The following is a 281,422-nucleotide window of genomic DNA, read 5'->3' on the forward strand; positions in this document are numbered from 1 at the left end:
AACCTAGCTAAATCTCTTACTTGAAAATTAGGGCATTAATTAGGAAAATTTATCACCCTTAAATTTCAACTAAATGGAAGGATTTAGGTGGATCAGAGCATTGAGCTACATGCTGGGTAGTTTGGTCTCCCTGGCTCTGAAAACAACAGGCGGCAGTGTGCGTTATTATGCTGGTTGGAGCGCTAGATCCTGCTACGTAATGGCTGTAAAGAGATGTGTCTGGAAACCAGAGGATGCCCAGGGGTCCTTCATTGTACTTCTGAGTCTAGTTAGTAAAGACCAACACAGTGAATCTAACACAGTCCAGACTACCAAGAAACTTCCGCCAAGTAAATAATCATAAAAGAACTAAAATGATGGCTGAGGGCAAGAACAAGATGGGCCAGGTAGTGGAAAATGGAAACTGAAAGCACCAGTATCTCAAGACTAGTTTTAGACATTCGGTAATGATGAGCTATGTCCTTCCTTTACATTTTAATTGGCATATGTTAGCCACTCTTTTCCCCTTCCTAAGTATTGCATATGAGATGTTTTGGTGCTCATTTACCTTATAATTTTTATTTCTATTTATATCACAGAACAATCAATCTTAACTAGAAAAAAACAAACATAACCATCACTTCGAGATGGATATAATGATTGACCCAACTTTGGATCTCTACCTTGAGGATAGACCTTCAGGAAATCTTCACTAAATGAGGAGGGGGCTGTTATGTTAGATCAAAGCATGCTGTTGTTGATTTTGCCCTTGTTCAAAAGTTCAGATATAAGCCATTGGCTTGAACTGTGGAAAAGAATGGGATTTTGGCAATGACATCGATTCCAGAATCCTTCTGTGCCCTCCCTTCCGGTAGAAGGACTGTAAGCCTGGGGGTTTCATATCTTGATTCCTTTGCCTCCAGGTTTCTGGATGAGATTTTAAATTCCATCAGTGAGACAAGCTTGCATGAGATTCAGAAGATGGAAGGGGAGTGAATGCCTTATTAATCTTCCTCCAGGAGTGGGGAGTAGAAGCGTGTGCTCTTGTAAAATTAAGGGTCTTTTTTTCCCCCCTCAGCAACTTTAGGTCATTTCCCTGCAGTGCACTTGCCTTGGTGCTACAAGGCAGGAATGATAATTGGTGACACTAGTGACAGTGTTTTGACAAGGTGGGGAGGGCAAAAACAGCAGCTTACTGATTCTTCGGATAAAATCTCAAGAGTAAAATTTGAAAACTACATCTCCCCTTGGCTTCCACTTCTTTAGTTCCTAAACACTTTTATAAGTGTCTGATTCCCTGTGTTTGATACCTCTTGCTGGGAAAAAAAAACTCAAAATGTCTCTTCCATAGTAAATCCTGTTTGATTCAGATAGTGAATTTATCATTAACTCAGCCAAAGCCTCTTTCCCTAGAGAATGACACAGTTTTGAAATTCTGAATATGGGACAGTAATATTTCTAAAATCTATACCAGGTTCTTGCATGTATTACTGAATATACATATGAAAATACAACATTTCTATATCCATATACATTAAATATTACCAATTTCATTTTATGAGAAAAATTTAGTTTTTGGAAAATATATAGGAACACATTAATATAATCTTTCACACGTCAAATAATGATTTATTCGGTAGGTTACAATCTATCTGTAAGCACTGACCTTAATGAAACCGTCAAACATGCATCTGGCAAGTTGAGGTTTTCAACTGGCAAATCCCTGAGTGATTTGCATCAGACAAACAAAAACATTCTGAAAACCATCCTTAGGGAAATTGTAATCTGTCAAAGAGCGAGGGACTGAGAGCCACAGATGAGGTTCGAAGCTGCCTTTTTTGTCTGTGACAGCAGCTCTCTTAGAAACCAGTCTTCAGCCATGTTTCCTAACAGTTGTTTACAAAAGTCACGTAATGGATAGAAAAGCAGGAAACATAAAACTGTCAAAATAAAAATAAATAAATAAATAAAATAAAAGTAGACATTTAGTCACACATAGCAATATAAAAAGAATAATCAGGTCAAACGACTGAATGAAAAAATTAAAGTATGTTTACAGCTGAGTATACACGTACATAGATCCATGGACATACACAGATGTATATAATACATATGTACATAGATTGATAGATGTGTGTGTGTATGTACAGAATAAACAGCCAACTAACCGTGCAGGCGTCTGGGTGTCTGGGTGAGACCTCAAGCCAATAGAGCAAGTCTGTCACGCCTGCAAGTTATTTCCAGCCCCTCACACTGTTACCACTACAGGAGTAGTCATTATAACAAATACTGTAATTACCATATAGGAAAACATCCAGAACCTGTGATTTGTGGTCATTAATGTGCTTATTCCTCATAGAAATATGGAATTGTAAATTATGTATTCATAAGAAGGTATTATGGAAAATGTTTAGGGGTTATTTTTGCTTCTCCATTAATTCAGCTGTTACTCATGAATAATCTACAGGGTAAAATGATCAGCAGCGCATTTCTCATCAACTCAGCAGATTTTCTTTTGTGTAGTTTTGCCTTTCTCTCAACTGTTTATAGGCAAAAAGCGAGGAGCCTTACCAGAAGGGCTTTACCAGCCCCCACGGCTTGACTAAACTTTGGGCAGGTGTTTTCTTGATCTCCTTATTCCTGGAGCATTGGCTTTAGAAAGCTTTCCATTGTGAATTCCTTCTCTGCCCCTTTGATGTGTGAATTCTTTAGAACCCAGGTGTCTCAAGAACCCCCCTAAAAGTGATAATCGAGAAAGACGAGGCCCCGTTACCTCAGTCTCCGTGCAAGGGTAGGAGCCTGGCTTCCACAGTGCCAGTTAGGAAGCACAGAGGCCCGACCTTCAGGCTAAGGGCCCGTAGTGCCTCTTCAGTATTTACAACCTCCCCTCCCACCTTTTGTTTCAGTGGAGTTCAGTCTCTCTCCTTGCAGTAGTCTCGACCTTTATCACAATGTCTTGAATGAAGTCTCTTTCTTGCCTATTTAACTGTCTAGTGCAATGTTTTTTGAAAGATCTGTGACTCTTTTCTATTAAATAACTAAAGAAAAAACTCTTAACTCTCAAAGTCCATGACGGTAGCAGCCTTAGTCCGTTTGGGCTGCTGGAACTGAGTATCGTAGACGAGAAGGCTTCAGCAACAGATACATGTTTCTCACAGTTCTGAGTGTCGGAAGTTCGAGATCAGGTGCAGGAAGGTCAGGTTGCGGTGAACGTCCTCTTCCTGGTTTACAAGGGGATTTTCTCATTTATCCTCCAGTGGCAGAGAAAGAGAGTGAGAAAGAGAACTCTCTTCCTCTTTTATAAAGACACTAACCTCGCTTTGGGGATTCCACCCTCGTGAACTAATTACCTCCCAAAGGCCTCACCACCTGGTTCCAACCCACTGGAGGTTAGGGTTTCAACATAAACTTGCGGAGCACATGAAGATGCTGTTCATAGCAATAATAGCTCATGCTGGTTAATCGGCAGGATTTAATTAGAATATTCAGGGTACTGTGCATTGAACAGAATAATAAATCTCCAAGTTGGCTTTATTTCATTACTTTTATATAATCTACCCTGATTAATTATTATAAATATTCACCAGCTTTTAAAAACAGTTATTGAATCAACTGTAGGTAGAATTTTGAAAAACCAATATGTTGCTTGGTCAAAGAAATACAAATTTACTTGGCACACTGAATCTATATTAAAATTCAGTTAATTCTCCACTATTGAAATCAATAAGAGGACATTTACAAATTTATTTTAATCACAGATTCATCTGATGTGCTTTAGCTAACATTTATTGACTAGGCTCCTCTTTTCTTAGCAAACACCTACCAGTTCATTATTAGACAAATAGACACATCATAAATCTAATCTGTTCAAATGAATGACTTGTTGATGCCCTGTCATTATCGCTTCCAAAATGCTCTGAGCTTTTAATATGAGCTATAAATTACCACATGTGCTTTACAAAACGTTCAGCTCACATTATGAATCTACCAGAATATTTCTGACTATATATGTTGTTTCTGGGGAAAAAAAATTGTTTCATTTCACTAAAAAACTCATGAACTGATTTTGACATACATCTTCAGAAAAAGTCAAAATTCTTTAATTGAAAAGTTTGTCCTGAAACAGCTACATTTCTTTTCCCAATTGGTAAAGTCTGTTTTTAAAGAAGTATTTAGCCCTTAATATAAATATTAGTTGTAATATCCTTCCTCCGTTCCTTTCTCACAGCCAAAAATAACAAATAAAAAATATTTGCATGACTGATTATTTGGAAATAAAATATCTTCATGATATAAGTAAAATACACTGTAATAAAATAAAAACAATGACAAATTGGAAAAATAATTGCAATACACAAGAAAACCATTAATTTTTGTGAGGAGAAAAATGAATTTATAAGACATGAAGTAAATGAGTATAAATGGAAGTTAAACATGAAAAAAATCCCCATATATAAGAAAATTAATATAAATTAAATTTCCGTGAGACATTATTTTTAATCTATCGTATAGGCAAACAGTGCCCAAGGGTATGACTTACAGAGGAAGGATTACAAATTACTTACAGTCCTCTTATTTATTCCACAGGTTGGTTTAAATATAATAAATATGCTGGAGTATATTATATTTTAAAAAGCAGTGTCTTCTGTAACTTTTTCATGTTGGATTACACTAAAACCATTATTTATGTGTTTATTACTACAGCAAAATGATTGGTTTTTAAAGGCACAGGTGAAATTTGGTAGCAGTATTATTTTTTAAAAAAGATCATTGAAGAAAAATTGAAAGCTCCAAGAAGCTGCCCATTTTTAATATGAAAATCTCATGAGTGGGCTCTCTTGAGATTAGATAGACATTGACAATAAAAATACGTAACAATTATTCCAATTTCTTTCTCAAATTAGTCACCAAGCTCTGTTAATTTTGCATGTAAATGCAGTTGTACTGTTCCCTTTTCCATTCGTATATATGACTTAGCTCACTCTAACTTTCCATCCTCACTTTTACCACATTTTTGTACACAATGTACACATAAGCTACTTGTACCAACATAGAAAACAACTAAATTTCAGACACATCACATTACCCAAAACCAGCTTGTGCTTCACTCTTATTCTCACATTTGCCCTCCGCCCATCCTCCCTGGCACAGAAAGTAATTTCAACGCAAAACCGCATCCTTTTTCATGGAATCTTGGATTCTGTTGTCAGATTATGGGATTGGACTCAATCCTTATCTTCTACTGTTGCTAATAGTAAAATAATTTCTCAATTTTCAGCTGCATAATGGGGATGATAACTAGAACCTACCTCACAAGTGCGTTGTGATGACTAAATGATGGCCTGATTATCACAGACTTAGGAACAGAAGAGGGTCCCATGACTACTGTTACTAGTGTTATCCATCCACCTACAGTTGATCGAAATATGATAGTTGATTTTTCTGGTCTTGCATTTCTGAGATGCCGTAAGCTCATTAAGGAAGATTCTGACTTGATCTTGACTTCTTAGGGACAGGTCAGTTTTCATGTAATCTAAACCTAAAGTGCCTAGTGCTAAAATTGTGTTCACTAATCTTTCTAATAAATAAACTTTACCTAACCACATGGTTGTATTGCAGACTAAGATAATATATGTTAATATTTTTGAAAAATACAAAATGCTATATAAACATGTATGTATACTTACCAAAATTTACTTTGTAGTTTTCCATACTTAAAAGAAGAAAAAAAATGGGATATTTTTCTTTCTTCGTGAAAAGTGGATGAGTAATTCTGTCAAATGTAATACAAATTCTGAAAAACTTTAGAATGAGCTCTCTGGAGAAAATATGCAAAAACCACCATATGTTCTCTTGTTTTTACCTTTCGTGATTCATGAGTCCAGGGATAGTTGTTGCAGACAGAAACTCCATACGAAACCAGACAGCTTATTTATTTTCAATAAGAAAAATGGCTAATGCCTCACATTATCAGCTATTAAGACTTTGAGGAAATGTTTCCTGAACTCTAACTTTACCAAATGCCTACACTTACCTGTAATATTATAAGAAAAACATTTTACTAATACCATAATAGAAACTTATAAATATTTGGTAATTATAAAAGTCACATCTATATTTGGGTGTCTGAATAATACTGTCATAATGTTCAAACAGATTTAAGGTATTTACATGTTACCACTAAGCAGCATTAACTAGACTTTTATGTACGAAGAAAACGATGTAAGTAAAAAATTTGATGACTATATTGACTAGCAGACTTGAAGATACGCAGGGCCACACAGCTGCCTAGCGTACACAACGTAGATTGTGGTGCCAAGTTCTTTAACGTTCTGTGGAACTGCTGCTCGAAAAGATGAAGAAATCATAAGCAGGTGGTATTTTTACTGTTTATTATATTATTCTCTGGTTTCTTCCCTTTGGCTGCGATTTCCTACCAGATGTGCTTTTTATCTTTCCTTTTAATTAAAAAAAAAACTTTAATGTGATCTATATCTTTACTTGGTTTCATAGCCCAGAAAAAAATAAGCTTATATACTATTTAATCACCACAATAAGAAAATACTGTAGCATTAAAAGAACTAATGTTAAGTTAATGAAACATGTAGAAAATAATTCTTCAATAAATATTGGGTACATTGGGTATTATTTTAAAAAGAACAAATTTTGGAATCAAATAACCACTTAAATTCCAGGTTACAACATATTTAATAGTTATATATTTCTGATAGTCGATAGAAGATAGTTTTATCTCTGTATATCAGCATTCCAATGGTAGATGGAATACATTTTCAGCATTACAATGTCCTCTATCTGTACATAATGTGACTCTAAAATATGTAGACTTAGTAATTATATTCTCTTTTGGAATTGGTTTCATGGCAGAATCATAAATTAATTCTCTTTGCTCTTAAATAATGGAAGATTGAGGAAAAATCCTCTTAAAGAAGTCATAGCACTTAAAAGGATTTATTTTCTACTTAGATTAAATGTAGATAACTTAGTTGTTACTTTAATCATACTTTTGTATTCACATATTTATAAAACAGAAAGCCAAGTATAAAAGCAGATAATGAATGTAACAGTTGCCAACTGTGTTAGATCCCAGAACCATCCAGAGCAAAGCAGCCATTCCTTGCTCACAGGGGACAGTGGAGCAGAGGTACACTGAGTACCTTTTTCACATTTCAAGCCTTTGAAATGTTATTATTTAAAGATTCATTTTATCAGAAATAAATTTTAACTTTCTTGGAATTTTTAGCATTGCTTTTTTCTTTTTTTTTTTTTTGCAGTTTTGTTTTGTCTTTTTCATTGGGAGTTAATTTTCAACAAGAGGTTTTGGATTTTTCTCTCTTCTTCTCTGTTTAGCATTTTGAAATTATGTACCTCATGTGAAACCAGGTCCTTAAGATGCGTTTAGTAGTATTTCAGAAGAATTTCTCCTTCTTTTACTCACTGATAGAAGTAGAAATACTGACTTCAAGTACTGAGATAAGCTAAGGTCTTCAAAATCATATATGAGAAAATTAGGGCACCCACTGCGGAGGAGCAAAACTCACGTGACAGACAAATTTCCTGTTCTCAGAGATTTATCTCATAGATGAGCCCAACTGTCTTTTTTCATTTTTTTCATATTTATATTTGTTCTGGATTTAAAGCAAAGGTCAACATCAAAGCTTGAAATAATTTTCCATATTGGCCCAGTTGTTTGGTCTGAGTTTCAACGTGGCTTCAGAGTAAGAAAGAACATGCACTTTTCATGTGTATCCTAACGGTCATTCTACTGATTCATCTTTATGTTTTTGAGGAACCACTGAGAATTTTTATGTAGATTAATAACATTTTAATCTATGCTAATTTGATAATTTAGATTAGAAAGTTTTATATTTTCTAAACTTGTGAATGACTTCCTCAATCATATTATCAGTGTAATCATGTATACTAATAAGTGAATTGTATCATCAACTCCATTTTTTACTATGAACTATTTGTGTTAAATATATATTTTTTTCTTTCTTCTTTTTAGTGAAAGTTACAGTAAGTGCAGTAAGTGACATAAAAATGAATTTGTATGTAATCCCTAACAGGATCCACAAAAGTGGTGGCTCTCACTCTGGCTGATAGAGACACTGTTGGAGAGTCAAATGCTACGAGAAACAGACGTTCTTGGGAAAGACCCTACCCTACTTAAGCTTAGCTATCATTAGTGTTCATATGATAATTGTATTTAATTATTCGTGAATTCTGATCTATTTGTTTAATAGTAAGTACTACTTGGTCAAATAAACAAGGAGCAGACTTGTGACATTTGTTTATAAAGACTCAGCAATTTGGAATGCATTATTGACACAATAAAAATGTGTAAGTTAATTGATATACAATTCTTTGACATTAAGCACTGTAGCTAAACTGTAAAACTCCTACATTAACAGTTAAAGCTGATACTCAACTAATTGTGCTATAATTTTTAATTAGATTATTTCTTACAAAATACTGTATCCTGTAATTAGATTACTTATGTCAGATAAGTCATTTTAAGAAAATATAATTAGATAACAAACTGGAGTATCTAATGGCTGCTTCTATGTACTATTTTACTAAGGCATCTAAATGTCTCTGGGAGGAAAATCCACTTTATAAAAATGATAGCTTGATGGTACACAAATTTCTTTACAGTTTGACTGCAGAGTCTGTTATGCTGATTTTGCTATTAACACAGTTCTTCGTTAGTTACAACAATGCTTGGTCCACGGAGGTCCACGGAGAACAAATTACATATTCTGCTACCTCACCACCCTAAACTAATTCAGTGATGGAGTCTCCTGAACAATGAATTTTAACTTTGCTAGGCAAATTAGGTAAGAGAGCAACATATAGCCAACTTAACAAGCAATAAATAATTGCCTGCTTTATTTTGGTCGGGCTGTGTGATTTAAAAAAAAGGTTTAAAACATCCCGTAAAGTGGTGATTTTCTGCCTTATACAGACGTCTCAAAATAAGGGTTTAATCAGAGCCCTTTACACATTTCAGAATAGGGAATGCAAGCAGAACCTCTACTTGAAGGTAGCTTAAACACATTAATTTAGTTCCACCTACCCCCAAACTCGAATGTAATGAACACAATGCCATGTTTCATGCATAAATGGGTAAGAACAAAAAGTGTGGAAGGGATAAAAGTAGTGAAAGAAGTGACAGCAAAAATGATCCCAGTTGGAAAGTAGGGCTGGTGACAGTTCCTAGCACACTGTGTGCTTTCTCAGTGGGAATGAGCATTCTCCAAACCCTGTGTTCCTTTCTATGAAAATGAGATATCTTGGCTTCAAATCTTCTGCTTGTTGACACATGCCTTACTCATTTTCAGAGAATTAAAGTGGTTTGCATAATTTCTCAAGTAATTGGAGCTCCCCCAGCATTCTTAATGAAATCAGGGCACTTCATGTCTGTCTGGCTCTGTCTGGACCAATGTGAGAGGAGGCCTCTGGTAAGGTCTGCACAGACGCAAGACTCACAGAGAAAACGCGCTCTAACTAGCTTTGTCGGGAGTGATGCTCTGTTCTTGGTGACACCTTTGTCTTATTTCAGAACTTGGTTCAGTACTCGAGTGATCAACAGAAGTGCTGTTTATCGTGCCTCAACCAGTTACTTCACTGTTGATCATAAAAATGCGTTTAATTATACTTGTGGAGTTAAAACGTTCTCACGTGTTTTGTGTGTCAAAACTTTAATCCTGTATTGTTTCCTCTTTATATTTTCTCTTGTGTACAGGAATAATAATAATTACTTCTAGAGCTGTTAGATGTACCAACTGTTTTAAACACATACATAATTTCATCTTCACAACAACTCTATGAAATAGATGTTATTATATCTCCCATTATGCAGATAAGGTACAGAACATTTAACGAACCTTGCCTAGGTCACGGGCCAGGCAAATGATAAAGCAGAGATTTACACTCAAGCAGCCTAATTTCAGAGTTCATGTTTTAAAATTTATTTTATATCTCAGAGTTTTTACTAGTTTCTTCACTCAAATTATATGCAATACACAATAAAACAATAAATTTTTTTCAAACTAATGTGGTACTTACCTTTTGTTAAAAGTCAAGAGTCAAAGTTAAGTAATTTTCATAAGATAAAAGCAAGTTCAGAAAAGGACATTAACTATGAAATAACTCACAGAAAGTGTTTTGTGTTTTATTAACTGCATTTCATGTACACATGTTAACTACTTTTATACAAATACATTTTAAAAAGTAAAACACATGGATTTAGAAACCTTTCGATAAATCACATGATTAACAATAATAAAAATGTAAAGTTCAGTGAACTACTTATTATAAGTGTGAGAGAGAAATAGTGGGGGATTGATTTCTGAATTAATAAACTTCTGCTTTTGACAATAATCAAGTAACATGTCCAGACTTAACCTACACCATGAACAATTAGAGAATAGGGGGAAAAACACAAAAATACACAAACAAAAATAGACATTGGACAACGGACAGCACAGGACTATGATCCCCCAAAGTGTGAAAATCAATAATGTGAGAAATAAGATTGCCTAGAGTCACATTATGGACCACAATGCAGAGGCAAAGAGCCCAGGCAGCGCACGGGAACATCGCTGAGCTAAGGGTATAGAGGTTAAAGTTGAGGAACACAGAGGCAGCTGAAAGTTGCAAGGCATCACTCAGCGTGGGCGGGGCCTGAATAGAAAGAGCGCCGAGACCGCGGAGCCATCGCGAGGACTCTGCAGCGCTCTGAAGTGCACACGTGCGTGAAGTTGATGAGACTAGGAGAAATGACAGGGTGATGGCATAAGCTAGACGACTCTCAGAGACTGCACGGAGTGCAGAGATATCCAAGGCCCGACCACCATTCGTGGGAAGTCAACCTTCAATAACCTGGGACATCAGTCAAGATCCTAGGAGGTTAATATTTTAATGGTAAAGTAACTGCTTGTAGGAAGCCTAGTTTTTCTAGCCTAGGTGTAAATCTAATAGTAGTAATAAGCCTAAATTTTCTCCAGCTTAACTAAACATAGTTGCAGAAAATATTAGGGAAAAGAAGTTGTAAAAGAAAAAAATTACTGTTTCAGTAATGCTAACAGATCTGGTTGCTTAGAGTATTAGTAGGAAATGAATTCTAATTCTCTGTTAATGAAAAGCTTGAGTAGTATGGTATTTCTCTATCTATCTGGGAAATGAATTACGTGGGAGAGGCAAAATTAAGGCCACAGGTAATAATCATGTCTATGAGAAGGGTGAGTTACTGAAAGACTAATGAGAATTCTACCAAATGTGCCATTGAACTACTGACAACTACTTCTGTGTGGAAGAGACACTCTTATAGCTTCAAATTAAAGTATTTTTCTGATAAAAAACAGTGTATGATTATGACTGATCAATACTTTCCACAGTTAAGTGCATAATTCACACCTCTTATATAAATTGTTATGAGAATGTATCTTAAGAATAGGTATAAATTCAGTAAGATTTAAGGTACCATGGGGGGACTAAAAATCTGTATTACTCACCACGTGGTGAATGGACTCTGATCATACACTAGCTTTTGCATTATAATTAGCTTATGCTTTAATAATTTTCATTTACAACCTAAGCTGAATGTATGCATCAGTGGATTTATCAAAGTAAATGACCTTAGTGTCAAGGAGACTTCCATATATAATATAGCTACATTAAAAAAAAATGCAATTAAACAAATGTACAAACAGCATAGATAGGTTTACTCTGTGCAATGGAAACAGTACTGGGAGTTATATACATACTATGATTATATCATTATTTTTATTTCATTACAAAGACAAGCAAATAATTTTAAAACCAACCTTTATTATGCTACCTATGCATAGAATTAGGCAAAAATGAAGATTTGGGGGAAGTCAACATTATTTGTCAAACGCAAAAGAAATTTTTTAGTGAATTTGACAGGAAATCGCAAGATGACGGAGAACAAAAATTATTAATTTCATGCATTTTATGGAGTATTTCTAGATTTCCTAGAATTACTCACTTATATCGCAGAGACAGCCTCACAGAAGCCTTCTCATAGCAATGATCTATGCACAAATAAATGGAAACTTTTGATCATTGTTATAAGCATCAAAAAATAAATATATATTAAAACAAAAAGCATCAAGTACTCAGGAGAGGTAAATACCTGTAAGAACAATGTGATTATTGAAAATTGATACGCAAACTTTTAGCCTTTTGGCCAGTTACTTTGCCAAAAGCTTGGGTATTATTCAAACCAAGTATAAAAGGTGTGTGGAGATCAGCCAGATAATTTATCAGTTCTTCAATTGAGCCATCAGTCTGTTCAAAGGCTAATTAGAACAATCTGTGAATATATCAATCCCATAATTACTCAAACTAATTATATTAATCATCTAAAATATGTTCATGAGAAACTGCTAATGGATAACCTCGTGGTTTTGTGATGACCTTGGTTCAGTGAGGAAATAGAATCCATGTATGGTTCACTAAGAGTGGTTTGGGGTAAGTAGACAGAATAGGGTTTTTTAAAGCAGATGTATAGATAAGTAGACACGAAATTGGTTAGATAAAATGATCTAAAAATATTTAATTACAAGAGATTCAGCCAAAAGAAAGTATTGGATACAGCTTCATTTGGAAATTCTGAATGAAGAGGTTATCACTCGGTGATTTCTTTCTTCAGGACTCTGAACATGAATGAGCTCACGCATGTGGGTGTGTGTGTGTCCATGTGGGCAATCTGCATTTGCACGTGGATATTACTACCAGAAATATGTATTAAATTCAGGTGAATTTCATACATTTATTTAAAATGCCTCTTGTTCACCAGACACTATTAGACGGTGGTAAACTCAGTAAAAAAGTAACATCCTTTTCACTGTAGGAGCAACTGCTTGCTTGAGGACAGGAACAGGAAAATACGTAATAATAATAATAAAATGCAAAAGTACTTAAATATCCTATTTCTACTCACATATAAAGGCAGTATTCATTAAGATCAAAAGAATATTCGTCACTAGGATGAAGCTTAATGTCTACAGGCAGGTCAGAACAGAAAGACCACAAACAGACTGGCGCCCACGGGCACCAGCTGAAACTGCTCTACCACTTACATTGTATGAGCCAGCATATCTAATGGTGCTTGAAGCATCAGTGGCAGAGAAAGACGTTGTATAGTGCCAGCGGCAGGTCCCTATAGGTGAATCACACCTCCCACCCTTAGGGTTTTGAAACAAAGCCCAGACATCATGTGTGGATAACTAGTCTGCTTTTGAACAACAGCTTTTGGCTTGCTCCTGAGCCTCAGTAAAGCCACCAAGTCACCATGCATCCTGAGCTGTCCATTATGAAGCAGGATTTTCTGACCTACCAGGGCGTAAAGTTAGGCATGTACGACACTGCTCTGAAACCAAGTGAAAGTACTGTGTATGCAATGGGGCTTGAGCAGGTACTGAAGGAGAAAGTAGGTTGTACGAGGAAGTAGCTCAAATGCCCATGGCCCTTACTACTGACGTACTGCAGTCCTGAGCCCAGTGAAGACAGCACTGCACAGTATGAAGAGACCACACAAAAGCTGACAGGGCTAGACCATGGTTTCTTTGTGAGGGTGTCTCTGAAGGACAGTGGGAAATAGAGATCCTCTCAGTGGGCAGAACTAATTTAATCAGTCGAACTGTTTATTTTTGCCTAGAAGGAGAGAAGTCAGATGGTCAGATCTGTATCAATTCATGAAATGTGGCCAATGATTTGGTTGAATCGTCAGGGACACAATTATAAAATTCATGAAAAAAGAGTCTTGATGAAGCTATGTGGATAGACCTTTTTGGAAACAGGATATGAAGATATTTGTGTTCCATGTGAAATCTTTTTTAAAAAGTGGAGGACTTAAGTCATCAAATGACTAAGATAGTCCATTTTGTGAATATCTGTCAGCATCCTATCAAATCATTTCTGCGGCAGTGGTGACAAGAATGAGAGTTCAGTGTGAGATTAACATCATTTCCATTCACCAAGACTGCCTGCCTACAGCCACTGTTGAATTTCCAGTATTCCAACACTAGAGACTGACCCTGAGCTCTGGTACCGTACCCTTCTGTGAGGTGATCAACCTGCTAGCAGGTTGACGACATTAAATCACTTTCTTTGTGGAATTGAATAACACTTTGTTTTTCTGGAATATGCACTTTGGAATTGGTTTTGCCTTCCTTGCCCACAGTGCTTCCACCCCACTTGCCATGGCTACCGTACCCCCTGTCCTGATATCCCCACAGCATCGCTTCTGACCGAGAAATTTGCTTCATAGCAAATGAAGTGTAGACAGTGGCCTCAGGCTCGTGCATCTCATTAGTCATGTTCCCCTTCATCATGAAACATCTGCCTTGCTAGAATGATGAAACAGCCTTCTCTAGTCTTCATTTTGACTCACTAGGGGCAAATCCTTGCATGGCTGGTGTGACATCCTCCAGAATGCATTACTTTCTCTAAGTAAGCATCTAATATATAAGGCTGATTCTCCATTGCCAGGACTCCCAGGTCCAGAAATTAAGAGCTGGAATGGGAATGAGTCCTCCTGCTATTACTCCTTGTGCTCTACCAGCAAAATGTTGCTTCTCGTTTATATGACTCAAGGCTCTGCTGGTGAGAACACTGAGTTCAAAGAATGATCCTTCTGAACTGAAATCTGTGACCTTCCCCTGGTGATTTTGGTCTCCTCATGCCTCTGGGTAGATGGGAGAAGAAAGGGTTTACCGTCCCGGCTGGGGCGCTTGATAATTATTACCAAAGTGAAACTGAGTTTTTACTACACTTTAGAGATAAGAAGGATATATCTGAAACACAGGAGATCTCTTAAGGTGTCTCTTAATACGACCTTCTCTTGTGATTAAAGTCAATGCAAACTACAAAACTTAATTCAGGCACGTTTGCCAACGGTTCAGCTTCTTGAGGAATGGAGGTTTAGGTCACTTCACCAGGCAGAGATCCGCAACCAGTTGAAGTGTTCCCTGAAGACAAAGGGTATATGCAGTGGATAACTGGAGAAGACAGTCACAGATAACAACCACGGCCACGTGACCAGCTGCAGAATGACAATTGTAATATTTATGATTTTTTTTCTTTTTTCTGTTGATATGGACATGTTTATATCTAGATCTAGTTATAGATCTAGGTATCTGTGTCTGTCTGTCTATCAGTCTATCTACCTCTATGTTTCTATTTTTTTCTTTTGTTCCCTCTGGCCTCCCCTTATCTAAGAAGCATTATTAAAAATTAACTTACGTCTCAGTATTTAAGTGATAGTACATCAAAGGAGAAGACATCCAAGAACTTTGTGTTTTTATGGAAAAAATGTTACGGTGTTTTAGGTTGTATGTGGGAGAGCTGTATCATGCTTTCCAGAATTACGACTTGATTATTATCTTTATTTGGAGATTAAATATGGTGTAAGGATACATGTATAAATGCCAAATTACCAAGGTGGAATGTAATGGCATTTGATTGAACCAACTTGGCTTAGCTAAACTACGCCCTCCAGAATTCCCTTTCAGTACATTTCCACATAGGACAGGCTGCAGAGCTATACCGTGAAAATTCAACCAGTCTATGAAACAACTGTTCTGTGGCACATACACACCTCTCAGCGGTTCACTTACGCATGCATCTACGTACTGCTATGTAGGAATTTTGCAGCTATAAATAAGGTTCCTAATCAGTTGGCTTTAAGCTTATTAAAAGATATATCATCTTGGGTGGGCCTGGCTTAGTTAATCAAAGGGCCATGAAAAGGAATCCATGTCCAGAGATTCCAAACGTCAACTCAAGCCAGTGAGTTTCCAGCCTCATCATGACTGTTCCTTCCTGACTATATGGCTTGCCAGCTTCCTCTGCTTAACCAGCTACCCAATTGTGTAAACCAAAGACTTGTAATAAATATATATGTAAATATGTACAAATATAATTTATTTTAAGAGCTACATAGCAATTTTATTTTATTTTATTATTTTCTCTTAACATTTTTATTACGCTTTATATTCGCATGTGGAATAATATATATATTTTAAAATGTTACACTAGTTTTGATAAGTGCTACTCTAATATCTAAATTATATAATACATGTTCTGGAAAATTAACTCTCAACAATTATTTTCTTCTATAGTTCAGAGACAGTGACAAAAGGATGACAAAAATTTATTGTCTTTGGTGATTAAGAGCACAAAATTTAAGACAACAAAAAATAAATGAGAATCCTGGCTCTGCCACTAATTAGGTATAATTAGTGTGAGTTACTTAATCTCTGTAAACTTCAATTTCCTCACCAATAGGAAAGGGATAATAATTGCAGTACATTTCAAAGTAGCTCTAATATGTTGCATCTCCTCACATCAGGAAGTGGATTTTTTTCTCCACCAGTTAAAACTGAACTGGCCTTGTGACTTGCTCTTGCCAGTGGGAAAATTTGCAAGTGTGTTCTATGAAGAAGTGCGAAAAGGACTAGCACTTTGTTGTAAAGCTGCTCCATTTGGGATCCCTGCCACTTCTAGTACATGGACAAACCCCTGTGAGCTTTATTGGAAAATGAGACGTATGTTCCCTTCACTCCTGCACCCCAGCTAGGGACTGACCACATTCAGAAATAGATCCACTGAGCAGCAGATGACTGCAGACATCACTGAGCCCAGCACACAACAGCAGAACCACCGAGCTGACGTCAGCCTGTATTGCCATCCCCCAGAAAAATGGCCTAAGTCAACAGTTGTCATATTTATTCATTAAGCTCTGAAATTATTTATTATGCAGCGAGAGATAATTGATACAATAATATCTTCCAAAGGTTGTTATGAGGGTTAATTAATCAGTTATTATAATGCCCAGGATACAGTAAATAATGTTGGCTATTATTTAAAATGGGATTTTAAAAATACACAAAATAATATGTTAGCTATTGTTATAATCTTAACAATAATAAAAATTTAGACATATAGGAATTCAAATTTTAACCTTACTCATGTATCATGTTGCTTAATCTTTATCCTGATACTAAGTCGTTAGTGCTATCTCCTTTCAGTGATAAATAAACTGAAACTTAGAGTAAGTGTCTTACAAAAAGCTAGTTACGGTCACAGCCAATCCTTAAGCTAAGATTTCCTAACTCTGAGCAGGGAGTGCTTTCAATTACACTCTAACTGAATAATGAGTCGAAACAGTCAGCTCTTGTAAGAGACAATTCATATAAATATAAATAACTTTTCAATCATTGTTTTTGGAATCTTGTTCGAAAACAGTTCTATAGAACCTCATTAGAAAATTACAATGACAGATCAATATATGACTTTGCATTTTTTCTTTCCATCTTTATGTCCACCTTAGATTATTGTACATTATGACTCTTGGGCTTAAAACACACACATGTGCAAATATATGTAAAGATATATATTCAATGATATCCAACTAGACGTATCTGATATAGTCTTTACACTTGCCACTAAGATTTTGAGAATGGCTTCTTTCACAGAGGAGTATCTGTTTAGTTTCCCCATGTTTTCTCATCAATTGATAACTAATTTCTTTTTATTGCTGAATAATAGCCCATTGTACAGATGTATCACAGTTTATTCACCTATTGAAGGACATCTTGATTACTTCACATTTTTGGCAATTATGAATCAAGCTGCTCCAAAGATCTCTTACCATATGATGACTGTGGCATCATATGGTAAGACTATGTAAGAAAGTTCGTAAGAAACTTACAGAATGGTTGTACCATTTTGCATTCCAGCAGTAATTAATGAGAATTTCTGTTGGTTCATATCCTCACCAGTATTTGGTGTTTTCAGTGTTTTGGAGTTTAGCTATTCAGATAACTGCACAGTAGTATCTCATTGTTTTAACAAAAATAAAGTTTCATTAGCTCTTCTTTACTTTGGATGAAGAATTTCTTTTTCTTTCTTCCTCCCTTCCTCCTTCCCTTTCTTCCTTTCCCTTTCTTTCTTCCTTCCTTCCTTCCTTCCTTCCTTTCTTCCTTTCCTTCCTTCCTTCCTTCCTTCCTTCCTTCCTTCCTTCCTTCCTTCCTTCCTTCCTTCCTTCCTTCCTTCCTTCCTTCTTCCTTTTGTAATGAAGCTGTAATGTAGTACCTGGAAGCCTTTATTCTAGAGACAGACTGTCTACATTCAAATCCCAATTCTACCTCTTACTCCCTGTGAGACATAGGCTAACTACTTAACATGTGCCTCAGCAATCTTATAAATAAAACGGAGATAATAATACCATCTACCTTATAAAACTGTTATGATAAGATGACCATGGGACATATAACTAACCATAAAATTACTAACATATAGTAAACTCTTTAATCCCTTAATTGTAAAAAAATAATTTCTTTTTTTTATCAAGAGCAAGCAATTTAAAATGTAATTCCAAGTACAGAATTATTGTAATTACTTTAATTTTAAATTAATTTTTAGGAAAACTCTTTCACGTAATGGTAGAATTCCTCTATTCCTGCATCATTAACACATTTAGTTTTCAGTATAGTATTGAAATTGTAATTCAGTAACTTCACATCTGTAAGTCTTTTTATGCACTTTCAGTACTGAGAAAGGCAGCCTGAAGAATTTTTAAGGTTTTTTGGGGGATAGGGGAGAAGATAAATTTTAATGACTACTATTTTGTAATTTAGTTTGGTCATGACTCTGATTTTATGAAACTGAGTTCAGTATAATAAGTGAAATTACAGAGTTCAAGTGTTTGATCCAATATTCATTGTTAACTATTCAAATGAACTGAATTCTTAACATTTAAATTTTCCCCAGAATATACCACATCGAAGCATCTTAATCTCAATGTATAGAGCAAACTCTTATTGTTCATCTAATTCATCAACCAGAACTGAACTGCCTGTGGTCTGGCCAGAGGAAGGCACAAAGTTCATAGACTTAATTATTACAAGGAGTTTATCTTCTATTTTAATTTTCTAGCAGAGAGTAACTCTGGATTGTTCATGCAAGAAACTGGCTTAAGTTTCATGTTCTTGAAAAATGTTGCCACTTCAGTTTAAATTAAAGGTCTAATGTTAGCTTTGACCATTTCTTGGAGCACTCTTTGTAGTCATATGTCCTAATTTGGACCAGTTTCATATTAGAATTCTTAAGGCATGATTCGATGCAGAACTAAGTTGTGCTTGTCACAGACATCACGTTTAAGAGCTTTTCTGTCACATCAAAATTTTCACTGACATCACCAAATGATAGAGCTAATTGGATGGTATTATATATGTGTGTGTGTGTGTGTGTGTGTGTGTGTGTGTGTGTGTGTGTATGTATAAGCTCTGTTCAGCCGCAATAGAAATGCCATATACGATTTAAATTTTTATATAACTTGGCCCATGAATAGTCAGCCTTATCTTCATTACACTGAATAATGGTATTTGCCTTTGATAATGCTGTTTTTTGGCTGTGGAGTATGGAGCACATTTTTTTTCCCTGACATTCAAGAGATAATCCCTTATAAGCTTTCCATTCCTGAAAAGATGTTTTAATGAAGAAAGGGTATTTTTCACTTTATATGTAATTACATTTTACAACATAATTATGTATTATATTTGCAATATTGATGCTTTATAAATCTGGGGAATTTCCAAATACGCTGTGAAATACCACTGTAAAAAAAAAAAAAAAAAAGAAAAGAAAATGTCCCTGTACTCCTCAGCCTTCATGTCTTGGCAGTAGGAAAAAAAAAACTTAGTAAGAAAATGGTAATTTTAACAACTCAAATATCTTCAAGGTAAATATTGCCCTAAAACTTGGCTTATCATAGAACCCTACAAAAATTAGATAGATAACAAAAACAAAAAGTTGTAATTTTTTATGTAACTGATTTGAGCCAAAAGGCCAATGATTCTTTTTGAATGTTGAACTAATATAAAAAATAGTGAAATATACCTTTGTGGTGTGTAAGTCACAGACATTCTTAAGTGATCATATATTTATCATATTAAATTAAAATCCTTAGTTTCTAAATAATAATGAAAGCAGAGAGATTAAGAAAAATTACCAACATTTGAAACTCTTTGGACATTTTCTTTTAATTGTAAATATTCAGGTCACTTCACTGTATTTCACAATGGTATTTTTGAAGATTTATTTTCCATAAAGGAACAACTGTGAAAAGGATCAAACAGCATCAACTTTCTGTTTTTTTGTCCTCCATTACCCTCCAAGGCTATCTGTGGAATTAATTAATTGCAATTTTGACCTCTACTGCCAGTGGTCAACCAGCTGAGGCATATGCTAAAAGCCCCCGGTATACAGAAGACAAGAGGAGGTACAATTGGCAGAGGAAGTGGCCAGAGACGTATTGGACTTAGAACTCCAGAAAACACTAAAAAGTAGAGATGAGAACATGAAGAGATTAAGTAAATATTTCACTGTTAGGTAGAAGAATTCTAAGGAAATATATATATTACTTATCTATAACCCAACAATGTAAAAGAATAACTGATTTATTATAACATTTTAATTTTCACAATAGTGAGAAAAGACTAAGAAAAGAACGTGACATAAATATGGCTATAAAGTTGTGGATGTTAAAGGAAATTATACCTTACACTAAAAGTAATAAAATTTGAATTAAAATTTTACATTATGAAATATATATACACATATATATGCATTTATATATATACACAAATATATGTACATATATATTTAAGCAGAGGATTAGTAACATCTTACTGATATTTTAATAAGTTTAGAACAGGTCATATTTTAAAAAGCCTTTAAAATAAAAATTTGCCTAAAGTTTCAAGTCATTGGAAGAACCATTGAAAACATAAATTGTAAATAGTTCCAAAGTTCATGTTATGTAATAACATCCAATGTTTGTAACTAAATCTTAGGGAAAACAGGATAAATTAAGTTGTGCTTTAATCTTACTTTTTTAAAGTCTTTATTTGCACATTAACAAATACAAACGTCTGATTATTTCTTTAAATTTATCCAATGAATACTTATTTAGCACCTAACAGGCACTGGGCACTAGTCATTTGGGATCTAGACGTGGACAAAGCATAAAGAGACCCTTGTAGGGTCAGGCCACCCGAGATGGCTGTGCTCTTGCCCTCTGCACATCCCCTGCTGGACCAGTGCCTGCTTCACCTACAGCGCTCACCTGCCTGGCCTTCCTACAGGCTTGCCCCAGGCCCCAGCTGGTGCTTGTTGTCATCAAAGGGGCAGGAAGGGGCGTGCCCTTCTGCTGGTTTCCCTGGTAACCAGTGAGCCAACCAGAAGTCACTTCCGCCTGTAACTGCTAACCACCTCCTACTTCAGGGAGAGAAGCCGGAAGCCAGAGCCTGCCTGCTGTCTGCCGCGCAACTGGGGAGTCGCTGTAGGATGTTGCTTCCGACGTGTAAGCTTCCCGCTCTGTGAAGCCACTGCTGTCTCTGTCTCTGTCTCTGTCTCTGTCTCTGTCTCTGTCTCTGTGCTCGCGCTTTGGTTTTGAAGGTGGGTGAGGACAGGTCTTGTAGGTCTGTGGGGTGCAGACCTACAGACCCCTTCACCTCATGGTACAAGAATTCTTTTGAGAAGACAAATATAGGGAGAAAAATTACTCATGTTGTATGTTAGATTGTGATAAATGGTAGGGAAACAAACCTGAATTAGGGGAAGAGCCTCTGGCGGGATGTGGCGAGGCGTTTGAATGGAATTGCGTGGGGTGGCTTCTCTGTTCCAGCTGCCTTTGAACGGGCCCCTGAGTCGGTTTCGCGAACAAGCCAAGCCCGGGCAGGAGCTTGGCGGGTAGAGCGGACGCCGCAGCGAAGGCCCCGCGGGGCAGTGCGCGCTCCGGGAACAGGCGGAGTTCGTAGGCCGTGAAGCTGGCGCTCAGCGAGAGGACAGACGCTCCTAACTTAGTATGTGTGTGTTTTTTTCTTAGTTTTGGTTTTTGTTTGTTTTTTAGTAAGAGGCTAAGAAGCTGCAGGTGTGTATCGATTTGAGTCTGTATGTGTGCCTTTTCTTTCCTAATCACAGTGTTAAATTCTTTCTATGAATTACTTGATTTAATTATTTACAGACATCTCTATGTTAGGAATTTTTATTTCTATTTTACAGATGAAGAAACGGTCCTCAAATTGTTGGTTGGTTGGTTGGTTGGTTGGTTTGGGTCTTTTTTTTTTTTCCCTTCTACCTAAGCACATACTCTTCCTGCCTGCCCGGTCATTCTGAGATCCCAGGGAGGCCAACCCTAAGTGCTAATGAACGTCTTCACCAGTGGAGGGTAGAAAGGCAGGGCGTGGACTCTGGCCCCAGATTTATCTGGGTTTGAATTCCAGCACTGCCACCCAACGGCTGTGTTAATGCTTGGAAGTTCTGCGGATATTGCCTGTAGAGTCAGTGCACTAATACCGTATTGTTCAGGCGGATCGGGGAGCAAGCCTAGGATCACCAGCTGTAGGTAATGAACGTTAGCTCCTTTCCTCTCCCTTCAGTGAGAAATGATGGAGACGATGTGGAGACTCAGCCTTGCTTTGGGGAAGCAGAGAAAGTGTGTGTGCGTGGGTCACACTGAGGCAAAGCTCCTTCGGGATGGGGAGTTGAAGTGTGTGGCCTGACCCGACGCTGAATTCCTGGTTCAAGGCCTGGTAAGACAGGGTAAGGGGTAAGAAAGAGGGCCACAGAAGTAACACGTGTGTATTGTTAAAATCATTAACAGCAAATACTATTACAATAATTCGGGAGAGAGTTGAATTAGAATTGGGAGGGGCAGAGGTGGGGAGGGCGGTCACATTCAGAAGGCTGAGCTAGCAGATGTGAAATGAAAAGTGAACATTACCTGAGGGGTTGATCATGATTACCAGCTTTTTGTCAAGAAAAGATGTAAGGAGACTATGGGGTGAAGCAAATTAAGGCAGGGAAGTATCCCTTCTGTTGAGTAGACTCAGCACCTTGAATAGGACCCAGAAGTTTGAAGGAGAAGGTACGCATCCAGGAACCTCAGTAAATTGGTGTTTAACTCTGTGACCTCATTAATTGCTTATCCAAAAAGATGAAATCATTTCTATATTTACTTAAACTCTAAATGTGTAAGAATTTAAAAAATGCTAAGGGTGTTATTAATTTTGAAATTTTTCATGTAAGAGAAGAAAATAACATTCTAACAGATCTGTTCATTGAGAATATGATGGCCAGAGTTTTATGCAACTGCTCTTTGGATGCTGTTGACTATTAGCTTCTCCTATTTTCTCTATCCGTAGACCCATAACATGCACCCCTGGTGGGGTGAGTAGTTAATTGGAGTTGGAAGTCACAACAAAAACAAACAAGGAGAAAATAAGGTTTATGAATATGTACATCCTTGTACCCTTTAGAGGCTATTTTTTACTTATCGGTCAGTACACTCTATTATAATTATAAGCTATATAAGTAGCTAAAAAATTTACTCAAAAAAGTTATGTAATTTTTTTTAAAGGTCTTAGTTTGCTAGGACTGCCATCACAAAGTACCGCAGACTGGGTGATTTAAAAGACAGAACTTTATATTCTCACATTCTGAAGGCTGGAAGTTCAAGATCAAGTGGTTTTCTCTTGAGCCCTCTGTCCTTGGCTAGGAGATGGCCGCCTTCTCGCTGGGTTCTCTTTCGGCTCTTTGTGCGTATGCATCCCTAGTGTCTCCTCCTCTTCTGAAAAGGACACCAGTCATGTTGGTTTAGGGCCCCACACATATGACCTCATTTAATCTTAGTTATCTCGTTAAAGGTTCTATCAAGAAATCGTCACATTCTAAGTTATTAGGAACTAAGACTTCAACAAAAACTTTTAAGAGGATGATGTTAAGTCCATAACACCCACGTGGCTATTAAAAAATGAAGGTGGTTTTTCATACTTTCAGGCAAATACGTGCTTCTGCTACTGTAGTGTGTACTGTCTGACATCAAACTTAGGCCTGAGGCTAAAGATGGAGATACCAGTACAGGGTGAGTAGGGAGCAGAAGTCATTAGAAGAGGCTTGTGTAGTGGAGATACATCTTTTCTGATTCTTAAATTTTTGTTCACTCTGTCTTGAGTTAAATTATCTGTATGTCACTTTTTGATTAAAGTATAAATGCTTCTTGCAAAAATCCCTTGTCATTCTCCTGGGGAAAAAACAAAATGTAATAGCAACAGTGTTAAAGATTGCAGAATTGACCATCATAATTAAGCTGTAGTGATGCTGAACTTCATTCATGAATATAATTCTTAAATATTTAGAGCCAAATTAAAATTTGTAAGTGAATAAACCCTCATCATGAACTCATCTACAAGACAGAAACAGACTCACAGACATAGTAAACAATCTTATGGTTACTGGGGAAAGGGGGTGGGAAGGGATAAATTTGGGAGTTTGAGATTTATAAATGTTAGCCATGATACATAAAAATAGATTTAAAAACCAAGTTTCTTCTGTATAGCACAGAGAACTATATTCAATATCTTGTAATAACCTTTAATGAAAAAGAATATGAAAATGACTATGTGTATGTATATGCATGACTGGGACGTTGTGCTGTGCGCCAGAAACTGACACATTGTATCTGACTGAACTTCAGTTAAAAAATGCAAACTGTGCCCTGGGGCCTCCAATATCTTCATCTTTTTTTCTTTTCATGAATTCATGATGTTGCTTCTTATATTTCTCTGAACATTGGACTCATCTTTCTGCTTTAATTTTTAAAATAAGATGTGAAACTTAACACACTAAAGAGTATGAGATAAGGACTGGCCTAAAAAAGGTGTGGGTGTGTGTGTGTGTGTGTGAGAATTTCTGTGTTTAGTTAAAGATGCTTTAATTAAATGAATGTAGACCAAAAGGAAAATGTTTGGTTTTGTTGAGTAAATAAGATGAGGTATTTTGAGAGACATGAGGCCTTTAGTAACTTCCTGATATTATGAATAGTTAACAATAATTTTTAATGTCTGCATTCAGTGGTCTTTTCCTCTTCTGGAGATGTAGGGAAATACACCCAGATTTAGATGTCGATATAGAAATAGTGAGATATACGTGTATATTCCAGTCTATCATAAGATGTATAGATGTGTCTGTGTATCTTTATTTCTTAAAGTAGCTTCTTTTGCTTAAGATGAGGACTGTATGGGTTAATTTAATTAGAATTTGCTATATTTGATAGTAGAATTTTTCCATGCATAGAAATAGTGTGGCTTTAGTAAGAGGGCTTTTGCACAACCCGATTACTCAGAAAACTAAGTGACACCAGGGACCTGTTCAGTAATATAGCACTCAATAACACACAACTGGTAAGGTAAACACCCTTAACATAATCAGTTTTCTTTTTCACCAAACATGACAATAATAACAAGAGAAAAATGTCAGAAGCCGTTCTCTAAAGGAAATAAAAATCTACATAAAAGCATCCATCCCATCTTCCTGGGAATTTTAATGCTCTTAGTGGTAAGACAAGCATTTTCTTTTGGCCAGAAGCCTAGAAAAATGAACTTCACAAAAAAAGATTCAGGTCATTATTTTTAAGTTTTCTGGTAGTACAGCCTTAAAATCAGTGTTTTGGTTGAATTTTTAAGCCCTTCTCATATTGTTTTTGCTTTTCAAGATTAGAGAATTTTTGAAACTTGAAACAGAAGTGGTTCATCAGAACTGAATTTGGTTTAACTGTGTTGCTTACACTTGTATCTGAGAGAAGACATTCGAAACACCCTGGAGGAATCCTTTGGGTTTTGTTTCAGAGAGCAAACCTGAAGTAGTGGTCATCCCTGGGCATTCAAGTAAATGTGATATATCTTCAGGGTTTCTGATGTTTACGTCTAATTTTAGAATTAAAATTTTTAAATCACCCTTATTTTTAGGGTGCTCAATTTTGCATACCATTTGCTTTATATACTATTAATTTAAAACTATGTTGATGAAAAATTAATCAGTTGACCTAAGAAAGAAATGGAAAATTTTATTCGAGCCACATTTGAGGATTATAATTTCAGAAAACTCTGAGAACTGTTCCACCAGTTAGAAATCAAGGTGCAGTTTTGAGGTTTTTAGACAGAGGACTGTACATCCAATGACCTGTTATTGGCAGTTTATATAATCCAGATCTAAGCACATCCTGGGGGGTTATGTGTTTTATTTAGTTTAGAAAACAAATATTTAAGACAGAAAGTTGAAATTGCATTTCTCCCGTTAGATTTCACTTCCCTTCCAAAGATACACCCTGGATGGTCTGTGTTCTTTCAGCCATTTTCCTAAGGAACTAGTTACCATCTCTTTTTCGTGGGTATAAATGCCATCATGCTATACCTAAATGCCATCATGTTCCGTTTTTAATGACGATAGTGTTAATTACATATGTAGTGTTTTCACTTTATAGGAAAAGGTAAAACTGCATGATAATGAAGTTAGGACTTTGTGAGGTGTAGGGTGCCTGAGTTCCAGAGCTGGGGCCTGCCCTGGAGGCTGGGTGTGGATGACGACCCCAGGCTTTAAGGCTGACACCGAGGCTGCAGGACAAGAAGTCCCTGTGATGGAGATCAGGAGTTGGGGAAGAAGATGAACCCCACACCTTCTCAAACATAGGCAAGGACACATGTCTGGACACATGGTGCTTTGACTGGAAAGTCTTTTACAAGGTTCCAGGTATTGAGTTCTTATCTTTGTTTTTGCTGATTATGCTTGCTTTCCTGTTGCACCAAAATATGTCAAGAAAATAATGTCTACAAATAAGCACAGGATGATGAAGTTTCTTCTTCTTCCCAGCCCTGTTTCCTTCCATTAAGAACATCATTGCATCATTTCTACAAGGTTCACTTGAGTTGAAGTCTCATCGTGGGTAAGAATGCAAGTGTTCACTCCTAATTTTTCAAGCTACTTTTTTTTTTTTGGCTGGGGTAGGGGGCTAATTAGATTTATTTATTTTATTTAAATGGAGGTATTGGGCCTTAGGCATGCTAAGCAGGCACTCCATCACTGAGCTATACCCTCCCCACCTCCCCCGCCGAGCTATTTCTGATTAAAGTAATTCACTCTATTTTCGATGTATTTTTTTTCTTTTGTTAAGTTATCACCAATTAGGTGACAAGGACTTAAAGAAGTAGGAGGAAGGTTTGAAGATGCTGCAGGAAACACTGGCTACCTCTGTTGGCCTGAGGTTTAAGCAGGAATCCCAAAAGTTAACCGATTATTCCTAGGAAGGCAATGCTGAATTTCCGACACACTTTGCCATCCTCAGGCTGGGGGAAATGTCCAATACTGACCCAATGTGAAAATTCTGTTAGGGCATTTTCTATCAAATGTGTTATAAAGCATATAAACATTCTGAGAATATTTAGCAGAATAAAATCCCAAATTACTACCACATACAAACAGAAGTCTTCATGTCTTTAAAACATTCTTCTCAAATGCGTATGATTAGCCTTTCTACAATAAAAATTCGATTTTGTTATTTAATTCCCACCACAGTCTTGCTGCGTGCAGTAAATTATAAGTCCTCCTCTTGAATGTGTAAGTTTGGAGTCATACCAAAAACAAACTACACCTTACTAAGCTTTTTGAAGACATAGAAAGCTTTGGAAATTAATAAATAGCTCTAGTGAAATGTTCTGACAAAGCAATAAAGAAAAGGTTATGCCATTTTTCATGCAGCGTTTGTCTTGTTTAATAAGAGCTTTGTACCCAAATCAGTTTCAATTACTGATAATTAGAAACATTACATTTAAAGAGGAAATCAGAACTACCTTAATACTAGATTAAGCACCCTGGTGTATTTTTTTTTTAATCAAAATGACATCCCTTTGATACTGGCATTCAGATTTATTCTCAGAGCTTTTTAACTTTTCCTAAAGATCAAGGACATAGCATTGTGCCGTTTCTGTTTTATTGTAACTCGAGGCCAGTTTTTAACTCTTACTTCTTTAAGAACCATGGCTTATGTCTGAAAGCTGAAATATGAACCACTCAGCACAGCAGAGCAGGGATGTAAGTGGACACGTGGAGAGTATAAGCTTAGAGCTTACCATAAAGACAGTATTTACTAAAACACTTCATCACGTTTATTTCAAGGCTAAAATATTCAAGTCTTAAGTTGTACAAAAGAGAAAAATAGAAAGGAAAAGCGTTCACGTGCTTTTCATTGAACTTTGTTGCCAGAGGTAATTTAAATACCGTAACATGCAGCTGAAGGACTGCTGATGTGGCGGTGACTTTCCTATTCCTGCAAAGGACTTATTTTGAGTAATACTCCAATCAGTTTAAAATAACTTCAAACAGTCAATCAACGGCAAACAATGGCAACCTTCGAAATACACAGGGATAAACATCTCAGCTATGCGAATTTGTTGATTGCTTACCAAACGTAGGCTTCTTACCATCTTTTGATTCAGTTCATCATCTGTAAAACAGGGACAGTCCTGTCTGCTTCTCAGGGCTACTGTGATGCATAAATGAGGCGCTAGGCTGTGGCCTGGTAGCTTCTCAGTAAATGTTATCTCATTTTTATCCAGCCTGTCACAAGAAATTCTGGAAACTTCTAACCCTTGGGTCAAGGGCCTCCGTGTCTTTTAATGACAGTTGGAGTGGCCCTAATGCAAACTTTTCAACAATAAGATATCTTAAACATTTGACAAGTTTGTTTAAAATAGCAGTTGACTCTGAGACTGAAACAAAAGAATGGTTTCAGTATAGAACCATCCGTAGAAGTAAAAGAAAGTTTGTGTCAAAAATATTAAACATTTTCTGGCTAAATGATGACTACTTTGATCTAGAAGGTGACTTAAATATAAAACTGCCTAATTTGCATGCTGAGAGAGAGGGGCTGTGGGGCATACTGTTCAAGAAGAAATGGAATTTCCTGAGTTTGGTGTTCTTATCAGTTTATGCAATTGTTTATAGTCTATGTGTGTGTATATATTTGTATATATGCACATACATATATAAGATATATATATTATATAAGAATATATAAAATTATATATAAGAAAATAAACAATTTCTTTTGAAAAGGGGATATTAGTAAAGAACAATAATTTTATAGTTGAACTTACATATAAAAGTATAGACTGGAAAGATGATAAATGCATATTTGTCTAATATATACTTTTGTATAAGAAAATTACTGTATCTTCTATAGAAGGAAAACTTACTACATTTGTGACAATGTTGAACATGTTTGGAACTGCTCAAAAAATGATTTGAAATGAATACTACATGAAATTTGCCCTTTGAACATACTCTGCACTATGTGTAATTCTTACTACTGTGACTCATCGCTGTAGTAATGTAAGCATATGAGTATCCTTATTGTAGATCAATGTTTTAAACCTGATAATCCATTACTGTGCATACTGGAGTCAGTCTGATGTTGAGTTCAGATCTGGACTGAGGAATGAGTTGAGGAGAAGGAGCTGAGAGTTCAGAGAAACCAAGACTAGAATTCATAGGTCAGACTAACAGACGGGGGGTTTGCGTAAGAGAGGGTTCCAGGCCTCTGCGGAAGGCTGAGTACTGAGGTCAGGGCAAACCACCTGCAGGACTGGATGTCGGGGCGTGGCCTCCGCACCAGGAGGGTAATCGTGCACGTGCTCACCTCCTAGACTGGAAAATCTCAAAGTTTATGGGGTATTGTACTCAGAAGGGTTTTGCCTCAGTAGTGGGGAACAATTAGCATAAAACAAAACACTGCAAATTTCCGAATAATAAATCTTAAAACCCAGAACCAGAGGACCAAACATTTGTAAGGAATTAATGTCAAGATTAAGCATAGGAACATTTATTGAAATAAGTATATCTAACGCCAACTATGTGAAATTCAGAATGTCAGAGAGCCAATGAAAAATGACCAAGCAAGTGTTAGAAGTAGTAGGCACGGGCATTAAAGGAAGTATGATCCCTGAGTTGCCTGTGTCCAACAGGAAGTAGAAAGAAGATAAAAAAGAGTGCAAATCAAACATTCAGATATCTAGAGATGAAAAGTAAAATGTCCAAGGTGAAAGTATATTGGATGTAATTAAATACAAACTAAATATTTTAAGAAAAGATTAGTGAACAAAAAGTAAAGGATTAAACTGTACTATATGCATACAATGTTAACAGAACAATACAAAGGAATGACTGATTGATACACAAATGAATACATCTCAAACATGCTGACAGAGGGAAGACGGACAAGAAGGGTACATATGATGTGCTTGAACATACACAAAATTACAGGAAACTGTAACCAATGCATGGTGATGACAGACTGACTGTTGCCTGAATTAGGGGGTAGGTAGAGATAGACAGAATATATTTAAAAAGGCAACAAGGAAACTTTTTGTAAACTTTTGATCTGTTTATTGTTTTGATTGTGGTGATAGTTCATGGTTTATACATAAATCAAAACTTACCAAACTGTGTACTTCAACATGTGCATTTTATTGTATTAAATAACTTAATTAAGCTGTTTTAATATTACTTTATATGAAAGTATGAAAGAGCGTATAATGGGTTTTCCTATCCCTTCAAACTTGTTTTTTAAAGACTTGAAATTACCACTGCAATATTCACAAGGAACATTTTTTATAGAGTTCACCACTGATAGATTTATATAACCTCATTTTTCCTCAAATTAAAACTATAACAACATTGATTTAATGGCAAGAATGCCATTTCATTGTTATTATCTATAAAACTGCAACCATGCGTGGTGAGAAAAATATGTGTCTCTTGCATACTTTCTGACCTTGAGAGCAGAGGCGGTGACTTGTATTTTTCCAGATTATCTTTTCACAGGCTCACCACTCAGTCTAAGAGCTGAACACGACCCTAACCTTAAAGCAGCCACTAAAATGGCAAAACCCAAAACTGAGAATAAGCAAAACAAGAAGATAGAGTTGCACAAAAAAATAAATAAATAATTAAAAAGGCAACCCCCCCCCCAAATTCTTAGGAAGAAAGGAAAGGAGAAATAAAGCAAAGAGCAAAGCAAAAATGAGAGTTTCCCATATGATTGCATTCATACAAATTTCTAGAAAATACAAACCGACTTAGAGTGACAGAAGGCAGACCACTGATTTCCGGGAATGAGAAGGGAAATTACCAGGAAGCACAGGCTTTTGAGGATGATGGTGTGTTCATGGCTTGGTTGTGATGTTGGTGTTCGGTTTTATATGAACAACATTGCCCACACCAGTCAGAATGGCCATCATTCAAAAATCCACAAATGACAAATGCTGGAGAGGCTGTGGAGATAGGGGAACCCTCCTACACTGCTGATGGGAATGCAGTTTGGTGCAGCCACTATGGAAAACAGTATGGAGATTCCTCAAAAGTCTAGGAATAGACTTACTGTATGACCCAGGAATCCCATTCCTGGGCTTATATCCAGAAGGAACCCTACTTCAGGATGACACCTACACCCCAATGTTCATAGCAGCACTATTTACAATAGCCAAGACATGGAAACAGCCTGAATGTCCATCAACGGATGATGGGATAAAGAAGATGTGGTATATTTATATAATGGAAAACTACTCAGCCATAAAAACCGACAACATAACGCCATTTGCAGCAACATGGATGCTCCTGGAGAATGTCATTCTAAGTGAAGTAAGCCAGAAAGAGAAAGAAAAATACCATATGAGATCGCTCTTATGTGGAATTAAAAACGAAGACAAAAAACAAAAAAACAAAGCATAAATACAAAACAGAATCATACTCATAGACATAAAATACAAACTTGTGGTTACCAAGGGGGCGGAGGGTGGGAAGGGATAGACAGAATTTCAAAACTGTAGAATAGATAAACAAGATTATACTGTATAGCACAGGGAAATATACACAAGATCTTATGGTAGCTCACAGAGAAAAAAATGTGACAATGAATATATGTATGTTCATGTATAACTGAAAAATTGTGCTCTACACTGGAATTTGACACAACATTGTAAAATGATTATAAGTCAATAAAAACTGTTAAAAAAAAAAAGCCCATCATCATAATCACTTTCAGACTTCACAGTTTGTATAAAATGCTGAAAAGGAAAATGCATTGTTGTCAATCCTGAATGGTAATTGACTAGAATTTTCCTTTATATAATTGTGAATTACGCAGTGTATTTAAATTGCACTTTTTATTATTATACGGTGTATATCCTAGCTGTTGAACAAATGCCATGTTTGAATCATTTTGCTGTATGCTTTATATGCCTTTCTTGTCCTCATAGCACACTGGCAAAGAATGTATTATTTTTCTCATGTTAAAGTAGGGGATTTGTAGTTTATGTAGAGAGTTCACACTATCTTCATTTATTTATTACTTGTATTTCATAATTTTACAGATTTAGTATTAGAGATACCATTTTTAGTAATTAATCCTTTGATATAAGGGGAATAAACTTAGGTTTATGTGGAATTACATACTACATTTATAGAATTTTTAGCTAATTAAAAAAAAGAATGATGGAAGCTCCAGCCATCAGTTTCACATCCTAGGCAGTGGAAACAGGGAATAGGAAAGAAAGATACTGGCTTTTGAGGAGCAGTAGCACATAACCTATCTGTATGTCAGCTCATTGGTCAGAACATACCCACGGGGTACAGTGACAGCTGGGAAGATGCAGTGCTTTAGCTGAGCTTTTTACTGCCTCCTATAATATTGGAATCTATTATGAAGAGCAGGAAAATTAATATATACAACTACTGATTATGTATATTAATCTCTTTCATTGAACAGTTAAAATTAATTTTTTTCTAGATAACATCAAAAGCAAATTGTAATTTTTAGGTGTGAGGTGAAGGTTATTAATTTGAGTTTTTGAAATGTTATTTTATTGGGGTAATAGACCTTACTGTGAGATCAACCCTCTTCACAAATGCTGAAGTCCGTGACACCTTACTGTTGACTATACACACCACGTTGTGCAGGAGGCCCCTAGAGCTCCACGTTTTCAGTAGCCATGGTGGAGTAGTCCTGAGGCTGAGAGGTTACCAGATTTTAAATTAGGAGACAAAACTCACGGGCTCCAACTAAAGGAAAATGGAAATAATTTTAACTTTATCATTTTGATGTTATTACTGTTAGCATTAAGTGTGTCCTTAGGTTGCGTTATGTTAATTGGTTTACTGCACTATGAGTATTTTCTTTCTAAAGCCATTTTAAAAGCAGTCAGTGAAAATTTAATTCTTCTATGGACCCAAGAATTTTCAAAGCCTTGGCGTAGGAAAGGAGGCTTGTGTGTTTGTACAGGGCGGAAGTCATTTCTCTTTCATCCTGGCACATCCAGGATCTATGAGTGCCTAAGAGCACCTAGTACATAAACTATCTGCCCATTAAATTCAACTTGAAGAGATTGTTGGAAAAAGCCATCCTATCAAACTGAAACACACACTTTCATTTTTTTCTGAGAAATGTGGAGACCATGAAAGTGATGAGTGCGGGAAGGACAGAAAGGACAGTCACAGTGGTGCCAGTACCTGGTTTTTTATGTATAAAAAATTGCATATATTTAAAATGTGCAACTTGATGTTTTGATATATGGACATGTTGTGAAAAGATCATCACAGTCAAGCCAAATAATGTCTCTCACCTCTGCATAGTTACTTTTTTAATGTATGTATGTAAGTGCGCGTGTTGAGAAGATTTAAGATCCTCTTAGCAAATTTCACATTTGCAGTTCAGTATTAACTATGGTCAGCGTGCTGTACCTTAGATCTCCAGAGCTCATTCATCTTGTGCAACTGAAACTTTGTCCTCACCGCCAGCATCTCCACATTACCCGTGGCAACAACCACTCCACTCTGCCTCAGTGAGTCCTTCAGATTCCACATGTAAGGGTGTCATGCAGCATTTATCTTCCTGGGTCTGGCTTACTTCACTGAGCACACTGCCCTTCCTGGTCATCCACATTGTCTCCAATGACAGGATTTCCTTCTTTTTAAACCAGAGTAATGGTGGTACAGATACTTCTTTGAGATCTACTTTTAATTTCTTTGGACACAGAGTTGACCTTCAAATAACACAGGCCCTGAGGGCACCCACCCTCCCTCCAGTCTAAAATCCACATGAAATTTATAGTCGGCCCTCCTTATAGGAGATTCAGCTCCTCCTTATCCAGGTTCCACATCTGAGATTTCAACCAGCTGCAGATCTGGTGGTACAATAGTATTTATTATTGAAAAAAATCTATTTAAGTGGGCCTGCATGGTTCAAACTCTTGTTCAGGGGTCAACTGTATGCCCAGAAGTGGGACTGCTGAATTGTAGGGTAGTTCTGTGTTGAATTTAGTGATGTTAAAATCTGAAACCTGACAGGACTTCTGGGATCTTCTCTCACTGAGTCTCCACAGGCTGACTCGCCATACCCTCCCCCACACCACACCCCACCCCTCCCACACTGTTTTTGTGCCAAAGTTTACAGCCGGTCACAATTAGAAGAGTGTTCCTCATCACACTGTCTGTTCTCATTCTCAGTATCAAGCATTCAGTGGTCTTGGGACATATAGATGTGATTTTTTTTTAAATTTTTTACTTCATTTTTAAAATTTTGGGGGAGAGGGTAATTAGGTGTGTGTGTGTGTATGTATTTACTGGGGATTGAATCCAGGACCCTGTGCATGCTAAGCACACACTCTACCATTGAGCTATACCCACCCCCTCGCAATTTTTTTTTTTTGTTTTATTTTCCAACCACTATGCACCTTGTACTTACACTGTAAAATGAAATGACTATCTTAAAGTCTTTGTGCATTATCAAAAAGGGGCAAACTTAAAGCCAAATCTGTAATGACACTAAAATGTACTTTCAATAGCACAGTGTTGAGGAGCACTTGAATTTAGGGGAGTATTTCCCTCTATTTTTTTCACTCCTAGAATGAAGGAAATGAAATCCTCCACGTGGATGAGTTAAATCATAAAATGTGATTTTTTTTTCCTTCCAACTTCAACCACCCATGTTTCAGAAGCAAAGCATCCACAAATCAAAGTAATTTAATACTATTCTTAATCCTCTTTTAATCAGTTATTTCTCATGGAATGAGAAATACTGAAACAATACATAAAAACGAAGTGGAGTGGAGTATAAATCAGGCACCGTTCAGAGTGGGGTTGCTGATGGATTTCATTTGAGCAAAATGGCACGCGTGGACCGCTGCGGCTGGAATAACACCACAGGAATGCCCTACAGCAAGCATCTGCTCAGACTTGGGAAACCATAGGTAATGTGTCCTGGTGGGAAAGGTAAGGCCCATTCCAGCTGGCTCATCTGAGGGGAGAATATTGAGAATATTGAAGGGTTGTTTACAAAGGTTTGGGAAGAGGATGAGAGGGGTTGGGTGCCCCGGAGACATTCGCAGCAGGGTGAGGCTTCTGCTCAGGCTGTAAGTTGAGGCATCGGAGACACGTGCGTGAATAGAGGCAACTTCAAGAGCTGCGGCCTTGGCTTGAAGGGCCTGTCTGCTCCCGGCCACCACGTGGGGGAAGCAGGGATTCACAGCAGGAGCCTCACCTTCTGGCCTCTTCATCGCCTCCTGGCGATCCTAACCTTCCAAACGCAAGCAGAAAGCCAGAGAGTTTAAAACTGAGAGAAGATTTGCATATGATGAGGAAAGTGTACATATGTAAGATCAACTTCATGTATTTATAAATCAGGGTGGATGTGATTCAAGTTAAAAGAACTTTCCCAGCATGGTATCAGGTGTCAGGCTTCCTGGTGACCCCTGCCACCAACTAATGTATCACCACAGGAGAGCAGGTCTCAGCTCTGTCGCCATGAATGAGGTCCGCCCCTGTTTGGACTTCATGTAAGTGGAATCATGCAGTATGCATGCTTTTGTGACTGGCTTTCTTTGCTTACCGTTATTTTCCTGGGGTTGCACTTAACAGCAGTGTTTTGCTTGAAATTACTGTGTAGAATTTTACTGCGCGTGTGTGTCTATACATCTAGGTACACGTATATGTGTATGTACCTGGGTATGTATGTATAAAGATGTAAAATATATGATACATATCAACCATACGGTTATGTTGCTAAACCTTTAGTTTGTATCATGTCTGTGGCTGTAATGAACATACTTCTGAGTATATTTTTACATGCATTTTGGTGAATATATGCATTCATTCTATGGCACCTGACACTAAAAATATGCTTGACCATTCGTGGGATATACATATGTTCAGATACTGCCAAACCATTTTCCAAAAAAAGCATGTGGCAATTTTTATTTCCGTCAGTGATGTGTGAATGTCCCAGATGTTCGAAAACCTTAGTGATACTTGCTGTTGTCTGTTTAAATTTGGGCATTCTGGTTGATGTGCAGTGACATTTCACTGCATTTATTTTGCATTTATCTGATAATTGAGATCAAGCACATTTTCATGTGTTTATGGGCCATTTGTGTTTCCTCTAAAGTGCCTGTTTCTGTTTCTGTGTTTAGTGTTTCCCCCTCTTACCCTCCTGCCTGAACCTGACCCTGGTGTTGCTGCTTCCACTTGCTGATAGGGTGCTGCTGTGATGCCGAACTTTGTCTTCGTGGATCAGATAACAGCGTACATTGGGCAGCTCAGGTTGTGCGGTAACTTGGTGGCCCCTGCTTAAGCATTCTGACTCTTTCACAAAATTGGCCTTTGACAGGATTCTCCAGGGAAATAAGGTTTTCTAGAGAAACTGGCCCACATGACTGCACAGGCCAACAAGTCTGAGATTTGTAGTGTTATCAGCAGACAAACTCAGGCAGGAGTTGATGCTGCTGTGTTGAAGGAGAGTTTCTTCTTTTCAGGGAAACCTCGGTTATTGCTCTAAACTTCAACTGATTGGATGAGGCCCATCTGCATTATCAAGGGTTGTCTTTACTTAAACTGATTATAGATGTTACCCATATCTACAAAATACCTTTAAAGCAATATCTAGATTTATGTTTGAGTATGTAACTGAGAACTATAGCCTGGCCAAGATAATACATAAAACTATCACATTCAGGCATCATATTTTTAATTAACAGATATTCTTTATAAATTTACATATTGGCCTTTGTTTTTGATTGATGCATTAAAACTGTTCTACCAATGTCAAACTTATTTTAATTTCCATGTGGTACTATTTTCAGATCTATTTAAAAGATATTTTTCTATACAAAGCTCATTATATTTTCCCATTTCTTCATATACAAACTTTACTTTTAGCCTTTTACATTGGGGTCTGTGATACATGTCAACCATTTATTGTAAACACCATTCTTTCCTCAGTGAATTTCAGTGGTTTCTTGTCATAAAGCAAGTGACTATATATATACATATATATATGTGTGTGTGTGTATATATACACACACACACTGATCAGTTTCTTAATTCTCTTTTTCCTGGACCTGTTTTCTATACTTGGGCCAGTGCCACACTGTTTTATCATAGCTTTAAAATAATTTTTAACATAGCCTAAACTCCGCTCGTGTTACACCTATACTCCACGCTCAAGAGATGCTGTAATTCTCTGCAGAGCCACTGAAAGATTTCAAGTTGGGGAGTGAAAGGGGAAGTCTAACAGAACGTTCTGATCACCTGATCACTCGAAGTTGTGTAATGAAGAGAGCAAAAATCTAACGCTGAGGTGTTCTGGGCCAGTGCTCTTCAAAGTGTGCTTGGTGGGTTATTGCTGGTTCACAAACCATTTGCTATTTCAACAACATAAGCATGGAAATGGAGAGTAACCAGTTGGAAATGTGTATAGAAATTTGACAGTTGCAGGTGACAAGATATTCTTACTACCTACTAGAAGTAGGACCATATTTTAGTTTGTAATAGTCAAAGGGAAGTTTAGTAACTGTCACTCAAAAGTGTATGAAATCTGGTATTCATTTCTTCCAGGGAAAGATACTTCAATTATGATCCTATGAGAAACATTACTGAAACTAGATGGAACTTTAAAGCTGAATTTTGAAAATACAACAACACTGGCTTCATTTTGCATAAAAGTTAAAAATGAACGTCACAAGCTCATTGCAGCTGCTCTAAAACCACTTTCATGACCCATCAGTATGCTTCTGTGAGACTGATGGCTCCAGGATGTGTCAGTAAAACCAAACACAGCTACAGGATGGGTACACTTCTTTTTCCAGGAGTGATGAAGTCTTCCACCCAACAGGTAACTCAGCAAGGAAGATTTTATACGTTTTTGGTTTACAGTTGTGAAACTACGTGCACACATTGGACAAACACTGTGTGTATCAATATTTTAAGTTTTAATATGACAAATGGGCTTGTTTAATGTGTGCATGTAAGTGTTTAATATGAGGAATCACTGTTTTCTTTAAGACCACAGGAGGCAACATATATCAAATGTAAAAGCAGTTACCAATGTAGGATCTTAAATGAGTGGCTTAAACAATATTTGACTAACAAAAGGAAGGGAAAGTGAAATATGAAGTCCAAGTTTTGAGTAGCTGGAGTTGAGTGAAGAGTGGGACAAGTCAGTTTGCTGGGAAATTCAGAAGATGCAAGTTTGCAAAAGGGGGAGGAGCTAGGAAGACAGTTTATAAGCAATTTAAATTAAAGTTGTGATAGGTCTGCCCTATATTTACATTAGAGTAAAATTTTTCAGAGAGAACTGGAAAATCATGGCACTCTTTCCTCCTCTGGGTTCGTATGACACAGGATCATAAAACGTCAGTTAGCCTCAGGTGTTTCACAGTTATTAATAGAATATTTCCTTCTGTTTGTCATCCTCCACTGCCTCCCAGCAGTCCTGTGTATACTTTTAAAAATTTAGCCTGAGGATAACACTTGGATGGCATTGCTCTTAGAACCATCATTATCCTGAGATACCAAATGCTTTGGGGATCAACATTCTTTTTTTTAGGAAGATAGATTTCTACCAACACGGTAGTCAGTTTGCAGTGTGTATCCACGCTCACGTGTCTGAACTCCAGCAGTGGAGAAGTTTATCTACATCGTGATCCTTGATGCATTGTGTGTATTTCAAATTATCTTTATTTCTCGGATATACTTGGAGTGCTGAAATACTCAACAAATTAACAGGCAAATAAACACAGCTATTGCCATATTTAAGGTATGAAATATACTATGCTATCAGGTTTTACAGGGATATTTCTGACACCTTTGGCTAAGTAAGTCACATAATATCTTTTTGTTTATTTGTCCCCATATTTATTTTGCATTTATTGGTGTGATTACTTCATATGTATCTGTCTTCCCACCATACTGTGTATTTCTCTGTTTACTCCTGTTTGGTAACTAGCATACTGCCTGACAGATATTAGGGACTACAAGTGGATATTTATTACCTGAGTCAATGAATGGTGGGCTTTATTAAACATAGTCTGATGATCAGAACAGTACGCTTATTAATTACCAGGTTCCAGTTGCTTGCTTGTTGGTGTCCGTATGCTTAGGAAGACTTAAGTGGAAGATGTGAAGAGCTGCTTATGACCTGCAGGCACTGCTGTTCAATGATTGTGTTATTAATGGGAAATTAAGTTTCTTATGCAAAGATGAGGTAACAGCCCAGTCTTAGAAGAAAATCCACTTTGAAATGTTTTTTTTCCTTTCCAAAGTTATTTGGAATATGGTAGAGAAGCTTTCTCTCACTGAGAAACAGTCTCCAACTAACCGTCCCACTCCATTAATTCCAGTAACCCGTGTCTCTAAAATAATCTTCTCTGAAAAGTGCATTCAACACCACTTGTATTTACTAATCTAGGAACTTCTAGCTTCCCAGAAAATGTTTTGTATTTGTTAGAGGACAGTGAGGTTCATCACCATGACTTTTTCCCCCTATGAAATTGATCAAAAGCATTATTTTTATTCAAAATGTTGTAAGTACTGTTGTATAACACTCATATTGTTTTAACACATTCATCCAAAATTGTATTTGAGAGCATTTTACAATTCTGGAAGACAGGAGCTCTGTTCACATTTTTTAATTAATGAAGTTTGAGAAATATTTATTCATCCATAGACATCATTGACCACCCACCAGGAGCTACACATTCAGTTTGCAGATTTGAATACGTACTCTTTGCTCCCAAATAGGTAAAAGGCAATAGTATCAAAAAGGGAAATGTGCATTTTTTCGTAAACATTTATATATGGATGAAATGTGTATGAAAAATGTATGCATAAATTATGTTGCAAAACTGTTCCTTAATGTTTAGAATTTTAAAAATCAGCTGGGGAGCTTATATGACAAAAGACAAGTATAAAGGAAAATAAATATTATAGGGTATAATTTAAAATTATATAATGCAATATTGATCTTAGCATGAGTCATAAAACTATTCCATTCATATTAAATTTTTCCATAAAGTATCTTTGAATTTAACATTTACAGTGAAAACCCAAGGTAATATTATAAATTCAATTTATTATTCAGCATTTTATATTAGGAAAAATATAAAAATTTGATATATTAATTAAGAATATATAATCTTGATAAGGATTATGAAGAAAAAATAATTTTCTAATAAAAATGAAAAGAAACACATAGCACATCAAGGGTCAAAATTTTAGGGTCAGTATTAGAAATGATGTTTTAAAATGCAGATACAGTTGAAAAAAACATCTTTCCCATTTCTTCATTTAAACTTGTAGGAAGTAGACATTGTCACTAAGTCCATTAAAACAGCTTAGCTTCTCAATTGGGGTTTATATTCTGCTGTATATTAGTCATGATCATGGAAAATACATTTTCTAGTATCACATTTTTTAAGATACAGGGCTCTTCACACCAAATGCGATGGCAAGTCAGGAAATTTGCTGAATGCTCTAATATAATGCTCTTAAATTTGCATTTCAGCTAATCCTGGAAATAGTTTGTCCTTGATGTTTATCTTCAGAGTTGCTACCTCCTTCCCTTCCCATTCCCATCACAAAGCCATCACACACCTCTAGAGGAAGATTAGTGTTATTGTAAGTAAGGAAATGATTTTGACAGAATAAGTAAGTTAATGTATTCTGTTTATTTGCCCTCCCACACCAAATTATGTTTCATTCAGCCCCAGCTTTGAATACACTTAGTGTGCATGGCCAAAGAGATTGCAGAAATAAAATGTGATGGCTTTAGAGGACTGAACTTGGGAAACACAAATCATAATTTTTCTTCTGTTTAAAGGTGTTGTTGGAGAGCAGCCTCCTGCCTCATCACAGAAAGAATTCAGAAATGAGACATGGAGGTCAAGAAAGCAAAGCAAGGATTTATTAGAGGATAGATAGTATGTTCTCAAGGGGAGAGCGGCAGACCCAGGTGGGTAGCTGCCCCGTGTTTGTCTGGCAGGCTGGTTATATGGGGTGTAAACATGAATGGGCAGAATATTCATTGACAGGGAGGGGTTTGGGGTTGTCTTTTCCCATCTTCATCCCAGCTCCACCTTCCTGAAGCGAGGAGGGATTTTTTTTGTCCTTATGTCATCTTGATTGGGAAGTCGGATGAGGACATAGTGAGTGAAAGGTTACATTCAGATGGTGGAAGTTCCTGTCTTGTCCCACCTTTCTTTGTTTGCCTCCAGGACACTTGTCAACCCAAAATGTATAGTTTCTTATCCATCCGGAGGTTCCTGCTTTTCTTGGTCTGTCCAAGGACACTTGTTGTTCACAAGATGCGTGGTTTCCTGCCATTTGGCCTGTGTCCCCCCTTTCTCTGCTTATATCTAGCTACCTGCCTGCTCTACAAAGGCAATTCCTCTGTTAACTGCTAAGGCCTAGGTAAGAGGTTGGGCTAAAATGAAGATAATCATAGAAGAACTTTTGTCACACTGTAACCAGAAGATGAGAACAGGAGGGTGAAAAATTACAGACATTCAACTTTTTAATGTTAGATGTTAATAAATGTAGAACATCTAAAGTGGCTGGGACAAGATCTATACGGTTAGCATATTAAATTAAATTGTAAGATTAACCCATAGAAAAATATAATAAAACATATAGTATGTATGTCTAGGGAAGGAGATAGCAATATTTATGTGTATATAACAGTATGTATGTGTGTGTATAAATATCTATGCATATGCATAAATATTTACATATATTTATCTTTATTTACATATACAAACATATATATGCATGTCATTCCTATAATGAATTATCTGAATCTGCCATTCAGAATTTTTATGAATTTGGGATTGAAATTGGGGATTTTATACCATATCCAGAGAATAAGCTCTTTTTTCCTGTGTTTAAGTCAGAAGAGACTTTTGAAAAATAATTTAATTAGCAATTGTTGCTGAAAGATTAGCCCCGTCCCTGATGAGCTAAATAACCCAGAGACAGTCTTGGAGCTTAGAAGAAAAGAGACGGCTTTATTGCTTTGCCGGGCAAAGGGGACTCATAGCAGGTGGGTTCCTTCAAAACTGTGCACCCACCTTGGGGATTTAGTGGGGTGGTTACATAGCCATAGCTCAAACAATAAAACACAGATAACAATCAGCAGAGTCATTTTCTTGCCACAAGGTTTCGAACAGTGTCGTGGTGTCTTCAGGCAGCCAGTTCTGTAGAGGCTGGTTAACTGTCACGTTTCCAGTTCTTTCATCTTGCAAATGCCTGCAGCGCGGTTCTTTTTGATAATTTAGCCTATTTTGTAGGGTTACAGTTATGTGACCTTCTTCCTGGAGAACAACTCAGAAGCCAAGCATGATTATAACTTTTGATTACCCGAATAAAGCAGAAACAGGAAGATCAATAGCTTTAGTTTTAACAATGAGCCTGGAGCTGTGAGTAGTAACCGGTTGGTTGGTCGGGTTTGTTGACCGTCCTAAGGGCAAGCATAAAGATAAGAATTTGTTTAACCTAAGTGCGACCATTTTATTATTCCTCCTTCACAATGGCATACAAATTAGAGGGGAAAATGACACTTGGGCTATGGTGGTTACTGCGGTACCTCTGAAAAGTCCAGAGACGTGCAAGCTGTATATCTGGGGCTGGAACTGTCATTTTTGTTTTGTTTTTGTTAGGCTGTTTTCATGTCCCAAATCCCTTACACATCTAGTACTGTAAGCATTTGTAGTCATTTTTTGAAGGTGAGAGATGGTCAGTGTTTCATTCTCAGATAAGTTCATGATTTCTATTTGGTCTGTTGACCACACCAGATAACAGGGGTGGGGGTACCAATTCCTTAGTTTCAGATTCAAAGAAATTCTCAGAAAGGGCTATACTCAGGCACATAGAAAATTACTTTGCTTTTTCTAGAAAGGCCAGTACCATTTATAGCAGAGAAACATCATCATTAATGCAGGACCACCATATTGCAGCTACTTAGAATTTAATGTCTTTAATTCTGAAGTTTCCTTAAAAGACTCATAGAAGGAGTTCATGGAAGTTGATGCACAAAATTCATAAAACATCATCAGTGATCTGGGGAAATGTGTTTTAATAGAGGGATTATTGCCACAACTAACAAAGGCCAACAGGTAAAATGAACATTTCAGGCAAAGTGGTGTTCCCATATTGGACAACTTGCTACTGGGTTGCAACTGTGAAAAAATCATTTGAAATCTGACTGTTGAGTAAACTAATGTATATAAAAGAAAAGGAGGTAGACTTAGAAACCATCAGGGTATAGCTGTTTTCAGATTTAAGATGAAGGTACGTCCTTGAGAAGTTTTTCTGAGTGGAGGCAGGTATGGCCCCACCTGTAAAAGAGCAGTCTTCCCCACCCTTCCTCACGCATCAGGCAAGGCAGGTCACACAGCAGAAAATCGAATCTACTTCTGAGACCTAATTAATGTTTTGGATCAGATTCCAAGTCCTCTAATTATTTTCCCTTATGGCAAGCAGGCGTGGTACTATCATGTTGCCAAACTATGTAATCGTTCCTCAACTGTTTTCAAGCATCAGGGATCCAAGAAATCCCTGCGTTATACAAGGACAATTAGTGGCCACAAACAACTCTGGCCACAATTGCCAATAACTGAAGCCCCAAATGAGGAAGGAGGAGGGAGTGATAAAACTGCTAACAGTTCTGCGCACTGCCCCCCACACCATCCACGAACACGACTTTCCCTCAGTCTGCCTGACAACAGCTTAGGAAGAATTAAAAAAAAAAATCATATGCATAGTAGAAGAAAAATGCTAATGTACGTGTTTACATATATGTTTCCTATATGCATTTCTTTTAGTGAAGAAGAGTGCAAGGAAAGGGCTATGAATCAAATTTGCTTTTAAAAGGCAGGGTTAAATACAGGTGTAAATTCCCTGACCCTCCCCCCTCCCCCCCAGGGCACACACACAAAGACAGACAACAATGGATGAAGTTGATGAGATCAAAAGTATTAACCTTAAATATTACTCTGTTTCGTTAGCATGTAGGTTCTGGTATTTAATATCCCAGGACAATACATAAAAGACCTAAGACAAAGATGATATATATTGGTTTAGTTTTTTTTTAATGAAATACAAAATATGTTTTTATGACTTAAAGAATCCCTAATTAAATATAAAATGAGTAATTTATTAACTAAAACATTAGTTTGGGAAATAGACATTAAACTCAAATTGCTAATTTGTGACTAATTAAATAATAATCTTAAATCTAAGATGTGGTTCATTTTAATGGTTTAAATTACTGTCCTTCTTTCCTCTTCTTTCTTCTTTGTCTTCCCACAGAAACCAGTATTCACAATAAATCTTACCCAGACTCTCAATGAAATAAAAATATCAAGAGCATCTTGGTTTGAAACGGACAAGGCAGGAGGGCAGTAAATTACTACCCTTCTGGCTCCTGTTTCTGAAAGCAGCTTTTGCCCCCTTCCTGTTTGCCCATTTCTGTCCCCCTAACCTCAAAAGAACCTAATTACTGGAATGAGATTACTAAGCAATTAAAACTAACGCCTGACTTAGGCTCTCCTGAATGCATTCCATACCTTGCCTAATTTGATTCTTTTTCTAGATAAAAAGGAGAATGAAGAACTAAGTAGTTAAAGAATGACTAGCTCTCTACCCCGATAGCCCCCCTTAGCAATCCTTGGCCGTCAGATCACGTGGGCAGGATGACATCTGAAGAGTCAGTGGAGACGGTACAGAACCCAGCCTCCTGCCTCCATGATTCACTGAGATACTCCCTCCTTTTTCCTTTTAAAAACTGTCATGGCTGAGCAGAATCTTGGGAGATGGTCTCTGTACAGAAGTCCACCTTGTCCCCAGATTGCTGGATTTTCTGATTAAAGCATCTTTCCTTTCTACTGACACTTGCCTCTAGAATTACTGGGTTTTGAACAGCAAGCAGTCAAACGTGAGTTCAATAACATTTCTTCTCTACCAGTGTTGGTTTCGAGGGTCAGAGTATATAACTCCTGAAAAAATTTGAAGAGTTTGAACTTGTGATTTAGTTAAAATTGTTATCTCTTTACATAAGAAAACTGAGGCAAAGAATGACTAACACCATTTCCTTCAGTTGTAGGTATTAGACCTTAGAAGAACTACACTCAGGTTATTAAAAGACTGATTGCAGTCATTTTTCTAAGACTTTCTACAGTGAAAGTCTGAAGGGAAAATGATGTACTAGTAGTAATAACAGTGTGTTGAACAATAGAGTACAGATTTGTGCTTTTTAATACATTGAATATGCTTTTAGCCCTCACCCTAAAGTCAAATCACTCCAAATTTTGTAATGGGTGGAGTACAATTATCAAAATTTTCCTTCTTATCCACTGCTTTTTAATATGACTACACATAATGGTTTAAAATTATATTCACTTAATCTACATTTGTGTGACCTCTAGAGTTTTATTGGAAGCAAGGCAGGAATAAAACAACTGATTTGAATTACCAACATGTATCAATATAAGAAAAATTAATCTGAGAAAAACTGGAGAAATGGTATTGAATGTGTGCTCTATCTAATGCAAGTTAGCTAATATCATGATTTTTTTTGTTTTTTAATTGAAGTATAGTTGATTTACTACACTATCATTTGAACCTGTTTTCAGACAGTTATTTTGATAATTTTAAAAAATATAATGAAAACATTTCTCAAAATAGCACTAACAAGTCTTATTAAATCATTAATTGAACAAATGTTATTTTTGCTTTTTTAGATATATTTGATATCAAGAGTGTATATTATAATTCACTTTTTAAAAAAGGATTAAATATAAAAGTGTTATTAGGTAGTGAATATAAGTGGTTTTGTAACGGAGGAGGACCCTACGGGGCCTCCCTGGGCCAGACACCTCCCACACATCCTCAATTGTAGCTCCTCTCGGAAGTACCCACATAACAGTATCTGATGCGTACTTCCTGAGTTGTTTTATAGATACTAAAACCACCACCAAACGGAAGAAGTTAACTACTTGATGATCATGAGTACCTGCTGGTGCCTAAGGACTGATAATGTTAACTTCTGTGACACCACCCTGTTCCCTCAACATCAGCCAATCAGAGAATTGTGCACGAGGTGATTGCACACCCTGCAAACCGCCGCCCCCGCCACCCACCTGACCTTTTAAAATGCTCTGCTGAATCCCTTGGGAGACTTCGGGTGTTCGGGCACCAGCTGTCCCTGTCCCCGTGCACGTTGCACCTTCCTTCATCACAACCCGGTGTCAGTAGGCGGGCTTTACTGTGGGTGGCTGAGTGGCCAATTTTGGTTTGGTAACGGACTGCAGTTACTCTTCTACAAACACTTAGGACTGTTTTGTTCAGTAAGGTGTAAAGATGAGTCAGGCCCTTAGTAATGTACTCAAGGGAAGTGTCCAGTCTCCCCTAGGGAAAAAGACCTGTATGAGAATTACTATAAAACCAGGAAGAATGTGAGAGATGCCTTAAAGGAAGTGTGGGTGAAACCCATACACACTCTAGGATGGCATCCTCACAGCTGTCTCTGGGATCACGAAGAAGAAAGCATTTTCTCAGAACTTGAGAGGCAGACGCAGAGCTGCCTACTGAGAGTCAGAGGAGAAGACTTCGTTATTGTGGTTTCAGGTTCTCTAAGGCCAACATAGAGGCTAAACTTAAATTTCATGAGTCCGAATATCTGTTTTTCTCTTCTTATAGAAAAGTGAACAACAGAAGAACTAGGAGGAAGAGGTGGTCTGGTCTACTCACTTTTTTATGTGGTTGAATAAGTTCAGTTTCAAAATGTTCAAGTGACTTTCCCAAGCTCGTGTGACTGATTAACGCCTGAGCCGGGTCTGGTAGGGAAGGTTGAATGAGCACGAGGTATTCAGGATTTGTAGAAGTTCACGTGTACTGAACTGCAGTTTTTGGCATGTTCTCTGTCTGAAATCCTCTTTGTCCTAAATCTCTCCATATTGGCTGAGATGATGCTCTCCCAGGGAAACCCCTAACCTTGCCCAGCTCCCACTCCTCCAGTGGCAGGGCCTCTTCTCATACGTGGTTTTTGCATCCAGAACTTAAATCCGTCCATTTGCTCTGGCAAACCATTCTGAACCTGCTTGTTTGCTCTCTTCCTTTCTTTAGACTCTAAGCTTCTGCTTCTTTATTATTATTATTATTATTTCTAATGTATATGACCTTTTGTATTACTCAGTTAACATAACAGCTTTGTCATTAGCACACATAGCGTTTGCAATATTTTCACCTTTTCACACTCTTCCCATGCTCTTTCATGGAGCCCCCCAAAATTTTTTTCTTAGTTTTGATGAGGTTCAATTTATAAATTTTTCCTTTAATGAATCATGTTTTTGGGGCCAAGTCTAAGAACTCTTTGGCTAGTCCTAGAGCTCATGATTTTTTTTTCTATTTTTTTTTTAGAAGTTTTATAGTTTCTCCTTTCACACTTAAGTTCATGATTAATTGTGAGTCTTTTTTTTTTTTATAACATATGAGGCTTAGGACAAGATTCATTGTTTTGCTCATGCGTATCCAATTGCTCTAGCACCACTTGTTGACAAAGATATCCTTCCTAGAATTGCCTCTTTATCTTTATCAAAAATCAGTTTAGAAAATACGTGTGGGTCTCTCCTTGGATTTTTTAAATGTTTTAAAACAAATTTTTTATTGAAGTATAGTCAATTTATAATGTCACTTTCTGGTGTTCAGCATAATGTTTCAGTCATACATGAACATACATGTATTTGTTTCCATATTCTTTTTCTTTGTAAGTTACTACAAGATAGTGAATATAGTTCCTTGTGCTATGCAGAAAAAGCTTGTTGTTTATCTGTTTTACATATAGTGGTCAATATTTGCAAGTCTCAAACTCCCAGTTTATCCCTTCCCACCCATGCCCCTGCCCAGTAACCATATGTTTGCTATGTCTTTGAATCTGTTTCTGTTTTGTAGTGAGTTTATTAGTCTTTTTTTCTTTTTTTCTATTCCTTGATCTATGTTAGACTCTAAGCTTCCTGGTGGCTGAATCTGACCTTTATTTGTATCACCTCAAATATTTACTACATATTAAGGGATCAGCCAATATTTTTAATGCATGTAAAATTGCAACATTATATCCTGACTTATATTACTCTTCCATTATCTCTGGTGCACATAATGTTATTTTATAAACCATATTATTTGCAATCTAAGGTGAGCTGTATCTCATAGAGCCAACCAGTGCTGTATACATTGAAAACAGACCTATTGATTAACTAGTCTAATTTTTTTTTTAATTTTTAAAGTCAAAATATGAAAATAAGCTTTAGGAAATATATGCTTTAATATTCACTTTTTTCCTCCTTAAATTTATAAATGTTTTAAGATTTATCAGATGAAGGTGTAATGTCTTATAGCAGATCTAAGAAAGGCAAGCATAGCTCCATGTCCTAAAAATTAGGTGAGTCTCGGAGTGTGGGGGAGCGGGGTATTTAGGGTCAAGACAGGATGTTGGAAACTAGGACACCAGGCAGTGGGAAGCCATTCACGTTAGCTGCTAGTGGCTATTTCGTCCATCTAGAGGTGATGCAGCAGAGAGGAAGGCCGGTAGGCCGTTAAACAACCCAAGCAACCAGTAGGAGTACTTGCTCACACTTTCCTGGTGGGAATGGAGCCATACATCTAAAATGGAAGCTGAAAAAACATGCAAAGTGCCCAAAGAACTTCAGTAAAAAAGTAGGTTTTTCAAACACAGACTTGTGACACTCACTAAGTGACAGTGCATGTTCAGAGCAGAGTTAGGGGCAAGGAGGGTTGGCTGCTGGGTCCTCTGGGTCCTCAAGTCAGACCAGGGAATCCTTGTTTCCTTGGCAGCCTTATCCTTTGGACAGTTATTCTCAGAAAAATGGGAAGAAGAAAGTCAAAATTTTAGATGCAGCTTAAGTGATCAGAAATTAGAGAGACATGTAGATATGTGGTGGTGGGAGGAACAATTGTCCTCTTCCTTTATTGTAACAGAGTTTGAGGAGCTTAATTTCTAATACGTTTTTCTTTCTCTATCAATGTCCCTAATGCCTGTCCACAAATGGAGATGTATCAGAAGATTGGTTGACATGGATGAAAATGTGTATGGTGTTCTGAGAGACTAACTATTTGTACTCCACTTGACTTTAACCATCATGAACTAAATCTATATTTCAGTTTGAGACTAATTTTATTACAATAGCTACATCCATCTAAAGGAATAATCTATTGGCAAAACCACAGGCAGCAGGAGTTGGTCATGGGCACAGAGAGGTTTGTATTTGTTCCAAATAACTACATAGTAATGATGAATAAATAATTCTCCCTCATAGGGTTAGTTTTTTGATCTCTGTGACGTAATTTTGCTTTTTTATGACTTATTTTTAACTTTCATCTCTAAAGGCAGTTATTGTAGTATCACTGCTGAAAACTCTAAAAGCAGATTTTGCCAACAGTGCCTTTGACCTTGCTGATCATTCTTATTAGCAGGTTCTAAACCAGGTGTATGATTTGCTCCCTTACGTCCTTCCAGGCTTTACCTGAATGTCACCTTCATTGTGGGACCTTCACGGGCCACTCAACATAAAAGTGAAGCTCTTCCTAATGTGTTTGTCCCTGCTTTATGTTCCTGTGAAAGTTCTCACCACTATTTATGATACAGAATGTTTTCCTTATACATCTAACTCATAGATTGATTTCCACTGCAAGATTGGAAGCTCCATTCAGTTAGGGAGTTCCTTTTTTTTTTTTTTTTTTTTTTCCTTCCTCAGTTAAATCCCCAGAATCTAGAATAGTGCCTGGCATGGAAAGTGCCCATTAAACATTCACTGAGGGAATAAGTGAAGGATGAAGATACATAATCGTGATTTTATCTGAGAGTTAAGAACAGTAAGCGTCTGTTTCATGTACTAGCACAATCTCCCGATGAAAAACAAAACTAAACTCAAAACATGTTTCTTGATTTCAAGCAATTCTTTTCATCTTGGAAGATAAGAATTAAGTTACATGTGCTTAGAGAAAATGAAGCTATTTTGATACTATGAAAGTTATTTTTTCACATGTAACAGAAGAAAGACAATTTAAAATAAGTGAATGAAGAGAAGATCAACCTTATTATGAAATAGAAATGAAACAAAAATAATACAATATTTTATCCATAAGGCTATTGAAATACAGTAAGCATAAGAATGTCATGTTTGGTCAAGGAGGTGAGAAATGAGAATAAGTTCTCTGATACTGCTTTAACTGTAGTCATGTTGAAACCCAGTGGAACACACTCCAGAATTCAGTAATTTCACTTCTCAGACAAGTTTCTAGGGAGTAGGTACATGGTGACACCATGTGTAATACCAAGTGACGGAGGGAGCGAGGAAAGACGGGAAACAAGAAATCATGAAGTTTATTTAACTTGCCATATTTATAAAAGTAAAATAGTAAAATGAAAATGAGATGATTAGAAATAGAGTCATCTAATAATGTATCTGATTTTAAAAATCCTGGTTTGTAGTGCTCACCAATTTGCATGTCATGAATATGCAAAGGCTGATTTCAAGCTACCTATGTGAAAATGAAACAACGAGCTTTTACAAGCCAATATAAGCCAGTTCCAGAATCCATCAAATAAAGATACAGTTCAAAAAGAAATTGTGAGTAAAAAGGACACATTTCCTTAACTGTATTTTGAAACAGTCCTACAAATTAAGTTAGATAATATTACATATTTTATAAAGATGTATGTGTATGTATTAAAATATGAGTATATATCTTGTGGTGGCTCACAGTGAAAGAGAATGTGACAATGAATGCATGTATGTTCATGTATAACTGAAAAATTGTGCTCTACACTGGAACTTGACACAACATTGTAAAATAACTATAACTCAATAAAAAAAAAGTTAAAAAATACAAGTATATACCCCAAGTGTATTTTAGTTAAGTTTAGTTTTTTTTTTGAAGATGAAAGATTTTTTGAGGATTTTTTGAGGAGAGGATAAAGTAAAAATAATTAGAAATATTGGTCAAAGATTATTTCAAATGTGTCTATAATATTTTACCTTATTAATAGTCATTTGAAGGAAGCAAATACTATTAAGATTGTCAATTTTTGATGAGAGGAATATAGTCATTTTTGTTTAGTATCTTATATTTTGTATTTTTGAATTATTTCTAAATAAAATTTAAGATAAAATAAATACCTACTCTAAAAAAAATCAGAAACGCAGATGCAGGTGTCACAGCAGTATGGGCTTGTATGAAGTCCCTGTGGTGGCGGAACGTGGTGATAATTTTGTTACCAGATTCAGGTTTGGCTGCTTGCTGCTCAAAAGACAATAGTTGAGAGGCAAGTCTCAGTAGAAAGGAAGGATGCTTTAATAAGAAAAGTCAGCAATCTGGGGACGAGGTGGACTCATGTCCAGAGACCAACTCCAAAGATCCTGCTCAGCCATGATGTTTTTAAAGGGAAAAAGGAGGGATGAATCTGAGTCATTGAGGCTGGAGGCTGGGTTCTGCATCATCTCCGTTGCGTGCAGACTGGCTGACTCTCTTCAGATGTTATCTTGCCCCCGTGATCTGCCTGCGGGATTCTTTTTTTTTTTTTTACATTTTTTATTGATTCATAATCATTTTACAGTGTTGTGTCAAATTCCAGTGTTCAGCACAATTTTTCAGTCATTCATGGACATATACACACTCATTGTCACATTTTTTTCTCTGTGATTTATCATAACATTTTGTGTATATTTCCCTGTTCTATACAGTGTAATCTTGTTTATCTCTTCTACAATTTTGAAATCCCAGTCTATCCCTTCCCACCCTCTACCCCCCCCCCCCCGGTAACCACAAGTCTGTATTCTCTGTCCATGAGTCTATTTCTGTCCTGTATTTATGCTTTGTTTTTGTTTGTTTTTGTTTTTTAGATTCCACATATGAGCGATCTCATATGGTATTTTTCTTTCTCTTTCTGGCTTACTTCACTTAGAATGACATTCTCTAGGAGCATCCATGTTGCTGCAAATGGCATTATGTTGTCGGTTTTTATGGCTGAGTAGTATTCCATTGTATAAATATACCACTTCTTCTTTATCCAGTCACCTGTTGATGGACATTTAGGTTGTTTCTATGTTTTGGCTATTGTAAATAGTGCTGCTATGAACATTGGGGTGCAGGTGTCATCCTGAAGTAGATTTCCTTCTGGGTACAAGCCCAGGAGTGGGATTCCTGGGTCATATGGTAAGTCTATTCCTAGTCTTTTGAGGAATCTCCACACTGTTTTCCATAGTGGCTGCACCAAACTGCATTCCCACCAGCAGTGTAGGAGGGTTCCCCTTTCTCCACAGCCTCTCCAGCATTTGTCATTTGTGGATTTTTGAATGATGGCCATTCTGACTGGTGTGAGGTGATACCTCATTGTACTTTTGATTTGCATTTCTCTGATAATTAGTGATATTGAGCATTTTTTCATGTGCTTTTTGATCATTTGTATGTCTTCCTTGGAGAATTGCTTGTTTAGGTCTTCTGCCCATTTTTGGATTGGGTTGTTTATTTTTTTCTTATTGAGTCGTATGAGCTGCTTATATATTTTGGAGATCAAGCCTTTGTCGGTTTCACTTGCAAAAATTTTCTCCCTTTCCATAGGTTTTCTTCTTGTTTTATTTCTGGTTTCCTTTGCTCTGCAGAAGCTTGTAAGTTTCATTAGGTCCCATTTGTTTATTCTTGCTTTTATTTCTTCTAGGAGAAGTTTTTGAAATGTATGTCAGATAATGTTTTGCCTATGTTTTCCTCTAGGAGGTTTATTGTATCTTGTCTTATGTTTAAGTCTTTAATCCATTTTGAGTTGATTTTTGTATATGGTGTAAGGGAGTGTTCTAACTTCATTGTTTTACATGCTGCTGTCCAGTTTTCCCAACACCATTTGCTGAAGTCTTCATTCTTTTTTATCTAGGAAAAGGATCAATAGGTTAGGCCAGGCATGGTGTGCATTCAGGAGAGCCTAAGTCAGGAGTTAGGTTAAATTGCTTAGTGATCTCATTCCTATAATTAGGTTCTTTCAAGGTTAGAGGGAGACAGAAATGGGCGAACAGGAAAGGGGCAAAAGAGGTGCTTTCAATTTCAGATGAATTCTTGTCTATCACACATGTATATCTGCGTTAGAGAAGTAGAGCTACAAATGAGGAAAATTTGATGATTGTTTGTGAATAAATGGTCCTTTGGCGGTGTAGAATCTTGCTCTAGTGTTGTCGAGTAACCTACAACAAATAGTGGAGAGTGATCCAAGTACGTTTCTTAGATGTAATGGAAGGTACGAAAAAAAAAAACAAAAAAAACCCCAAAACACCACACTCAAGCTGTTGAATATACTTGTAAAATACACTTGGAAAAAGTGTGATGGAATTTTAGAAGTCTAGTCTGGGAGTGATATACTTGCTTATGAATTAGGGTGACCATGTAATTTATCAATAAAACGAATACTTTCAGAATGAAACATATTACTGTTAGTAATATACTTGGGCAAGAGTTACGAACCTATAAATGAGGATTTATATCCAAATTATTTATAACTGATAATTTTATTGAAGTATAATGTAGACCTGGAATGAGAAAGTATATACTTGGAATTCACAATGAAATTCTCAGCAGTTTAGACATAATGAGTGATTGGATCAAGAGAATCTAAAAGAAAACCGAGAAGAAAGGACAGATGAGAAAGCATGTACCTAATAGTCATATCCAGTTACTTAGTGAAATGTATCAAGAAGAAAAAAACTCAGAAAGGACAAAAATTTCATTAACTTACATCTTAAGCATACCTAGAAATATGAATATATATTATTTGACAAAGTTAACAGTTTCATTATCTCCTACATCATTTATGTATTTGACTTATTTCCCAAAAACTTTACAAAATTTATCTGTATGAATATTACAAACTGCTTTTTTGGAATATTTTTGTTCTGTGGTTTCATTCGGCAAGAAGATCATAGAAGTGGTTTCTAAAAGTAGACAAATATTGCTTTCTTTGGTATTTCAACTTTTCTGAAGGGAAGAAAATCACTGACGATGATTGAGTTAAAAAATCTGACACTATTCTTTTTGTCAAGGTGTTTATTGATGAACTGGGCCTATTAAATTGTAAAACCATGCCATTTTCTTGTTCCTGTGGGTGGTTTGCTCCAGAGCTAGTATGAGACAATCAGCAGTGTTGGCAGTAGATTTTTTCCCTTTGTAATTCCACGAGACAAGGAATATTTCCTCTTTTCTTCAAAGTTTTATTCTTTCTTCAACCACTCCCAAGAATTTTAAAATCATGGAAAGCTATTCAAACTACTTCATACTCTTTTGGAAAATTACTTTTACATGAAGAATAATTCTAATTCATTCTTAATGATACAAATATCCCAGTAAATTCCCATGTGTTCAGGTGAATTGTCTTTATGAAGTCATTCTTAAATTATACAAAATAAAATCAAATAAAACTTTCTGTTATAGTCATGGCATATATATATGAAATTATTATATATTTGAACTTATATATAAGACATGGGTAATGTGCACTAATTTTGTCATTAATTGTTTTTTCAAAAAATAGAGAAAATAACGCATTTTTGTTCATCAGCTTAAGAGACGTGCAAAGTACTAGTAACAGGGAAAATCCTCATAAATGTGAAGAGTTAGATTTTGCCTGTGAGAAAATACAATTGAAAAAACAATACGTTTAATTTTGAGTACAGATGATAGAGCATAATCTTAAAAGTGATGGACATCATAAATTCCACTTCCAAAACTCAATTTTAAGACAATTATAATCAAGATAACATGATAGTCTGATACCATATGAAATTTAGAATTGCCCTTTATAATTTATTTCAGCAAATATTTGCAGGTTTTATAACAACTAAAAGATTTCTGTCTTAGTGCAACTCCTCCCCTTTGAAGATGAGCTGTCACTTGCTAATATCCAGTGATAGTGGAGGGTCATAGAAATAGTACTTCCACAATTAAAAACTACTGAAATATTTTCAGTCTTCATGATTACTAACTTTGGGGCATTAAATTACCTTTATACTTCTTATTCCTTAATCTATCAAGTAATTTAAATGTTTGAACCCACAATAGGGTTACCATGTCTCTGTGTCAAACAGAAAATTAGAATTTAATATAGGACACAGAAAAAGAAGTATCTACTATTCTTACTGTAATGCTTTAGCAAGGAAATTTGACTCAGCATCTCACTACTTTTATCCACGACAAAGGCAGACATACAAAATAAGATTAGAATATTAAGCCCTCCCCACTAATTATCAGTATTTCTTTTAAGAGAAATAAAAAAATGTTGAAATTATTCCTTTGTTTTATCATATTGAGTTTTATCTCATCCTATAGGTAAATATCAAAATAAAATTACAGTAATTGACTAACAGGATACAGTTCTAAGAAACATCTTTGTTAAATCTGGAGTCTCAAACATTCATCAAGGAATCACGTTCAGATAATAAGCTATGCCAACAAATTTTCCTGTTACTGAGATTTAAAGAATATTAATCTATTTTAAATGATTCAGAAGTGATAATGCTCTTTTTTTCTATTATAAGTAAACAAATGACTAGGAAGCAAAGGTATTTTATTTTAAATTTTAATTTAATAGTTCATTTCAAAAATAAAGTAATATTTTAAATACCTTAAGATTGTATACCCAGCTTCAAGGTAATTAATTATTTCTTAATTATTTCTTTGTCATCCTAGAAGGTTACTGATTAGTTCATTTTTCTAATATTTTTTTGAAATCCATGAATTTAAATTTATTGCAATTCTTATGTTTAGTAAATCTTAAAGTATCCCAATTTTAGCCATTGGGAGCCTCTTCAGTTTGACACCTGGGACATTTTGCCTAAATACCCAAAGTATTGCTTTTCTTTTTTATGAATCCAGGAATTTTACTAGAACGTGTCTTAGTACTGACTGTTGTCATGTACATACTGCTCTTTAAATACACAGTTGTAAATCATGTTTTATTTTAGAAAGTTCCATTGAATCAGTTTTAGAATCTGTTCTGTTCCTTTGACATTTTTCTCTTTTCAAGTGCCCTCCTCTGTTTGTGACAGATCTTCTCTTACCTTTTCTGTTGTCACTTCCTCTATACTTTATTTACATATTTTTAATTTTTAAATATTTAAACATTTCTCCTTTTCACCTTTAAAAACATTAATGCATTTTCTGTGGTATTTACATGTTTCTAACTTAGTCTTCATACCTACATAATTATTTTTCTTTTACCTCTGAATTTTTGCCACATCTTTTCTTACATTGCTTAATTATGTATTTTTTCATATTGTATCATTTTCTTAACACCTGTTAACTCACTTTCATATTCTGTTACAGATTTGATCTCTTTTTTGAGCTAATTTTTCTGACACATGTTCAGAGTCTGTATTGATGTTATTTCCCTTCTTATTCTTGTTTTACTTTGCTAATTTTTAAAATTGATTTGACCTTGATGCCTTTGTGTTTCTCATTCTTTTTTTTTTTCCTTTAATTTTTGTTGTTTCTCGTTCTTATGTGAATTTCTTTTAGTCATTCTCAGGTGATCTGCTGTCTGAGATGTGATGGCTATTTTCCTCCACCACTTTTATCTGGACTTTCTCTTTGACTCTGTTGCCCCTGTAGTAATCAGTTTTAGTTCCACTCTCAGCAGTTTTCATTTCTTCTCTGTTTGAGGTCAGTCTGGAATGGGAGCCCTGAGTCCTGCAAGTTCATGAGAGCTACACTGTTCTAGCCGACAGAGTTCTCACTGCAAGTCCACTCAATGCATCTACTCTCAGACTGGGCGAAACGCCTTCTGGTTTCAGCTGCTGTTTCCCTTCGGACTATTGTGTCTTCCTGTGATTGTCTTTTAGCGCTTTTATAGTTTTCCTCTTCTCGTCACGTGTCCCATCACTTCTGTCTACTTTCTCTTAACACCAACATTAGCAGCACGCTGGTCTCATGGCTGGTCCCTATGGCTTAGTGGTTATTGTAAATGTTTCCCGGGGAGGGAGGCTTTGCTACCTAATCGTTCACCTATTTTAATGTGGTAATCAAAAATACCCAACACTGTTACCAGCACTGCTGCATTTTTCCAGAAACACCCTCCCTTAGCACTTTAAACATACATGTAGCCTGCCAGCTCGGATACCGATGCCCAGACAAAGAACAACAGCATAAAGAACTTTCCAAAGCTGGCTCCCTACAAGTTCGTGCTCTCTGGTTTGATAGAGGACCAAATGTTGCTCAACAACCCTCTTGTTCACACCTGAGGCATTCCCCGTTGACCTCCGGGCTCAGCCTGTGTTATACTGCTCAAACGGTCCCGTCTTTAGACAGTGAGACTTTGAGGTTGGGGGAAGAGGTTATAGACAGGAAGAATTTGGGATAGAAGGAGCAAAACTTCACCTTTCAGTTTTGTTCTGACAACTTTGTTCTAAGAAATGGGCTTATTTATTTATTTATTGTCTGCACCCTATAGCCGGCATTGTAGAACTAGATGTCTACTCACAGGTCTAAGTATTATTTTGTGTGCAATTCTAGTTTTTCAGGACTCGGTGTTTGCTAAATGCCTAGCCCTTAGATCAAAACCCCGATATCTGGCCCAGTTTCTTAAGCCCTGTTGTTATATAGATTTCCTAATGCTAGTATTTTGTTCTGAAAATTACCTGCCACCACACTTCCCATTGACGTTTCAATTATCAGCTAGAACAATCTGGTTCCTCCTACGTAAACTTCCTTAATGCTGCATCTTTTTCCATTACTCTGGGACGAGGACCACATATTCAAACCTCTCTCCTTACCTTAAACTACATTCCCCATATTACCTCTATGTTCTCTGCATTAAATGTCACCAGGTTACCTGTGTTTAAGACAAGACTGGAGCGTTGTTTCTATAGACTCTGTCTTCTGTACCTCAAGTTATGTATCACTGTTGTCTCTTCACTTCAGCCACAAAACTATGCACAATACTGAGCTGTAATCACAACCATCACCACTTTACAGGAAAAAAAAATCCCCAAATCTCCCCCAACTTATGTGCCACTTCCTAAATACAATATCCATTTTTAAAAATTTTTCTAGAAACGTCCATACTATTGAGCACCTAACCTAGTGCTCCTTGAAACTCTCTCTTTTGGGCTTGCTTACCCATAGACCTATACTATATTCTTCATCTGTGATGATAATTCTCAATTTTTTTCTTTAGTTCTGACAATGAATTTCCAGACTTGACCTCTTTTTAGCACATCAGCTCTGCATTTTGAACATACACATCGTGTGATACGCCTAAGCCGCTATGTGACGTCTCATCATGTCATAACCAGCATTAACTCATCCTCATCCCGGTAACTGTTTTCTTAAAAAATCCTTAAATACCTTCTCCATTAAAAAAACCCAAAAAACCCTCTAAATGATGTCGCAGATGCTCCGAGCCTCACAATCGTAACTGAGTCCACTGTCGCCTGTTCTGCTATCAGTACGTGTGGCTGGTCTGTCTTTGCTGGGATTTAATTGTTTAATTTTGAAAATAATTTATAGATATTTAATAATGACGATACAGTAATTGTAAGCAGCATCATATCCTGACCCTTCCCTGCCCCCACTGGACAGCAACAACACTGATTTCACAGCCATCTCTGAGAGTGGGCCTTCTAGAAATGAAACCAATCAGGCTGTTGTTTTCTTCTTGCTCATTAGGAAGCTTGTAATACAAGACGTTCTCACTTAAAAGTAAAAGTTCCATTATATACACTATCTATAAAATAGGTGAACAACAAGTTTCTACTGTATAGCACATATTCAGTATATAGTCAACATCTTGTAGTAACTTCTAATGTGAAAGAATATGAAAAAGGAGGGGAGGGTATGGCTCAGTGGTAGAGTGTGTGCTTAGCATGCACAAGGTCATGAGTTCAATCCCCAGGACCTCCATTAAAAACAAAACTAATAATAAATAAATCTAATTACCTCCCCCCCCAAAAAAAACCAGCAACAAAAAAGAATATGTAAAGGAGTATGTATGTATGTATATGACTGAAACATTATGCTGTACACTAGAAATTGACACAACATCGCAAACTAACTATACTTCAATAAAAATAGAAGTAAAAGTTACAAATGCAGTTTAAGTTACATAATTATTTGTTAAACTACTACAAACATATATCAATATAAACATGTATATAAATACATGAGATGAATGCATTTGTGCTGATTTATAGTAGTTTAATGAATATGAATACTACCTACACAAGCATAGTTAAGTCCTATTTAATTATGGAAGATTTATAGCCATTCTGTTATCCATTGCTAAAGCACGTAAAATCAAAATTTTCAAAATTGTAAATATTAAAGATTTATTTTCCTGGTACATTTTGTTTAATGAACATACTACCTTTTATTTCATGGATAGACTTTTGTTTCTGAGTGGAATTCTGTAATAGACTGTTTAACATCTTTTCATGTCTTGGGGAAGGATTTCATGAGGTCCAGATGAATGGTTTAGGTTAGATCTATATGTAGTTCTTGATGCACATAGGAAAATCTGGTATAAACAAAATATTTAATTGTTTTAGTCCAGTGCACTACCATATATGTACTATTTCTGAAAAATGCACCAACAGAATCTTTCAGGCACGTCCAGTGTGGTTTCACTCAGCTGGTTTTGCTAACAAGATAAACCATTTTCTGCGTTCAGAAGTGGTGGACGTTGTGCTTTCCCTCTGCTGTGTCTGCATTCCTGCTCTGAAGGCCGTGGAAGCTGATAGAACATTTATTCGCATAATTTAAGAAAAGAAAAAAGTACGCCTCTTTGTGAAACTCATTTCTGTAGACTGCTGCTTTCTCTGTAAATACATTTTGATTATTCAATATCAATTTAAAGTGATATAATCTTTAATTTTAGCTAAAAGTAGTGGTTAACAAAATGCACCAAGTCAAAGACTAAAGACTGTTCTTCAAGGATCAGAGGCAAAGCCTCATTAATTGTCACTTCTCTTTCTGGAGATTTATTAGAAGGAATATAATACATTTCTGAGTTCTCTACAAGAAATGATGTTGAACAATTATAATTAGGAATATTGATTAAGTCACCCCTAATAATTATTAGTCACTGTCCACATATAAATGGCAGATATCCATATTGAAATAGCTTAGATTGACAGGGGATTTAATTAGAAGGAGTACTAATCCCACAATGGCATGGCCACAGTGGTTACTAAAACAGGCACTTGGGGAAAAAAAAAGGTTGGGGAGGGGGGGAGGGGAAGGGAGAGCGGAAGGAGGAGGAGGAAAAGGAGGAGAAGCATATTCTCTCCATCTGTTGTGTCTTCCCTATCTGTATTGTGGCTTCATTCTCTTTATCAACTGAGCATCTCAACGTGGTAGAATTCATGCTGCCAACAGCACACAGGCTCAGATTTCCATGTTCTTAACACCAGCTCAGGATTCCCCATTTTGCACGTGTTTAAATTTCTAAAAACCAATCAGATGTCTACTACTATTCACCCCTGGGCCATGCATACATATACTCATGCCTGCACGGAGATATCAATTCACATAAATGTATTTCCCTCTCGAGTTTAATTTTTAGAATGTCCCAGATAACCGAATTCAGTTATCCTATGTGCAATTTAAAATCATATCCAGGATGGGATGTCTGGCCGTGCTATTAGTGTTTTGGCGTGATGTTCGTACCTACCAAACAGATCTGAAAATAATTCTCAGTACAGGACACGAAACAAATGATATATTTTTACCTCTTCTACCATAACCAAAGCATAATTGTGAATAAAATATAAAAGGATAACTGAGGAATTGTTTAATGAAGAGGGAAAAGGTAGTTATCAAGGGAATTCTTACGTCTGGGCTGAGAACTACTGTTTGCATTTCTGTATTCCATTTTTCAGTGGTATGTGGCCAGAGAAACAAATCTGTATTCTGTGTCAAGCTGCCTTCCATGCCTCCTGGTTGGTCTGGTCAGCGGGAGCACGGATGGTCTGGAGGAGGAAGGGGAGTGAGGTTGGTTACTGTCCTATTAAGACACAGGGATGGGGGGATACTAGACGCTTGTGTATGATTTATCACAGGCTCTGTAGGAAAGGAATAACTGCTATAATGAAGTGCTGTGTAACGTATGTAAATAGGAAAAATACCACGTCTGTTGGGAGGAAGCTGATTCTGTTGACAATACAGGCATTTCACGTTTTCTTATCTCATTGCCAAACTGAAGCCGTTTTATGCCTGCATCCCCTTAGTTGAGGGAGTGGAGCTCTCTGAAGAAAGACTCTGCAGTGTAGCCACAATGAATCTTTCCTCAGGTTTCTCACAACAGGACCTGAAGTCATTCACCAAAGTGAGTATTTATTAAGAAGGAAAATACCTCAAGTTTCCTTGGAGTTACAAAGTATCAGCTCAAAACTGACGCCAGTTGCTGAGAACTGCAGCCCCAGCCACAAGCGGAGTTTCATGGTGTATGGCGTTCTGTTCTGAGCCTGCTTCCTCGTTGGTCCAGCGGGGCCGTGACTCGTACCACTACTAAGAGTGTTTCTTTAGTTCCAGGCTGTGTCGTCAGAAAAGGTATGATTTAAAAACTGGAAAACTTCCCACAGTGACTTCTGGTCAATGAAGTACTATTACGGAAGGAAGGACTGAATAATAAGGCCTTGGAACTGCCTCTCACCCATATCCCCTTTTTTGATAATCCTTGAAAGACTTATCCACATCCCACAGTTTCAAATTACTTTGATTGTATTTTTTTTATTGAACGTAATCTAATCAGTCTTTCGCCCTCCAACATGAAACTGCCGCAGCTCTTGTGAAAATCATTAATGACTCCCTCAACGCCTCATGTTACTGGCATGACGAATTTGGCAAGTTTTATCCCCATCTGCCTTCTTGGCGTATTTTCATATCACTGTATTTAGTTATACCGTGCACTCCTTGTGGTTCTTCCATTAATTAAAATGTCTGCTGCTGCTTTTTCCATCTCATTTGTACATTTTCTGTCCTCTAAATATTTGAACGACTTCTCTTTTCTGTATACTTTTTTTAACCTAGATAGACCCATCAAAGTACTACGTTTTGAAAATTCCCAAATGCATCTATGTCCCCACTATGAAATCTTGTCTTATATAGTTAATGGATACTCAAAATTTCCCCTTGGATTTCTAATGAGTCCCCAAATAAAAATTTTAAATTATACAGCTGACCCTTTTCTAAACCAGAATCTTGGTTTCACTGCACTCTTCCATATCCTGTCAAACAAGTCTGTTCTCTTATTTTCTCAGGCCAAACATTGTATAGTAATTGTTGATATTTTTCAGTAAATATTGGTATAATCTTTCTTTCTTCACACCCTGTCTTATTCATCACTAAATCTTGTTAGGTGTAACATCTATCCAGGACTTGATTACATCTCACCTACTTTACTGCTAGGATTTTGGCCCAGTGCACTTGGAATGATCACTATTGCAATAATCCAGTAGTCTTTAAGTTGGTCACCTTCTGTTTTTGACCCCTTACAGTAAATTTTCACCCAAACCATGATCCTCTGAGAATGTATCTTAGATCACATCATTCCTCTGCTCAAAATCCTGCACTGGTTTTTCGATGCAGAAAGAGTCAATGCCTACGTACTTGTGATGGTCTGCAACTTGCTGTGTGAGGGAACAGTCCGATGCCATGTCAACCTCCTGTCTGTCTCACTGACCTCCAGCTACACTGTCTTACCTGCTCTTTTCTGACATGTCAAGCACGCTCCTGCTTCCAGGTCTTCCCTACAGTTTCCCTACATGAAGCACTTTTTCTCCATGTACACAAGTGCCTCATTGCCCTCCTTCTTCATATCATTTAGGTCTCTGCTCCAGTGTGACCTTACCAGTGTCTCTACATATCTGACTCCAAAATATGGTATGAAAGAAAGAGAAAATTATAAAGATATTGAGAAAATGGAGCAAATTTATTATTTGACCTCAATGTACATGTTACCTTGAAGCTGGCAAAAAGTGGGATGGATCCATCTCGTGGTCTGTTTCCAAAGTGAGAACGTGGAGGGATAAAATTATGTCACATGTTTCGAACACCCCAGCACCAAAAGGCTGAGGGACATGGTCTGAGTCATCTTAGACTCTTTTTGAGGCTAGAACCCTCTGTAAGACCGACCCACTCACACAGGCTTCAACAGGGGCTGTTGGAATTTAGCTAGTTATCTGATGAGGGGGTTGGGCTACACAGACATCCTAAGATCAGTTTACTAACTTACTTCTAATTTTTCAGTAGTAATCTGTATGTTAAGATCTGAGAAATAAAAAAAAATTCAAACAATATGTAGCCTTATCCAACTACAAATGATTTTATGTATTAAGCTCTTCTGGCTTGTGGTAGCGTTTTGATATAATGAAATATAAAGTGGAAACATATTTGTGAAAATCTCTAACAGTACCCAGAAAGCCATGCATGCTACCAATGTAAAGTAATATGTATGTTACGTAGAATATATGTGGAGTATTGTACATTGATATCATGTATGTTTAATAGTTTGTAGGAACTGAGATTTTTGGCATCTGACCCTCTTTTTCTCATACCTTCCAATAATGTTGTCTAAAGAGTTTGTTGCTTTTTCAAACGAGGTCTGCTATTTTTTAGATGAGTGATACAATGATTAAAGGATTCATCTAATTGTTATGTCTCATTAAAGTTAATTTATCTTACATAGGGTAAAAATATCTCAGTTTCAGTGTTTATCTGATCCCTCAGAACACAAAAAGTTATTCATAGAATAGGAAAAAAAGTTATATTGATTTGTACAATGTGTACATATCATTAGAGTGAGAAAATATGGATTGATATAATTTTAAAAATTTAAACTATTTTAGAAACAATATTTTTAATTAGGCTTTTGGTTTGTTTTCTTTTGGTGGGAGTAAACATTCCTTGTCCCTATAGGATTTCACCAAGATCTCAGCAGTGCCTAATTAGAATCTGAGCATAGAAATGGTTGATGGCTCTTTAATTTTGTTTACATAGTGTTTTATAAAAAGTCTAAATTCTTAATCCAGGACCTTTAGGATCCTGTTGAGTGAGAAATGTAGGCTGAAAGAGATGTCTCTTAGACAATCTGATATGTTATTAGTTTTTTTTAATTAGGTGTTGTATAAATACAGGGAAATGTGCTAAATTATTCCCTGTCTATGGCAGTTATTTTGTGGACACAACATTTGCCAGATCAGTTTGACACCTGTGACAAGATAGTGGACTTCTATGCTAATCAAACATCTGATTTGATTTACATAAAGCTTATCCATTGGCTACTAGCCTCTGTCTAGTTAAGGCCACATATGTAGTTAATCAGAGTTTATTATTGTGATAGTCAGTCTGTAACTTTCCACCCATCATCAGTTCCTTGGGGAGAAAATTTTGGCTTAACTAGAAGAATGAACTCTGCACATTCGGAAAATTATTATCCATCTAGGCATTTTCTTTTGTTTTGTTTTTGTAACTTTTATGTGATAAGAATAGAATCCCCACCACCACCACCATCAAGGTAATGTTCTCCTGGAGCATACAGTGGGGTTTCTCTGTATACAAGACAGAGGCAGTGACGCTGTGTTGTACTTGTGAGAAAGATCGTGTTTCTTGGAAACAGAGGGCTGTCCGTTAGCACTGATGTGCTCATGGCCTGAATCGACTCTTCCACTAGCAACTGAGGTAAAGATATTATTCCATCATTGCTTTTTTATTCACTTTTGCGATTTTAGAATTGATACTGGGGATTTTATACAATGCCCTTATTTTAGAACCCGTTATTTGAAATGACACTGGTAACCACTGCTGTGCTAGTAGTTCCATTTTTACTGAAATGTTAGCATAATTATAACTTTAAAAAATGTCTGTGCAGCCATCAAGAATACCTCCACGATATTGCATTTCACGTCATGCCTTCTCTGTCAATCATGAGCACTCTTGGAGGGGTTGTCAGAAGAGTTTTGGGCTCCATTGATCATCCCAGCCGATCCTTGACTGTCTCAGTCAGCTTATGCTTCCTATTCATTGATCTATTTATAACCATAATATCATCAATTTTTCAAATTAAGATACAGTTCCAAACGGGCAGGTTCGGGCTTTTCAATAATCACTGAAGTCCTTTCTGCTGACCTTTGTCTTTCACGCTGTGTACATCTCGCCGAGGTTGGTCCTTTCTCAGCTGAGCTACAGCAAATCAACTTGAGCTCCTCTTTGGAATTGAGTCTATCTTTTGACAGTTTTTGATTCAGTCTAACTGCACTTTTATTTCTTTCTTTGTACCTTAGTGGCCACCCAAGCTATTTGATGTGTGCATGTGTGCATGTGTGGGGTGCAACATAGTTTTCTTCTGAGGTTACCTAAGAACTTAATAAAATTTTAACTTTAAAGAATTTTCTTTCCTTGGTCATCGAGTTTACTTACCATATTCATTTATATTATCCATTTTTTTCCCAGTCAACACTATTCAGAGACTGAGTTTCCAACTTCAAAAAAAAATTTTTTTTTTGCCAAAGTTGAAATTAAAGTATAAACAATACTGTGACTCAATTAACAGACAAAACTCTCTTTAGGATGCAGATTATTTTATTAAGAAAAGGTGGTCCTCTCTTTATTAAACCTATAATTTTAGTGGAAGTAATTTTAAATGTGAACTTCTGCTGGACAAATTTTTTTTTAAAACCGATAATATTGCTACTTTGGTTGATGATTTATCACAAATATTCCCTATTTTTAAATAAATGAAAACAAAAATGGCATGAAATTCGTTTCCACAGTATGAAATTATTTACAGCAGCAGCAGACCAAGTTCTCAGATAAAGGCATCAAATTATGTGTGTCTGGAAGGATGGGAATTTATGCAGCTGAACTCTACCGCATCTGGAGGTCGACAGCTGGTTATTATGTACACCTAATTTACCGGAGTGGTAAATACTGCAAGTGAAGAAATCAATTCACCAAAGGCCTATGGTTCAATAGGTTTAGCACTTCATGCTGAAAGTAAAATGTGGAGTAAATTAGGAAAAAACCTTTCCCACACTGCCTCAATACTAAAAGAACTCCCACGCTGGAAAATGGCACTAACCGAAGGGTCTTTGATATAATTCTGTGGATGGTAATAAAGCCAGTGCTGATCTGCTTTATGAAGCTCTTGTAATAATATTAATGATGTTTAACCATATAACAATCCCTGGACAAATGGCAAGTCTATTTTCAATATCAAATTACTCATCTTTAAAAGAAAATAAATTAACAGGACTTCCTACTTACAGGACATTACAGGAAATTAATGAAATTTTTAGGCTTATGCAGAAAAAAATAGTTTGTAAAGGAAACAGAATGCCGGATTAAGCTTTAGGTTGTCATTTGTGTTAACCCGGGAAATAGAGGCAACAGTTGAGAATCCAGGTCCAGTGGTTTAAGGATTAACTCCTTTCACTGTATTAGCCACTGAGAAAAATGATAATAAAACACAGTCTACCATCTAATCTTAAAAGGATCATTCAGATCTTAAGTACAAAACAGTATATATTTATCTCCATTTTATATAATGAGAACAGTATCACTGGTGAGGACAAACTGCTGATAAGTATCACTCACAACTAAACACTCACCATCCTGGCTGACGCCTGATTAGCACCTGTTGTTTATTTTTTATTAAAAAAATCAGCTTTACTGAACTACATTTTACATTCAATAAACTTCGCTGCTTTTTAAGGGGAGGTATCAGTGGGTTCTAACACACGTATTCAGTCTCGTGGCCACTTCCAAAATCAAGACATAGAATACGGTCATCACCACAAAGATGTCCATTGTGCTCTTGTGTTCTCCATTCCCCTCTCCCCCAAACTCATCACTTGGCAGTGCCCATTCTGTTCATTGTACCCATAGAGTTTTCTTCTCTAGAATGTCCTTTAAATGCAGCCCTGCAGTATGTAGCCTCTCTGTCCGGCTTCTGTCACTCACCATAAGGTGTTTGAGATTAATATATGAGAAATTTGATTCTTTACAATTATTGCAATAATTATAGGATCATTTCTTAAGATGCAATCAAATTTGCAAATTCTGACGTGACTTTAGCCTTTCTGTCGTTCTCTTGTAAAATCTTACCTGTGCTCTTATGAGTGTGCTTGGTTCAAAGTAGATTTGACAGAGGAGCAAGGGTGGCTTTTCATTAGGTATGAATGACAGCTTTGTAAGCGGCCTTTGCTAGAATCCATAAAAGCTTTTTCTTATTCTTACTTGCTTATTTTGTTCAAACTAGAACTAATATTTTTACACATCCTATATAATTTTCAAAAATTAAATATACATTTTCTCAACCTGAGGACAACATAGTATTTTATTTAAAGTATTGAGGGCTTAATGGCTTCTCTTTTTCAAAATATTTCAGAAATTGTATAGTTTTAACCTAGTATCAAACTGGTTAGCTGCTCTCCAGGTAAAAATCTTTTATCATTTAATATATTTCATATTCTTATGTGCTTGTTTTAAAATTCCAGTGCAATATCTTTAATTTTAAAATGTCTAAGGCACAATCTTGTTATTTTTTTTTTTTAAGAAAAAGAAAGCACAGAGAGAAAAAGATGATCTTAACATAAATGTAGCATTGTTTGGTCTTTACTCACCATCCTTGTTACTTAGTCCAAACTTGTTCGCCACACAACAGACCAATAAGTTGGGAGATGAGTCACTAGGTCCTATTGATTTTTCTCTCCAAATTATTACACATCTGCATGATTATACATACACTTTCTTAACATGGTTACTTTCTTTACTCCAGCTTGGGCCAGCGTTACCCCATTTTTGCACTGTTGTAATAGTCTCCTTTGTTCATTTTCCAACCCATTCTTCATGTTTTAGATAAATTAATCTTATAAAATACCACTTTCTTTGTTCCATGCTCTTGCCTACAACATTTTAATGCCTGTATTAAATGTCAAGGTTCAAACTAGGACAGTTTAATGATAGAAGCAGAAAGTTGGCTGGTTGTAAAGAAGAAAGGACTGCATATTATTAAATCAGGTTTAGTGGCCGAATATTGACTGACGGCTAGAAATTTAGCTGTGCTTGAGCGTGTAGGCAGGTGAAGAAAGCAAGTAATAAATGTGTCAAATGCAATTTTTAGACTTGTCCTATGGGACTGGGTTTGGAAATTTAATAGTTATACATAAAGCATTTGTACCAGAAGTTCCATTCAGGATGATGGGAACCAAAACAAGCCAATAAAAAAGAGCCAGATAAGTGCAGAAGGGCAATCAGGTCAAGGATGAGACTGAAGAAAGTTAGAATGTGAGGTGTTAGTTAAATTACAAGGGGAAGCAACAGTTTCTTATATATTCTTGTAATCTATGTTCCAAAATTGAGTTTTGCTGATAGAGACCTGCTCATAAATGTCACAGTTTATTGAAGCAACGTGGAATTCCTTTGCAAATCTCATTTTAAGGATCTCTGTTTGGTCTTAATGAGTAACAATCCATCAGATTAAATACCAGAGGTTCAGATTATATATCTGCTTAACTCACCAGGCTCTATGAGAGTAATTTCCTGTGGCAATGCCACTGCCTAATTAAGAGCTCAGTTTCCTGCACAGGTGAATGGTCAGGCCACTCAAGGTGGCTGTCCTCTTGCTCTCTGCACATCCCCTGCTGGGCCAGTGCCTGCTTCACCTCTACCAATTCACCTGACTGACCTTCCTATACACTTGCCCAGGCCCCAGCTGGTGATTGTTTTCATCAAAGGGGGGGCGTGCCCCCTTCTGGTTTCCCTGGTAACCAATGAGCCAACCTGACCCTGACGTCAGTTCCCCTATAAATGCTAACATCCCCCCCACCGCCGGAGTGAAGTCGGCTTCCATGTCCTGCCCCGAGGTCCACTGCAGGCAGTGAGGAGTTGCTCCAGGACCTTTCTCCTGACATGTAAGATCCCCCCATCCATTAAATCATTGATGTCCCTGTTGCTGACCCAGGCCTTTTCTTTGGTCTTGAAGCTGGGCGTGTGCGGGCCTTGTAGGCCTGTGGGGTGCAGCCCAACATAGATAATTTCAAAGTCATAGCTCTTGAAATTGTTTATGATGCTAAAGGTCCATGGATGTTTGACCGGGGTATAAGATTTACTCCAAAATTCTTTCTACAAAGAAATTCTCAATTTCCTTTCAATCCTTAGAACAGTGCCCTATAAATACCAAAAACTTAGTTATCTTCATGCTTAATAAATGATTCCATAATTAGAAGTGTCTTCTGAATTGGCCTCATGCTATATCTAAAGCAATGTCTAATTCAGTAAAATTGTCCACCCTGAACAAATCATTCTTTGCATATTCCAGCATTTCCTAATTAAGAATCTCTCCATATATCATGCTTTTCTCTTATTTTTCTATTGATTTATAGGTTTTTGTGCTCTGAAGCTCATTCATCTAATGCAGCCTTAACCAATGATTGTATTTCAGTGAATTCTTTCTTTTCTGAAATGCAGTAGAATATTTTGTCTTTAATACTCCAACAGTGTTTCCAACAGCGTTTCTGTGTTAATCATTAGTGTGCTTTTTTCTGAGTATTTCTTTTAATCTGTAAAGCTCAGTTTTAAATTTGTCAAAACAAATACCATCTTATATGTCTTCATTTCGTGGATAATGCTCATTGTAATCTGAAGGGAGTTGCTGGGCAAACATTTGATATTTTTATGGCTGATAGATTGTTACAGGGTGTTAAAAAAGCAATGCATGTTTTAGTGAAAGCTTATGAATATATAAGCTTTTGTAAGTCTCGATATAAGTAAAATACCAGCCAGCTGTAAGAAATGCAGGAGGCTGGCCACAGGATACAGTGATGATAGCCCCAAATGCACATCAGCACACTTCAGTTCTAGCTTTGGTCCTACCCACAGTCAGTGGTAATTCACCTCTTTCTTTGCCACAAACCTCTTGGCCAAAAGCTCAAAGATACTGGTGTAAGATTCTATTTTATGATTAGATTATCCCTACAGCTCTCAGAATTTCCTGGTGTGAAGAATCACCTACTTAATTTGTGCAACGCCATGACTTTCTCATCATCTCATTGTATGGACTTTCTATTCATATTTAAGTAAAGAATGATTCTTAATCATGTCAGTGTGTATATACTTGCCATTTGTGTGCTGTGCTCATTCATTTTCTCATTATGTGTAAGTTCTTAACATACCAGTAATTACTATGTTCTGATATTATTATTTGTTTCATCATCCCAGTAAACATAGAAAATGACCCTGCTCATTTAGATGTCTATTAATGTTTTTAATGGAAAAATTGTGATGGAGAAAATTAGTCAATAAAATGAGTTCCCTTAGTATTTCCTTAAATCAGCTTCCATAGGGAAGTTCAGGTGAAAATAAATGTTCCCAGTGTTAACACAAATCAAGTTAATTTAAAAAGCTGTGAGCTGTGGAGCCTGTCTTGAAGATCTAATTCATTGTCCCAAATAGAAGAAAAGAGTTATGCGTGGAGATAAATTATACCTTAAATGCAACCTAGGAGGAAACGAGCCATCAGTGTGGTAAAGGATAGCTATAATTTACTCCACATGGTCTTATGCAGATAAGACGCTATGTACCGCCAGCCAAGTGCTCCCTTTTCGCAAAGCTTCAAGGAAACAGTCATTACCTGTTCGGTACTTCCTAGGGTTCTAATCAGGACTTACTCAAGCACACACATGTTCAGCAAAGGCAAAGATTGGTAACTTTCTCTACCTAAGAAATTACATTTCCTCAAGTTGAACATTTTTTAAACTGTTTTTCTTTCTCACATTTCTATATCATGATAACACTTTTATGTGACTGCTCTTTCTTCAGTTAACAACTGCTCCCAACTTAGTGATATTCGTGGATTTAGTTAGTATGCGATTTAGCTTTACATATTAATTGGGATGATAAATAAGGAAGCAGCTGTGGCAGAACAACTATTAGCAAATGCTTCAACTGATTCATTAAGAACCTTAGAAAGGGACGGTAGGGAACTAAAATGTGAAAAGACACTGTTCTGTGTCAGCTTTTAAATGTGGTCTAAATGCATATGAAGTGTCAGTATAAATATGACTCAGAAGAGCAATAATTCAAGAAGGTGAAAATATTGCTCTTAAAATAAGAAAAACAACAAAAAATAATCAAAAAGAAAAATTAGAATGTACTCATCACTAGGAAATTAAAAGAAAAAAAAATAGAACAAGAAGGGCCTGATGTCTAATAATATAGCTTGTCTCATTCTAGAAAGAATCTTTGACATTCTGGGGGGAAAAGGGAAGGGAATAGGTTGAGGGCAGAGAGAACCCAAATTACATACCCTGGACTTCTTAAAATTGGGAACATGGGTCAGGCAGGTGTTTTTATTTTCAGTCAAATTTGACTGTTTTTTAATGAAAGAGAATTAGATACAATGAGAAGTTTTCACGGAAAATCTGTGAAACGGCAAAACTCAAACCTGGGTATTTTATGTGAGCCCCCTCTTCTTGTCTATAACGCAGTCCCTCTGCTCCCACCCGTAGCCCAACACTTCTCCTCGTCCATGTAAGAACACGTCTAAAGAAAATTAAACAAAAAAACAAAAAAGAGAAAAAGCATGCAAGAAAACTCCAGGATTTATTACTGGGACTTATTTTCCAAATGTAAAATGAAGTCTTGAGAACTGAGGCACCACCAAGAGTTTAAAATACTCGGAGACAGCAGCTGTCACTGATGACTTCTGCAGCGACGCTAGGAAGCAACTATTTCAGTGTCAGAACCCAGACTCCTCCGTTAATCTGCCAGTCCCCTAAGCAGGCAGAACCAGCCACGAGTGCCTTCCATCTGCTCTAGGAGGCCCCTGTGTTTGCTATTTCTTAGATCGGTGCACACCATCCAACTGTGACACAAACTCACAAATCAGTTGTCAGGTAGTTTTGAAGACAAAGACATAGGAAAGTAATCTCAACTTTGAAAACACTCTTGCAAAACGATCATAATGAAGCCTCTTCTTCCTAAATGCTAGAGCTCATCACTTACCTTATGAAAACTTTAAACGACAAGTTGTCTGTCATGATTATTGCGATCTACTACTAGGGAAAGACCTCTGATTATTTTGGGCTCCACAAAATAGCTAAAAAAGGAGAGAATAGATTTCTTTTTCTTATATCTAAATCAAAACATCTCAATTTGGCAAGTTTATAAATGGTTTCTTATTTTTCAAAGACAGATAAATAATTTTGGTAAGAAAATAAGGAGATACATAATTAAAACAGAATGTGGAACCACAGAGATGAAATTGGGCCTCAGCTGAGATTAGTTTTAAGAAGTTTGTCAAGGACAGTTTATCAGTAATGCTCTCTTCTGTTTTTGCAGATGCTTATGCAATCTACCCATTGTTATAGGTCCAGATAAATACATCTCTGCTCTTTAACACTGCATTGATTATTCCTAGCAAAATTAATTATCAATGATCACTTTTTAATTATTACCAATGTTATTCCTATAATTATTTGATTGCTATGCAAAACCATACAGCCTTGCATAAGTTTTCTGAGTGGCATGTTTATTTTTTCCGACTACATTGTATAATCTGTTCACATGAGCATTGTTCTCTGTGACTAAACATATATATGAATATTCATCTTTTAAAAATATTTTATAAAATTTTATACAATATTTAAAGGTTGCTTTCCATCTACAGCTATTACAAAATATTAGCTATATTCCTTGTGTTGTATAATACGTCCCTGAGCCACCTTATACCGAGTAGTTTGTACCTCTTAAATCCCCCACCTCTGGGCTGCCCCTCCTCTGCTCCGACCCAACTCGTAACCACTAGTTTGCTCTCTATATCTGTGAGTCTATTTCTTATTATATTCACTAGTTTGCTGTATTTTTTTAGGTTCCACATATAAGTGATATCATACAGTATTTGTCTTTCTCCGTCTGATTATTTTACTTAGCATAATGCCCTCCAAGTCCATCGATGTTGCTGCAAATGCCATAATTTCATTCTTTCTTATGGCTGAGTAGTATTCCATTATGTGTGTGTGTTTGAACCACATCTTTCTCCATTCATCTGTTGATGGAAACTTAGGCTGCTTCTGCATCTTGGCAATTGTAAGCAATGGTTCTATGAACACTGGGGGCATGTATCTTTTCAATTTAGTGTTTTTGTTATTTTCAGATATATATCCAGGGGCAAAATTGCTGGGTTTTATAGTAGTTTTATTTTTAGTTTTTTGAAAAACCTTCGTACTATTTCCCATAGTGAGTGCACCAATTTACATTCTCAGGAACAGTGCCAGAGGGTTCCCTTTTCTCTGCATCTTCACCAGCATTTGTTATTTGTGTTCTTTTTGATTAGCCATCCTGACGGGTGTGAGGTGATATCTCGCTGAGGTTCTGCTTTGTATTTCCTTGGTGTTTAGTGATGTTGAGCATCTTTCCATGTGCCTGTTGACCATCTGCATTTTAAACATATACATTCTTAAGCAGACAATTGTGGGTTTCAACCCTGGCTCGTATACTTACTTTTGATATGGCTTTTGATTATTTATCTTCTCTTCACTTTAGTCTTTTCACATGAAATTACTAGAGTTAATATTATATACCTCTAAATATGTTGAATATTGAATCAAAGAGTATAAAGCCTCCTTTACAGTGCCTTAAACATGGTAGCTACTCAATGAAAAATAGCTATTAATGTGTAGTTCCTGTCAAGCAAAGCTTAGCCTAGGACCCTATTTGGCAATTGTTCCCATCCACTGTTTGGCACATTTCAGTATTTTCTGCTTGAAAACTCTCAAAACGATACTATATAAAGAAGATAGATAATCTAAAATGGTGTCAGCAAACCTGATTTCTTTTTCAGCATTCAAGGACTTGAATACCCAGTTACCTGGGCCAGTCCCACCACACATGATACCACACACTGCCCAGAGGCAGAGGGGAGCTGTCACGGTCTCCTGCCCTTCCCAGTTGGCAAAGGCTTTGATATAGGAGTTCTGTTCCCAGAACTCCTCTGATACACTGTCTTCCCTCGGAGCTTTGGTAAAGGTCTGTGCTCCTGTATTTTCCCAGCTGGTAAGTTTTCTTGCTGACTCTTCCCAAGTACATCATGGTGGCGAGAAAAAGTTAAGCATGGGAGAGAGAAAACACTTCTGTTTCTCCATAGCATCCTTTCAGTGTCCATTTCTGCTAGAAATGAGAGGGTAAACATACATAGATGTTTTTTCTCTCCCAGCTTTTGCATGGTTGTGACAGATTAAAACTAGCCTTCCTTTCTAGTGATTTTTCTTCCAATTCTCATCCATGCTACATGAATACTGTTCCCTCTTCTCCCCTCCTGGCCAAATATGGTCGTGTTTCTCCTTTGTAGGAGACTTTAAGTACTTCAGCAACCCCTATGGGTTTTCATAACCTTACCTAACTCTACTTAAGAGAGTCTTAAGGGAGATTGTGTCTCCCAGTAGAAGTTAGGATTCAGGCAAGGAGACAATGAGGCAGTGTTTCTAGATAATGTTGAGGAGGTAGGAATTTTACAAAGAGGAGTCCAAACGAACACAATAAAATATTTGACAGAGAGAAGTGAGATTTCACCTCAGGTGAGAAGTACAGAATATTAAGAAAGACGAGACAGAGGATATATAAAGAAGGGATCTGGAGCTCAAAACTAGATCAGGAACATAAATACAAGTTTGACACTGGTTTACACCAGCGAGTGCTGATCCTTCTGACAGTGAAATTTACACAGTTCATTGGGAGAAGGAAGGTGAACAGACACTTCTGAGGACGGTATTGGACATTGTAAACTCCCGGGCAGGTCTCTGTTCTTTTTAGCAATTGGTTTCTGAAGATAGAACCAAAATACAGGGTACCCGCTATCACTGGACTCTCTTAGAAATTTGTAGTGTTTTTCTGGTATGGAAGAATGCAGTGTAGACCATCGGTATTTTGAAGCAATATTTTTTTTTCTCTTTTAAAGTCCACAATAGCAAATGTAATTACTCTGTGGATTTTACTACAATTATGAACATTTCTGTTACTGCATTTAAACAAATAACAATTATTAAAGAATTATCACACTTCCTAGTTTCAACAGTGGCAGAGCACATTGTTGAAGAATCTCTGAAAAATGATAATCCCATGGTCTCCTGTCACTCAGTCCCCAGCTTCTACAATGCTAAGAGAGATTAAAATAGGTTCAATAACCATAAAGCTAAAATTATTTTCCTGTAACATATGTACTGTAGTGTATCAGGGTCCTCTTGTGGCTATGGTAAACTTTCAAATTAAAGGAAGAAAACAGCAAATAATATCTGCCAAGAGCTTCTTCTCTAAATCTTAAATAAATATGAGTAAAAACCACATGCAAAACACAAAGAATAATCTACTTAATCAATCCATTTTCCACACCCTTGATTTAATAGCTTCTGACAATAGTACTGAATTACCTGGTGAGTTTTCAATCTACGTGTTCAGTTATCTTTATCTGTATTTATCATTAGCCTGTTGATATCTCTTACTTCAGAGAGTCTCGGCCTATAGAATATTGCCAGTATATCATGGATTTCCATACTTAGTTTTTATACCTTTTTTTTTACTGGATACAATAAATTAGTTGTATTATTTTATTCACACATGACTGCACTGCAATTCAAAGACCTTGGCAGCATTTTAGAAGTAATGATGAAATCACGGGGACCAGATATTCACTGCCTTTTTTCTCCTGTCTCGAAGCCATGGCAAGTGGAGAGGAGCACACACATAAGTGTGTTTATTGAATATAAACTCACTCCATGTTAACTATGGGAGGATGTGGGGGAAATGGTGGACTAGCCTTGGAGACTAAGAGCTTAAAGAAGAAATAAAAATAAATAAACATGTTAGTCAAACTTTTACAGTTCAAACTTTATAACTCAATATAGACAGTGGGGATTGAGAAAATTTATTCTGTGGTCCCTGAAAAAAACCAGGAAGAAGTGAGATTATCATTTTTCAGAAATACTACAACAAAGTGCTCTGGCAATGCTGAAACTAGGAAGTGTGATGATTCTTTTAATTGCTATGATTTTTAATGCAAGAGCAGGAATACCCATAATGTTAGTAAAATCCACAGAGTAATTTGATTTTATGGACTTTAAAAGAGAAAAAAAAAAGTTGCTTCAAAATACTGATGGTCTACACTATTCTTCCACACCAGAAAAAATGTTAAGTTTCTTAGAGAGTCCAGTGATCGCAGGTACCCTGTATTTTGGTTCTATCTGCAGAAAACCAGTTGCTAAAAAGAACTGAGACCTGCCTGGGAGCTTACAATGTCTGTATGCCATCCTTGGAGATGTTCATTCACCTTCCTTCTCCCAATGAACTGTGTAAATTTCACTGTCAGAAGGATCAGCACTCGCTGGTGTATACCGATGTCAAACTTGTTCTTATGTTCCTGCTCTAGTTTTGAGCTCCAGATCCCTGTTATTTTCAAGTTTTAGAAAAACATGACTTTGCTTTATGCATGAGAATCTAGATACCATAGTAAACCATTTATAAGACAGTAATGAAATAATGGATCAAGTTATTGTGTTTGTCAGCTGAATTAGCACAGTGGATGTAATGGCCAACACTCAAATCACAGCCACGGCTTTGAAAAGCTATGCAGAGCTTATCATTAGGAACCACTTAGTGGCTGAATGAAAAATGTTTTGACTTACAACTAACATACGTTCCAGCAGTAGTGTTGAGGAAGTTCATGAAAGTCTCAAGAAGGTGGAAGTGTGGGCTCCCCACACAGCATGTGCCGGCGTGGGTGGAGGGGAGGGTCTTGCTGATTCCTGCATTGTTTTACTGCAGGAGAGCCATTATTGTCTCATATTACTGTCTTGCAAGGCTGCTCCTTTCCTGTTCCTTTAGCTAGACTGAACAGACTTTGTTGGAGATGTTTTGTCCTGTGGCATTTTCAGATTGCTGGGTTCTTTAACTCCAAGTTTGGAATAAGTGAAGTAAAAAGAAAAGTCAAAGAACTTATCACCATGTTATTCCCTCAAGTTCCTGTACCTTTCAGAGTCTTCTTAGGTTTCTTTTGTATATAATTGTCCAGGACTTACCCTTGTACTAGTGAAGAGAGGTAGGGAAAAGTATAGCATTTCATCTTTCCAGAAGCAAAATTTATCCCTTTACTTTTAGTCTATCTTAGACTTTGTATTTAAAGTAAGCTTCTTATAGACCGCATACAGTTGTTGTTGTTTAAGTTCACTCTGACCATTGCTGTCTTTTAATTAGGATCTTTAGACCATTCACATCTAAAGTTGGATTAACATAAGCCATGTTTATAATTGTTTGCTATTTATTGACAGAGGCTTCTTTTTCTGTCTTATATGGTTTTAAATGAGCATTTTACATGATTCCATTTTATCTCCTTTCTAGCATATAAGATGCCTTAGAGTTTACAAGGTTCATATTTTTATTAATCTAACAGATCATTTCATATGTAGTGTTGATACCTTATAACAGAATGTTCTCAATCCTTTCCCCCCACTTTTTGAGTCATTGCTATCATTTGTTTTCCTTTCCATATGCTATAATCACCAATCATTGCTATTTATGATTTAACCTAATATTGTATTCAGTGGAATACATACTTACTGTCAACAGGATTGTTGTGATACTTAAGTTTTGGAAATGTTCTTTCAAAGTGATTTTGAATTTTATTTTGATAGATGTTTGGGGATATTATTGACCTGTGATCAATACTGTAATTTTTTTTTTTATCTTACAAACTCTTAATCATCTGAGTGGTTTACATTGGTACGTCTCCCACCATTTCTCCAGGAAATATGTTCCTTTTAACTATTAAATGGATTGATGGATGATCACTGCTGTAAGAGACACGGGCATGGCAGTTTATTACCAACATTCACTGTAGTCCAACAAATTGTAATCCATAACGAAACATCTTTCTAAGGATTTGAGGCCTAAGGATTATCTATTTTCCCTTCAGAACCTAATGATCTGTCAATCATGGTCATTCTGCAGGAGAAAGTGAAGGTGAGAAGGCACTCTGGCTGCCACCTCCTCTATACCACTTTTAAAATATGTTTATTAGTACAATTTTTATAAATCAAGATTATATTTGATAGATGAGAGTTGTTTATAAGGTGTGCCATGTCAGATACACATTTATGCAATGTGTAAGTGACATTGAAAATGACCTCTTAGTTTTTGCTTGAAAGTATTTATTTTCATGTTTAAAAAGAGCTAATTATTTGAGAAATTATTTAGAAAGCTAATTTCATGATTGGAGAAACCATCCTAGATGCAGCATTTCCTCTAATTTTGCACAAAAGCAGACTGCCGACTTTTCATTCCCTTTAGGCAATGAGGATCTCATTATGGAGACCACCTACAGATGGTATGATTGAAATTTTGGATCTGTGCATAATCACCTCATCATTTTGATCTTTTGATGCAAATCTCTAGACAATCATGGACATTACACTAAAAAAAGCTTAGGAAGTTCAATTTTAGCCCTAAATTGCTCACATTTCATTTAAGTCCCACATAAATCTGACGCATTCCTAGTATGCCTGTCTTCCCTTGAGAATTAAAAACTTGTACTCTAAACTTTCTGTGATTGACAAATTATTTTATTTTACACATTCTGTGAAGTTAGAGTAATAGGTAATATTATGCTTGGAAAATTTTAGTTTTAAATAATGTGTTGTTTTGATTGATTTAAAGTCTCAACATTTTGCACTTCACATTACCCTATCTTATTTTGTCAGTGTGTCATAAGGTTGTAAATTTGTGGGGGGTTTTTTCTTTTTTACCACCTGGGATGAGAATATTATTCAACATAGGAGTTTAGTCTTATATTAAACAATTATTTTTATATCAAAATCATTGGACTGCATCTCTTAACATGCCAAAATATTGTTTTAAATGAGGAAAGTTTCTTAAAAAATTTAAGGGCACCAGACTTTCTCCTACCATTTCTTGTAATTTCATTTAATTATTGCAGATAGACTTGTGAAATTTTATATTTAATTGTTTAAGTTAATTTAAAACACAATCATCAAATATTGGTATCTTATGAAACATTTTTAAAAATGGCAATTACATATACTAAGGATTATTATGTGTACAGAGGTTACAAGTTTAATAATATCTCAGTTAAGACCCAGAATTGTTTACTATAACAAAGTCCGTATTATGAATCCAACGTAAGCAATAGAACCTTTTATAATAATTATTACTAAATTTAATAAATACCAAAATAAAATATAAATGTTAAATATGTGATTTTTTAAAATTTAAACTATACTGGAATATCAAATGGAACTTGTTATTTTCTAAGACGATTTTTTAAAAAAGGCAGTTTTAGAGGAGGGTACAGAGATTTCCCATATTTTCCCCATCCCTCACACATGTGGAGCCTCCTTCATTATCAACATTATTCACCAGAATGGTACTTTTTTTTTTAACCAACAATGAACCTACATTGACACATTATAATCACCTGAAATCCGCGGTTTACCTTAGGGTTCACTTTTAGTGTTGTACATTCTATGGGTTTGGACTAATGTGTAATGACATATATCCTCTACTATAATATCACACAGGGCATTTTCACTGCCCTAAAATTCTTCTGTGCTGTGCCTGTTCATCTCCCTCCCAACCCATCTCTACCTTGGACAGCCACTTATCTTGTATTATCTCCATAGTTTTGCCCTTTCCATAATGTCATATCGTTGGAATAGTACAGTATGAAGCCGTCTCCGACTGGCTTCTTTCACTGTGTGTAAGCACTTGAGTTTCCTTCGTGTCCTTCCATGATTTGATCATTTCTGTTTAGCGCTGAATAAGATTCCTTGTCTGGATGTACTATAGTTTGTCCATTTACCTAAGGAAGGACATCATGGTCGCTTACAAATATGGGCCACTGTGAATAAAACTGCTGTAAGCATCCAGGTACAGGTTTTTGTGTGGACATTAAGTTTTTAACTCCTTTGGGAAAATACCAATGAGCACGATTGCTGTATCGTGTGGTAAGAGATCTTTTTGAGTGTGTGCTTTTAATGGTATAAATGTCCCTCTAAGCACTTCTTTCACTGCATCCTACAAATTTTGATAAATTGACTTTTCATTTTCATTTAGTTAAGATATTTTAAAAATTTCTCTTGAGATTTTGTTTGACCCATGTGTTATTTAGAAGTGCGTTGTTTATCCTCCATGTATTTGGAGATATTCCAGTTTGGGGATTTTCCAGTTATCTTCCTGCTGTCTATTACTGGTTTAATTCCGTTGCAGTCTGAAAGCAACATTGCATTATTTACATTCTTTCAAACTTGTTAAGGTGTGTTCTGTGGCTCACGGTGTGGTCTGTCTTTGTGAATGTTTCATGTGTGCTTGGAAGAGTGTATATTCTGCTGTAGTTGGATGAAGTAGGCTATAGATGTTAATTATATCCAGTTAATTGGTGGTATTGGTGGTGGTGGTGGTGTCAGCTGTGTTCTCATTGATTTTCTGCCTGTTGCCTCTGTCCTTCACTGGCAGAGGGTGTTAACTTCTCCAACTATGATAGTAGGTTCATCTACTTCTGAAGTTCTGTCAGTTATTGACTCACATTGTTTGATGCGCTGCTGTTAGGCATATAGATGTTAAGAATTGCTGTGCCTTCTGAAAAAATTAACCCCTTAATCATTATGTAGTGTCCTGTCTCCCTGATGACTTCCCTTACGTTGATGTCTGCTCTGTCTGTAATTAAGAGTTGCTCCTACTTCCTTTAGTGTTAGCATGGTTTATTTTTCTCCATCCATTTACTTTCAATCTATATATGTTGTCCTATTTAAAGTGCGTTTCTTATAGATGACATATAGTTGTGTTGTAGTTTTTGATCCTCTTTGACGACCTTTGTCTTTTAATTGGTGCATTTAGACCATCGACATTCAAAGTGAGTCAGTGGAGTTGGAGTAATACCTACCACCTTGGTTACTGAGTTTTTTCTTTGTTGCCCTTATTCTTTGTTCTTATTTTTGTCCTTCGCTCCTTTGGGGCCTTTTGTGGTTTTGTATGATTCCATTTTCTCTCCTTGTTCATCTGCTTTTTTGAGCATATAATGTGATAAAATTCTATTTTCTCTCTTTTAACATTTCAGTTATATTCCCTTTTTCACCTTTTTTTAGTGGATGACTTAGAGTTTTTAATATACACCCACTTTCAAATAATACTATACTGCTTCTCGGTGTGTGCGTTTTCAGAACAAAATAGCCCTAACTTTCTCTCATCCCTTACACCACTGCTGTTATTTCCCCTATATATAAGCATAAATAAGTATATATATATATGGTATATGAGGACATGATTGAATACATTATTGCTGTGTTTATTTTAAATACACCATTATCTGTTAGATCAATCAAAAATAAGAAAAATAAAAGCTTTTAGCTTCTCTTCACATTTCTTCTTCCATGCTCTTCCTCTGTGGAGACCCAGGGTTATCATGTGCATTATTTTCCTTCTCTACATAGAACTTCTTTTAATTTTTTTCTCAAGGCAAGTCCACCAGTAACAAACTCCATCAATTGTTGTTTGTCGGAGTCTTTGTATCTCCTTCACATACGAAAGATAATTTCGTAGGACACAGACTTGTAATTTGATGGTGGTTTTCTCTCAGCACTTTCAATGTTTCTGTCTGTCTTCTTCCTGCTTTCATGTTTACTGAAGAGAAGTTGGATGTGGTTTTTATCTTTGTTCCTCTCTAGGTCAGGTGTATTTTTCCTCTGGCTTCTTTTAGAATTGCTCGTCCCTATTTTTGATTTTGTACAATCTGAAAAGGATGTGCCGAGGTGCGATTTTTGGCATCTCTCCTTCCTGATACCCTCTTGTTACTGAATGAGCCGTACGGACCCTGCTCGGGCTCTGTCTTGGACGAGGCCCTCTGCCTCAGCCGGGGAGGGTTCATTCTGCCAAAGAACAAAACCAAAGTTAAGATCAACACAGCACAAGCTTTGTTTAGTGGCCAAAGAACGGAGAAGCAGGAACTGAGTTCACGGATCAACTTTTCACCCATCTGGCAAGAGTGGTTTAATTTTAAAGAGTCAAGATAAAGGGGGAGAAAGTGAGGCTAATGAGGAATCATGTGCGTTGGTCTGCTGTGGAAGGGGCGGGGCTTTTTGAGGGAGTAGGTGCCACCCCCTTTTCATCCTTCTGTGGTCCTTAATGTCTGGTCATGGCCACCAGTAGATGTGTCATTTAATATGCTAATGCAGTAAAATCAGTGTGTAATGAGACTCAGGGTCCACTGAAGGTCAGATTTTTTTTTGCCATCTTGGTCCCAGCTGGTTCCATCTTTTTTTGGTTTGTTTGTCTCTAGCTTCCTTTCTTGTCTCTGGGCCCTTTAACTTAAAGATTTATGCTAACTCCTGCTAAAGCTGAGGGTTGGAGGGTTTTGAGCAAACACCTGAAGCGGCTCTGGCAATACCCTGAGTTTCCTGGATCTTTGGTTTGGTGCCAGATATTAATTGGGGGAAATTATCAATTATTGTTTTAGATTTTTCTTGTTTTTTTTGTGTTCTCTTTTTCTTCTCCTGGTATTTACATGTATGTTACACCTTTTTTAGTCTTTGGAATTTCTCTTCAGGTTTGTTTTTTTCCCCATTCCTTATTCTCTTTGCTTTTCCGCTTTTGAGGATCCTGATGATATATTCTCTAACTCAGAGAGAGTTCCTCACCTGTGCCCAGCCTGGTAATAAGCCCATTAGAGGCAGTCTTTATTTCTGTTCTAGTTTTTTTTTTTTTAATCTCTAGCATTTATTTTGGGTTCCTTCTTAGGATTTCCATGTCTCTGCTTATATTGCACATCCGTTCTCGTATGCTGTCTACTGTATCTATTGAAGCCTTTAGCATATTAATCATAGTTCTTTGCAATCCCAGTCTAATAGTACCAGCATCCTTGCCATGTCTGGTTCTGGTGCTTGCTCTGTCTCTTTAAATTGTGTTTCTTGCCATTTGGTATGCGTTGTCATTTTTTCACAAGCCGGACGTGATGTATTGGATAAAAAGGATGTGCCATGAATAGGGTATTAGTGATGCTTTGGTGAGATGTGAGAGGAGGGGAGAAAGTCTGTAGTCCTGTGATGAGGTCTCAGTTTTAAGTGAACCTGTGCCACAGGCTGTAAACTTTACAGGTGTTTCTCATTTTTACCCGCCCCTAAGCTGGGTCAGGATACATAGAACCGGCTGGAGTTGGTTATCGCCCTTCCCAGTGAGGAAGGCTGGAACCACTTGCAGCTGGTTGGTTGTCCTCCTTCCCCGGGTCAGTTAGGCTCTGATCATACCCACACAGGTTAAACTCTGAGTAGCTAGTTTCCCCTGGGGGCAGGCCTTGTTAGGAAGAACAGGACGCTCTGGTGTTTTTCAAAATGGCTCTTTGCCCTTGGTCTCCTCCGGATAGAAGCTGGAAGGGTTTTTTCTCTGATATTTACGGTGGGAACCTGGTTCCACTCCTGGAGGTAAATTTCACAGTATTGTGGAGTTTTTAATTCTCTGACTTGTCTGCGCTGAGCCTCCAGCAATTCGTCAATTACCATGTAAGTTTTCCTACCTTGGCGCTGGTTCCTGCAGTGGTTCTGCTCCTGAGTCTCCTCTCTGGTAGATGTGTCTGCCTGCCTGTCTCTCCAGTCCTGAGGGCAGTCGTTTTTCCTGTGTTCTACCTTCTCTGCTGGATCCAGGAAGAGTTGTTGATTTTGCAGCCTGTTCAGTTTTTTACCTGTTATCAGGGTAGAGTGACAATTTCCAAGCTCTTTATTTGCAGAACTGGAAACTGGAAGCCCATTTGTTGTTCTCTAAAAGAAAAAAATAATCTGTGCAACAACTGAAAAAAAATATTTCATTAAGGCTGTACTTCAAATGGGCTTTGGAAAAAATATACTTTGCTTAATTTATCTCAGAAAAGTATCTTTGTAAAAAAGCTTTTATTCCCAAAGTTGGAAACTCAAGAGATACATATGCAGTTACACAAAATTAGATATGGTGTTCCAAACAAGTTTGCAAGGATAATGATGAATGAGAATTTAATTTCGGTAGAACGTATTATGAATTTTGTTTGCAAACCAAACATAGCCTAAATGGAAGAGGAAAAATGGGGATGAGATAATATTTCATGAGATCAATTATCCTGTTGGATTATAAACGGGACCCTTTTCAGGCACTAGCTAATTCAATACTCAAAATCACCTTGAAAGCAAAATGTTGTTAATGAAATACAGGCTATTTAACAAAAGCATGATAGATTCGCAGTTTATTAAGTGCCATGTGACATAAGATTTCAACCTAGATGGTCTGACTTGAGGAGGGAAAATTTACAATACATAAATATGTATTGTAAATTATGAGAAGTGCTCCTAATAATTACTTTGCAAAATATGTATTTTGAAGTACAGCTCCGGATGTCAGACTTGAATAGAGCAGTACTGCTCTCACTGTGTGTAAAACTAAATGTATCTCTATTGATGTCCAAGCATTTCTTAATATATGTCCACAATTTTGTCCTCTAGCAAGGCTTTAACTTTCTGTTCTTATTATTCTCTTTTCTCAATGTTATGTATGTGTTTACTCCCAGTTCCATATCCTTAAGCAAATATAAGAGTAGACCAAAATTTCCTTCTGTGTTAATATTTAATCCAGTAGATCATTGCTTGGAATTTTAAAACAGTATGTCATAGAGCATACATACCTCTCAGTTCAGAGCTTTTGGGTAATGTTTACATGAAAACATTTTATCTCAAAATGTAAATAAAATATTAAATATATATGTAGGGAAAGTCTAGAATTGTATTCTAAATTCATTTGGTAGCAAGTAGGAATCGTATGCAGTTATCTGAAAAACTCACTGTATAACCGCAAAGGTTTGTCTTGGACGTCACGGGCTTTATGAGACGCATCACTGTGCTCAGCGTAGTGGTTTTCACAACTGCGTGCTCACTCAGAATGTATTTCCACTTTGCCTTCCATACTTAATCCATACTTTTGTTAACGTGTTCAATGAGTATCAAAAGGCTCATATGCTGAATAAATTTGTGGGGAAGAGAGCAAAGGGAAAGAGGAATGTCGTTAAAAACATACAAAACAATTGTTAATAGAGTATTAATGCTTTGGAGGTCAGAGAACTATGGTTTAAGCATTTTACATTAAAACATCTAAAACAATAAATTGTTTTGTATGTGTGTGTGTGCTGCTATTTTAATCGTATTTTGGGGAGATAGATTGGAGTTCTGGTGTCAGTGTATAAGTGGCCTACTTGGAAATAGCATTCCAATTAGTATTTTTATATATAAATCTAAATTTTCAGGAACAGTTCGCTGGTGGTCAGCAGGAAATACCTGCTATGTTATTTGTAGAGTCCCAGTGGGCCAGTATTTTTCTGTCCATTTCTTACATATTTCCTCTCTTTTTTCTTTTTCAGACTAATTCATGAAAAAATACTGTTGCCCCCAACATCCCTTGAGACTAAATTGGTAAGTTGGCAATTCTCTTCTTTTAAAAATGATAAAGATTTTGATATTTCTGGACCAATAACCTATCAAAATTATATGTCACTCTTTAGTAGAATGATTTCTAAATCTCTTCACACTTTCATCTGCACATGGATATTAAATGAGTATTTTACTTCATCATAAAAATACTAAGAATTAAAAACACCTCCTAAGAACTCAAACATAAAGATATTCAATTAATATTTTGTAGGAAAATGACCTCGAGAGTATTGGAGGATTTTATTGTTGTGTGTGTATATTTGTGTGTTGCAATTAGTATGGTATGGATATTATACTCGAGTCAATATTCTGGAAAATGACTTTGATGAATTATTTTATTTTTGTCTTAAATTTTTTTAGATGTTCTTTCAAAGCCAAAAATATTAATAGAATGTATAATCTTGAAATTATTAAATTTTAAGTCAGTTCATGGGACTGAAATAGGACGGTAAAATAAACTCAATTAGATTTTTAAAAACTTCTTGCAAAAAAATTGTATATGGTGACTTTGGGAAATACATTTTGTATAATATTCAGAAAATGTCTTATTACTAATGGAAAAAAACCTGCAAAGCTATGTTAAGAAAAAATATATATATTATTGCAAATGCATACATATGTACTTGTTGTTTGCTGTGCTAAATGTAGTGATTTCTGGTTTGAAAGATTGTGTTGTCTTATGTTGTGCTTTTATGAATTCTCATCATATTTGAGACTGAGTTCTGACATCACATTTGTATGATACATGTTGACTATGAATTGTTACTAGTTTTTTTCTCATAACTCTTATGATTAAGAGACTTGAGAATAGAAAGTAACACAGGCATCTTATTTTCCTCATGTTAGTCCTGTAATTGATGGAGCTTCACTGTAAATGTATCATTCTGAGATATACAGGGTCTTCCAGTATTTTTATTAGAGCATTTTCAAAGATTTTTATATTATCTATTAAAATTCTTAATTTGATTTCTGATGACATTGTTTTATTTTGCATCCTGTATGTTTTTTCTTTTGAGCAAATTTTGTCAAGGTAACAAAAATGAAAAAAAGAAATGACATGAAAATAATTATTTAAATCAAAATTTTAAAGAAGATACCAAAGTCCAAAACTGTAATTAAGAATAAAGATGATTTAGACTTGCCACGTGCCAAATAGAACAAGGCAAAATCACATTAAAATTTTACATAAAGAAAAAGAAATACATTTGGATGTTTTATATAATTGTACGTGCGTTTGACTTTCTGTCAATGAAAAAATGAGATGATACATAGAATGATGAAATCATGTGAAATAGTAAATGGTTAATGTTTTGACATTACATGTAAAAATCTTTGGCCACTGTTTTATTCCCTCACTGTGTAATTACTGAGTGTTATGCCATCTCAATTGCTGACTTTTTATAATAGCTCCTTTTTTTGTAAAACACATTGACTTCCTATTTTAACACTATTAAAAATATTGATGTTCTGTAAGTTCTCAACCAACTGGTGTTGTGTAAGCAGGTCCATGGTCGGCTTTGGAAGAAATCTTATGCACCCACTCTCTAATTCCTGTTGCCAAGTTTAGGTATTCATTTAAGCCCTCCTTGACTACATATTACATTTTAAATTATTGTAATAAAGTAATGAAAAAATGAGTCAACCAGAGTTATCTTGGATGTAGATTGGGTAAAAGAAAAGATAAATGTTGAAATTTTATGATCAATATTCAAATGGTGAGAAAACCTTTCTAGCAGTGGAAAGAGGCAGTCATTCCTCAGCACAGCAAACCTCTGCTCATTCAGTGATACAGAGGCGAGATTCTGGCTTACAGCTTGAGGTCTGTGCAGCTCTTCTCAAAACCTGCTCTAGACGTACTGGGAGTGGACTGCGCTTGGGGAACAGAAAACTGACGCAGTCAGGTCTTTCCCTGGGTGTTGACCTACGTAAACACTGTGAGTTTAAAGACTGGGACTCTGTTCCAGGTGGTTTTAAGTTTAGTTTTCTACCCATCATAGAACATGCCTGGGACGTCTTTAACCCTTTTCATTCTTTAACGTAAAGATGGTTTTTTAAGTGTGGAATTGCAGTTAATGTCTTAAATGCTTGTCGGTACAGCCTTGAGTTACCATGTGGTCTCTTTCCATCTGTAGTACACAACACTGAGCTTGTGTGCCTGAACTCTTCTGACTTGATAAGTGACTCATTCTGCATAGGTCAGACTGATCAACCAACATTAGTCCAAACTGTAAGAAAGTCTGACAATATTGGCAGGTGATGACAGTCTCGTGTAACCTTAATTCTTGTAACTTACAGAATTTATGAGCTGATTTGGGGTGAGTTGGCTGTTAAGGGAAAATGCCTGTTTGTGTGCCAGGTTATTTCCAGGGGAATATTTTTTAAAATTTTGTTATATTTTATTAATATTTGTTGTATTCTAGAGATTGTGTAAATGTAGTTGAAGGAAGTCCAGGAAGCAGAAAATACAGGCATTCTATCCAACCTTCTATTTTTTTGGCTGTAATTGGTGCCAAGAATCATAGCATTAATGTAGAAAAGGGTCTTTCCTTTAACTCACACTAACCTGAAGGAATAACATCTCCAAGCGGGGAGCTCTAGACTCCAGTGACACCAACCACCCAAAGACTGCGTCCACCTTTGTGACCGTGCTGCCTTGTAAACATGGTCTCCAGAAAATAAATGGATCCCCGGCACCTATTTCCAACATTTAGTTACTAAAATAACTAACAATAGTAGAGATAAAATATGTGTGGGTTTTGTGGGTATCCATGAGTATATTTGTATAATGTTACATTTTAGGTTAGTAAGATAACCTGAAAAAACTTCCTATAAAATACATCGTTCAGCTAATATCATTGTCTGTTATATCGATACATACCAAATACACAAACATACACACAAAATAAAAATGACAGCTTAATAACAAAAGTGTAAAATACTGGAATTTGACACAACACTGTAAAATGATTATGAATCAATAAAAATGTTAAAGAAAAAAAAAAGTGTAAAATATAAGCCCCAATAATAAGGTAATTTAAAACGCCTACAAAATAATTTATATACCAAATAATAATTAAAATTGAAACCTAAGTGATAGAGCTAAAATTATCCTTATTCAGAGATGAAGAGACCAAGTATGTTAAACAGTAACCAAAATAATTTTTAAAAAGTTAGAGAATTACTTACATCAAATAATAAGAAATTTAGTTACATCAGAGATGAAAAATAAAGTCATAAAGATTAATCCACAAAAAAGGCAAAACAAATCAAATCTGTAAAATTGATTAAACAGTTCAGGAACTGCTTGATTTTTAGAAAATAGTTTCTGATAAATCTAATCAAAGATGAAAAGAGAAAGAAAATGGATAGCTGAAGTGGGGTAGCTAAAGTGGGTGTGTGTCTGTGTTTGTGCATGTATTTGTGTGTGTATGACTTAGATGTGCAATGGTAAGTCAGTGTATTTGAAATTCTTGTAACAAGTTGTACTCAGGCAGAGCCAAAGTTTTACAAAATTAATCCAACATAGTACAGATAACTTATTGACTCCATGTTCAGAGTAAATGTTCACCAAATAATTGCTTCTAAAAGTTAAAGTTAAAATTAAGTTTATGTGACACTTCCTCATTTCTGTAATGAATAACAATTCTCATTTTATAAAACACTTACAGAACATGGGAAAAGGCAGGTTTCATTAAATGTAAGCAATCTTGATTCCAAGCTAGATCACTCCAAAATAAGTCGCATTTACAAATAAAGATAGATATCTTCGTACAAAATAATTAGTAAGTATGTTTCGGATGTCCATAAGAGAATTATGGTATGCATCCAAGTTTTTTCTCTAGATATGAAGAAACTTTATGTCAACAGTGTACATTATTCTAGTAAGTCAAAGCTATATATTCAGATTGAAAATCACACACACACACAACTTCATTTAAGTAAGTCCAGTAACAAACCTCTTAAAATCTCTTAATTCTGTTAATAAAAAAGTTATGTATGAGATGCACATTACCCACCATGAGATACATTTATCTACTTTGGGAATAAGGACAGAATGCATGTATTCATCTGCTAAAGCTTCCATAACAAAGTACCACAGACTGCATGACTTCCACAGAGAAGTGTGTTTTCTCATACATAATTTAGGAGGCTGTGAGTCCAAGATCAAGGTACTGACAAGGTTGGTTTCTGGTAAGACCTCTTTCCTTGACTTACAGACACTTCTCACTCTGTTGACACATGGCTGATTCTCTGAATGTGTGTGCTCCTGGTGTCTCTTCCTTTTCTTTTGTGGACATCGGTACTTTTAGATTAGAGCCCCACCCTTATGACCTCATTTCACTTTAATTACTTTCTTAAAGACCATTTCTCCAAATACAGTCACAATAGGAGACAGGGCTTCAACATACAAATTTGTGTCAGGGGCACATTGTCCCTAAAAATGCTCAGTCATAACACTTTTACTTGATACGGTTTGATCATATTTAAAGTACTAAGAAATGTAACAAAAAGTTGATATTTTTATAACTCAGAAAAAGATTTCTATTTTCAGATAATTGGATTAAAGATAAAAAGTAAAGTGCTGACTGAAAGGAATTTCAAAATTCTTAAAAGTTGCTATTCTTGGCTATCAGTTTGTTGTTAGGTGCATGTATATTTATAATCGTTATACATTCTTGATGAATTGACACTTGTATCAATATGTAATATCCTTCTTTGTCTCTTGTAAAGGTTTTTGACTTAAAATTCTATTTCTTATAAAATTGATATATTGTGTTCAACTCTCATTTAGTTACTGTTTGTATGGAATATTATTTCCCATCCTTTCAAAATATTTGTGTCATTAGATAAAATGTAAGTTAGATAAAATGTAGGTGGCAAATAGTTAGCTCATGTATTTTTTAATCCATTTTAACAATTTCTGCCTTATATTGGAGATGTTAATCCTGTACATTTAATCACTGATAAGGAAATGCTTCTGCCATTTTGCTATTTTTTCCTATATATCATATTTTTTGTTTTCAGCTCCTTAATTACTGTTTCCTTTTGTGTTTAATTGATTCTTGTAGTGTACATTTTTATTTGTTTCTCATTTCCCTTTATATATGTTTTTAAATTATTTTCTATTATTTCTACCTTAGAGATTACAATTAGCTTCTTAAATTTATAACAGATTACTTGGATTAATACCACTTTAGCGTCAGTGGTATACAAAAACCCAGCTCTTAAATAGCTCCACAGTTCTTTGTTGATACTTCTGTTGTCATCACAGATTACAAATGTATACGTTATGTATGTATCCATTAACATAAGCTGATGTCTATTTTTATGCATCTGTTCTTTAAATTATATAGGAACAAGCAGAGAGATTTTAAAACAAGAAATATAACAATGACAATTGATTTTGCATATACCTGTGTACCTATCTCTGCCGGCGTTCTTTATTTCTTTGTAATGGCTTCAATTACTCTCTGTCTTTGTATTTCCACCTGAAAGATTCCTTTTTATATTCTTGTAGGGTAGCTCTACAAGCAACAAATTCCCTCAGCTTTTGTTTATCTGGAATTGTTTACATTTCTTGTTGATTTCAAAATTTAGTTTGTCAGATATGGAATTCACAAGGTTATTACTATTATTATTATAATTCAGCAGTTTAAGAATGCCATCCCACAGCTTTCCGGCCTCCATAGTTTTGCTGAGAAATTTGCACTTAATGTTGTCAGTAACTTCTCTCTTGCTGCTTTCAGGTTGTTCTCTTTGTCTTTGGCTTTTGACAGTTTGATTATAATGTCTTAGTGTGGATACTGTTGTGTTCATTCTTCTTGGAGTTCACTAAACCTTCCCCCTTTTCCTCTTCATGAGTCTGACTAAACATTTATCAATTTTATCATTCAGAGAAGCAGCTTTTAGTTGAGACACTATTTCTATTGTGTCCTTCAGTTTGTCCATAAGTTCCTTTACCTCTTTTTTTGAATATAGGAGAGTGGACTCGAAGTCCGTTTCTAGTTAAGTCCAATGTCTAGACTTCTTTAGAGACAGTTGTAGTTAATTTTTCTATGAATGAAGCAGACTTTTTTTTTTACATGCTTTATATTTTTGGTGAAACTTGGATGTTTTGAATATTATGGCTTAATTATGGAAATTAGATTCTTCCACTTAAGAATGTTTTGTTGTTGCTTTCTCTGCTTTATAATTGGTTGATTTTTTAGTGACTTTTCTAACCTGTGTTTGTGAAGATTGATATGTGTGGTGTCAGAAGTCTCTTTTCTTGTAACTTTTTTTTTAGGTAATGATGGCAGATTTCTTTGAATGCTTGGAGCTAAAAACAGACCCCAAAAATTCTCCTAGTCTTTGCACGTTGGCTCTGTTATATCACTCCTTTAACACTTAGCTGGCTATTTACAAACCTTCCTTAGTCTTCACTTCCTTTTTTCTGCAGAGCCTAAAGTTCAGTCTAATTTAAAAGCTTATGGTTTTCTCAGTTTTTTTTTTTTCCCTGAACTTGCTCCTGCTCTGGGCATGCACATAACTTTCTATATTCCCCAATCTACATGTGAGATTTTTCAGTGCCATAATTCTTCAAAGACCCTTTCTTCACAAATTTTCCTCTCAGGCTTTTGCTGGTCTTTTATATTCTTTCAAAGAGCATTCATTTGCTCCATGCAGCCGTGGGTTCTTCATTTGCTCTCAGAGCTACTTTTCTGCCCTGAGAAGGTTCTGGATTAGGTGAAGCAGAGGCAAGTGTTTTTTTAGTCCTATAGGGAGCCATTAGACAGATTAAAACAGACAAAAACAATTATTTGAGAACAAGGTCAGCTTTGCTCCCTCTGGAACCAGGGACCAAAGTGCCATATTGGGAACATAGGCTGTCATCTTTAAGACCACCATTGAGCCAGGAGGGAGGTGGGACAAAGGCAAGTAAAAACTACGTCAAAGCTCTCCGCTGTTTTTAAGTTGCTTTCTTGATTCAGTGTTCACTTGGCTGCTAGAAGCCTTTGATTTTTTTTCAAGAGTTAAAAAAAAATAATAAATCTGACAGCTTTGTTCACCTTTACTGTGTTTATAGAGGGACAGCCCTTTGGAACCACCTACTTCACCATTTTCACTGACACTAAACACAAACTACTAGCATATTTTTAGTATTAAAATATATCTAATACTATTTGAAAGAAACTCCAATAAATGATTAATGTCTGTGTAGGATGTATATGCCTGTGTATGTGTGTTATCACATTTTTGCCTCAGTCTTCAGCATTTTCTAATGTGGTCCTAGAGAAGTATTTTACTTACACATGTTTAATTAAGGCAACTGTATCATTTGAAGAAAAATTAAATAGAAAGCTAGATTATATCATTTAAATTATTTTTAGAACAATATAAGATATTCATTACCTCTCATTTTCAATTGAGCTTAGATCTGTTCAACATAAAACAAATTTTCATAAATGTTATATTACTTTCACATTCTCTGCCAAAGACTAGATAATTAAAATAAAGAGACAGTATAAGAGGATGTTTTCTTAACATCTGAGGAATTTCACTGTTGGAAATTTCAAGTCCCAGTTTTGTTTTCTTGTTCATCTTTGCAGTCTTATTTTCAGGCACCCCAACATATTGCTTGCAGTTTTTCTAAGGTAGTCAGATTGTTGAAGACAAAGTTTGAAAAATATAGAATTTATTAATATGTAGTCTCTATAATTAAGGGAATTCAGATGTAGTAGGGAAAAAGATACATAAAGGGATTAATTTCCGATCTAATACAGTGAGAAATGCGCTAGGTGTATGTACAGGATTCTGTAGGAGCTCAGATCAGAACTAGACAGTTTAAAGCATTGCTGATTAGTAGGTTACTTGAAAGGTGATTCTTGAATTATTGGAAGTGCCTTATAGGCAGAGAGTGGCATGAGAAAAGGCACAGAGATACAAATAGGATTAAGTTTGTAAGACAAGATGTCACAGAGAGAATCAAAGTGGACCATTGCTAGTGATTATGATGAGCAATTACAGGGATGCTAGTTCACCAGAGCTGTAAAGATAATATTTCTTATTATCAAGGGAAAAAACACTTCGGGATGATTCTTTGTCTTCTTAAATTAACTTTGTTTATCTGTTACTTGAAGTGAAAACTCAGAATGGTAATTGTTAGAGAAGTGAGAACTGAGATATAAATGTTGTCGTCTGCTTCAGTTCTGATACGATGTGCTCACTGGAGCTATGGATAAAGAGAACTTCCTCATCAAGATTTGCCAGAAAATTAGTGCAATTATGTGTCTGAGGAGCCGTGACTGAGTGGCAGCTTTGGACAGTGATGCAGAGTAGGAGCTCATTAGTGTGTCTTAACCACAGGCATGATTCTGTCTTCCTTTCTATTCATTTAAGGAAAAATTTCCTTTTTTACTTTTTGATTTTTCTTCTGAGATCCCCGGTGTAATTTTACTTAATTGTTTCCTTTAAATTGTTGCAGATTATAGAGAGTAAAATGTAATATTAAATGGTTGACTCTAAGAGGATAAATAGATACATAATGAAAAACAAAAATATTTTATCAGTGACATTGCTTACAGTAACTTGTAATTAAAAATAATACCTTTATCTTAGAACTATTTCTGGTGATTTTCATTCTGTGTCTTGTGGATATTTTATGTTTTGAGCTATACATGTGGATATAGAAAAGTACACAACTCTTCTTTTCACCAGAAGTAATTAAATTTTGACTCCCGAAATATTTTGTGTTCAAATCAGAAAGCACTCAATGGATAATTTCTATATCTCAATGTAAGGACTGAAGACAATTCTACATTAAGTATAAATATAGATTAAAAGCAGGATCTAATTGTAATATTTGGTGTATATTTGCAATATTTATGTAAATTCTGTTTTGGGGGAAGTAGACAATGTATTCTAAACTATATAGGACATTCCATCAATAGCCATGATCTTAGTGCTCAGGACAATGTCTCATGATTATTTTTTGTCTCTCTGTTTTGTTCTACTCTCTTTTCTGCACTTAATACATGCTCTACATGCTCCTGGGTTCTTATCAGCTCTTCATTCCTCATCCCAGTCCTGCCCTCTCCTGCATTTCACCTCAATCCCATCCTCTTCAGATTTTCACAGCTACTCCCAGGCATCTGTATCCTCCTCTTTTTATATCCCACAGATAGCATCTCACAAATATCAATTCCATAAATTTGAAAGTTTGATATTTTCAGTCTGTCACATTTTTATATACTAGCATGTGTTCTCAAGTTGTTTGCTGCTATATCTCTTCTAAAGTTAAGTTCTATATCTGTTAGGACTATTTTAACCAAATGGAATAGAAACCACAAAAAATTATCTTAAAATCTAAGTATATTTTGTCTCACAAAAGAGAAAATCCAGAGTGATGACTGGCTGTACGACCGTCCGCCGTGTTACGTGTTTGGGGGTCTGGTTCTTCCCTTCATTCCACGCCGCCGCCTGCATCGCTGGCCTCGTGCTAAGTCTCATTTTTGTCATAATTATGGGAGGTTTACCAGAATGAGACAAGCCCAACTTTTTCATTCACAGTTTTCAAGACTATTTGTCTTACTCCATTTAGACTGCTGTAACAGAGCATCATAGGCTAGGTGGATTGCAAACAGCCGAAATTTATTTCTCATAGGTCTGGAAGATGGGAAGTCCAAGATGAAGGGCAGATTTGGTGCCTGGTGAGCCCACCTCCTGGTTCATGTATGTATGGCACCTTCTTGCTGTGCCCTCACTTGGTAGAAAGGGCAAGGAAACTCTTGGGTCTCTTTTATAAAGACATTACCCTCATCACCTTCCAAAGGCTTTACCTCCTAGTATTATGACCTTAGGGGTTAAGATTTCAATCTATGAGTTTTGGGGAGGACATAAACACTTAGACAATAGCACTGTTAATTCTTTTGTTATGGAGGAAGGCTGCTTATATCTTACTTACTGGATTGGGTTATGTATGTGTGTACTCCTGGACCAGTCTCCTCTGATGCAAGAGTAGCATTGAAGGATACTATTACCCACCCCCATTCTCCACAAAATACAAAAGAAAGCAAAACAAAAACAAAAATCTACCAAGGGACATAAGAATCAGATAAAAAACTTACAAAAAGAGTACCCTAAATTATTTTTTTTATGCTGGATGAAATGCTTTGAATTTAGAGAATTGACTGCAAAGTTCACTCCTGCTCCTCAAAGCCTAATATGCTGAGCTGTCTTCTGGTTGAACATTTCCTAATCTTGAAGATGCAATATATATTGCCAAGATCGAACCACTTAGTTTTGCCAATTTAGCATAATATCAATGACCAGAAATTTTTGTGAAGATTAAAATTATGCAGTTATTTAAATTAAGATGATTAATCACATTAGAAATACAGAATTACAGTAGACCGTCTATGACTGTAGATTGGAAAAGACATAATGTCTGCCCTTTACCTATAACCCTATACAAACTGAATTTGAAAGGGACGCTGCCTTTCTGGAAAAATGATAGAATTAACTTCAGTACTTTTTCTAGACACTTGGTGTGTACTACATAGTCATTTTGTCCTGAGAAATTTTTCCTACAAAGGTTGACATTTGCTTCGACAATCTTTTTGCAGCCAAGTTTAGATAATCACAAATGTGAATTCTAAGACATACCTTCTACACCAAATTACAAGTTAGGTCACTTTAACTGCTATGTGTCTCCTCTTTGGTCGCTAAACATTATTCAGTACCCTGTGGTAATAACTACTATTCAGAAAACTTCTGTAATCAGAAAGTTATTAACAAAGATTTTAGAAATGGAATAATTGGCCTACTTAAATCTTCCTTTCTGTGTTTCCTATTTTATCCCTTAATTTAAATGATCATGAGAAGAAATGCCCCCCAAGTGCACAGAAGTGCAGAAGGAAGAAAAACAGGATGTTTGACTGTTTCACAGAATTGGGTATAGCCCCAAAGTTTTTAGTCTTTCCCACGTCTCTAAGATGTTTGTAAACCTAGATGGAACCTCTACTTTTACAACTTGGTGAATTCAGTGGTGCTCACATAATCCTTGTAAATTCTCCAAAGTGTTTCTTCCTGTTATGTGCCAGCTTGCTCTCTGGTCCTGTGAGGCCCATTGGCACTGCCCTTTGGAAGAGTCAGACTTAGATGGAAGTACCAGTCCTTCACCTGCTTCCAGAAAATAGTTCAGTAATGCTTGTCTCTTTTGGTGAAACAGTTTATAATTACATAAAAAGAATGAGTGAAAGAAAAAGAAGTTTCACAACTTGGATCTTGGAATCAGCCACCATTTTACTGGCACATTGATATTTTTCATTGAGCCACTGTAAAGACCAGCCAGTCCAAGAAAACTAATCCAGTACCTCGTGCTCTACTGCAAGGAGCAGGGAATTAAAAGAAAATCTCTAAGGTACATGTATTTGTATAATCTAAGTCCTTCAGTCTTAGAGGTCCATTCATCCTTCTCGTCTTTCCACCCCCTAAGAATTAGAGTTTTTCCCCGTAAGAATTAGGAAGAACCTTCTCTTCCCTTACTTCGTTCTTGGAGACTGTGTCTTGCCTCGACCTCACGCCTTTCATGAACTGAAATGTGCTAGTTCTTCTGCAGCGCTAGATCCGGTCCTCCGAGCTCTTACATCAGCGCCGCCAGGAAGCGCTTGCTCCACATCACAGGAGGCATTTCAGAATATCTGAGTAGTGATGAAATGTGCAGGGTCAAGTACGAAAAGCAGAATCACCATTGGGCGTTGCTGGGCAGTCGGGTCTGTCATCTCTTTCGTCCTTGCGGACAGGCTCCGTCAAGTGCCCGAGGCTCCTGGGGGCCGCGCGGTCGCCCGTGCAGGTGGGGGGGCCCCTCCCGAGCCTGTGCCGTCTGAAGGGCGGATCCGTATTGGGCACTTCGATCCTCAAGAGGTCGGATTTACTCTGTGCTTCAGCCTGCCTCATCTAGACAGCCTTTCTGAGGGGCCAGGGTAATATTTTCTTCCTTAGAACTCAGTCTAAGAGGGCAAACGCCCTTACGTGAGCTTGAATTCTGACTCCTCCACTTGCTCTGCGGCCCCGTAGATGCATTTACTTTCTTGGTCTCAATACCATCATCTGTAAAAGCATTAATATTGTCCCTGCTGCAACAGAAGCACATCCTCACCTCAGCAAATTGCGGTCATTCCCTTGATTTTGGTTTTCTGAAATCTACCCTACATAGACATGATCTTTTTGACATGGAGGGGTAATAACACTTGAGTTCTTTTTGTGGTGACTCCTGTTCTCATAGGGAAAAAAGGTATCGGAAAGCTCATTCAATCTGAATTCCAAATTTAGTCTGAATGACATTTCTTAAAAGGAGAGTCAGGACTGTCTATTTCTGTCCTCAGGTGAGTTCTTGGCACTCACATCACCTTTAGTCACCATAGTAAGCCTGTTCTTCCAGTGTCCATGTGCCCTTAGCAACGTGCCATGACCCACTGAGCGTAGAGGCAATTAGTTCTCCTTTAAATTTCTTCTTCACCAAAGGCAGTCGTTGTGGGAAGGGAGATGAGGGCTAGATGGGAGAATTATGTCTCTCGTGTTGCTTTTCCAGAAATATTTCTAATTAGCCACTCTTGAAATGATTAGGTATAGATAATCCAGTTTCACCCTTTTTTGCAAATTGCTTGGATGACTGAAATATCTCCCCTGTGATCCATGTAAATAAATACGCTCTTATTCCTGTTAACAAAGGATCTGAAGATAAATAATATATTGACTTCTATTCAAATTGCCTTATACCCATTCAGATGCTGTCACAAATTCTACCCTATCTTACTGATTTGAGATCATATATAATTCCTCACATAGCATTAAGTTCACTCAGTTCTCTTCCTCCAGGGTCAGGTTTGTTGGCAATATTTCAGCATCTTAGAGGAACCACTATTCAGCATCCTTTCTCCAATTTTAACAAAAAACTGTGAAGTAAGATTCATTGCCCTTACAGGAATGAAAGGATTTGCATATGTTGAGCTCATCAAATACATACATTAAATATGTGCAGTTCTTTGTATAACAATTATATTTCGAAAGTAAATGATTAGGCTTGGAAAAAGCAAATAACTTGTCAGACTGTAAATACCTAAAAAGAGGCCTGGCCAGGTATACCTGATTCTAAAGCACACATGGTTGTCTAAGAATCTTTAATGAAAATATGTAATATTGTCTACTCTTGAATACATTAAATAAATTTATTTCTGCCTCATTTTTTCTTGTATAGATTCAGAATTCTTAATCTTGACACAGAAACACCAAAGTGTTTCATTAGGTACCACAGACCAGAATTACCTCTGTTGAAAGTTTTAGGAATTCTCAAAAAAAAAAAAAAAAAAAACCTTCACCAAGACAATGTTTAAAAGAGGGAAATTGGGATTCATTTAGTGCCTTTGAAGAATATTTTTAATTGTTTAAAACTTGCTGCACATTTTTTGGAATTTGAAATCAAGCAGATTTCCATTTATTTTTGTTCAGTGTTTCTACTTTTGCTCACAAACACACATCAGGTTGTTGCTTTGGCTGGAACTAAACAAACACAGGTGCTAAAATGATCAGTTTCCTCATATTTTTTCTACCTACTTGTGCAATGGAAAGTCATTACGTTTCTATAAAAGACACATTTTCCCAATTCATTACACCCAAAGAAACTGCCAGGCAAAGTGTGCCAATAGATGAGCCGTTGCAGACTTCCCATATGTATTTTGCAAGCAGGTGTTTCATGTGCAGTTTGCCAGAAACAAACTGTTTTTCAGGTGCATAGAGAATATCATCTTTGTACAAAAAAAAGGAACAGTAACAGCTACTCCTGGTAGAGTTTCTCTCAGTAGAAGAGCAATATAGGATTGTTACAGAAAGGACTGAATTGAACACACAATGTTTGCCCAAGTGCACCCATCCAGTCGGGTTCCATGTTAATTACTCAACCCAGAATGGATGGCGATAAAATGCCAGCCCAGACCCAGAAGGTGAGGAGTAACATAGTTAAAGCACCTTTTATGTGAAACAGTGTTTTTCTCCGTGTCCCCGTGACTGGAGTGCTATAATATCTACTTGGTAAATGGCAAAAGTGTGGCTCAAGTTTTATGCAACTTTCTCAAGTCACACAGTTAGTAAGGATTGTACCGGAATTCATGCCCATATCGCTGTGGCTGGGAAGCCTAATTTCAGTGACTTGAATTCTGCTTTCGTTTCTATGTCTTATTCTTGCAGACTGTGCTCCCTGAGATTGGAATACTTCCTGTGAATTCCTCATCGTGAACATGGTTGTTCCATTCTATGGAGAGACTTGCAAAAGATGACCGATAACCTTTCTACTTTTCTAACATTTGGGCTTAGAGTCCAGATCAGCATTAAGGTTCTGTGTCTCTGTTCACTGTATCTTTCCTTTTGTGGTACCATGGCTAGGCCTGAGTCAGCCTTCCTAGGTTAGCATAGAGTCTAATGGCAACTTCTGTTTGTCTTTTGCTGTAAACATATACATATTTCCATTATTAATCATTATGTCTTATAAAGAGTCTCAAAACACAAGGGGTATCATCTCATCCAAAACTAAAGCACCCCTGTGCTGGCCTATAGGAGGGAGGCAGCATCAAGGAGCACATGAGTCCATTGGATGGATTTAATTCCCATCTCAACTCTACCACTCACCAACTGTGACCATAACTAAGTTACTTAACACTTTGCTGTAATTTTAGCTTCATTTTCTACTTAGCAAAATGTAAATTTCTACCTCAGTCAGTTCTTTTCAACATTAATGTGATAATAAATCTAAATTACTAATGAGACTGTGTTTCTAATTGTCTGGTACAATATGATGCTAATGAAAGCTTGTGGTTTTCATTGCAATGAAAATGCATATGTCTAGATTTCACCTGTATTCTGAAACAATATTAGAATAAATGTGGAAAACTGATAAAACTTAAACTTAAGACTTTCTCAATTCAACTCTGTATAACACTTAACAAATCTTCCTGTGTCATTTCATATGAGTATCCATTAAAAAAATACGAAAGGAAGTTTCTATATTCCTCATTGACACTGTTGAGCTTCGTGTGCACACAGAGCTGGCAGCCTGTGTCTCGTTCTTAGGTTTGTTTTTTCAAAGGATCGCAGAGCTGAACCTAGCGACCAGAACCAGGCCCACTGTAGGTCCTGAGGCCATTCTATTTTGGATTAAATATTTTGCAGATTCCCATGGAACAGGAAAAACTTGACATCACACAGTCCCACTTAATGCTTTTATATCCTTTGTACCCTCCATACATTCTACTTCTAAATATTTATGTAGTCTATAATACATGGTTATTACAGTCATATTAAAAACCAATGCTTATTTAAATAGGTTAAAACTATAATGCTTATATTAACCTGCACATTTGCTTTTTCTTTTATTCCACATCTCTTTCTACTGGTCTGGGCTTCCATCTGGAATAAATTTCTTTCTGCCTCAACAAATTCCTTTAGTCAATTTTTCATTTTATCTTTTGCATTATTTAGTTCAAGAATTGCCTTTGGTTCTTTTTTGAAAAGAGCTCCCTTCTTTCTGCTGAAATTTTCCTTATGTTCATCCGTCTCTTGTTCATCTTGACCTCCTCGAAATCTTCAGTCAATTTTTAATAATTTATAATAGCTAACATTCTTGTTTGTTAGCCCAGCCTGTGGGTTATTTGTGGCCAGCTACTTTTGACCCTTGTTTATGTTGATTGTAGGTCATATTTTCCTGCTTCTTTGTACATGTTGTTTTATTTTATGTTTTTTTTAATTTATTCACGCTAGGTATTGTATATAAAAGAAAAATAAAGATTGAAAAAGAAAGTTTTCTCCCGTCTTCCAGAAGGAATAGCTCAGTTTGCATTACTGCCAGTATATCATTTAAAAGATGCTATAATTGGGATTGCTGGTTCAAAAGTTAAATGCGTAGATATTTTTTCCACATACTGCCAAACAGATTTTTACATCAGTAGGAACCTTTTGTATTCTCTCAAATAATGACACCGTACCTGTTCTGATAGTCATGGTATCAGAATATAATGTCCAATTAAAGCTTTTTTTTTTTCCATAGAGGGGAAAATGGAATCTGAGTGTTGACCCATTTGTTCTCTATTTGAGTTTTCGTCAATTATCAGTGACAGTTCTTTCTTCATATACTTCAAATGTTTGGGTTTTTCTCACAACCTAAGTAGAGTCAGTCAGAGAGATGCAGCTAAAGAAAAAAGCAGGGGAGGCGAGAGAGAATAGCAGGGCAGAGAGGTTTGAAAGTATGAGGACTTGATCTGTCATTGCTGGCCTCGAAAATGACTCAGAAAATGCAGCCAGCCTCCAGATGCTGAGTGCAGCCTCTGTCAACAGTCAGCAAGAAAACAGGGACCTGAATCCTACAGTCACATGAAACTCAATTCTGCCAACAACCTGCATGAGCCTTAGGAAGTGTCTCCTTTTAAGATTGGAGCTGAGCGGGGCCCACAGCAGAGAAACCACTAGACCCTGCTGGCCTTCTCATCTTCAGGACCATTAGGTGCTTGAGGGTGAATTGCTGTGTCTAAACGAATTTCTAAGTCACTTCCAATGTTTAAAGAAAATTTTGTTTGATCAAAATAATAAAATCAAAATCTTAACCTCATCTTTTGTTCACAATAAACAGACAGTGACACATGTTTTCGAAAGAATTGAAATGTTTCTGAAGTAAAATGCTTCTCATTCTCAGGAGTTCTCTGTGGTGTTTAATATACATTGAGAGCCATATGTCTCTCCCGACTTAAAAGTCAGATGGAACGAGTTGAATTTAAAAAGGTTTTGACATTTAGATGGTTATCTGCATAATAAAATAATGTGTTAATTACACTTTCCTGAATCACACATAAAGGAATTTGTGCAGGGGAGTCAGTATTAATTTTGGAGAGTGGACCCATTATCATCAGAGTCTCACCTGACTGTATCTGTGAGAATTACTTGTGGATGTGCAGATGCAAATCATGAAAATAACTCAGAATGTCATATCAAAGAATAAACAGACTGATAGAGGAGAATAAAAAGACAGAGACAAATGCAAACCAGAGACAAATCCAAGAAACTTGGAAAATCTGTCATACAAATGTATTATATTCATAAAGCAAAATTATTTCACTGTTATAAATACTATATTTCAATCAGGAAGGTTCTCGAGCTTAAATATGAGCTTCAGGTCAGTTCCCCTACCTTGCCCCTGGCACAGAAGGAAGTTCCTCTGTTATGTAAAGAATATCGCCGTTGATATTCAAGATGTTTGTGACTCAGTTCTGTTCATCTCCTTGTCCCCAAGAGGTTCATCTTTGTAAATTCCCAGGAACAGGACATTTTATTTTATGCAAATTTTAACTGTACTTGAATGGGAAGAACTTCAGCACTAACTCCCCATCTGGGCAGGAACAGAAACCCTAATTTAGGCTCTTTATGTGTCTCATTCTCTTACTAGAGGAGGAACATAAGAAATCGAGGCATGAGACTTACTAACTTAAGTCCAAGGATTGGCTTTCCAAAGAGAGATTGTTGGTTTTATAATATTAAATTACAAATCAGAATAGTGAGTGTAAACAGTGAGCATCGTGAGATTACAAACAGCATGCCTGTCATGATCATATATTATACTATATACATAATTTAAATATTATTAAATTACTTTATTTTTACCATAATTGAAACAGTTATAACTTCTTGAAACCAGTAAGTATTTGAGCTTAAAAACTGCTGTTCTTTTCAAAAGCCCATGACAGGAGGTAATGCACCTCAAAGATTTTGCTCAGATCCTTTTGTTTTTTAAGCGATAGATTAGAACTACTTATGATTTATCACAGTGCTGCCCTCACTCTTTATTCATAATGTACATTACTGTATACCTTTAAATCACACATAGTAATTTGTCAGGGGTTTGCTGTTATTGTTGTTGATAAAAAGGAACAACCTACTTACATGTTACATTTAAATTATTGTCCTCTATTTCTGATCCTGACACACTTTTTGCTAGTTTTCTTATCATTCAATAATGGGTTGAATTTGCCAGTATGTTATCTCTGTTACATAGAGTTAATGACTGCTTTCCCAGAGGAATATTTTATTGGTTACTTATTCAATTTATTCGTATATTTCTGTTTTTAAATTTATTTTAAACCACTTGTTTATAAAACATAAGAGTACTTTTTGAATTTAGAGAAACATTGGTATCTTCAAGCATTATGCCCAAATGTTCTTTTTAGTATCTGAATGTAGGCACACTCTTAACATAAAATCACATAGATTTCTCTTAATGTATATGTCTACAAAGCCTGTCTTAAAAGTATTGAATTTTCAATAGCTCTTTTTTTTTCAACTCATTTACTTCTTAAAACGACTTCCCCCCCTCCTATCTTATAAATCAAAGATAATCTAGCATATCTCCCCAGTAACTTCAGTAACACTACGCAGTGTTTAAAACATATTACCATGTATGTACCATCTGTTCCCAATTTAAATGTCACACATGGAACTTTCTAAATTTGTGCATCTTAAGATACTCTTATTTTCTTTTTAATTTTTCTAGAATTCTCTTTATGTTCCTTCAATCACCTAAACACAACAGTTTTATTTTTCAGATCTGAGCTGCTGTCTCAGTGACATGATATTACAAACATGGGACGATGTGAATGCAGTGTTGCAGTGACAAGAGCAGAGCTAGGGACAGGCGGCGTTCAGAGGTGGACCCTGCCTCTCACTGAGTTATGTGGGAGGTGGATGTGTTCAGTGTGTGTGCTCAGTGCTCTCTGAACACCAGGCGGTTATTTCCTCCACTGCACAGTATTTATTAAGGAGAAAGTAAAGACCTACCTGGCAAAGTTGTTGTGAAAATTAATACTCATACAATAATAATAAACATTTAGATTGCTAGTAATTGTTATTACTAGCAATCTAAATTTTGTTTGTGTTTTAATTTTCCTTCATAACAAGTCAATGAGAAGGAAGACAATTGTTATTTCCATTTTTATAGACGACAAAACTAAAGCAAAGAGAGGTAACTGCCTGCTGTGATACAGTAAATGATAAGGGGGTTCCAATTCAGATAGCCTGGCCCCAGTTCCCAGTTTTCTCACTGTTACTCAGATTAAAGAAGATAACATGTATCAGTGCCTGTGTGATCGGGCTTTGCACATTTTTCATTGTTTGCTGGATAATATCATTTATATTATTTTTCATGCAGGATAAACAAACATTATATTCAATTCAACATGATGAAAATGTGGGTTCTATAAGAAGAATTTGGTACTTATATTCCAAACATATAATTCTTCTCATGTTTCCACGTTAATAGCAAAAAAATGTATTTTGGATTTAAGAGTCTGAGTTTAAATGAAAAATTTTAACTGGAAAGCTATTATGTAAGAACAAAAATACAAAAATTAAAAGGAAAAATTTAGGAAATGCAAACCCAAGGTTCATTTTAGGCAAAAATTCTGGCACAAAATCTTCTCTTTCCTTTGTTTCTACTTTCATGAAATATTTTGATGGCATTTAACCTTCTGGAGAAACTGTAGCAAATGAAAAATTACAACAAAAAATCAAGTCTATGTAAAAACAACAAAATCAAATAACTTTGTTGTTCCCACATGTGTGTTTAGCTGTATATGTAAACTTATGATATTAAATAGATTTGTCTTGAAACCACATCCATCCCCAAATTTGTTGATTGATTTAGAAGAATTCAGTAATTGTCATAGAAGTATGTGCACTAGAAGCCCACTGGTTTGCATATTAACCATTTAAGATACATATTACTAAGGTAAATTCCCACCCTTCACCTCCAGAGAAAGCTATGCTTTGTAACAGTCCTTATACCACACTTTTGAGATATAATTATATGCAAAGCATATAATCAACAACCTATTACTTGAAAATCTTATACTCCAGATCTCAAAATTCTTTTCATAATTTTTGATGGTTTCAGTAACATGGATAAGTCCATCAACATATGAACTTCTGAGTTCTTTATGTACTGTTATCCCATAATTATGTCTTCTGTCTGCCTTAGCCAACACTCTGTGGTCCTATTTGAAGTCTTGCTGTTATCCATAAATGCACCCTCTCCACAGTATGGGTTTCTGGTATCTCTCTTTCTGACCAATATAGTCTGTCTTTCCAAGTCATCCCTCTCTTCCTCTTACTTCAAAACTTACTCAAGGACACTGGGACCACCAGTCCACTGACTCAACCATATTTAACTTTTTTTTTTCTCCACCTCTGCTTAAATCCTTTCTCTCTCATTTACCTGCTTTACTTCCCAGGGCCCATCATTATAACTGAGCTACTCTCCCTGTTCACAGTTAGACAGTTGCTGAAGTACTGTGTCCGATGTGTTCTTCCCCTTGAAGTTTACCTTAAATTTACCTCCTCATGTTCACCAAAATCATCTTTTAAAGGTCACCTATGATCATAATATTGCTAAATCCAGTGGTCAGTTATCAGGATATATCTTACTGGACTTACTAGAATCACTCCTCACAGTTGATCACTCCTGTCATCTTAAAATATCTTTTCCATTACTTTCCACCTTGTTTTGATATTTTTTCCCTCTTCAATGCCACTTTTATGTTCTTTTTATTGGTTTCTCCTCACCTCACTGAGGTTGAAATTCAGTTTTGACTTCTGTAGTCTGTTCCTACCATATAGGTAACTATACATTTGGACAGCTTTAAACACATCTCATGCCCATGGGTCTCAAATATTTACCTTTAGTCCACACTTTTCCTGTGAACTCTGTATCAGCACATGGAAATTCCCATGGAATGTCTCCATTCATATCTAAAAAAGGCATCTCAAACATGAAGTATCCAAAAGGGAACCCCTGATTTTCACACAAAGCATGGTCTTCCTGCAGTCTTTCCCAGGTAGAAATGACAACTTTATTCTAATTACTAAGGCCAACATTCAAAGTCCACTTTAATACTTTTATACTGTAAGCCTGTCTCTTTAAACTTATGTGTCTATGTGTGTGTGTGTGTGTGTGTGTCTGTGTGTGTCTGTGTGATACTGACCATTGCCCACCGCCTCTACCATTACCATTCTAGAAAAAGTAGCTAGTAACCATCATTGGATTACTATAATAGGTTTATAACCACTGTCCTTTTTTCCTACTCTTAGCTTTTATTCTTTATGTTCAGCAGGTTGATCAGAGTTATCCTTCCGAATAGCTATCGGATTGTGCTAATTCCCTGTTTGAAACTATTTCATTGCTTTGCATTCAGTGAGAGTGAAAGTCCTTATTTGGCCATATTTCTGCCCTTGCTAATTCCCCGTCACGTTCTCCTGTATGTCCCCTCCCTTTGCCTGTTCCAGACAAGCTGGCATGCTTGTTACTTTGCAATATGTGGGGCACATGGTCGAGTAAGGATTTTCGCACTTACTCGATACTTCTAGAGCCTATTTCCTTAGGTATTTCAATGACTTACTCCTTTATTTCCTTCAAGTTCTCCCCTTTATGGGAGAATCCTTCCCTCACTCTCTAATATGTCAGTTATCATATATTACCTCTCGGCTCCACACCATCATTTATTGCTTGGTCTATGACAGTGGATCTGAGCCCCTTAAATGTTTGTCCTTGGGTCATCCGTAGTTAGGCTGTGTTAATGAAGAGCTCTGGAGAAACACGGAGGAAGGAAGTCTTGCTTCCTGGTTCTGTTGTTCTCCCTGGCTGCTCCTGTGCTTCCTGGGTCTCTCGTGCTGCTTGACGGAAGCACGTGGCTCCCCCCGTGTGTGCTTGGTGGCCAGCAACACTCAGCAGCCAGCACCTTCCCTCAGAGCTCCCCTAGGGTGATTTGGTAGTAAAATGCCTCTAAAGATTTCCCCAGCACTCTAGAGGATGGATTTCCAGGAAATTCCATTGGTGTGACACCAAGGTGACTTGTATGCTATCCAATGAGCCAGAGCCATGCCTGTGCCAACAGGGACTGGATGGCGGTCCTGGCTGAGGTAAGAGAGGCCTCTCTTGTGCCCCATCTCAGCCCCAGGGGAGTGGCCACTACATGCTACATCCACAAGCTGTGTGTTTGTTAGAGTTTTCTGTACTTCCTAGTAGCCAATTCCTTGTCACTGTAATCCCCTTTCATAGTCAATAATTCTTAGAGTTGAACTTCTGTTGTTCAAATTACTGTGTGGTTTCTGTCTCCAAATCAGAAAGACTTTTCTTGACCACATTATATAAAATATTAATCTTGCCCCATATGATTATTATTATTAATTATTAATAATTATTATTAACTTTGTCTCCAAGAGGATTACCATCATTTTTCTGTATATCTATACATTGTCTGCCTCCTCTCCCACGTAACAGAAAGCCCATTAAATAGAAGTACTTTTTTGTTTTTATTGCTGTATCCATTGAACCTAGAATAGTACCTGATATTTAATAGGTATTCAAGATATATTTGAGAGAATGAATGAATATTGTCCAAGGATAATAACTTAGAAACATCTGTAAACCAGTCACATACTGTAATCCCATTCAGATGGATTTTAATGAGAGTGACACATGCAAAAATATTGTGTGATTTTTTAAAAATCTATTGGTAATAAATACATTTTATGAAATAATATGGATTTTCTAAGTGTGTAACAAGATGATTATGGTAAAGTGGGAATTATTTGTTCTGTTTTTTGATAGTTGTACCATATATTAACAGAAATTGAAGGAGCATGGAAAAATAACTTCTTGATACAAACAAATTTAACCTACAGCATTATTTAAGATGTCAACTTTGATTCCTCAATTTATAAATTTCTCAAAGGATTACTTTTTCAAGGATTTGTGCTGATTTTTTTTTTATTACTGGAAAGGGTTGACTGAGAAAGATATCTTACTGGTCACTGTAATTTAACATCCCATTATTAATATAGAAAGCATTTCTTAGAAAAATTGGTTTATGATTAGATACACTAGTGTGATGACAAACAAATTTGGGAGTTCCCAAACTGTTAGTGATTGGCACCGGTCAAAAAGTTCCTGATTTTCAATGTGAATTTAGCCACAAATGTCATGGGCATGGGAAAATGCCCTTTCCTTATCCTCTACATTTACTAGACTTCCTTTCACACAATTACATAGACAAGATCACATAAATAAACAGTTTAATATAGACAAAAAGCAGTCTTTTCTATATATATAGAGAGAGAGAGAAAATTATATAAAATTTATGTGTATGTAAATTTTAAAATAACCTGTCTTATCTTCAATAGCATATTTTTTAAAAAGACATTTCTTACTCATTTTGTTTATAATGTCAAATCAGCTGAGTTTTGGCAATCCCTATATTACTAAAAAATTCAAGTTCTTTTCTTTTTTCTCTTTGACACTGTGTAAAGCAAATTGCGACGTCAGTCATTTTTGAGGACTCAGCCTACATGTTTATGCATAGCACTGATGTGCTGAATCATCTCACAAGCATATACAAATGCTTGTTTATTTCTGACAATGCTGGTTCGTGGAGCTGAAGTCTCCAGTTTAAAAACAAATTAAGTTTCCAAGCTTCAGAGGCAGGATGACATTCATTCTCACTCTACTGAAGCTACATCAGTAGTAAGTGAAGAAGAAAACGGCCATGCAGATGTCAGGGCCCCGAGCAGTGCAGATTCAGAAGGTCCCCTCGTGGGAGAGGCTGCTGGGCCGTAACTTCAATAACTGGCACGTATCTGCTTTAGCTGGTCCTTGGCCGACGGGGCCACCTCTGTAAAGCAGCTGAGGAGTATTTCCAGGCCGTCAGGCCATCCAACAGTGCCCGCAAGTGGTGCACCCCTACGTCCTTTCCTGGAAGAACGAGTTATCCCAGAACATACAAGGAAGAGTCCAGTTACTCTCCGGCGTTGGCGTTTGCAAGCTTTCACCAACTTGCTGAAGTTCAGTTTATTCTAAGAAAATTGTCTGTATATTGTATTCATTACCTCAATTTTATAGTTCAATTTCTAAATAGCCTTTCCAGTACATGTCAATTTGGTAATCTTCTCTTTAGATTTTCTGTCACTATAGAAATAAAAACAATTCTTATTTCAACCATTCATTATATCATATCGCCATCTTTATCATATAAACTTTGAAGGTTAATATTATTGAATTTATATAAAATCTAGCTGGGTTTTAAGTATGCATAGAACGAATTTTCTATGATCTTTTCTGTCATAACTTTGCAACAGTGATACCATTTTTATTCATTTTTTTCTTAATGCTTTTGTTTTGTTTTGCTGGGGGGAGGGAGGTAATTTGGTTTATTTATTTATTTTTACAGGAGGTGCTGAGGATTGAACCCAGGACCTCATGCAAGCGAAGCACACACACTACCACTTGAGCTATACCCTCCCCCCACAACCATTTTCATGCATTTTTAAACTGGTAAATTTAATTGTTGGCCTCACCAAGTCCACATTTATTTAATATTTACCTCCTTCCCATTCCTCAAAGCAAAACTGAATGCATAATAAAAGTATACAAAATACAAACAACCAAAACAACGAAGAAGAACCATAGAAAAATATCTTAAAATATCTTGCTTGCAAATATCTTTTACTAAGACTTTCCTTCATGTACTTTTCAATATTCTCTCTAGTCCCTGTACTCTGAGGAAGACTTCTGAAGCTACTCTAAATTGTACGGGAAAAAATTAAAAAGGAAACCTCCCCAAAGTTCTTTAAAATAAGTGTGTGCTTCTAAAACAGCTCTACATTTTCTGAATAGATATTTTAATTAGATGGCTCTAAGTCTCTTCAGTTTATCTCCACCGGCAGCTTGGGTCTTCTGCAGGACTGCCTGCTGGTTTTTTTTTTTTTTTTCTTTTCAGTCCACCCTGCTGACTTTGTTTCCACAGACATGAAGTGCAAAGAGGAGAACATTTTATAAAGAAAGAAGTATTTCTGTGACTCTCTGAGAAAGAGCAAAGGAAGAGAGAACACAAGTGTTCAGCAAAAAATTCAGATTGAGCACTTCATTGCTAATATTGAACATTCACATAACATTATCTAGTGTCTGAGGTTTCTTAACGCTATTTGCTCTGTAATGACATTAATATCACACATCCCTGCCTGTCTCTTATAATAATGCCTTTGTCTCTGAGTTGAAAAATTAACACTGTCACTTTAATATAGAAAACTCCACACATCAAATGTCATTGAACATGTATGATTTATAGGCAGTCTTCCACTGACAATATATGCCAGTGACCACTGGGTACAATTAAACATATATAATTTAACTTTCCTTGAAAAAAATTACATCACAGTATGTTTGAGAGAGATTTTGTCTTGATTTGTTTTCAGTATTATACAGGTAAATCTATAAATAATAAATAAACGAATTCATGGGAGAATGGTGAAGTAAAGTCGAGTAACAGTTTCAAAACTCCTTGCTTTCTAGAAAATATATTTCTAACGCTTACAGTTGATATGCAGAAAATCTATGAGAGTCTATGAATTACAAAATTGACTTGGTTAGAAATATTGAATCTATAATTAAAGATTGCACAAAGGATGTTTTATATGCATATATATCATTTTCTTTATGAGCTCATATCATTAAGATTTAAATTATGTAATAAATAATAATTGAGCACCACTTACAAAGCCCAGAAGAGGATTTGATATTTTGGAAATATATAACCCCTACTTTTTAAGGCTAGTTGGGGATGTGGTTCCAAATTTTATGGAATTATAGAACAAATCAGCAAAAATAGAAAGTAGTTCATAAACAAAAGAATAATTGCATGACTTTTGTTTAAAGTGATACGAGTTTGGTGACAATGAGGATTTTAATTCAGCTAAATGGTCAGAGTTGATTCTTTGGAGAAACAAAACTGAGTATTGGAACTGGACCTGGAGAAAGATGGAAAGAAGGAAAGACATCTTGAGAGAGATGAGCAATTAAGACTGTGGCCATCATTCCCTTGGGGAAGATAGCTCTGGTGGATCCACTTGTGAAAGCTTCCCCTCCACAGCCAAAGGCCTAAATTCCTACTTAGGAAATTCTAGTATTAATTTCAGATAAAGGGATTTTATCTATGTCTCTAAACAGAGAAGTAATGAATGCATATGTTTTTAGGCCTTTCCTTAAACACTGATAATTTTATGTCCTGTGTCCTTTCTTCTTTTGAAATTCAGGACCAAGTTCACACTCTGATTGTGATGGTTACTAATACATCCTGCTGAATAAATGAGATCCCCATCATACCAATGATGATATTGGTAATATAATAGTAATGAGGAGGAGGTGATGGGAAAGAAAGGAGGGAGGAGGAAGAGGGGAGGTGAAGGAAAAAGAGAGGGGAAGGAGGAGGAAGAAGACAGTGAGAAGGACCACAATGTCCATATGTAGCATATCCTACTACAGATGGACACGAATCAGGATTTAATTCCCCCCAAATCCTAAGAAGAAAGTGCTGCAATTATCCGTTTTACCAATGAGTTAATCAAGACGGCATTTTAAGGTAATTTGGGTGCATTAAAAATCCTAAAACAGAACGTCTAATTCTACAGGCCTTACCCTGGACAGACATTTCTTTCCTTCAAAATGGTCAGTTTCTCCAGTGCCCTTTGTTTTGTTGACTACTGTTTGTCTGAGCTACAGGAGCTTGTATATGGAGGACAGATACTGAATAATAATTTCTTAGAAAAATTTAATAAAATAATGCCCGTGTTGTGAGGAGAAAGTCAGCTTTCTCCGAGGAATGGAATTACCTGCTTCATAGCCATCATCTGTAGGAAGCAAACATTAGTCCTCTTTGTTTTTGAAAAACCTCCACCCGAACTATTCTTGCCCAAGAGGAAGGGAAAACTCAGATTTTCTGTAACTGTTGTTAGTGATTTCATATATGGTCTCTATACACTTGGAGTTCAGTTGAGCTTCTTCCTTATTGTCCACAAAGGATTTGTATAAAATCGACAAAGGAATCATCAGGGTGGTGTAGACGGGAATCTGTCAGAGAGAAGCAGCAGCAGCAGATGAGATGATAGTTTAAGCAAAGGACATGAGACCAGGGAAGCGACCTTGGAGGGAAAGACTGCCGTGAGGGTCATGGCGTGAGTGCTTAGGGGCGGTGCTCAGTCCCATTCCTCTACGCTGAAACCAGTCTTTGTTTGTGGGGGCCTCCACGATGTCAGTGCTCACGGCCTATATACCCCCAACAACAACACTGTCTACGTAAAGATGGGGGTTGTACTCCACTCAGCAGCGACCACCCCCAACAGCACAAGGACCAGGGCAGGGCAAACCCACCCAGGACCTCCCTGTGGCACTTTTTTCTGCCTCTGACTCTCACGTCTGTACTGAGATCCATACTGTGTACCACCCGGAGTTGGAGGAGAATGAATTCTAACTTCACAAAATAATTTCCCTCATCTGTTTGGCTACCATAAGAAGGTGCTTTGGGGTTCTGTAAAATGCTCAAGGCTATTCATTCACTTGACAGTTTTCAAAGTATTGATAAGGCAGATAGTCTCTAATTGTATGATTATGTTCATAAAAATAATCCGTGTGGTGAATTTGAGAGTGTAGAAGAACAGTGCTACAAATTTTAAGAGGGGAAAAAAAACAGGCTTAGTAAAAATATTGTATCTGCAAAAGAGATGTTACCTAGGAAATCAAAGATTGATGTTTAAAATACCTATCATCCTCTGTGTACCTAAATATAAAAGAAGTGTCTCATTGCTATCCCTGTTTTGTGCACCTTGTAGACACCCTATGCTTCTTGACTCCATCAAGTGAATCAAGACTAAAGTTCCAGTTTCATCTGGACTTTTTGTGTACGGAGTTTTCAAATTAAGATTGGTTCACTTTATACACTTAACAAATTCTATGATCTAGAGCTTTAGTTTCTGTTTCTGGCTTGTAGATTTAAGTTAAATTTATTCAACATTTCACAGTCTATTTACAAAAACAACCCTAGTGAAAAACAGGCAGAGGACCTGAACAGACCTTCTTCCAAAGAAGATACACAGATGGCCAACAGACACATGGAAAGATGCTCAGTATCACTACTTATGAGGGAAATGCAAATCAAAACCACAACGTGGTATCACCTCACATTTGTCAGGATGGCTATTATCAAAAAGACAACAGATAGCAAGTGTTGGTGAGAATGTGGAGAAAAGGGAGCCCTCCTGTACTGCTGGTGGGAATGAAATTGAGGCAGCTACCTGTGAAAAACAGTATGGAGGTTCCTCAAAAAACTAAAAATAGTACTTCCACATGATCCAGCAATTCCACTTCTGGGTATTTTTTCAAAGAGACTGAAAATACTCATTTGAAAAGGTATATATCCACCCCTATGTTCATGGCAGCAGTATTCACAATAACCAGGATATAGAAGTAACCTAAGTGCTCACTGATAGATGAAAGAACAAAGATGTGTATATTATATATATGTGTATCTGTGTGTGTGTGTATAATATTACTCAACCATAAAAAAGAGTGAAATCTTGTGTTTGCAACACTATGGATGGACCTAGAGGGTATTATGCTAAGTGAAATAAGTCAAAGACAAATAAGCTCTGATTTCCCTTATATGTAGAATCTAAAAAACACAACAAAAGGACAAACATAATAAAACAGAAACCATCAAAGATACAGAGAACAAGCTGGTAGATGCCAAAGGAGAGACAAGCGTGGGGATGAATGAAATAGATGAGGGAGATTAAGAGGCACACACCTCCACTTACAAATTAAATGTCCCTGGGATGAAATGCACACCGTGGGGAATTAGTCAATGACAATGTAGTATCTTTTTATGGTGACAAAGGCATTTAAAAGGTACAAACTTCCAGTTATAAGATAAATAAGCACTAAGAACGTAATGTACAACAATAGTAATGTAATTGACACTGCTCTGTGGGACAAATTAAAGTTGTTAAGAGAGTGAATCCTAAGAGTTCTCATCACAGGGAAAATTTTTTTTTTTAATTTTTAAAATTTTATCTCTCTATAAGTGATGGATGGACTAAACTTCTGGTAATCATTTCATGATACATTTAAGTCAAATCATTATCCTGTGTGCCTTAAACTTACATAATGCTACATGTCAATTAAGCCCCAGTAAAAGTGAAAGAAAAAACAGTTTTCTTTTTCAATAATTTTACTGACTGTTGTGTTTTAAAAATATCTCCTTCCTATATTTTTTTTCCATAGCCCCACTCTTCCCTGGATTATTTCCAACTTTAAGACTCACTATTTTCAGAATGTCTTGTGGTTTTCTTTCTTCTCTCATCCCCTAATTGTTGGCTTTCCTCGGTGGACCATACTCCATTTTCTATACACTTTCCCTAGATTTCATCCATGTAAATGAGTCTAATTCTCATCTGCTTTCTATATCTTTATTTATCTTTATCAAAAATCTACATTTCTATTCCAGACTGCCCTTCAACCCAGGACACGTATATGAATAGAGACGCTCCTGGATATTTTTAGTGGTGTGTCCTACTAAGATCACAAAGTCAGTTGTTTTACAAATAAATTACTTTTTTTATAATTCTTATTTTTTTTGAAGTGTAGTTGACTTATATGTTAGTTTCAGCAGTACAGCAAAGTGATTTTATACACACACACACACATATATATACATTTTTTCAGTCTTCAACTACAGCTCATTACAAGAAATTGAATATAGTAAATTATAGAAAATAAATTATATTTTGAATAGATCCACCCTCTACTCTTCACCTTAGTCAGGGACTGGCGATATACTCAGATGTTCTCTCCTCTTATTCCCCAGGCCAATCACGAATTTTTATTACTTGTGCCTTATTTGGGGTTGGTGCTCTTAGTCAAGACCACTTAGTCAAGACCACTGTTGATGTTTAAACACATTTCTCTCTGTCTACTTCAGTGGTCTCTGTATCATTTCACCCTCCATGTTCAGAGTTTGTTATCCTAGAACCCAGCCTTCAGGTTGCTGCTGAAGATATCTACTTGGAGCACAAATCTGACCATGCAGATCTCGTGGTCACAAATGTCCAGTCGCTCCCTGGATTTTTATAGGATGGTTTCTAAATTCATTATCATATCCATAAAACCCTGTGTTATCCTTATTTGTCTACCAATTAACCCTGAGCCTTTATTTTCTCTTCCTTCCACATTTTACACATTTGCCCACGCACGCACACGCGCGCACACACATGCATGCATTTAGCGTAAGTAGCGCTGAACTACTTCAGTGACTCCACACCTTCACAAATGCTTTTCCTGCTACTCTGTTAACCTGGCTGTCCAACGTGAAGAAGTCTGTCTATCCGTGAACAGCTCCCCTGACTCTTGTTCACAGATTTAGGCACACCTTACCTACGCAATCACTGGACTTCCTGTGCGTATATCAATTGTAATTTCCTGCACATATATCAACTACAGCTTTTTACAGTATAGTGCTGCTTTTTTTTCTTACATGTCTGTCTTGTAATGACACTATTGCATCTTAAATGTAAGAGCCATGTTTTTTTCTTTCTTTTATACATCTTAGTAAAATATTTGGAAGACATAGGATCCTCAGTAATAAATTTTTAGAATAAAGAACTGAATTGCTCTTAGGTAAAATAAAGTGTTTATATTTTACATTTAATTCCATAAATATACTTTTGTACACTTATAAAGTATTTCATAGTATTTTTATAAGAAATGGTAACTTTTTGTGTGTATACAGATTTTTGTTGTTGTTGTGTGTTTGGTTAAATTCAATTATGCAACATTTCCTGGGATACATATATTATATACTAAGTTTTTTCATTCTTATAGAGTTCTCTGGCAAGGACCCTTTTTTTTTTCGGTTCAGATACATGTTCTCAGCACACTGGAATAGTAGTTTATTTTAATAATTCACTCAGCATACATCCTGATACATTGTAAATTCATGAGATAGCCACATGAATGTCACAAGTTTTTTTTTTTTTCAAGATTTTCATTGTAATCTAGTGTATTTATGATGCCATTGAACTAATAACCTGAACTATGTGTTACTGAAAGGTTAGAACTCCCTTGAAGTATGTCCTTGGTTGAGATGATTTTGAGACTAATGGAGAAGAACAGCTTAATATTTGAGGATTGGGAGCAACATGTTCACTGGAAAAAGTAAATACATTTCAAGGTTGAATTTTATACTGAAGAGTTTTATTTTTTTAAGATGACTAAGAACTTTATTTTTTTCTTTTGTAAATTAATGACTAGATAGCTAGCAAAACAGAGAGATAAAGAAATTTAGATACAGATGTATGTGTCTAGCAAATCTGTAAAATAATTGAAAGTCAACTGATGACTGTGGGTGAAAAAAACCTCAAATGGTCTCAACATCATCTGGTTGAGAATCTAGTTTTGCAAACAAAACTAATTATTATGTAGTAAAAGGCAGTAAAAATGCTTTTGTTGGTATGGATTCTGAAAAATATTCAGAATTTACGTGACAAGAATCATCAAGTTATATATTTTTAAATATATGAGATTTATATTAAGCCATTCATTTGTTAAAGATGACAGTCAAACACACTGATAGTAGTTAGGCAAAGAATTTATATCTGTTTTCAAGTAGTTCATCCATCTTACTATATTTTTTCTAAAAAAAAATTATTCACACTGAATTAGAATGATTCACATAATTATAAAAAAGCAATTTTAGATCGCACAATTTTACAGCTGGAGATGATCTAGTCTGGCCTCCCCTCCAAATCACTGTGGAGTGCTCTCTGGGGATTCTCCTTGGGGACAAAGAATGCTGAGCAGACTGGCCCTCATTTTCTCTTCAGGTATTCACAGAAAAGGGTGCCTTCATTTAAAAAAAATCTGTTTTAGATATTTTCTTCCTATCCTTATGTATGATTTCTTGCAATTACAAAGTTTAGGAAAAGAACTTTAATCATTCAACAAACTTGATAGTATTATGAGGATGTCAAAGTCAGAGGTGTTAGCTTTTCCTCAAATCAACTAGCTTACCAAAGCTTGGATTAGCAAAAAATATGTAACTCCTCATGCAGTACTTTGTTGGAATATTTTTATGAAAAATATATTTTAATTTTTAAAATTACTCTTCTCTCAGCAAATTTATCCATAATGTGTCTGACTTTTCTTGCAAGCTTACTGATGTCAAGAAGAGTTCACACTTCTCAGAAAGCCATGAAGAGTCATCACACCCTGGTGAGTTTGGGGTATGTTTGAGAACTTGACTTTTTAAGAGTCTAAAATTATGTAATGTAAGCAGTTTGACTTTATTTAGAATCTCTCTTTTTTTGTATTCTGTAACTTTTTTTCCCAATTCCTCTTTTCCTGTATCCTTTCTCATAAAATCCTATAGAGAGATTTGCCATTACTTCCCTAATCTTTTAAAGCAATCACTCTCATTTATCTTCCTGTTTTGCAATTTCTATTTCTTTCCAGACCTAAAGTTTCCTATTCAATTAATGTGAAAATCTTCCATGAAGAATGATAGAGCAAAACAATATTTATCTATTGATAAAACATCTACATGGTTAGTACTGACCAGAAGGGAAGCTTCTGTGACAGTCAGATCAGGTTTTAATTTCTAGGTCTTCCATTTGCTAGATAAAGCATCAACCCATGTTTTATTGTGAAGATTAGATTAAATTAGATAATAAATCATAGTATCTAGCACAAAGCAAGCCCTCAAGAAAGTATGTTTTAGTAGGACTATTACTATGAATTGGTTCCATAAAACGTGGTGAAATTTATTAGTGTGCAAAGCAGAATTTGTCCTAATACTGTTGATTTGGGTTGCTTGGATTTATTGGAGAAGTTGAAGAAAAGTATGTGGATCAAGAGAACTTATTTTTTTTTAATTTGTATAGTCATCAAGAGTCCTGTTCTCACACTACTCTCTGTAGTTTAAATATGAGAATGTTAGAAAAAAATCTGTGTCACTTATTATCAACCAGTTATAAATAACTACTATCCATTCTATGAGTACAGGTTGATACAAGCTTTTAAGACATACTTGTCTCAACTGAGGGATGAACTATTTGTGACTTTTCAAATCATGGTCATCCACATCAGTAAGGGAAATAGGAACACCATTTATTGGACAGAAAAATGAGAGAAATGTTTTAAAATTCCATTAATAATAATATTTGATCAAGCTGTCCTCTCTGCATGAAGAATTTTAATATGGTAGATTTCTTCTTTGTTGTTGTCCCAGGTGAACTGTTCTAGTTACGAACAAACAGAAATGTGTTTGTGTGAACCATAATGACGACCTATTTCACAGAACAGAAATAATGATGGGTCCAGGCAGTCCAGTGCAGCTGGTCTAAATTGCTACCTCAAAAGCTATCATTATTAAGTGATTATCGAATTGTTCACAGTTTGCCCACCACCACCAATCAAGAGATACTTGTTCAAGCCACATTCCCTTAGATAAAAACTAAGAAGTAATTATTTTCTTTAAGGAATCTACATCAATTTCATCATAATAAAAATTTTAAATATGGAGGAAGTTTTTTTTTCAAATGTTTGTGCAGTTGTTATTCATTCTGCAAATGTGTATGACTATGATGACAAAAAGTAAAAACAAAATCTCCAATACTGACAATCGCTAACATGTACTCATGTACATACACACATGTGCACACACACATTCACACACAGAGAAGGAAACTAAAAACACCAATTTACCAAGTAATTTCATTCTGAACTTACTTTTTTAACATTTGATTAAAGTAAATTGAATTAATAATTATCACATTTTATGATGTTTAAAATAGGGTTGAAGACAAGTAAATTAAATCATCTAAAATACCTAATTTATGAAATAATTGCAATATTCATTTTTTTTAAATCAGTGATTTTTAATAGGAGGCACTGCTGCCCCCAACAGACATTTTAAAATTTTTGAGGGAAATTTGGTTGCAAAATGATTGTTATAACATTTAGTAGGGAGAAGCCCCAGGTGCTGGATACCCTCCAATGCATAAAACCATAACACACAAGGAGACATTGATCCACATAATATAGCAACACCTCATCCACCAAGAAAGATCACGTTCTGGGTCACAAAACAAATCTTACTGAAATTAAAAGAATCAGAATTACTCAAACAATATTCTCTGACAAAAATAGACATAAAATAAGTAGCAGAAGGCTATCTGATACACCTAAAAATATTTTAAAAGCAAACAACATTCTACAAAATGTGTGATACATGGATCAAAGCAGAAGTTTCAAGGAAAAATGGAAAACATTTTGAATTAAATGAAAATGAAAAGACAACACATCATACCTGAAGAATACACTTAAATCAAGATTAGAGGGAAATGTATAGTATCCTTATTGACAACTTAGATGAAATGGATCAATTCTTTGAAAGACTCAACTTGCCAAAACTTACCTTAGAAGAAATAGATAACGAAAGTATTACTAAATTTGTAGCTAAAATATTTCTCAAAAGAAAATGTCAGGCCCAGGTGGCTTAAGGGAGAATTAATGCTAGTTTTTAAAAATATCTTCCAGAAAATTTAAGATAAAGTAGCACTTTGCATCTCACTTTAGGAGGCCAGCATTTCTTGACACTAGAAAGAAATAACAATAACAAAAAGACCAGTATGACTCGTAAAAAAAGATGTAAAATTTCTTAATGAAATACCAGCAAATTGAAATAATATATGAAGACAAAAAAAATCACAATCAGGAGTTATATTAGCAATGTAAAAATCAATGATGTTAGAACACTCCCTCACACCATATACAAAAACAAACTCAAAATGGCTTAAAGACTTTAAATATAACACCATAAAACTCCTACAGAGAACACAGATCAAACATTCTCTGACATAAACTGTATTAATGTTTTCTTAGATCAGTCTCCCAAGGCAATAGAAATAAAAGCAAAAATAAACAAATGGGACCTAACCAAACTTACAAGCTTTTGCATAGCAAAGGAAACCACAAGCAAAACAAAAAATTACCTATGGAATGGGAGAAAATATTTGCAAATGATGAAACGGACAGGGGATAAATTTCCAAAATACACAAAAAGCTCATACAACTCAACAACAACAACAACAACAGAACACAATAAAAAATGGGCTGAAGACCTGAATAGACATTTCTCCAAAGAATACATAACAGATGGCCAACAGGCACATGAAAAGATGCTCAATTTTGCTAATTTTTAGAGGAGTACAAATCAAAACTACAATGAGGTATCACCTTACACCTCAGAATGGCCATCATTAAAAATTCTACAAATAATAAATGCTGGAGAGTGTTGAGAAAAGGGAACCCTCCTACACTGCTGGTGGGAATATAAATTGATGCAGCTGCTATGGAGAACAGCATGAAGTTTCCTTAAAAAACTAAAAATAGAGCTGCCATATGATCCAGCAATCCACTCCTGGGCATACATACAGAGAGAACTCCAATTTCATAGCAGAACTATTTACAGTAGCCAAGACTTCATGAAAGCAACCCAAATGTCCAACAGATGACTGGATAAAGAAGATGTGAATACTACTCAACCATAAAAAAGAATGAAACAATGCCATTTGCAGTAACATGGATGGACCTGGAGATTGTCATACTACGTGAAGTAAGACATAAAGAGAAAAATATCATATGATATCAATCAAATGTGAAATCTTAAACAAATGACAGAAATGAACTTCTGTAGAAAACCGAAAGAGACCCATAAACTTATTGTTACCAAAGGGGGAAAGGGTGAGGGGATGGGTAAATTAGGAGTTGGGATTAGCAGATACAAACTACTATATATAAAACAGAGACACAACGAGTTCCTACGATAAAACACAGAGACCCATACTCAGTATCTGTAATAAATTATAATGGAAAACTATAAAAAAGAATACATGTGTATATATATGTAAAACTGAATCACTTGCTGTACATCAGAAACTAACACAACATTGTAAATACTATACTTCAATTAAGAAAGAAATATACAAATTTGAAAACCAGCCAACATAACTCGTTACATTAAGAGAGTAAACAAGTAAAAACATAAGATCATAGCAATAGGTGAAGAAAAAGTATTTGCCAAAATTCAACATCCATGTATGGTTTCAAATAAAATTCTCAGCAGACATGGAATAAAAGGGACCTTTTTCAATCTGACAAAGAAAAACTACAAATATCTATAGCTAGCATCATACTTAATTGTAAAAGACAGCGTCTTTCCCCTACAAGCCATATCTGGGCTAAGACTTCCTCTTTAACCACTCCTGTTCAGACCCGTTTAAAGTTCCTACCCCTAATTTTTTATTTTTTAGTATTACTACTACTTAGTACTATTACTACTACTTAGTACTACTACTACTTAGTACTGCTACTTAGTACTACTACTTAGTATTACTACTACTTAGTACTACTATTACTACTTGGTACTACTAGTACTTAGTACTACTACTACTTAGTAGTACTACTACTTAGTACTACTACTAAGTACTACTACTACTACTACTACTAAAGAAACCCCAGAAGTAACTGAGTCCACCTCTGTCTACATCATATGAACTCAGTTATGATCTCTGTCCGTATCTTGCGTCTCACTGTAGGACGTGAAAATGCCACCTGCTCCCTCCTCAGCCCTCGCTGCTCGGGGGTTCACGTTATGTGTCTAGGCTTTGCCCATCAGACGTAAGCCGGGTTTTGGAGTTCGTCAGGACCTCAATTCTGACGACTCCAGGAGATGTAACTCACGTGGATTTCCCTCGTCCCGGAGCTCCTGATGAAGGGAATCTGCGCAGTGGGGTTCTCGCTGCTTCTATGCCTGCAGGAAGGCCTGCTGGATGTGTTTCCAGCAGGGGGCAAACTGCAGCGCTCAGCACGCAGTGGGAAGGGCAGTGGCCTCCCCGTCAGACCAGCCATCTGGTTTGGCGCTTGTTGTTCTTCTTCTTGGGCTTTGCTCCCAGCTGGAGGGCACTGAGCTAGGTTCCCAATCCTCCTAACCTTTTTAGAAGTTACCTCGTGTTCTTCAGTAAATGTCTATTCTGCTCCAGTGTGATTGGATCTGAGTGATTTTCCATAACTTTTTAGTGGCCCCCTGAAGTACTTGAAGACTGCTTCAAGACTGCAAAGGTAGCAATTGCACAGAAGTACTTGTGTGATCTACAGACAAGTATCTAAAACTTGAATTATAGCCCTAGGATTTATTCTGTGTGAATCTCATTTTCTGAATCTGTTAAAAAAAAAAATAACAGGGTAATTAGCCCAGAGGATTGTTAAAAGAGAGAGTGCTTTGTACAGTGTAATAATGTGTTATAAAAAAGAAAAATGAAGTTCTTTTCACACAAAATTCTATTATAGGAACTCCCAAATTCAATGCAAAATTACTTTTTGTCCATTGGAAAAGTTATAATGGGAAAGAAAATTAATTATAAGTTTTTCAGCAAATATTGATTGTCCTGACTCTATTGTAAATTAAAATGAAGGAGAATTAAATTCTGCATTGTGTTGAGTAGGCAATATATCAATTAAGATGAAGCAAAATATCTGTATTTTATCTCAAAGTTAAAGATCGAGGGAAAATTACCTTGTGGTATGTCAGGAGTTTAAAACGTTAGCTCCCTGTTTTATATATAAGAAAGATGTAGAAACATAAAATACCCTGAATGTATAAACTTAACTCTACAACATATAGGAAAGTATATATGAATGTTTTTGTACTATTGATCTTTCTTTTTTCTAATACTGAACAAATGAGTTGCCAACTGAGAAAAGAAAGTCACTCAAACTTTTAAACATAACAAAAATAATTTCAATTAACAAATGTTTTTTAGTGCCTGGCATTTGCTCTTGGGAAATAAAACTTTATCACTTGAATAAAATAACCAGAAATTCTGTCATGCATTTTAAGGTAATCTAATTAAAACCTTAGGAGAAAATTGATTAGACAAGATGTTACATAATCCATCATATTCATATTGATAAATTTTTAACAAAAAGTGTCAGAATTTTATTTTATAGGCTGTATGTGCTGTTAAATCAGAAGTTTCAAATATAATCTACCTTGCATTGTTTTACACTAAACATATTTTCAAAACATGATCTTTAAAAGAAGTATCAAATGAGGACGGGAGGGTATAGCTTAGTGGTAGAGTGTGTGCTTAGCATGCATGCATGAGGTCCTGGGTTCAGTCCCAGTACCTCCATTAGAAAAATTAATAAATAAACATAATTACCCCTTGCCCCCAAAAATGTATCAAATGAACTTATCTCAGCAGACAAGAAGTATGAGAACATTCCAGAGAGGCCCACCAAACCAAGGGATAGATTGTTTTCTTCCATAGACCCTACTGAAAAGAGTTATAAAGTGACTGTATGTCTAAGCTTAGTGCAGTCACTTCAGAATTATTTACTACATGTGATCTTCTTCCTTGTAATTTTTATGTTTCATGTTACAAATTGACTGTGATTTTTTTATTCCCTATTGTTTAGGAAAACGCTAACACAAATTTTGGGAGAACAGTGATGATTCAAATTTAAGAACATCTAGATGAAAATGATCATTCCTAATTTGATTATTCCTCTTCAATGCTAATCAATTCAACTAAAAATTCCAATTATATACAGAGAACTGAGAAGCTATATACTAATTTTAAATGATCACCAAAGTATTGAAGTAAAGCTTTTTTTAAGCTCTGAAATTCACTAAAAATCTTCAATCTAAAATAATAGTTGCTGTTAAACTCTATTATATTTTCTTGTTTTAAATTCATTTTTGAATAGAGACACTTATTTAGAAATTAATAACACCATAGGTGGTATATTGTTCTATGCACAGATTACATTATCAGCTTGTTAGACAAAAGAAAATGCAAAAAATAACCAGTGAATAATGTCCTTTTATGACCTTCCCAAACTCAAATTTATTAAAGAAAAGTCCAGTGTTTTATTTAGAAATCATAGCTCAAGAGGCAATAAGGTGTCAGAGCGTGAAGCTGCATTCCTTCCCTGCCTCAGCATGAGGTACTGCAGATGTCGATAACACAGCCACTCCTGGGACAAACCTGGAAGGAAGTAGCCCCAAATTCTCATTAGTCTTAGGAGGTGAAAATTGTGACACTTTGAATAAATAAATAGTGTTAATTGCATTTTTTTTAAAACGTTGGCATGCTACATTTTACTACCAAGAGAAAGGAATGAGTTGAAGGGAAAAAGTTTAAAATACATCTCATGCATAACTGATCCAGTTTTTATTACAAATTATTTCTCACCCAAAAAAGGCATGAGCAATTAAAGGATTTGAAGGAAGAGAAAGTTGGAAAAATATTCAAATAATCTATAAATAGCAAAACACATAATCCATTTTTTGCATTATAAACCCATATATGTTGCATCAAGCCAACATTTTCTTTAATGTGAAGATGTGAGGGTGATCTGGCTGCGACATCTGTCACCCCATTGATCGCCAGGGTTGATTCAGCTGATCTGGCTGGCTAGGCGGGTGTCCCATTCCTCCCAAAGCTGCATCATCAGTTTGAGAGGACGACCAAGCCCTATAGAGGAGGACCATCCTTCTCTGTCAAGGGTATAGGAGAAGCTGCGCTCCCCTGCTGGAAACTCCAAACAAGCTCTCAAGAAAATGTATGAGCATGTTGGGTATTTTCCATTTATTGAATCTGAGACAGGAGAGAAAGGAGCAGAGCCCAACCACTGAAGGAATGACACAGCAGTTGAGGATAGGACAGCTGGTGACCACCAAGATGACAGAAGATTCGACTTCTAGTAGACCTTGAGTCTCGTGGTGCCATGACAGCTTCTAGGCTGACCTTAAAAGGTCAAAAGGTAGGTGGGCACCCAATTCCTGGGACATCCCCACCCCTCCCCCAAAATAGTTGGAATAATCCTCCTACTCATTAGCATATGAGATTACTGAGCCCCATAAAAACTAACAACTCTGCACCTCATGGTTGCTCTCTCTCTTGCCTTCTGAAGTGGCTCCCACTCTGTCTATGGGGTATGTATCTACTTTTATTTTAAGCTGAGCACCCCTACACCTCTCAGTCCTCCCTCTCACCTTTTGAGAAGGAAAATAAAGAAAATACATAAGTAGTAACAAAGCATCATTGCACAGTTTAATTAGTAATGTGTTTCCTTTTGTAATCTACATGAAATAATGATATTCCTTATAATCGGCTGTGCTTTAGAGATAACGAACATGATGACTGGAACCACAGCAGCCATCTTGCTAAATAGAGAAAAACGCCACGAGAATCTCAGAGACATTGTCCCTATTGTCATTTGACCAAGCCAGTGCCAGCAGCCATCCTCCTCCAGAATTCTTGCCAATAAAAATAAAACCCTCTTTGTTTAAGTCTGTGTATGTGTATGTGTTATATATATATATATATATATATATATATATATATATATATATATATATATGTATATACGTGTGCATGTATACATATATATATTTGATTCACAAGTACTATTTGAATACCTTGCTCTTTGTAGAGTATGATTATTAGCAATGAGTTGTTGATTATAAGCTCTTCTAGAAAGACAGATAAAAATATAACCTGCTTATACAAATATGCCATGAATTTCAGCACTGCACTCTTTGGGTGTCTATGTAATTTTTCTGATCCCCTTCCATTTTGATACATTTTAGATCCACTGTCTGGGACAACTTGAATCAGTCTGGTTCTTAGAAAATCTGACCAGCCTTGTACCAGAGGATAATACTGCAGTTGTAGATGGAGTTCAGTTGCCATGTCAGAAAGATACAGATCAGTTATAAGATGAGTATGGATGACTTGAAGTGAGCATTTAAATTTTTTAAATTGATAATACAACTGTTAATAAATATATGAAATTATATTTCATACTGTTAAGACCATGTTACTTTGAGGTTATAAATTATCTTATTTTTCACGAGGAAAAATATGTAAGATTTTTAATGGAAGGCTGTCTACACTAAATGGAAATAAAAGAGGAACACACTACCATTTCAGGGCATTTCTGCTACTTGATTAACTTAAATTTCTAAACCCATTTAAAAGGTTTTAAAATCAAGTATGTGTCTATTTATCCATATATTGTCTCTATTGATCTAAAAGAGAATATTTCTAGCTATTATGTTGTTTTTTCTATGATACACTAATATTTCTTTGGTATTTTCATGACCTTTGAATTTTAAGAGTGTGAAAATTCACTACTGTGCTACATCGATTTGCAAATGCATTCTCTCAGACTAAAAGGAGTATGTTACAATTCTCAATAGAGTTTAATTATCTGCTTAGGGTAAGAACATAAGATATTTAGAACTAGAACATATACAAAAACTCCAGAATGATTAATGCACATAAATCATCTTTTCAATTCTTACACATTTCTTGCTAGACGTGGTTGTGATATGTGTATCTATTTCATATTGATTTACTTGGATTATTTAGGATCAACCAACAATCAGCTGGAAAAGTAACTAATTTTTGTGGTCAATGTGGAAAATCACAGAAAACTATTTTAGCTTGACTCATTGCTGCATGCCAATTGCCATGAGGATGTGAATTTTGGGCCAATAGGAATACTATAATAGGAACTGAAGCTTTGACCACAGCTGCTCATTAGTTTTTTTCAGTATTTTACAAAATTTTCCTAGATTTTGCCATATGCCAAACTGGGGATTTAAATATAGAAGTGTTAGGAATAATCATACCCACATCTTAAATATACCAATGTGATCTGAAGTTTCACTAATTCATATAAAAACATTTTTTAAAAGTATTAAAATATATTTTAATTGTATTAAATATATTTTAATTTTTGTTTGTTGTGTAGTGGAATCCTCAATCCTCAACGCTTCCATTTGCTTCTACCCACCATAATAGTCCCCTTCTCTGAATTATGAATTCGTCAAGTGGTTTCTATTTGTTTAAAATTATGGCCCCCAAATTCCTTGACTCGCTTCCCTCTAAGTTTATCATTGCTTCGAGCAACAGAGAACAGTGGAAGAGAGGCTAGGGGACCTCCCAAGCCATCTGCATCGCACAGTTTATAATTCCTATTAATATTCTGGGGCTTATTTCTTTTTATAGTTAAGTTACTGGGAATCTGTTCCTTTTGTGTCTTTATTTCATGTTTTTTAAGAGAGTTCCAGAGAAGTGCTCAGTCTAGGGCTAAGTATGACCTACAACTGAAGCAAGATCTTCTGGAATACCTTCTCCAACATTCTGTGAATCGAGTTTTTCTAGTGTGGGTGATGGGAACAGGGACTACTCCTGGGCCAGTGTAAGCCCTGGGTACCGTTCCCTTTCATCCCCTCAGACCCTTCTTTCCCCACCTCTTCAGCCCATGCACTTGCTGATACGCTGCGTACAGGCTGCCTCTTTGAGGGGGAGCCTCCGCAGATCTCCGGGGGTTCCTGCTGTGCGCAGCCCTCTCCTCTCTGGCACTCTGCTGTGGGAACTCTGGCCACCTTCATCTCCCTGGAGTCTCTGCTCTGTCTGCTCTGCTCATAGAAACCAACTTGGGCTTCACTTGGACCCCCCTCCTGAAGGTAAGTCCTGGAAACTCTTTCAAAACAATAATCCAGGTGTTGGTCTAACTTCATCAGTTTCCATTCCCTCAGGACTTGATTTCCCATGGTGCCTGATGCCCAGCATCTAAAATACCTTTGTTTCAAATACTTGACTGATTTTTTTGTTTGTTTCGGGCAGGAAGGCAGTTCTCACCCCGGCTAGGTCACTGTAGCCAGAAGTGGCACTCTCAGGAGTATCTTTTGGTTCTTGATTTCACCTCTTTGATGATACATATCAACGAGAGGAAATAGAATTATGAAAACTGTATTAATAATGTTTTAGATGAATTGGAGTATCCTACACTAAACTCATAAGTATATGCTATGAAAAAGCACGTAAATGCACTAGGACTTCCTTGCAAAGGCAAAACCTACACATGTAAAAACATTTAGAATAGGAAAAAATTTTAAATGGATATATCAATCTATAAAATGTTATTAATTAAACTTCATGGAAATGTTGCTAACATTTTGCTGAATCTGTGCGTATTTCATTCAATTAGTTGTGCGTGTTTCCTGATGAGGACAGTGATTGGAGAAGAGGGAAAAGATGGTGAGACTGTTTTCAACGTCTGTATGACATTAATGATTTTACATGGAGTCTTCTCGGAGAGGGTGACTGGTGGGGTGGAGGGCACCATCGCTGGAGGTTAGGAACCTAAGACACTGATAGGCCAGAGGCATGGAGAGCTCCTCTGTGTAGATTTTTAAGTCACTGAAAGTGACGACAGAGTAAGTACTGGAGAGAATGATAGTAAGCCAGCTGCTACGAATTAGAGGCACCCAGTGTCCAAAATTGCACCAAGGTAGACTTGTGTGGAACCTAATTCCAAAACCGCCCCCAACCTCTGCAATATCGTGCATCACAAAAGTATCTGGAAGTGATCATTCAGAGCAGGAAAGCATCCACCTTCCTCCAGGACTGGTGGACTAAAGGCAATGGGAAAATAAGATAAAGTGTATTTACTGAGTCAGCCACCGGGATTCTTGACTGCCTAAGCCCGTGGGAGTGGAGGAGAGAGCCGAGTTACAGAAAGAGCAAATAAAGTCAGAGGGACGATGCTGCCAAGTGACTGATGTCAGAGAATTTCGCGTCTGACAGACCTTCCACTTCGGAGGGGACAGTGGATGAATTCTCCTGGGTGCCAGAGTGGTGGGGATGATTTGGCCAGAACAGTTTGCACTTTGACACCCAGAGTCTAGGAGATGAGCGGGATTGTGGTTTCTTAGTGGTAGGGGGAAAATCAGCTCTAAATAATCCATTTTGGGGACCAGGTTCTAAGGCAATTTTTATTTGCTGCCTGGGACGAGCTTATGAATAGAATGACGATTGGGCTGTAAAAAGACTTAGTCTCTAGGGAGTGCCTGTCAGTCCAGCTTCCTGCTGAGCTTGGAGTCTACGTACCACGCCCACTGGGGGCGTTGCTGTTGTTGGATGTTTAAAACTTATTTAAAATTTAACATGAATATGACAGACCTTATTATTTTTGTGTTCTTATTTCTTTTTCTTCTTTTTTCTTTTTTTGTTTAACTTTTAAAATTATTTACCAACCATATCCCATACTTTCATAATATTAGGAGAATTTTATAGTTGCAAAATGGCATCAACTTGAAAATTATTGGTAAGAGCTTGGTCAGGAGCAAAGAGCAGGCTAACAAAGAGGAATTGATTAAACTTGTGCCAAGGCACTGGTAGATTGTGGTTCTCAAACTGCGCAACAGTCTTCAAGGTGCTTGTTAAAAAGATACGTTCTGGAGCTCAAACCCAGAGGCTGTCATTTAATTGCTGTGAGATAAGATCTCAAAGATGCATTTATACCAAACTCTCTGGTAAATTCTACTGCAGATGTTCAGTGAACCAGATTCTGAGACCCCCCTCACCCTGTCCCAGGTCACTGTGAGGCACACCCCACACGGAGACTGAGATATTAGATGCCACGCTTCAAAGACGCCTTCACCTTTCTTGAAAGGTGGAAGTCTTCTCGGAGACGTAGAGACCAACATGTGATGGAGTAAAATCAGCCCCTATTACATCTCCCAACACACTGGAAATTGACCTCTGAAGCGACCATCTGCTCGCTCTGTTCTCTGTCTTTCAGTCTCACTCTCCTACATAGCCTTCCAAAGATTCCCGTCTCTGATGGGCCATTATTTTCTATCCAGTCAACTAAGAAAAGGAGGGAAAATTGGAAAGGATTTTGGAAACTTGGAGCAAATAAAGAAATAGAAAAAAGTGTAACATAAATCTTACGATAACTGTGTCCTGAGGACTGACTTAAACACCGTGGCCATCACACTGTAAATATGGAATTGAGAAATGCCTCTCTTTTTCCATGCTGTTCCCTATAGTCCAGGAGGAAGCAGCTTAGGTGCGTAAACACACTTACACAGAGCACTTCCAGAAAGCCTGGAGGTCAGAGCAAAGTCAGTACAAGCTATTGAACCCGTATGTTTTATGCGCCCCTCCAGGCATTCAGCCACCAATAAAGATCTGTTCACTCTGGAAATTCTCTACATAGTTATTTGTGAAATGTTGCCAAAAGAAATCACACTGATTTAGTTTCATTGTCCTTGTGAATGCCCCAGCTTCATATTCCAAAAGTCCTATGAGCTATTTTCTCAATTGCATAAAAAAGTAGGCTACAGTACTGAGAATTATAAGAAAATTATATAGTATAAGATTTTAATAAAATGAGGAATTACACCATAAAGAATATTGCATTTTTATTTTTGACAGGTTATTCACTAGCATAGCATATATATATATATTTTTGATGTGTAAATAATTGCATTGTTAAGAAGTTCTCAAAGAAAAAAGTAACTAGTTGTTTAACCAAGTTACTCTTTCTATCATTCAACATGCTTTAAGTTTCTACTATGCCAGTTGATGGTTGCATAAGGAGTAAGATATGGCTTTGACTTAGAGCTTTCACTTTCAATTCAGGGAGATAGATTAGGAGACAGATGATAAAAATATGTTAAAAATTAGAGGATCCTCTCAAAATGAAGTTGAGTCAATAACTTGGCACTCAGGAAAAGTTAAAATTAGAGGGAAAATTAGAAATTATTCTGGGGAAGAGATGGGGAAAGGGACTGGGAGGGGAGAAGGAATTTCAGAGGAGGGAGCTTCTTGGTCAAAGCCATAGATGCATAAAAGAATAAGGCACATTCTCATGAAGACAGGTTCCAATGTCTAGTGGTTAAATAGTAAAGAAACTAAAAGGAAATAGAAGGTTGACCTTCTGGCCAATACTATCAAGTTGACAATTTCCTGTTAAGTCTACTGTGAATTATTTCCAAGCAGTCTGCTCTCTGGGGATGGTTTTTCCTTCTATCCATACATATTCTCTCTATTTTGTGTCAATTTAACCCACATTAATGACACTGTCTCTCACTTCTTTGTTATAAAAAACCCTTATATGTAAAGCATATTTCTCACCTATTACAGATTTTACTAAAACATTTGGGAGAAATAGGAAGGGCTGATTTCACGTACTTAACAGCATCCTGCCATTTTTCATCTCTTTTCCTTTTTCTCTCCCTCTCCAGATTTTGTCCCCCATTGTACAAGTTAGTTTCCCTAGAAACTCGGTGCAAATCCAACCAGAAACTCAAATCTTGGTAACCAGAAGATTATCAAGATACTTGCTCTCAAATGTGGGTCTCTAATTAAATGAAATAATTCAGAGAATACTTCCTAATCCAAATTATTGCATCCTGTTCGGATGAGAACACATACTACACAAACTAACTGCAGGAAATCTACCCTTGTCCCGACTGTAACTTTTACAATTTATACATTAGGTTTTGGTGAGATTAAAAGTTGCATAATAGATTTTACTAAGTTCTTCTTTAAAATGAAATCACAGTAAACATTTCAAATGGCAGTTTATTTTGGAGAAATGTAACCTTGCATCTTTCAAACTACTCTTGTTTAAACTCACAAACAGTCTGTACCAAGGAAACATTTAAATATGAGTATTTTATAAAAAAAAAAAGAAAAGAATTCAAAGAAAACAGACATGGATACTCAACTCTAGTATACTAGGTACTATTACCTAATTTCAGAAGTTGAGTTCTATATTTGCAATAAATATAATATCTACATTGTATTATAAGAATTATTCATAAGGTATATATAATGTCTAGAAGAGGGAGTACTTAATAGAATCAAAATAATGCTGCTTCCCTCCAAGTTCAAACACATACACACACAGACATAATTTTAATGCATATGTTTTGGAGTAAATAAAATAAACCAAACAAGAAGGACATAGGCCCAAAGAAGAAACACCAATTCCAAAATGTACTTCCTCAAATTAAATGTATTGGTTTTCTAATCTATTGTTCCGAATATGGGCCCATCAATATAATCAATACAGTGGCAAATGAAGGCTTAGTTATTCTCCATAAATAGAGTAACTATATATTCCCATATATTTCAGTGCTTCAGTGGTATTTAGCTGTCAATAAATTAAAGGTTAGAGCAGTAGCTTTATGGAGGGCTTTTTTTGGCATCAGAAACAAAGCAAAATGAAACACTGATACACGTAGCAACTCTGACCATCTCCAGAGCGCGGTGGAGAGTGGGAAAAAAGAAATTATCCCAAGAGATTCCATTTTAATAGCATTCTTGAAATGACAAAACTGTAGGAATGAGGAACAGTAGAGAATATGAGTGTGGCTATAAAAGGGAAATTTGAGGGATCTTTGTCATGATGGAAACGTTCTGTATCTTCCATGTCTCATTGCTAATTCAAGGTTGCGATATTGTAATATAGTTTTGCAAGATGCTTGCATTGGAGAAAACTAGTAAAGAGCACACTGGAATCTATGTGATTTCTTACAACTGCATATAAATCTACAATGACCTCAAATAGAAACGTCAATCAAAAATGATTAGGGCCAAAAATTCAACCTCTAACTTGGGGGAAAATAATGGTAAAATGTAACCTTTGCAGAAAATAATTATAAAAAAAATCATTATCAAAAACTTGCATGAAAATCTATATATAGAGAGAGATCTTAAGGCACAACTAAATCTCAGGTTCAGATTCTTAGGGTTCAGGATGCAGGATGTCTGATTTGTACTTTTTATTTATTCTGTGATTACACTTTATTCATGTCATGTCTTTTCTACTCTTTTGCTTTGCTTTAGAAATATCCTGTTTGATCATTCTTATTTTTAATGAAAATATTTAGTTCTATGTTTAGTTTTCTGACATATTTGAAAATCAGTTTACCCTAATAGTATTTATTCTATTCATTCCACTTTTTTTTTGTTCTTTCCACTGCACTTTCATGCTTTCTTTAGGCCAAATTGAATATTTTAAGGTCATTTCCCCCCCTCTACTTTATAATCATCCTTTCACAGTTATACTAAAGATTGCAACATGCGTAAGTGGCTTTTAAAATATACTGTATAAAGGTGCTTTACCACTTCCCAGTGTAGCAGGGAATTTACAGTAGCTTAAAACCATCTATGTTTTCTCTTGTACTGTTTTGCTACTGTTACCTGACTTTCAATGCCAGATATAGGATTAAACTCCAAAGCACACTGTTATTTGTAACAGATTGTTATTTTATATTTCAGTTTTGCCCATATTGTTACCTTAGGCAGGGTTGCTCACTCCTTCCTGCACTTTCAGGCTGAATTCTGAAAATCTGAATGAGCCGCTACATTCAAGGAAAGAGCTGAGATTTACAGCTTATCTGAAATGATGCAAAGAAAGTAGACATGTGAAGAGGCCAAATGGAAGGCAAGAAAAAGTAGGAGAATTAGTGGAACTAATAGTAAAAATCTAATGAAAGTAACATTAGAAAAGATGGGGTGAAATCAGAAAGTAGAAAGAGAAAGTAATGACAGATACCCCTTGAGCAGGAAGCACTTAGTTAGCTGGACTGATAACGTTATGCAAATGGTCTAAACATTTTATATATGATTATAAATAGTATTTTCTTCACAGATGTATTTGTATATGTGTATTCTTCTTAAGTGATAATTTATTAGAAACCCAAACAGAGGAACCAAGAATCATGGTTGAGAACAGACAACTAAAAATTGGGCTTTATTGATTTAAATTATACAACCAAAGCCGTCAGCTATAATTTTATTTATACTTGAATAACAAAAGTCAAGGAAACCTGGATTATAAGAATTGTAAATCATCTCAAAGTACTGATTAAAGTTTTTAGCAAACATCTATCTCTTGAAATATATTTTGTAAAGCATTTGCAATTTTTTTTTAAAAAAAGTACAAACGCCCTTTGAGAATGTTTTAGAAACTCTTGTTAGAGAGTTGAAGACAAAATTGTTTTTAAACATCCATTTTTTCATAAGCTTTATAAAATACTACGCCCCACCACAGTTCTAATGTACTACAAACCCCCTGTGGAGTACAATAAAAAGATTTCTATGTAGTTCATATGTCTTTTTTTCCAACTAATGGAAAACAAATGAAATGATGAAAAAGTCGCATTAGAGTCAGTCACACATCATAAATTGCCTTTCTTAGTGTGTCATGGTATAAAATGACTTGATGTGCCCCAGGGGAGAATTCCATTAGAACACACAGTCTTTTCATTCAGAACCTTAGCTTCATAAAGCAGGAGAGATAGAGAAGTGTAGTAACCCCCATCTGAGCAGCTGGATGTTATAACGGATGTAGGCAACTATAGTTGGAAATCAGTGAAAAGTTACAAAGAATGGAAAATGTTCCTTCTATAATACTCCCTGAATAACAGGATTAACAGATTTCTAAGGCCCTATTTTCTTTTATTAAACTGCCTCAAATAGCCACCGATTACCCTAAAACCCATACAAACTCTGCTATAAGTGAATGGTAGTGATATTTGTGCACACTGGTCATTTAATAGAAATATTAAATTTTCTCTTTCCATAAATTCATCATGGGAATGGTTTTCAGTAATGGGCTCAATACTGATAAACCCTGCATATTAACTCTCTGTTTGGCTGATTCGAAATGATCCTCGGCGTTATGCACACACACATACACACACAAAAACCACAATCTTAAAATCCTCTCAGAATGAACACAAAATGAACAAGAATGAAAAGCACTTTTGCATTTTACATTATACTTACAACCCGTTTAATGTAACTCCCATCCCAGCTTCATAAAATGATACATACTAATTTGGACACCATTCAAGTCCAGTAGGCACCATTCTTACAGACTCTAACTTGTAAGGCCACATTCCACAGCCTTCATATTTTCCCAATTATTTATTTTTCATTATAACAACTAAAACCGGCCATATTGATATGATGGGCACATACATGAGATGGAATTGTTTAAATGATGTCCATACTGGTGGCAGGAAATTCTCATCCAAGATGCTAGTTGTCATTGCTTGATTCTCTTATCATGTAAAATATGTGTGGAGGCTTCTTTATTTAAAGCTCTTTTTAAACCATCCTTTTATTGATAGTTACTGACTAGAAAAGCATCCTTTAGCTGTGAAAGACATAATAATAAGAACCTTACATTAGTAATATGAGTATGCATTAAGTTACCATCCCTCTTTCCACTTCCACACCATTTCTATTCTATTTTTATAGGACCTCAAATCCTTTGAAGAATATTTTCTCATTTTTCCCACTTGCTCACCTTGTTAGCTGTTGCCTGGTGACAGCTGTCGTAACTTGAGTATCTGATTTACTGTCTTTTTGTCCACCACAGATATTGTGATTTTATTGGAAAAAACACATTTGCAACAAAGTAATTTTCTGAGCATTTCTAAACACCACATATGGAATAATCTTTTCCTCCATTTTTTTTTTTTTAGCTTCCCATGCTCATGGTCAGACCCCAGCCAAGCATTACCCAATAGACACAGAATACATCCACACTGAAAAACAGCATAATAGGCACACATGCACACATACAGAATGAAGAAACAGGTAAAATTAATTTCAATTGTATGTTGTTTTTTAACCAATGAATCCAAAATATTTTGGACACTGGTGAAAATTCCTCTGTTGAACTTAGAATATGCTCCACCTATGTCAAGACTAATAGAGATATTTATGGTGGATAAATACCTTGAAACTTTGGAAAACCTAAGGAAATGGAGAGGATTATAAATAGAACAAAATCTATTTTCAGCCACTCTGATAAAAAAGTTTTTTGAAACAGAAATCAGCTGAGATACAGAATGTAGAATGATACTTTTCTTTCACAAGAGCATCGAGATTAATGCCTAGTACAATATTAGCAAGAGAAAATATGCGTTTTCTCTTCTTATTGTAATAGTTATTTTTGATATGCCTGTGAAATGCTCATTTATTGTCTTTGAAATAATTTCAATAAAAATAATTACAGAATATGGCTCTCAAAATAGCTCATTATCTTAATGACATGACTTGAAACATGCAAATTATAACAAATTACACCTTTTTCTATTATCACTTCGCGTTTTTCACATATATTGTCACTGTTTTAATGACATTTTTGGAAAGTTGCAGGTGTGCCTATTACTAGTTTCTTCTGCTCTTAAAGTAACTGACAGCCACTTCTTCTCTCTGTTTTGAGAAAAAAAATCACAAAACTCCAAATTACAGCCATAATTTCCACATGTCCATTAGCAGTTCCCCTCAGTAACAAAAATTTTATGCTTTACCTTTTCAACTAAATTTGTGTTTCCTTGTCTATCAAACATACTTAAATATAGCAAAATATAATACTCGATTTAAAAGAAACAGAACTAAAAAGAGACTTTCAAAACCTGATAGTTCTGGTTTCTTAAAACCAGTTGAACTGGTAAGAAAATTATAGGATTAAAATAAAATAAAAGGTAACAGAATACAATATAACAGGACAAACAAAATAATATTTACAGAAATACAGACATCCCAATTTTAAAGTGAAAACTCTTATAAGCATGTCTTTATTGAAGATTAAAAATATATATGTAAATTTTGTATAAAATGTGTAGCTGTACATTTCTCTGTCTCCAAGATGAAAAGGAAAAGGCAAATTTACAAGTGGGAAGAAGACGGCTGTTAACTAGAGTGTATCCCATCCTCCTTACCTTGATAATGTCTGAGGAGAAAGGAAAATGAAAAACTAGTTTTGTCAAAATTACTTGCAAACATGCTAAAGCAATCTTTCTGATAGTTTCTAACTGAGAAAGATAAAGGCGGTCTTAATCTTCAGAATGCTTTTGGCATGAGGCTCCTGGTCTGCCCGGGCTGCACGTGAAAATCCAGCCTGGCATTTCCGTGTTTATGGGCATGGCCAGTGGTATTCTGGAGCTGGCTCAAACCGGTTCCGTGAGCACCAATTGTGTACCTCCCTTCCCTACTCCAAATCCAGGGACATCACATTGGTAGCTTGAAATCACCTCCAATGTATTTACATCACAAAGGCCTTTTTTTCTTACCATCCTCCCAACTAGAGAATGAATTGTTAAACATATCACAGCATGTCATTTCCATACCCCCCATATTTGGTTCAAGTGTAAAGAAACACCCGCCAAAGAGCTCCCCTCCTTTCTGTCTGAACTAAAAGATGCATCTTCCCTTAGGCCGTTGCCTCTCATTGTCATTTAGAGAATTTGCTGATCTTTCTGTAGCAAGTGCATTGAATCCCCACTGGAGGTGGCCCTCTAGAAAATGTCAGGTTCATCTATGCAGTTACCCGAGTGGAAAATGGAGATGTTTCAAGACCAAAATAGCTCCCTGTCTGTGAAATGATTTTCACATGCATCACTTAGAGACCTGCTGTTTCAAACATGGAGCGAGAAACAGCAAGGGAGGAGCAGAGAAGTGGCACTGATGTTTTTCAGATTCTGTTATAGTTTACCTGTAACACATGTATGCATGTATCTTTTGGATGATAAGGAAAACATTTGAAAATGGGTAAAATCATTGATTCTTGGAGCCAGATTCGAACTCTGATTCTACAGTTTTAACAAATACAGGGTGAATGCATTTGGTAGCGTGGTATATCGGCTTCTTCTACTTTGCAATTCACCAATTCAAACCTCGAAAACCGTCAAAGCCACAGAGAAGCAAGAATCTTTTTTCTTTTCAACCATAATTTTACCTGGACTTTCAACTACTTTATTCCTTTAAACTTTCGCTATATTCTAGAGTAATATATGGTACTTAAACTTTTGTTAGTGTGATCATTCTTTCTTGTTGTCTAGTCCTTTTGGAGACTGCTGGTTATTTCTGAAAAATGCTACGTAAGCCCAATAGATACAGGGCAAAATTTATATTCTTCCGTCTTGGGCATGTTCTCTGTCTTCGTAAGCCTTTAAAATGTCCTTGGTTCATTTCATATCATATTTTCTGTGGTGTTTCATTGAAAAAAATTGCTGGCACCAACTTTAACCATGAGCACAGTAATCTTTCTCTCTGTCTGTCTCTCAATCTCTCTTTTTTACCCTCTTTCTGTAAATTTCCAGGTTTATTTACTGCACAGAGAAAAGTAAACTTATAAAAAACAAGTGCCTTAATTTGTTTTCCCAAGCGAAAAAGAAATCCTTTGCAACCATGATCCTTTTCTTGATTCTTATTTTAGTGTCCGAGGTTTCCTTCCTGTTGAAGCAAAATCCCATCTCCTGTCGTCTGGATCCCAATTGATCCCATATTCCTGGGAATCTGTTTAATCAAATATCTCCTTTCTCTGAGTTCTGTATTTTTATATTTTCTCTCTTCACTAAATCGTTTTTCTCAGCACACAGCTTAGCTCAACCTCCTCCCAACTTACAAATAAATACAATTGGAGAGGACCTCCTCCTCGTCTGGTTTGCGTTTCTCTTTAGCTGTCACTTTCCTTCTCTTCGTTGGAGTCTTTTTCGACCTAATGATGCATAAACTATCTTTTTAAATATTTAATATGTCTTACAATAAGAAGTGTATACAATGTGAAGTTTACAATAAAAATAGAGGAATTTGAAAAGTAACAATAGATAAAATATTTACAAAAAAGAAGCTGTAATTTTCCTGGGACTCAATCCATTTGTGTTTTTTCTTTGTTTGCATTTCTTTGAAAAGCTGTGGAGAAAGTATTCTTCTTAGGCTTATATTTCCATAAACCGACCTATCAGGGTTTTCCCTCTCGCTCTCTGATTTAGGTCACCGTCCACTAATCACCAGTTCTCTCTTCCCTGAGTCTCTGTGAAAGGCCGTGACTGGCCTCCGGTACAACACGAGTATAAGAGCCGGGTGACATTGTGGAGCTGGGGCAGTGAAGAAAACGCCACAGTTCTCCAGTCTTGGTTCCCTTTTGTAAATATCATGGGGGGAGCCTTGTACTGAGAATACAGACCCGCAATAGTAAGGAGTTCACTGAGTCACTGCATGCAAGGTGGATACATTGGGGAATTACCTGGCCTTGCAGAGGGTTTTACGTGAGTTAGAACAAGTTTTACTGCATTAATCCAGGTTGATGGACAGATTCATGTCTCTCCTGTGGGGGATACCTTCTTGAACTGACATATTCTCATCTTAGTGAGCTTTCTCTTTGGCCTCTAACACAACTGAATGCGTCTTTGTTTCTGATGCTTTCTTTCCTTGGCTTCTACCATCTACTGGGAAGCCTCACGTGGATGTTACAGGGTAATCAATAAAGCAAAACGCAAATTCAGCACCTTCCTCCAAAACACGCTTTTCCTCAATTTTATCCCTGCATGATAAAATGCATCTGTGCTCAACTAAGTCCAGCATCCAGAAGTCAAATCTTCTCTTCCCCTTCTGCCTGAATCTTAAATTACATAGTCCTTTAATACCTCTCTGAGCCCTTTCCTGCTTTCTTTTTCCATTGTTATTATTTCAGTTGAGTCCATTACAACTTCTTCCAAAAGAATTGCAATAAACTCCATACCTGTCTCCCCACTTAGAAGTACGTGAATTTTCCATTTGGAAAAGGAAGAGTTGGAAAATAATAAAAAATGGTCACCTCACCGACAGTGCCTGTCATATCCTACGGGACAGACAAATCAAGAAGCCGCGAGGCAGGCAGAAGGAAGCTTTTGGTTCTAATTTCTAGATCTCTCTTGGCTGCTACGCACCCCCCCCCCATTGCTGTACCTCGCAGTGGGCACTTTGAGGAAATGCAAACATTTCCAGGTTGTGCAAACTTTCACGAGGTGCTCATGGTTTTCACTCCTGGCAGGAGCCTGTGGGCAACTGGGGGCTATTGTTCAAGCCTGAATTTTCCACGGAGTCTCATATGTCCCTTGGACTCTTGGGAGGCTTCAGGGCTCATTTGCTTCCAGTTAACTCCATTAGTTAGACTTTTCGAGCTCTAGAACTCCTGACTAGTCATCTCACTTGCGCTGCAGCACTCTGTGTCCTCCTGTAGATGGTCCTTCTCTCTGCCCGTCTCTTAACCCTGTCTCCCTGCTCTCCACCTTCACTTCTGTACAGATGATGCCAAAACCACCAGCTGAGTGTAGTCACCCCAAACTTGTGTTTTATGTGTAGCTCTAAATCAGCTGCAATTTCAAAATGATGTTTCTCTAACCAGTACTCGCCCACTGCTTCCCATTAAGTGCTTAATGAGTTGTATCTGAGAAAGATGGCAGTGGTGGGTATAGCTCAGGGGTAGAGCACATGCTTAGCATGCATGAGGTCCTGGGTTCAATCCCCAGTACCAACATTAAAAAATAAATTAATTAACCTAATTACCTCCTCCTCAAAAAAAAAAAAAGACACATCCTGAGAAAGATCTGGGGATATTGGCTCATCCTGTTAGAGATAGCTGTTGTCCTGTTCAATCCTGTCTCCATATCTCTGGAATGCAAACCTTGGTGTGAGACAGATAATTTGATCATTCCACATTTCTCAGGCTCCAGATTATGACTGGCCCATGTTGGACTTCAGCAAACAGAAAAGACCTTTCTTGAAAACGTCCGATTTCCTTCCTTTCTGCTTTCATACCACTTAGTTTATACCTCAGTTTCTCTCTTCCTTAGATTATTACCACATACATTAGACTCCTTCTGTTGTTTGTTCTAAACTCCTCAATGCTGTAGTTATTGCAGGTAAATAATTTGGGTCTCAGCATAAAACAGGCCACAGCGTCAGCCTCCATCTCCCTGTTGCAGGAAGAGTGCAGCACGTCCACACCTGCATCAGAAGGGGGTGTCACCACTCCCTCTGTCCCGCCTCCTGGGCTCGGTTAATCTTCTACTTCAGAGTCTATCTTTTGTCCTCCTGACTTTATTTCCAGTTAACAATTTTATATAAACCAGTATGTTTTGGTTTGAGAGTAACAGTTTCAGTCACAATGAGAGAAATGTTAAATGAAAGATACAATGTTTAACATATTGTGTTGACCAATTTTGATAAATTGCTCTAATGCTGAGGTTTTTTTCATATGTTAGTGAGAATGATACTGCAAATTAATTGGGTGATCATTAAGAATTCTTATCGAAGCTAAAAGCAAAAAGAAACAAATAAGACCTAATTAAACCTAAAAGCTTTTGCCCAGTAAAGGAAACCATTGATAGAATGAAAAGACAGCCTACTGAATGGGAGAAAATATTTGCAAATGATATGACCTATACGGGGTTAATATATAAAATATATAAACAGCTTATACAACTCAACATCCAAAAAAACAAACAACCTATTTAAACCTATTCGAAAAATAGGCAGAAGAACTGAACAGACATTTTTCCAAAGAGGAAATACAGATGGCCCATAGGCACATGAAAAGATGCTCAGCATTGCTACTTATCAGGCAAATGCAAATCAAAACCACCATGAGATACCACTTCACAACTGTCAGGATGGCTGCGATCAAAAAGCACAGAAATAACAAATGTTGGCGAGGATGTGAAGGAAAGGGAATCCTTGTATGCGGTTGGTGGAAATACAAATTGGTGCAGTCACTATGGAAAACATACGGCGGTTTCTCAAAAAAACTAAAAATAGAACTACCATATGACCCAGCAATTCTACTCCTGGGGTTATATCCAAAAAAACCCCAAAACACTAATTCAGAAAGATACATGCTCCCCAATGTTCACAGCAGCATTATTTACAACTGCTAAGATACGGAAGGAACCTAAGTGTCCAACAACAGCAAACAGCAAGTGTAGAACAATATACATAGTTCGATATAACTTGCCCCAAACAGAACAAATAACAACAAAAACATACGTATGAATAGACATTATGTAATGTATGGACTAGAGATGGAAGGATAAAAAGGGATATTAGCAGCTGTCTCTGGGGAGGAAACAGGATTTACAGACAAAATCCAAGAGAAATGCATTTTTAGAACTTGTGAATTTTGTAACATGAGCATTATCTGTTAAAAACTGCATAAATATTTTAAACTTAAAATATAGACTATGTAGTGTTTGCATATAAAGTACCCAAAATATATAATGCTCAATTACTAAATAAGCATGGGGTTTCATATTTTTAAAACCAGCTTTCTTCAGATTTTTAACATAAAAATATATATATTTATTTGTCCATTAAAGTACAGATCATGTCATAATTAATTCTCTTCAGTGCAAAAGAGATTAAGGATGTGGCTCATAAAGAACCATTTTTTAACATGAAAAAATGAATTGTCAAAATTAGTATAATTTTTTTCATTTTTAAAAGAAAAAGGAGTATTTAGATTACTTATTAATGAAAGGAAAAAGTCTTTGCTCCTAATTAAACTTTGAGAAGTTATACATTATTATCACCTAATACTTCAGTGAGAAAATGTCAAAAAGAAATGAAATGAGGGAAACAAGGAGTGGAAATGAGAATTTACTCCTTAAACATGGCTGGCAGCCTGGATCATTTAATGCCATCACAGCGTATTATAATCTGCAGGGCTGTTAATTAAATTGAGCATTTTACGCTAGCCTTTTAAGCTGAGCCTTTTAAAAACACATTCTAACGACTTTGATGTCAGACACATCCCTTCCATTTTGCTTTCTAATCAGCATGACAGCACGTAGTATTCCAAGGTATTTGGAAAATTCATTCTATACACATTTCCTAGAAGCCAAAAAAATGGAAGAAAGCATTTTTTAAAATGTAGGGCTGATAGCTATTGAAAGAAATTCAGAGATATTCCTTCAAAAGAGCATCTTGAAGAATGTTTCTGTTTGCAAGACCCTTCAATATGCCACTGATGTTATTAGGTGGGAACTTCAGCTGAATGTCACACGAGGGAGCCCACAGCTGCACTAGATTTCCATAAAGTTACTAAATACAGCTGTTGTGAAGTGTGAATTCAGCTCTAAATCTTTATCAGTGAAATTGAAAAAGCAAACAATAAAAGTGAATAACAAGTACCATTTACAGAGAAAAAATTATAAGATTAGGATGTCAGATGGTCAAAGGATGGCATACAACAGGGACAAGCTGCATCGAGAAATATTTGTAGGTGGGGCTGATTTCCCCACCTCTGTCATGATCACTCTAGTCCCTCACATTCTTTGTGTTCCCCTTTCTTATTGACATCCTTAGTGTAGTCTCTCCAATCATGCATCTTTGAACTACAAAGGAAAAAAACTGAGTTCATAACGCCGCTATTCACCTGCCTCTTTTCACCAGCGCTCCATAGAGCTAATTGAGTGTGACAGCCCTTTTCTGCTTGGAAGAAACTGCCTGCTGTCAGCATGACTTCACTCCTTATAAAACTGTCATTGTGGCTCTGCCTGTCTCTTTCAGGGAAGATGCTCTATCAGAGAGAGGGCCAAGCCAGAAAGCCATTTTGATAACACACTCAAAGATTTGTGGCCTCTCTTTGAATGTGAGGCCTGGCGCGATTATATTAAGCCACAGTTCCTTTAGAAAGAATATACATTAGTACCCTGAGAGTTCACAGTATTACACGTAAACATTCCATACGGTAGAGTGATGCTTCTGGAAATACGTTTTGCAATTGAGGCGTCAGCATCAGCAGCTCCAGGGAGCTTGTTAGAAATACAAATTATGGGGCCACACCCAGACACACTGAATCAGAGCTTCCGGGGAAAGGAGCCAAGCGTCTGTAAGTAACAAACTCTGCGGGTGATTCTGATTCACGCTTAGGTTTTAATGGCTGGGATCATGGGAGATACCTGAGGTCCAGAGTGGGAAGCACCAAACTATACATGCCAGAGAAAGCACTTGACTACAATTATTTAATGTCCTGGTCTCTGTGAATCCATCAGTATTGAAATTGCGTCTCCCCCAGTAACTGACTATGAGAGCTCCAGCCAGATACTTAGCATATTGGTTCTAATTTTTATCCTCAGAAATGAAATGACAGTGGTAGCTTTTAATGGTTATTTAGCAAGGACTTAATATATTCTAGTTATTTGTTATATTTTGGTTTTCATTTATTAGTTTTATATGCTCTCTTCATCCAAATGCTTCATCTTCTGGGTACCAGTCTCTCACATCAAGAAGAAAAAAAAATTGGAAACTAATGCTCCCTTTGGAAAAACTGTATGAGTCAAATCTGAAAATGCATGTTACAGCATTGAAGACTGGTCTGGGGTGCAGAACATAAACAATCCAGGGTGACTTTTATTTGTTTGGAAATCTAGTCTTTTAACTTGTTTTCATCTTTTGAATGCTTTCATGGCTGAAGACTAATTTTAGCACTTTCTCTTTCTTAAAGGCTGCTCCTATAATGACAGTCTTGTCTTGGTGGTGTGATGGGTCTCAGAGTAAATGTGGCCCAAGCTGATCCCCCGGCTTTCATTCTATTTCTCCTCCACCAGCCAAGACTGCCCCCCTCCCAAACTGCATTATCTGAGTCAACAGCAATTTTTTCTACTTGCTCAGACTGGAACTTTGAGTCACCCTTGACTCTTCTCTTAATCTGTCATTTCATATGTAATATTCTAATTATTTTTTTCTTTTCTTTGTCTTCAAAAATATATCCAGGAAATAAGCACATCTTACTACACCCATTGCATCCAGTCTGGTCTGGGCCACCACTGTCCCTTACCTGTTCATCAAGAGGCACCTAACCCACGTCCCACCTGAGCACCCTGCCCTTTCTTTGATCATTTCCCAACACAGAAGCCCGAGTGATCTTCCAATAGGTAAGCCACATCCTGTCTCTCCTCTCCTTAAACACCAGTTACTTCCCGTCTTATTCAGAGAGACGCAGTCTCCAAATTTCGTTTTTCTTAAACTATTTGTAGAGTGAAGAACACCCTCCCCATGTCTGCGTAAAGCAATTCCATTGTAAAAATAAATCAAAATGAATAAACACTTAAAAAAGACATGTAGATTCAGTGATCACATACGTGGATGTCATAGTAATGTCAGCTAGCTGTAAGTGTCCAAACATGTAATAGCCGTTGATGAAAACGAATATGAAACAAATCTATGTATGTACATGCACGACGGAGACGCTGTGCTGAACACCAGAAACTGACACTTTGTAACTGACTATACTTCAATTTAAAAATAAATAAAGAAAATCTTAAAATATGTATAATGCTAAATGAAAGAAGCCAGACACCAAAGGAGGGAGAAAAAAAAAAAAGTGTCTAAACACTTCCAGTGTATTTATCTTGGCACTGATTCATGGACCAGCCCTGCAGCAAGTAGTCTGTCCATACACTCGTGATGGTTTGGCCTCGTCTCCTACATCTGCCGCCTGCTCAGTCTGCTCCCGGTGTGCTGGTATCTCCTCCATTCCTGCTCAGACCTTGCCTTGCTGACGTGTCTGCTTACAGAGCTCTGTACAGAGAGACTCTCCCTTGCTTTATTCAGATGTCAGCTTCTCACTGAAGCCTTTTCTGGCCACCTACCTAAAGCTGTACCACCCCACACGTTCATTTTCCCCCCGTGTCTCCTCTGTTCCACTTCCCGTTATTACCATATCGTGTATTGTCCATAATCATGTTGCCTATTGTCAGTCTTTTCAGCCAGAATGTAAGCTTCACCCGGGTAGGAACTTGTGTCTGTTCACTGCTGTGCCCACACTGGCTGAAATAGTGCCTGATACAAGTGCTCAATAAATTTTCATTGAATGGATGAATGGATGAGCGAGTGACTCTTTGAATAGTATGCAGATCCTTCAAGTGCCAGTGATACTGTGGTAGTCATTATGAGAATCCTCAGTAGAAAACACATTTAACAAAATAAGTATAATGAAAAGAGCACTTACTAAAGCCAAGGCTCATTGCTAATCCTACATAATTTTCCTAATTGCAAAAGAATACTATGTTCCTAAATTATTTGAATTAATACATATTACCCTTAAAGAGACAGTTAAAATTCAACAGAAACCCTTCAGGAAATGGTAACTCTGACTAATTTTCAGGTATGATACAATTTCTAGTTTTAAATGAAGTTACTGTGTCATTTAAATTTTGTTAGCTCACAAGTTGAATCTCTTTAATAGTTGATCAGGGAATCACAGTAGCTATATAATGCTGGTTTCTTCTCTAGTATCTGCAAGGAGAAAAATTAAATAAAAATCAATCAAACAAACAAAACTCTGGACCTTGGGTATGACAATCTTTTTGCTTTTCAAAAGCTCCTACTGTTTCAAAAGACTCAGGTAGGTTCCAAAGATATTTCTTAGTCTCCTAAAGCTTTATCAGCCTGCAAAACATTCTTTGTACAGATGCAAATGAACCAAGAAATGAACATTTTCCAGTTACCATGATACCATTTGTATAAATATTCCTGGGGATCATTTAATCCAATGTAACTATTTTAAAGAGAAGGAACATGAATTTCAGAAAGGAAATATGATTAATAAAAAGTAAGTCAATGAACAGATTTCTCTTCACTCCCAATATTTTTATTGTATTACAAATCTAATAAAGCTTTACTGAAGTAATTAAAAAACCCAAAATCCTTCTAATTCTGATTTAAAAGGTGGTTAAACAGTAAATCACTAAACATTTCATGTATATATTTTAAATATGTGATTTTATCTTAAAACAAGTAAGTAGCAATTTCTTCACTGAACATCTGACATAGAACTAAATCTTTTGAACACGGATCTGCCCAAAGACAGTGAATTCTTCCTCCTGTAAATGACAGATTTCTAATTTGGATTTCTTTAAATTCATGTGAGAACTTTGAAATTCTCAGGCAGTGATCTGAAGGATGATTATTTAGAAGTGCATCACCCCATCACTAGTTCACAGTAGCCTTAAACTGATCTAGTAAGAATTAGCAATTCATTTTTTGATATTTCTACAGCTTTCCAGTATCATTAAAATACAGTTCTTTCTTTTCATACTCATATCTGATTTGTAAAAAAAAAATTATGTCACAACAATAAAATACAACTCACATTAGTAAACTTGAGAACAGATCTAAGTGGCCACAGCCTCAGTTTCAAGGCAAAGTGTATCGGCATGTTAGGGCGGAGCCTACTGGTCACAAATAACTAGGACCAATGAACACCAAAAAGTATATTATGCAATGCAGACAGATGTTGTTTACCTATCCAGCTGTTTTACAGGGAGTTCAGTAAGGGCGCCTCCACAGTGCCTAGAAACATACTGCCCTTGTGGTGACTGAAGCCACTGAGGCCAGACATTAGCGCTGAGGTCTTAGGAACGCCCAGATGTGTTAAGAGCAGGCATCGTATTGGAGGCAGGGCCACTGTGGTGGTGACAGGAAAGAATGTTACCTTTCACACGTGATCATATAGAGACAACTCACCTTTATTAAACGCTGACTTTTAGTTGATATATTGTATTATTATTCATCTGTACGCTATCAAAAGAGCTTGTTTTCAATCAGTTGAGTCACTCACTTTGATTAACATGTACACACACGCATACACATGTACTGAAAAAACAGTCCATTTTTTCCCCCATTTAATCATTCCTATTTTTCCATGTAATCAGTACACTTTGGGTATGCGGAAAGGACAAACTGAAGTTTACGTGTACTTGTTTCTTACAAACAAAGGTAGACACTAAAGGACGCTGAAGAAGTAGCAGTAAGAGAGCAGAAGTAAGCAGGGGGGACGGTGAGGGACTTGGAAGCGATGGAAGTTAGTGGTCGGTCACATTCTCTCCTCAATATTTTCTTAATTAAAATTCTCTATTATACACACATGGGTGCACATATATATGTGCATGTGTGTGATATACGTATCTGAAGAATTACGACATTTAAATACATAGCCCTTTACCATATGTTATGTTACTTAAAGTCAACACTCCCTCAAAATGATTAAATGGCTCTGCTGTTTTACTGTTTACTCTTATTACGGAGGGAAACACACTATTTTTAAAAGCTCATGGAGTTCTGATTTTGTATTTTAATTCTATTAAGACTTATTACCAAATACATGATGGTTTTGAAATTGCTTTTCATCTCAAGTTCAGGAAACAGGTTATTTTTCTGGAAAGCTTTATTTGGCACATTCATTATGAATGACGCAACTTTCCAGTAATGCTATCAATATCATATGGCTATATTTTTCCAAGAAAATAAAGATATTATTAGTGATGGAAACATGAACTCACCTCGAAAAAATCCATTTCTGTGGTTAACTTAAATGCATAGGGTGTGACTTTAATAACTAATGATATTAGGGGGCCCTAGTGAAGGTGAAGGAACACGGACTATGGTAAAGATTTCGAACTAGACCATGTGATGAACTGGCACAAACTATTGCTTCCACAAATAGAATTGCTTTTAGAAAAATTTCATTAAAGATAAATTATCTCTTTTTTTTCTCATAAATGCCACCATCATGCTCAGAATAGTGTTTTCCTCCTTTTGCAAAATTATACCCAATAATTAAACATTAATAGCACAGAAATGTCAGTTTTGTGAACTCTCGTTTTGCATTCCAGAAGCATTCCACCCAGAGCTGATGGGGAGAATAACAATTCTCAGTGAATGACAAATTCTCTGCAACGTTAGACCAAAATTATTTTTTGAGAACAAAATAATTTCATTTATATAAGCATGGACACAGCCAAGAATGTTAAAATAATCCACGGGCAACGTGATTATCACCCACTTTGTCAAGTCTCCTCACAGACTGGCGCTTATTCTGTGTTCTTTCTTGATAAACCTCTTTTTATGCCTCTTTGATTTCTCTCACTGAACGTGGAAAAGCTCAGTAGTGTTCCCATAAAATGTGCTTGGAGAAAACTGTTGTACCAAAGAAAAAAGTATAATTTGAACATTAACCCTAAAAATGGGTAAGGAAACATAAGTTCCGTAAAATAATAATGTTAGCTAATGAACCCAAAAAGAATTATTCATAAAATAATTATTTTATAAACCTCTTTCAAGATTCATGGAAAGAGAAGAAAAGTTACTGATTGATTACATTTTAAGAAAGTATAAAATTTTTTCCACTTTTTAAATTGAAGTAGTCAGTTTACAAAGTTGTGTCCATTTCTGAAGTACAGTATAATGTTTCAGCCACACATACATATATTCATTTTCATATTATTTTCATTATAGGGAACTGCAAGATATTGAATATGGTTCCCCGTGTTACACAGAAGAAATTTGTTTATCATAGAAAATATAAAATATAATTTTTGAAACCTAATTTAACAGGTGATTCCAAAAAACTTCTTTGAAAATATGTCATGAAATGGGGCCAGGATAAGCCCTATAAAAAAGGTCACTCGGGTTATATGTTTTAGGTCTGATTTAAGATTCTTATGTGTTATTACTACTTGATGCCTTAGTCAGTTTGGGCTGTTCTAACAGAACACCACACACTGGGTGGCTTAAACCACAGACATTTATTTCTCACCGTCTGGAGGCTGGGAAGTCTGAGAGCAAGGTGCCAGCGTGGTCAGAATCTGGGGAGGTCTCTCTTCCTGGTTTGCAGACAGCTACCCTTTTGCTGTGTCCTCACATGGTGGAGAACACAGAGAGAGAGATCACTTTTCTCCTTCTGGTTTAGTAAATGTATTAATCCCACCCCGAGGATCGAATGATTTAATCTAACCCTAATTGAGGATTGGAGTTTCAACATAGAAATTTTGAGGGGACACACATTTGGTCTATAGCACTGAAGGTCTACATTTAGGTTCAAACTGCAAATATATGAACTCTGATTCAGTACTTTTATCACAATATAGTTCTTCTTAGAGGCTTGTATATATTTTTCTATACTAATTCATAAACACACACATACACACCATGGATTGAATATCAGTGTCCCCTCAAAATTTCTATGTTGAAACTCTAACCCTAGGGTGAGGATATTTGGAGGTCTGGCCTTTGGGAGGGAACTATGGTAGAATAAGAATATATCTCAAGTTCATCCGTACAGTTCACTGCTTTATCCTTTGCCAAACAGTTTAGTTTAAACACCATATATGAAGCCAAATAAGATTACTGTAAAGTCATTTTCCTTTTTCTTATTTTAAGACTTTCATTTCCTATATTAACGTTTTTTTAAATGATGACATTTAAAAATCAAACATGCACCAGCCACCAGCGGGCTAGACTGTGATGCATTTAATATTGCCCATGCACGTTTAAATTTAGCCAAGCCTAGAAGGAATGTGGAAGTCACCTCAGTTACATTTTTGCATTTGTGTTTTCTCTCCTGCTTGAGCTAGCCTACATCAGGCACTGCAAGTGAAAAAAAAGAAAAAGAGAGAGAGAGGAAAATAGCGAAACCCTAGAACAGATATAACATACTCAGAATGTCAGAGGTTCATGTGACTGAGATGCAGCCTGTGGATTTTTAGGGGGGCCCTATCTATTTGCAAATATTTTCCAGCCAATTTTCTGAGAGTGTATTACATTTCTGATGGCATGTGAGTCCTTCAAAATCATTACACCGAAATTTCTGAGATCATAAATATCTTCACAAGTTTATTCTCTGTTGGTCTTTCAACATCCTTCCTATTTAAGCTCTTTCTTATGAAAGTTACTACCTTGGCTCATTAACTTGTTTACACTTATATTCACCATCCATTTTCTTTTTCTGAAGTTTTTCTGATAGATGTATGTCCTTCCTAATTAAAGACTACTCCAGCCTACTATATACCTGCTTTCACACAGCATTCTGATCACTCCTAGAAAATCAACTCTGAAATCATTTCACCAAAAATGTGTAGTCTCCAAATCCAAGCTCTTCCTGATGGCTCAGTTGTTCGCTTACGTGTCTCGGGAATTTCTGTCTTTTATCGCCCTCTGTGTCAAGTACATTTTTCCTTCTCTTTCCTCAAGTCCCCTACTATGGAAGACAGGATATCCGTAATGACCATTTGATGAATTTGGTGAGTGAACTCTGTCTGCCAAAGAAATGTCAATTCACCTGGTTACAGTGATCTGGGATGATCATTTAAAGCTCTGAAAATCGGCCAAAGGGCATATAACAAGCGCAAAGCATTTACTTACAATCTACAGAAACTTGCTGAGAACAGTGGGAGGCTGTGGCACCCGTGCCAGGGGCAGCACCTGTCTCCCCCGGTGTCTGTAATAGTTACAGAAATCTATTCTGGTTGGCATGGGAAAAACCAAGGATTGGTGGCGCCCATCCCTCTCAGGTCTGTATTGCAAAAAACCTATTCAGGATGGACTCCGTTCAGGTGATCAACACCGGCTTCCATCTCCCTTAACTCCCTGTTGTAAAGAATCCATTTTGGGTGGACAGTAGAAGCAAATTAGTGTTGTTCAGTCTCCCTAGTCTCACCATTTCCCATTTGGGTGCCTAACATTCAGAGTCAGGTAGCAGCTCAGTTACCACTAAAAACAGACAGCCAGAAGTTTAAAAGGGAGTCTGAGAAAAGAGAGTCAAGGGAGGCCCTGTTACAATCATACTCATCTTAGTACCTGGAAGACTGTTTACATGTCTAGGGCTGCACCCTTTCAAGAGTGACTGGAAAGGGTACCTCTGAGTTACTGATCCATGCATGGTGCTGAAGGTGTGACAACTAGTAAATTTCCCGAACGTTCAAATCAGTTCACCAGCCATACACAGATCCAATGGTAAATGTTGAAGATCTTATGGGTACAGGGGGCTTAAACCCACCTATTGGCCAATAAGTCACCTACTTATCACTAAGCTATGGTAATTCAGCAATAACTCCAAGGCAGCCAGATTTTAAAATAAAAACAAGGAGGGACAAAAAAAAAAAAAAAGAAAGAAAGAAAAGAAACACCTCTGAGCAGAGACCCAAAGGAAGCACAAAGCAGGTGATACAGACTCCAAAGAATTAATCCAGGGAAGTCTCTAAACAAAGAAAAAAAGCAAATAGAAGCATCAAGTCTCAGAAGTATGATAGGTCAGATTCCAGAGTTGCTACAATATATTAAGTAAAATGTTGAGTGTTCAACCAAAAAAAATTGAGACATGCAAAGGAACAGCAAAGTATGTTCCATATATGTGAGAGAAAGAGGGAGAGAACATTTGAAAGAACTAGATGCTGGAATTAGCAAAGATTTCAAAGCAACAATTATAAATATATTCAAAGAACTAAAGCAAATCAAGTTTCAGTATCTTAAGGGAAGTTTGATGAAGATGACTCATCAAATAGAGAATTTCAACAAAGAAATTAAAATTATTTCTTTAAAGGAGAACCAAATGGAAATTGTGGAGTTGAAAAGTCCAATAAATTTGAAAATAAAATGAAAAATTCATGAGAAGGGATCACAAGTAGGTCTGAGCTGGCAGAAGAAAAAAATAAATTAAATGAATTTGAAATACATTAGTAGAGATTATACAGCTTGAGGAAGAGAGAGATATAGCATGAAGGAGAATAAACAGAACCCCAGGGAAATGTGGGAATTCATTAAGCACATAGCTGATAGATAATGGGAGTACCAGCAGGAGGGAAAAAAGAGAAAAGAACAGAAAAAAATATTTGAAGAAATAATAGCAGAAAACTTGCAAATTTGGTGAAAAACATTAACCTACACATTCAAAAATCTTAATAAACTGGAAGTTGAATAAACACAGCGTCACACTAGACACATGATCACACTGTTGAAAGCCAAAGATGAAGAGAAAATCTTGAAAGCAGCAGGAGAAAAATGACTCATCACATAGAAGGAAGTGCAGTAAGATGAACAGCCAACTTCTCATCAGAAACAATGGAGCCCAACAGGCAGTGGGATGACACAGTCACAGGCCAGAAAGAATCTTGTATCAACAAATTTGTTTTTCAAAAATTAAGTAAAAATAAACATGTTTGCATCTTCAAACAAAAAAAATGAGATTATTGATTGTAGACATTCCTTAAAAGAAATCCTAAAAGAAAATTCTTTGGCCTGATAACCCCTTTCACTTCTCCCCATGTACGTCTGTGTAAGTAGCTGAATTCAGGTTTTATAGCAATGAGCCCATCAGGCAGAAAGCACCACAATTTTTACCTTCACATTCAAATTTTTTACCAGACTTACAATTTTTGCCTCATTTTTTGCTGTTGAGGTGAAAGAAATGGAATGTTATATATCCTATCCAATATTAATTCCTCTCCAAGTACTTTTGGTATTATATTCTTATTTTTTTCATGGATTTTCCTCGATCGTTATTTCATCCCTTATTTTGTCTCTGTCACTATTATTATTATTTTCACTATTTTGACTCTTCCTTTTAGATAAAAAGCATGCTCAAAAATTTCTTATTTCTGTGAGAAATGTTCTGGGTAATTTGATAGGGATCAAATTAAATCTGTAGATGGCGTTGGATACTATGAAAAACCTAATATAACCATTTCACTGGGTTTTTTAATTTTTGGTGCATCTGGAAAGAGAGCTATTTTGAAAGCAATGTTTTTATTGTTTATATCTATAAATTTTATGTAAACAAATATGTAAAAGATAAAAAGATAAATAAATAAATAAATAAATAAATAAATAAATAAATAAATAAATAAATAGGATTTATTTTTAAAAGCAATTGTATTCATAAGACCTATATTTGTTCTGACAGTAGTCTTAGCAGAATTTGTAACTAAACCAAGAACATGGATTTGGAGCAAAAATATCTTGAGTTTTTCTTTACCTATAAATATTTTTGAGGGGAGGGGAGTGAAGCCATTATGACTAATCATAAAATATTTATTGAATACTTTAGAGAAACGTGAAGTAAATTTAAGGCCAGTTGAAAGATTTCAAATACTTCTTCCAAGTAAAAAAAAAATTTACTTAGAAAAAAATGGGAATCAGTCCAAATTTCCTTGATTGGCATTTATTTTTACACAGGCAAACGATTTCATAAAGGGCTTCTGTAGGAGAACAAAAGCATTCCTAACTGCGTTTTAATGTCGTATCATAACACATATAACCTGAAAGATCAAATTTATGGGAGAAACAGCGTTTTTCCTTTATGCCCATTGGAAACCCTGTATAAGTGAAGTTTATAATATATGTATGTCCATTTCATGGAACTTACAACAAATTTCACTCTTCTAGAACCCTGAAAAGGCTGGAGTTGTTATATCTTTGCTCTAAGAGCAGTTATTGATCCTATGATTTTATACAGAGAAATCTATAAGGAATGCAAGCTCCTGCAATTTTGTAATTGTCTTTATGGGAAAGCATCACTAACTTTACAAGAACTAAATCATGATGCAACTTCTAGGAATGCATTGGGGTTATAAATTTAGATTACATATAGATTGAAATTTATGTGTACTTCTGATTCTATGTGGTTAATTCACGTCTTGTTGTTATGATATGTAGGAGGAAAACAGGTTCAAATGCAAGTCTCAATGTATAAATAAGTGCTTTAAAATTAACCTCTGTTGAAGGTCATTTTAAAAAAACGTGTTGGAGCTATTTGAGCAGATACAAACTCTCACAGACAATCTGCTGTATAATAACCCAGTCTCATTGCAGTATAGCAATTATGCAGCTTTACATGCAAATTAAGCTATAATCATAGATATATGGTTGAGCTGCGTTTAAGTCTATTGCTCAGAAAGTCAAATTCATTCGAAGCTGATGGACTCATATACGTTGAGGCTCTGATCTTGATTACAAAAACCAAACCAAAACAGAAAACTCTGTACATGTCTACAGGCCAGCTTATATAGAATTTGACCAGAATCATGCATTTTGCTGTATCCAAAACATCAAATTGTATTTTATGCTTTAGGAATAATGCATGTTGAGGTTCATTTATCTTAAATCTATGCAAGGAATAAAACCTGAAAACCACATACATATCTCCCTTCATTAAGGGCATACTGACCACAGTTGAAAGGAAGAGATGTGACACTGTATTTAACAACCTAGGCAGTTCTTTAATGCAGAGGAGGCTGAGTTTGGCTGCATTAAGCACAGAGCTGCTGACACAGTGAAGGATTACACTGGAATATGGAACAGGATGATTAAATGATGTACAAACTTCCTACCAGAGTAGCATGCAGGAGACTGGAACATATGGTTCAGGACTTTTTTTCTCTCAATAACTACAGATTCTGGCCAGAGTTTTTTGTTGATTTGTACAAAATCTCTTGATTAGAATCCTCAGCCATCTGCTATACGATGGCGATGTATGAAAATGTCAGCAGAAAGAACATAGCTTAAAACTTACCTGTGGGAAGGATTTGAAGCTAGGATAACCATGGTCAAGACAAGGTGACCAGCCCCAAAGTCAGAAGCTACTTCGTGCTGACAGCAAAAAGAGGGTGACAGTTCTGCAAAAGTCCTTCCTCTGTAACAGCAGAGACACACATATATGTTCCCTACTGTTTACAGACCACAAAGATGCCGATTCATGGTCCACCATGAGCACTCAAATGTTTTCCATTGTAATATCTGAAAACCACCTCAAATTTTCTAATAAAGCTAATAATAATAATAATAATAAATAAATAAATAATAATAATAATAAAGCTAATAAGTTTTATTAGAGAGGAAACCTGAGTAAAATAGTATTATTCATTATTTATAGCATAGTTTTCATTCCTTTCAGAGCATTCCACAATCCTTAATAATCTACACTCAGCAATCACCATGTCATGAAATTTCACTTTCATTGATCATCTGTGACGATACAAGTTTTGCATCCAGCTTTTAAAAATTTGTGTTGTCTTTTTCCACTTGATGACACCTCTCTCTCTCTCGCTAATTCTCCTCACTTATATTTCAACACAGTGTATATATTTAGTTTTCCTCCCACTTTTATAATCCACCCTTTTATATTTCTTTTAATGATGGTACTTCCTATTTGCACGTCCCAAAATATATGTTTCCACAAATATTTTATTCTTACATTCTTGTCATTTGGCAGTTTCATTCACCCTTTCATGATTTCAACCACTGTAGTTATGTACTGAAACTCAGAGTTCTCTCTCAAATTTCAGACCCCAATGCCAGTAGTAGGTTGTATTTATCAGTATAATCTTAAAATACAGACACTACAAAAACGTACCTAATGGCCCTCACCCAAAAAATTTTCCGCTTGATTAACTAAAGAATTGACTAGAAAAACAACCACCACCACGAAATATCTTAGCTTTTCTTTCTGACTTTCCCCTTTGATAAAATGTAAACTAATAATATTAGGCCCTGAAGAATCAAAAATAAACTGGTTCAAGAGTTGCAGGCACTTGTAAAATATATCCATGCTGCAAATGCTCACATCAGTACACACTGCAGGGCAGTCCTGTCCTATGCGTGGCATAATTGGCTCAGGCCTCCCCTGGCTTAGGCAGTAAACAAACTGAAGAGAGGCCATCATATGCAAAAATAAACTCAGAATGGATTGAAGACCTAAATGTAAGACAGAAAACCATAAATCTCCTAGAAGGAAACATAGAAAGAAAACTCTTTGACATAAATCATAGCACTATTTTTTTGGATCTACCTCCTAGGATAAAGGAAAAAAGTAAAAATAAACAAATGGGGCCTAATTAAACTTCAGCGCTTTTACTCAGCAAAAGAAACCACTGACAAAATGGAAAGACAACCTACTAAATATAAGCAAATATTTGTAAATGGAAAGACCAGTAAGCAGTTAATGTCCAACATATATGAACACCTCATACAACTCAGTATCAAAAAGACAAACTGATTAAAAATAGGCAGAACACCAGAATGGACATTTCTCCAAAGATTTATAGATGGCCAACAGATACCTGAAAACATGCTCAATGTCACTAATCATCAGAGAAATGCAAATCAAAACCACAGTGAGCTATCATCTCACACCTGTCAGAATGGCCGTCATCAAAAGACCACAAATGACAACTGCTGGCAAGGACGTGGAGAAAAAAAAGCCTCAAACATTGTTTGGTGGGACTGTAGATTGGTGTACTGCTATGGAAAACAGTATGAGGTTCCTCAAAAAGCTGAAAACAGAACTCACATATGATTCAGCAATTCCACTCCTGGGTATGTATTCAAAAAATATGAGAACACTAATTCAAAAAGATACATGTACCCCAGTGCTCAGGGCAGCATGATTTACAACAGCCAAGACATGGAAACAACCTAAGTGTCCATCAACAGATGACTAGATAAAGAATATGTGGTACGCACATACACACATACACAAAGAGAGAAATATTACTCAGCCATGAAAAAGAATGGAATTTTGTCATGGATGGACCTGGAGGGTATAATGCTAAGTGAAGTAAGTCAGACAGAGAAAGACCAGTACTATAAGTTATCACTTATATGTGGAACCTAAAAAATAAAACAAATGAATCTAAAAAAACAGAAACATAATAGTGGTTAGCAGTGGGGAGAAGAGGGGAGGGACATGGGGATAGAGGATTAAGAAGCACAAACTACTATATATGAAATAAATACACTACAGGATATAAAGTACAACATAGGGAATATAGTCATTATTTTATAATAAACTTCAATAGAGTATAATCTATAAAAATATTGAATCACTATGTTGCACACTAATATAATATCACAAGTCAACTATACTTTAATAAAAACAAGTAAACAATAACTCCATGAAAACAGATGCAGAATATACATTTGGGTAACAATTCTGGACCAAAAAAAAAAAAAAGGAAGTTGGTGAAAGTTGCTTACAGACATACACCAGGGAGACTTACTTTCTTATGCATGAACCAACGGCCGTGACATCTACAGTCTTTGAAAGGGGAAAAAAAAAACTCCTTAAAATTGCAAACCCAGACAAACTAACTTTGATGAATGGCTATAACAAAACAAAAATTGCTAGATAAACAAAGAGCTGGGCATAACATCGACGAAGCTACCTCTGGAATATATTGAAATTACTTAAAACATGGATTTTAGAAAACAAATGATAAACAAAAAAGTGCTAGAGAACTAAAATTAACTAAAATAAAGATTAATTCTTAATTTGCGGTTTTCCACCGGGATAGGACTACCCTGGAGCACATTTGGGAACGTCTGCAGAGATGCTTGACTGTTACTACCAGGCAGTTTGCTTGCTCTCCGACAGTGCCCAGGACAGCTCCCCTCAGCAAAGCATCACCTGGCCCCACGTGCCCATAGTACTGCAGTTGGAGACCCTTTCTAAATAAATGTTGTAAAACCAGTTTTGAAGCACCAAGGCACATGGAAAAATTAGAAGAGATACTACATGAAGAGACTATTTAATGTAATAAGGATAATGTCAGTCTGGCACTCCTGGTTATATTTTCAATGATTCATAAGTACTTGGCAAAAGAAGATCTGGAAGACTTGATGCAAAACTATTTAATTACACATCTTAAATTATCCGAGATCTTAGAGTTGCTAATTCAACCTTAAAAATGCCAGAATCACAAAATACGGGCTTAATAATACATTTGAAATTTTAAAAGTAAATTGCTACTTGCAGTTAAATACCTGGCATTATTATTCTCTCTTAATGACGGGAAAAAACAAATATAAAAAATTGGACATACAGAAAAAAGTATCTAAAGAGAAGACAATTTTTTAAAAGAAATACAACCTAAAAGGAAAGCACAGAGACAAAATGTATGTGCTATAAATAGAAGTACAGTTAGAAACAAATTCAAGTGTATCTTATTTATAGTGAAATTAAAATTTTTTAAAAATCACAGAAAATTGTTAAACTCAAAGTGGTGTCCAAAAATCAAGTAAATGAAAACCCAAAGAAATCAGAGATCACATGTATATCAGCCACGTGTAATTCAAGGAAGAATGCACCACGAACAACAAGGAATGATGATTTGTGCCAAGTTTTTGAAGTCTGCCATACAGATGAAACTATGATAACCATGTACGTGTGAAAAAAGAGAAACGGATTATACAAAGAAAGCAACAGAAAATAAGTAATAATTATGAAACAGAGATTACCACGTTAGTATCTAAAAAAGTTTGAAATCAATCATCAATAAATGTAAAAATCATTAACACTGCCAAACTGAGGAAAGACTAGCTAAGCAAAAAGAGAACATGTGTAAGTAATTATACGACATAAAAATGAGTCAGGCAGGCCACAAATATAGAGACATTTTAAAACCCTAAGATCTATTCACACCTAACTTGTGTGCCAGTAAGTAACAAACAGATGCGGTTTACATATTAGGAAATCATACATTTCCAAAACCAAGCAGGAAAAAAGGAGAAAAATATGAATCCACATATAAATAAAGATATAATTTACATAATTTTAAAATAAGTACTACCAAAAGGCAATTTTCCAAGGAATTTTTCAGGTAAAAGCTATTATATTTTCCAAAAACAGATTATTTTTATGTTAGCCAAATGGATTTATCTTATTTTGCATCTGTAATTTTCACTTTACCATATATACTGGAAATATGACACCACAATTTTCTAAAGATTTCTTTTTCCTCTGATTATGAATATAAATATTTTAATTGTAATTACATACTTATTGATAAGCCTTGAGAGAGAAATCAATCTTCTATAAGAATTTCATTAAGCAATTAAATTCCTTAATTAGTTTTAAAAAATATTTCCATTTTTTCCATTTTAAATTGCCAAGTATAATTATGTTATCTGGCATTGCTATTTTTCATTTATTTTATTTCATGTTCAGGTCATTTACCTATTTGATATTTTCAGAACAAATTGACCATTTTTCTCTTTTACCGTTTGCCGTTTGCAGGGTTAGTGGTTATTGTTTTAATTTTGCATTTACTGTTAATCCCTGAATTGAAGAAAATAATATTTTTCTGTATTTCTTACGAAATTTATAATAAAATTGGCAAAGATCTGTCCATGGCAATGCTGTTTTTCCTGTGTTCCTCAGATCGTATGATTTTAACAAAATAAAAAACAAATTTCAGTGCACAAATATAATCATGGCATGAAAGACATTATTAGACAGTGATGGATTGCCAGTGCTGGGTTTCTCATCTTGGGGTACAGAACCGTAACACTAGACAGAGTGCACGGAGCAATGTTTTCAGGTATTGGACAAGAGATGGCCTAAAATTGCAATTCTAGAGCAGATAAAAATGCACAAAGCAAGCCTCACCCTCCCCGGCTCCCTGCCGTGGACAATTTTCAGACACGTGCTCGGGGAGCACGAGCTCCCGGAGCTGACGAGGCAGACGCGGGACCTCGCCGCAGCTGGAGCAGCTCGAGCCCGCGGGGCGGGGCACGCACTTCTGGAGCAGGAAATGGAGAGGTCGGTCTAATAAACGCGGGTGCTTATTTCCCACCGTTCCTGCTGAGAGCTGGACCGCAAATACCAGGGCAAGGCCGGACCCCCCGGGAAGCAGACCCTGCAGGGCTGGGAGCCGAACAAAGAGAGCGGAGCGTACGGTGCCTGGCGGCCTCCAAGCTGTGGACGAGGAGAGTCAAGGGGCTTTGTCTTAGGAACTACAGAAGCCATCAAGGACGTGCCCCCTGGTGTCAAACCTGTGTGTGGTCTGGCAGGCCCAGTAACAGCCCTTCCAAAGGCGTAGCCTTCGGCGGGTCGCAGGAGAGAAGCCGCCTCGCCCGCACCTCCCAGCGCGGCCCGCGCCCTGGGGGCCCGAAGCTGCGGCGCGGGACCCGGCCCCCCGCGGGCCAGGCACGCGCTGTCCTCCCCGCAGCCCCGGCCCGCGGCTCCCTGGCTGCGGCCTTGGGCGCGCGTCCGCGGCTGAGGCTTCCACGCAGGGAGGAGGCGGAGGGGGCAACCTGAAGTTGCTTTTCTCTGCTCCAGCTCGGTTCCCAGTGTGCTTCCACGCCTAGCCCCCTTCCCTTGCCCTCCTCCCTTGACCCCAGAGTCCGCAAAACTTCCAGAGCATGCCGTTTGGTGTCACCCAACGGTGAGGTGACTCCTACCTCTGTGTTGATCACTTGACCTTCAACTTACGTGCCTTTCGTGGCCGAAAGCGGGAGAGAGGGGGCTGGGCCCCCCTCCGGTTTTAGGCTCACGTCATTGCCGTCACGGTAAGTGCGGAACGGCCCGATGCTTTCCTTTTTCTCTTGTTACCCTAACAGTCGGCAGCTCAGAAGCGCTCTTGACAGACACAGCTTAAGAACTACTTTATTCCTACCCTCAAAAAGCTTAAAACTACCACCAGTGAACAAGTGTGATTTGAAATTAAAAACAGTACCATTAACACCCAAAAATGAAATGCTTATGTAGAAATCTAACAACCTATTTATATGATCTATATGGAGAAAAGTACAAAACTGATGAAAGATTGTCAAAGAGGAACTAAATAAATGGAGAGTTAGTTCATGTTCGTGGACGAGGAGCCGCAATACTGTGAAGATGTCAGTTATTCCCAACTTGATCTGCAGATTCAATGCAGTTCCAATTAAAGTCCCAGCAAGTTTTTGTTTGTGTGTTGGGGGTGGGGACAGTTATTGACAAACTAAAGTCTAAGTTTAAGTGTATGAAGTTTAAGTGGAGAAGCAAAGATCTATGTACCTACACAATACTGGGGGGAACAAGGTGGGCGGGCTTACACTACCCGACCTAAGACATAAAGCTCCGGTAAACAAAATATTGTGGTGCTGGTGAAAGAATAGATAAGAGGTCAGTGGAACAGAACAAAAAGCCCAGATATAAACCCATTTAAGGATGGCCACCTGATCTTTGACAAAGGAGCAAATGCAGTGAGGTGAAGCAAAGCTCTTTTCAGCACATGATGCTAGAAGCACTGGGCATCTACACGCAAAGTAATGGATCCAGACAACAACCTTACACCCTTTACAAACATTAACTCAAAATGCATAATAGGCCTAAATGTAAATCCGAAAACGCAACAAGCCTAGAAGATAACATAGGAGAAAACCTAGATGACCTTGGGCATGGCAATGACATTTTAGACAGAAGACAAAAGGCATGATCCCTGAAAGAAATAGTTGGTAAGTTGGACTTCAAATAAAAAACTGCGAAAGATGATGTCAAGAGAATGAGAAGACAAGCCACAGACTGGGGGAAAACATTTGCAAAAAACACATCTGATAAAGGACTGTTACCCAAAATAGGCAAAGAATGCTTAAAACTCAACAGTAAGAACACAAACAACCTGTTTAAAAAATAGGCCAAAGACCTGAAGAGACATCTCAGCAAAGAAGATAAGCAGATGACAGGCAGGCATGTGAAAAGATGATCCACGCCGTATGTCATCAGGAAAATGAAAATCTAAGCAACCATGAGCTACTGCACATCTATCAGAATGGCCCCCAAACCAGAACACTGGCAATGCGCTTGTGAGGGTGCGAGGACGCAAAGCAATAGGAGCTCTCAGTCACTGCTTGTGGGGATACAAAATGGCACAGCCAATTTGGGAACTCGCTTGACAATTTCTTACAAAATAAACGTTCTCTTGCCATACAGTCCAACGGTTGTGCTCCTTGGTATGTCCCCAAGGAATTGAGACCTTATGTCCATACAAAAAATACATACGGATGTTTACAGAAACTGCTCATAATTGACAAAACTTAGAAGCAACTGAGATGTCCTTCAGTAGGTGAATGGATATATAAACCCTGGTACATCCAGACCAGGGAATAGTATCCAGCACTGAAAAGAAATGAGGTATCAAGTCATGAAAAGACATGGAGGAACCTTAAATGCATGTGACTAAGTGAAAGAAGCTAATCTGAAAAGGCTGTATAATTGTATTACTATATTGTATGATTCCACATAAAGGACATTCTAGGAAAGACAGAACTATGAAGACAGTAAAAAGATCAAGAAGTTGGGTAAGGGGGAAAGAGGAATGAATAGGCAGAGGACAGAGGGTTTTCAGGGCAGTGAAACAATTCTGTATGATACTATGATGGTGGAGGTATGTCACTATACATTCATCTGAATCCATAGCATGTACAACGCTAAGAGTGAACCCTAATGTACACTATGGCTTTGGTAATAATGACGTGTCAGTGTAGGTTCATGAACTGTAACAAATGCACCACTGGCTGCAGGATGTCGGTAGTGGGGGGATTGTTAGTGTGTGTATGTGTGTGTGTGTGTGTGTGTGTGTATGTGTGTGTGTGAGAGAGAGAGAGAGAGAATAGAGGGTATATGGGAGTTCTTCCCTCAGTTTTGCTGGAAACCTCAAACTGCTATAAAATAAAGTTTATTAATGAAAAACAAAGTTTTAAATAAATATATATAATTAGGGTCCTAAAATGAATGGGAGAGAGAAAGAGAGAGATTTTGAAAAGGAACAGGCAACCAGGGAAATGTATTGAAAAAACAGGCAAAATTTTCCCATATATTTTAAAGTAAATTCAAATTCCAAGAAGATAAACAAACCTCAAAGAGAATTAAAAAAACAAACACACACCTTGTGTCCCGATAGTCAAGATGCTGAAAATTAAAAATAGGTTTTTTAAAATGGGTAACATCCAGAGAGAAAGATCCTTTACTTGCAAAAGTACAAGACAGACCATTTCTTCCTTAGTATCAGAAGTAGATGTAAGACAAAGAAATGTCATATTTAAAGCACACAAAAAAGAAAAACGTTAACCCAGAATTCTATATCCAGTAAAAATATTCTTCAAAAAAGAGAGGGAAATTAAATAATTTTCATATAAATTAAAACTAAGAGAGTGTATTGTCAGCAGACCTGTCCTACAAGAAGCAATGCAGAAAAACTGATGCAAAAAGGAAAGTACGCCAGAGCAGAAACCCAGATGTGCAAGACAGAATGAGAAGAACCAAAAAGATAAATTTGCCTGCAAATATGATGGACTAGGTTTTTTCCTTCTTGTAGAATTGTTAAGAGGCACATTGTTGTTTAGAGCAATCACAACACGACTGCATATATTGTCTTTAACACAGAAAGAATATGACAAGAAGAGGTAATGAAAGTCGTAAAGATTGGAAAGGGAGAAGTAAAACCATTCTTACAGACAATACTACTGTCTATTTGTAAAATCCCACTGAATCTACAAAAAATATGTTTGAATAACTGAACTCAGTGAGTTTCCAGGGTAGATGGTCAATATAAAATAATGTGTGAATATATATGTGCATGACTGGGACACTATGCTGTACACTAGAAACTGATACATTGCAACTGACTATACTTCAATAAAATTTAAAAATAAAATAAAACACTATGAATCCAAAAAAATCAATTCTATTTGAATCTAATGAAAATTAACAATGAGAAAATAAATATTAAAATTAACATTTCCATTACAGTAGCATAAACATGAAATATTTAGGAACAAACTGAACAAAGTATGTGAAAGATCTTTACACTGGTAACTAATAAACATGGCTAGAAGGAATCAAAGATTTAAACAAACGTTAGTTGAATTTTAAAATGGGATAGCAAGTCAGAAATCTTGTTAACAGCTAATTTTAAGATTTATTATTACAGTACGTAAAAAATGACAATGTGGCATCACAATAAATATAGACATATAAATCAGTGGAACAGAATGAAGAGCAGAGAAAGAGATATAGATGTGTAAGGTCAATTGATTTTTCAATAAAAATGCCAAAATAACTCCATGGAGAAAGGACAGTCATTTCAACAAATGACAGAGGAGCCCCTGGACAGCCACATGAGAAACAAAACAGAGCTCAGCCCCACCATCAAAACTTATGTAAAGTTTAATTTAAATTAGGTCTGAATTAAAATATAAAAGATACAAATATGAAACCTTAAAAGAAAACACATGAGAACATCTTCACAAATGTGAAGCAGGGAAAAGTTTCTTAGATGGACTCTTAGATGTACTTGTTAAAACATTTTGCTTTTAAATGTTAAAAATTTAAAAGAGCACACAGGTTGAAAAAATACTTACGTGTATATATACATAGCTATACATATGTATATACAAAAATATCATCTGTAGCTGACGTAACTAACAACAGTATGCAAGGCTAAACCCCAACAAAGGCGTGTGATAGATCACAGGTTCTTCACAAGATACATGAATGGCTTTTGTGTATGTATATACATGGCACGTTAAAAGATGTTCGACGTAACTAAGCATGAGCGAAATGGAAATTAAAGTGACTGTGAGCTATAACCACACACCGACTGGAATGCCAGCATTTAAAAAGGACAATGAAAGTGTTGGCAACTGTGTAGAGCAATTGAAACTCTCATACAAAGCTTGTCAGAATATAAAATGCCACAACACTAGTGAAAATGAGTTTGATAGGATCTTAAAACAACTTAAGTATGACCCAGCAACTTCACTCTTAGATATTTTCCCAAGAAAAATGAAAACTTACATCTCCACAAAAGTTACACATAAACAGTTGTAGGTTTTATTCATAGTAGCTCAAATTATAAACAACTCAAGTATCTGTCAACGGGAGACTAAATACACACATTTCTGAAAATTTATAAAATGGGATATATTCTGAAATAAAAATGAAAAAACCATGATACACACAGCATCATGGAAAAATCTTATATATGTTTATCAAGTTAATGTGGCCAAATAAAAAAAATTATTTCACTATATGAAATTCAAGAACAGGTCTCAGGGTTGGGAGGGGTGTTGACAGAAACAACATTAGGAAACTTCCTGGGGATGTGGAAATATTGCTTTTTAAGGATGCCAATTGCATTGTTGTATGTATTTTTCACATCTTATTTCATTGTACAATTTGTAGTGTACACATCTGTGCATTTTGTAATTTAAAATATACTGAAGTAAAGACTACACACGCATGAATTTCTAAAATATAAAATCAATTTGATAAAGTCAAAATAATGAGTTTAAGAACAAGCAGATGGAAATCTTTGCAACTCATTTTGTAAGGCCAGGTATGATCCTGGAAACAAATATTTTAGATCTGTTTCATATTGCTGGAGATGAAAGTTTATTCTATTTTGGTTCTTGCTTTTGGGTAGAGTGAATTTGGGTAGGGTGAAGCCAATGCTCTTCAAGTTATAGAACAATTTATTTATTCACAGGAATAGTCTCAGTGAAACATTAATGAGCCCTTCAAATATCCTTAAATATCACTAAGAATCAACATTTAAAAATAGGCCAGGAAAATTATCAACATAAAAAGTGAGATGAACTTATCTAAACAAAAACTGAAAGTATATTATAAAATGAACAAGAATAGCATGAATCGAAGGCAAACAGACACAGATGAGCCATTTTCAAAAAGTGTTCTGAAACAAACCTAATTTAGTTTTCATGGCAATTTATAGTAAATGTACCATTTTACAACATGTATGAGCAACTGGCTATTTGGAGACAACAATGAAATTCAAATTTTCGTTCATAACATGCTCTTAATAATCTCAGATGAAATAAATTTTTACACACAAAATGGTCTATATATATATTCTAAACGAAAATTGATGTTACTTCTCATTTACCTTTGATGTGGCAAGGATTCCACATACAATATCTAGAGTAGAAATCAAAAATTGAAAGACAGATCTATGCAACTTCATAAATTATATTTTAAAATAACCTTTTAATTAAGAAGTATGGAAATGTACATAATATATAATATTTAAATAGACACTATGTTAACATATGAAGAGTAATTTCGTATAAATATACTGGTAAAAGATGAAGAAAACAAATGAGAGAAGAGTCACAAAAGGTCAATACAAAAGGTCAGTAGGGATATAAACAAGGAATGTAAAAATTCTAAAATCATTTTTGTTCAAGTAAGTGAAAAATTACGATCTTAGATATGTTTATATAATTAATGATGCATCAAAAATGCAATTAAGATTATGTAAAAAAGTGGTGAACCTACATGTTTCCATTCAAATGAATATTGTTTCTAGAGAAAAATATTATATAAAAAAATTAATCCCACAATAATACAAAATTTTTATATCTGGGCTTATTGCTTAAGGAAAAATTTTTGTACATTAAAGGATATGTTCATAGCCAACTTTTACAGCACCACCTGTGGTGATCCAAATCTCAAAAAAATTGAGTGACATAATTTGATTACACAAAATTCACTACTACCAAGTCTTTAATAAGATGTTATAAAGCTTCAGTGAACAAAAGCATGCAAGATTAAGCCTTAATAAAAAGAATTTATTTATAGGTGTTTAATATTTTCTAATGAGGTAAAAACTAGCTGGTTAAATAATGCATATAAATAAACATACATTGTAAAGAGCAAGCAAATAATGATAGCATTTGATTTCTTAACAACCTGATGAAAAAGTGAAGCTATTCATCTTTTGGAGGGTGTATACATTTCCACTAAAAAACTTGTTCAAAAAGTCTCATTCCTGAATGTCATGATTTGATAACACCGTAATTTTTATGAAGATTTTTTTGTTGTATCACTTTGCTTAGTTCATAAAATAAACCTTTCACATATATACAAATTAAGATTAAACCAAAAATATACACACATTTAATCAACAAAAGCACCAAAATATGGGCTTATAATCTACAAATAAACATTGATAATATTTTCAATGTCTTATTATGAATAACTTTAAGCTGATTTTATGCTGATTCAGACAAGCACCGGACTAGAGTTTTTCCTTGCACTAATTATTTTTTAAAAGGATTCAGCAAGGAAATTAATAATGTAAACAAGATACGAAGGAGAAATACTCTACTTAAGGAAACAATCTCTTTTCAATTAAAATAGAGGCAACCATTTGCATACCAATTATAATTAAAAATGATCCTTATTTGTGCCTAAATAGGGTTTGGCAGGATTTCTACTTGGCAGGATTTGTACATTAGCTTTAATTGCTGGATGCTGGGGGAATGACTGAAACTCTTCCTTTAAAAGTAATGTACATTGCAGGGGAGGGAATAGCTCCATGGTTGGGCTCATGCTTAGCATGCACGAGGTCAAAGGTTCCATCCCCAGTACCTCCATTAAATAATAATAATAAATTTTTAAAAAGTAACCTACATTTCAGACTATTAGGGTGAGGAGGCTGCCTCTAGTTCAGCTGAGTTAACGAGATTTCATGGTGTTTATATTAGTAATGCCTACATCTTCCTCTTTTCTCCTATGTAGCAAACCCCTGTCTACACTTATTCTAACATGAAAATTTTCCATTGTGACGCAGTGAACTCACTGTCACTGGAAAAGTGAAGGCAGATGCTAAACGACATGACAGGTAGGGAGGGAAAAGAAGTTAAGAAATGATCCTCAGACATTAAGGTTCTATTATTATAGGATTTTAATATTAAATAAAGTCCAGATGCAAAATTGCTGAATCCGACACTGTTGTTTGCAAGTTATTCTGTTTTTAACCAATTATATTGCACCAATGAGACACCACACTCCTGAATATAAATAATACAGCCATGTCACAGTTGTCCCGGAAGTCTCGTAGCAAATTCAGGAAAGACTTTGTACCGCTCACTGCTCTCCTTGAGTAAATGCAGTAACTTAAAATCCCCACAGAGTCACCTCCAGTAACAGAGAAGTTTGTAGCTTGCTGAGATGTTACAATGGGAGTTTTTATATTCAGAAAGATGTACTCGTCCCTTTTCAAGGATCCCACTTTGCATAACATTTTTTTGCCTCTGGGTCAAGAATGAGAACTTGTGATTGAAAGAAAAAACAACTTGGGAACTGGCCCTGTCAGTCACACCATTTCTGAATAATAATGATGGTAATAATGATAAAAATATCTCAGAGCACATTTCTTTCTAAAAGTTCACAGCACGTATAAAGGTCAAGAATCGAGAATTACACTCTTACTCATTTTACCTAACACAAGCCTAGGGTGGTATGTGGAAAATACATTATGTGAAAGGCCATTTTTCTCACTTAGGGACAATGGCTCTATATGAACTGTGTGTTGTCACTAGAATGGTTACTTCTTTGAAGAGCGCAGATACCAAAGGCCATCGGGATTCTCTGTGCACGCTTTCACGTGTCTGCGTGCGTGCGTGTGCGTGCGGGTGGTATAAACCAGTAAAGCAGAGTTTCTAAATAAATTAGACCAGAGTGACACAATTTGTTCAACCAGGGCAACTTCTTATAGAGGTACACTCTCCCAGTGGTAAGTCGTAATATGTTTTATTCAGCGTGGATGGGATTCAAGGTACAACCAGAGGTTGCATGCTTATTTTTAGAGAGCTCTCATTGAACATTTAGCTTAGTTACATTCAATTTAAGCTAAATCTATGTGTATTCTATATGAGTTTATCATAAAGATGACTTCTCTATTCATAATTTAAGTAAAAGATAATTAACAATTCCAACACTTATTTTCAGTTTAAGGCAAAGAAATACATCAACGTACTTTAAAAGTCAAATAATACTAGGTGGTTCATAGAAAAAAAAAAGTCTTTTTCCCTACTTCTCCCCACTCCATGGCCCCACTACCAAGTCTTTTAGAACTTTCTCCTGGTATTTACTTCCCTATTCATAAACGCTATATTTATACTGACTCACTATGATCTTTTTATTTTTAGACATTATTTCTTGAACTCTACTATAAAAGACTAGGATTTACCTCTTTTATACTACCTCTTTTCTTGTCCTCTCAATAAAGCAAATTCATTAAAGGTGGTAGTTTTAGCCCCAATTTTTAAAGTAGTTATTTAAAATTATTTTTACTGGGGTAAAACTGACAAATTTGTAAGATCTTTGAAGTGTGGAATGAGATGATTTGATATGCGTATACACTGTGAAAGGATTTCCTCCCATCTAGAATATTTTCTTATGTCTTAGCCCATGTTGTCTAGGAAACAGAATCTGAGAACAAGGTGGAGTGGTAACAGGTGGTACATAATTGCATTATCACTGCTCCTTCCCATGTTGTGTCAGGGCTGCTTGATCTCCCAATATCTTAAAGTCCACGCATTCCTGTAACAACCGATCACAAGGCAAAGCCGAAAGCTTGAAGAAGTGCAGTGCCCCATCTTGCCAGAGATAGATACTCCCTCACTTACCAAGAGCAGTGAGACCCCTATTGTTTTCAAGTAGTTTTGTGATTAAAATCCAAACTAATATCTTGAGTATTTGTTCTCTAGAATTACTCCTGAGACTGACAGTCTTAGACCAAGTAAGCTTACAAACAAACAAAAAGCTAAAGAGAAATTTAGTATCAGTGTACTGATGCTAAGGAAGACCAGGCAATGAGGGTGATGCTAAAATGAAATTTTGCTAAGAACAATAGAAATAAAATATAAGTTAATTTAGTATCAAGTTCTGTTGCTTCCTAAAAAGACACAGCTAGCAGCCTTGGAAGAGTTCATCGGAAAAAGACATGAAGCAGTAATTGATTTCCTAGTTCACGCTCCTCTGCTGTTCTTCATTACTCAGAATTTGTCCCAGTGATGAGAAACTCCACTATATTTCTGTGTAGGTTAATTTGGTCTCTATATGGGTTTCTGAGGAAACAAATGGGCATATACAGGTGTCAGTCACCACCAGGGTGGCTCAGGTAGGACAAGGGAAGAGAGATGAGCCTAAAAGCATCTGCAGCATCATATAAGGCACTGAATGGTTAGCAACACTCAAAATGGAGTGGTCTTAAAAGTACAACAGGGTTTTTATAACCTATGTCCAAGTAGAAGAGAAATGATGAAACGTGCTAGCCCCAATGACAGTCACTATAACAATGATCAATTTACTGCCTCTAAGCTCCAACCCATTCTTCTGTGCCCTTCCTTGTGATCTCAGTGCTGTTCCTTGTGAACCTTCCTCCTTTGCCGGATAGCGCAACAGAGGTCACTTGCGTGGCGCTGCAAGACTATAGCGAAAGGAAGGATGTGTGGGTCAGTGTGCCAGAGGCCAGTAACCATCACCTCCGCGCTCCCCGCAGCCACTTCCGTCCCGCGCATGCACCCCTAGTGCGCTTCTTGGCCTACGGGGGACGCACCAGCTCTAGTCCGCTTGCAGTACTGAGAATGCGAATTATTCCTGTGGCTCAACCCAGCCTGCCCTCCGACGAGCTTCTCAGCCACCCACGCTTCGCAGCGGCCCTCCCCGCGCCGGCGGCCTGCTCCTCGGCCCCGCCGTGGCCCCGCCCCCCGCCACGCCCGGCAGCAGCAGTGCGCACGCGTGCCGGGCCGCTCCAAGGTCGCAATCACAGCGCTGGGGGGGGGGGCACCTTCTACGCACTTAATTTCCCTTTTATTCACTCTCCCTCAGTCCCAGAGACAGCGGTCACTTTCTTCACGCATCTTTACTGTATTCCGTAGAGCGCTCCTTGGCCCCACTCAGCTTCCTTTCACTAGTTAATAATTTTTTATATTAAATTTTCCGCGTTCAAACTTCTGATTGTGCCTTGACTGACACCGGTACCATCTTCTTGGCAATCTTTTGTTATGTGAGCGTCTTTTGCCTACAGTGGATTTTTCAAGAACCCAGATACCGTCCATCTTGGAGCCACCTTGTAAATCTGAATCCGGCCCAGGTTAACTGCTGTCCTTGGGGCCAATTCACTGTAAAATGAAAAGCTGCAATTTGGTTTAATGGAAATGCTTTAAACACTCAAGCCGTCCCCATACTGGGATTCATTGAACTTTGCAAATTCAGGCTCTGATCCTTGCAAACTCATCGATTCCAAATCAAAAGACTTTATAACGTGCACATAATTTTAGTGCCCTGGTGACACCTTCTTAGGTAATTCTGCCTCTGCCTTCTCCTCAGGACTCGTGCTTAGAGAAAGCTACTCTAGCTAGTGGTCCCCTCACTCCTGGCATTACACGGAGTCATTTCCATTCCAATATGGCTGTTTTCTTTTTTTTTTTTAAGAGGGAATAGCATTCCTAAACACCCAACACCCAAGTAGGATGGAATTGTTCTAAAACTGGAAAACTGTTACAACGAACATCTGCATTTCTAGAGAGCTGGTTTTAGACGAAGCATTCGAAGTGGGTATCTTAAATTCTGCTACCATCACTCCAATGTTGTACTTACTGGTTGAAATATAAGACTCAATTAATATGAGAATGAAATTTAGCAGTGTAGAGGGGAGACAGCGAAGCTTTTCAAATATTCTCTTACTTTATTCTAAGTATCTTAATGTTTTTATGAGAACTTGCTTATCTCCATCCCAGCAAAATCAACTGTTTGTGAGTTACAGTATTGCTAATTGCTAATATTACATTTTGCTTGGTGTGTAGAAATGAAATTCCCTAGATATCATTTTATAAGTACTTGTTCTGCAAAATGCAGTGATTTAGGTTTCATTTCTTTTACAGGGCACACAATGCTGAATTAGCATCATATAGAAATAGGGTTCATTTAAATATAAAATGTCCTAGAAAAGCAAAATGATCTACATTATCCACTAAATTTCTCCCTCACTAAAGTCATGTTATAATTAATCTTCAAATAATTTTAAAACAGCTACTATGACTATCAAATATTTTGTAATAATAAACCTAATTTTATTTATGATAGAATTTTCCACCAATTTGCCAATATAGGAGACAATTCTACGTTCTAGAATAAAATTGTATGGAGATGAAATGGACGCTCTGTCCATAGAGCTGCATTTTGGGGATACAAATGATAGTGCCTTATGTACAAAATTGACAAAGACGTCAGTCTCTCTCAGCCTGTAACTACAGCATCTGATGGCTGTGTGCACTCATTCTCAGAGTAGGTAAAACTGTATCCCATGAAGACTGGCACCAATACAATCATTTCAGAATGTCTTCATTCAAAAAGTCACAGTGTTTTTAAACTCATGGTTTTTTTAAGCTCCATTTGTATATACACTAATGTGAGGCAGCTCCAAATAGTTACTGAACTTCAAAAGACACTGGCAAAACCAACCCTGAGAAAGAGCAGAGTTCAGGATTTAGGAACAGTGAATTATAACAAAGTATCCCTCAGCACATGAAAGCCCCAATCACTTAAAATTTTTTTTTCTTCATATACCATGTAGCTTTTAAAACCTCCCAATTACATAACTTCAAAGGAAGCGGAAGTCTTAAAAATTACTGTGACATGATGGAAAAAATAGGGGGAAATATAGAATTAAATTGGTAAAAATATAAATAGGGGAAGAATTTAATATAGTATATTTGTAACCCCTCTTGTATAGCTTGTTAACAGTGTACTTTTCACCAGATAGACAAAGAGGAAGGCGGACCCAGAAAGGGGCCTGCAGTGCTGGCTGTGTACGGGCTCAGCGCGTAACTAATGCCTACGTACGGTGAACAGACTGGCTTTCCTTGCATCCATTTCTCACTCCTCCCTCAGTAAACAGAATCTAGTTTTGTTCAGACATTTTCATATGACCCTGGGGCATGTGACCCCTCATTCTCATCCACCCTCCCGTCTATTGAGATAAATTCCACGAGTTAGATTATGAATCTTCTAAGCCAGTCATGATAATCCTACACTCTGTAATAATTACAGGTTGAAGAATGGGCAGGTGACCCACTAAATGCCAGTGAGAAATAACAGGAAATCAGCTAAGGGTGCTATCAAAGATCCTTCTTCCTCACTCCTAAGAAAGAGTCTTAGACACTCATGGTTCCTATCTTTGCTCTGCAAAAGGTCACAACTGGGATGTGACATCTGAAATTATGACAGCTACATATTCCTGGACTGTGGATTAAGCTAACGTAAGTAGACAAGTTAGACCCACTCTCACCTCCACCTGAATGTCTTACAGTGATTAATGATGTGGTTTACCAAAGTAGGTTAATTCACCTTAAAAATGATATTAAAGATTATTCTCCTGCATTGGGCTTTAAAGATTTAGAGAAACAAAAATGTAATTACTCAGTTTATTTAAGAAGAGTTTTGTGAAATGACACTGAGTAGTCCAAATCCAAACAAAGTCAAACAGGCGGTAGCTTACAACACAGGATCGAACGTAAGTGCATAAAATTGAAGTAGCCAATTGTGACAAGTAATACCAGGAAGAAGAATGTCAACACTATTTTTAAATAATGCATGAGCAGTAGTATTTAATCTAAATGAAAATTTAATATTATCATCCTCATTAAAGATGAGAAGATTGAGACCAAAAGAAGTTTACACACTTTACCAATTTTAAACAGTAATTTGTGGACCATGGATTTAAACCCAGGCATTCAGACTCCAGAGTCCATATCCCTCATCCAGATTAGATTTCTGACAGATTCTAGGTTATAGAAAAGAAATGTGTTGAAAGTGCTATTTTACTAATAATTTAAAGGCAGAAATTCTAAGTACGTGAAGTAAGACAATAAATCCAGCTTCTAAGGGCATTGGAGTATCTGCATCAACTCCACTCACAAAGAACAGTCAAGGTGAACCCATGACCAGCCTGAAAGCGTGTTTTCCTTTTTTTGTGAATGCAGTCTATCCCATGTTTTGTTTTAGGCCTCTGTCAAAATAAGTTCCTGCTAGATGATGAAAGTCGGTAAAGCTAACAGTAGAGAATAGATAACATGCAATTGCAAAAAGTCACCACGGTTAGATGGCATTTTTATGAACTGAGCTATAAAAAATGTTCGACCTAAGAACAGATTACCAAGGAAGAATCTTATCACTCTCATTCTGAGGAAAAGAGTCTTAATTTCCTGTTTCACATTTTAATGAGCATCTACACATGAAGTTAGAATACTGCCACCGAATGAAAGGAGGAAGCATTTCCTGACTATATCTTCCCCTGGACTTTTAATTCAAACACTTTTTTTCTTCTATATCTTGAAAATAAACACATTATCACAGTAAAGGGAATGTTAATTACAACACACACACGCACAGACAGCGTTTGTCTACTATTTCAGTAACACTCCAAGCTATTTTGCTGAAACGGTCATTTTCCAGATCCTTTTACATAATTTCATTATATACATAGTGTAGCCACTGCAGTTCTGGCTCATTGGCCCTGAGTGCTGCTTAAATGGTTCGTGTTTCCAGACCAGTGATTAGAACTGCTAACTCTGCTCTCCCTGAGCTGGGCTGTCCGTCAGAGGAAGCAGCATCTTCCTCCTCACACACCTTTCACTTCATCAAAAGAACAAGGTAGGTTCGTATCTCACTGATACGGCAGACCGTTGCTATCAAGATATGAGACTCGTGTGAGACTGGGAGGTTAAATTTTAAAGGGATCCTCATGTTAAGCCTATTTTCTGTATTACCATAATATGGAAAGATCTAATTAATTTGAGGAATAAATTAAGATGATAATGATAATCAAAAATTCATACCAAGTTGAATGACTCCTGATTTTATAAATGAAGGATTAATTTTCAACATTAAAATTTTATAATTCAGTTATAGAGTTAAGTCAGTTTTAATCATTAAAATTCAGGAATAGGAAGGGTAATTCAGTAGAAAATGTACAGATAAATGGATGAGCTTAAACTTGGTCTTAAAAGAGCTGAGTTAAATGAACATGTGTTAGATTATGTTTAATTTAAGACTAGAGGAAGACACGTTCTTTGGGGAGATTAGTTTATCGTAGCATTTCAAGTCAAGGTGAGCAGCATAAATATCGCTGCTACGTTAAAAATGAGATTAAGCACCACTGCTTGTGAAGTGACTCACAGCACTTTCAAACATGTGAGCTGTACTGAAACTTTATACAGCCCAACATGGAAAAATTAAAATTTATATTAAATATGATGAAAGAAGTGATTATTTACATTTTAAACAGTTTCACCATATCCTTTTGAAAGAAGTCAAGTTCTCCTAAACACATTCGTACTGATTTACATTGCCACATAGAAAAGAGTCATACTATTGATTACTTAGGATGGGCTATTGTAGAAGTGAAAAATATGCAATATGGTTAAGATTTTATACATTTGCACAAGGATGTTAATAATTATTATTTATAGAAACTTGATATATTATTGTCATTTTAAAACATCAAGTGTAATTATAGTATCACTGAACGGTGGTGATATCCGTATTTTGCCAATATTGAAATGGAAGCTCTGAATTTAAATATTCAGGTGATTTTGAAAAAGTACATCTGACTTCAAAGTTTGTGCTCTGTAACATGTGATCATCCTTAGAGTAATCTGTCAAACATTTCTAAACATCTGTCCTCCAGGGACACAGGATTGCACTTTCTGACTCTGTGGTAACTGGATGTGGCCATAGGAATAGTCTTAACCAATATTAGTGAACTGAGGTGTATCTTTCCCAGGAGTATTTTATTTCCTTATGTGATCCTCTGAACCATCTTTCTCTTTGCCACAATGACCTTCAAGGTCCAAAATGGCAGCTACCTTGTCAGTCTGTGTCCCAGACAATGGACATGTACGGTGAGAAAGAATAAACCTTTGTTGCCATAAGCTCAGATCTGAGGAGTGTGTATCATTAATCTTGAGTTTGATATAACACTGATGAAACAACAGGCAATAAGAGGGACACAGTCTCAAAAAAATAAGACATACTGAATCTGGATTAGCGGCTGGACCAAGAGTATCAACCCCTTATCCTCACTTTTCTATTCTGTGCATTGGAGCCACAACACACATTGAACATCCTCACTGGCGCCTGCAGAGCTGTGGGAGCTGAAACATGTGAGGGCTGGCAGACGTCTGGTCAGAGGGTATACTACACTTTATTTCACACACTAGGAAAAACCATGGCAAAACTGGAACTGCTGAATACTGCCTATCAAAGAGCAGGCATTCTAGCTGGGAAACTGAGATTGGTCTAACGTCACACCAAAAACAAAATGTCAGCCTAATCTTAATCCTGCCACATTGTCTACCTCCCTCCTCCCTATTCCTTCTGGCTGCATGTACTTAATAATACACCTACAAGTGCAGGCATGAAGCGTCACCAAATGCATCCTGCTTTTCTGCTATAATTCGTATTCCACTCCGTCGTTCACAAGTCTCCTTCCATCCCGTTCTGTGCCTTTCTTTGCTTTCTGGTGACTGATGTATTAAATTTTTTTCAACGATTTATTTTTAAATACTCACCAAAATAAAAATTTAACTTTCCCAAAGGAACATTGCTTCAATAGTTCTTTCCAAAGAACAGTGGGGTTGGCCTCTTCCTTGCTACTCAGGGCCTCCTGTAGCGTTTATAACACTACACTCTCCTGTATGGTCTTGTCTGATGATTGTTCTTTTCCCAACCTCATTATTCACTTTTATGTTTTTCATATCAGAGTATCTCTATATTATGAAATCTAAAAATTCTCCTTCTCTTCTCATACCTGGACTTAGCCGGTCGTAATTGGTTTCCCAGTCAAAAAGTTTTCTCTTTTTCCATGTAATTACTAGTTTAAAAAATTTTCCCCCCAAGCCTTCAAAATTGTCCCAGCCTATTTTTCAGTTTTATATAGCAAGAGTCAATGATACGTAAATGCATAAATCTCACTTTCCTTTCAACTGAAATAACTTTTCAATCACTGTGCCTTTGCTCCTCCAATAACTCTTCGTTGTAGTCTGTATAAATCTCCCCTATATTCCAAAGTCAACTTGAGTCAGCACCTCTTCTGTGATGCCCTACAGGTTGACCTTAACTACAGTATACTCTACCCCTTTGTTATAACAATCAGTTGAATAATTATTCACAATAATCAGTAAGATTATTGGATAATAGTGATATGTGTGTCTCACAACATGTAAATCATTATAAACTTTTTCAGGTTTATTAGGATCTTGATATGCACAACTTTACATCTCTCTTGCCACAGGTCTGTTTACGTGGTAAGCATTCAGCAAATGTATTGTGGAATCAGTGAATGGGCTCCTGGACCCCAAGTAGATTAACTTGAAGGGTGGTTTGGATTAAATGTATTTTAACAGCGTGGAACAGTGGGTGCTCAGATGTTCACTAAACTGAGTTGTTCATCTAATTGAAATTTGTTGAATTTACTTGTGCAATGAATTTGGTGAAACTGACTCATAATTTGTTAGGTCTCTTATTAGGTCAGATGGACAGAACTGACTTGCTAATATTTGTATTTCTAGTGGAATCTCTCAATCCATTGAAATTCAGTTGAGTTATGATTGATGAAGGAATGAATCAAGGGGGTTATAATTAGATTGCTTTGCATTCTGAAATTATATTTTCAAAATCCAGACATAAATATTGATGTAAATCTCAGGATCTGACTACACGATGCCACAAAATAGCAACAAAAAGTGAAATATGTACTCAATTATTCATGTTGTTTGTTTCTACTGAATCAACTGTCTTTGATCTCACCCCTATTAAATTGGCTAAATTCACTGTGACATTAGTCTTAAATTAGAATTGTTAAAATCAAGTCTTGTATTTACTCTGGAGAGTCCTGTCCTTTAAAAGGAGGACCAAACAAAAACTCCAAATCCTAAATGACAAATAGATTAATTGAATGTGAACATCTGGATCAATTATATTATGTTGAATACATTAAACTATTTGCTATCTTGTGAGCAAAATATTAATTAAATCTTTCTCTTTTCAAGCAAATAAAAATCTCTGGTCATGATGGTGTAAGTGCACTATAATTTTATATATGGCATAAAAATTAAAAGTTTTGATACATGATATAAATCTTTACTTAAAATTAAAAATATATTATTTTCTCAAAGTTGAAAGAAGCCAACAGTGAACGTATAGGTACTTAAAATTGTTTTTGCTTCAACCTCTCTTTTAATTTTTTTTTTTTATTTGTGACTACTTACTCCAGTGCTGAGAATACCATCAAAACCCACTGCTACCAAGGAGCAGAACTCACTGTAAAAATTATCAGAGTGTTTTCTGTGTCCTACTTAGAAGAGCTATCTTTAATCCCATACCTTTAAAATGATAACTTTCAAACTTGGGATCTTAATTTGATTTTAATTCAACAGTAAGAACTCAGGGAATTTAAAATGTTTGATATATCTCTTTAAATGTGTCAGTATGATTGGCCGACCAAATAAAACTTTAATCTGGACATGGAAATTAGCCTAAATTATTATTTGAGAAAATCAAATATATAACTGAAGTTATTGATCTACCAGCTTTGTGTAGACACAGCCAAATGCTAATTTTCTCCATCAAACTATTTAGAGCAGTTTCTATCGAAACATCTTGATTTCCTGAGTTTTGTCCTTGAGAACAGCTGAAACTTATTGGACTGTAAAAGCAAAATTACCTGGAGCAGAAGGTATTTTTAAACACATGTTTTCCCAAAGTAGGCAGCTGCTCCCTGCATGAATTCTTTGAGCACTGCTGTGCTCAGCAGTTCACTTCCTTTACTTGAAGGTACCAGGGCAAGAAGACAACCTCCATATATTGTTTTTCTATTATTTTTACTATGTTCTCAGTAATATCAAAGGGATGATATTTGACAGCAAAGAAGTTATTTAAAAAAACACTTAGAAGAAATGGAAGTTTCTTTTTTGGGGGGAATATTAATAAACCTTCACAGTCACTTTAGTGAGTATTTTCCTTTTTGTTTCTTTTTTTTTTTTCTTTTTCTTTTTGGTTCTTTTTTTTTTAAGTTGAAGTATAGTCAGTTTACAATGTTGTGTCAATTTCTGGTGTACAGCATCATGCTTCAGTCATGCATATGTATACATATATTTGTTTTCATGTTCGTTTTCATTATAGGTTACTACAAGATATTAATAGAGTTCCCTGTGCTGTACAGAAGAAACTTGTGTATCTATTTTATATATAGTAATTAGGATCTGCAATCTTAATCTCCCAATTTAGCCCTTCCCACCCCCTTCCACTCCTGGCAACCACAAATTTGTTTCCTATGTCTGTGAGCTTGTTTCTGTTTCATAGATAAGTTCGTTTGTGTCTTTTTTTTTTAATTCCACATATAAGTGGTATCTTATGATATTTTTCTTTCTCCTGGCTGACTTCACTTAGAATGACAATCTCCAGGTCCATCTATGTTGCAGCAAATGGCATTATTTTATTGAATATTTTTCTAAAGAGTAGCAGAGTGAGTTTATATTGTCTCTACAGAGAAAGGAAACTTCCGCCTAGAACATTACCTTTTCTTTTGTTGTTTTATGACTTGTGTTTTAAATATTAACTTGTGATTTCTTTTGATTCAATAATACATTTATATTAAAGCACTGAATATGATTAAGTTAAAATGAAGATAATATTTATATTCTTATCACATACTCTGTGGACATATGGATGTTGTAAATACATCTATTAGCTGATTGCTCATGGAAAATGTTAATAAATGCTAACACTTTTTTAAGACATGCTAACCTATTGCCAACTATGATAATTATGCCAGGCTAGAATTATTTATTGTCATCAAAATGTATCTATGCATCATCCAGACATGCTTCATGATTTGTAGCACTTGAAACGTACACTGATAGGTGTCTGCAATTAGAATAATACTCTTTTGAACCTCAAGTCAAGAGGGACCTGCATTAAACTGAGTGTGAGGGCAGAATTTTTGGATGAACAGAGGAAAAAAATTCCAGATTGGAGTGCCAGCGAATCTAACAGTTGACCAAATTACAGGAAAATAAGAAAATGACTAAGTGTTTATTTTCTTCATCTCTAATATTGAGTCATCAAGAATATAATGTTTTCAATCCCCAGTACCTCCTCTAAAAATAAATAAGTAAACCTCATTACCCCCCTCCCCCAACAATAACAAAAAAAAAACCAAAACAGAACAAAACAAACAGAAAGAATATAATGTTTTCTTGCCAAACACTAGGGATGTGTGAACACTGAATAACACAAGCTACCCTTAAAACCTAAGTCTGCTCCTTGGTGCCTTCCCAGGAAATTAATGATGTCTTGTGAGTGGCAGGTAGCTACAACTGATTCGATTCGAGAAAAACTCACTCCTCAATTATATCCCTGGTATGACCTCAAACTCTAATCTCAGTGTTCTTTTCTAGTCTTTGAAATGTATTTAGCTGACATACACACAGCTTTCTTTTCTGTTGGCTGTGACTCTCACACTGTGTAGAAATAAACTTTAACCAAACTCTGCATCACAGCTATAAACAAGTAAACACAAAATTTCACTGGCTAACTTTTACAGACAATGATTTAGTTGAGATTTACAAAACTGAAACAGAGGGTTACTTTATGAGGTCGGGGGAACAATGGTCCCCAGTGCTCGTATCCTAATCCCAGACCTGCGAACGTTGACTCAGATGGTAAAAAGGGACTTTGCAGATGTGATTAAGAACCTAGAGAGAGGAAGATTATTCTGGATTATCCCAGTGGGCCCTATGTAATGACAAGAGTCTCTAGAAGAAAAAGTCAGAGGCCAGAGTCAAAGAGATATGAAATGGAATCGGAGACTGAATGCTGCGCATGGAAGACAGAGGACAAAGCCACAGCGGAGGGAAGGGGGTGACCTCTAGACTCAGGAAAAGGCAAGGAAACAGATCCTCCCCTTGGGCCACCAGAAAGGAATAAGTCCTATAGGCACCTTCATTTCAGCCCAGACTCATTGCAGACTTCAGAACTGTGAGGTAACAAATGTGTGTTGCTAAACCGCTAAGTTTTTAGTAACATGTTAACACAGCAAGAGGAAAGTAACGGACCCGAAGCAGAAAAGTTTATGTGAAAAACAGAGACCGTAAGAAAATTTACTGAGAGAATTCCCAGTGCCACTGTGTGAGATGATAAATTCAGAAATGAATTACATTGCTAAACTATATTCTTTTCCATGTGAATATTCATTTATTCCAGCATTTCTGTATGTATTCCAGTGGGACTTTTTTTCCCCTCCAAATCTTTGTGAATTTTCATGATTTTTCTTCTCACTTGTCTCAACAATTGTGTCCATTATAGGATTTGGGATTGGGAACATGTGACCCATCCTTAAGTGACCTTAACGAAGAGTTCACAAAAAGCAGTGATTTACTTTTATGCTTAAGTTTATGAATGATACAGCAAGCTAATCTTGTTATACAGGCATTTTGAGATATTTTCCATAAATATTCTTAAAACTTATTATAACCTGTCTGCGATATATAAATATAGCAGGTCTTTAGTTTGTCTACTTTCCCCAAAACTAAAGAAGTGAGCAAGATATTCTCATACAACATAATGAAAGAATTGTCAATCTAGACAATAGTCACTGTTTCTAAGAGATTATTTTCCCTTAGAAATATATACAAATGGAAATGGCATAAAGTTCCCAGAACACTAATGACCATGTAATCATGCTAACAAAGACCTAATTTATACTCTTTTTACTTTTGGTTCTTTGTAATCAGAACTAAAAATAATGTTTAAATGGAAGAGACACTTTTGGAAAATGGGCTTCTATTTCATAATGTTGTGTGATTTATATCCTACCTGATATTTATATTTAAATCTTTAAATCTTTCTTAGCTATTTTATTCTCTTACTAATTGTTCATGACACTTTGATTTTAAGCACAATGTCTTTTCCAATATCCAAGAGCCCTTGGGAAGATACCAAATCATTTATTACCTTTAATAACCATTAACTTTTATTTTAATGAAGTAAATAAAGTAAAACTTCACTCTTCAAAGCTAGTTATTCTCCTTTAGAGCTGATGTAAAGCAGATAAATGAATATACAATTGGGCAATTATTATTAACAGATCTGAATGACTGGTTATTATAAATCAATCAGGAAATGGAACAGTATTAGTGTCCTATAGTTGTGAAATTAGTTTCCAAACTGCCCCAGTTATTGACTTTAATACAGATTTTTACCTTACAGTCATGGAGGTCAGCAGTCTGACATGGGCTAAAATCAAGGCATCTTTTCCGGAGTCTCTAGAGGATGATCTGTTTCCTTGTATTTTCCAGCTTCTAGAGGTTGTCCACATTCCTCGTCTTGTGGCCTCCTTTCTTCATCTACAAAGTGAGCAGTAGTGCGTCTCCACAGCCAGTCTTCCATACTTACACCTTTTCACTCTCGCCAGGAAATCTTCAGCTTTGAGGACCCATGTAACCAGGTTGTCCTGTACTTGAACATCCCGGATAATCTTCCTGCCTCAAGATCTTTAACTAAATCAAGGCTACAAAGTCCCTTTTCCCATAAAAGTAACAAATTCACAAGTTCTAGAGATTAGGATGCAGATATTTGGGGAGTACCTACTCTATTCAGCCTACCACAGTCGTCTTCTACAGTAGTGTATGTCTGTCTTTATTAGTGACTAGAGAAAATTAAGATAAGAGGTAAAGGAAAAATTTGCTTACAATATGACTTTGATTCACAGAATATAAGCTATTCTTATAGAGACAACTGTGAATTTCTGCCTTAAACACACACACACACACACAAATCAACCACCAAAGTGAGAAGAAAACAAAGACTTTAAAGAAATATGCAGAGAGAGGAGTTAGAGCTTTTAGGTAAATTTAAAAACCATATGAAACTGTTCAGTGATATGTATCTGTTCAAAAAGCTGAGGCACTTTCTTAAGCAGACTTTATACAAGTGCAATTTTAAGAACATGGAATATGGTATTTTAACAAATTTCTGAGCTGGCCAGATGAGAGCAGAAGGCATTGATAAATTAGAACATGTCAAGAAGAGAGTGGTGAGAATGAGAATTAAAATTCTGCTGGCTAAGGAGCAGTGCAGACAACCAGAGGAGGCAAAACCATGATTAATAAAAACATGGTGGTTCTCATTACGCATCAGAAGTGCTACGAAAGGAACTGGCATTCAGTGAGAGGATTTCCTGTTGCCACTTCAGTTTTCTCACTTGATTGTTGTATTCTTACTCTATTTTTATATTTGTGTAAAAACCTTTAAATATTTTTAGATAAATTAGGATCATGTGATATTTAAACCCCCAGGCATAAACTATGAAGAATGAGTTTCTAGGAAATAGTTACCAGGACAGTAATGTTTTATAAGAAACTAATATTCTCAACAAAGAATTGAATTACATATCTCTAAAGTTCATTACAATTCCAATTTATGATAAATTGAGAAATAAAACTGATGAATTTGTTAAAGAACATTTATCCTATAAACATTGTTTATCTCAATAACTTTCAGTTTATCATAATTACTAGAGTTGACAGATTAATAAAAATATAGGACTCCCAGTAAAATCTGAACTGGAGATAAACAAAGAAAAAGACTTTTAGTATGTGCATTTTCCATGCAATATTTACTTTCATCTGAAATCCAAATTAAACCATATCTCCTGTATTTATCTGGCAATCCTAATTGACGAACAAAATATAACCATTAAAAAACCCCACCATTACACGTTGTAAGCAAGACCACTCTAAAACTTCAAGATTTACTTTAATTAGGAATAAAAACTTGTGAATCAAATAAGTTTGATGTTCATTTCTCATTAGTCTTGCTTTTTGTTTTTAAGGATGTTTCAAGTTTCAAATTTATTTTTCACTTTTTATCTTCATTCTATACTTGTGGGTAGCTTTTGATGTATTGTTTATTGTTTAATGAAAGGAAATGGAAGAACTCTGAAAGATACAAAAAGAATTTGATCTCCAGGCAAAAGCTGATCTGATAAAAACAAATTAATCTGAAAGAAGAAACATCAAGGAAGCTAAGGCTATAATAGTGGGTAAATGCATATTGATGATCCATCCAAGTTCTCCTCACTTGAAATCCAACACAATTCTCATCTTATTCAAGAGTTTGGGATTTGCCTGCCATTTTGGAATATTATTAAAGTTGTTTCATTATTCACTGTATCCAAGGGGGGAAGAATCCTGGCTTAACACGGAATATAATATGGGGACCCAAACTGGTTATTGGCGCTAAATGTATCTGTGATTTAATCCCAAATCTGTGACCTGTGGCTAACTTCTGGGCTCATTTATAATAATAGCATCTGACAGTAATGAGATCTACATACCTGCCAAACATTGTTCTGTATGTTGTGTGCGTGTTAATGCTTGACAGGACTAGAAATAAGTGTTATAATCATCTCCATCTTAGAGGTGAGGACACTGAAGGTCAAGTCTCTTTTACAATGTGATACACTGAGCATAATGGTCAAGCCCCACTTCAGACCCAGGCTCTCTGGTTCCTTGCAGCAAATAATTTCTGATATCCATTAATACATCTCAGATTCCCTTTTGTATGTATTTATCATATTTTTATAAAACTGAATTGGAGGAAGATGCATTTAATAGTACAATGGGTGCAGCAATCTTGTATATAGCATCATATCAGGGAAGTCAAACAGGCACCTTCCTGGCCATTCAGTAGTTGTAGGTCAATATTTTCAGCGACCACATCATTACTACTCTGTTAGAAATAAATCTAATTGTTGGCAGTGATGCATATTGAATAAAGTGATTCCCAGAAATGTGGTTTCCCGACGTCTTTCCAGTTCAAAGACAATAGAATTAAATGGACAGTAAATGTGTTGAAATTAAAGGCAATGGAGATTTATAATTTGCATCTAAACATAAGTGAATTAAACAATGGTGGCTTAGCAAAGAGACAGAGAGAGGGATAGAAAGAAGAAAGGAAGGGAGGCAGGGGGAAAAAGAACCCAGAGAGAGGATTAAAAGTCATAAGGTTGCCATTCTAACTACTGATCAACCCACTGGATTTGTGCCTTAAAGGAAGACTGTCACATCTGCCACCAGCCTCAGCTCTGGAACTCCTCACATAGAGAATCTAGCCTCGTGGAGTGTGCATTTCATTTTCAAAGTGTGTGTGTGTGTGTTCTACAAGATGGTTTCAAGTATTTTATCTGGAGCTTAATCAACAACAAAAAGAAGAGTTTGTTTCAAAAATGGAAGAACAAAAATTGATCAAAAATTTTTGAGAAACCATAAGTTGGATTACAATGTGATATCCAAATATGGCCACATATATGTTGAGGAAAAGGATAAAATTAAATTTAAAAGGATTTATAATTTTATCCAGAAGGTTTCACCCAGTAGCATTTCTCACGAATTTCTCTTTTCCAAACTGCTTTTGGAATAATGTAAAAATTCCCCTTTTTTATTATACTCTATAGTATTCAGATAGTAAATATACCTTTTTTTCTCCTTGGGCAAAAGCTAGTTGCCCAAGGTCAAGTTACAAACTACAAACTACACCAAGGTAAATAGTCCAAAGGTTCGGTTTTGGTTTTTTTCTAGCTAGAGACAGTTGTCTGAGATTAGATAAAGTTCAAATTCTGGCAATCATATGATGAGTGATAAAATCTAAAATTTACTGTCTCCGCACAGAATTTAAGTTTCATTCATGTTAACAGTTGTGTCAGATTTGAGGCCATTCCCTATTCAAACCCAACAAGCTGTTCTGCCAGCGTCCCATGGGAGACATGAGACTCTTGAGTCAAAGACAAAGGACTTTATCACTTTACAGGCAGCAGGCAGCCTGAGCTCCATGTCCACGTTAGTTCCTTTTGTCTCTCCTGTCCTAGCTCCCCTCTCTGAGCCCCGCAGAGATGCTGTGAAGGTGCGCCTGCTGCACACTCAGTAGGGGCATCATGACCGAGGAAGGCTAGTGTTTGGAACTCCCAGTTGTATATGGAGTTGCTAGTAAACCCGTCCAACTATGCCCCAAAATGCAATCTTATAGTAAATATTATTCTGCTGAGGAAACAAGTTTGAACTCTGCCCTCACCCTCAAGAGGGAGATACTATCTCTAACTTCTAGGCTGTTTTTTTTCCCCCTAATATCCTTGAAAAGATAGTCCAAAAGATAATCTTACAAAAGATATGTGACTCATGAAGAACTTTCTCTCCAACAACATGCTCACATCAAAATACTTTGGGGAGAATAAAGTTTTCTTAATAAGAATGCCATTGTTTCTAAACTAAACGTTAGTGAACTTGTCATGTTCTGTGTGTCCCTGTGCGCCAGAGCGTATAAAACCAGTGATGATGTAAGGAATTTTAAGCTAATTTTGATCGTACATTATTTTCACTTTACTCACTGAGTTTTAACGTGAGATGTTTTCCTTTCTTCTCATTTAATTGTCAAATCTGCTGAGAGCTATGAATTGTTGTTATCATTATTGCCACCATGTTACCCGTAAGACAAAGGAGGTTCATGGTGGTTAAGTAAATTTGCCCAAGGTAACACAGTTAAAAGGTTTATGTTAAAATATGCAGCGTTGCTTTATGAAAACAATTACCCAAAGATGGCAGATCCTCACTTGACCGTAGATGTGAAGACTTAAGGGTAAATGATATTAGCTTTTCCCCCACATACTTGTTTTTTTTCCTGAATTTTTCAATTAAGATCAAACTTAATTGGAGGATACAGTCTCCTTCTTTGAAGAGAACTCACGAAGTACATGGGAGAGTAACTTCCTAAAGATGATGTCATCCAGAAGAGTACCACCTCCATTACTTACTGTCACTGTAACCGTGGTAAGGACTTAACTTTTCTGAGTCACCTCTTCCGTATCAGTAAAATGGGGATAATGCTATTTACCGCAGAGCTTTTGTCTTCAGACTAAATCTGACAGCCTACAAAAATTTAACCGTACATAATAGGTATTCATTCACTTGGAGGGATGATGTTCATATTCTGAGTAAATAATTCCAGCTTTTTTCCTTGTTTTAAAGCTACTTGACATAAGGAGTCTGAATTGTTTTAGTAAATTAGAAGGCAGAATTAGGAAACATTTTTTCCAGATAAAATAAAGAACCGCTCCATTAATTTTTTTTACAGCCATCATAAATCACTTCTTCAAAATAAATAATTCAAGACCTTTTATTATTAACATGTTGGCTCATGTTCTACTTCAAACACACAATTTTAGTTCAGCAAAAGATGACAATATGTCAGTTGTTTGGGTGTTTTGTGTGACATGCTAACTCATCTATATCAAATTATAATTTTACAGTCATCCAGCAACTGCTTGCAGAATTGAAGAATGGTGTAAAATTCTCTAGAAACACATTTCTAAGTAAGTCTTAAAATTATTCTCATTCTATTCTCTTTATGAAACTAGTTTTCCGATAGGCATGTATTTTCCTTTGAATTCTTAAGTTTCACATTTTATGCTTTTGTATTTATTTTGTACATCTTGAGTGGTGTTTCATTTGTTTAAATTTGTAGCATGTGAATTTTAATGAAAGTGCCATTATCTTTTGAGTTGGCAAAGGTGAATATATTTTTATCACTGAAATAGAGTAAGTACATTCTTAAATTTAACATGAGGTGTTGCTGTAAATTTCACATAAAAACGGATTTACTATATCGTTATGATATAGTAGATAATCAAATATTCACAGTTTTTTCCACAACACAAGTATTAGAAGCACTCTTACTATATATCAGGGGTAGACCGCCTGCAACCCGAAAACCAAATCTGGCCCACCACCTGCTTTTGTGAATAAAGTTTTATTGGAACATAGCCAAACACACGTACATATTGCCAATATATGCTGTCTCATTTCAATGGCAGAGTGAAGTATTTATGGCAGAGAGCGTATGTCTCTCAAAGCCTAAAATATTTACTGTCTGGTGGTTACCAAAAATGTTTGTTGGCCCCTGCATAACACAATTGCATTTGGATTATTTGCAAAGCACAGAAGTAATTTATCTTCATGTTATTTTTGTTAAATATGCCAGTGATGTTGAAGCATATTGGCTGAAGCATTTATGATTCTCGTCTACTCTCACCCAGCATTGCTCTCCCTTTCTCAGTATAACCCCTTAATTTTAGTGTTTATCCACCTAGGCCATTTAAATTTTAATTATTCAAAGTGTGCTTTTATATTAAAAGTCCGAGATTCCATAGAAAAAAGGCAAAATACACACATAAATTTAACATCCTTGCCTTGAACACCATCTAATCTACACCCACACCCATCCTGTCCTTAGGGTCTCTTCAGTTTCAGTGAGCTGTGGGAAAACACTGACTGGCTTAGAATATATATCATTGGGTTCCAGGAAGTGACAGAAAGAGTAGTAAAATATTTGATAAAGTAATTGCTGAATATCTTCCAAATTTGCTTAAAAGCATAAATGCTTCAGTGAAGGAAGATGAGGGAGGCAGAAAAAGAAAACATATTCTGTGTACAGCTAAGAGAATACTTTAGGGTGAAAATAAAATGCATTTCTCCCAAGACTGGAATAAGAAAAGACTATCCATTCCAATGTATTTATTCAACATTTTATTAATCATCATTAAGCTGGTGGATTAAAGCAATAAAAATAAACTGCATATAGATTAGAAAGAAAGAAGCAATGCACTCTATCTTGCAACAGGTTATGCACACAGAAAACTTGAAAACAGAGGTCTGCAGACTTTGCCTAAAGGGCCAGTTATTAAATATTTCAGGCTTGCAGGCTCTAAGTATCTCTTGCTACTACTCAGCTCAAATTGTAGTTTGTAAACTGCCATAAACAAATATAAACAGATGGCTGTGACTGTATTCCAGTAATATTTAGCTTGTAAAAACAGACCAGTAGTATCAGCAAAACTGGAAATGTAGGCAACTTTGTCTATTCCTCCCAAGATACACCAAAACGCATGGCAAGAACTGCCGCAGTCAAGCTTCCTGGGACTTTGCAAGCTGTTCTAAGGTGCATGGCAACAACACAAGTGAGATTTTTGTGGCATATTAACCAGCCCTCACCCGAAACCCCTCTCCACACTGTGGTTGTCTTGAGACACCCGCCCGTGTTCCTGGTGTGGACAGATAATTCTTGAGGGAGCAGAACAGACCTTGTACCCAGGGGATGATGTTTACCGATTCCGAACTGAAAATGGTTGTCCAGCCACATTCTTACAGCACTCTCTCCAAGTATGATTTTTCATTTTTGTGTTGTAGATTACAGGCTGAGAAATGTTCAGATCAAGGGTTATTCGCTCTTGCTTAGAACTTTCATCTTCAGCCTATCTCTTTGCTCTGTCATGTGACTGTAAGCAGCAAGGAGAAACCAGCTTCCTCCTTCTGCGTTGTACTCAATCTCCTCAGCTGAACATCCAGTTTATAAATCAAAAGCTCGACTTTTCACCCAACAAAACACATTCAGTCAAGTTTATGCCACTTCATAAAAAGGATCACCTTTCCACCAGCTTCCAGTAACACGTTCCCTACCCCCATCTGAGATCTTGGCAGAAGTACTGTGTGTTCACTCATTGTGGCTATAATTAAAATATTTGCTTTAAGGTCTCCTTTTTCTAAAGAAACAATATTTGGGTTATCTTGGTTTACTTCATTTTGGGCGCTTTTGTTTTGTTTTCTTTTTGTATACATGGTGTCTTTGAAGATGGAGGAAGAGGGCCATGAACTAAGGGAATCAGGGTACCTGTAGGAGCCGGAAAAGGCAAAAAACCGAATTCTCCCCGAGAGCCACTAGAGAGGAACTCAGACCTTTAATATCTTGGGCTTAGCTTAGTGAGACCCATTTCGTGCTTTTGACATCCAGTAGTATAATGTTATAAGCATTATTTTTATTTACGCTAATAAGATCATGGTAATTTCTACAGCAGCGGTAGAGAATCAATACGCTTCCTAACCAGGTGATATCTGACAGCTAATTTAACCTATGACTTAATCTGTATGTCAGAAGAAGGAAGATAACAAGCTTATTAAACTGAATAATTTATTAGCAAGATTAATGAAGTAATGCATACAAAAAACTTATCTCTATAACTGGCAACTGGAAGTAGTTAATAAATGTTCATTCGCTCGACCAGATTCATCAAGCCTCTACCACGTGTTAGTTTCTATTCTAAGAGCTAAAAGTAATGAAAGGGGATAAGAAGGAAAAAACTGCTGCTCTCATGTTATTTAGGTTCTAGTAACAGCAATAGCTAGTACTTAAAAAATTTCTCTGTCACTTATCTAAATGTTTTACGTGTGCTAATTCATGCAATTTTCACAATCATTGTGTAAATTCTACTATTATCATTTCTGCTGTACAGATTAGAAAATTAACTTGCCCAGAATGACTACAAGAGCTAGAATATGAATGCAGACCATGCGTCCTAGAATGCATGCTTTTAAATTTTATTTTGTCCCACCTCTGACTGTACTCTGATTATTCCTGCAATTATGTAATTTAATGTTCAAGGTGAAGGGCTTGATTTTGACGTGAGAAAATGTGTTTAGATATACTACAGAATGAGGCTATTGCTCTCTTGAGAGCAGGCTGATGACAATGATAAGGAATGAAATTAACGTTTGATAAGAGCACAGTCACATAAGGTATACACCTTAGTCCATCGTCCCAGACATCATACAGTATATTCAAGATAGAAAGATAAAATGTTGAGCGATAAGCTGGTACTGGTAGTGCACAGTATTCTGATACTTGAAAAATAATTTTTGAGACCTAGAACATCATGTGGAAACTACACAGAGAAGGTATTTGAGTATTTCTTGAATTAATGATAGTTACTTTTTAATAAAGCATTCTTTATTTCTATTTTCAAACTTTAATGGTAATTATAGAAAGGCAAATATACTCCTAAATATTAAATATGGTTTTCCTTTAAGTTATGCTTTTGCACACTGGTTTTGTTTCAATCTTAACTTAGAGTGAAGATTTGTTTAATTCTTCCCTTTTAGTTTTCTAACATTGATATTTTTGTTTCTTTTCAAATTCATTATCTTTGAACAATGGAAAGAAAGTGGATTTAAAATATTTTTAAATGCTTTCTTTTGGTGAGTTCTACCTTTTTCTATTTCTAGCAAATTATCAATTTCTGTTTTACTCAGTTGTTTTGTCATCCTTCCAGATTTTCAGGGGCTTCTGGTTCTAATTCACAATCATGTGGCTTTTTCTTTCCGGCTTCTTTAAAACCATCATGTAGCTCTTGAAGAATACTGATGTGGGATCACATTAAGATATTTCTATAGATGTTCATACTTATAATATTAACTTGCTACATATATTTGTGCACATATATAAATACACAATATTTTATAGTGTATATATATAACCTTACATATATAAATATCTAAGTATATATATGTATGTTGCTTAAAAATGGCTGTTTTTCCATTGTGAAATTAAATGTCTCTTTTTCTTATTTCTTCTACTTTTAAATCTTTCTATGATGAACATCTATTCTTTGCATATAATTTTTAAAGAAAACTATGGTTGAAATATTAACTTGTTGATCAGCAATGAACAGCGTTACATGAGAACAAGGTTTGTTTCAGAATAAAAGCTGTGCATTGGCTTTAGCAGTGAATGCATTTACTGACACATCTATAAGAGTAGTTTCGAAAGACTGTTGATGACAGAGACCAAACTGCCTTTAAGTAATAATTAAAGGGCATTTACACATCAATTATTCCACAATAAATTCTTTAAAAAAAAAAAGAGGAATTATAAGGAAAAGAAAAATTTGAAACAATTAGTGAAGAAAATGCTCCAAAAAGTGTGACCAAGAATCCAGGTCCTGGAACGAAGGGAGGGCCCAGGGGCCACCCTTGCCTTCCCAGAGCGGGGCGGTGTGATGCCAGCTGGCGCGGATTCGGGAGAATGGTTGAAGGTACACATGAGGGGGAACATACCTGCTACAATAAGATTTTTGAGGGGAAAAAAGGTAGATGGAATTTAGATCATGTGTTGGGGGGTGGTCTTTGAAAAGAGAATATGTTTTTTCCAATTAGCAAGAATGAACACAATTGACATTATAGAAATCAAGAGTCGGGTATAGATTTTGAATTGTGAAAGAAATATAGAAGTAATGTTATTTTGAAATGTTTGCGGAGTCAAATACACTTTTCCTTTTGTTCTATAATCTATATATAAGCAGCAGCGTATTTTTATTGATATTACAACTAATGGCCCATGGCCATTCTTGGCTCACAGAAATGCTTTGTTTATGCCTCAGAGAAATTAGAGGATTCCAAATTTAAAAATCTGGACTCCTGTCTTGTTTTGAAAAATTGAAAGTATTCTTCTGGTGATTCTAAAAGGCCCCACAATAACAGTATTTTTGAAAATCGCAATTGTGGGACAACTTAAGCTGTTACAATGCATCTGGCCGAAAAAACGTTAAAAGAAATCTACCGTCCTGTATGGACTGCTCCAATCTCTGTCTTCTCCTTTTTAAAACCTACGTAACTCCTACCTGTAGTGTTTATCCATTGAGGACACTGGGAATTACGAGTTACGAGGTGAGGCAGGAAAGGAGCAGCACTGCCTTCAACTCAAGAAGTCAGCAACCAACGTGTGGGCGTGTGGAGGGAGGCGCAGTCACCTGCAGCGCTCTGTGATGAGGCCCTTGTCTCTCAGAGCTGCGAGACTGGAGCAGCCAAGACCTCCCATGAACATATGTGACCTTGAACAAGTTACTTAACTTCTTGGAATTTAATTTATAAAATGAGAAAAATAATTGATACATCAGTGAGGCTGAAGTGCATGTTAGCAATAATGGTTACCTGGGGTCGCACATTCTTAATACTATGAGACAGGACTCAAGTCCCAAATTCTGGAAAATCAATGTTAGATTTATTTTCTGGAAAAGTTGAATATTTTCCCTTTTGTTATGTTTTCAGTAATATTTTAATGGGAGTTTAGAAATGAGCATGTCAGGGATCAATATGTCAAACTAATGCCATTTTACCTAATATCAAGAGTGTATCTCTGTTATCAGTGTTTCCACTCTTTTTTCTTCTAAAAATTCTGTACTGTGTATTTCCTTCTCTTGGTGGAATGTGTGTCTAAGGAAAAGGCACAGGGGGAGGGTAGGGAGAGGGAGAGAAGGATGAAAGGGAGAGGGGGGAGAGACAGAGAAGCGGAGGGAGAGAAAAGGGAGGAAGAAAGGGAGAGACAAATGGGAATGGATCCTTGAAATTGATAACTTAAAAGTAGCACATGCTTATGTGCCCATATGATGGATTTGAAAAATAAAGAAACAAACCATCTTTGCAACAGGAACCCCCCCTCCCCGCCACACACACACACACACACACACACACACACACACACACACACACACACACACACACACGACCCATGCTCCAGGCTGGCAAGGGGAATACTGAGTGGAAGCAATGAAGGAAACAGACTTCAGACCCAGGAGAATGAAATAGGACCCTCAGGACTTTATGGACAGAAGTGGAGAGATTACGACGAGATGCCCCAGTCCTTGGCTCTCTAAGTCCATCACCAGAGCCTGAGAGCCAGGTCAGCTCCCACATGGATTCTCATGCATGACAACACTTAATCTGCCTGTGTCTGAGAAGCCACCTGGATTGTCTTACCAGCTGGCTTTAGTTCAAAGCCACTCACTCACCAGCTGCTGCACGTTTACTGTCATCAGCCATGCCCTAAGACCTGGGTTCCCTTCCACCTCCCCCATTTAGTAAGCAGGCCTGCCACCACCAGGGACGTGCTCAAGTCCCTCAGGAAAGGGAATGGGTTCTGAGACATCTACCATTACTCTCTGATTAGTGCCTCCAGTTCTCAACCAGTAATTAAGTCCTCCAAAATCTGTGGCATGGAAGGAAAATCCCCACGCACTTCTCTGCTTCGCAGACCAGCATTTGGGTCCGACTGACTGGCACCAGCCGCAGCCCCTCCCCTGAGCTGACACAGGATAAACCACACCCTTGCTATGCAATTGGAGGAAACTGGATACAATCCAGAAGTCAGTTAGCAGCGCTTGCTGTGTTTTAAACAGGAGAGAACAGTATGATTTTTTTTTTTTAATTTTAGGAATATCACTCTGACTATAGTGTGGAAAATGGAGACAGTGAGGTTAGGAAGACAGTCTAAGTAGTAGAAAGACCTGGGGGAAAAGTTGTCAAAATTGCACTGACATATGTGACCTTGAACAAGTTACTTAACTTCTTGGAATTTAATTTATAAAATGAGAAAAATAATTGATACACAATTGTTGTGAGATTTCAATTGTATGGTTCCTATGACCGTGTGACATTGTGTCAGCCGTGAGCTTCCCCCATCAAAATGTTAATTCCCTAAGGGCAGGGAGTCCATGCAAGCTCACAGTAAGCACTGAAATGCTTCTTCAATAAATGAGGAAGCTCTGTATGTATAATATTAACCAGTGCACACATGATACTGTTTGGAATAGGCTTAATTACTAAGAGCTTCTCAAGTTTATATATATATTTTTATTTCTTTATACTTTTGGTCCTTGAACAACATGGGTTGAACTTCATGGTTCTACTTGACGTGGATTTATTTTTTCAAAAGTAAATACTGCAACGCCGTACAATTCAAAGTTGGTTGAATCTACAAAGGCAGACCCACAGATGCAAAAGAAGAGTGGATACGAGGAACTGCAGATACCAAGGGCAGATTAGAAATTACACACAGATTACTGACCAGTAGAGGGCTGGCGCTCCTAACCCCACGTCGTTCAAGGGACAACAGTATGTAACGGCTTTTTCTAAGTACATATAACCTAGAATAGGTCCTTGTGGGTATAATTAAAGAATATATGAGGAAGACAGCAAACTTTTAGGGACTTTTCTTGGATGCTTAAATGTCTGACATGCATAGGCCTGACATAAATGAGAATATACATAAATGGAAAAAATTTATCCCTCGATAAATGCCAATAAAAATTTATCCCTCAGTAAATGCCCCCAAATACCAATGCACTGAAGGTCACAATGATTTAATTACAATATTTAGCAAGTAGTCAGTCTTCCCAAGTGACTTAATTATTTTTCATACACTTAAATAATTAACGACTTTACTATCACACCCTAAATTTCCTTATAGTAATGCTCAATCTTTTGGAGAAAAGAAAGCTTTTAACCTGCAAGTTTGGGAGTATAATTTGTTACCGCCTATTATTTGAAAAGATGAATTTTCAAGAGCAAATTCTTTAAATAGATTTTAAATAAAATATGGATGCATCTATAAAGGAAACAGTGAAATGTGTTGACAATTTAGTCCGAAACTCATTTTTGCAGATGGGCCATACATTTAGAAATAGCAGTTCATTATCAATATCTATGACTGTGCTTTAAAGAAATGCCCCATATGTAGCATGAGATTAATTTCCAAGTACAGAAATTTCTTAAGTCTAAATTATATGACACCTCCTTAAAACAGAGACTATGTATTCAATTTAATAAAATAGATTTGTGCACTGGTGGCGTGAAAGTATTTTATTCCATGCAGGTAAAAATTTTTTTTCAAACACTAAACAAACCACAAGTATATTTAATCAAAGAAAAATCACTTAAAATATTCATTCTCTAGTTAGCCTTTGTATGCTTTCTAATAAGGAGTGAACACAGTGGTTCCATGTGCAAGTAAACTCAGGGATCTGAGTTTACTAAACCCAAGGCATCTACTAATCTCTGTGCCTCAATGACGCTGAGAAGATAATAAAGGTACTTATTTCATAAAGTTGTTAGAAAGATAAGTTTGCATATATAAAGTCCTCAAAATAGTATTATATATATATGTGTGTATAACTTTATACAAATCACCTATGATTATTATTAATGATTTATATAATAGAGTCAATTATATCACTGAGAGTTTCACAGATCCAGTAATAAAGCCGGGGAAGAACACATGAAAGCTATCTATTTAATGTCAGGTGCCAGGAAAATTAGGCAGACGTCCTACGGCAGACAAACGTGCAGGCTAATTATTATCAGCACACTCATTAAAGCTTCCATATTTTAGCTAAATCACTGTGTGTGAAAGGAAAGAAGTTTATCAGTTTCATCCCATAAGACATTGTGACTCCCACAGTGTCAGACAGTGGCTTTCCCACTCCAGCTGTGGGGTAGCTATTAAGTTGTGTGGCTTAAGGCAATTTATGGTAAAGATTTTTAATAGGAAAACAGTAGATAATTGCATGCTTTTTTATTATTACCCAAGCCAACTAAACTCCTCCTTTCCATTCTGTATTAATGCAATCACTTTACTGACCAACGGGACACTGATGAATCATGAAGATTAAATATTGTATTGAAATAGTATTCACTAGTACAAGTCCTGAACTTTGGGCATTACTGTTCTGAAAGTGCACTCTAGAACTTTTGACTGAAGATATAAGAAAACACTCTTTCAAACTGGCTTTCACTAAAAAAAAAAAAAAAAAAAATCCAGAGCTGAGGTATCTTCAGAGTTGGTCATTCAGTAGCACAAAGATGACATCAAAGGCCCTGTTTACTTTTCATTCTACTTTGTTGTCATCAGGGTGACAGTTTTGCCATCAGTCTGGCTCCTTTCATAGACACAGCCCAAACTGAGGTCATGTCATGACACAGTAATTACCTGAGGCAGAAAGGAAACTAGTTTTCCTAAGTCTCTCATTTAAAAAAAAAAGAAAAGAAAAGAAGATGAGGCAAATATGACCAGAAATACCAGTAGACTCTTCTGTATATCTCACTGACCAGAAGTGGATCATACGCCAACCCCTGAACCAGTCACTGGCAAAGGGAAGAAGAGCATCTTTGCCTTGGAACCAACCAGGTCTTACATCTGAGCCAAAGGATGGGTCACCTTTTCCCTAAGACACCTGGTGAAAGGATGAATGTATTAATTAAAAAGGGATGATGTTACTAAAAAGAAAAGGAGAATGACACTGGTTAGAAAACAGTGCCCGCTCAGACAACAGTGCCTGCTCAACCAACCAGGAACATCTTTTTCTTCCAAAATTATAAACTACGCTGTATGTAATAACTCCATATTTGATTACAGATGACTAACACTAGACTTTGCTAAGGCCATTGGTAACATAATCTATCGAATTCATATAACAGACTTAGTTACATTTCAGACAAATGCATTTATAATTTAATTCATTTTCCATCTTTTTTAACTTGACAAAAATTGGTAATGTATTATATGCCCGGCCTGAGTCAGGTGTTATATATAACTTAGTAAACAAAATGCATATGGTGGACACAGGATGCTAAGAAGCTTGGAGTGACAGTCCAAGCACTTAACAAATATGCACTAGAGATGCAGTTAGAGGATATAAGTGATATGAAGGGAAATTACAGGATACAAGAGAGAGAATAACGGGGGGGGGGTGGTTAGAGGAGAGAAGTGACCGTGGGACCCGAGGGGCTTGAGGGGCTCTCGAGTGAGAAAACGACATTTACGTTCAGTCCTGAAAGATGAGTAGTACTGACATCCTTCCCATGACTTAATTTTATCCAAGTTCCCCTAAATTTTTCAACCAGACCCACTGTGTGTTTTTCTCTGCGTTGCCCAGTTTTAGCCAGACACCTGATAGGCTGGTTTAGCCAGAATTCCCCTCACCCCTGATGTCTCCTCTTAGCCCTATTTTCCATCCACTGACCCCCACCATGCTCCCCGGTTATAAATCCCCTTTGTCCACACTGTATTCCGAGTTGAGCCCACTCTCTCTCCCCTACTCAAAATTCCATGCAGGGTCCCTCTACCTGTCCGGTATCCCTTCCCTTGAATCAAGTCCGCCTTACTGCGCTTTAGCAGGACTGTTGAAGATGTTTTCCTTTAACAGTGCTCACCGTGTAAAGAACTGGCTGGGGGATGGGGGTGGAGGCAGCACCCCTAAAAGAGACTACTCTCTGCAAAGAAACTGAAGGAGGAATGAACTTTCATGCATACAGCACAGCAAATATTTTAAAACATGAAAACTTCAAAGCAATTATCAAAAATCAGTTTAAACTTTTTATTCAGCCCCTTTTAATTTTAAATTTAAGCTATGAAATCTTTTATTTGTACACAAACATTTCATACGTAATGTATGTTAGTTTAATGTAATGTAATATCGAGACTAACTCATTACCATTTGTAAAAATATATAACTAATTTTCCTTTTAGCCGGGGAAGCAAACTCATGGCAAGTAAAATTTACAAGTAGAAAATGTTTGAAGCCTTGCAATTTCATAAAATACGCATTTTAACCAGTATTCAAAGGATGCTTTTATATCCATATTAATATAGCACAACTGAATCGTCCTAGAATTATCAAATGAATGGGATTCACAATAACACTACTTTGAACATTATTCATCTGAAAGGCGTTCACAGTGACTGCTACCTTTAGCAGAAACCTTATGTATTCACCTCAGTGCTCATTGTTTTATCATTTTGCAAAAGCAAAAATTGGTAAGAAGTATTTAATAGCATGCATAACTTAATATTTTGTTTTGTAACATTAGGAAAGAGACCCAGGACACTGATTATTATAGCCATGAAAAATGTTCTTAAAGTTCTTGATTCTTTATATTTGCCCTAGACACAACTAAAGCTAACTTTTCCCTTGTATTAGCTAACACTGACTAGAACCTCATTGGATTAGAATTTCCTCAGTCTTGCCTCTTCCTCTTGTGTGACCCCAGGGAAAATACGTAATTACTATAAGCCTTGATTAACTCACCATCTTCCTAAAATATGAGCTCTAGATGGGCAGCAATGTTTGTTCTGTTCACTGGTGTATCCAGAGCACCTGTGGCTGTTCATTCCTTGGTCTCCAGGTCCTATGTGGTCTACATGCTGTTAGCAGACTCCCCTACTCTTTATTTCCCTTGCAGATCACTGAACATCTGTCCTCAAAAACCCACAGGTTCACTCCATCTCAGCATTCATCTGCCAGTTGTAACCCCTGGCCTCATGGTCAGATCAACTCTGTGCCACTAACTCTCCTCCAGAGCTCCCCTCAGGACTAGGCTAAAGGCCGTGGGTATCCTAGACCACATCCTTGGTCCGCTTTCCTCACCTGCTCTGAACTACCTCCCCCAACCCCTTGTGCTGAGACCAACCCCTCAATAAATAACTTTCATAAGAATCTCCTTGTCAGGCTCAACCTATAGGAAACCAATCCAAACACACTTTGATGCAGATGTCTAAAGACCGCTGGGGGATTTTTTTTTTTTTTTTTTTTTTTTACTCTCTAAAGATTTCAGCAGTGGGTTCAACGTCTTTCCATGTCCCCTGACATAATTTTTGATGATTTCAGTACAGATAGCCATCCATCCAGTAACCTCACTTCTGCTAATTACTTTGTTTCCTTCCAAGATTTTATCCTGTTCCACCTTCCAGGCTGTTCCATTACCAATATCTTCACCCTCAACATATCAAATTCAAATTATCTGATCACATGACCAATTTTTGTATCCATCCTTTCTAGCATCCTAATCCCAATCATTCTTTTCATTATAACAAATATTTGATTCCTGGGACTCTTCAGTCCAACGAGCCTACTAACTTTTCAGTGTCTACCCTGACTTGTGTATCTTCATTTTGATCAGTACCACTTGCATGCCAGTATTTATTTTTAACCACTCCCTTGCATAAACCCTCAACTCCCTTATTTTCTTCCATTTTCACTCTCACTTCTGTACTGAGTTGAATAATGTCCTCCAAAAATTCATGGCCATCCAGAATTTAAGAATGTGACCTCATTTGGAAATGGAATATTTGCAAATGTAATTAATTAAGGTGAAGTCATACTGGATCAGGGTGGAGCCTAATCCAGTGACCAATGGCCTTATACGAAGATCATGTAAAGACTCAGACACAGGGATAATGTCATGTGACAATGAACGCAGAGATGGAAGTGACGCACGTACCAGGCAAGGAACACCAAGGACTGTCAGAAACCCCCAGAAGCTAGGAAGAGGCAAGGAAGGACCCTCCGGGAGAGCCTTCAGAGAGTATGGCTCTGACGCCGCCTTGATTTCAGACTTCAAGCCTCCAAAACTGTGAGAAAATACATTCCTGTCATTTTAAGCTACCCAGTTTGTGGTAACTTGTCATGGCCATCCCAGAAAACTAATATACCTGGGAAAGCAACAACAAAGAAAAAACCAAAAGCAGAAAAATTTTGAAAACTCTCCATGTGCTCCACACATGTATTTAAACTCAGACACAAGTGGTCTCCCTGCGTTTTTATTACCGCATGTGTAGGGCTCAGCGCTTCCCAACAACCCGATTCTATTTTCCTACTACACTTAGTATTCAAGATAAATCCTTCACACTTTCTACTCTTTCCTCAAAACAGATTCTCCAGCCCTCCTTGATCTCACCTGGTGAAGCTGCTTATTCGTCTGAAGAAAAAAGAGCCATATCTAAAAAGCATCCACGTACTCTAGCCACCAAACTGAGCAAAGCGCCGCCCGTGCCGGTACCCCCGGCGCCCTGCCCGCTCCCGTGAGCAGCCATCCGCGCTCTCCCGGAAGGGCGCCCTCCTCCTGCGCGCGCTGCAGCCCCTTGATTCTTGCCCCACGAGCTATACTCCCTATTTCTGTACCGTAAAACAGTTCTAGGAATTTGGCATCCTTCCGTGCACATCCTACTGTGCCATTCTTCCGTTTTGTTCCTTCTTCACTCTCCTCCACCGAGACCATCCTCTAAAATTATTTGGATAAATGTCCCAAGTGATGCCCAGATGGCCTTCCAAAAATAATCCATCTTAAATCCTCCTTTTACTGCAATTCTCAGCACTACTTAATTCATCACCACTTTTTCATGAAATACTTTTTTTCTTTTTTTTTTAACTTGACAAAACATTACTCCTTCCGCCTTGCTGCGTCCTCACGTCCACGCCTTCTCAAGTGCTCTGCTTGCTCCTTTGCACCTTCTGGGTGTCTCACTGTTGGGCTGACTCAGGACTCAGCCTGAGAGGGACTTCTTTCCTACGTCTATTACTCCACGGGTATCCTCAACACCTTCTTGAAGCAAGTCACTGCCGCATTAATATTTCTACCCTTCCCATCAATTCTGGAGTCCCTACTTGTTATCATCACTTAGATTTCTAGTGGTCATCTAAAAACAAGGATACTAGAAACCCTTACATTTCTGCCTTCACATCTGCTTTTCTGTCAAATGTCCCCAACTCTGTGAGAAATACCACGCTTTTCCCAGGAGCCTAGGTCCTAAACTTGGTTTTATCCCTGCCTGGTTTCTTTCTCACGGATTCCACAACACGTCAGGCCAGAATGCTGCCTTAAACACAACAGTTCCACTACTTCAACTCCAGGCCAACCAACTATTATCTCTAACCCTTAAATTCACTGCCTTGTTTCTTCTCCTGCCATAGATAAGTTATTGTCTCTGTAGCAACAGGAGTGATAACTTTAAAATACAAATTAAGTCACCTCACAATTATGGTCAAAGCCCTTCCAGTTTCCTTCACGGAGAATAGAACTCCAGTGTCTTGCCCGTGGTCTGTGAGGCCTTCCATGAGGAGCCGCTCACCGGATCCCTGACCTCATTTCTCTCCTCCGTCCCCTCCTTCTCCTCCCCTCCCCCACTCCCTTCCCCTCTCCTCCCCACTCTTCACCCCTCCCCCACCCCTCCCCCACTCCCCTCCTCCACTATCCCCTCCCCTCAGTCTGTTCTAGACCTCTGGCCTCTAGGCTCTCCCCAGACAGGGCAAGCATCCTTTCTGCTGAAGATTTTTGCAACTGATGTCCTCCCTTTCTTGCAATCTTCCTCTAATGATGTCACAAAGAAAAGTGAAATTGCATAAGAAATCCAAAAAGAAGGCACTGTTATTTTCAACAGCGTAGTCGGGAAGAGATTGCTCCATTTACTTGGCTTTTTAAAGAAACACACTTAAGTGATAACATTATTTTCATAAATATCTACACATTTACATCAGAAACATCATTACAGGGTTCATGCCAGCTAGCTCCTTTTCCATAGTTTAAGCTCCCTTTTCTGAAAATGAGAAACTTGACTCCCCTTCGTGTAATATATTTAAAAGAAAAAAAAAATCAGACTTACTGTGCATAGCCCACCTCCTGTGTCCTGTCCATGTGGTTTGCCTTCTTTAGCACTCAGTTCAAACTCCCTGCCACCCCCCCTCACCTGCTTACCTGCTGGGGTCCTGCCACCCCTGCGGCGCTGCCTCCCTCCGTCTGTGGGTGCGTGGCCTCCGCCGCGCCCTGTACCCATCAGGCGCCCCGGGAAGCTGCTTTCCTGGCCCGGGTGGAGCTCCAGCACCTGCTCTGGTCCCTCCACGGCGCCCCGCCCCCTCCCCAGGTGGCCACTGTTTTGCTCGCCTTCTCCTAATGGCTTTAACCTGAAGTCGATTTTAAACGCTGTCATGCAGAGATGATGATAACACACCAAATCTGTTAGGGTCAGAACTCTCCTCGTTTAAAAGAGGAGACACAAAATCAAAAACACATATAGGACCAGTGAAAGCAGTTTGAAACACAAAGTAAGAGAACTTTTTGCTGGAAGTGTGGTGAGAAGGGTATGCATTGTGAAGTGTTTAAAGAGCTAGGAGAATACAATTTTATTACACACCCGCATTGTGTTCCCCTCAAAATCTGTTTTTATGTACTCCGTGAAATAAGCTGACGCCTAAGAAAACTGTGACAGATGAAACAGAAGAGAAATAAAACAGATAAAAGAGAATGATGATTGAGATTAAGAGAATGTAATGAATCTAAAAATCGAATGCTAAGATTGAATTAGCAGCCAAAACCCACAAAATTGTATCAATAGTGTATTAGAAACAACTTCTTTTTGAAAAAACACTCTCACCTTGGTCAACCCCTCCCATAAAGTTGTGAATTTCATGCCCTTGTTTCTCTGCCACAACTCACCCCCTTCACCTTAACGCCCAGTGAGGAGCACGCAGCTCCGGGAGCCGAGCATCACCCCCACCTGAGTGTTACAAGTCCAGCTACATCCTCCCATCAGGAACAACTCAACGTCGTCTATGGAAGTCGTGTTTGGAAGCTTAGAGAAAAAAGTTCAACTGCATTTAGAAAGCAAAAAGGCTGCTTATGGCTCTAATAATTGTCACACAAAGGTTTCTCTGCTCTGAGAATAAAAATCAAGAACGTATGATCACAGAGAAAAGACGGGTCGAAAGAGAGAACGCAAAGGATGCTTTCTTTACGTGGTAAAAATCACACAAATAAAGAAAAATCTATGAATAAACTATGAATGAAGGAAACTTTCTCAATGTAACAAATATCTGACTCACACCTAAAGCCAAAATCACACATCAAACTAACAATTGAATAACAAGTCACTGATGGCGGAAATCACCACTTTTTTTTAAAATAGCTTTTAAGTCTCAATTCAGTTGTAGAGAAAAACAAATAACCATATAAATATTGAAAATGAGAACAAGTAACAAGATGGTGATAGCTTGTTCAAAACAGCTCTGACATTTCTAAACAATTTATTTACAAAGAAAATAATCATAAAAATATGGAAAATAAGAACACAAATTATTGTTTCCTACAGAAGAGATGCTTATTTGCCTGCAAAATCCAGGAAAGTTACATAAGAATTCTTAGGATTAATAAAGAAATCCATCACACTTTTTGATTTAAAAAATCCTTAAAGACAGAATAAATTGTTTTCTGCATATGGTGTATTTGACAAGTTAGAAAGTGTTATGGATACACATCCTATTCATAATAGCAACAGAAATATAAAATATGTATAAAAAACAACATGGCAGGGTTATATGTATAATGGGTTTTGTTATGCAGATTAACGGAAGGTGGGTATGGGAATGAACATACATTCCTAAATTATATGTCTGTATTTAATCTGATCTCCAGAACAGCTGTTCTCTGCTCTCTCCCAGCCAGCAACACATTAAGGTCTTCCATCCCCAGTATTCACCAACAAATACACTGTTCGTTTTCTAATTCTTGCCAGTCTAGTAGATATGGTTACATCTTTTTATTTTAATTGGTATGTCTAAACTCTAATTCAGCTATTGTTATTATTTAAGGGTTTCCTTTTATAAATTGTCTATGTCATTTATCTATTTTTCTCTTGAATCACCCTCTTCTTACAGAGTAGCAGAAGTCTTTATATATTCTAGATATTAATCATGTTTCAGTTTTGGCCATTGTGAACATCTCCTTAAATGTTACCTTTCCATTGACGTTGTGATGCGTTTTATGACATAGACATCTTCAATTTTATTATAATTCACATTGTGAAAATGACAGTAGTTCAAACATCTTTTTAACCACTTCATGCTTGCAAGAATAGAAATTTTAGGAACATCGGCTGTGTGTAAAAAGTAAAACAAAAATAATAAATCTTTCTAAAAGGCTAGTTGATTTTTTTCTTTTGAAATATACCAAACGCATTTACATTAAACAAGAATCTATCCCCAAGGCTCCAGGAAGTTTCACTGAGAAGACATAAGTGCTCCAAGCTTGAAACACTGTAAAATCTTTCAGAATTTTAATCTGCTAAAATTTATATTGGGACCTAATGTCTAAGGTATATATATGTATTTTTGTGGACATTTTGTATGAAGTTTTGAAATGTTTGAGGTGGAAGCATCTGTATTCTCTCTCTGCCACGCAAGTGCACAGCCATCTCCCCAGCTGTCATTCTTCTGAACAAGAGAGTCTAGAATCAGCTTGTTGCACCAACACTTATAAAAGAACTGGGGCAGGGGGACTTCTGTGGCCAGTATACGTTTATTTATACCAGTGAATGTGGATAACTAAGTCTACACATTAAAGCTACCAAAGATAGATTGGTGAAACCAAAAGGTTATAATATATCCAGAGAAATATGCCTTTTTGCAAATAGTTTAGAGTATTTAATTTTTTTTTTCTGTGCTAGGAGGAATGTACCTTTTTTAATGCGTTCCTGGACTCTCCTAATAAATATATTCCTGAGCAACTTTTGGATGAAATAGTCTTTCTTCTAAAGAATTGCATCTTTACTGTTTCAATTTCCTTAAAATTTTTCTCCTGTAAGGTAAATGACCATCCAGCAGAGCATTAATAACAAAGAGTTTCACATGTCACACTCTTCATTGACTTGCAAATGCAATCATTCGTGTTCTCTCTTGACCGTAGAGGAATACGGTGCATTGCTTTTCAGCCTGCAATTCTCATCAGACAGTTGCGGAAAGAGCTAATTCTGTCCCTGATTCATATCTGGAAGAGCACTATTGAAAAATGCCGTATCTTGTACGTAAGTTATTAATCCTATCCTTCAACCGGAAGAGAAGACGCTACCTTTCTAACCAAGGTGCTAATAATGGAATTAAAGTCAGTGGAAGAGTCCGTATCAGAAAAAGGAGAAAATCTAAGTCCAAGAGTCAAACACCAATAGACAAATGACTCAAATCAGAGATATGCGTGAATTCAAAACAATGCTGTAAAAGTAGAATTATTTCCAAGTTTTAAAGAAAGATTTAAACATATTATGATTTTCTATATTCCTTAGAGAACCACCTCCTGGGCAGGGTTTGCAAAGCTGTGAGTGTCTCTGTGTATATTCTAACTTCGTGGCATATAGTTCAAAATTTGATTATGACATCTCAGAAATGAAACAGATCTAGTGATAGAAGATTACAAATGCCAAAATTATAGGTCACAACCAAAATTTTTTAAAAGAAATAAATTTGGTGAATTTGACCAAAGCATCCCAGTTGACTATCTGGACCAATTAAAACTTTTTCATCAAGTTACAGAGAACTGGAAAGAGAGGAGATAAAAGTATTAAAAAGTGACAAGTCCAGGAAAGGCCTGAACAGGTGATTTCATTATTGTTTGTTGTCTTGATCTTTCAGATAAAATCCAGTGCGACTCATCTCTCAGTTAAGGGCACGACCAACAATAATGAAAATTTTCTGCTGGAAAAATGTTTAAAACAATAGCATTTCAAAGATCTCTCCATCTTTGGGGTTTTGGGAGAAAAAAAGAGAAATCTAATTGGAAAATAAAGACACACACACAAAAAACCCAAATCTATTTTAATACAAATTTACCAAAGAGTGTTTTTCCTTCCTAGACATTGTTGTAAGAAATTTCTTAGTCTCAAATTCAGTTTAAATCAATAATAAAAGATTATTGGGGAAAAAAATTAGGCTTTTTTTGGTTTTGTTTTGTCTTGTTTCATGAACTTCAGTTGCCCCTTGTTCAGCCCTCTTTAAAGCCTTTCCAATGAGGTCTTATATTTTTATTTAGGAAAAGCTGAATTTAGGATTTGGTTACAGTCTTTAGGCCAGAGAGATTTAAGTCTCTGATCCCCACTACTCTTTAGGAAACTCAGCTGAGACAGGGAGACTATTTGCACAATTACCTTTTTACATAACAGCTCCATGCCAGGAGTTTTGCTGTGAAAAATTCCCACCTTGTAATGTGTTCTGCTATTTATTCGTCTTCCTTTATGGCTCGTTCTCTAGTTCTGAATCATTACGTGTTAGAATTATGGTTTAGTTAGGTATAGCACTGCAGGAAATCATAACATCCCTTTTTGTATTTCCAGTATTAATTTTAATAAGACGTTCTCACAAAGTTGAAGCTTCTGAAGTAGGCCACTAGCGTCCCGATGCTAAATTTGCTGTCTTGAAAGGTTAGGGACATTCAGAAATGCCAGCAGTGGCTCAGGGTGGAAAGACACCATAAATCGCTCCTAAGGTGTGCCTTAGCACTCCGAAAAAAATGCACATATTCTGCAAGTCTGATACTCACTCCCCTGATGAGATTTATACTCTGGTGAAAGCAGACCTAGTAAGCGTCTGAATTCTTTTTCCTGTGCTAAAAGGAGAGACAATGTTAACAAATAAAGAATAAACCAGACTGCCTGATGTTAAAGGTCCAGGTCAGTGAGGCAGAGAACACCTGTCATATAAATGGCCTGGCTCCCTGCCCAGACAGCATCTCAGGCTGCAAACTCGGGCATGGTTATAAATTCCAGGCTATGTTTGCAAGATTTGCATGTGCTTGGAGGAGTGTGACCTAACTGGAAATGACTCACATTAGCCAAATTCACGTCCACATTAGCCAAACCCACCGACCAAATGAGGAACCACTAATGTGTAAAGAGAAATGTAAAATGACAAATCATTAATGTATAAAGAGACACGTAACTCCCAAGGAAAGTGGAACATTCGTTTCTTTTACTCAGGACAGGCGCTCCCAGCAGGAAAATCCTTATGAAAAGCAGAAAAATGATAGTTATATAATGATAAAAATTCTCTCTTAAGACTGGCGGTAACTGCAGCTGCGGGTGGGGCTGCCCTAACAGGGCTGAGGACGCAATAAAACATCCTCACTCTTTGGACTTTTATTTTTCTAAAGAGAATCTGGTTACAATTCCCCTTCTGTTCACACAGGCTTCTTTAGGTATATCCTCACAAAGTGAGAGGAGCCAAGTTTCGCTGATTCAAACCTCACGTGGACTCTCAGCGTGTGGCGGGCGCCCAGTGGCCGATCAAGGTGGAACTGAGGTGGCTGAAATGAACTTAAGGTCCATCTTCCGTCCACCGCACAAGCCCTCTCACTCACCTCGATCCTGTCTGGTTTCTAGAGAACCCTGGAGCTTTGCCAGTCAAGACTGAGAACCACTGGACTGAAGGAAGCAGGATCCTCTGGGGCCACAGTGATGAAACCTCATGTTCCCAGGGCTTAAAGCCAACGTCCCCTCATTCATGAAACAAGACGGGAATAGCCCGTGCCTGTCCCAGTTTGGGTGAACTAGTTCATGCTTTAGTACAGACCACTGTTAAATCACCATCACGTATTAAAGAGCTTGCTTTTCACTCATGTTCACGCTCTTCACAATTTTCCTGGGCTGTTTTTGTCCTTATTCAGGACTCCCCTACTCTCTGAACATTGCTGGAAACTTTGAAGAAGAAGAGGAGAGGATGTGGATACGCGGGCAGGCTCTAGAAACTTCCACTCAGAAGTCACTTGGGTTAATTCTGCTCACACGATCTTAGCCAAAGACACGAGGCCAAGGTCAGTCCCACAGGGGCAGGGCAGTGCTGCTGCGAGGAGGGGTTGTCACCGGAACACACAGCCTAATACTAACCTCTACTACAAACCTGAGAGGCGGTCAGGAGAAGGGCCAGAGTAGCTTAGGCAAAATGTTAGGGCAATTACCGTGTTTATACTTAGTTCCCTGTTGGAGGTGAGGAAGGGTCTGTGGTCATTTTGCAACACTTCCTAGCAACACAGCTTTATTTATCTTTTGGTGTCATCCCCTCAAGAGGGAAGTGGAGTGGACACAGGTCCAACAGTGTTAAAAGTAAGACATAGCAGCACTTGCTGAAGACTTTCTTGTTCCACTGAGTTTCATTTTGTTTTCTTATTTTCCTTATACGTTAAGTATGTTGAGCCTCTCACTGGTTCTGGGGAAAGAGCTGCACAATTTAACCAGAGCAGCATCTTAGAGATGAATGAAAACTTGCGGTGCACAGAGATCTGGGCCAGTTCGCAAATACGGAGTCCAAAGGTCTGATGTTGGGAACAGCATACTATGCCCTCCCACAGTCAGTCATCAATACTGCCGAGAATTTGACTACTGGAAGTAGGACGTATTTAGTGGACTGGTCAGTGTCCATCTATTCCTTAGACTTAAACACACATTTGAGTAAAAAAAAAAACATTGAGTTACATACTTTGCTGGATACCATAATTGTAATATATAATGTATATTGATACTGTCAAATTTTTTAAAAAGTAGTTTTCATCTGAGTTAATATTTTCAAAATATGACCCAAAGTGGTATTTCAGATTTCCCCTTCATGATCTGTGCAATACCAAGGGAGGAGAGAAGCCAGAGAAATTCATGTCCTTGGGTCCCAGGGCTCCTACCCTGCTTCAAATACAGGAGCTACACTTGTTCTTACCTGCATTGTTTTTATTTACATTTTTAAGTCTTCCAATTGAAGAAGGACACCATGGCTAAAACCAAAAACAAGTCAAAACAAAAATAAATGCAAATAATAAGTGAATTCCATTAACCTATAGAATGTGAAGGATTCTAAAAGAGTCTTATAGCAAGATGATTAAGACTGCAGCCTCCTCACAGACTTAGAAAACCAACTTACAGTTACCATAGAGGAATGGGGTGGCGGAAGAGATAAATTAAAAGTTTGGGATTAGCAGATACAAACTACTATATATAAAATAGATAAACAATAAGGTCCTACTATAAAGCATAGGGAACTATATTCAATATCTTGTAATAAAATCTAATGGAAAAGAAAAAATATATTATTTTGGAGAAAGAAAGACTCCAATCTCTGATGCTAGACTTCTTGGTTTTATATAAACTGGTTGGACATAGAGTAGATTCAAGACTTCTGCTCAGTTAGCCACTGATTTATTCAGAGAAATGGTAGACAATGCCCATTTTCAAGTTCATATTTACAAAACTACAGAACACACAAAAATGTTTACTAAATGTTACTAAAATGTTAATTAACATTTAGGGAAAGCATTGGAAACAAAATAAATGTCCAAATTAAAAGAAGACTTCAAACTTAGATTAAAAAAATAAAAGGTTAGCATAAAACATTAATTAATTGACATTACCAAATACAAGTAATTTTTATGTAACAAGAAAAGAAAAATGATGTATCATTTTTTCCAAACTCTTACAATATATGCTTTATCTGTATAGATAAACCATAGAAATAGTTATTTTATGTTGAAAAGTATTGTTTTGAAAATTCAAAATTCCTGTAGTTAAAAAAAAAGTTGGACAACTTTGTGTTTTTCTCTCATTCTTTATTTCTCTTTTTCCCTTCTTCTTTATTTCAAACCTTGTCTCAGTCAGCTCAGGCTGCCCTAGTAAGATGCTGCAGGATGGACAGTGTGAGCAGCAGACATCTGTTTCCTCGTGGTTCTGGAGGTGGGAAGTCCAAAATCAGAGTGGCAGCAGGGCTGGTTTCTGAACTCTTTCTGGTTTGTAGAAGGTCTCCTTTTTGCTGCTTCTCAGATAACCTTCGTTTGATGTGTAAATGTTGGGAGAGAGAGAAAGAGCTCTCTGGTATCTCTTCTATACGGACAATAATCCCATCCTATTAGAGTCTCATTTGACTGTAATTACTTCGTTAGGGGCCCCATCTTCAAATACAGCCACACAAGGGCTTCAGTGTTTGAATTTTGAGATGACGAAACAGTCCTTTCATAACACAGGGCAGGTGAGAATGGTGACGAAGACGGGTTCAGGGATGAACAGTGGAAGTCATCCAGAGCAGGACAGACAGATGCCAATGAATGGGTTAAAAGACTGGTGAAAATGGAGGCATTTAAAAAAACAAAAACAACTCTATAAGGATACTGAGACTGGGCATCCAGAGATATAATAGGGAAACTGTGGATATGTCTATTCTGGTCAGCAAAGCAAAAGAGCATTGCAGCAAGGAAGGCCTGAGTTGGATGCTGACATAGGACACAAAAAAAGAGAACTGAGAGTAGCTCCTGGGTTCTGCACCAGGGCCATTGGAGGCCACAGAGCAGTGTTTCCAGAAAAGAGGTCGTTTGTGCATTAGGAAGGAATTTTTTGAAGCAGAGTTGGTCTTCTCTGTATAAAGTTATTTATTTTGTGATGCTAGTGTCATTACAACTATGATACTTCACCCAAAGATAATCATATTTAAAATATTAAAAATTAATGAAGATTAACTTGCTCTTTGGTAAGTAGCACGAGAATTTGTCCAATATAGGTGCTTCCTTGGCATGATAAGGAACTCCTGTAAATTAAATGCTAATTAGCACAATCAGCTCACAGTGGTTTAAAAAATAGACGCTTGCTTTGAAGAAAAGAATGACAACAGATTCACTAGAGCTAATTTTAGATTCTGGGGGTGACTAAAAATACCTGCTTTTATCGAGAAAATGAGAAGACAAACACAGACTGGGAGAAAATATTTGCAAAAACGTATCTGATAAAAGACTGTTATCCAAAATATGCAAAGAACTCTTAAAAATCAACAATAAGAAAACAAACAATCCAACTAAAAAATGAGCCAAAGAGCTCAACAGACACCTCACTGAAAAAAAAGATATACAAATGGCAAATTAGCACATAAAAATGCTCCCAGCGTATGTCACCAGGGAAATGCAAATTAAAACAGCAATGAGACAGCACTGCACACATACTAGGAAGGCCCACATCCGGAACACTGACAACAGGTACTAGAGAAGAAGTGGAGCAATAAGAACTCTTATTCATTGCTGGTGGGAGTGCAAAACGGTACAGCCGCTTTGGAAGACAGTCCGGTGGCTTCTTACAAAAATAAACAAACTGTTACCATCCGACCCAGCAATCATACTTCTTGGTGTTTATGCAAAGATTTGCAAACTTATGTCCACACAGAAATCTGCACGCGGATGTTTACAACAGCTTTGTTTACAACAGCTATCTTCATTCTTATTCTTTTTGTTTTCAATATATTAAAAAGCAACATAGTACAAATGCTGTGGTTAATGTTAAAAATGATCCAAATTTTTCAAGGCATGAATTTTTATAAACAAATTCTACCATGCAAGGGAAACAGCATCTTGATACATAAAAGTTATGTTAAACAAGATTTTTAAAATTTTAAATCAGGAAGTGTGTAAGACTAAATTCTTTCAAATGTTCAAACAAAAACAAAAAAGGAACCTGTACAATCTCCATAATAAAATTGTCCTTCTACACATATCCTGGGCACTTCAAAAGATGTTAAAATTTTAAAAGTTTGAGTGACAGAAGGAACACTTAAAGGTTTTATGAACCTTTTCCCCCAAAATAATATATACTTTTATTAAAACATTTTACCATTTTATATGACTATGCAAGATGTCCTTCACTGGGTGAATGGATAAATAAACTGTGGAACAACCAGACAAAGGAATATCATATATCACTAAAGAGAAATGAGCTATCAAGCCATGAAAAGACTTAGGGGAACCTTAAGTGCATGTTAGTAAGTGAAAGGGGCTAATCTGAAAAGGTTACCTACCAGATTCCAACTACACGACATTTTGGAAAAGAGACAAAACTATGAAGACAGTAAAAAGATCAGTGGTTGCCATGTGGGTCAAGGAGAGGGAAGGATGAATTGGTGGAGCACAGAGGATGTTTAGGGCAGTGACACTACTCTGTATGACACTACAGTGGTGGATACCTGTCTTCAGATATTTGTCCAAACCCGTAGAAAGTACACCGCCAAGCGTGAACCATAATGCAAACTATGGGCTTTGGGTGATTGTCTTGTGTCAACATAGACTCATCTGCTGTAACACACGCACCACTCTGGTGGGGGATGTTGGTGATGGGGGAGGCTGTGCATGTGTGGGGCAGGGAGCATGCGGGCTATCTCTGTACCTTCTGCTCAATTTTGTTGTAAACCTAAAGCTGCTCAAAAGATTAAGTCTATTTAAAAAAATTGTTAGTGTCAAGCTCTCCATGACAACATTTAATAAACTCTTTCACCAATATAGCCTGGTATCATTTCCATTAAACTTAAAATCTCTGCCTATGACAATCCTTCCAAAATGGAAGAACCAAGTAGAAACAGCAGAGGAAAACCAAAAAACTACCCTGAAGGTGATTTATAAACAAATGCCATGAAATTGAATGCATAATAGTCCTCCAAGAAATGACTTTGTAAACCAAGGAAATTATGGCGCCATTAATTCTGCTAAGCACAACCAAAATACCTGTCACCAAGTTGTTCTATTACCCAGTGGATTCTGTACTATGACTTCAAAGTAGCTATTGTATCATATTGCTAAATAGTTTTGGGTGTCAAACTTTCAATTAGAATATACTGATGTTGTTTACAATTTTACATGACAAAAATAGTAAGCATTTTAATAAACATTTATTATAACTATGTATCCTGTATTTTTTATTTATTAAAATGTATCTCATACTTTCAATGACTATGTAAATAAATGCACAAGTTTCATTATGTTACAGTAAGTAGGTCTAAGCATTTTAAATACCAATAGATATTTTCCTTAATCAATTTATGTCTAAATACATAGCCAAAAGCAAAATTTAAAACAAAATGTTGGACCATCTTGAGAAAGAATAAGCGTGATTTTTTTCTGTTTTTGCATGTTTCCTAAATAATAAAACCATTTGTTAGGAAAGTGGGATCAAGGAATTAAAGTTACAAGTACTTATTATTTCCTCTGATAGTGTGTATGAATGCAGTTAATTTTAAAAATACGTATTTTCCAGAACCCCAGAGTCAGCAAGTATACTTATTTTTTTAATGAGAGCTCTTTCTTAACAGAAAAAAAAATGAGAGAAATAAAATTGTTCTCATAGAGGAACTAATTAACATAAAGTAGGCCTCAGGGACTGCAAGTGTTACATGAAGTAAAGGCAGCTTGGAAGAACTAATTAGGATTTGTTATTTAAACAGTACTGGCTGAAATATACTTTGAATAAATACATTTTTAGAAACCTTTCCCTTTTATGTGACTAGCTTACGGATAAGCTCATTTGCTCATGTCACTAATTTTTGAGTCCTTTAACTTTAAATGGTATAGGCTAAATACTAAAATATTTGAAGATTTAAAACAAAATGTATCTTTTCATATGATTAGTTAAAATATAATATTCAAATTTTCTTTTGTTTTTTTAAAATTTTAATTGCGGTGCAGTCAGTTACAATGTGTCAATTTCTGGTGTTCAGCACAGTGTCCCAGTCATGCATATACATACATATATTCATTTTCACATTCTTTCATTTAAAGTTATTATAAGATATCAAATACAGTTCCCTGTGCTATACAGAAGAAACTTGTTCATTTTTAATCTATTTTTATATATTATCTATTTTAAATCTATTTTTATATTTATAGATATATATTTTTAAAATCTATATATAGGCTAACATCTGCAAATCTCAAACTCCCAAATTTATCCCTTCCCACCCCCTTTCCCCAGAAACCATAAGATTGTTTACTATGTCTGCAAGTCTGTTTCTATTTATAGATGAGTTCATAATGTACTTTTTTTTCTTTTTTTTTTAGATTCTACATATGAGTGATATCATATCATAATTTTCTTTTTTTCCCCAGCTTACTTCACATAGAATGACAATCTCTAGTTCCATCCATATTGCTGCAAATGGCATATTTTATTCTTTTTTATGGCTGAGTAGTATTCCATTGTATAAATATACCACAACTTCTTTATCCAGTCATCTGTCAATGGACATTTAGGTTGCTTCCATGTCTTGGCTATTATATATATATTGATGCTATGAACATTGGGGTGCATGTGTCTTTTCAAATTAGAGTTCCCTCTGGATGTATACCCAGAAGTGGGATTGCTGGATCATATGGTAAGTGTATTTTTAGTTTTTTGAGGAATCTCCATACTGTTTTCCATAGTGGTTGCACCAAACTGCAATAAAATAACACATATGAAAATTACCATTCTCCTTGTAAAGAACTGTATTTTTTTTAAGAATTGTCTTCTATTGTCCTCTAGCCATGCGACTTTGATCAATGTGAACCAATACTTCTTATGTCTTGTCTTTTTGATGATAATCATTCTAACAGCTGTAACTTTCTGCCTCTATCAGGTATGAAGTGACATCTCATTGTGGTTTGGATTTGCATTTTGGCCTGACAATTGTTGATATTATTGATATTGGGCACTTCTTCATGTACTTATTGGCCATTTATATGTCTTCTTTGGAAATCTGATTATGCAGGTATTCTGTCCATTTTTCAATCAAGTGGTTTTCTTGCTATTGACCTTTATGAGTTTCTTATATATTTTGATATTTCCCCTTATCAGATAGATGGTTTGCAAATACGTTTTTCCAGTTTCATAGGTTGTTTTTAATTTTGTTGATTTTTAATTTTGCTAAACTTTAATACCTCTCTTATTATCAGTTCACTCATATTTCTTTTTGTAACTCTCATACCAAAGTATCTGAAGTCATATTTACCTAATGTTCTTGATAGTGAGATTTAAATTGATACTTTATTCTTTGCATTTTTCTCTATCATGTGAGTGTATTTTATGTTTTAAATAAACATTTAGCATTTGTGAAAAAGTTCTAGCCTCGTAAGTTTTAAATGTTACTCATAATCCACTATGAAGAGTAGTTTTCTCTAATAGAAGGTTGAGATGTCTTTGTTCAAAGCCCATAATCAGAAAGGTCAAGCAAAATTAGTAATTGCAGTTGTATTTATAAGATGTTAAACAATTACTCACAGGTAGTTTAATTTGAGTACCTTTGTGCTATGCGGAGATTAATCTCCCTCTTGAATGTGTGGTGTAGATTGTTGTTTGTCAGTTGATTGTATAATTGAACGGTTTAATCACTCCTTGTCTTTATTGAAGGAAGAGCTGGAAATGAGCTTCTAAGAAGTCTAAATTTAGACACTAAGTTTTATCTGTAACATTAGAATATCTTTTTTATTAAATCATCACATCCCTATACGTGTGCACACCCATACACACCAAAAAATGGAGTTTAGGTTAATGAATAAGGCCAAATTAAAACTATCATCTTCAAATTTGCAAAGAGACTAGAACTTAACTGTTCTCACCACTAAAAGAAATGATAATACTGTGATGTGTTGGAGGAATTAATTAAAGCTATGGTGACAATCATATATTGCAGTGTATAAATGTAATAAATGCTGCACACCTTAAATTTGCACAGTTTTATATGTCAATATCTCAACTGAAAAAAATTTAAAAAGAAAACACATAAAACATACACAGCACATATACAAACTAGACTAGTATTGTTAACCTTTAGGACAAATTCCAATGTCAAAATTGTGATACTGTGTAGGGAAATATTTGTACTAATAAGGTAACTTTGGGTAATTTTGTTCATTTTGAAGTACTATACTTAAAATGTAAATTATTTCAAGTATTTTATTAGGCATTTATTTTGTTGAAGTGTATAGATAATAATCATTTTACTTCTTTCTTTGTAAAAATAGTATTTCACTAAAGTTTATCTCTGGTGCTAGTAACACTACACAAACTTAAACTTTGGAGAACAGAAACTTCCCCAACAAGGACATGGAAATGAAATGATGTAACTAAAACACACAAACATCTTAGATGTTTTGATTTCTGTTCATATATTATTAATCTTTGCTTCCTTTAAGTATACGCCAAAGATCTTCTGAGTCATGAAGTTGAGTAGCTAGCTAATATATATTCAATATTTGGTCTACTTTCTTCTCTTTTTTTTTTCTCATGTGGAATTTCACAGGTTTTGTAATATTCTGATACCATTTTGTGTTAATTTTCACTGTGATTTCCTCTCTAGCCCAGTATTTATTTCAGGGCGTAGTATTTAGTTTTCAACAGTATGTTTACTTGGTATGTTTATTTCTTTTTTCTTCGAGGTCCTATCATTTTATGATGTTCATTTATCTTGTTCAGGACTCAGTATAACTTTTCAAAATTAAAAATCATTCTTTGTCTCTAGGAAAGTATCTCTATCACAGTGGAATGTGTACTTTGCCCCATTTTCTGTACATTTTTATTTTGTAAAAGTCATTTTAGTAACATGGACAATCAACTCATTTTGCCTTCCCAAACTCTGATCCACTATTTGTCTTTCTCAGTCTGACTTATTTCACATAGTATAATACTCACTATGTCCAGCCATGTTGTCACAAATGGCAAGATTTTTATCCTTTTTGTGGCTGAGTAATATTCCATTATATATATTCTACATCTTTCTCCATTTATCTGTTGACTGGCACTTAGATTGATTCCACATTTCCGCATCTTGGCTATTGTAAATAATGCTGCAGTGAACATAGGGCTGAGTATATCTTTTCTAATTAGTGTTTTTATTTTCTTCAGATAAAAACACAGTGGTGAAATTGCTGGAGCATATGGTAGCTCTATTTTTAAGTTTTTGAGGGATCTCCATGCCATTTTCCACAGTGGCTGCACTAATTTACATTGCCAGCATCAGGGCATGAAGGTTCCCTTTCTTCCCATTCTCACCAATAGTTGTTATCCTTCTGATAAAAGCCATTCTGACAAGATGCGAGTATATATAATTGTTGAATAGTATTCTGGCATTAGATGTGCCAAATTCTAGCCAGATATCCTGGATGTTGAAACTTACTCTGTTGTTGTAACATTATGATTTACCCATTATAAATAATGCTAAAATAAATATGTCTGTACACGTATTTCCATAAATTTGTAGGAAAAATTCTGTAGAATAAATCTTTATATATAAAGTAGCTGGGGTTTAAGGAATGTGCATAATTATTTTTTGCAGACACTGCTTAATTGGGATCCAGAAAGCTTGTGGTAAAATGTCTTCTCGTTCATTGAGACTCAGAGTGTACTACTGCTCCGCAGTATGAAGAATCTTCTAAATCTGTGTTCTCTGATGCTGGGGGAGGTCATTTATGTGTGTCCATTGAATCAAGTGTATTACTTACCTTATTCAAGTCTTCCCTACCTTTTCTGATTTTTTTCCTTTTTACAAATAATTGGGAAAATAGAATTAAAAAAACAAAATCTCCTCTCTACCCAGAAAAATCCCTCCACAAAGGTAAACGAGAAAGACAGTTTTATTATTGAACGTGTAGTACTAAAGTAGACACGATGTGCATTACCGGAAGTCACCTAGAATATGCAAAGATGCAAAAAGCCAAAACCTGACCCTTTTATATGTCAAGCAGGTGCAACTCATTATATACATGTCCTCAAGGTAAACAATTAGTCCCCAAGAAAGAGGACCTGATGCTTGTCACCCATAGTTCACCCTAGATTTACCCGGTAACTGGGAAGATCTCCTGTGTTAGCTAATTGACTTTATCCAAAGGAAAAACAAACTTCTCATTTTCGTAACAGGAGATAGTTTGGGAGTGGGGGGTCTAAGTCAGGTCATAGCCTCCCACGGAAACTGTGAGGTAGGGGCACTTTCCGCTTTCATGATTACATTTCAAAAAGATAGTTCCTAAGTCCTTGAGAAAGACATTCTTGCATCTTAAAGCTGTAAAGAGGCTCATTTCACTTTTTAAAAGATTTACATACATTTCGAAGGGAGAAAAAAATAACTCACTTGTCCCCTAAAGTAAATGTTCTCAGAAAAGTGGGGAGGGTGGACTCTTCTCTTATTTTCGAAGGAAGAATTAAGCCTCTTCCTTTTAATTTGTATCTGCCCTTATAATGGCAACGACTGAGAGGAGTTTATAGAAACCTCTTACTGTATCTCCCATTTATTTTTTGGTCCAAGATCTGTTTTCATTCTTTTACGTGTGTTCTTTTGTGTGTGTGTGTTCGCACCTTCTTGGTATTGTTGAGTCTTTCTGGTGAGTTAATTTATAAATGTGTATTAACAAACTTTGTTGCTAATAACACATTGGTTTTGAAAGTCAATTTTATACTATGTAAATATATTTTTCCAGCTTCTTTTTATTATAATTTGCAATTTTTATATTTTTCTAACATTATAATTTCAAATATTTCAAGTTTATTTGTACTGAATAAAATATATAGCTGATATTTTCATGCAGAAATTTTAGTTCCATTACTTTGGGATTACTTATATACTTGGACTTTGATTTCTTTCTACCATTTTATCTTCTGCCTTCTGTGTATTCTATATTTTAAATTTTTATTTTAAAGATTTGAAAACATACATAAAAGTCATACAACATAAACATGTTTCATCAATTACTCAATCAAAACCTGTGTAACACTATTTAAGTCAAGAAACAGAATACTTCCAGCACTCTCAGAACCCCCACCCCCTTCCCTGTGTTTCCTTTTCCACCACAAACCTCCCATCAAGGCTACAAAACACCTGTCCTTTGAATTTTATGATAGCCATGTCCTTGCCTGCTTTGTTTTATAATTTTACTGCATAAACATTCATCCCTAAAAATTGAGTTTTTCTCTTTTGCACTTTATACAAGTAGAACCAAACCCTGTGTATTCTTCTGCATTTCACGTTTATTTTTTTCTCAACATATTTTAAAATTCACCCTTGATACGTGAGCAGCTGTAGTAAGTTCATTTTTATCTTTGTGTCATGTTCCATTGTGGAGAGAGAGACAGCTCATTGATCCTTTGTCCTGCTGATCAATATCTGAGCTGCTCTCAGTCTGAAGCTACTGTGAAGGGCTGTTAGAACACCGTTTTCCTGTATCCTGGTGCTCACAATCCTGATTTCTGTAGCATCTGTACACGGGAGTGGAAATGAAGGATCCCTAGTCACGCAGGACTTCGAATTTCCCAGATGTGGCCACATCGTTTCCCAAAGCAGCTTTGCAGGAGTGCTGAGTCCTCAGCAGCGGGCAGGACTGTCAGGTACCGGCAGCCCTTCGTGTTGTCAGACCTCAACCACTGGACTCGCTGTCGTTTGCACAGGCTATGCCTATGCTTGCGGCAAGTCCCTTCGGAATATCTGAGTCACCACAATTTGCTACCGCCACACACACACATTAGAAACGGGGCGGGGGGGGGGCAAACATGGACCCTACGGAGCATCGGCGACGGCGCGGAGCGGCCGGAGCTCGCGGAGCCTGCAGGGGGCGCCCGCCCGTCAGGCCCCCGTCACCGCGGCGCGGCGATCCGCGAGCGGCGCCCAGAGCCACTCCCCGTGTCGCGCCTCTGCAGCCCTTCCCGTTGAGAAATAGGGACTATTTGCCAATATTTAATCTGGGTTGGATTCATTATTTATCTTGGTCAGGAACAAAATGTGGGCTTTTTCAGAGTTCAGGCTTCTGCCTTTGTTTACAGCAATCTAGCTGTGAACATAAGACGATGGCTCATGAATCCCGCGATTCTAAAGTAAAATTAACCAAATAAATGTTCATTTTTATTTTATTTTTGTTTTCTCTCCATACTACAAAATTCTACCGAACATTGGTGCAAAGGAAATAATTGTAAAGCTACAAGTGACACTAACATTGACAACAGCTAATTTTCCTCCTCCATTCTGTAGACCTTCACACTGCTCTTCCAAAGCCTGAGAGTCATCTTATTTTCCAGAGCAATGCTAATTTAAAGTCAGACTTTGAGTTAGACATTTTACATTTTATAATGAGTAACTTACTTAGAACATGCTATATTTAAAAACTAATATTCTACCTTAATATAAACATGATATTAATATACAAATGTAATACAGCTATAAGTGCATTGGACAATGCTGGTTTTGTAATTCTGAACGTGCAAGTGTTTATGAAAAGAAATGAGTTGTGATGCAGACAATAGTTGCCTTTATAAGAGAAAGCTGTAGACATTTTTCAGAACTTACTCAGCATTATGATGTGTATACATCAACAGCTTTTAAAAACTAAAAGTAATGCTGTGCTAATTAAAGTGATCTTCAATATAAAAACATGAATGCATCATTTGTGCAGAAAGTGGAGCACAATGCTTTAAAAAACTGAAAAAAGTTTTGGAGCTGTTGATAAAATATTTTGGGTAGAAAATTAGGTAGAAAATGCCTCAAACACATTTCCAAAAAAGGGGTGGTGTGGGTTACTTACGTTAATTAGTAAGCAGTCATAGACTAAGAACAAAAGTCTGTTTAGGAATTATGTTCCTTTGCTTTTGAAAGAAATGCATCAACCATTGTTAACGTTTTCAAAGTAGTTTGGTTTGGGATTGTCTCAAAATCAAAGTAAAAACCATATAATAGTTTGCATGCCTTAACTGAGTCAGTTCTTTTAGCTGGTAAGTGCAAGCATTTCAAAAGACAATAATTTAACTTTTTTGAGAAGGAGATATGTGTAGACTCTGAATTTAGATATGAATCTAAATTCTCACTAAGCAAATACACCTGTAACAATTTTAGTAGCCCTTAATTTAAATTCCTGTTTTACTACGAGCTTTTCTTAAATGTCAGAACTTGATTGAATGACCCTTTACATGCCCCCATACCACCTTTTCCTTGCCTCATCCTAGCCCTTATCGCACACTGCACCCTCTTTTTACTTTTTCTTACCACATGATAAGCTCAGTATATCTTGAATACCTCTGTATCTCCAGGCACATAGTCGGCAATCAATAAATATTTGTCAACTGAACACGTGAATGAGCTTTTGGCTGGAAATGTTAGAATATCCTATGGAATTATTCATTAACTTTTGAGTCACTCATGGGTTTAGGAAATCACTACATAAATAACCTGCTGTTTCCTTTGACATGTCTGCATCCCTTTATTTCTCAGCCTGACAAGTTTTATTCATCATTTAGGACTCCTCCAATAAACCTTCCCTGGTGCTCCCAAACAGATTTTGTTCCTCTTCTATTTCCCCAAAACATTTTGTTCCAAACTGAATCCAAGAACATCTTATTCTGTACCCACCACCAAGCTAGAAACTCAGGTCAGAAGCCTCATGATCTTTTCACTGTAGGAATTTGAACAGTGCCCTATAAGTACTCGTGATATTGGACTTTTGTGCATTTTATGGGTTCCGTGCGTTGTATTTAAGATGAAGCACCTCCAGAACCTTGTTTTTCATCTTTGGGGTCCTACATATTATACTTCCTGATGTATCTGCTTCTACTATAGTATTGGACAAGAACAGACTCCTGGGTGACTTGTTTTCCTCAATGCAGATATTATTATTCACTATCAATACAATATTAATCTTAGTAACAACATACCTATATAAAATTAACTAAGACTTATTTTAACTGTTAAGTATGTGAGTCAGGATGCTACAAAAATAGGCTTTGCAGGAATGATACTGTAGAGATATACTGAATTTAGTCTGGAATTTCTAAACGGAAGCAAACAAGCCTCAGAGTAGCCTTATGGAGTGATAAAATGACCTTAATGGATTTAATTAACTTACCCTATAAGAAATGAAAATTAAGGAATCATTCTTGTCTGAACTGAGCTATTAACATAGTTTTAACTGCAGTCTTTATGGCCAGAAAGTCTTAGAGCAGATGGTAAATTTATAGTCCCTTTGCCCCTACGGAGAAGAAAGAAGGAGAAAATATAGTGCAGGAACTGTATGTGTTTCATGAATAAACTCAAAGCGCAAATTGTTGGAACCTTTTCTAAATGGTGTATGAAATGCACCATCTTTATTCTCAAACTATATAAACAACACATTTTTTATGCTTTGATAAAACTTCCCATAAATAAGAAAAAGAAACTTGTTCTCTGAAATACTAGCAAGGGTCTTACTAGAATAACTCAAAGAAAGAAATTAATGTGTATCTTGTTTTCTAATTAATTTTAAATATATAAACATGAATATATATAAGCATTATGTATATAAGTATGAAATACATTTCCCTAAGCTATTATTTCACCACATGCAAAGTGAGAACTGTATTTTGACTGTGTACTTTGATCTGAATCATCCCTGATACTTACGACCATGATTTTAGGCTTGGAATTCAGATCCTGTCTTAAGGAGTATCAGAGAGACCTCTCTTGGCTGTGTGGCCTGAGTCTCAGACTCACTCCCAGCCAAAACAAGGCAGGCTCTCTGGTCTACCGAGGGGACTTCCTGGAAGGAGGGCTCTGCTGCTGTTTGGAAACCAGTTAAATCTTAATGAGAAAGGCAAGGCAAAGGATGACGAGGATAGATCTGTCAGTGGAATTGGAGGTCCTGCCTCTAGGAGATAATTCAGTATTCATATTCTGGTGGCCAGTAGCTTTGCTGGATGTTCAGGTGTATTGGCTCTGTGTGACTGAACGATAAAGAATGCCTCTGAGTTGATCACACTGTTATGGTTAAGAAAAAAAAATTCCTGCTCAGAACAGTCAGTTATGGTTAAAAAAACAAAAATCAGCACTGGATGGGAGATTCAGTTCTGGACATATTTGGGGGAATTTAGCAGAGCAGTAAAGTGGGCCAGGGAAGTGTCCACCAAAAGGAAAGAGGAAGGAGAAGGAGAAGGAAAAAGAGAGAAGCCACCGCCAAGTGCCAGCCCACTGGGGCCCGGAGTCCTGAGCACAGGCCCCTCTGTGCAGCCGGCTTCCTGACTTTGTAGGGTGAGCAGCCTTCGGATGTTCACCCACAGAGCAAAGGGCTGTGAAGTAGCATTCCCCTTGTACTGATTAGGTGACCAATGTGATGAGGAATTGCACCCAATGACAATGGGAACTAAAGCCTATGAAAGTGGCTCTGGGTAGAATTCTCCAGGGGCAGAGGCTGGATCAGAGCCGGTAAGCGCATTACACCTGGCCTCTTGCTAGCAGCCTCAGGGGCCGATAAAGTGGGCTTGATACGTACTCTACTCTCGGGTCATTTATTCAGCAACTGAAGTAACCTGTAGCTGAAGGTCTGGGAAAGTGAATTCTCTAGCGATTCCCCCCACCCCACTTTGAGATACCTCTTCTGAGTAAAACACGCACTCGGCTGGCACCGGGGGGGGGGGGGGCAGAAGCTGGGAAGAAAAGACAGCATTGTGTACGGAAGCCACGCTTCTTCTCGCCCTCAGATCTGTGGCCTCGTTAAAAATTGAAATAGGCAAGTGAAAAACGTGTTACTCAAAAGAAGTATTAAATAAGGTTTAAAGGCTAAACAGATACATCCAAAATTGAACATGAGGGAGACTAACACGGGGGCTGAGCCAGGACGTCTTCTATGATTGGAAAGTGGAAATTAGGGGTTGGAAGAGGGTGAAATCACACAACAATACACATTTCTCACCGCCCCCCGCCAAATGGTTTATTTCGTTTTGCCTGATGGAGGCATCTCAGGTCAGAGTTTAAAGTTACTTTTATCCAAGGACGATTGTGTATAAGGCTTAGTGCTAAGCAAATGAAACATATTAATACATCTAGTGTCTTTGAAGGAAAAGACGTTTGTTTCTACTTTAGGGGTAATACTGAGAGTTCTATGGGTTTGTAGTTTAGGACACTCATTACTGCACTATAAAATTGTGGTATGCACCTATAGTATTTTCTTTATAGAAGTAGTAAAAATACTCTTTCCACAGAGAAAAATAATTTCAGTATAAATCAGTTTAATAAGTTCTATAGTCTGGTTAGGGCAGCAATTATTAAAATTGTAGCTCAAAAGATTTTTTTTTCCAGAAGAAATGCATACATTTCCTGAAGAATTCTACATTATGACCTATGGAGTGTGTGTTTTGTGGGCGGATGTGCAAACATGTAAAAGAAGAAAAATGCAAGGGAATAAGTTACTATTATTGTAAAATTAACTCTAAAACCGTCACATTTTCAAATGTGTCCTCAGTGATGACTAATATTTTTGTTTAAGGAATCTGATTACAGCAGCCATTATAATTCCTTTTGTCCCTATAAACTTGATTACATAAATTCTCATCACTATGTTGTTTCATACAAGAAGTGGAAAAATCTATTCCTTTTAAAGTACTTGATACAATATACTTCTTTAACAGTGCAATGCTGAATTAATTCTAATATATATATATTATATATATTCTAATTCTAATATATATTTTATATATACATATATAACATATATATATTCAATGCCCTTTAGTCTATGGTATGCTGTTAAGTAGTATATAAATTTAAATAAATATTGCCCTGAAATTTTAGAGATTTATAATACAAAGAGAAAAAAACCTGACTATACATGAGTGTCATCAATGAAAAATATCTACATTAGACAATAGAGAATTTGTTTTTCAATCATAATCTAGAAGGACATGATAGACCTTTACTCCCACAGTAACAAGAAAACATACATTTTTTTTTAAAAGGATCAAAATGATAATTTCTTTGGCGTTAGGAAAGCAAATGCATATGGTCACGTCTGTTCTTGTGACGTCTGGATTCTGGAGCCCTGAAGGAACTGAATCTTCAGGTTGAAGTCCCAGCAGCAGCTCCACCTCTTCTCGGCTGAACCAGCAACAAGATCAAAGACCTCAGCACCTTGACGACCAAACAAAGGTGACCACGTTTTAATCAAGGCTGCTGCCCTGCGTCAACTTTTCTAGATTCTTGAAGGAATCTGAGTGATCAGCCCAAGGCTGTTATAGTAATACAGAGGAAAATGCTGGCACTTTCTGGACACACACACACACAAAAGCAAAATATGTTCTTGTCCACTCTATGCTTTCATAGGCAATGTGTTGACTACAGTAAATTAGGCAGCTGCAGAAGCAGCAGGACCATGAGACACGTGGTTGAAAGACAAGACCAGCAGGTAGCAGCAGACCCACATATCACTGGGATGATGGGCAGGTGACGAGCACGTAAAATAACTTTTATAAACACGTTAAAGAATTTGCAAGACGAGATGGTAGAATGGGAGAAAAACTGGTGAATTTATTAAAAGCAACAATACTTCGAAGAAAACACTGAAGAGCAGAAATTCTAGCCCTGAAAATTATGGTATCTGAAAAAATGCACTAAACAAAATGCTCTTACAATTTAATTTTTTCAAGTTGATATGAACTGACCGTTGAAATTTGACTGAAAATTTTAAATGCTTTTGCTGTGTAAAACTTATTTCACTGTCTGACTTATTTCACTAAGCATAATACTCTCTAAGTCAATCTATGTCATTGCAAATGGCAGAATTTCATTCTTCTTTATGGCTAATATTCCATTGCATGTGCATGTGTATGTGTGTGTGTATATATATCTGTTCATCTGTTGATGGATGTTTAAGCTGCTTCTACATCTTGGCAATTGTAAATAATGCTGCTATGAACATTAGAATGCATGTATCTTTACAAATTAGTGTTTTCGTCTTCTTACGAAAAATACATCTTAATTTTAAGTAAATTATTTTAACTTTGATTAAAATTAAATTACTGATTTTTTAAAAATTCTGATGGAGTAAAGAAAATGTGTGGACAGTCCAGATGTTAAGTCACACTAAAAACAGTCATTTATTTCAGCATGCACTAATAAGAGATTAATTAATTCAGAACCAACCTCCTGCTGAAGGCATTGAGAAAAACTGGATTAAATATTTTCTTAAAAACCCATAATGGGTAGCAGCTGGGAAAGGTTCCAAAGGAAAATGTCCCAGGGATGTGAGCTCAGCACAGAGAACTGCGTCTCACCTGGGGCTTTGAGGATGCTGGGAGAGGGGATGGAGTTGTAGAATCCGAGCCGGGCTGTCAGTCATCTCGCTGCTCCAGGGTAGGGGCTTTGGAGCTCGGGCCCTGCTGAACAGCAGGTGTATTGGGAGGGGAAGCAGCAGAAACTTTACTTGTGGTTTGAATCTGAAGGAAGTCACCCTACAAAGAAAGATGTACAATAACTCAGTTGTGTTTTCGCAAACAGAGATGTGCTGTACTACATAGCAAATAGAGTTCGCACTACCGTGTTGTGCACTTAAAAAATCTGTGAAGAAGATAGATCTCATGTTAAATTTTCTAACCTCCCTTGTGAAAAAGGGGCACGAGGAAACTCTTGGAGGTGATGGTCATTATCTATTACCTTGATTGTGGCGATGGTTTCATGAGATGAGTGTTTGCACATGTCCAAACTCATCAATTGTATACATTAAATATGTGCAGCTTTTTGTATATCAGTTATACCCCAATAAAGCTGTTTAAAAAAAAAGAAGCCACCCTGTGACTGCAGTTCAAGTTGAATTCTTAAATATGGTTGGTGTTACCCCAGATTGCTAGTTCTCCAGTGGAAATAACTATAAGCCATCTCTGGAGGAAAATGATATCACTGCAGAAAGCACCTAATCTTGAAAAATAATATTTCAAATATAAAGTCTGAACTATAATAAAAAGATAACTGGTCATAATAGAAAAAAGCAAAGACAATACAAAATTAACTGATAGGGGGGAAAAAAAGAGGAAACCATCGCAGACTATTGGAGTTGTAAACACAGATATTGAAATACATGATATTTCAGACTATCACATACTTCAAAGACAATGAGAACTAAAGTCTAGGCAATAGACCCCAAAGACGAAGTTGGCTCCTCCGGGGGCAACGAGACAACTGGCAAGGAGCTTGGAGCTCTTAGTTTTCATCTTTAGTTCATACTGTGGTGCAGAATAAAGCTTAGGAAGTTTAAATATGTAAATATTATATAAAACTGGACAACTCTGAGCACAGAACAATTCTAGTTTAGATGGGATAATACGTTATCTTCTTGAACTTATGAACTTCATCATGAGACAGATTTGCTCTTTGAAGGAAGTCCCTAAAGTAAGAAGACACAGCCTGCTCATTGTTTCCCCCGAGTGGTTGTGGCACAAAGTCTCAGCGGTGGACTTGCTGGCATAACCAGAGGTTGTCTCGTCAGTCCTTTTTACATGGCAAGGTGACAAAATATTCCAGTCCGATGAATATGTGTTTTTATTCCTTGAATGAGTATTTCTTGTGCACACTTTGTGCCAAGCACTGTGACGTCTGCTCGGAGACCTCAGCAGATAAACCCTAGACCTTGTGGATTCCATAATCTCACAGGGAAAATACATAGTAAAGAAGTAATTCCTGGAGGCTCCCACAAGTTAGGGCATCACCATGATCAGGTACACCAGGAAATGTATGGCGCTTGAATGCACTCCACAAGGTTGATTATTTTCCCCTCTGAGTACATTGAAATAAACATAGCTGTTATTGCTTGGATGAGATGGAAAGAGAAATAAGTTTGTTTGTTTGTTTTTCCCCACCAACATAATGCTCATCTATGCTAACGGCAGGAGCAGTACACTGGAACATCCAAGATGCTGCTGATCACACAGCGACGCTTGCCAACAGTTCAGATGCTGTGCATTTCAGCAGCTTCACCTTCCTGGTAATCCTTTGCTTCAGTAACCTTTAAGATGAGTTTGCATTCTCTGTGTGCTCACTATCTAGGTGATGAGGGAACTCATCCAGCAAGTGTGCAGCACGGTGAGCAGTAACCTATCAACGGACAATACACAGAGAAGACCATCTGTGTCCTCAACACGCAGGGGGCACCACATCTCCATGAATCTGCTGTGATTGCGGGGCTAGCAAGAATGTTATTTTTATTACTATCACTAGATGTATCTCCTCTTAACCATATTTAAGAGAACCTAAAGCAACCTCTATCTGAAAGCATATTACAAAACTTATATTTATTGCTCAAACAGAAACAAAACTATTTAAGAAACAATACCAGCCGCTAGACATGAAGGGGTTACTGAGTTAGGTAACTGATTTTTCTCTAAGTTTTCTGATACCTTAGGAAAAAGAAAGTAAGTTTGAGCTAAATTTGGTTAACAATGTGCTGCTTTTGTTTATGAAATTAAAAATAATGACTGTTCACTTCAGAAAATTTTAAATCCTAAATTATTGAAGAAAAATTATTTTAATAATTTTTTTTTCTGAATGCACACCATGCCTTGCCTAACGATTGATCCATTTCCTAGATAAAAGGAAGAATGAAGAATTAAGCAGTTAAAGAATGACCAGCTCTCCACCCCTAATGGCCAACATTAGCAATCCTGCGGGCAGATCATGGGGGCAGGGTAACATCTGAAGTCAACCGACCTGCACACAGTGGAGAGGATGCAGAACCCAGTCTCCCGCCTAAATGACTCACTGATATTCTCCACCCAACACTTTTTTTCCCTTTAAAAACTGTCACAGCTGATCAGAATCTCCAGGGTTGGTCTCAGGACATGAGCCCACCTTCTCCCCAGATTGCCAGCTTTTCTGATGAAAGCATCTTTGTTTTCTACTGAAATGTGTCTCTCTATTATTGGCTTTTGAGCAGTGAGCCCCAGACCTGAGTTGGGTAACAAGGACAGAAAAAAAAAAAAAAAAAAGACCATTGGATTTAGCAACACAGAAGTTGTTTGTGACTCCTTTTTTTCTTTTTTCTGCATAGTGGAGCCAAAAGACTATTTAAGAAAGATTTAACATAGAATGAAGAGAAGAGATGGGGGAATAAATTAGAGTCAGAAGGCAGAACGTTTGGAGCAGAGCCAGGGGGCAGTACCTGGGAGACTGATGCCGGGTAAAGACAGGAGTGCTTGTAAGATGGGGGAAATTATGTCACGTTTCTTGCCATTGTGTGTGACCCTTATGGATCATTCTTACTAGAGAGAAAAATGTAATGATGCAGAGCAGAGACAAACTTTCTGGAGAAATGCTCACGAGTGAGTGGGAGACGTGGCACCTGGAGCGTGAGTGGGAAGTTTGGCCTTTGACCAAAATACAAGCAGCTCATACACAGGAGCAGGAAGAGGGCAGGAGTGCAGGGAGATCACACGTGTGGGAGATGGTGGCCAGAGCTTGGAGAAACTCTTTTTGAATTGCCTACATTTTCTGCTGTGAATGAGGAAGGATGAGAAGCTATCAGAGTCACAGAAAGAGCAGACGTGAGAAAATAATCATCCAGGAGGCTGGGAGAGGAAATCGGGAAACGGGGTAGGATTTGCCAGTAACGTGAAGGTTCTGTTTGCAGCTGCTGGTCATGGACGTTCCTCCAGGAGAGGCAGAGTCCTGAGGCTCGGGACTTGGAAGTGAGGGAGCAGGAGAGCCGAGGGCAAAGTTTAAGTGAGCAATTGTAACAAAGGACCGTGGATTTGCACCTGGTTAAGTGACATATGAGGGCATAAGTGAGTTGTGGTAAAACCAATGGACCGTCAACCTAATTACTTTAACTATTAGCTGGGGTCATTGTGCTGGGAATTGGAAGAATAGAGCTGGAAATCCGGGAGCTGGTTGTGAGAACCGGGGCTGCTGTACAGTGATGCTCTTGAGGCTTTGCCGTTGGTGACAAGGGGTGCGTCTGACGCAGAAGTGGGTCACCGTGGTAGTTCCACAAACCAAGAGGACAGGAGGCAGGCGGGCTCCAGTATTTCACACTTGAGGTAAAAGCACAGAGAAATGGAGGCCTACGTCGTTGCAGGTGGGGCTGGGGAAGCAGGCGTGCAGAAACCGAGGAGCCAGGAGCCACAGACGGTTCTCACCGGCGCGCTCGGCCGTCTGCAGTACGGAATGGAGAGGTCTGCCGGAGAACAGCCGGGAGCCACTGGCACACCTTCCATCCTCCAAAGGCCAGCCTCGGCCTGCCACAGCCGGGGAAGCTGCCACGGCCGCTGCACTTCTTCGGCCTTCAGAATCTCACGGCAGCCCCTCACTTCGGCAGAACGCAGTTCGCAGGCTTCCAGGTCCTGCGGCGGATGAGAGAGCGTAACGAACTAACGGCGCTCAGCCGCCAGCGGAGAGGTGGGCACAGTTTACCCCGTTAGCCAGCTGGTCATACTGCTGAACCCATATTTGGATTTATCTTTACTTTAATTTTTACAGAGGTACCGGGGATTGAACCCCGCACCTCCCCCGTGCTGAGCATGCCTTCTCCCACTGAGCTATCCCCCCGCATAGATTTAAGCCTGAGCAGCCTGGGCAGTAGGGCCTGGGCGCTGGCCACGGGCTGGAGCTACACCGCTCAGATCTCCTCCACTTCGGAGTAGAACTCTGCTGCCCAGGAAGCTGGAGGCCTTCTCAGGGACCGTCTCAGCTGCAAAGCTGCCTCTCTCCGTGCACTGTCCGTGCAGGGACAGGCCACGCCCAGTGGCTGTCGCGGAAGTAGAAAGTCCAGGTAGTTTGGCACCAGCGTGTGACGCTTCTGCTAAGTCGTGTAGACCCACAGCTCACACTGGCAGCCGACCTCTGACCATGGGGGCTCAGCTTTTCCCTCTGAGGCATCTTCATCCGGCCCTTTCTCTCCCACAGGTGTTACCTGAAGAGCACTTTATAATACATATTCTGAAAACTCTGTCTACCTACCTGCCTGCCTGCCTATCCATCTATTTTTGCTACGTAATGAAGCAATATTTTGTGGACTGAGGTCACTGAGGGTGAACAGGTGCGTACCTAAATAATGGGGTTGGAAGAAACGTTGGTAGCAAGAAAGGCAACTCTGTATCCAGAGGAAATGTCTGTCACAGTGGAAAAGGTGATATGATAAAATGATGTGATGAGAGACACCCGGCATGGCTAACCCACTGTCCCGTGGTGAAGCCCAGGACCCTGTCACCGCTGGCAGCGGAACAATAATGGTTCCCACTTCCTTTCCCCTTCCAGTCTCGTGTGTCCTCGGCAGATATGCACGTCTCCCACTCTTCAGTCTCTGAAATGAGATACGCCCAGGTGTTGAAACTTTCCCACTTATGTGAAGAGACAGGGTCGAAAGTCGTATAATGACTGAGAGCTGTATCTGTTTTATTAATCCACCAAACTGGATTTAGCTTTTAGTTTTAAAAAATGTTTCCTTAGAGCTTATGCCACCATGTCTCTCCACGGGAACTGCTACTCGTTAACCTTCACTCTGTTCTATTCACTGACACGTTTGCCGACTTTCTGAAAATCAGTGAGAAGTTCTCACCTGTCTTAATTGTTCTGCTAGAGCTTCAATCGCGTGTAAATTAATTACGCCTCGAATGTTCAAACCCCTTTAAAATGTTCTATTTTCAAGAAACTTCTGCTAACACTACATCTACTTAGAAAACTTTTAAATGTAAAACTGACAGCTCTTCTGTTTTATTTCCTCTTCTTGTTAGGCTACCTCTTTTTAAACAATTGGGCAATTTCTATCTTTTCAGAAAAATTAGGAATTTTTGTAATTCATATATGAATCAGAAATGTAATTTTAGTACGTGTGTCTGCCTGTGAGCATGGATGTTACATGAAATGCCTTAATTTTTGGAGAGCGGACTGAGTAGTTATTCATACTGTGAGCTTTGGTGTGAAAATGCCCAGAGGCGAGTTTTAGCTCCTGCTCACACTGGTCGTGGTCTCCTGGTCTAATTACTCAGTGGCTGTGTGTTCTCAGCTTTCTCACTGGTAAACTGATCATTTCATCATTACTTACAGAGTTTACTGCGACGGCAAATCAAATAGTTCACAGAGATCTGAAGGACTAGCAAGACTGAGCCAGTCAAAGAGGAAGAAAAAGGCAGGTTCCAGACAGAGGGAGCCATAGCTGGGGGCCATGGAACAGACGGGCTCAGCAGAGGAACCGGGAGTGGTCAGTCCCAGGACCATGAGAAACAGGTGTGACCAAAGGCGGCCCAGGTGAGGGCCCCTGTCCTGTCTGACTTGCAGAAGTGAGACCGTCTTTACTTTGCCCTTGAACCTGAATGATATTTCGCTTGGGTCTAGAATTCTTGCTCACCATCTTGCCCCCTGAACATCCTGCCGTTTGCTCATCGCCATCTGGCACTGTTGCTGCTGAGGTGGTTGAGGCTGCCTGGGGTTTGTTCCACTGAAGGTAAACAATTTTCTCCTTTACTGAATATAATGCATATTTTGATATTGTTTCATTAATGATGGTCAGTGAGTCCGAAACCCCACCACATATGTTCTCACTGGTGGTTCCTTTGCTGTAAATTGTCTCCTTTTGGAAATCTTATCACACATCACTGAAACGCTTACATCTTTCCTCTACATTTCACCTTTTCTAATAACTTCGCAGCCTCCATTTCCATTTCTAATGAGTTTTGTGGGGCTGGTTTTTATGCCTAATTTTCTGCTTTAATTTAATTTAATTTTGTCCTATTAATAACTCAGCGGTTTTATTCCTTCATTGTTGTTTTAGATTCAGCAGTTGTTTCTCTGGCGGCAAGCAGCCTTTGCCTGTGTCTGACTTCCAGAGCTCCTTTCACAGGCACAGTGCCCTCTGAAATGTTACAATGGAATTAATATAAATTTCTACTTGCTTTAGATATCACTTGGGTTCTTCAGAGAATCAGCAACAGTAGGAATAGCTAATTAAAAAAAAAAAAGAGAGAAAGGGGGGTGGATTTTAGAAATTGGCTCCGCCCACAGTGGGGGCAGGCAAGCATGACATCTGCATGACAGGCTGGTACCTGGGTACCCAGACAGGATTTCTACATTACAGTCTCCCCAGCCCCTGTTCTGGAGGCAAATCTTCTTTACTTAAAATCAACTGATCGTAAATGCTAATAATCAAATCTACCACATACTTTTGCAGCAGCATCTAGAATAGGGTTTGACCGAATACTGGGGTCGTAACCTGGCCAACATGACACACACAGTCACATGATCATTTACACCAGTTACTGTCACGTTTAGAAGAAAGATCACAGTCCCTTGTGCTATTGAGTGTCTTCCTGTTCCCTGAACTATTCTACTTTTTAAAAAACCAGCTGTTCTGATTCCTCCATGCAGTTCCCTTTTGATGAAATGCGCCATCTTTCCCTTGGCCCTCCTTTTTGCTTGTGTTTTGTTTTGTTTGTAATCGATATAGAATTTGTGTGAACGTCTGTCCAGACGTGGAGGTAGAAACGTATTCGGTCAAATCAGGCCACAATCGGTCATCTGCCTCCAACTCCCGCTTTACAATCTCTCATAAGCAGTAAAAGTAATAATCCTTTTAGTAAAAGAAATATGCTTGTAATAACCCTGCTTAGTCTCTGTCCGGTTGAAAACTTATTTCCAGCTAAAAGTGATAACTTTGGGTAAAAACTGGATCGTCATTGAAAACTGTCCTATGAAACTGAAGCCAAAAGATCACCATAAGGCAAGCAATCAAAATGATTGGTTTAGCAAGCTAGGGAAAAGCGATTTTGGAATTTTTGTTAAAAGAATTAAAAATAAATGATCATTGATACCTTTTTATAAAAGTAAGGGGAGTGGTCAGTGGTTATTAATTAAACACACACTGCCACCTACTGACTGCACAATTCTGCTACGAATGTTGCCTTCAACATCAATGTTATGCCACACAATTTTCCAGTGTGCGAAGGCTGCAGTCATTCCTTTGATTTTCCAAATTTTCCAAGAATTTGTATTCATTTAAAACGGTCACATTTCAATCTCAAGTTCTGCTAACTGAAGTGGAATTTACATGTGCTTAAATTAAATGACTGCCACTCTACAAAATCACTGTCATCAGGAGGCAATTCTTTTCAAGTGTCCCTTTGTGCGAGGAACTGCGTGATGCAAAATATGTCCACATCCTTCTCACACGAGGCTCAGTGACAGTTCCCGAGACTGACAAGGACAGTCAGACCCCGTGCCCCGCACGCCCCTGCTGAAATGATTGAAGACACGCAGGCACTGACGTAACTTCCTAATGAAGGAGAAACTGAAGCCTACTTCATAACAGGTGCAGGAAGGACGGTTGGGGTTAGCACCTTTCCCTTTCACTTCGATACGACTTTATAGGGGACGTAACAGTGAGAGTTCTGTGGATGATCAAATGGCTGCAGTGACCGGGGAAGAGCATGACGCCCTGTGTTTCAGTGGGATGCAGTATTTTAAAAGCGCAGGTGCAACGATCCCTCGCGTGGCTCACTAGGACACTGTGAAGTTTCTAGAAAGTAAAGCAGGGAAGGGCAGGCCTGTGCTCACAGGGCAGATTTGTGGTGTGCGGAGGAAGCAATGGCTCAGAGCCAGGGGCATGGGGCCAGGGAGGCTCATCTCCAGGGGACACCACGTAGGCCCATTGCTGGCTTCAGGGTCCCAGGCACCCTGCACCCTAAACCCTTTCTGTGTTAACAGATGCGCTGCCGAGAGTCAAGACTGACGGTCCTATCAAAGTGCAGAGTGCTGATCTCCTCTGGGCAAAACTCTCCAGTGCTGGACTCCCTCCCCGGGTGAGGCCTTTTCTGGAACACTGCTCAACTCTCTTGACAAGAGGGGAACCTGTGAGACTCTGTTACAAAAATAGAATCAGCAGGTCCTTCCGACTGAATTCTTTTGTTCACTCATTTCAGGGACCACTTCAAAGCAGGATGGTTTTGCATAACCCATTCATCTGTAAAACACTGTGCTTTATTTGAGTTAGAATATTTGTTTTTTGTTAAACATAAACAAATGAAACCACAGCACGTGCCACCAGACCGAGAGCCCAGCAGGAAGGATTTATGGTGCATGGGTGTAGGTCCTAGGACGCAAGCCTTAAATCCAAGGTCAGCAAGACCTAGTACAATCTTCCACCCCTCAGTGGGTTTACTTGGAGGAAGCAGATGAAGTTGTAGGGGTTTACAAGAACAAAATAGCTTACACTCATAGCTACAGGCTGTCTCTGTTGAAAAGGTCCCCAATATAGACTTGTACCCCACGTGCACTTAGTGACGGGAAGGAGAGGGACTGGTGAGGAGTGGACTGGAAGTAATGGTAACATGGGATCTTATAAAGGAAAAGCTTTTCTCTCCATGAATCAGGCTTTTACTAAAGCACCGTTGACCCACCCTATAAGGTAGCAATGTCATGTAGATGATCAAACACAAGATTGCTAGAAAATTTGAGAGGGCTTCTTTCTGTTGTTTAAGCCTCCATTTTTTTTTAAACTAATTTGTTCTAGCAGCCATGGGGAACTAGTAAGGTCCAGATGACTTTCTTGTCCTATAACCTGGGGCTGTCTTCCATAAGACTAGATATCACTTGAGTACCTTTGGCAGTATTGGCGCCGTGCTGAACCTTCTGCGCAGTATCTGTCCTAATTCAGATTGGGTTTCTGCTTAGTTGCAACAGAGTAGCTCCGATAAATTTCCTAGGTAAGATTTAGAACTAATTTTATTCGTTTAAAACTTGCAGTGATAGCCTAATTCCTTCACTCCTGTGGTCAGCTAATCATGGCCACTAAACATACTAGGTCCTAAGCCCTGGGACCATAAACGTTACCTTGTACGGGAAAAGTGCTTTCAAGGTGTGATGGAATTAAGGAGCTTGAAATGGTGAGAGTACCTTGAATTATCTGGGCAGGTTCTAAAGGCAATCACAAGGGCCCTTCGAAGAGGGAGGCAGAGGCAGAGGTGACAACACAAAGGAGAAGGCCATGTGAGAAAGAAAAGAGAGAGATGTGAAGATGCTGCCTTTGAAGACTGGAGTGAGTTGGGCACAAGACAAGGGACAGCGGAGCCACCAAAGCTGGAAGAGGCTAACGCCTGGGTTCCAGCCCAGCAGTACTGACTCACAGCTGTAGCCTGCAGAACAGGGAGAGGAGAATTTCCTGTCATTTAAGCTTCCTTCTTTTTTTTTTTTTTTAAGTAATTTGTTATAGCAGCCATCACAAACTGATACACTCAAGGTGACTCTCTCATCCTATAACCCAGGGTTCTCTTCCATAATACTGGGTATCATTTAGATACCTTTGGTATCCTTAGCAGCGTGCTAAACCTTTTATACAAAGTGTCTCCAATCCTTGTACATCTTTTCCCCTGAAATCATACTGCTCTCTTCCTGGCTCACTCTGCGCCAGTCGTACGAGATGCCTTAACATGCCAGAGTATTCCAGGTTTGTGCAGTGGTTGTTTCCTCTGCACGATGTCTAATCTTTCGCTCAGACATCATGATGATGACCTCTCTGGCCCTCTTCAAATCTCAGCTCACATTGCCTTCTCGCCGGGTCTACCTCCCAAATACTCTGTTCCACGTTGCAGCCTCCTTCCATACCCAGCATAACACAGTAGTTGTATCTGCTCTCTTCTATTATTGTAATCTCATTCAAATCTCTAAAATGTTAAATAATTTACTGAATGGTTGTGGCTATCTTACATCTTCTGTCTGCTCCCTCTAGGATGTGAGTCGCATGAAGTGAAAGATTTTCTCTCTTTGGTTCACTAATGTATTCCTAATGCATAGAACAATACTGAGCACATAATAGACACTCAGTAATTTTTTTCTTGAATGAATAATTGAGGGAAAACATTTAAAAGATTATTACAATAAGTTAATGATGTTGAGAACCTAAATCATACCAAAATGAATTTCCACTTCCAATTCATGTCAAATCTTCTTGTGCTTTTATTATTTCAGTTTCTGTTCTATGCTGGCTAAAGGCTCCAATGCCATTAATAGGGCCACAGAATTGGCAGTGACTTATAGATATGCCGCTGTGTTCTTCTGGTTATCAGGCAGGCTGAGAGCTTTCTATTTACGTAAGTCCTCAATGAGTCTCCACACAAATCTATCCCCTGGGCAAGGGCAGAAATGCCAGAGACTGAATTTCTATAATAAGGTTGGATCTTAAAGACTGCTGCAGAAACTCACCTTGAATGGATGTAAAGAAAAAATGTGTAAACATTGTCCGGGTAAACTGGATAACAGACAGAGGGAGGCACATTTCTTTTGCAGAACTTATTTAAAATCTTCCCTGATCTCTTAACAAGGGAAATCAGGAGGAATTCCTTATTTCTTTAGGGAAAGGGACTGAAATACTAAGAGTAAATCACTTTAGAAAACAACTTCTCTAAATGGAAAACGGTTTTCAGTATGTTATAAAATTGGGATGCTTTACTCTTTTAGAAAAGAAGTTCAGAGCAACGCTGGGAAGGACCATGCCCTGAGGGCAGGTAGGGTGGCACCAGCACTAGGACCTTCAGGAGAGCAGGAATCAACACAGGAGGCTGAGGCTACAGAAGTTCAGTGATTGTCCCCTGGTGGACGAGCATCCCAGGGAACGAGCCAGGGAAAGAGAACGTCCACTGGCACGAAGGTCCTAACCAGCTGAACACTGAGGCCAGACAACATGCAGTTTTCAGTGCCATTAGCTAATAGCCATACTTCCTTGATTGCACTTTCCAGGGGTGCTGAACACTAACCTTTCCATTTGATGACAAAGTATCTTGGTTTGGCAACCTGCAGCCCCCTTTCCCCTTTTGTTTTTTAGAAAGACATTTCAACAATGAACAGATCCAATTAAAGGAAATTTGTGTTCTACTTTTTAAACAAGGATGATGTATTTATTCAAATTAGGAGTTAACGTTGTTAACAGGTTTTGAATATTATTTTAAGAAAAGGTGAGAAACTCATCGCTCAATTCTATTTCAAGAAAGTGTGTTATAACTTACATATTTAGAATTTAATGATTAAAGAAGACCCTCCCAGGGACAGTTACGGATCATAGAATCCCAGAAGAAACAAATCACAGAACACTGGTAGGAAAAGAGGGGGAAAAGGAATTAAAATGTGAAAAGCTTTTAATTCCAACTAATTTAAGGAATGTAAATAACCAACCAGGAAAAGAAATACTTGGAGAAATGTTTATAGTGGATAGTATGATATCCGACAAATTACTTAACAGATTAGAGAAGTGGAAAGGGGGGGTGTGGCCTGATCATGGTAGAAATGTCTATTGGAAGCAAACTATTTTAAGTATGGTTGTGCTGAATATTAATTCTACAAAGCATAATTATCAGATCATTGATACAATCTAAAATTTGGGTAAGAAATTAAAATAATTATTCGGAGGAAATGTTACTACATCTGATTTATTGTATGCATTTGTTTTTTAAACCACTGGGTGAGTTTCACTTAATAGCATATGCTAAACCAAACTCATTCAGGAAAGCAGTCACTGAGTGAGGCCCTGCAAACATAAACATGAGTGAAAAACAGTCCCTGTTCTAAGCTGCTTGGAGTTTGGTAGAACGAAGGAGCCTAGATTACCCGATATCAGAATAAAATGCAAGTTGAGAAAAATCATGTTGACAAATTGTTTCGGTCTTAGCTGTTTTGCACAGTTGTGATTGATTCTGCTAATTCTCAAAAGGTTTTTTTTTTCTTTTGAAACTTCCTTTCTGTTAAAAAAAAAAATGCTATCCTACAACAGTGAGTGTTCTTCAAAAAGGCAACGTCCCAGGATAGGAATCAACCTATGCAAAGAATAGCACAGATGGGAATAGGGTTCATACAGGAAGAAATTACTGCAGTAATCCAGGATGGAGGTGATGAGAACAAAGATCTTTATGTAGAAGCAATGAATTAAATGCAAGTATTAAAGGAAGACTCGCCCAACCTATAAAATAATGATGTATGTCTCTGAGCAGGGTCTGTTTTGGTCCTAAGAACTGGGTTTGTGTGTTAGAATATTTGGTATGTTTGAAATGGGGGTAGGAGGGAGGAGGGGAGGTGAATCTTAAACAAAATCCAGATCTCTCAGGGTAAAATGTGCACACGGAAGTGGGAAGACCCAGCTGCAGTCAAGAGAAGACCAGTTAGAGATGTGGAGCACATTATCCTAAGGACACAGGAGCACAAGGTAATGTAGGGTCACTGAAATGGACATTCACTGAGGGTTTACAACTACACGTCTTATCAGACCTGCAAAATACAGTGGCAAAGACTCTTGAAGCAGTGAATATATAAGGGTTTGAATTCAGCTAATGAAGAATATTATAGTAGATCATTAGGTAGAAAAAAATAAGTCATATTGAACTATATTCATAAAATCAGAGGTTGCCGTTACTACCCAGAGAGAATAAAACACAACAAGCCAGGGACCTGGTTACTGGGGGGTAAATCAAGGAAGGACCTGCTTAAAAGAATTTGGATATAAGACGTAGACCTGCTCAGAGGAATAATGTTGAACTTTCCCACCTTGGCCAAAGAATGTCAAAGGATAAATAAACGTAGCCGTTAGCAAGGACAGCTTACACTTCCAGAGATTAGGTCTGTCACCAGTCTCTATACTTTGATGGGCAGGAGGTATCTGGACCACATTATGGGAGCAGTTGTTTTAACGTTTACTATGCACAAGTACCTCTGGAGGTGTTTATTTGAAGTTCAGATTCCTGGCTTCTTTCTTCAGAGCTATAATTCAGTACATTTGGAGGAGGCTCCAGGAAACAGCATTTTGAATAAAAATTCCAGGTGACTCTGATAAATGTTATCTGTGGACCACAACTTGAGGAAAACTTAAAGAAGAGTTATAAAAAAAAAACTGCTATTAGATTGGTTTTATATCCAGGACTGGAAAATTTCCCAGAGTACACACCTTGGGGATAAGAAATATGTTGGTGACCAGCATCTGGGATGGGCTTTCTTCTCACTAGATAATAGAATGGATCTCTGTAGGTAGGAGATACAATGGATCAAATGGAGTCACTATTTTTGAATACTTATTTTTAATTACAGACTCAAGAGTCCAATAAATTCTCCAGTCAGAATGTGATTGTGAAAATGCTTTGAACCCCTAGACATAAGCACACAGATGTGACCAATAATCACACCACATCATCTGCTGATCCACCAAGCAATGCCCACCAGAGCTGGCGTGGAATTTCACGTGCATAAGGGACATGAAAGAACACTGTGGTCTTAATGTATCATTTAGTGGTAGAAGAATTGCATTTCTAATATTTCAGAATTCTAAAGAAATCTTGAAGTGACCCTAAGAAATAGAAATAGTAAATATGATACTCTACTACAGTTACACTTAATAAATAATAGATACTTTCAAAATTCTATACACTGTGGAAATGTGGGTAGATACTTAAGATGCAAAGAAAATGTCGTACTTCAAAAGGTCATTTTGCACGTGGCAATTTGCTTTCAAGAAGTACGCCTTTAAAATCATTGCTATTTTTTTTAACACAAATCATGCACAAGTCCTTTGGAGCTCATTTTTCTTACATCGTCATCATCTGCAAAAAAGCACGTGACATATACAAGGGGAGGGATATGAAATCAATGTGTCATTTGTATACAGGACAATAAAGAAAGTAAAATCAAATAATGAGTCATACTTCAGAATAGGTATTACTTTCAGTACAATTATCCTTGAGCTTTTTTTGAGAGAATTAAATATGAGATTCAAACCTCACTGTTTCTTTAGGGTTGCATACAAATTTGATTAGAACATTACATACAGGCATATCTCAGAGACGATGCAGGTTCGGTTCCAGACCACGGGGCTGCACTCTGCAGGCTACAAGGCTGTCCTCAACCAGCGTCAAGACCGCAGAAACAGCCCTGAGTCAACAACAGGGACGTGAGCGGTTTAATAGATGGAGGAGCAACAAGCTGGAAGCCAGGTCCTGGAGCTACGCCGCACTGTGCGCAGCAGAGATAGGGCAGCAGTCTTCGTCCCTGGGAGGGGGAGCGATGAGAGGAGGAACGGAAAGTTACCAGTTATAGGGGAATGGACAGCAGGTTGGCTCATTGGTTACCGGGGAAACCAGCAGAAGGGCACGCCCCTTCCTGCCCCTTTGATGACAACAAGCACCAGCTGGGGCCTGGGGCAAGCCTGTAGGAAGGCCAGGCAGGTGAGCGCTGTAGGTGAAGCAGGCACTGGTCCAGCAGGGGATGTGCAGAGGGCAAGAGCACAGCCATTTCGGGTGGCCTGATTGTACACAGACCACCACAACAAAGCAAACATAGAAATAAAGTGAGTCACAAGCTTTCTCATTTTCCCAGTGCATATAAAAGTTAACATTTACACTATACAGTAGTCTGGTAAGGGTGCAATAGCATTACATCAAAAAATGTTTATACATTAATTTTTAAACATTATATTGCTAAAAATGCTAATCAACATTGGAGTCTCCAGTGAGAAGTAAGCTTTTTGCTGATGGAGGGTCTTGGCGGCTACTGACCGGTCTGGGTGCTGGTTGCTGAAGCTTGTGGTGGCTGCAGCCACAACTTCTTAAAATAAAACAACAATAAACTTTGCTACATCCGTTGACTCTTCTTGCAAGAACGGTTTCTCTGCAGCATGCGCTGCTGTGTGATAGCATTTTACCCTCAGCAGAACTTTGAAAATTGGAGTCAGTCCTCTCCAACCCTGCTGCTGCTGTCACAGCGAAGTGTGTGTAACATGCTAAATCCTTTGTTGTCATGTCAACAGCCTTTAGAGCCTCTGCCCCAGGAATCAATTCCATCTCAAGAAATCAGTCTTTGCTCATCGTAAAAAGCAACTCCTCATCCTGCCAGTTTGGTCTCAAGAATGCTGCAATTGAGGCACATTTTCAGGCCCCATGTCTAGTTTTCTTGCTGTTTTCAGCACGTCTGCGGATACTTCCTCCACTGAAATCTGGGACCCCTCAGTGTCATCGAGGAGAGCTGGAATCAATTTTTCCAAACTCCTGTTAATGCTTTGACCGCTTCCCATGAATCAAGATGTTCTTAATGTCCTTAATGGCATCTGCAGTAGTGAATCTTTTACAGAAGGTTCTCAGCTGACTTTGCCCAGATGCACGAAAGGACTTAGCACCTGTAGCAGCCACAGCCTGACAAAATTCCTTAAATGATAAGACCTGAAAGTCAGAATTAATTCTTGACCCGTGTGCTGCAGAACGGCTGTCATGTTAGCAGGCGTGAACACAGCATTAATCTCGTATTTCTCATCAGAGCGCTTGGGTGACCAGGTGCGTTGCCAATGTGCCATTATATTTTGAAAGGAATCTTTTTTTCTGAGCAGTAGGTCTCGGGAGTGGGCTCAAAATATTCAGTAAACCATGTTGTAAACAGATGTGCCCTCATGCAGGCTTCGCTAGCCCATTTACAGAGCTCAGGCAGAGGAGATTCAGCATCGTTCTTAAGGAATTGTAATTGGGTATTGGCTTCAACTTACAGTCACCAGCTGCATCAGCCCCCAAGGAGAGTCAGCCTGTCCTTTGCAGCTTTGAAGCCAGGTGTTGACTTCTCTCCAGCTATGAAGGTTCTGGATGGCATCTTCATCCAGTAAGGCTGTTTGTCTGTATGGAAAATCTATTGTTTATTGCAGCCACCTTCATGAATTTTCTTAGTGAGGTTTTCTGGGTGACTTGCTGTGGATTCTTTATAGGCAACTGGCCGCTTCACCTTGCACCTTTATGTCACGGAGACGACTTCTTTCTGTAAGCCTCAGGGAACCATCCTCTGCCAGCTTCAAACCTCTCTTCTGGAGCGTTCTCACCTCACTCAGCCTTCATAGATCTGAAGAGAGTTTGGGACTTGCTCTGGATGAGGCTTTGGCTTACGGGAATGTTGGGGCTGGTCTGATCCATCCAGACAACTAGAATGTCCTCCATGTCGGCAAGGGAGCTGTTTCCGTTTCTTATCATTCCCTGCGTTCGCCAGAGAAGTGCATGTCATTTCCTGCAAGAACTTCTCTTTGCATTCACAGCTCGGCTAACTGTTCGGTGCAAGTGGCCTGGATTTTGGCCTGTCTGAGCTCTGCACTTGCCTTTCTCACTGAGCTTAACTGCATTTAGCTTCTGATTTAAAGTGAGAGAGGTGCAACCCTTCTTTTCACTTGAACACTTCTGAGCATCGCAGGGTTACTAACTGGCCTGCTCTCAGTGCTGTTGTGTCTCAGGGAAGAGGGAGGCCCGAGGAGAGGGAGAGAGACGAGGGACAGCTGGTTGGTGGAGCGGTCAGAACACACGCAGCGCTGACTGAGGAAGTTCTCCGTCTTACACGGCACGGTTCCTGCAGCCCCTCAACGATGACGAGAGTAACAGTGAGATCACCGACCACAGATCACCGTAACAAATACAGTAATCATGAACATTTTGAAATAGTATGAGAATTACCAAAATGCCACACAGAGACGTGAAATGAGCAAATGCTGCTGGAAAAAATGGTTCCAATAGACTTGCTTGATGCAGGGCAGCCACAAACCTGCAATTTGTGAAAAAATGCAGTATCTGTAATAAATCAAGCACAACAGAGCGAGCTGGCCTGTAGTTGAATGTTTCCATCAACCCAGAACTTCACTGCCCTCACACCTTAATATGCAACTACAATTTAAATCCAGATTCGCCAGAGCAGGCAACTTTTTTAGTAGCTTGTGAGAGATTTATAAAAAAAAACCCTTGAATTATCTAAAGCATATTTACTCATGTACCTGTTTCTGGCTTTTTTTTCCTTTTTAACATAACCATGCTTAATGTAGGAAGTGTGTCTAATTTACATTTGGATGTCGCTTTTTTCACCAAGAGAAAACAGAATCTTGACATTTAATGAGTTTTATTCCCATGTCTCAGGCAAATCAAAAACATAGTGATATGGAAGTCTATAAGAAATCAGGTGTGGTCTGAAGAAATAGATGCTGCACTTTAACTGACAGGGAATAAATGCTTTCAGAACAGGTAATATCCCCCTACTGAAACTGAAGTTATTCTTCAAAGAAAAAAAAAACATGAATTCAAAAAATACTATTTAGGAGATGTGTCTTATTTAAATAATAATTGTGGCTTTTAGTAAAAATTGGTATTAAGGAGACACCAGTCACATTCAATTTTGCATCGGTTGCATATAGCTACAGCTTTTGGAAGAATAGCTGGACAGAAAGCCTAGTGAAAAAAAAATACAATTATGTAATAAGATTTAGAGGTCAACAGAGATCACAAAGTGTTTCTCTCAAAACTGAGTGTTGCAGAGTTTCTTCTGCTAGTCAACACAAGGTTCACCTCATGTGCTAAAACCATGGATTATTTATCCCTTTAAGCTGTAAAGCCATAAGAGAATCTGAGAGGAAGAGCCTCAGCGTGCTGTGTTTCTTAAAGGAACTTTACCAAGAAGACTTCAGTTTAGAGCAAAGAGGTTGATTTGATCCACATTACACAATAATGCTTAGACAGAGGCCACAATCAATCTCAAATTTCCCTTTTGAAAAACTGTGTTATACAGGCATTTGCCTATGTATGTATTTTCACAAATAACAAGACTTCTTTGGGGGGAGGGTAGAGCTCAGTGGTAGAATGTGTGCCTGGTGTGTGCAGCGTTGGGTTCAATCCCCAGTACCGCCATTAAAATAAATACATAAATAAGTACACCCCAAAAAAATTCTAATCAAGGAGCTGTTGGTTGCTACTTATTCTGAATCATTCTAAGAGTGATTCTGAAATAACTGTTCTTAAAATTCAACATTGAATATTAACTTAGAATTAAAAGACTCTAGAAAGACAAAAACAAAAGTAGTTGAGTTGAATCACATTTAAATCATATCAGATGAAGGTTCTAAAAATTAGATAGTCAAAATGAGACTACGATAAATAAAAAATAATCCTACATTTCTACCAATTCTAATTCATGAGCCATGAAACACCATTGACTATTCCTTTATTTGGTTGCAATTTTGCTATTATATTTGATAAGTATTAAAAAAAACTACCAAGGATTTTCATCAGTTTTTTCCTATACTTAATCCCCCAACAGATTTTTATCCACCATTAATTTTTAATTACTTAATGTATTTTTCTAAAAAGATGACATTTAGTAATATTATCTTACTATTAAATGTCACCTTACTGTTGTCTTCTTACTATTATCTCAAAATCTTTTTAGAGCACAGTGGGCTACAAGGAAACATTTAATGACAAAAAGAAAAAGAACAACAGGAAGAAAGAAGGGAGGGAAGGGAGACGATAAAAGGAGGAGGAAGGGAGAAAAACACGAAAACGCCTCGTGACTGAGGAAGTAAAAACCTTATGTAATATGGTTCAGAAGAAACTTCAGAAAATGAAGAAAAGCATAAAAAACCAAACGTCATACCTCACATTTTAATTAAGGGATAACCTTGACTATACATATCTTTCTAGATATACACAGATTTTTTTTTCTCTGTATGTTGGTATTTTTAATATTTTTTACATTTTCCCTGTAGGTGTATATTTAATTTTTTGACATAAATTTTATGTGCAACAGTTAATTTTCTATTTATGTGGCCCTGTGGATGGATAAAGATTCAAAATGTGAGGGTAGAAATGGTTATACATAAGAGAAATTAATTAGTAGTAACTGATGGGAAGAGTAATCATGTTTCTGAAATGAGCTTGGAAGTAGCAAAATGAGAATGAGTCAAATAAATTATTCACTAATTAAATAAATTGATTTTCCCAACACATCACAATTTTGACCCCAACTAATACAATATGTGGGAAGTAAAAATGAAAATTAGCATTCTGATGATGGGCATAAGCCAAATTGAATCAGTTCAAACCAAGAGCATTCTACAAATATTTGCAAAATAATAAACCATATTAAGTAGTTTATATTACAATTCATAGGTTTCTCCAAATTATAGCTGTATTTATTCCACTGTTCCCATCCCCAGGTCCTTTAGAGGGTTCTACTCTGGAGATATTATATGCATCCTTAAATATGTGTTTTAAATGCAATTTATAGTCATCAGGAATAACAGTTGCAAACCTATTATTAACAGTAAATATCTGTTTTTTATGTGGTCCATTGGCAAAGCACGTACGCCAGGTGCCAAGTTACGAGTTACTAACATAATGATGAAACTGTCCCTCCTTATTTCACTCCTCACGGCAATGACTCTCACAAAGTCGCCTTTATCTGTGAATGAACTGAAAATACTAGATACAAAAAAGAAACGAGTCCAAGAAAAATGGTCAGACACACTTTTATTAATTATAAGCAAAACTGAAAGATGTTCTCTATCATATTGAGAAATACCAAGCAAGACTGCATTATATTTTTGTGAGAAGATTCAGTTTGCCTAACTGACAAGGAACTAATTTATACGTGTACTTGTGTAAAAATGTAAAGTTTGCTCATTTGAATTTGACTCAGAAAAAAGCACTGCACTGTTGGAAGATAAGCTGCTACAGTACACAGTGAGGTGAGGAGTTTGCCACCAAAGGCCTCCTCAAGGGGAAAAAAGGCCTATTAAAATAGTGCATAACACAAAAGGAAGACTTTACATTGTTCTCCTGTGCGAAGTGAAGAGAAGAGAGGAGGCTGTGGGAGGGAGCAACCCAAATGACGGATATTGAATTTGGCACTGACCTTGAGACAAATTCAAGACAGATTGAAATGGATTTAAGAAAAAGATAAATATAATATTTCTAGGACCCAGAGAGTCATGAACCTGACCATGCTTCTTATATTTATGTAATAGACTTGACTTTAGGTGATCCATTGCTTCTTTTCATTAATCATGTTAGTGGTAAATGCCATTGTCTTTTCTAATTATTGTTCATTCATTCATTCATTCATTCATATGAATGCTCTCAAGAACTTTCTCTTTAAAAAATAAAATACACTATACAAATACTGCTTAACACTGAAATGTAAAGAAATCTCATGAAAAATATGTTTATGGAAACACTACAAGACAAATACTGTACTTGCATTATCTCATAATATTGCTGAACAATATTACAAAGAAAAAGGCTTAAATTAATTGACTGCCCTCCCATTCCAAGGGTCTAGACACATCCCTTTAATTCTGGGAAGACTGTGATGGCTTCAGCCTATAGAACACAGAGGCAACGAGGCTACGTGCCTTGCAAAGCTAGGTCGTAAAAACCCACACATATTCCATGTGGTTCTTCTGGAACATTCACTCTTTGGAAGCTCCCCATTTGTACACTCCGACTTAGAATCCAATTGACATGTTCTGAGAAACCCACGCTTCCTGGAGAGGTCACAGGTAGACACTCAGATGAGTGCACCTCGCTGAGCTAGTGCGTCAGCCCAGCCCAGAGACGGTGAGTAAAGACACTGTCTTGGAAGTCATTCCAGCTGAGGACCCAGAAACAATGGAGCAGAAGAAAGCCATCCTCCATATGTTATCCTCTGACCCTGACTCACAGACTCTGTTGCCAATAGCCTGCAAAAAAAATGAGAAAGATGTGATTTGTAAAAATGAAATTATAGTGGATGAGAATCAATGTTTTGCTTTTTTCTTTCATATTTAAGATAATAAGTAGGTTATAATAAAAATCCATTTCAAGAATCACTATAAGGAGACCAATGTTCCCTAAGAAACACACTTTGAATCATTGTAATACACTAATTTGAGAGAAGGATGCATTTTATACATTAATATAACTAATAGATCTCAATTTATAAGATTTTAACATATAGCCAAGAAAAATTCAGTATAGATTCTCTTGGTAGGCTACTTTAAAGATTTAAGAAGAAAAAAAGAAACCTGTGGATCATTGTTAGAACATGTAATATTTTCATCCCCTCTCCATTTCCCACATCATTTTTCTTTTAATAAATAATCTGATTAAACTATGGCTTGCATTATCCCATATTTATGCAGTGGCTAAATCCAAATCCAGTAGTTTTAAAAATAAATGTATAGCCATATTATAGGCGTCTATAAACAGAGCAGTGCTTAGCTATACTCTATACATCCAATAAAAACTATCATGAACATTCTATATGAACATCTACTCATTACCCTGGCCCCCAGCAATTCCCTAATTTATGTCACTAGATTGAAAAATAGCACACACTCCATCCGGTCCTGCTCTCTAAGCTGCTTTCTCACTGCTGAGCTACCATATCATGCAGTCCCTTGAAAATATTATCAACTTTCTTGTAAAAAGATATTTTGGATTTTGCTTTGAAGTAAAAAATCATAAACAAAAGAAAAAGAAAAAAATAGGCTGCTTAGTTTTTGAAGGAAGATGATATTCTTTAAGGCTCCAATCGTGATGCCCTCAAGAGATCTGACCTTACTTAACTACGTGAACCCAAGGCACGTGCCTTAAGATTTCTGCAGAGAATTGACCGAATGTAGGAAAGTCAATGGGAGGCGATACACTAACCTTGGTGGAAGAAATTACCTGCAGAGATGTTGTCAGATTGAATATATATATATTTTTAGCACACAGTGTCTTGTCTCCCTGTATTTAAATAAAACAAGATAATTAGATAAAAATATTAGATGCCTTCTTTGTGAAGGATGAGTACTTTCATCCTGATGAAAATGAAGACATTTGATAGACATTTAGAATCACCGGTCAGAAAATATAATGTTATTTGTGTGGGACTGTATTGTCTACTGCTTCTAGAAAAGCCTCAAAGCTTAAAGGTAAAAATAAAAATGAACGAAAAAGTAACTTCCTTTAAACTCATGATTTATGTTCTCATTGTGGCTTGAAACAAATTGAAATCATTATATTGCACACCTAAGGCAAATAATAATAATAATAAGCTGTTCCTTGGGTTTTATTTTATCAAATCTCAGTGATTTATATCCAACTTTTCTATGGTGATTGCAGTTCATTACTGGAAACACACAATTCTGAGAGAACACACAGAGGTGCTTGTAATTGATCTCTTTATCAAGTTTTCATATTCCTCATGGTTGAATAATGACTTCCTTTGGAGAATTTATAAAGTTTTCACGTTGTTTCCCTATTGTTTCTTTCATCCATCACAGAACTGCAAATAACTGGAGTGCCTTTGTGAGAGCAGAGGGAACGGGAACAAGTATAAGTGTTAACAATTTAAAAATTTTTTCATTTTAATCCTAAAACTTTTATTTCACTTTCAATTATATTTTAAGAAAAGCATTAAAAGCTCCTAGTTTGAAACTCAGTATTTCAAAGTATCTGTGTTCTATCTTTGAATGTTGAGTATCTAAGAAGTCAGGATGGAAAATCAATTGGGCTTAAATGATTCAGCATTTGAAAACATCCCGTCAGTCTCTTATTAGATTTTAATGATGTTAAATTATTATTTAACAAGTATTTTGTATTTTGTCATTTCCAAGATGCAGTTGAAGCTGTTAAAATCTATGTTTATATAAATACACAGAAAAAAATCTGACCTCAATTAAATCGTAAATGTCTATTGACATTTATGTAAACAGTTTAAAAATAATAAAGAACTTCATGACAATATTAAAAAAAGAAACTTTTAGAAACTAAATGTGTACAACTGAGAAGGTAACTAAAATCTTTTTCATCTATAGTTTTATTTGTCAAATTTGTTTTAATGTTTGTTTTACAATCTAAATTTTTGTAGTCAAAATTCAGAATAACTTTTAAATATGATTAGCTCTGCTTGTATTACAAATGACTTACTTGCCTGGAAAATGGGCAAATAAACTGTTGATTCACTGATCTACAGATGACCCTGAGTATATGAAGTAAATTAATGTTTAAATACATGATTCTTAAAACATTGTTCTATTTATAAAGCTTCCGCTCTGTATAACCTCTGCTTGTTCATTTGTAAAACTCTAATTGATTTAATATATTTAATATAATAATACATTATTTATTATATATTGATATATTTATTTGATACATTTAATGCATTTAATATATTTATACATTTTTTAATATTTTTAATTTATTTAATATATTGAGCAAATTGTCACTAAAATATTGGCTTTGGTCATATTTGACTACAGAGACTACACATTGTTGAATTCAGTGAAAATAATTTCTCTATACCCTAAGACCTCTTTGAAAGTAATGACTAACTTTCTGTTCATTCAACATATAATAAATAAATAAAGCCGATATTATTTATGCATGTAATTTAAAAATATGCAAATTATTTATCGAGGTAAAATTCACATAACATAAAATTAAACATTTTAAAGCATAGGGCTCAGTGGCCTTTAGATCATTCACAATGTTGTGCAACCATTATTTTTTTCAATGACTTTATATATAAGCATATATACTGTATTCACGTATTACTAAAAGCTAACTTAATTCAGAAAGAGTTTTTTCCTCTCAGTTTTTGTGACACCACTCAATTTGTGGCATGGTTGTATGTTGATTGATGTTGTCTCTGTTCAGTTGATGAGCGGATGCCTTGTTTTCTCAACCAGACTGGAATACAGTTTTCTGTTCATAGGGATGGATGACCCCCTGGAATGTATCTAGATGTCCCCAGGGGTCAGCATCTGCCCTTTAGATACTAAAAGCTGAACACTGACCTTTGCAGGATCACTTAATTATTTCATTTCAAGTCCAACATCAACCGGAGCACAGACAGTGGGCAGCAGCGTTCTCAAACAATGTGATCCCCTGGATGGTCTGAAAGTACATGAGTGGGGAATTCACTAAACTAAAGAGAGATGTGAAATTTCACCACATTATTCTGTACTCTTTTGGCGCCAAGACATTTCAAAGCCCATAAGAAATAATTATTATGCACTTTACAGATAAACATTATACAGATGTAACATTTTATACCAACTAGCATAAAAGTGAAGCAACTGTGCTCTGGGCGCAAGCTGATTGGACTTAACTTTATACCTGAGAGCTGTGTGGCCTTGGAGAAACTCCTGAAACTTCAAAAAAATCACCAAAATTGGAAAAATAATAAAATACATACACTGTAGGCTAACTGTGAGAATTGATTGAGTGAATCTATTTAAAGTTGAGAAAGGTTACATTTGTAAATCCTAGAAGCTCAGTTTTTTGAAAGTCAGACCTGAATTTTGTTAGTCTTGTCACAGCAGCATGGGAATGTATACACTATTATTTTAAAGATAACAAAGAAGGGTTAAGGACAGTGCTTTGAAGTCCAAACTAGGTAGGGAGAACAATTATAGTATATTTATAACCCAGAAATTGTATAAGAAAAAGAAGTTTAAGATAAATATTTCAGAATTAAAGCTGAGTAATAAAATGAAAACAACTTAAAAAATAGGTCTAGATTCAAACCAAGTGCAAGGAAAAAAATCACCAGCAATTTGAGGACTATGCTGATTCAGATAAATAAGTATAAAGGATTTGGATAAATGCTTTCTTTTTTTCTACTCTAGTCTTAAAATTTGACATACACTTTTTTAAATTAAAAAATACTACAATATTAGGGGTCAATTTTAATAGGTGGAGATGAATTCGAGACACTACAATAACATTTAGCCATGCTGCAGAAAATTGCTACATTAAACTGTGTTCGGATTCAATTACAGGACATGCCTCACAGAATGACTCTAACGAGGGTGTGAGGCAAAGGAAAGGAATAGAGGTTGCTCTTTTTTCTCATTTCACTTCAGTTCCCCTTCCTTCAGGGGAAGATAATGACACAGTTTTCAAAAACGAAGGTCCATGTCACACATTACATTAATGAAATAAGCAACATTTAAAAGTGGAAAGACTCTCCTGTTACCCGATGCACTGACAGGTATTGGAATGATACAGTAAGTCAATTGGAGAAAAAGCGTCAGGTAAATAGTCTGTGTTTGCCTTCAGCATTTGTTAGATCAAGCTGGAATAATGTCAGAAAATTTAAAATCTTTTAATGCATAGGAAAGACCACAGAGGAACCATTTTTCTTGCTATGAAAGCTAAGCTGTCTGTTGCCTTAAGGGAAAGAAAATAATGAATTTGGAAAGTGACATTCATATTTTAAATATTGCCAGACTTGGTGATTTGTTTTTTATTTGCTCTGTTCTAACATAACTTGGAAGAAACTGGAAATGAATACTGATTAGAAATTTAATCAGAGAGTAATGATGCTTTTTTTGCCCTTTTTAAACCAATGTTATTACGTTTTTCCCTAAGTCCATGCTTCCTAACAAAAACTAATGAAATTAGGACTGTGATGCATATTCAGAAACGGCCATTGCTTTGTAAACGTGCCTAAACTGTGCCAAGAGACTCTGATAAGAATACGTTTCAAAATAGGTTTAGATTGTAAAATAGTTTGTAATCCAGAAGATTAAACAGTGAGCAAATGTCAATGATGTAATTCTCAGACCTAATGATTGAATTTATAGTTTTCTATCTCTTCAACCAGACAAAACATTTCGTTAGAGAGGGAGATCATTTTCATTCAACGTTAATCCAACAGGTACGTGTTGAAGACCAATGCTGCAAGAGCTGCTTGTTGATGGTGGGAATTGAGGGGTTAACATGACAGACGTAGTTCCTACCCACGCTGACGGTCAGCCTCCTGGCAGGCAGCAACAGTCTAGTTACAAAAGTCACACTTTTGTATTTATTACCCGAAAGGGGAAGGCCTTCTTTCTTCTCTTGCCCAAAAGAAGAATTTAGATGGGAGACAAAAGCGTCGTGTAGGTAAGATCTTAAAGATATCATTAGCAAAGCAAAAGTCCACCTCCAAGAACGGAAGGCAGGCTGACCCAAGGGCGGGGAGCAGCGGTCTTTGTTTGTCCCACCTGTTTCACACCCTTGCTTAGAGGTGGTCTCTTGATTAATGGCTCTTTCCTCTGGAGTTCCTAGTCATGCTCGTCCCCTTTTGGGCACGTCCTTACCCATGATGCACATAGAAAAACCCACGGGGGTGTGGGCTAAACTGAGAGGTTAATTATATTACAATGAGCACTGGGTCGTGTCTGGTTAGGTCCTTGTCGCTCCGGTGCATTTGTCACAGCTGTCCAGTCCCCACCGGTTTCTCACTGGCGCTCATTTAGAGGGAGTAAAGCCCCTTATGCTGAAGTCGGGCACACCACCGTCTTCCAGACCCTCCTCCCTCTCCTCCACCTTGTCTTTCTGGTGCCCCCTCTTGTCTAATTACCTAACATACTGACTATGACAGGAATGTTTAGAATGTTACAAGGAGCATATAAGATGAATACTGAACCAACCCTTGTGGGTTCGGGGCAATTTTCCTAGAGAAATAACATTTATGTCAGAGCTTTAGCCTCTTCTTTATTAATTTATTTATTGGGGGAGGGAGATTATTAGGTTTGTTTTTGTTTCTTGTTTTATTCTTAATGGAGGCACTGGGGATTGAACCCAGGACCTTGGGCACGCTAAGCACACACTCTACCACTGAGCTGTCCCCTCGCTGCTAGAGCCTTAACTTCTAACCTTAAATTTTTCCCCAAGCCAGCTGTTCATGTGTGACTCTTTCTAATGTATAATCACATTTATTACAATGAAACTTCAGTATATCAGCATCTCAATAAGTGTTTGGTGACTTGATTTTTTTTCTTCCAACAAATTTCAACATATTTCATGCTATTTTTTTCAACGGCTTTTGTCAAAGTAACACAGCTACAGAGTTTTGAAAATCATATAATATTGCCAGATGTATAATGAAAACTCCACCCCATGTGCACATGGCACTCTTCAAAAGCAACCACCTGAAATATTTTAGCTATTGCTTCACGTGCTTACCTGTATATTCTCAACGTTACTCTTACTCCGTTTTAGACGCTATTGCTTTTCCTCTGCAGGAGATGAACATTCAGCGTTCGTCTACCACAAACATTCACATCTGAGCAGAACGCGTCTCACACACAAGCACACAGTCACGAGAGCATTTTCTTCCCTAACTTCCTTACTATGGTTATATCACAAGCTGTCACTATTTCTGTTACATAAGCAGAGATAACTCCTACACTAAAACTGCATTATTAATTTCGCTATTATTTGTTACCCAGGATGAATAATTTCTTAATCATCTGAGATACATGGTTAAACATGGCAGATTGAATACTTGTGTTTATGTCCATACCCTCCTAGGTGCAGACTTTCTTACCCTCTTCCTGTTTTCAGTATAGCTTCTAAACCCTGTTCTCAACTGTGCTCAACATCCTGGAGAACCTCCTCAACTTTTGCCTGGAATTATCCTCCATCTCCCTGCTGAGACGATGCTAGATCTGGGGGTGGAGGAAGCAGAGGGGGAGTGGAGTCTAACTGGTTCTAGATGCTTTTAAGCAGCAAGTTCTCGGTCTCACTCCTAATTTCTGGTATCCCTGACTTGTCCAGATTTCTACGCTATGAATTAACTTGCTTTTGTCAATTTATTCATCTTCAGACTTCCTAGAGCATCGCTTATCAAGTCCTGTCTGACATTACACCCCATGTACTAACACCCTGCTGCTGAGAACTGTGCTGACCAGGCTGTTTGTGACTCCCAGGACTTCAGCCAGTTTAAGACTAGATTCTGGCTTGCCGTAATCTATGGCTGTGACCTTAGCTGAATTGCTCTGCCAATTCCGGACCTTGCTTGCTTTTTATTCCTGCACACCCAGGGGAAAAGTAACGTCCTCCAGCTCTTCCCCGTGTGAGTTTCACGCCTGCTCAGAACAGAACGTGTTGCATCTGGAATAATCGTAAGCCTTTCCCTGCTGAGCTTTAGACCTGACACATCACTTCATTTCTTTCCGTACCTGCTCTGTGTATCCTCCGTGCACGCCCTAAACAGCAACAGCCCTAAGGATCTTTAGTCAGACTTTGTTTACCTAAATCCTGGTTTAGATTTTTGTGGAGAACAAGGATATGTAGAGGGTATTGTTTTGTCTTTATAGCAAAATTACTACTATTTTTTTACATGAAATTCTAAACTTTGATATGAAAAAAAATCAAACTTACACGATGTATTTATTTTCCTTTTAACTCTAAGTTCTACTTTTTCCTGAAGAAATAGCATCAGCTCTTAATATATTCTGAAAGGCAGTGCAATATGCTGGTAAAGGAAGTGGGATCTAGAGCACACCTGAATCCAGATTCTGCCGCTAACTCAGGGTGTGGCCTTATTCAAGTTACTCTATTCCACGAGCTTCTGCTTTGCACCTGGAAAACAGAGACCATCATGGTAACGACTGTGCCTTAGAGTTTTTTAAGGATTACCTATATTAATATATATGAAGCTGGTATAAGGTGTCCAACACATTGTACACATTTTGGAAATATTTGCTTTCTTTATTATTTGGAGTCCTTGCATTTGGCACAAGATTAATTTTATTAATATCTGGAATTTTTAATTGAATATCTAGAGCATATCAATTACCAATGGAAGAAACCAATCTGCATACAGTAGAAGTTTATTAAGCTACTTCTCTGACACATGAACTTCTAACCATCTCTTCAGATATGGCCAGGGCATTCAATTTTATCCAACTCCCACTAAATTACTGTACAGTTTGACTTGTTTGAAAATTCTCTTATGTTGCAATACATTTGTTTCATTGTAATTTCCCCTCAATCATTGCTTCTAATATTTAATTAGAGATGAAGGTGGAAAATATATCCATTGCCTCCCATTCATGAGTGTCTCAAGTCTTTAGACACATCGGATGCACAATATTCTTAAGTTAGCTGAATTTGATTTCTCTGGTTGGAACCAAAAAAGTCTTGACGAATATAATGACATTTATTCTTTACCAGCATGCTTTGTGTATTTTTCTTGACTAACCAAAAGAGTTCCCAAAGCATTATCCAATCCATGTTACCATTTTAATTCACAGGAGTTATGGTCAAACTCCTATTGAAACGAAAACATTAGCCTTATTGTCAACCTCCCATAATCTGTCAGCCCAAGGATACCATCCAAGAAGTGATCAGCAACAGACAGAGCTGCATTTAAAACCAAGTTTGGAATGTGCATACCTATGGGCCACTTAGAGCAGAGGAATAGCTCCAGCAAAACCATCACCCATTGTGCACGCAGAGTCAGAGTCCTTCCCAGATCAGAACAGAGTGTCGGGACGATTAAGAACCACAGTCTTATAAGAATTCAGCCAATTCAGGGCCTTTACTGTCTCCAAGAGCCCATCTCATTTTATGTCTGATCAGGTCAATGTAAACTGTGTTTTCATTATTTAAATGCAAAAAAAAAATCATTACTAAAGGAGACTGAGGAGTTTCATATTACCAGGACAGAATGCTTCCGTTTAAGTGCATCTTGACACCACACTTCTGAGAGGAAAGCTAATTGCTTTTGGTTAACTCAGTGACTCCTGCCCCACTGATAACGTTGAGGGTTTGTTGTTTTATATTATTGTTGCTCATGACTTTCTTTTCTTAGATAAAGGTGATTTAAAGTGCCCCCAAAGGCTTACAATGGAAAGTCAAGAATCGCCTGGGATAGTTGCAAAATGAAATGAGTTTTCATTTTGTTTTATAATTAGAAATTCAAAAACCATCCAGTTCTAATTAAAATTGAGAAACAATAAATGCAAAAATTGTCAAACTCATCATCGCTAGTATCATTGACTTATTTCATTGCATAAGTTGGTGCCATTAAAAACTTGTTCATCTCAGGGGATTATAAATAAACACTAAGGATTTTTTGCAGAATACACATTTATGTTTTGCAAGGTCATAGCTCTGGCATCATCTAAAAATATTTGGACGTTTTCTGTTTAGCAATTTGCAGCCTGCTATATGGCGATTCAATAGGCATTTGATTTTTTTATTTAAGAGTTTTTAACTTTAAAACTCTAACCATGGCGAATTTGAATGCATCTAACTGTGAAAAAAAATGGCAAGACCTTATTTTTTATATAGTGACCCAATGCAAGGGATTTTGTTCTCTGAACCACTGTGAGGTTCTACAAAGGAGATTTCATCTGTTTTGCTGTGTTTCAGCAAAAGCCTCAATATATCACCAAGCACAGTACCTCCGTTCAAACTGAACCCCTCTACGACTTGCTCAGGTAAGCTGTAACAAATAACATTTCAATTTCTGTGTTTCACCTGTTATTTCCCTCATATTTCATTCATCTTTCCCCAGTGTCAGTTGTCCCTAAGGAGCAAGCTACAAGAGCCCAAAAAGAGAAAGAACATTGTTAGTTTGGAAACTACGTAGTTTATCAAAAAGAGAGGTTATTATGTCTGTCAAATTATTGCTTAGACAGAGCATGTTCATATGATATTATAAAAATGTAGGTATTATAAGCATAATAAAAAAGTAAAAGAAGAAAATTTAAAAGGCTTCATGGAAGCAGTACAAAATAATCTTTGGGCTTAAGGGCCCGATTAAAGAAATATAATTCTTAGGGTAGATTTTTCATTGGCAATCTGTAGAGATTACCTATCTTTTCTCCCTTACTCTACACTGTGTGTCTTCTTGTATGTTTGTGACTGTGTTACTATATTTTATGGCCATGGTATGTGACCATATTATTGTGAATCCTCCTGAAATTGTTGCTGAAATATCAATGAGTGTAATTAAACAAAACTAAAACATACAATACTTAAGTTTTTTTTTCTAAGAAGTACTTTTGGACTCCTAGACCCTATCTTAAGCAAACTGTTCTGTATCACAGCTGCCATTGGTTTCATCCCTGAGATGTTCATGTGTCATTTCTGGCTTGGCTATGAGTAGCGATCATTTGATCAAGTTAGTGTTTCAAAATGGTATTGGCATTTTTAGGTCTGTAATGTTCTTTTGAAAAGATAGCAACTGAAATTTGTAGCACAGAAACTAAATATATTTTTCAAAGGTCCAAATTAAGTTATAAAAGTCACATCTAGATCAATATTAATAAAAATTATAAACTAAATTAATTTTTCATGAGTATACTTGGGTAAATATCTGAGTTGTTTGAGAAGCCTTAAATTCTTCATAAAGATACACACACATTTGTAGATACACACATGTATATTTAAAACTTTGTCCTCAATACTTTTTAGAACTTATCTGATACCTAACAGCAAATGCAGAGCAGAGGGAAGTACTGTTCTCACAATTAGTTCCAGGCGCTTCACTCTTCATTTTTCACTCAACTGGCTCCTGAGCAGTAAACTTAGTAAGTCAGCAGGGGTGGCATACAAGAAAAATCCTGCTCTTGAATATATGGTAAAATGTATTATTTAAAATATTTCTTGTATTTAAAATATGATTTTCAGGTAACAGTTTCTACTGTGTTGAATGAAGCTTTCTAGGCGCGTTCTCATATGAACTTCCTCATAAAACCCTCTCTAGCCTGTAGGCAGATTCAAAATGCGAGGCCATAAGGATGGTCTGAAGGATACGATGTGACTATGCTGGGGAGTCTAGCTCATGTCCTGTATTACAATGAGAAGCAAGCATGTAGGAAAGCTAAGGAGAAGGTGGTCAGTCCAGGTGAGGACCAGGCAGTGGTCAAAGAAGAAGTTAAGGCGAGCAGCCCTGACTCACTGGATATTGTGCAAAGGGAACGCTGTTGCTTCCTCCAGGGGTTCTATTGCTGGGCATCCGACGCTGTGTGAGGTGCTGAGGAATCTCAGTATTTACCTGTTTCGTGCACACCTTGCCTCTTTCACGATTATCCATGTTCAGTCAACTTTTCGAACGGTTTAGCAACACCGTATTTTGATATTTGGAGAGAGCTGATTTACGGTTGGACTGGAAATGCTGTTTCTTGGTCTCTGGGGCATCCAGATGTATGGTTCTTAAATCTTAGACAAAGCAAGGGCAGTGGAATGGATGTGCTGTTTTGAGTTTGGAATCCACCTGAGTGACCACCAGTCTTAGTTTCTTTACTAGCAGTTTGCAACTATCCCAGGCGATTCAAAGAACCCAGCTTGATCACTGAAAGGGCTACTGACAGCTTTTTCCAGGGAGGACTCCCGAAGCCAAAATTCCTTGCACTGATCTTGGAGGTTCAAGCCAGAAACAGGCATGATGAAGCTTGGGGAGCTGACCGGGCAGACCGCCTCTCAGCCCTCCGAGGCGTGCCTGCACGCCTTCTCTCGGCCTCACCTCCTCTGCTTATACGTGTCTACTGTGCCGGGATTCTGGTGAGTTCCCTCAGAACGACATAACGGTGCAATGTTTGGATTTTGGTATATCTTTCAGCGTTGGTCAGAGACCTAGTGTTTAGGTCCCCTTTAAAGTCCTGAAACATGAATGACTTTCAAACACCATATACGCCAGCTGGTATGAAAGCAGCTTTGCCCAACTTTGCCTTGTTTTTCTTTTCAACAGCCTTCCCAAGGAAGTTCTCAGTCTGACCCGTGTCAGTATCTCCCAGAGGCTAAGGTGCCCAACAGCCGAGCGGAACTCAGAGGGTCCTCTGCCTCCAAGTGTGTCCCCAGCCGGTCAGGCTCCGGTGGGAAACAGCACGGATGGCTTAGATCCAAACTCACGATTCAGTGTAGGATATACAACCTCCGTCCAGTCATGAGAAAAACATCTGGCGAATTCTAATTGAAGACATGCTAGAAAGCACCACTTGACAAGTACTCTTCAAACTGGCAAGATCTCCAAAAACAAGACAATTCTGAGAAACTGTCACAGATGAGAGAAGCCTAAGAATACAAGACTGCTAAATGCAACACGATATCCTGGCTGGGATCCTGGAACAGCAAGATGACATTAGATGAAAAATGAAGGAAATCTGAACAAAGTATGGGCTTTAATTAACAACAGTGTATCACTGTCGGCCCTTGACTGGGATGAATGAACCAGACTAACGTCAGATGTTAATGGGAAAACTGGGTGTGGAGTATATGGGGACTCTCTGTAGTATCTTTGTAATTTTTATGTAAATTTAAAAATATTCTAGAAGAGTTTATTTTAAAAGGCATTCTAATGCAATATTTTCTTCCTATGAATTGTTTTATCTTTTATAACATGTATGGTATAGAAAACAAAACACATTTAAATCACACTAAAATTTTTCAAAGCAACAGTTACATTTCCAATATATCCTAGGCATTTCACACATCAAGAACAGAGTGGCAAGCATGCAAGATTTTCAAGAGCACCTAGAGTCAATATTTGTGACTATTAAGGTAAACAAGGGCTACTAATGAAAATTTCACCAAAATCATGAGTCTAATTTCTATCATTTTGCATCTATCACATGGTCAAATGCGATGTTTTTTCAGAATGTACTTACAATTTACATTTTTCTATGACCTGAAGAGAAATATTTGTCAAAGTAAAAATACTCAGAGTTCTTTGGTAAGAAAGGTTTTTATTAGAGTTTGAATTTATATGTCTTATTAAATAAGTCGTTGGGTGTTGTTTATTAAGTATATGCTTATTGTGTTGATCTGGATCACTCTAAGTAACTTAGGGGTATTTTCTAGGACAGTCATGATTCAGAATTCTCTCAAACTAAATCTTTGATGGTTTAAGTATTTTATTTTACTACTTTAGATTTAATTTTCATGACAATAATACATTTGCAAATATGGTTATTCAACAAATATAGCAAATCATCATCATCCATAATCCCACAATTCAGAAAAAGTCACTAAATATCAAACTCTTTAATTGTTATGTGAATAACATCATTTTAAAATATTTTCTTAGGGTAGAATTGAGTCAAAAGGTCAGAGCATTTTAAGATAATTTTGATACACATTTCTCATTCAAATAGTTACGTACTTTGATAACACAGCCAGGAAATGTAAGGGTTAATCCAGATACTACATCATCATGAGTATTTCATATCACTCATTAATATTCACTAATCTGTTGAAGAAATGACTTAACTTGCAATTCTGAAATAACAGTGAAGTTAACATTTTGGATAAACTTATGGGAAAATGCACATAAACGTCTATCTCCAGCCATATACAAAAATCAATTCCAGAGGAATATAGATCAGAACGCAGAGGTCAAACAATAAATCTTTCATAAGACAATGTAAGAAAATATTGTCATGACCTTAGGGTACGGAAATAGTTCTTTAAAAGGAAACAACTGAATTACTGGCAAAGAAGTATTAATTGATTACTATTTTAAAATTAAGAATTTATGTTCATCAACAAAACTTAAAGATTGAAAATGTGAGCCACAAAATGGAAGAAGATATTTGCAGTCAATTTAGCTGACAGGAGACTTTTATTTGGATCATATAAAGAACTAGTCTAAAACAACAAGGAAAAGACTTATTGGTAGAAAATAAAGAATATGAAAATCAAATAGAGATTTCTTTTTTTTTTGATTACCACAATAAGTTTAATGAATATCAAATAGAGATTTCTAAAACAAGATATCCAAAAGCCTGGTAAACTTATGAAAATGCTAAACGTTATTAGTCAGTCATTGCAGAAATGCAAATTAACCCCACAGCTGAGCTACTGCTATAATTTCACCAGAAAAGCTACATTAAAAAGAACAAGAGAGAGATTCCTGAGATGTGGAATAACCAGAATCCTTATGTATTTCTAGTGAAAGTGTAAATTCAGAAAACCGATTAAGGAAACTATGAAATGATCTGATTCATTTAAATGTGCACATCTATGATCTGGCAAGCCCCTCTCATATTTACGCAAAATAGAAGAGTACATATGAAAAACAGAAATTATGTATTATATTGGTGTTACATAATATAATACTCATTTTATATTACTTTCATATTATTTTAATAATATTACTTTATATTATTTTTAACAGCCCAAAGTAGCAAACACCCCAAATGTCCATTAACACTAATGTGAATAAATGAATAGGATTATAGTAATAAAACAAAATGCTACAGCCATACGCAAGAACAAGAATAGATTTCAAACACATAAGCTGGAGGAAAAACAGGCACAGAAGAATGTGTATTTTATTATTTGATTTACATATATTTCAAAAACAGAAGTCCTATCATGGGTTAAAAGTCAGAGCAACTTTACTTTTGAGAATAGGTGAGAGGTTCATAATTTGAAGGGGATGTGAAATTTGTTTCTAAATTTCTAGGAATATTCTATTTTTTGACCTAGTAGTGGTTACATGGTTATGTTCATTATGTAAAGTTTGTTTAACTGTGCATTCATGATACAGGCATTTTCTCTCTATATATTAAATTTCAATGAGATATTTTAAAATTATTAATGCAGTTTAGTAGCTGTTTTAATAAATAGTACATTTTAAATTTTCAAAGAGTAATTGTATGAAGGTCCAATTGAAAAATAAAAGACAGTGTTTTCTAGTCTCTTGAATTGTTCTGTGTCCAGGAATATGGAAACCAAAGCAATAAGAAGAAGATTGGGGAAGAAAATAAATAAAATAAATGTGCCATTTGCATAGAACATGTATTATTTGCATAGAACAGTACATGACATTGGAGTCACAGGGTTACATCTTACGGCTAGTTCATTAGAAGTTACTGTGTTCAATTTAAGTGAACAAGAAGTGTAGAGCATCACTTGATTTGTGGAATACCCCTGAATGGCTAGCCCGATGTGCATCTCAAACGACATAATCATATTTTATATTTGGGGAAGGATACAGAAGAGCTCAAATAGGTAACAGAAATGATTTCCCAGTGAACACCTGGCTGACGGTCACCATTAATCTATTCTAGAATGTGGTTTCGAATGTCACATTAAGTTGTAAGTTATTATTCCTATAAAATTCTAAGTTGCTAGGACACCACGACCAATGGTGAGTAACTGATCAGGATGTAATAATAATTTATTTACAAATTTAAAAAATATTTTCTGTGCCGTCAAGCCTGCTGATACAGCATGTTCCACTATTTTGTAAAACATCTTCAAAGGATCTGAAATAAATTCTAAACACCATTGAAAAAAAACAGCAGCATATGAGCAGAGCCAGGAAATTGCCTTCAAAAAGAAAGATCAGATTTAACGTTAGGAAAATACAAGTTCTAGTTAAATGTACATGCAAAGCAGTCATCATCTTATAACTCTGGATGCGCTATTGAGATGCATGTAAAAATGCCCCGGTCGTTGCGTAACACCAGTGGCCTTGTGTGAGAAGCTGCAGGGGAGAAAGAGGATGAAGAGGATGGGCCTGAGGTCACAGTCTGTCACTTACCAGATGTGAGACAATTTGAACTCTCAATCCAAAAAAAAAAAAAATAAGTGGGAGGTGGAATAGTATTTCCCACCAAGGTATTTGATAAGCCTGCTTTAGAATTTCTCTTTGTCTCTGTCACAAACAGGTGAAAAATCTGTGTGGTCTGATTAAAGACCTCTGATAAATGTTTTATAAATGTTCCTACAGTTTCATTGATCAAGGAATAGATTAAAATACGGCTCTGTGTTTGATTCTTGAGTTGTCATCAGAAACTCTTTGTTTCTTGTTATCCCAATGACATGTACTGTTCTATGCAAATATTACATGTTCTAAGCAAATGACACATTTATTTAATTTATTTACTTCCCCAATCTTCTTCTCATTGCTTTGGTTTAAGGATATGTTGTCCAAATATATCTCCCCGCATAAAGGGTAATTTTATGATCCAATTATAGTTCTCAATCATGATACCTGGTATGAAATTTATTCATCCATAGAGGCTTGTTTTACTGCAAGCACATTAATCAGTATAATGAATGCAGGTGAGTAAAACTGTAAATATGCTACAGAAAATGCAAGGAAGATGCATAAGTAATTACCATATTATGTGGCATTAACTATTTCATCTTTTATATATATTAACCAAGAGTAATAATTAATGGAAAGCCTTCTGGAAGGAAATATGAATTTAGCTATATTTATTCCATCAGTAAAGTGTGTTTAGTGAACATCTACTTTGTGCCAGCAAATGTAATCTATAAAGAAGGAATATAAAAGGAACTAGGCATATGAATCTCTGTTTCAACAGAACTTAACATTTGTGGGAAGGAGAGAGAGGATAAATGAGTAAGCAAATGAGTAGATGTCTATGTTCAGATAGTGATAAATGTCGTCAAGAAAATGAAACTGATGTGAATAGTTGAAGACGACAGGCAGAGAATATGAGCAAGGTGGTCAGGGACGTCTGGTCCCACACTCCCTGTCTGGTAGTCCCTTGTCCCATGTAAGTCAGAGTCAGCAATGCTAGATCTCAAAGGCCAATGCAGATGAGGGAATTAGAGAGAGGATGACTTGAATTCAATTGAGTTTACATTCACTTAATTTTACTATTAAAGTGTCAAAAATTATGCAAATAAATTCAGCTGCAGGGAAAATGATGATACGTGTATATGCGGCTAACACAGGTGGATGTGAAATTCGGTGTTGCTGGAGCCCAAGTGGAGAAAGATTCTGCCAAATAAGATGTGCCTACGCTGATGGACTCTTCTGTTTTTTATATTGTTTAAGGACAGGTTACTTAAAGATTCCCTTTAAGGCCGAGAAAGAATTTTATTGTTGGCCATAATTATATACACCCAACTGCATTTCTTGTTCACTGTTAGGCTTACTCAAAATGTCTATGACAGTTCTGACCACGCCCAGATGATGTTTGAGCTGTGATCTAAATGAACACAGACACAGAGGTGTGATGATCGGGGGAAGAAGGCAAAAGAATCAGGGCACATATCTGAGTAGAAGGCATCCCATATGGGTGGTGTTGATGACTATGGAAGGGAATGTGTTTTTCCCTTCAAGTGCAATGAGAAGTCAATGAAGTTATTGGAGCAGGAGAATTTCATGATCCAGTGTGTCAATTTGAGTGATCAGATTGCCTAGTAAAAGGGAAATGTACTCTTGGGACACACATGGGAGCATGGAGTCCAGCTAGGAAAGTACAGACAATCCTTTCTCTAGAAATGATAGAATGTTGCCACTGGAAATGGAAGGAATATGGAGACAATAGGCAAAATCAAGTTTTATTTTGGAAAGAAAGGTGTTAGGACTTACTAGTGGAATAGATGTGTGGATTAAGGAAACGGAAATAATTAAGGATGCTTCTGAGATTTGGTGATTTAGTAACAGAGTGAAGGGGGGTGTCACTTACTAAAATGTAGACGACGGAGGGGTGGGGTGCAAATTGATGAGGAGCAGGTTACAAGGAGAATGCAAGATACCTTACTAAGTTTACAATAACGTGTCTGGATGGCATATTAAATTTGAGGTGCTTGTATTTTATTTATGTGTCTGCAATTTAGGTGTTTTTCATCACATAGATGATATTTAATGTTTATGAGATTAGAGATGACCCCAAAATAGCATATTAAAAATACAATAGAGGCCAAAATTAAGCTCTGTGGATTCCAGCATTAAAAGCATAGGAGAGAAGAAGGCACCAATAAAGGGGACATTGATGCCAAATAAGAAAATTATTCCACATTGGGAAGCAAGGGAAGTTTGTGTTTCAAAAAGGAACTCTCTTAAATACTGAGATCTGAAAACACCTTTATTATAATGTTAATCACATAATTATTTTAATAAGAGTGAATTGGACATAAACTAAATGAACTAGTAGCAAATGAGAAAGTGAATCATGAAGGTCTGCAACCTTATGTAGTCACTGAAATAACATGATATTTATGAAGAGTTCTAATAACGGGAGATTTTTGTTACACCGCTAAATGAAAAAGCATGACACAAACAACACTGAGGTCTTTTTTTTTTAATATTTCCTATTTAGTTCCCCCCAAATTTAAGCCAGCTCACAAAAGCCCATACTATGCAACATGACAAAAATATATTAAACTTGGAGAATGATTGAGAAGGAAAAATTACTAGGGAAAATGAAGTGAAACCACATTGAATTTTACTTCCCTAAATCTGCCAAAAGTTGTTATACCCACTTGCCGTATCTGTGCACAAAATTTACGCCAAGCATCCTCAAAACCAGGTTTCCCTCATAAAAACCAGGTTCAGTTATATAATTCAAGGCATTTGCTAGACAAAGCAAACAGGCTGCTCCAGGGAGAGTGAGCTAAGCTGACACTGGTACCTGCTAGATGTTCGGTGCAGACTCCTAGGCTCAGGAAAGAAGATGCAGCAGAAGAGAAACCAGCTTTCTTAGAAACTCTATTGCCATAAACATACAATTAAGAAGAGGTGAATTCTTTTCTGATTCACCCAGAGACAATCCCAAAGAGCCTGATTCACTTCTTTGCATTAAAGGAGAATCACCTTTGCTGTCACTGCTGATGACTCATTATTGTCTCTCCAGTGTTGCTTAAGCAGAAAAAATAAGCCACTCACTCACCTGCTGGCCTAGAAACCTCCTCTCTCACTAAATGTACTACAGTGACGCTGACATGGGAGGGATACAGGGACAGTCCCAAGATTCCATGACGCCAACATGGGAGGGATACAGGGACAGTCCCACGATTCCATGACGCCAAACCCTGGGACTGGATCTATTTTTAATGTTTTTTTTTTAAATTTTGGTAAGTGTGGGGAATTACATCATTTGCCTGACATTTGCTGAGTGCTCATAAACACTCTTATTTTGTCTGCATTCCTGGCAGGCGCCAGGTAACATCCAGCTTGCTGTCTAGGCCCGTGTTCTTGCAGACAAGGAATGTAGGACACGTGTACGTGCGTCCACAGCTGTCTTTCTGCCTGTCATCCATCCTTCATCCTTCCTGTTTCATCTGTCTGCATGCCTATATAAAATACATAAACATTTGACAGACTCCATCCCTTCTGTCTTTCTGCATGTTTTAGGTATCTTTCGAAACTTTCCTGTTTCAGAAATAAAAACTGTTGATAGTCTATTTACAACAGACTATTCGATTTCTTAACTATCACAGTATTTATCACGTCCTATGTTAACTTGATCACAAAATTTCCGATTGATCTTCACTAAAAACATGACAATAAAACATTAAACAGTCACCATCATCAACTTCCATGCTCCTCAATATTTTTATGAAAAAATGATTTGACCTTGTTAATGATACACATCGATTAAACATTTACCCACAGTGGAAGGTCTGCTGATAGGCTGAATTTTTGTTGTGTGGCTCTGTTTGTGGTAAGAAATCTAATTGTATGGGTTTCTGTGTTGCTTAAATCATTATTATTCTTTATAAATCCACAAAAGTATGTACTAAGATAGATTTGCCAAGGAATAATGGGTCTTCTCTCACTATGACAAAACCCACTCCATTAAGGAAAATGCTCATTAGTGACATGTTTGTTTGTGCCTTGAGTGAGGACTACATTGTGACTCATTATTTCATTTTGGAACAGATGATGTATGAAAAATTCCAGGAAGACTTCAAGCCATCATCATTTGGGCTAATCCAAGTGATTCCAAAAAGCATTTTAACATCACAATTTTATATGTAATGGACCAGGAAGACAGAAATCTTGTTTCTTATTTGCAAGCCTGCTGTGATAGCTCCCTACAGTCACAGGAACTGAGGAAAATTGGCCAAAAATACCCCTTTAGAGGGGATGAAATGAGGTTTGGCTGTCATGAAGGACGTTACCTCATGCAGGGTAATTATTGTAGGTGGCTCCTGTGAAAATAAGCCCCTGTCACTGGGATAGACGGAATTTTAGGCTGACTAGATAATCTGCTTACAGCACTTACTCTTACATGGCTCTAGGAAATAAACATATTTGAAACATTATAAAAATGAACACATTTGTCTCTAAATGTCACTGAAATTATGTTACAGTTATTTTATGAGTCACGCTATTTTTTTTTCTGTTTTCTATATTGCAGTTTACTCACCTGAACTTCACATCACCTGAGGAATTGGGCACAATTTATATCACTGTTTTACTACTGAGGAAACAAGAGTGTACAAAGATTAAATACCTTTTCTAATATCTCAAGCCAGGATTAAAATTCTAAAGGTCATGATCATAACTACTAAACAAGAGATATACTTATTCACTCAAAAAAAATCAGATTAAAAGTATGGAGCAGACCTTAACCTAGGGACACTTTTTTTATATTAGGGCAAACACTGGGAGTGTAGAATGGAGATCAAATCAGAGTTTAAAAATAGATGAGTAAACCAAGCCATTGCCTTATTTTAATCTTAACATTATCCTTATTACCTGATAATTTTTAATTTCTTTTTATATTCGCTACTCTTTCCAAAACTAATTTGGGCAAAAAAAAATAATAGTGGAAGAATATGGCAAAAAATGGTGGAAGAGGATGGACAGGAAGAAGTCAGGGTGATGCTAAATTATAAACTTACCTGGGTCAGCTTCCACTTCCAGACAATATGGACAGAGAACAGATTTAACCTCCCACTTGAATGAACCAAGAGATACAAAGAAAAATACATGTGAAACAAAAATTTTTGATACACTGAAATATCAGGCAATGAAGGAAGTGATCTTTGAGAAATGGGAATCTGGTGAGCCCCACAATGACTCCTCTCACCATCTTAAGAGAATTTCCAGCTGCAGCACAGACAGGAGGAAATAAGGCAGAAACCAGAAGACGTCTTTGCTTGAAGAAACGGAGCTGAGCACCACAGCAGACAGAGCGGGCAGAGAGGACAGAGCTGAACAGGGACTATTTTGGAGAAATACACATGGTCTTTCTTGAGTGGTCAGCATAATACTGATAGGGAGAAAAGTGGGAAAAGGGAAGAACTATCAGTTGGGAAAAACAGGAAAAACTAACAAGATGATAGATTAAATATAATCATGTCAATAACAACAGGCAATGGTCTAAACCCACCAATTAAAAGGCAGAGGCTGTCAGATTGGATAAAAAAGCAATACCCAACTGTATGCTGCTTATAAGAAACACACGTTAGATACAAAGCTATCCACAGGTTAAAATTAAAATGATGAAAAAAATGTGTATTACAATAGAAGTAGTCAAAGCCAGACTTAATAAAACATTATCAAAGTCAATTTCAGAGCAAAGAATATTACCAGAGATAAATTTAAAAGATCATCTCATAAAGATAAAAGGGTTAATTCTCCAAGAGGACTTAATAATCTTGAACGTGTGTGAACCTAATAACAGAGTTTCAAAATCCATAAAACAAGGCCTGGAAGTCCTTGGAGGAGAAAGAGACAAATTGACAACTATAAACAGCTCACAGCTAGAATCAAATATGTCAATATCGTCTCTCAATAACTGATGCAATGAGTAGACAGACAATCAGCAAGGATATAGAAAATTTGAATTTCATTATCAAAAACTTGGTCTAATTAATATTTTTAATACACTCACTCCAAAAAACAGTAGAATACATATTATTTTCAAATACACCAAAAATTTTTCCCAAAATATACTATATTCTGAGGTATGAAACAAGTCTCGACGAGAACAGAAGTATGCAGGTCATACAAAATATGACCTCTGAGTCTAATATCAGTCAAATAAAAATCCACAGTGGAAAGATTCTATTTTATAAGTATCTAAAATGTGCAAACTAATTGATAGTGCTAGACAGCACAGAAGGAGTTGGCTGGGGGTGAAGGGGCAGCGGCGTGGGAGAAATAAACTTCAAAGGGGCACAAGGAAGCCCTCGGAGGTGAGGAGCTATCCACAATCATAATCGTGCTGATACGTTCACAGATGGAAACTCTCTTGTCTTACCAAATTATATACTTCAATACTGAAGATTATTGTATATCAATTCTAACTAATAAAACTGCTTAAAATTGCATCAATGAGAGAGAGAGAAAAGGGTATGGATTTGTGAGTGAGAGTGAGATACCTCAGTTTAATTGAAATAGAGCTTTACATGCACTGGCACAGGGTTTCTTAGTAACCAGATATTTTAACATGAGAATGGATCATTATGAAGCAATTTATAGGGTCAGCTTCCTTATCGGTTCGCAACTATTGCTGAAAATGTCACTATCAAATTTATAATTTATTCAAAACTATATATACGGTGCTAATCAGCTTTTAGAGTGCCTATCAGCTTTGGCTTCATGGATTTTATTGAGATCTTATGTTTCATGAAAAGAAAAACATGCAGTCATTTAAGGTCTATAGGCTGGAAAATTGGGTAATGAGTTTTTCACTTTAAAGAGCTTATTATCATATCAGTGTGAAATCTAGACTGGAGGGAAGTAAGGCTGGGGCAGGGAGATCGGGGACAAGTCCTTTGAAATAATCCAGGTTAGAGGGTAGAGTGGCCAAGGAAAAATAAAAGAAATGGACATGCTAGAACAACTATTTGCTGATAAATTAACACTAGCCATGTGTGTAGGAAATGCTTGTTATATATCATACTGAAATATCAAGTGGATCTGATTCTAGAGTAAAAGAGGAGGAACTGAAGACGTAAATTGGGAGGTTGTCTTCGGATAGCTGGCATCTGATACATTAAACGTGGGTGGAATCACCAAGGACCTGTGAGCTTGGGAATTTTCATCTTCATAGATATTGAAATCATGAAGAGGTATCGAAGCAGAAATTATGAGAATCAGACATCTCATCAAGAATGACAGCCACAGAATGAGAAGCCAACCTGGGTGTCTGAAAACGTCTGCAGTAGGAAGAGACACTGGGTGGTTTATTCTAATGACATAAGATTCAGACCTGGATGCTTTAAGGAAGAATAGAATAAGGAGGTTGCTGAAGGGAACAAAGCACAGAGATGCAGACACTAGCAATTTAAAGTCAACGAAGTGTTCAGAAAAGTCATAGGCGTGAGAGCAGGCAAGTGCAGCAAGTGCTGAAGAGTCATTGAATTCTAGTGCATTTTTGCAGAAAGCTTTGTGTATTAAGATAATAGAAGATTCCAGCTATGTTGCTTGGCTTTAAATTGTACTCCCTTAGAATCTCTATGCTTGAAATTTAGTCTCAGATTATGTCTGTTATTCTTACTTTGAGGAAAAAAATTTAACCCTGTAAGTATGAAAAATTGTTTTTCCAATATAAAAAGTGAACACAACCCCAGGCAATGGTTAGTGTGTTAATTACTAATATCCACAGAGAATTTAGATTAAATTAGACCTAGTATCTGCATCAAAGTGCAATTAGCCAGAAGTAGTAACACCTACAGCTACACTGAAAGGGACTGCTTTCTGGCTCACTGCTGTATTGTAAGGACAGTGAATAAAGAAATTAAGGAGAAGACATCACGCTTTAGTCCTGCTAATTCAAGTCTGCAATTTTACTGATTAAATAAAAGATCAAACATTACTTAGTAATATTTTATAAATGACTATGCATTTTTGTAGAGTAGAGGAGAAATTTCTCCTCCTCAATAGGACCAATACTGATGTCTTGGTTTTGAACACTGTATGATAGTCATGTAAGCTCCATCACTAGCAGAAGCTTGACAAATGTTCCAAAGTAATTGATGCACTTTTTTTTTGCTGTGATTCCATAATTACTTCAAGCTATAAAATTTTTTAAAAATCTCAAATGTAAAACCATGTTTCTTTTTCTGGGGTTGCCTTTTTACATAGTACATAAGCTCGCTAAGTGATACAATCTGAAATATAACAAGTGCATCCGCTTAGATAACTATGAAAGCCAAACGTTATGCAGAAAGTAAAACCTGTATTTTAAAATTTCCTAATGTTTTATATCCATGGATGAATAAAATATTTATTCAAAAGTTAAGTCTGAAGTAGAATCATATATTCAGTCTTTCTTCGATAAACAGTAGTTGAAAGCCTGCTCAGTGCTGGAAGCTTACTGATAACCATTGTCTGGATTGCTTTTTGTAATGATGAAATAGCTGTGTAAGAAAATTTTAGCAGAGAAATTAGCAAAGTGGAATAGTATGAGGAGCAGCCCTAAAGGTTCACTGTAAGTAACTGTTGCAAAGGACCAGTGGACACCTGAACTGCTCCATGTCAACAAGACCAGAAAGAAAAATCAGACTCTGCTCACTCCTACTGGCAGAACTCGTAACTTTGTCATCTCATTGCAAATGAAACTACATTTTTATGCTTGAATTTTTCACATTAACTTAATACAAAGTAGCAACCTCCTAAATGTTTTATAACAAATTAATTATTCTTATTCCTTTAACAACGACAACAAAAAAATCCGAGAGCTTGAGCTACTATTAAAATCCTGATGGAAATTTTATAACTCTTTTGGAGGGTTATTTTTTCCCTTTGTTTTCTGTGTCAACTATTTATATTTCTACATTCTTTGATTTTGTAAGTCTGTCTTAGATCGCTTTTGAGATGAAGCTCCTCTCAGAAAAATTTTGTTCTTGAAATTCGTCTATTTAAAAAATGCAATCATAATAACTGATACACTGTAGAAGTTTGCTTTTGTCTTTTATTCATACTAGTTTAACGGAAGAGGCCTTCTCGTACCATAATAGGGTTTGAGTCTTTAGTATTTTTCAGTAACTATGAATAACATTAAACATTCAAAATAAGCACTGTTGAAAACATATGTGATATTTAGAGGAAGTGAAACATTTTTGAAAGTATAATTATAGGGAGTGCTTTGTTCCTTTTATGTTTCAGTTTTCCTCCACTTGTTTTGCCTTGAGTTGGAAAAAAAAATGCTTTTGATCATATTCCCTTGCAGTGTTTTGGAAGCCTTTGGAGAGAGAAGAGGGCCATGCTTGTGAAATCATTTATAGGGAAAACAGTACGTGAATCTGGCTAGCACTGCACCAGTCCCCTTTTTATTTTTCTGGCCAGTGTTCCTGAATGCAGCAATGTGCAATTATAGGAACTGCCAAAATGAACACTAACTCAATAGAAATAGGGACACAGGCCTGGTGTTCTTGCTTCTGAAAAGTAATTACAGAGCTGCATCAAGAAAATAAGAATCATCATGTAAAAAATACTAAAGCTAGGCTCAAGAGGAGTACTGGAAAACTCTATGGCAGAGCATAAAGGCTACTTTTACTATTTTGTGTAAAAGAGGTCAACAGAAAACTATTTAACACCATGGGTCCGATATACCTAAGTGTCTCCAAATTGCTTTTTTCCATGGTGTGTGTCGGCTTTCTTAGAAGGCCAATTTTGGTCTGACACAGAGAGAGGAAATATTTCAAAAAGTGGTTTTTAGTTTAGAAACCCTGCCTCTCATTCATTATCTCCATAACCAGACCGAGGCTTCCAGTAATGGCCCACTGAAAACTCATCTTCTCTCTTGTGCTGGCAGCTTTAGTGATTTTGCAGTTTCCAGCACAAAACTAGGTCCTTCTAGCACTGACATAAGAAACTAAGAAAAAACACTCTAGGGTTCCCAGGGACACACTCAGCAATGATAGGAAAGGACCAGCCTTATTCCAGCAGTTTATGAGCGAGGACAGCCCACAGTTCCACGACGCGCCACTTCAGAGGCAGACAGGCTCCCTGAAGTGCTTCTTCCTCCCCCTCTAGGGAGACAACTCTCCACTCATGAAATAACACCAGTCTGCTAGGTCAGATTTAACACGACTTACTATTAAAATAATTTGAAGTGTTTAAAAGGATCATTGAAAAGTTAAAGAAAACCCATGAATGTAACTATTTTCATAAACCATTCCAAACCACACCTTGCTGGAAATTAGACTGAGGTTCTCATCAGTTATGCTCCTAATTCAGGGTCATGACTGCCTAGTGTGCAGGTGGATCAAGACGCTATAGGTCCCACCAGCTTTAATTAGCATCATATGCAAATTAGGTCATTGTGGGGACATACAGAATTAATTCAGAAGCATGTAAAAATGACCGATGCTGACTGTCTTCCGCAGATCCAAAGTGCTTCCTTCTACAAGCCCTGGAACGAGACACGACCTGTTTTAGGACCACTGCCTGTTGGAGCTTGGCTGTTTTTATTTGGAATAACTCATCCCATCGTGTGCTAACCTGGCCCCTCCTTTGTGTGTGAGCAGAGGGATGGACAGCAGGCTCCCTGGGGCTGCTGCTTGTAAGGGAACTATCCCACCCGACGAGGGTTCTACCCTCATGACCTCATCTCATTCTACCTTCCTCCTAGCAGTCCCATCTCTGAGGAACAGCAACTTGAGGATAGGGAATTCTACACCTGAATTCGGGGAGAACACAAGCATTCAATCTATAACAATAATCTGAAATAGCCTTCTTTTTATATTAAAGGTTGTTTTCTTGAAATCTCTTTTGTCTGATAATGTTAATGTAGCTCCTGCCTTTTTGTGAGCCTTAGTTTGGAATCTTTTGCAACCCTTCATTTTCAACTTTTTTGTGTAACTATAATTTAGGTGAGTCATTTGCAAATAGTTGGATTTCTTTTCCTAAATCTATTTGTCTTTCACATAATTCAGATTTGCTATACTTACTGATTCTAGGTTCAAATCTCCTATCTTTATTGAAGTTTTATCCGTCATATTTGGTTTTACTTATTTTTCCTACTTCTCTTTGTATTCATCTGTTAGTTCCATGTCTAAGATATGAGATAGCAATATGCATTCAGTTTATTTCTTCCAGTGCTTATTCCTGATTTACTGACACTCTTACTGATTTCTTACAAATATTTTTCGCAGTTCATTGTCCTTAACCTCTTACAGATGTGTGGTTTCCAGCCATTTTTCAAGCCTGGTTCTCACCCTCTAGGGTTCTGTTCTCCAAGTTTCCATTTCATTTCATCTCTCTTTGGTTGTGACGTCAAAATGTAGTTAAGGCCAAAGATCAGTCTGGTGATTCTGGGGTGGTCACAGTACCTCAGGAGCAGAGAAGCGGACCACAGAGGCTACAACTGGCATTAAAGAGTATGACATATGTTTTAATCAAAAGGAGTTTATACTGATTTGAAAAAAAAATGATATGATCGATTATGTATCCTGGCTAGAGCGCAGAGAAGAGCTTTCCAAAATGTTCTCTATTTAGCTTTCAAGTTTTTCTAAATGTTTGACATTTTATTGCAGTCTTCCATGCCTTCTTGTTTTTTAGACTTGCAAACCAATGTACACAGCAAGCACGAATCTTTAGCAATTTTGTTTGTTGACTTTCATCCAGTTCCTGGAAAAGCACCTGGCAGATAGTAAGAGCTGAAAAAAATTATTTAATAAATAAATTGAGAGTTTTAAAAACACTAAGAAATGGTAGGGCATAAGGAATCTTTCCATGTGAAGGAGGAAAGCACATATCAATTGTGATAACTCCACCTGAACTGCTTAATTCCTTTGAAGTATATCGAATGTAATTATTGCATTGGTTTCTTTGTATTTATCATATAGATTAAGAGAAACAAAATTATCTGAAGGAAAGTGATGCTATGTGCCCCCTCTGTGTCTCTTATGATACTACACAAGGCACAGAGGAAAGTTAAAATGCTGAAAAACTCATATCCTTTTTGTCAATGATGACATATTTTTTTACTATGGATAAATTATAATTTCCATAATATTGTGAGAGTTAAGTGCCTATTTAAACATACTCTCATTTTTTTCCCTGAGTTTCCTATTTTTAGAAGTTTAAATAGAACATATAATTCTAAAGTTATTACTGGTGCGATTTAATACTATTTACCTTGATTTATATAACAAAGCTGAAGCTGATGCTGGATGATGATAGATTTTTTTAAAAGGACTCTATTGTGTTTTGCTTCAAAGTGTTCCCTTTTCTCTGTTCGAAGCCTTTCAGCTTAATGTGAAAGATCCTTTTCTCTCTTGGATCCAATTTAATCAGGATTTTGTCCACACTAACCCAAGGGGACTTTTTATCAAGGCCACCGTTGGTTTCCATGTTATTAAATTCAGTGATCAGTTTCAGTTCTCATCTCACTGTCAACAGAATTTGATATAGGAAATCAGCCCTATTGTTTTTCACTTGACCTAAAAAACTCATACATTCTTGAATTACTCCCTACCTCACTGTTTGCTTCTTTTAGTCTCTTTACTTCTTCCTCTTCTGCACGTCTTCCTAACACTGGCAAGGTCCAGGGCTATGTGCTTATTTCTCTTCTCTTCTCAACCTACATTCACTCCCGTGGGGATCTCGTCCAATCTAATGATGAGGATCCCCCTCAACTTTTATCTCTAGCACGAACACACCCCTCAATCCAGTCCAGTATATCCAACTATGTACTTAGTATCTAGTGAGATAAATCTAGAAGATATCTCAAATGTAGTGTGAAAAAGCTGAGCACTAATCGTGCTCAAACTCACTTAAAATTGTTAGGATTAATGGCAATATTGTCACTTCACATGCTCAGGTCAAGAACTTTAGAGTCTTTCTTGATTAGCCTTTTTTCTCACACCATCCACTCAAGCCATTAGAAAACCCTGACAGCTCTGTCTTCCAAGCATACCCAGAATCCAACCGCTTTATCCCACCTACGCCGTCTGCTGCTGTTACAGTCCAAACTAGCATGATGTTTCACCTGGATTAATATAATAGCCTCCTAATGCATTGATGTGTGTGTTCACCCATGCACTCCTACCTTCTATGTTCCACGAGACTGATTCTTTCAAAATCTAAATCAAGTTATACAACTTGCCTCCTCAAAAAATCTGTAATATATCTGTATTTAATAAAGAGTAAAAGAAAACACCCTTTTCATAGTATATGAAGCCTATGTGATCTGGTCCCCTTGTCACCTCCTTGACTTCATCTCTAGTTGATAACTTCTGTCACGCTTCCCCATTGGCTGACCTTGAAACACGTCTAGGGCATCAGCATTAGTTATACTTTTTGCCTTGTGTGTTCCTCCCCCAAATATCTTTTTGACTCACACTCTCTTCTTCTAAGTCTTTGCTGGAAGATCACTTTCTTGGTATCCTCAAAAAAGGTCACTCTATCCAAAATCACACATCATCCCCTTTTCCAACACTCCCAACACCCCTCACTTACTTTCATGTATTTTATCTCATAAAAATGTTTAAAATGCAGTCTGCAGCATTCAGGGGGCCCTCGAGGCTTTTATAGGTCATCCATGACACCCAAACTATTTTGTAATAATATGATGACAGTATTTGTTTTTTCACTGTGTTGTCATTTGCACTGATGATCCAAGAGTAATGATGGGTAAAACCACTGGCATCTTGGCACAGATCCACAGATGGGACCACACTGCACTGGGAGACTAGAAGATGATGACACTCAAAATCTCAGTGGCTTAAACCAACAGTATCGTAGTTTCTGAATCAGTGGGGTATTTCTGCTGGGTGATCTGAGCCGGACTCACTCACACACACAAAGCTCTGCTTTGATGGTGAGCTTGGCGTTAGAAAATAAACTCAATGAGGAAAACAATGTTTAACAATTTTGCCTACCAACGTATCCCCGTGGCCTAGAAGCGCCCTTCTCATCCTGCGTGATTAATAAATATTTGTAAGGTAACAAAGGAAATGCAAGAGGCGTTAATCTGGTAGAAATTAAGTACCGTATCATTGTCTGTTCTCTTGGATATTGAAAAGTACTACCGTTTTCTAGGTAAAGATTCCTAATATAATTTATGCTCTTTGAGAATCAGAAAGAAACTCAGCACCTAATAAGCCCCCAGTAAATATCTGGTATATTCAGAAACATCTCCTCAATAAATGAATGAAAATTAAAATATTGAAAGAAATAGAAAAACTATTAAGAGATTTGAATAATTATTTATTTATATGCTTACCTAGTGTTAGTTAATATTTCTAAGCATGGTAATTATGTAGACAAATTTTTACAGAGAAAAACCTAATTATGGATTATATAGAGCAAAGCCATGAATAAGAAGATAAAAAAGAAAGACTCAAGTTAATGCTTGCTTAACCTTTCCTTTTTTATTCCATGTTTTCTCTTTTATTTCTGTCATTTTTATGCACCACGGAGACAGCAGTAATTCTAGAGATCCTCAAAGACAAAATAATTATCACCAATTTTAATGGTGTTATTATTTGTCATTTTGAAAAATACAAACAACAAAAATATTTGCAGGGCAAAGTCAGTAAGTCAAATGATGATATTAAAGTAATAGCTATGAAATTACGTTACTGTATTTTTTTAAAAACCAGAGTACAAAATGCCAAATTACAATTATGTAAGTATATGGAAATAAATTTATTTTCAATGACATTACTGTCAATCTGAGTGTACATTTTGTAGCTATTCTTCAGTTACTAAATGAAAGTAATGCTCACTATATATAAAATAAATAAACAACAAGTTCCTGCTGTAGAGCACAGGCAACTCTAGTCAATATCTTGTAGTAACCCGTAAGGAAAAAGAATATGAATATGAAAAAGAATATGAAAAAGGAATATATGTATGTGTACGTGTGACCGAAACATGATGCTGGACACCAGAAATGGACACACCATTGTAAGCTGACTATACTTCAATAAAAATTAATTAATTAAAAAAGTAACATTCATAAGAGAGATTTTTTTCTTCACCTCCAAAAAAGGCACGGTTAGTAAATCCATGTGTGGTAGGAAAAGTATCTGAGCCCTTAATGATAGAAAATCCTCATAAGCGGTATTCTCCAAATCATCATGCGTGCCTGAGGACTAGTGGAAATACAGCCAGACACAATGTTTTAAAGATCAGAGTTATAAAACACTCTTCTTGCCCAAGGCTTCACAATGAGCGATGAGAAAAGACGCCTGGCCTAGTGGCCCCTCTGTTGGACCTTGCTACTTGTCTAGGGCAGACGAAATCTTCAGAGGGCCACAAATGGTGTGACTTTTAAAAAGTATTTTCAGCTGAAATATGATCATTATGAACACTGTAGTTTGACTAAAATACCTTTCATACAGAAGAGCAATGAAATTCACCTTTTTGGGTCTTTTCAGTAAGTTCTGTATAAAAAGCCACCTCCAATTCAGGTCTTAAATTATACTTAAAAGTATGAAAATGTGTAGGCTAGCTCAAACAATTACAATTTCATTTATAAGGTGAGCTATTTAATCGAAGAGACACTAATCATATCTTCCAGTCAATATGGATAAAATGCAAAATTAAAAATCAGATGCAGTCTGCAGATCAGAGAACACCATCTTGTTCATAATCGTGTTCTTTTGATACCTGCTAGTTGCCCAATACAAGCAATTTTGTGCAATATTACAGGAAAAGAATCAGATTATTGAACCCCCTAGTGAGAAACAGCAGGCATCTTATCTATGCTATAACTGATTGTTCCACAGTCTTGAAATTCTTCTCCTGCAGAAAAAAAGAATACTAGAATATTTTCCAATCTCATATTAATTTTACAGTGAACCAGTTTAGAGCTAATAAGCACACACTATTTACATATATTATTTTTCAGGCTACGTTATTTCATACTGCAATTAACAGAACCCATGGAAAATAAAATAGCACATGATTACTCTACTTATAGGGTGCTTCTGAACCCAGAAAATTAAAAAAAAACTTTCTATGCTAAAAGAACTTTGAAGTAAGAAAAAAAGAATATATAAACTATAGTAATTGGAGGGGAAAAATGCCTTTGCCAATATGCCAGTTTTTAGAAGATTTAGGCAATAAGTCAGTTGTAATTTTTCGAAGTAAGGTAAGAGAAAAACATAATTTAAAGAATATGACTTATATGTTTTTCTTAAACATGGACTGTTAAAATATTATGTCTTTGTAGGGAGAGTTATACATACACACACATGTGCACGTGTGTGCATGCACGTGCATACATCCTCCCACCATATATCCTTCTCTAGAACATAGAAATTTATACAGTTAACCATTAAAGTCAATGAGAGAAGAAACTGAAAAGTAGAATATATGATTTTATGTCTTCCATTTATTTTATGATGTTTGTCTATACTACAGCAATAAGAAGAAGTTCATGGAATGTCAATGCTGAGAAATTTGATAGACCCCCAAAATTCTCATGAGTTTCCTTAAGCTTTACCCTGGCTCTTCTCCCCACCATCTTACTTAGCACAATCGTCTCCTTCAGAGGCCAGCTTAAGTTGTGTCTCCTTGAAGCCTATCCTGATCCAGTAGAGAGCAGTAATCTCTTCCATCAGTGGAAGTGATGTGACACTTCTGTATATTTGTCTTGTTTTTGAATTCATTTATTTAGTTGTTCAGCAATGCCTACTATGTTCTGGTTATTGTTGTAGACCCTAGGGACACAGCTTGAACAGAATGAGGGTCCTAGACTCAAGATCCCCTTTCCCACCCCTTTTTCCCATGGTAACCAAATATAAGTTTGTTTTCTATGTCTGTGACTTTGCTTCTATTTTGTAAGTAAGTTCATTTGTGTCATTTTTTTTAGATTCCACGTATAAATGATGTCATATGGTATTTGCTTTCTCTTTCTCGCTGACTTCACTTAGTGCGACAATCTCCGTCCGCCGTATTTTATTCTCCCCTTCTTCCTCAGTTTTACATCTTCCCCTACCTTCTCTAATTTCTCCTTTATTCCACACTTCCTTACAGGAACAGCCTAACTACCAGTGACATCATTAAATTAGCTACTTGATGTGAAAATATTTAGCAGTGTTCCAACAAACAATAGTTCAATTCTGGTTGAACATTAGTGTTTTTTTTTCCTAGAAACATAATTTCCTTTGAAAGCATACTGTTCACCTAATGAAGAATGAATTCTTAAATAAGTGCTATTCTGCTTCTTTACACATTACAGAGAGACAGCTGCTGATCAATTATGTAGAAATTATTTAGACTGACATCTGCCATGTTCCCAATAAAAGCGAAGCACTTGAGTAAACCTATGTTATGTTCTAGTAAATGCGACCTTTACAATTCTAGAGCACTGAATCAGAAGCCTTTTACAAAGTTAACAACAGCTGGTTCATCACAAAGTAGGACTGCATAAACCCCTTCCATTCACTGTTCTGATCAAGAGACAGAATATCTAACACTCAGCTGAAAAGGAAACACAGAACTGTTTACGCTGTCACTTTATTTCTTCATAAAGCTTTGCTGTGTGTTAATGCTGCCCCCTAATTCATCTCCAGCTTTCATTAAACATACTTGAGGACTTCGTGTGTGAGAAGTTGTGGCAGAAACTGCTAAATTTTCACCAGGTATCAGTTACTTTCTTCTTCCTTTTCCCAAATTTCA

At 36.8% G+C, this 281,422-nt stretch overlaps 3 long non-coding RNA genes across 16 annotated transcripts; 2 read left to right on the plus strand and 1 right to left on the minus strand.

Annotated features, from left to right (window-relative positions):
• Positions 1–20,056: 20,056 nt before the first annotated feature.
• On the minus strand, positions 20,057–21,798 carry LOC140688795 (uncharacterized). 2 transcript variants are annotated; one of them, XR_012063626.1, is made up of 3 exons: positions 21,643–21,798; positions 21,161–21,478; positions 20,057–20,371 (listed from the first exon to the last, which is right to left on the minus strand). It is a non-coding gene; the product is annotated as an uncharacterized lncRNA (long non-coding RNA). The 2 variants fall into 2 exon arrangements; XR_012063625.1 differs by having other exon boundaries at positions 21,161–21,798.
• Positions 21,302–126,605, plus strand: LOC140688794 (uncharacterized). 8 transcript variants are annotated; one of them, XR_012063622.1, is made up of 7 exons: positions 21,302–21,397; positions 85,718–85,769; positions 95,431–95,498; positions 116,790–116,889; positions 117,885–117,945; positions 125,402–125,562; positions 126,392–126,605. It is a non-coding gene; the product is annotated as an uncharacterized lncRNA (long non-coding RNA). The 8 variants fall into 8 exon arrangements; XR_012063620.1 differs by lacking the exon at positions 95,431–95,498 and having other exon boundaries at positions 116,785–116,889; XR_012063617.1 differs by lacking the exon at positions 95,431–95,498.
• Positions 126,606–230,856: 104,251 nt separating this feature from the next.
• On the plus strand, positions 230,857–238,489 carry LOC140688640 (uncharacterized). 6 transcript variants are annotated; one of them, XR_012063349.1, is made up of 7 exons: positions 230,857–231,016; positions 231,524–231,656; positions 232,664–232,864; positions 232,952–233,060; positions 235,316–235,410; positions 237,575–237,696; positions 238,064–238,489. It is a non-coding gene; the product is annotated as an uncharacterized lncRNA (long non-coding RNA). The 6 variants fall into 6 exon arrangements; XR_012063348.1 differs by lacking the exon at positions 230,857–231,016 and adding an exon at positions 231,024–231,099; XR_012063352.1 differs by lacking the exon at positions 230,857–231,016 and adding an exon at positions 231,024–231,099 and having other exon boundaries at positions 232,664–232,843.
• Positions 238,490–281,422: the final 42,933 nt, after the last annotated feature.

The sequence above is a fragment of the Vicugna pacos genome, chromosome 23, assembly GCF_048564905.1.
Source record: "Vicugna pacos chromosome 23, VicPac4, whole genome shotgun sequence".
Taxonomy (NCBI): Eukaryota; Metazoa; Chordata; class Mammalia; order Artiodactyla; family Camelidae; genus Vicugna; species Vicugna pacos.